This window comes from Capricornis sumatraensis, chromosome 1, assembly GCF_032405125.1.
Source record: "Capricornis sumatraensis isolate serow.1 chromosome 1, serow.2, whole genome shotgun sequence".
NCBI classification, from domain to species: domain Eukaryota; kingdom Metazoa; phylum Chordata; class Mammalia; order Artiodactyla; family Bovidae; genus Capricornis; species Capricornis sumatraensis.
The window spans coordinates 174051346-174272099 of record NC_091069.1 but is presented as its reverse complement, the minus strand read 5'-3'; the positions used below and the strand labels follow the sequence as shown (position 1 = coordinate 174272099).

General features: G+C 50.4%; 1 protein-coding gene across 2 annotated transcripts; it reads left to right on the top strand.

Annotated features, from left to right (window-relative positions):
- Positions 1-36215: 36215 nt before the first annotated feature.
- ADCY5 (adenylate cyclase 5) lies at positions 36216-192117 on the top strand. Of its 2 annotated transcripts, XM_068980882.1 has the most exons (21): positions 36216-37402; positions 125724-125873; positions 129587-129708; positions 143714-143825; positions 145372-145499; positions 147496-147654; positions 148497-148638; positions 150582-150722; positions 155522-155544; positions 156925-157069; positions 158273-158370; positions 161998-162085; positions 171509-171625; positions 172048-172212; positions 175759-175934; positions 178128-178157; positions 179200-179332; positions 185143-185406; positions 186424-186628; positions 189680-189804; positions 191498-192117. In XM_068980882.1, exons 1-21 carry the CDS (start codon positions 36275-36277, stop codon positions 191624-191626), a joined length of 3780 nt encoding a protein of 1259 aa, XP_068836983.1. In that variant the 5' UTR covers positions 36216-36274; the 3' UTR covers positions 191627-192117. The 2 variants fall into 2 exon arrangements, with proteins under 2 accessions (XP_068836983.1, XP_068836990.1); XM_068980889.1 differs by lacking the exon at positions 189680-189804.
- Positions 192118-220754: the final 28637 nt, after the last annotated feature.

Sequence of the window (220754 nt, the reverse complement as noted above, 5' to 3'; positions counted from 1 at the left end):
CTCACCTCCCACTCTTCCCATCTCTCCCACCACTCCTCCTGCTGGCGCGGCCCTCTTCCAGGTCACTAGTGACCTCCTTGTTGTGAAATCCAGGCCTTTGTCTTAGGGTTGAAATTGGGGTACTACTGGCTGAATGTTGGAAATAATGGTATGGCTTTGGAGTCGTACCAGTGGGGGCCCAGCAATACTGAGTTCTGGCCCAGAACTCTCATCTTTCCTCCCTGCTCCTTGCATCTTTAATGAAGGTGTAAGCCAAAGAAAGGAGGGAGAACCAGCCAACACAATGTGTAGTGGTTAACTGAGTCGAGCCCCAGGAAAGCATCCTGGGAAGCTCCTCACAGGACACTCAGGATTTCTAAGCTAGTAAGAAGTAGTGGTTCAGACTAAAAGGCAGTTGTGAGGCCTGCTCAGCTTACCTCTCACCATATTCTTGTTCATCCCAGATCTTAGATCCTACCCCTGTGATAGGGAGAAAGGCTGACCCAACACATCACCAGCTCCAGGGAAGGGAGGTTCAAAGATGGTATGCATGTGCCGCCGTGCTTGGCACCAGGCTGGCCTGGGCTCGGAAGGACAGGAAAGCATCCAGGCAGAAAAAGCAGATCCGGCTCTGCGTACCACTTCATGGCGAGAAGAGCCGGAAGAGGCCCCCTCCCCGCTGTACACCAACCTCTTAATGCCCATTGACTCCACTGCCTCTCACGAGCAGATGGAGCGCCATCAGAATCTTGAACCTGAGCACGAAGATTACTATTCTTCTTCCTTGGGAAGGAGCCAAGACATGCTGGGAGAATGAAGAGGGACCTTGGACTCCCTCCCGGGAAGCCAATGTCGTTCTTGAAATGATCTTTGCTCTGGACAGCCTGTTCTGGTTTCCTCCTTCCTCCTTGACAAAATTTGCTCAAGTCTCACTCAAAAGATGAGTGCATTAAGAATCACTCAGGGTGCTGGACAAAATCAGATTTCTGGCTCCCTCAGACCTACTGAATCTGAATCACTAGAGATAGAGACTAGGAGTGTATTTTTATCCAAGTCATGGGGGGATTCCAGTCCAGGGGCTTCCTTGGAAGAACATGCCTTGGAGGTCCTTGCCTTTGGGGTCCTCACCCTGAGAGTTCTATTCTAACTCTTCTCACTTCAAACCCTAGTTCTCTGACCAGGTTCCCAGCCTCTGGACCAGATTTGGCCCTTGAATGTGATCTGTGTACTTGTTTCAACTGAATCAGAAGATGAGGCAGCAAAAGTTCACCTTCCCATATACTGGGCATCGGTGAGAACCAGAAGGGCTGCCCCTTGGATCAGGTGCTTCGGAGGGATCAGGCTCAGGCCCCGGTGCCCCCGCCCCTGCCCAGCCAGGCCCCCTGGCATCTGATACAGGAACTGGAGAGGAGGAGCAGGACTGCCTGGGCTTCAAGCTTCCTCTCTGTCCTGAGGACTGCAGCCTCCAACTCAGGCCAGCATCCATTCTAAAGCACCACCGGACGCCTTTCCTTGGACATCTCAAAGGCACCCAGAGCTCAGCCTATCCAAAATGAAACTCTCCTCCTCCCCTGGCCACACACCTCTTCATGCTGCCCGCATTCCTAGTCTTTCCCACCTCACTGGATGGCACCCCAGCCACCCGCTGGTCAAGCCAAGAACCTGGGAGTCATCTCCCTTCTTGTGCTCCGTCACTAGCCCTCACTTAGCTTTCAATCAGTTGCTAAATCCTGCTGGTTCTGTCTCCTGAGGATCGGTTGAACACATCAACTTCCTTCCTCCACCGCCTCTTCCCTTATCTGAGCCACCGCCGTCTCAGCTGGACGGCAGCAGTAACCTCCCAGCCGGCTCTCGGCTTCCACGCTTGCCCTCCCCTCAAATCCATCCTACATACAGCAGCCGAAGTATCCTTTTTAAATGCAGGTATTATCATGTCAGTCTCTGTTTCAGCCTTCAGTCGCTCCCTGTCGTTCTTGGTATGAATCCAGACTCCTGAACATGACCCAGTGACCTTCTGAGGCTGTTGCCCGCTCCTCCTCTGTCCTTCTGCACCCCACATTCATGAAGGCCTATCAGGCCCTCAGGGCCCTCTGGCTGTCAGGCCCTCCTGCCCTTTGCACCCACATTCCCTCTGCTAAGACTCTCCCTCTCCACCCGGGAACTCCTTACTGTCCTTCAGGAGCGTCTGCGGCGTGGCCACCGGGAAGTGCCTGCCCGAGGTCCTAGGACCGGCCCTGGCGCACCTCCTGGTCCTACCACAGTGGAGCAGGGGGGCGGGGGGAGCAGGCAGAAAAATCAGGCGGCTGGCAAAATGAGCATTTCAGGTAACAGTGAAGTATGTCTCACGAAGTAGTGTCACTCGTGAAGACCCTGTGACTGCCCACATTGCCCACCAGGTTCCCACCGCCATCTTTCCTCAGCTGTTTGCCTGCTGAGACTACAGACCCCACAATGCGGGGACTCCCCGGCTTGTATACCACTGTATTTCTCAGTGCCCAGCCTCCCACTAGGGTTTGGGGGATTGGCAGGAAACATAAATGATTAAACAGGGCATTTCAGATACCAGTAAATTCTTTAAAGAAACAGGAAGGCAGTGGAGGGGCCTAGACCTCTGAGCAGTGGCAGAGGCAGGACTGGGTTCAGACCCCACAGACCCTGAAGCCCACGGCCATTTCCTACCACCACCTTGCCTTCTTGCTCCCCAGAACACAGGGGCCTTGGTGGGGGCAGGGGGTTTCTCACCCAGAAAACCTCTCAAAGGGCACAGCTGCTGGCTCCTTAGAGACTCAGTCTTCTTGGCACCTTGAGGTCCCCTGGAAACCCCTTGGACTCAAGAAGCCCAGTGGGACGTTGAAATCCAGGAAAGGGTCTCACCTCCCAGGTTACAGCCTGCAGCACCCTGTTTGACACCTCTGGTCTGAGCCCTGGGGTCTAAACTAACACCGTGCCCCCAGCCCCTTCTCACCCAGACTCAGCCTTTTCTTTAGTCACTTCACTAGCAAAGCTGTTGACAGCTAAGAGTCTGGTTACAAACGATTCTCGCAGGCCTGCTGGTTGCTTATCTGCAGCAACTTGAGGCCAGAGCTCCTCCCCGGAGCTGGACTGGGCCTGGCCCACAGTGCCCGCATGCCATGGGCATCTCTGTCCACAACCTAAAGCCTACATCTCCTTGCTTATCTCTGCCATTTCTCCCCAGCCTTAGGATAGCTGACCAGGTTGAAAGCTCCAGACACTGATCACAGCCTGCCAGAGGCTTGGGGCTGCTTCAGTTCATACCCAAAGTCAGGAGAAGATGAACCTCCCCACCTGCTCCGTGGAGAGCTGTCACCAAACACCACCCACCTCATACCTTCCCAAACCTCCTGCCCACATCACACATGAGGGAACCATGACCTGTCAGAACCGGGAGGGGCCTCAGATTAGCATCGTCACCTCAAGGCTCCTCTTGTCCCAAGTTGGAAACTGGTTCCAAGGAGAGAAGGGGACACAGGTGGTCAGTGGCAGAACGGGAACCCACAATCCCAGCCTGCAGCACGGCCCTGCAGGTCACTTCCAGATGTGCAGTGGTGGCATTTCACGGTCCTTCCAGGGACTTGGGGTCCCTATCCATGGAGGCAGCGCCTCAGCTCCCAACACTGTATCAGGTGTAGACTTACAAGGAGATTGGACAACTGGGGGAGATCGACCCCCCCAGGCTCTGGAAAGGATGTCACAGACACTTCCCATACCTGGAAGCCTGAAGGACACAAAGAGGGTAGGGGGGTGGTGGTCTGTGCCAGGCAGCCCTGTGAAGGCTGAGGGCAACAGGAGGAGGAATCTGCCTTGGGATTAGAGGGGGTCTCATCTGGCCACAGAAGCCCCCTGGTTGTACAGGCCCAAGAGGGTACCCCAGAGTTTCCACAGGTATTTACCCAAGAATGGAAATTGGTAGCACCTTCTGCAAGTCCCAGCTCCCTGCATCAGTCCCTCTTCCCCCTGCTGGAGAAGCAGAGCCCGGGATGCAAACGCTGGATCTGAGGCTCGCCCAGCCTGCTGTCAGGAATCTCAATTCAGAGCCAGGCAAGTTGCCTTGCCTGGTATATTTAGAAAAGTCAGGCTCCGGTTGCTCCTTGTTCCCTTACAAAGTGTGAACTGCACCCATCACATGGAAATGTGATTCACTTCTCAGCAGCCAGGCAGAGCAGCTTCCCACCGCCTCCATGCAACCCTCCCTCTCTGCCCCCTCAGTCCTCTGGCACCCGCAGTTCCGTGTACTCCGCATGGAGCCCAGGGCCCTGGGAACGCTGTGGCCACAGAGAAGAGGTACAAGGTACCCCCAGGGTCAAAGGCAACATGGCTCTCTTGTATCTTTTTGGCAATGCATCGGTCTGACTCAGTCTGGTTCCTTTCTGGAAATCTGTATGCTTCTTTCTCACAGCCCTCAATTCTCAATCCCCCCAGGGCACACTGCTCCTCCCGCAGTTGTAAGCCCTGGAGAGGCTCACAGTTTGATGGTGAGACCCTCATGGAAATAAGTGCAGTAAAGCTGAGGTTGCATTCTGGCAATCTATGAGCTGAACATGTTTTATTTTTTTTGTTATTTTTCCTTTTTCTAAAACGATATTCTAAACTGTTTTGGTTACTAACATCTTTAAATTAAGAGTGTTGACATTAAAAAAAAAGTTGATTTCCTGCTTCTGTTAAAAAAAAAAAAAGACCTGGCGTTTTCTTGCCTAGCCCTGCAGGGCTCACGTGATTACACGTGATCCCTCTGGACAGGAGGGTTCTCTAGGCCACCCTGCCAGGCCACGTGTTCATTTGTGTTTCAGACACGAGGCCCCACACATCTAGGCTCTCCTACTTCAGCAGGCCTACACCCGGAGGGACCTGTACATCGCAGGTATAAGGAGGTATAAGGCAGGTGTATACCCCCTGCCAAAGAGACACAAAGGAGATGTAATTTCCCCTCTCTTCCTCTAATTTCTCATTCTCACAATCCTCAGTCTCCTGAATTTATCTCCTTTTTCTCCCCACCCCTCTGCTACTGCTGCTGCTGCTAAGTCGCTTTAGTCGTGTCCGACTCTGTGCAACCCCACAGACAGCAGCCCACCAGGCTCCACCATCCCTGGGATTCTCCAGGCAAGAACACTGGAGTGGGTTGCCATTTCCTTCTCCAATGCATGAAAGTGAAAAGTGAAAGTGAAGTCGCTCAGTCGTGTCTGACTCCTAGCGACCCCATGGGCTGCAGCCTACCAGGCTCCTCTGTCCATGGGATTTTCCAGGCAAGAGTACTGAAGTGGGGTGCCATTGCCTTCTCTGACCCCTCTGCAGTGCCCTATATTATTGGTTTGTGTGGTCTATTTTTGCCCCGCACCAACCTCCCCAATCCCTGCCTGATTCCTTAGGGAGAAAGCATCGTGGAGCTTCAGGGTCAGGCCTGAGCCTGATTCCTGCTCCACTTTCTGCCCTCACCATTTCCCTGAGTGTCTTTGACATACAAGATGGGGATGAAATAATACCGAGTTTGTGGGGTTGCTGGGAGGATTAAATGAGTCATCACCCTGCACATTAAATAACTGATGGGGCTTGAGTGTGCTTCAGTGGAGGGCAGAGCAGAGGCTGTGGGAACCTCAGCCAGTTCCTCACCTCGTGTTCCTAGGAAGGAAGTAGTCCAAGTGCCTGGCTGCTCCCCAGGGGTGCCCAGGGGTGGTGGTGCCTCTGGTCCCCAAGGAAAGAGCTCCCCTAAACGATGGGTCTCATCTGGTTGGAGGACATTGGAGGACACTGGTCAGGCCCAGGCTGGGCTGTTTGCCAAGAAGCCAGACCAGCAGGACAAGCCAGGGACTCAACCACGTGTTCCCCTGCTTCCCCAGATGAACAGCTCTGGTGCCTGCCCAGGGCTGTAGGCACATCCACCTAGGGTCTCGACACTGGAGCCCAGTCACAGACTGAAGAAACCATCAGCAGAGGCCTGACCAAGGCCAGGGTGAAGGTAACCACCTCTCCCCTAACTGGGAGGCGCCAGCTTGGGGAATGTGCACTGGGCTCTGCAGAGGACCCGGCCTGTGCCCCACCCCATCCCCCAGGATGTCATCTGCCCTCAGGCAGCATTGCCCCAGGGTACATTTTTGATGGTATTTCTATGATGAAAATTTTCCCAGGGAACTCAAGAATATCAAAACCCAGAGACACTTCCTCCAAATGCAGAATGACTAACCCATGTGCTGGCCCCTAACGCAAGGGTGACCCATGGAGAGTAACATTAGCCAATATTTAGCTCTTACAGCATGCCAGGCACTGTTCATATTTTTTATGTATATTGAACTGTGTATTTCTCCCAACAGTTCTATGAAGTCAATACTGCTAGACTCCCATTTTATAGATGATGAAACTGAGACATAGAAAGGGTAAGTAACTGAGCCAAAGTCACCTGGCAGGTGAGTGGCAGAGCCTGCACGTAAAGAGAAATCCTGCATACTTCATGACTACACTAATTATACTGCTTTTACTGTTGCTCCAAGGCTATAGGATACTCCAAGCTGAGCCCCCAGCCCCACTGTCTGAATGCCAAAGAACTGATGCTTTCTAACTGTGGTGCCGGAGAAGGCTCTTGAAAGTACCCTGGACAGCAAAGAGATCAAATCAGTCAATTCTGAAGGAAATCAACCCTGAATATTCATTAGAAGTAGTGATGCTGAAGCGGAAGCTCCAGTACTTTGGACACCTGATGTGAAGAGCCAACTCATCAAGATTGAAGGCAGGAGGAAAGGGGGCAGACAGAAGATGAGATGGTTGGATGGGATCATCGACTCAATGGACATGAGTTTGAGCAAACTCTGGGGGATAGTGAAGGACAGGAAAGCCTGGCATGTTGCAGTCCACGGGGTCACAAAGAGTCAAACTTGACTGAGTCACTGAACAACAACAGACCCTCTCTCACCATCTGAACTCATCTCCAGCTGCAGCTGCCCAACCCGGTTCCTGAGATGGTGACCAGTGATCACCATGTGATGCCTGCCCAGTAACAGGCAAGTGCCTGGGCTTGACCATCATGAAGAACTAACCCCTCTCATTCTCAAGTCAATCCCTGGGTCCTCTGTCTTTTGCAGTCACAGAGAAACATAAAGCAGCCCACTCACATGCCCACAAAATGACCAAGTCCCCACATCTCTCTTCCTCATCGTTGTCATCCTGCTCAGTCCCAGCCAAAAGGATTACCCTCAAATGCCCGAGGCAGCTCCTTGCAACCCAGCAGCCTGGGTCCACTTCGCAGAGACTGGAGGGCTTCTTCTGCCCCCCAGGGGCAACGACAGGAGACCTTCACTCACAGAAAGAACATGCTCAGAACCAGACACAGTAGAGCCCCATGGCCTCCTTGCTTGGACCCTGGCGGGAGGGTAGTAGTTCTTTTGGAAGGGGAAGTCATGCCAGGTGGGGCCAGTAGGTGGAGGGCAGAAGCAAAGAAGAGAGATCTGCTTGGATGCTGACTCTCTGACAACACCCCTAGCCCTGCGGAGCCCAGAGCGGGCACTCCACACTCCTGAAGGGTAGTTCCTCTAGGAACTCTCACTGCTGCTTGGGGCTCCCAGTCGTTTCTTGAGCCCCTTGTGTCCCTGTGTTAGCTCCCAAGCACTCAGGGGCCTTAAAACAACAGTACAATCTCTATTCCACAAGTCCTCTAAACTCTGTCCTTCCCCATCTTTCGGGTCCCCCAGGCCTTGATCACTGCTCCCATCTCCCATGCAAGCACTAAAGTCCCTCTCCTGCTGCAGTACGACCTGGCTTCCCCAAGGAGAAGCAAACAGTCCCCAGCCTTCTCTGAGAATCACGACAAAGGAGTGAGGACACGGTGGAGCTGCAGAACCACACTCCTTGCCAAGCCCTGAGGAGGCCTGGCCTGCCCCACTGGAAGCTCTGCCTCAGTGGCCAGGAGCCTCCTGATTGCTGATTATAGGTCCAGACAAGCCTGCCCAGTGAGCCTCCCTTCTCCCTTGCAAGACTAGCACCCAGGTTTGCAGCCGGTGGAGAAAACAGCAAGATCTTTCCCCCAAGCAGAAACCCAACCTCTTCACTTAGAGGCTCCGTCAGCCTCACAGAAGCACTCCATCACACACACAGCGACCACAGGCCCTGCTCACTCTTGAAGCCAGGCTGTTCCTGGTGGGATGAGCACACACCACAGGGGCTGGCAAGTCTGGGACCAGGTTCCTGGGGTCCACCAATGGCCATGCAGTGAAGGGAGGTGGCTTACCCGCCCTTGATCTGGATCTGAAGGAATTTGGGGCCCAGGGGGATCACTCACAGTGGCGCAGGCTCTCCAGAAGAGACCTCGTTACAGTACAGGCTTCAGCCAGCTCTGAGCAGGACTGCGCTCTCTCCCGAGGCCCTCACAGACCATCCTCACATGTGTCTTCTAGCTTCTGCAGGCTTTAGTTGCCTTGGGCTTATGGCCCCAGAACTCTAGTCTCTGCTTCTGTCTTCACAAGGCCTTCTCCCCCATGTTATTGTCTCACATCCCTGTCTCCTTTCCTTTCTCCCATAGGAACACCAGTCATTGGATTCAAAGCCCATCCCAAGTCCCAAATGATCTCATCTCCAGGGCAGATCATAATCTCATTTTGTTCTTAAAATATCTTAATCCTTAATTATATTTGCAGACCTTATTTCCAAATAAGGCCACATTCACAGGGACCAGGAGTAGTACTTGGACATATCTTTCTGAGGGACATCATCCAACCTGCTACACTCAGTTGCCTCCTCTGTAACATGGGACAACAGTAGGCCTGCCCCACAACGCGGTGAGGATCACGTGGGTGAAGGCAGACACAGAGCTTATAGCAGGACCCGGCACCCTGTAAGTGGTCAGCCAGCGCTAACTGCTGCTATTACCCCTCATCCTTCCACACGCCGCTGGGCGCAGCTTGCTCTGAGCTGCACCCACCCCCTCCTCTCTCAACCAGCAAGAGCCACTGCTGTCCCATGGCCTCTGCAGACCCCTCCAGCTTTATCCCCGGACCTGTACCAAGCAGGATGGAGGCTGGTCTCCTCTGCCGGCCCATTGGCTCCTTTTAAAATACTAGATTTTATTCATCTTTTTAAAGAATAGCCTGTTTTGAGTTGTACGAAAATATCCCGCATGTGGAGAAGTCACAAAGCAAACATATCTCATTATCATGAGCTGTTTCTGTTTTCTCCCAACAATGTTACTGATACCCTCACCTCTGTCTCTCTAGCATCTGATACAGAGCCTGCCACGTGGGAGTGGGGCACAGATATTTGTTGATAAATTGAAGGAGGAAGGCAGCCTGAAGGTCAAAGCAGAAATAAAGGAGTTAAATGTACAGCCGAGCACTCCATCTCTTGAGGGGGATTCTGGTGTGTCCTGGGGTGATAGGATCATGGAAGGACAGCTCCAGGCTGGGGGAGCTGTCCAAACGGGTCAAATGGGTGTCAGTAATCACATATGATGGAACAGTAGCTGGTGTCAAGGTAGGCCCAGAGCCATGACACATCCTGGAATGGAAACTGAACAAGAGGCCATAACCACTGGCCTGGCTGTGTTAAAGCACATCACCTTTGTCTGGCTTGTTTACTATTTACTACTAATTATTATGTAGCATAGTAGCAGTATGTATATAATTAGGTGGCAGATTAATTTTGTTATTAGTTTCACTTAATTATACTGCTTAACTGTGTTTACTGTCTCCACTACCCCCTTGAACAAAACCAAAACAAAACAAAACCTCTAAGGCCCACTGCTCATGTCTGTTTTCACAGTTGGAGGAGGTAGGGGGTGTGCAGCCCTGCCTTCACAATGGAAGTGGGTCCCTGGCCAAAGTCACCCTTTCAGCGGCTGCTAAGTGTCTCATCCTGAGCCCTGCTGTCCTGGGCCAAGGGGCTCCTCTACATCAGCCCTGCTGATTGATGCCCAAGTAATACACACACTGCACTGGACTCTAAAACCTCAGAGGGGGTCAGTCCCCTCTATATGCCTGGGGTAGGGAAGGGGTCATCTGGCTCCAGAGCTGGGGGATGGCTGGGAAGACCTCAGAGCCTCTGCTGGGTGCCTGCATTCACTCCAAGGAAGTCCACCCTACCCCTACCCGCCGTGACGCCCGGCTCCAGCCAGCAGCTCGGCCACTAGCTCGGCTGTTCCGTCCCCCACCATCCTCAGTTCTCTTGTTCCTTCTGTGCCTCCTGTCCCTGGTTTCTAGAGTGACAAGCACCACAGAGATGCTGATGGCTCCTCAGTTCCAGTCAGAAAGCTGAGCTGGGAGGAGGCAGGAAGCCACAGAGAGAAAAGCTACGCAAGGTGTGCTGCAACGCTGGAATGCTGTCACTTCCAGAAGAGAGAAGTACCCCGAGAAACCCCTGCAAGACCTCCATGGGTTCCAGCCACCCTTGGGCTCCATTCTCACTGTGAACCTCTTCTCTCATCCAGCCTCATTCTGAGTTCTCACGTTATAGGACAGTTTCCTCAGCCTCCCTTCTTGGTGAGATTAAACCACAACCAGCCAGCCTCCTTTGAGCAAGCCCCTTTGAAGCCCTGGACTCCATCCCCTCCCCTCCCCTGCCCTCACACACTAAGGCCTTGTCAAGATCTCACATTCCGGGTTCCTTCCACAGCACAAGAAGCTGAGGTTCACTGGGCACTATGGCCACTGTCTGCACTGATACCTCCAGACCTGGTCTCACTTGCTCTTCTGGGGGCCCCATGAGGGAGATGCTGTCATTACCTATCACTGATCCACAGATGAAGAGGATGAGGCTCTGCCAGGCTGGGAACTTGCCCAAGACGCACAGCTGGTAAATTCAGAGTCAGGGTTTGAAACCAGGTTTATGCTGCTTGAGAGCCCAGACCCACTCCAGCACTCTTGCCTGGAAAATCCCGTGGGAAGATTGGAAAATCCCATGCAGTCCAAGGGGTCGCTAAGAGTCAGACACGACTGAGCAGCTTCACTTTCACTTTTCACTTTTGTGCATTGGAGAAGGCAATGGCAACCCACTCCAGTGTTCTTGCCTGGAGAATCCCAGGGATGGGGGAGCCTGGTGGGCTGCCGTCTGTGGGGTCGCACAGAGTCGGACACGACTGAAGCGACTCAGCAGCAGCAGCAGGGCCCATGCTTTTTTTTTTCAGCACTGCGTGGTGTGTGGGATCTTAGTTCCCGACCAGGGATTGAACCCATGCCACCTGCCTTGGAGCCATGGAATCTTAACCACCGCACCACCAAGGAAGTCCCTCCATGCTCCTAACGGCGGCATTCTAGCTCCTCCTCTCCTATCATCATTCAGCAAACATTGGGGAGCATCTCTTCCAGGCTGGATCCTGCATTAGGTGCTGAGGATGAGCCCACGAACAAGGCAGAGACAGACGAGACCTTGTGGAGCCGACACCCGGGCCAGCAGGTGTGAGCTTGTTCTCCTGGGTCTCTGAGGGGCCTGACATGGTGGGAATCTGCAGCCCTGACTCTGTTCTCTGCTGAAGAGGCAGATGACTGGGAATAAGCAGTCTGTCGCGGAGCAAGCTTCAGGCAGCTGCTGCTGCTGGGCCTCAAAGCTGCCTATCTCCTAAGCTTGAACATCGGCTGGGCCTTCCTCTTGTGGGGTTGGCCCTCCAGCAGGGAAGGAAGGCAATCATTCCCTAACATCCTTCCCTTTGGCTCCCTCAACCAGACATTGCTCCAGCTGGAAAATGGGGCTGCAGAGCTGTCCGGCTCCCCTCCCTGCCGCCCTTTCACCTGACCGGGCAAATTACCTGGTCAGCAGGACTACATCTCTGGGCTGGTGGAAGGCAGACAGAAATACTGGGGGTGAGGGTCTGCAACTGGTCAGCCAGCCTGCTCTCCCTCCAGGCAGAACAGCTGAGGAGCCTGAGGGCAGAGAAGGGATGCCACCTCCTCCGAGAGTGGCCTGGCGCCAGAATCACGCCACGCTGGGAGCCACGAATCCCTCTGACAGGTGGGTGTCCAGCAAGGCCCTGATGGGAGGCTACCCCTGAGACGGCAGTGCTTGTCAAGTGTGGTTTGGGATGGCTTCCGTCTCATCAACATTGATTCAAGATTTGGGGGGTGGGGTTCAGAGACCTGGTTTTCACAAGCACCCACCTGACTCTGAGGCACACTCAGGTTTGTGAAGCAGGAACCAGGGGACTGAAGTCTAATCCAGACAGTGAGACCACCCAGGGGATGAATTCATTAACCTAGAAATTGGGAATGAGCTAAGCCTGCACCTTCCCCATGCGTGTACACCAGAAGGAAAGCCCCGAAGGGCCCCCATGGCTCCCTTCACGGGGTGGGGTCCCCTTCCCTCTCCACCTCATTTTCAGGTTTTCTCTCAAACACCCCTCCTCAAGGAAGCCCCACCCAGTAGCCTCTGGCTTCCAGTTCCCTGCAGTCGTTTTGTTGTTCTGTATTTCTTTCTTCGAGCCCTAGTACAGGCGGCACTAAATGTGCAGGTGAGGTTCTGTGGCGCCTTCTAGAATACAGACTCTGAGAGAGCAGGGGCTCTTGGTTTGTTCACAGCAGTATCTCCAGAACTCACACAGGGTTTGGCACGCAGTAGACGCTCCTGGAGGTTTGCTGGGTGCTTGACTCAGGTTGCAGAGCTGGAAGAAGTCAACTCAAGTAGAAGGGAAGAGGTGTGGAAGACAGACTGTACCTTGCGGTCTGCAGGGCCTTTCCCCAGCCAGGAACTGCTCAGCCTGCGTAGGAATTTCACGGGGCCGCAGAATCCTCCTGCCATGGAATCAACCCATCCACCTCCCTGCATCTAAGCCCTTCTGCTGTTCTTCTCAAAGATCCCTGCAAGTGAACATTCCTCAGCACTCCTTCCGCCTTATTTTCTATGGGAAGTTCTTCTTTGATCTGACTCTTGTGTTTCCTATGCCATTTTTATCCCCCTTTCCCTCCTTTTGGACAGAGACTCTAATGTTACCAGAACTAGACAGGAGCTTAGAGATGACCGAAGAATGCAGCTTTCAAGGCTTTTTTTTTTTTTTTTTTTTTGGTCTCTTAAATAGGAAAAACCCGTTTCCAAAAAATCAGAATCTGAATCCTGAAATGTGAGGCCAACAAAAGGGGAGCAGCTCTGATTTTTATAGGGGATGGAGGAGCTCAGAGGAACCCAGTTTGAAAACCAGTGATAAGCAACATTAGGGGCGCTCTGCAGTTGCTAGAACGTGTGTTTTGGTATCATTTGGGGGACTATGTGTGTTGCGTTTTCTCCTTTATGGTTTGTTTTTTTTTGCCAAGAAATTGGCAAAGTTATGCAAACATGTTTCCCCAATCTCCAAATCTTTGAACAAAGATGGTCATCATTTTCTCAGACATTTCCACACAGGGCTGCAGAGTAAGGCCCATCTTTTTTGTATTATTTACTTATTTATTTCTTTTGAAGTGTGTTTTGAGCACAAACCATGCTATCTCAACAGAGATCCAACTGGAATGAGAAATGGTGGCGGCCTTGTTGCTGGGACTCATTAAGCCTTTCAGCCCCAGGGGCTTGGGGATTTTCATGGAACCAAGTCCCTTCTTGGGACTGTTAACATAGTCCCATAACTGGAGCATTAAGGGGCCTATTAGCTGCTGGCTCAGTGCTCTGGGGCTCGTTCCCAAGGAGCAGGAGGCAGGTCTAGGCTCCTTCGTGGATCCCACGGACTGCAGGCTGTCTGCCTCCCATCCTCACCTTGCCTTCCACCTTCAGCCAGCTCCCAGACTCCAGTGCTGGGGAGAGTGAGGGGTCTCAGAAGAGTGGGGTCAACAAGACCTGGACTATAACAGTGCTCACCGTTCACCCACCCTCCATGTGCCACCCTTAGAACGTTAGTCAGTGTAATCATGCTTTGTTAGTCAATACAATCATACTTTGGGTGTGTGCGTGCTCAATTGTGTCCAACTCTTTGCATAGACTGTAGCCCACCAGGCTTCTCTGTCCGTGGCATTTCCCAGGCAAGAGTACTGGAGTGGGGATCTTTCTTCTTCCAGAGGAAATTCGTGATGCAGGGATCGAACCTGTGTCTCCTACGTTTGCATTGGCTCATGGATTCTTTACCACTGAACCACCAGGAAATCTCTAATCATCCTTTAGGTGCCATTTATTAAGCTTCTAGTATGTTCCAGGCACTGTGCTAATTCATCTAATGCTGATGACAAGAAATGATAATGGTGTTATCTTCATTTTGCAGATGAGAATACCAATTTTTCAGAGGAGCCTGAGCTGAGCCAAATCGTATTTCATTTGATATTTGCATATATTATTTCTTCTAATACTAATAGTGGTTAACTCTTTTAGAATGTTCACTATGTTCTAAGAGCTTCACATGTATAAACTTATTTAATCCTCAGGACAACCCTATGAAATTGAGTATTATTATCATCCCCAGTTTGTATATGAAACAACTGAGGCACAGAATGGTTAAGAATCTTGCCTGAGGTTAGTTCCTCAGCTCTCAGCCTCACCACCGGTTCTAGGTAGTCTCGGCTCACTTCAGGCACTGACGTGTTCCCTCCACGACTGGGGAAAACAGCACTGAGAGTGGTTAAGAGCAGGGGCTTTGCAGTCAGACACACTTGGGTCCCAATTCCAGCTCTGTCTGCATGAGTGTGGGTGAGTGGATTAGCTGTCCATTGCTGCGTAACAGAGTGCCCCAGCATTTGGCTGCTTAAAAGCACAAATATTTACTGTCTCACGGTTCTGAGGGTCAGGGATGTGCAAGCAGCTTCCTGCGAGGTTCTGGATGGGGTCTCTCATGATGTTGCCATCAAGACATCATCCGAGGCTGCAGGCATCTCCAGGCTCACTCGCGGCAGGACCTATGACCAAGTTCACTCACTGGAGCCTCTCCCCAGGACTGCCTCACCACCAGGCAGCTGGCTTCCCCCAGGGAGAGTGATCCCAGAAAGCAAGAGAGCACCCAAGATGGAAGCCACAGTCTTTTCTAAGACCCAGTATCAGAGCAACTTTCGTTACTTTTACCCTATTCTAGTCATTAGAAGTGAGGTGGTAAATCTAGCCCACGCTCAGATTTTGGGAGATTACACAAGGACGGCAAATGCGAGGAGGAGAGGAAGACTGGGTCAGCTCAGAGGGCCGGCCATGGGCTCCCCTGGTGGCTCAATGGTAAAGAACCTGCCTGTCAATGCAGGAGACCTGGGCTTGATCCCCGGGCTGAGAAGATGCCCTGGAGAAGGAAATGGCAACCCACTCCAGTATTCTTGACCGGGAAACCTCATGGACAGAGAAGACTGGCAGGATACAGTCCACGGGGCTGCAAAAATGTCAGACATAACTTATCTATAAAATGGGAATCAGAGTACCTGCCTCAAAGAGTTCTTTTAAGGCTTCAATGAGATAACACCTTTATGGGCAGATCGGAACAGTGCCAGCAAACAGGGAGTGCTCCACAAGTGTTGGGTGCTCTCACCACCAAGGCTGTTAGCTACTTGCAGGCAGGGACGCTGCATCTTTCTCAGCCACCTCTGACCCTTCAGTGCCTGCCTAGCTCAGCACCTGGCATGTCCTTTCACTGCAGAGTGCCAGACACTGACAGCGCCGGTGCAGGTGGGGGTTTGAAGGCGCACACTCTTCGCACCACTACTAAGGCCTGTGGGAGAGGCCTCTCCAGGACATCAGGAACTTCCTCCAAGACCCAGCCATGGCACCGGGGCCTCTGGCTGCTGCTGGACCTCAGCCTACTCTACCCAAATATGGTCAAGCAAAGCAAAGACCACGAGGGGCTGGTCATGGGTGCAAATCTGCCAGCCCTGCTCCTATAGGCCCTGATGTGGCAGAGCCCACAAACACTGCCCAGACCGCTCCTGAGACCAGCTGTCCCAAGGGCAAGGGCAAGTTCCGGAATGTTAGACCACCTGTGTATGGCGACAGTAACTGTTGATGGCTCCCTGAGGTTTGCCATCAAGGAACAACATGTTGCCCTCTAAGTGCTTGGCGATGGTGGCAGCTGCTGGCATTTCAGACCTGGAGCTCCGGGAAAGGGGCAGAAGGGAGGGGACAGGAAGAGAGCCAAATCCTTGGCAAAGGACCACATACCCAAGCAGGCTGCAGACCAGGGAAAGAGACCGAGCACAGCAGAGGAGCAATGGGCTTCCGAACGGGAAAGACACAAGCCACAGAGTCATGGGTTTGACTCATGGCTCAGCCACTTGTCCACTGGATGGCTCTGGACAGGCTGTGTAATTTCTCTTCATTCCTGGAGCCTCATCCATGAAATAGCCTTCCACTTGGCCCAGAGATTGCGAGAATCAACAGTGTGAGGTGCGGTGTGTGGCTCCTGTGTTCCTTAAGTGGAACCATCACTGTCATCTGCAGGGGTGGGGGAAGAGGGAGGGTGCTTAGAGAAAGACTGAAAGCTAAGTTGTGTGCTTCATTTTACACATTTAATTGATATATATATATATATACACACACACACATTAAAAGGTGCATGGATCATAAGTGTACAGCAAGACCAAAATTCCCAACATGTAACCACATACATGTAACTAGCGTCTCAGTCAAGAAAAAAAACACAGCCAACACCCCAGAAACCCACTTTGTGTTCCTTATACCAGTTCCTATCTACTCGCAAGGAGACCCACTATGTTAACTCCCAAGACCATGCTTCTATACTTTGTTTATATGAAGACATACGGTATAACCTCATTTGTGTCTTTTTTGGCTTAATATCCACCCATGCAGCTGCACGTGATTGTGGTTCGTTAGTTCTCATTGCTCTCTAATGTTTCAATACCTGAATGTACCCCAGCTTATTTACTAATTCTCCTGTTGATGGACATTTGGACTGTCTTCAGTTTGGGGCTCTTAAAAACTGATATCATGAACATTCTCATGCCTGTTTTTATTTGATGGGTTTCTGGGGGAATTAGTGGGTCAGAGGTCATCCATACTTAGAGTTGTAGTAGGTACCATCACACGATTTTCCAAATGTTTGTATCAATGTAGGCTCGCACCAGTATGGAACAGGAGCGCTCCTCGCTCTACATCCTTGCACTTACTTGGTGCGGTCACTCTTCTTCTTTTCGGTCATTTCAGTGGTGTGTAGTGGTGATTTTAATCGTGGCTCTCATTAGTATCCTCTTGGTGACTAATGAGGAGGAGCCCCTCTCCCTGTGCTTATTGGCTACTAGGTATGACTCTGAGCAGTTTCTCTCCTTGATGGAGCTTGCTCTAGGGAACTGATCTCACCCCCTGCCTACTGGAAATTTTGGGTTTCACACCTGAGTAAAATGTGGGCATTGAGCCACAGAACTGCAGACTGGATCAAGCGCTCCATCCCTTGGGCAGCAGGCCTTACAGCTTCAGGTGTGCCCATGACCTGCCTCTGCCAGGCAGGTGCCCTGGCATGAGACTGAGAAGGCAGAGAGTGGCCAAGCATGTGCTTTTGCACTACCGCTGCTTTTCTGGACTAGTCGGGGACAACGAAGTTTGGTTCTCCTGGGGTGGCGGTAGCAGAGATTCTAGGCCCAACCTCTAGTTTGGGGTGTGTCTAAGGGCAAACGTGTGGCATCACTCTTGCTGATCCCCGGATCAGCCCAGGGATCCATCCCTGGATCACAGGGATCACTGCTGGGGGTGGTATAGTCCTGTAGCTGGCAGATGGGGCCAGGGACTTCCCAACTCCCCAGATTGCCCATCATGACAGAGAGGGCAGAGCTCCTGGCAGGTCAATTCTTCTGGGAGGTACTCCCAGAAGCCCAATCTACCTCTGCTCACTGGTCTTTTCAATGATTTTGTTAAGTTCTAAATCCCTATATTAAATTACTTTCTGCTTAAAATAACTAGAGAGACTGCTATACCTGCAATTAAACCCCAACTGATAGACTGCGGCACACTGATACTAGCACTTCATGGAAGAAAAGATATTTTAAGACCAGAAAATGGGAAGAACATAATCCTAAAATAAAAGGACAGTTGTCTTATGTTTCATTGAATCAATCCCATAAAAAGCCCATTTTCCTTTTCTTATTTTGCCAGTGGAAATTTCTGCCCTCACAGCCTCTAAAGGAAGAAGTGAATTTAGAAGAGGAATTAAAAGAAAACATAAACAGTGGCCCCTGCAATGGAGCACAAGAAAGCCAAGAACCCTTAGGCTGCCATTTGATTACTTAACCATGGTTCCAGGGGTAATGTGATCCAAACTCATTTAAAATGCCACAAATAATATTGTTTCCATGGGTTCTTTCACCCTGCCCCAGAGTCAAGGGTCAGGGAGAGTTTTTGGTGGCAGGGAGCTGGGCATGAGGCACTGTAGATGGGTCTCAGGATATAATCTGAGTGATCATTAGTAATATTGGGGGAGTTATTTGGTACAAGAAGTGGTAATAACAGGTTACAGGGGAAACTAATCCTGAAGGGAGAGAGAGGAGCTAGAGTGAGGAGCCACCCAGGAAGACCCGGCCGGGCAGCGCAGGTAATGATAAGGTTTGCTGGGTATCTGGGGTCCAGGAGGTTCCATCTGCCATCCTTGCTCTGCTCGGGTGCAGTTGCCCCATGGCTGCAAAAGCCTCAGTGCTGAAGCTTGGCTGGGGAAGGGAGTCTCCAGGCATGGGCTCTGGAGACAGTGGCCTCAGCTGGGGATGGGGAAAGGGGTAGTTCTTGATGTTGTTAGCAGAGGCTGGCTGGTAGGGTCAAGAGGGGCGGATGCTACCGTGAGGAGCTCTAGAGATGGAAGCACCTTGCGTCATATTTTGGCCCAGTGGTACGCAGTGATGCTTTCTTTCTCATTCTCTCCTTTCTCTTCTTTAATGGTTTATAATGGAAAATTTCAAATATACACAGATGTAGAGAGTATAGTACAATGAACCCCTGTGGACCCATCACCTAGTGACAATAATCATTAGCTCATCAGTCCACTGATTTTTAAGCAGTTTAGCCTCTGGTTCTCGGCTCACTTGTGTATGTAGAGCTGAGCGAAATTATGAAATATTTACTTGTTTTTTTCCTATCCCTTTCTCCCATTCAAGCAGATGTTAGGAGAACTAACAGTGCCCAGGAGAACTTCAAGAGTGTTTGCAAGGGAGGTAAAAGAGGGATAAGGGATCTGCATTCATTTGCTGGGGCTGCAAACAAAACACCACAACATACTGAGTGGCTTAAACAACAGAAATGTATTGTCATCATTCTGGAGGCTGAAAGTCTGAGATCAAGGTGTCAGCAGCATTGGTTTGTTCTGAGGGTTGTGAGGGAACTCTACATCCCAAGCCTCTCTTCTTGACTTGTAGATGGCTGTCTTCTCTCTGCCTCTTCACATTGTCTTCACGCTATGCCTTTAAGTGTCCAGGTTTCCTCTTCTTATAAGGACACCAGTCACACTGGATTAGGGTCCACTCTTTGTACTGTTGTCCAGTCGCCAAGTTGTGTCCTACTCTTTGTGACTCCAGTACACCCGGCTTCCCTGTCCCTCACCATCTCCTGCAGTTTGCTCAAGTTTATGTCCATTGAATCAGTGATGCCATCCAACCATCTCACCCTCTGTCACCCCTTTCTCCTTCTGCCCTCAATCTTCCCCAGCATCAGGGTCTTTTCCAATGAGTCAGCTCTTCACATCAGGTGGCCAAAGTACTGGGGCTTCAGCTTCAGCATTAGTCTTTCCAATGAGTACTCAGGGTTGATTTCCTTTAGGACTGATGGATTTGATCTCCTTGTTATCTTAGGGTCCACCATAATAGACTCATTATAACTTAATCACCTCTTTAAAGGCCCTTTCTCCAGATCTGGTCACATCCTGAGTTATTGGAGGTTAGGACTCCAACATAACTTTTTTTAGGGAGACACCATTCTACCCACGATGGGGATTCATTGGCATTGACTGAGTGAATGTCTTAAACACAAAAGGGAATTCTGCCCCACCCCCCAGGCTAGGAAGAGTTTTCCCAGGGTGGAGGGTGGGCTAGAGAGGGATGAGGAAAAGAAAGGCAGAGGGGACCATGGTCAGCTTCCAAAAGGTGCCCATGCCCCAGCAGACACAGCTGGACCCACAGAGAGAACTGGAGAGATGTGGCTTGTTAGTGGGCAGCGCATCCCAGGAGTGAGGCACGACCTGGGAGAACTCCAAGAATATTTGGAGTGAATATTTCATCCAGCTTCTGAGAATGGGTCATGTGAGTCAGAAATTAACTTAGAAATTTCGAAACTAGAGGAATTGATATTTTTCAGAACCTTCTGAGTTTGTCAACTAAGAGTTATGCCTGCCAAACTTAAAACAGACAAAAGGAGAACTGTTCTAGGTGGAGCTCACCTCCAACCCTGGCTCTCCTTGCAGCGTCTCAGGGCAATCCTAGGAGTCCTAAGGTTCCAGGAAAATCAATGTGAAAACACTTAGGGTCCCCTCTCCCCTTATTAAACACACAGGACACAGAGGCTCAGAAGAGGAAAAGGGACAGGTACAAGGCAGGTTAGTAGCAGAACCCAGAGCTCGTGATTTCTACCAGGACACATTCCTTGATTTCCTCAAAAATTTCCAGGGAGGCTGATGTGGTATCTTCTGTCTATATCCAGGTGCTAGCTGCATAGCAGATGGCTGGATCCCAGAGCCCTCCTGGAGGGGCAGAATCACTTTTTGGGAACTTGTCAAGTTTTTGTTGTTTTGTTTTAGCCGTTCTTATGGATGTGCAGTGTCCTGTGTTCTGACATGTCCTCATTAATCTGAGGGCCTCTTTGCTTTCTAGCTGAAGAGGACATTCTAGGTTCACCTTGTCCTTTCTCTACCCCAGAAAATTATCCCTGGAATAAGACACTTACCCTCAGTTCTATGGAGAAGGCAATGGCACCCCACTCCAGTACTCTTGCCTGGAAAATCCCATGGATGGAGGAGCCTGGTAGGCTGTAGTCCATGGGGTCGCTAAGAGTTGGACACGACTGAGCGACTTCACTTTCACGCATTGGAGAAGGAAATGGCAACCCACTCCAGTGTTCTTGCCTGGAGAATCCCAGGGACGGGGGAGCCTGGGCTTCTGTCTATGGGGTCGCACAGAGTCAGACATGACTGAAGTGGCTTAGCAGTAGCAGCCTCAGTTCTAAGTGGAGCTTTCCTAGAAATTTCACCAGAAGAGGAGTCGGTGGGGTGGGGGTCAGGGGGACACCATCTAAAAGGCACTTTCATAATGTAGATTGGATTATTCTACGATCAAGTCATCCCCCACAAACTGAGTTAATTCCTAATGAAGAAATGGCTAAGAACTTCCCCCTTGAACTTGCCCCCACCATCTTTTAATACATTCCTTTCCTGCTTCAGTTGTGTGTGTGTGTGTGTGTGTGCGCGCACGTGCATGCACGCTTAATCGCCCAGTTGTGTCCAATTCTGCGACCTCATGCACTGTAGCCTGCCAGGCTCCTCTGTCCATGGGATTACCCAGGCAAAAATACTAGAGTGGGTTGCCATTTCCTTCTCCAGAGGATCTTCCTGACCCAGGGATCAAACCCATGTCTCTTGCATCTCCTACACTGGCAGGTGGATTCTTTACCACAGTTCACCTGGGAAGCTCTCTGCTTCAATTAGTTAAGAGTGAATTCCATTCTCTGTAATTAACCCTCATCAATAGAGTGATTGATACCAGGGTGGTGGCAAGCAATAGACTCTGGAGGAACTGAGAATATGAGGTCGGATATCTGACCTAGCTGGATTCAAAGGCAACAATGATCCTATTAACATGAGGAGACAGTATTCAGGTAGTCCATATCACACAGTGGCCGTGCAGTGACTTGTGGTCACTTTGGAGGAAAATAAGGCTTTGGAGGACAGGGTTGTTGGAGAGATAAAGCACTGTAGTGAGAATAAGGAATATAAAGCCTGGAGAGGGAACTGGCTGCTTCTAACCACACAGAGTGTTTAAAGAAAAGAAACAACCACCTCAGGGTTTTTTCTTCCTTTTAAAAAATAGCTTTATATAGGGCTTCCCTGGTGGCTCAGAGGTAGAGAATCTGCCTGCCAATGCAGGAGACACACATTCAACCCCTGATTTGGGAAGATCCCAAATGTCAAGGAGCAACTAAACCTGTACACCACACCTGTGCTCTAGAGCCCCAGAGCCGCAACTACTAAGCCCACGTGCTCCAACGACTGAAGCCTGTAGGCTCTGGAATCTGTGCTCTGCAACGAGAAGTCACTGCAACTAGAGAGCAGCCCCGCGTGCTGCAACTACAGAAAAGCCCGCGCAGCAATGAAGACCCAGCACAGCCATAGCAAACTAAATGAAATTGTTTCAAAAATACTTTACAAAAGAAAAGTAGTTTTGCTGTCAATTTAGTTATGTATTTTGTTGTTTAGTCACACAGTCACGTCCTGCTCTTTGAGACCCCATGGACTGTAGCTCACCAGGCTCCTCTGGGTCCTCCAGGCAAGAACACTGGAGTGGGTTGCCATTTCCTTCTCCAGGGGATTTTCCTGACCCAGGGTTTGAACCCGGGTCTCCTGCATTGCAGGTGTATTCTTTACCGCTGAGCCACCAGGGAAGCAGTTATGTATAATAACATACAATAAACTGCACACATTTAAACAGTTTGATGTTTTGACATATATATGCGCGCGTGCACACACACACACGTGAAACCTTCACCACAATCAAGATAATGAATATCTATTACCCCAACCTCCCAGCCCAAGTTTCCCTTTCAATCCCTCTCTCCTGCTTCCTGACATTTGCAGGCAACCACTGAGCTGCTTTCTATCACTACAGATTAGTTTGCCTTTTCTAGAATTTTTTTTAAATGGAATCATATAGTATGTACTCTTTTGTCTGGCTTCTTCCAGTTGGGATAATTATTATAATCATTTTGAGATTTATTCCTTTTGTTGACTATATCAATAGTTCATCCCTTTTTATCGTTGAATAGTATTCCATTACATGGATCTGTAAAATGTATTTATCTAGTCATTTGTTAATGAATATTTGGGTTGTTTTAGTTATGAATAAAGTCACCATGAACATTAGCATTGGGTCTTTGTGTGGACATATGCTTATATGCTTTCATTTTTCTTGGGTAAATATCTAGAAGTGAAATTGATGGATTATATGGTATGTGAAATGCTTAACTTAAAAAAAAAAAAAAAACTGCCATGCTATTTCACAGGGGTTGTATCATTTTACATTTCTACCAGCAGTATGTGATGGTTCCAGTTGCTCCATATCGTATCCAACACTTGGTATGGTCGCTCTTTAATTTTGGCCATTCTAATAGTTTGTGGTGGTATCTCATTGTGATTTTTAATTCTTTTTCCCCTGATGACTACTGATGTTGAGCATTTTTCCATGTCCTTATGTGTTCTCTGTATATTTTCACCTATTCACCCATTTTTTTGGTGACCTGTCTGTTCAAATCTTTTACTCATTTGTATTAGAATCTGTTCTCATTACCAAGTTTAGAATTCTTTTTAGATGCTCCCTACAAACTCTTTATCAGATACGTTTATCTGCAAATAATTTCTCTCTGTATGTGACCTGTCTTTTCATTCATTTAACAATGTATTTTTGAAGAGTTCCTAATTTTGGCTGACTCCATTTTACCAAAAGAAATTTTTTAATAATTGGAAAAGTAATGAACCAGTGTTACAGTAAAGAAATCTTTGTAAGCCAAGATCACAGAGATTTTCTCCTGTGTACTCTTCTTACAGTTTTAAGGTTTACATTTAGGTCTATAACACATTTTTAGTTGATTCTTGTGTGTTTGGTGTGAGGCAAATTTTCCTAAAGGGTCAGATTGGTAAAGATTCTAGGCTTTGTGGGCACCCAGTCTCTGTCATAACTATTCAACTCTGCAAGTAGTGAAAAAGTAGGCTGAGGCAAAAATAAATGAGTGTAGCTGTGTTTCAACAACTTTCAAAAACTGTATTTCAAAAACTTGACGTCTAAGAACAGGCATTGGCCACATTTGGCCCAGTGGCCAGTTTGCTTCTTTAAATGCCTTCCTTAAATGTCTTCTACAAATCTTCACACAGCACTGAAACTCCCCAGGCAACACATGCAGCCCCATCCAGTCCTGTCTGTTGAGTCTGCTCGTGCCTGGCTTAAAGATCCTTAGCAGGTGCCTCGCAAGAAGATGGCAGTGTTTCTCATGTGCCACCCCCCACATTTCTTCACTGCTTTCAGACCTACAAGCGATCAAGCATATTTCTGTATGCCCCAGGGGACGGAGCACAAAGTCTGACTCAGGAAGAGCTGTCTACATGCTGGAATCTCAGGAGGACAAAGCAAACTGTTGGGTCATTCAGCGTCTTCATCCACTGCCTGCTTTAGGGTAATGATAAAAGTCAAGAAGGTTAGGTTACATTCTGCCGCTAATGCTGTGATACTCTTCCTTGGTATTTCCACCTGTGTGTGTGTGGTGGTGGGGGGGTAGGTGGGTAAGGATGAGAGATTTCTCTTAATACTCTCATTGTTACTGAGTTGATAAGAGTAAGACAATACATTTCTTACCCCATCTGGTTTGCTCTCTACCAGACAATTCCAACGCTGCCTTCTCCTTGAATAGCTTTTAAAAACTGTGTTCTTTCTTTTTAAGAGCACTGTACAAATGCAAGGTATTGTTACAGTTTTCTCTTTTTAAGTAATTCTAGAAAGCCCAGCCCCAGGATTTCACAATCTGTCGCTGTCCCTTGGTGCCTCTGCCTGTTGCCAGGGAAAGAGATTATCCTGGCTTGGGGAAGGTCAGCCAGCCCCAGCACGATCGCTAACACGGCTTGGCTTGCCATGCCCAATCACGGATTCACAGTCAGTGATACAGAGATTGGGCAAAACCACTCCAGGGCCAAGCAGAGTGGACAGCAAGAGGAGAAGCAACACTCAGCCCCACTCGAGCTCCTCACAGGCCACTCTAATCACCGCCCACGCCTGCAGGAGGGCGCAGCTCCCCAGTCTGCACAGCAGACAGGCTGCAGTCTGTCAGAATCCTGAAAGAGGTAAGGTCTTGGAGAACAGAGCCCTCATCTGCATGGCCCTAGGGGCCCTGCTTTGAACACAGCAGAGATGAAAGAGCAGATCTCCCAGACTACTAGACGAGCTGGTACACACGCAGCACAGACATAAAAATATTTATCACAGTCATCTCTAAATGTGTGCAAGAGCCCGCGACCCAGAGATGTCGCCTTCCATGCTAACCTCTTACATGGATATCTGACTTTATTAAGAGTGAGCTTATTATTTTGCTATTATTAAGAATGATGCCTGGTTTACATAAGGGTGAATAACTTGAAAAGGAACTTAACATCATTGTCTAGATCCTCACAACAAATTGTTAAGGGCAGGAGAGCAGTCACCCTTGCTGGGGACTGCAGTTCGGAGAGGAGACAGGTGACTTGTCAGACATGGAAGGTGGGAGGGCTGGCGAAGCTCCTCCAGGTACTCTGACCCCAAGTTTAGTGCTCGTCCCTCAGTCCTCTGTGTTGAGCGGACTGTTTTCTCATCAGGTGAAATGCCTTTGTAAGGAAGCACAAGGAGGAAAAGAGATGAGTTAACTGATGCCTAAAGCAGGTTGAATTGGCTCCTACCAACAAGGAGTCAGCTGATAGGGCCAGACTGGGCCCCAGTCCCCAATCCTCTCTTCTTAACTGACAATATTGCCCTTGCCTTAAAAGACAAACTGATTAGAGTGCAAGCACTGTATTTTCTTTACAAAAGGATTCATCATAGAGAGTTTTAAATAGTCATCTTCCCAAGGGAATCTAAGGTCAGGTTCAAACTACACAAATGGTCTGTAAACACAATCTGGGGAGAGAGCAGTATATTGTATGGGCTTCCCAGGTGTTGCTAGTGGTAAAGAACCTGCCTGCCAGTATAGGAGATGCAAGAGGCACAGTTTTGACCCCTGGGTTGGGAAAATCCTCTGGAGTTGGAAATGGCAACCCACTCCAGTACTCTTGCCTGGAGAATCCCATGGACAGAGGAGCCTGGCGGGCTACAGTCCATAGGGTCACAAAGAGTCAGTCGTGACTGAGAGACTAACATATACACCTATATACTGTAAAAGGTCCACATATATATATATATATATATATATATATATATATATATACACAAAACTTCTCCAGAGGATCTTCCCAACCCAGGGATTGAACCCGGGTCTCCCACATTGTAGGCAGACGCTTTACCGTCTGAGCCACCAGGGAAGCCTATATATATATATAGGCAATTACATATGCAGATAGACATTGGGGTAATCTGAGACAGAGGATGGGACTAAAAGCCTCTGAAGGCTATAGGTGTGATGGTCTCTGACTCTTTCTCTCCCACCCTCAATAAACAGGCTGTGGACTCATTTGTGTGTGTACTCATGGAAGAAGATACACAAGGTGAGGGAAAGCCTGGCTTTAACACCAAGGCTGAAGTTCAATAATGCTGCTTTCCAAGAAGGTTGCCTTTGACTTTTCTAATGAAAAATTAATAGGCACTTACTTGCTGCTGACTTTAATTACATTTGCTAAAGACAAGTGTCTGCCAACCAGCATGGCTCTGGCTGTCTTCTGTGCTGGATCTGCTCTCAGCAAAGCTCACTGGTTTTGGGAGGAGAAAGGGTGCCATTTTTGCCTGAGCAGCTGAAGAGGCAGATACATCGCAGGATGGAAACTGTATCATATTTTCTGCTAATGGATCCCCACCCATAGGCAGTCACCTGACAGGGAAGCTGAATTAAACATGCTTTAGTAGAGCACAGACCAGGATTCTGAAACTGTGGGTTAAGAACCCCAAAGAACCAAGGAGATTTTGAGAGAGGGCCACTAAGCCTTGTTTGTAGGCATAAGATGCTTGCCTACAAATACAGAATCACTATTCTAGCATATATAAATACTACTGGGATTAGTAAAGTATTAATTCATTTACCAAATGAAAATCAATTAATATATTTATAATAGCTTTTTACCACTATATATATTCTTAACTGCTGCTAAGTTGCTTCAGTCGTGTCCGACTCTGTGCAACCCCATAGACGGTAGCCCACCAGGCTCCCCAGTCCCTGGGATTCTCCAGGCAAGAATACTGGAGTGGGTCGCCATTTCCTTCTCCAATGCGTGAAAGTGGAAAGTGAAAATGAAAGTGAAGTCGCTCAGTCGTGTCCAACTCTCCTCGACCCCATGGACTGCAGCTTACCAGGCTCCTCCACCCATGGGACTTTCCAGGCAAGAGTACTGGCGTGGGTTGCCATTGCCTTCTCTGATATTCTTAACTAAAGGTACATAAACACCACGTTGAGGTCCTTGAAGTTTTTTTACCTTGAAAATGAGCCTTCAGGGACTTCCCTGGCAGTACAGAGGTTAAGACTCCATGTTACCAAGGCAGGGGATGTAGGTTTGATCCTTGGTTGGAGAACTAAGATCCCACATGCCATGTGGTGCGGCAAAAAAAAGAGAGTCTTCAGAGAATTCCCTGGCAGTCCAGTGGTTAGGAGTCCACACTCTCACAGCCAAGGGCTTGGGTTCAATTCCTGGTTGGAGAACTAAAATCTCGTAAGCTGTGGAGTGCAGCAAAAAAGAGAGAAAGAAAGAGCCTTCGTACAGGAAAAGACTAGGAACCTGAAACTAGGGTATAACTGAAGTGGGATTACTGAAGGAATGGTCTTTCTGGATCCCACTTGCCCCCATTTTTAAACAGCTTTACTAAGATATAATTTATACTCCATAAAGTTCATCCATTCAAAGTATGAAATGCAATTTTTTTAGTATAGTTACAGATGTGGAACCATCCCCACAATCTCAGAACAGCTTTCACCCTCCCACTGTACTCATGAGCAATTAATCCCCATCTCCCCCCACCATTCCCTCCAAGTTCTAGGCAACTGCTCATCTCTTTTGTGTTTGTATAGATTCTCCTCTTTTGGACATTTCATATAAATAGGATCATAAAATATGTGGTCTTTTGTGACTAGAGGAATATTTTGAATCCTCAAAACTCCATTCAGTTGTTGTATATCCAACTCCCACACATACTTTCGTCTTCTCACCTCTCCCAGAAGCCCTTCTTGCTCACCCAAGCCTATCAGAACACTTCCTCGTATAGTTTGCAGCCTCTTTGTTCAAGTAGCGCTTGGCATAAGCTGCATGGCCCATCTCCGCTGGCGCTGCGCTGTTCTCTAGCTTTCTGTGACTTTCTCACCTCCAACTTCTTGGGGATGGCATTTCGTTGGCGTACTTCTTGGGCTCCCACCACTCAACTGTGTCCAGCACAAGTTTTCTGCTTGAAATGAATAATTAGTTTACGAGTGTTGAAAGAATAAGTGGCTCATAAGGATGTTCCCATACTTTTAGGAAAATGAGATTCAGAAGAAAGTGCAAGAAAGCAAAATCAAGAACAGGATCAAAGATAAAGCATGGAATATGGATATTAGAATCCAAAGGGTTGGCAGCTGCCCATCAGGAGTAGTCTAGTATTGTGACTAGAGGGCATTAAAAGGCCCTGGGCCACAAAGGGTCTCCCATTACCTCCAGCAGCAGTTGGAAGAACAGATTAGTCACTCCTCCAGCTGAAGGCATTAACCGCCTCCATTAAAATGCAAATGTCAACACCTGCGAGAGTGGCAGATCAAGCTATTATCAGCCATTTCCACCTCAGCTACAATCTGAGCTCTTTGAATATTTCCTGTTCCCTGAGGCCCAGAGGTCTGGAGGTGAGTGTAGAGTCTGGAAAAATCTAGGGCCCAGTTTCCTATAGCCGATTGCAAACTACCATCCCCAAAATCTGTGCCCAGTGGCGAAGACACGGGGCTCCAAGCCTCCACAGACCACCTACCTCCAGACACACAATGTTCCATGCTGTTAGCTACTCTCTAACTTGGGAATAGTAAGTTAGTTCCTCAAAGGAAAGGTACGTCATCTAGTTTCAGGCATAGGGCTTGCTCTCAAAATGCAAATATCCAGAGCGTGACATACCTTTGGTGAATTGTGTGTTAGCTGCTCAGTCGTGTTTGACTCTTTGCGACCCCATGGACTGCAGCCTGTCCATGGAATTCTCCAGGCAAGAATACCGGAATGGGTTGCCATTTCCTCCTCCAGGGAATCTTCCTGACCCAGGGACCGAACCGGAGAATTAGATGATCTTTAAGATCCTTCCACCCTTGAGAATGCCTAGGGTTCTTAGAGTTCTTTATTTCCTTGTGAAGACCTCTCAGGACTCTCCCAGGCAGTAGGGAAAGTTTATTTTTAACTTCCAATTCCTAACTGGCTGTCATTTCTGCACTCCTCCTTCCTGCTCCTGGGCCCATGCCCTCTTCTGCTTCCATCTGCCTTGGAGCTGCTTAGTGGTCTTAAGTGTTCTCTTGTTCCTCTCCCTAACCCATTCCTGCTCCTAAAAAGCAAGCATCCTTTCTCTCAGTGAGAAAAACTTGTTTTGGCATTAGAGGGAGAAGCCTGAGTAAACTCATCTACACTAACAATGACTGGCAGTCCTGGCATAAATCCTTCAATCTCCCAGAACTTTCTGCAATAAATTTTTCAACCAGATTTTTTTTGGTCGTGCTGGGTCTTCATTGCGGGCTTTTTCTCTAGTTGTAGTAAGCAGGAGGCTACTCTCTAGTTGCAATGTGCAGGCTTCTTATTTTGGTGGCTTCTCCTGTTGCGGAGGATGGGCTCCAGGGTGCTTGAACGTCAGTACTTGTGGAACGTGGGCTCAGTAATTGCAGCTCCCAACTAGGGCACAGGCTCAATAGTTGTGGTGCAACGGTTTAGCTGCCCTGAGGCATGTGGGATCTTTTCAGATCAGGGGTCGAACCCATGTCTCCTGCATTGGTAGGCAGATTCTTTATCCATGAGCCATCAGGGAAGCCCCTCAACCACTTTCTTGAAATATAATTTATATACCACAAAGTTCACCCAGTTGGGTTAAAGTGCAATTCAATGACTTTCAGTATTTTTGTCAAGTTGTGCAAACATCACCATAATCTAACTCATGACTCCACCCTCCAAAGAAATTTTTTACCTACTAGCCATCACTTCCCATTCCTCCTCTTTTCTAGGCCTAAACAAATACTAATCTACTTTCTGTCCCTAGATTTTCTGCATTCACTTTTAGGGAATGATTGTCATCCCAAAGCATGACTATTTAATGGTGAGATAGTGCTTACACTATCCCACTGTGAGGAAGCACTGTGAGGAAGGAAGGTATTTTTAGGTACAAAAGTATTACTGAGACTCACTTCTACAAATATTTCTAAACATTCTAAAATATTAGTATTTTAATTTCCAAAATACAACTATTCTTTCAAGAAGAAGTCTGTGGGAAATGAAGAATGAAGTCCTGAAGGGTAACTGAGGTACAAGGGGCAGATGGCTGGAAAAAGGGTCTGCAGAGCTCCCAAAGGGTCTGCTGTGCCCTGGAGTGCATAGGCACCTCTCCTTGCAAACCAAGTGCTTACTTTAGACAGAGCCCCGAGGTGGTCCTTGGGTCAGCTCCTATCTGATGACAGCAGCCAGGTGCCCATCCTGAGTTGCTCTTCAAAACCTCCGCCTTTCAGGATTTCCTGAGTGGTCCATTGGTTAAGAATCTGCCTGCCAACACAGGGGACATGGGTTTGATCCCTGGTCGGGGAAGATCCCACATGCTGCAAGGCAACCAAATCTGAGCACCACAACTACTAGAGACCTCACTCTAGACCCAAGAGCTGCAACTACTGAGCCCATGCGCTCAACTACTGAAGCCAGTGTGCCCTGGAGCATGTGCTCCACAGGAGAGCCCATTTGCAGTAAGAAGCCTAAGCGCCACAACTAGAAAGTAGCCCCCATTACCAAAACTCGGAGAAGGCAATGGCCCCCCACTCCAGTACTCTTGCCTGGAAAATCCCATGGACCGAGGAGCCTGGTGGGCTGCAGTCCATGGGGTCGCTAGGAGTCAGACACGACTGAGCGACTTCACTTTCACGCATTGGAGAAGGAAATGGCAACCCACTCCAGTGTTCTTGCCTGGAGAATCCCAGGGACAGAGAAGCCTGGTGGGCTGCCGTCTCTGGGGTGGCACAGAGTTGGATACGACTGAAGTGACTTAGCAGCAGCAGCAGCAGAGAAAGGTCGCTCACAGCAACAACAAAGAGCCCGAGGGCTGCGAGCCGTGACTAAGACCCATTGTAGGCAAAAAAGAAGTTTCTGCCTTTTGCCCTTGTGACCCCATCCTTCTAGGTTTTCATCTGACCTTTCGAACTCCTCCTCAACACAGTCGTTGACCCCTGGGTTTCCCATCCAAGTACCAACCAGGCCTGACGCTGCCTAGCTTCTGAGATTAGACGAGATCAGGCCCGGTCAGGGTGGTATGGCCATAGACAACCCCTGGGTTTCCTTGTCAGCCCTTCACAGCCGTCCTCCAGCCAAAGGCATCATTCCCATCACATGTCACTTCTGGGCTCCATCTATACCTCCTCTGACATAGCTTCCTGACTAGTCCTCTCTGCTTTTAAATCTTGCTTTTCCAAGCTAGTTACAACATTGCCAGAGTCTGCCTCCCAAAACATAACAGCCCAACCTCTTTCCCCCAATTCAGGCACTCTTCCCTGTTTTTAAACTGAAGCCCACGCTCCTCCAACAGAGTATTAAAGAGCCCAACCCACTTTTCCATCTTCACGCACCATTGCCAGTCACTCCCTGCACCCCACCCCACCCCTCAGACTCCATTCTCATCACTATTCCCCAGATGTACCATTTGTTTATCCAACAAACAGCTAAGGGGTACCTCCTATATGCCAGGTACCGGGCACAAGAATGAGAAAGATACCAATTCTGCCCTCAAGGAGTTCAACAGACTGTGGAAACAGTTCTGAAAACAAGTCAAGACAATACAATGTGACAAGTGCAATAAAGAGAAAAGCAAGGTGTGCTGGGAGTTGAGGAGGAGGGAGTGCCTAGCCTGGGGTTGGGAGCGCGGGAGGGAAGAGGCTTTAGAGAAGCATCGCAGAGGTGCTATAAATTTGGTCGTGCTGGGGGTGTATGTGAAGAGTGATCTGTGCAGAGGTTTAAAGAATCCTTTAGGGGTGGCTAGATGATGTGGGGAAGTGGTGGATGCTGAAAGCTGGCGGGTAGGAAGAGGAAGTTTTTTGGACAGTTTGCAGTCGGGTGTGACATGTATGATCAGATGGGAACAAAGTGAAGGACAGACTGGATGGCAAGAAGGGAGAGTTGGTAACTGGCCAGGCAAGGAGAAGGGAGGACCTGGGCAAAGGTAGTAGCCAGATAATGTGGAAGAGACAGATGTGAAAAGACATGGGTATGGTTGCAGGACTCTGGGAATTAGGACAAGAGGGCTCACTGGTCTAAGATCCAGGATTTGGGCAGATGGTAATTCCACCAGGGGTGAGAAAACAGAGCGAGGAGAAAGCTTCTTGGGTGATGACCTTAGTTTAAGACAAAATGAATCTAGGGTGTTGGTGGATACCAAGGAACATTCACAGGGATTTCTCCAGTGGACAAGGGGTAGGTAAGACTGGAACTGAGAAGGGGAGGCAGGGGCTTAAGATTCAGATTTCAGAAATACCTTAGTGAAAAGATGTTTATCTTTTGGCTCAGCAATACTACTTGTAGGAATTTCTCCTAAGGATACAATTAAAGATGTGTGTGAAGATTTATCTACAAAATGCTCATTGTTTATAACAGTAAAGGAGTGGAAATTTTTATAAACTGCTATGACAGTGAAAAATGTCCAACAGTAGGAGACTGGTTAAATAAATTTTGCTATATTCATGCAATGGAATCCTGCTCAGACAATAAAATGGGTATTGTAGATGGATGCTTATTGGTATAAAAAAAAATCCACATATTTTGCTAAGTAGATAAAAAGCAGATTCTACAACTCCTTGTAAAAATCCCGTTTTTTGTTAAGAGAAAAATTAAGATGTTAATGGTTCTTGCTAGGTGCTGTAATTTATAAGTGCTTTCTTTTGTCTTTCTTTTTTCTATTTTCCCCACATTTAATCATTCATAGCTTTTGTTATAAGATGATGGTTATATAAAATTTGTGAATAAAATGGAAAGGAATGTCCTAGGGAGAGCTTAGGGAATGAGATGGAGATCAAAGATGGAACCCAACCACCTTAATACCTCAGGTCATCTGGTTTCTGTCCATGCAGCTGCCAGTCTGGGTGTTCTTATCATATTTGCTACATGGCTGTGTGGTAGAGTACAAGTAGACGGAACCTAGGTTCCATTCTGCTACAAACTGGGCAAACTTTGATTCTCTGTTTTGGTTTTCTCGTATCTATAGTGGGGAAAATGACATTTTCCTCAAAAGGGTTATATGACAATAAGATTCACAGACATATTTTTGTGGCTTAATATCAGTCCATTCTCTTTTCCTCTTGACTCCTATTCTGCTGGCTCCAGATTCAACCTCTTTTAGGTGCCTGCTGCTGCTGCTAAATCGCTTCAGTAGGAATTAAAGCTTTGTCTCTCCAACCCCCCAAAACACTCTCTGGTCCTCTGTTGAACACTGACTGAATTGTGTTCTGAACTGGAGTTAGCATCTAGCTGCTCTCCCTCCCTGACTGTAACCAGAGGTAGGTAACCTCTCCATCCTTGAAGCACCTAGCACAGTGCTTTGCACATAGAGGGTGCTCTATGAATGTTTGTTGGCTAAATTCAGGCTTCAGGCTTTTTAAGACTTCGCTAATCAGGGATTGATTACTCATATGCTGGAATACTCTAGGGTTAGTTTATTCAGATCTCTTGGAATGGTTCTCCTCCCAATTTGCAACTCTGGGAAGGTTTATCTTCCAATTTCCAAAGAGATGACCAATAGAGAAAGGACAGGAGGCTCACCCAGGCCTCTAGTCTCTTTGTCAGAAACTCCACAGGGAGAGCTGGCGGAAGAAAGTGAAGGTTGTTTCTCCCTCCCGGGATTAGAGGTGACTGTTCCCCACCGGTCCAGAGTTTAGGCTGCAGGAACTTCCAGCAGGACTGCTTGGGGGAAGAAGAATTGGATAGGTACCTCATTCCACAGGCCTAGGTCCTTTAACCCAAAGAAAATTCCTCTCCACGCCTGCCTCTTAATCGCTGTGTAGGAGCATCTGGTCCCCCTCCAGCGGGGCATCTCCACCTTGCTCTGGTGCCTATCCTTCCTGAAAACACCTTGCTAGGTAAGGAACCAGCCTGGAGCTGACTAAAGATCTTTCCGTTGCAAGTCAAGAGAACTGTGCAAATAAAGCTCTGAAGCTCTAGTTTCTGCACCTGTAAACTGGGAATAATCACCTGGGCACTGTTCCCTGTCACAACCCAGGGTTATTGAGGGGAATCAAATGAGATTTCAATAATAATAATAATAATAACAACAACATATGAACGAGCAAAGAGAGCTCTTCACAAACTCCAGGTGTTCGTAATGCTGTCTGCGGGGTTCTTGCTCGGTTTAACTATCCACCAAAGCATTCCTGTCCGCCCAGCCCTGGTTGCATCGGCCTCACCAACTGTATCTCCATCTTTCCCGTAACTGTCTTCCTGGGCCTCAGAGATCCTCAGTCTCTCCATCTCTCCGTCCATTTCCGGGTCTGGCTCTTGGGCCCCTCTGGCCCTCGAGGGACTCTGGTCTTCGGCTCCCTGCGGCAGTCGCTGCCTGGGCGCCCCCGGCCCGGTGCGCCCTCCTTTGGCACAGCCGCCCGGCCAGAGAATCGCCCAATAAGAGAGCCGGACTCAAGTCTGACAGCTCAGGAAGCGGCCAATCGAGCCGGGCCAAGGAAGGGGGGCGCAGCGCGGGGGCTGAAGTTGGGTTGAATGGGGGGATGGGGGATTAAAGGGGGATACAAAAGAGGGGAGCTAGGACTAGGGGCGCTGGAACCCAAGCAAGGGGCGAGGGAGGATCGCATGCCACCCAGGTCGGGCGAAGGGACCGCGGGCTGGATGCGGCTCCAGGCGCCAGAGAGGGAGGGGGCGCAGAGAGAATTTTAGGTGAGGAAGGGGAGCCAGGGCCCTCACGGTAAAGGGCAGCTCACGAGGCCGGGCCTGAGGATGCCGGCGGGGCGCCGAGGCGGGGGCCGCGGCGGGGTCGGGGGCGGAGGCGGAGGCGGCCGCGCTCCGCTGTGAGCCGAGGCCCGAGCGGCGCGGGGGGCGGGGAGGCGGCGGGAGGAGGGGATGCGGAGGGCGCTCCGGCGGCGGCGGCGGCGGCAAGTGGGCGAGAAGGGAGGAGCGGCGCGAGCGGCCGGAGCAGCGCAGGGCCCGAGGCGTGCATGGCGCGCCGCGAGCCCGGCTCCCACGGCTCTCCCCGGAGCGCCTCCGGGGCGCAGCAGCGGCTCTCGGGCCGGCCCCTCTCGTCTGGCTGCATCTGAGTACCGGCTCTCGATCTCTGGATGCCGTGCTCCTTGGGAGAAGCCCGCCTGCGTTGGGGCGGAACGGCGGCGGCGCTGCGCCGGATTCCGCCCTCAGCCTAGTCCTTCTGCGCCCGGCCGCGGTGGGCCCGCAGCCGGCGGCGAGGAGCCTGGGGCTTGAGGAGTCGGCACGACAGCCCTCCTGGGCCGGCGGGTCCGGGCCAGCCCCGCTCCGTTTTGGGGGAAGGGGGAGGCGAGAGGGGACGGGCCGCGCTGCAGGAGCCGGTCCTCGCCCCCGCCCCCTGCGCGGACCCGCTGAAGGCTGGGCTCGGCTTTGGCCGGGGCCAAGCTCCCACTCTCGCCGCGGGAGGTGGTGGGGGATGCGGGCGACGGCCCCCTTGGGCTCCAGGACCCTCCCCGCAGGGCTCTGGAGCTGTTGCTCCGCCCGCCGCCCCCTCCCCCGTCCTCTCCACCCCCCCCATCCCACCTCCCCACCCCTCGTAAGAAAATAATGCTGGCTGGCGCCCGCACCTCCCAGTCGCTCCCAGTCCGCCGCGAGGGAAGGGCGCCCGCTTCGTCTCCACGCCGGGACCCCTGCCGAGCCGCCCTAGCTGCCTCCTCGCCGCGCGTGCCGCTGGTCTCCGCTTAGGCAGAGTCTGCGAGTGCCGCGCCCGGGCATTGCAAGCCCCGGGGAGGTGCCGCCCGCAAGGACACCTCTCCGTCCCGCCTCGTCTGCAACTCCGGTCCTTGTCGAGCTCGACGCGAGCCAGGAGTCCGGACGTCCCTCTGCGCGCGGCTCAGCAGCTCGAGCAGTCCCCGCTGCCCCAGCTCGGAGCCAACTCCCTCTCGGACCTGGGGCTCCCGACGCGGATTTTCAACCACTTCTCACCTCGGGGCTGTGCCTGCCTCCCGCTCGCTCTCCCGCTGTCCTCCTTCTCCGCTCAGGACGGGGGTGCCAAGATGCCCCGCTACTGCCCAGGGCCCCGGGCCGCCCCCGACGTGTGACCCCAGCCTGGTCCCCCTGCTCGGCCGTCCACCTTCCCCTTGGAGACCCCCGGCCCGGCCCCCGGGGGAGGAGGAAGAAGACGACGAGGCCGAGGGGGGGATGTCCAGCTCCAAAAGCGTGAGCCCCCCGGGCTACGCGGCGCAGACAGCGGCGGCGCCGGCGTCCCGGGGAGGCCCGGAACACCGCTCCGCGTGGGGAGAGGCTGACTCCCGCGCCAATGGCTACCCCCAAGCCCCCGGGGGTTCGGCCCGCGGCTCCACCAAGAGACCTGGGGGGGCGGTGACCCCGCAGCAGCAACAGCGCCTGGCCAGCCGCTGGCGCAGCGACGACGAAGACGATCCTCCGCTGAGTGGCGATGACCCCTTGGCCGGGGGCTTCGGCTTCAGCTTCCGTTCCAAGTCGGCCTGGCAGGAGCGCGGCGGCGACGACTGCGGTCGCGGCAGCCGGCGGCAGCGGAGGGGCGCGGCCGGCGGGGGCAGCACCCGGGCGCCCCCTGCGGGCAGCGGCGGCGGTTCGGCGGCTGCGGCCGCCGCAGCGGGAGGAACGGAGGTGCGCCCCCGTTCGGTGGAGCTAGGCCTGGAGGAGCGGCGTGGCAAGGGCCGCGCGGCCGAAGATCTGGAGGCCGGCGCCGTCGAGGAAGACGAAGGGTCCGGGGATGGGGGCAGCTCGGCAGGCTCGGGCGCGGGGCCTGGCGCGGTGCTGTCGCTGGGCGCCTGCTGCCTGGCACTGCTGCAGATATTCCGCTCGAAGAAGTTCCCATCGGACAAGCTGGAGCGGCTGTACCAGCGCTACTTCTTCCGTCTGAACCAGAGCAGCCTCACGATGCTCATGGCTGTGCTGGTGCTCGTGTGCCTAGTCATGTTGGCCTTCCACGCGGCACGGCCCCCGCTGCAGCTGCCCTATCTGGCCGTCCTAGCGGCCGCCGTGGGTGTGATCCTCGTTATGGCCGTGCTCTGCAACCGTGCCGCCTTCCACCAGGACCACATGGGCCTGGCCTGCTACGCGCTTATCGCCGTGGTGCTGGCCGTCCAGGTGGTGGGCCTGCTGCTGCCCCAGCCGCGCAGTGCCTCCGAGGGCATCTGGTGGACTGTGTTTTTCATCTATACGATCTACACGCTCCTGCCCGTGCGCATGCGGGCTGCGGTACTCAGCGGGGTGCTCCTGTCCGCCCTCCACCTGGCCATCGCCCTGCGCACCAACGCCCAGGATCAGTTCCTGCTCAAGCAGGTAGGGGCCCACCTGGGCACAGGGACTGGATAGTAGGGTGTGCAGGCCTTGGCCTGACTCCAAAGAGAGGCAAGCCACCTTCACCCTTTAAACTGGTGAGAAGATCCCGAGAGACATGGCTCAGTCAGCTGTGGTGTCTTCTAGCCTCTGACCCCCCACTCTGAGCCCCAGCATCTTCCTTTACAAAAAGGATGCTCTTCTATGTAATGTTCCCGCTGATAGAAGACACACCAAACCCTATCCATTGTTGTAGGGATGCTAATGAGGAAGGCGGGTTGGAGGAAAAAATTCTTTGGAGAGGTCCCCTCCTCTTTCTGTGCTTCTGTCCCTGTATGTATGGCCCCCTATTGAAGTGACTGGAACCCTCTAATCCCTCTCCAGCCTCTCCCTGGGGAGAGCCACTGATAGTTTGTAGTGAGTCCTGGATGTTGTGAGTCAGTTGAGTCCTGGATGGAGGATTGATGAGGGGAAACCCTAGGAACTCCTTGCCTAGTCTTAGGGAGAAGAAAGGGTAACCCTGCCAGTTGCCTGAGACTGGGGGTTTGAAAGCTGGAAATATACCTGAAATTGAGGGAAGACTGACAAATGACACTTTCTTTTGTGAAACTGCCCACAAGCTGCCTAAAGCAAAAATGGAAGCAACCTTTGTGGGTGGTGACAGTCCTCTCCTGGCCTGAGCAGAAAGCTAGTGTCATATGTCAGGACCCCTTCATGTGGGTGCTCCTGGTTATTACTTGTGGCAGGGGCTTTTTATCACTCCTGGGATGAGTTAGGTGAGCCTCGAATGATGGGGTCAGGAGGAAATAAAACTTCTGCCTGGTTAACTGGTGATTCCTCTGAAGACTTATGAGAGGAAGGCATGCTTGCCATGGTGACCTTGATGAGACTGGCTCTTCTGACATGCACACCTTCTCCCCTTAGCAGTGCCCTTGTCTGTGGCGCCATGGGCCTCGGCCACTGGCCCCTGCTCAGCCTACTTGCTTGTGCTGCAGCTTGGCTGTGAGAGTCAAACGGGCCCTTGCTGCAGTCTAGTCTCTTGACCGTAGATCCTACTGTACCCCCTACCTCTCTCTGGGCATCTGCTTCCTTTACAGAACTTCTTAACTAACTGAATTCCAGTCATTGCCTCCCCACTTTTAGTGCCTTTTCTCGGACTTCAGTCCTATTGAGGACTGTGTGTTTCTTGAGGGGCTCTCCTGTACCCCCTGGCTTTCTCAAAATAGTGCCAGTGTGGGCTTCATGGTGCTGGGCTCTAGGTGTACCCCCATGGCACTCTGTGACTGGGAAGGAGGGGATCTGCAGCCCCTCTGGGCCCTAGGTTCCTTGTCTAGCAAATGAGAGGATAATGCATGCCCCTTGCAGTTCTACCCCCTCTGTGCCACGCCTCACCTCTGCAAGGAGCCCTCCTTCCATTCCAGCCATGCCAGCCTCTCCCTCTTCTGCATGGCCAGCAAGAGAGTCAGAGCCACAGGGTGGGGCACTTACTTATTCTCGAGTGCCCCTGGTTTTACTCCCCATCCAGTGTAAGCCCCTTGGATGCAAAATTCCTGAGGTGTATGTGTTTTTCCTTCTCTACCATCTCTGCCTTATCTAGCACTGTATAGAATATATAGGGATTTCATAATTGTTTAACTGGTTATATTCCAATGAGTGAAGTAATTGGGGTTGTTGATGCTAAAGAAGTTTTTCTGATCTGGGATCAGAAGGAAAAAAAATCTTTAGAGATCATCTTTAAACTTAAGAGAAAAACCTATTGAGAGCTGATTTTTAAAAAGTTAACTACTATTGTTAGTGCTTATAAAGGCTCCAAGTGTTTTGAGCTGGGGACACAAGCAAGCATATGAGTATTTTATCTTTGAGGGTTGTTCCTGGCTTGAATGGGAGGCAGTTTGCTTGGGCGGGTATGGCTTTTCTGCAGAAAGACAGGCATGGCATCCACATGGAGCATCATTCAGAGTATTTACTGAAACCAGAGTTGAGACTCAGGGCCTGATTACAGCCCTAGACAATCCGAGGTGTGATTTTAGGAGACTGGAGTCAGATCCCAGGATGGCTGTGCTGGACCTGGGGTGTCCATCTCCATCTTAGCATGAAGATGCCACTGCACCAGCAGAGTTGGCTGACTGACTTCCCCATCTAGTTCCTCAGCCCAGTCTCTCTCCCTTCTTTCCCCAGCTCCACACCTCCCCACTCATGCTTCTTTTATCAAGTTGTGGTCTTCAGACCTTCCCCTGTCTGTAGGCTCTTGCATATATTTGCACTTAACTTCTCGTGACCTGCTGTGCTGAGTAAAGCAGAGCTCGTTAGAAATGGTCCATGATAATCAGAATGCAAGCATTCTTTCTAGTTGACTTAAGACAAAACTGTATCTTTTTTTTGTTTGTATTTCATTTGCCTGTCTAATTATGTCTGATATAAACTTTGTGCTTCTTGAGCAAATCTTATTGGATGGTGGGAAATATTAGTGAGACAATCAAGCATTACCCTCTGCCTCAGGCTACCCCAGAGTGGCAGATGTTGGAGAATGGCCTCCGTTAGGTGCCTTGTTCTTATCTTTAATGAAGATACACATCCAGGTAAACGGGCCACCAGTGTGTGGTTTTTAATATTGGGGCTTTGGGAATTTGCCTCCGTGACCTTGGACACAGAGTAGGCCCTCAGGAATCTGTTGGCATTTTTTCAGTTCTCGTGAGAGACTGGTCCCCTTGCCAGCTGTCCCACAGCTCAGATCTTCAACATCAGTATCTGATTTCAGTATTTTATTCTTTCCCTGTCCCTCTTCTGTCTTGGGCTCTGTGCTTCGCTTCAGTTAGAAGGGAGAAACATTTAGTATCTTATCTGATGCCTCCTGATGGTTTTTACTCAAGAGGAAACTGAGAGGCAAGGTGGGGCAGCCCTTTCGGGGGGATGATGTTTCTTCCTTTTGCTGTATCCCTTGCTCCAGCTCTTCCCCTGGTATTCATCCCCACCCTGCTCTTTTTCTCTCGCTTCCTTTCACTTTCCTCCTCCTCCAGTCCCCTGTTGCTCTCCTCTCCTCTGCCTGCCTGCTTTTCTGCTTCCCCGTCTCTTACTCCCTGTTTTGCAGCCTCTCAGCCTCGCCTTCTGTGCTCGTCTCACTGTCGTCTCCTTGGTGGGATACAGTAGGAGCGTCATGGGTTTTTTTTTTTTTTTTTCTTTCCTTCTTAGCCTGTTAGAAGTCCCTCTGCTACACCCATACCATAAATAACACTCAAGCATCTGCCAAACACATTCCTCACTTGTGTTAATAGGCTGCAATGATGCCGGAGCCTGTTGCCATGGCAACCTCACTTTTGTTTGACTGTTTCCCACTCTGGTACATAAAGCCTCTGCATGCACTCACACACAAACAAGTATGCTCACACAACTATTACATATGCTTAGCTATTAGAGATTATTTTGGAGAAAACATCTTTGGGTCTTATGGGGATGGACAATCATTTGGCAAAGGAGATGAGTGTCTCTGCTTGTCCAGTGTTACTAGGAAGTGATAATGGATGGAAGAGTGCTTTGAAAAGTAGAGAGTCCTGTTCAGATGTGGGGTATTATTAGTCTGCAGCAGCATTAAACCCACCTGATACAGTTTCTGAAAAGAAGATTCTGACCCCGTGTGGGTCCCTGTGAGCCTGGGAGAGCTGTCAGAGGTTGCGCTTGTGGTGTGGGCTGACCCATCCCTACCCAACCTGTCTTCAGCTCCTTCCTTGCTTCCCTCTGTCCCTTTTGAAGAAACTCAGTGATTTTCTGCATTTCCTCCTTTGTGCCTGTTTGAACCCACAACTGTCACCAGTTGTTCCAGTGATCAGAACGGCAGTTGCGCTACGTGGGTGATGTTCTGTGACCATGAGCACATGTGAGTGTCCGTACTTGGGCTGGATGGGGGTGGGGAAGCAGACCAAGAAATGATTACTGTGGCTGAAGGGTGGGTGTCTGTCTGTCATGTGGGCAAGCTCTAGTATGTATGTGCATGTGTGTGCATGTGCGTGAACATTTGTGTGCACGTGTGTGTTTGTGTGTGTGTGTATCTGTTGTGTGTGCTGGCCTGGGTTATGGAGGTGGGCTGAGGGAAGCCTTTGTGTTGACTTTGAAAGGAAATCATCACAGCTCTGTCCTGTTTATTCTTTGTTCGTGGCTGACTTCCTGTGGCTGTTTGCATTTCTGATTCTGGGCCTTGATCGACCTTCTCACCTTGACCTCTGGCTCCCCAGGGAAGTACCCTGGATGCACGTGCCCCTACTTTCCATAATGAACCTGGGGGCTAGACTTGAGTGGTCAGTTCCCCTGCCCCCAAGGAGTTTCACCCTTCCCTTTCAGAAGCCCTAGCTGCCCACTCACTCAGCCATCTGGTGAGCCCTGTGGTGAGCTGCCACCTCGCTCTGGAACTTGGCCCAGAGGCCTGTGTGGTGGGTCACCGTGTCTGCCCTGTGTGCCCTGCTGGCTGCCGCTGCCTCCCTGCTTGCTGGGTGGTGTGGAGAAGGACACACACTTTCAGCATGACACCAGGGGTCGTCTACCCCTGTTACTTTCCCCATCACCCACATTTCAGGACAGGAGAGATCTGGCCATAGTGAACCCCAGCAGCAACAGTAGGCTGGGGTGGGGGTGCTGGCTCTGAGTTTGTAGCCAGGGAGGGTCTGCTTGTTTTGCCTCAGTGCTAATTGTATTTGCTAATTGTTTTCGATTGTGTGGTCTCCTTATCTCTGCAATGGGAAGGGGGTGCTTGGAGTGGGGCAGAAGCCTCAGGGTGGGGGTCAAGCAAGGCTTCTAGATAGGAGGTCGTCTAGGCATATCTAGACAGGGGTGTCTCGATGCCTGTGGGGAGGACTTCAGGAATGGCAGAGGCCTGGCCAAGGAGCAGAACAGTCAGCTGCTGTACTTTGGGAATGTTGACTGTTAATAATTCTATCTAAGTTTTAATCTGGAGCAAGAGCATGAGGTCTGTGTGCTGTGGAGCACAGAACAGTGTGCTCATGTCTGTCTATAAAGAGGACACAGACAACGTATATAAACCCCAGCACCAAAACCTGCCCAACCTCACAGAAGAGTTTTGAAAATCAGTGTAAAAGGCCTGGACAGAAGCTGTCCTGTGAAGACAGGTCCTGGCCACGGTCACTGTATCAGAGGGTGCAGGGCTGTGGAGCACCACTCGGGCCCAGTCAGGGGAGGGGTGTGTGTTGGGGGAGGGAGGTGAGAGCCTCTCTGTGAGTGTACGGCCTCTTGCCGGATGACTTTCAGTCATGGCGGCCTGCTTGGCACCTCTGTTAACTTTATTTATCTTGTGGTAGATCTGGCCAATGGTCATTTACTTCCCGGGAGCATCCTCTGTGTTGGGAATGAAAACAGTTTTCTCTTGGAGTCCCATGTGATTGTGGCCCAGAAATTCTTTGGGTGCAGTTACATAAGTTACACTTGAGCATATCCTTCTTTCCTCCATGCCTATCAGGTGGGAGGAGCTTGCTAGTGGAAGGCAGGTCAGTGTTGATTTTCTCTCCCAAACGCAAAACTCCATGAAGATAATTGGAAAGCTCTACTCCCCCCACTCCCCTCCCACCCACCTCTTTTCTCCAGGTAACATTCAAATCCAGGACAGGGAAGAACTCTCTTTCAACGTCATGAACAAAATCTGAGAGTTTCTAGTTAATAGACCATGAGCTTCATGGGAAGCAGCATTTTGGTCTAGCTGTTGGAAAAGGCCAGCAGGGTCTTGGTTAGGCTTGTGGGCATATCTGGTTGATAGGAAGACTGAGGGCACATCTGAGATTCTATGTTTGATTCTAGAATTTAGAGGAGGGTACTAGTTTGGTCACGGGATTGGAAACCTTGACTTCTGAGAGAATATTTGAAAGAGTGGGAGATGTTTAGCTGGGAGGACAGCAGACTGTAGCAAGGTAAGAAAGTAGAAACATGGGCAGTGTTATTTATTGCTGGGATCCCTGTTATCAGATGTTAGAAGAGGGACTGAACTTATTTTTGGTTGCTCCCAAAGGCAGAGTTGGGGTAAATGGGTAAAAACAGTAGACAGATTTCAGCTTCAGGTGTGTGCGTGCTAAATTGCTTCAGTCATATGTGATTCTTTGGGACTCTTTTGACTATAGCCTGCCAGACTCCTCTGTCCATGACATTCTCCAGGCAAGAATACCAAAGTGGGTTACCATTTCCTTCTCCAGGTAGAAGATACTTTCCAGCCTTTGGGGTTGTAGCCATTACACCAAAAGCCCTCTGGGGTAGCCAGCTGTGTCAGTGGAGGTGTTCAAGGGGAGACTGGACTGAGGAAATGAAAGACTCTGCTTCTGAAGGTCTGGGGTGGGTCCCAGGAAGGGATCTATATTTTCTGCCAGCTTGGATCTAGTTTTCAAAGCTCTCTAGCTGATCTTGATGACCAACTCTTAGGTTTGGGATCGTTGGCCAAGATAACCATTTAATTCATATCCAACCCTTGAATTTTATGGTTTCGTGTCTTGCTCCAGCATGAATGCCTGCTGAATCTTTTGGGATGTCCGTCGTCATGCCTAACTTGGTCTCTGTTTAAAAGTCACCAAATCACTGCAGACTTGCAGGTCCAGAAGGGATGGTACAGAATGTGGAAAGTGAGATCAGGGGTAAGCAAGAGGTCAGGAACTAGGAGATGGTTTGAAGGAGGAACAGTAGGATGTCAGGCAAGGAAGAGGAGATTGGAGCTGTGAGTGTGGGGAGGGGAAGAGCTTGGAAGTGGGGGCAGGGATGCTGTCGGGAACAATGGGATATAGTCACAAGAAGAGGGGGGTAAACAAGCAAACACTGGGAGACAGTAGTGGCTTTATTCTTTGGGCCTGCCTCATGTGTCAGCCTGGACACTCTTCCCCCCACCACATACACACACACACACTTCTTGCTCTGGGAGGGTTATTGGCTCTTGCTTCTGGGCTTTGAGGCTTCCTGATCTCACATTGGGTGGCCTCCTCTTCCGTCTCTTTAGGGGCTTCCTGGGGGTTGTCTCACAGGTTGCCACAGTCCCACTTGGCTCTTGGAAGGGGTCCTGAGGGACCTCGGTACATGACACGTAGTAGGTGTTCAGTGAGGGTTTGAATGAATGAATGAACGGGTGGTGGGGTGGGTGGACGGCTGCACGCAGACTCTCGGCTGTTCTGAAGTGCTAGACCAACACCTCCACAGAAGGAAGCGATGCGGCTCGGCTTGGAGCCTATTTTGGTGGATTGTTATCCTAAACTCCGAGCAGGGCTTCCAGAGTACCTCCTGCTGCAATTTAGAACGTGTGTCTTCTTGGAAACAGAGAGCTGTTGCCTGGCAGTGCCGGTACTATATCCCTTCACGGATTTGAAAACCATTATTAAGTCACTCTTTCAGCCTTCTCCCCATTCATTCAGACAACAACCATTTATTAGGTGCCTACTGTGTACCAGGCGCTGTGCTAGGCCATGAGGGTCCAAAGATGACTCAGCCCGAGCCCCAGCCCCTAGCATTGCCTTTAGCCCAGATGCTCCCACTAACTGTCCTTTGGAGGGATTTTGCTCAGTGTTTCACGTACACACATTCAGTCCTGTGTCAGGTAAGTTTAGGAAATACTGGCTTGATCAGAATTCTTTATTGTAGAACTTTAAAGCTTTTCATATGTTAATATGCCATAGAATTTGCCAAGAGGGGGGTTTTGCATGAAGCCATTATCAGACATATTTGACCCCAGAGCCAGTTTTTGAAGGAGCATAGCAGAGGCATTAGTGTATGTTGGAACTCACTTTGGGACACACTGCTTCAGGGGCTGGGAGGATCTCAGCGTCCAGCCCCCTGCCTCAGGGATAGGCCTAGGCAAGGTCATCTAGATGTGGGCGCTTGTTTGTTTGGCGGCTCTTCTACCTCAAAAAGGAGACCGAGCAGCCTGCATTAGAAGTCTCATTCTCTGTCTGCATTCAAAATTCTTTATAAAGTAAAATGATGGACTGGAAGGGACCGGGGATATGCCTCCTTTATCTAGTTTCAGTTTCCTTTAAGGGTTTTCTGTTGTCATTAGACGTTGGAGCCTGTTGGGCTCTGTATTATGACCTTTGGTGGGGGAGCTGGTCCATTCGCTGAGGGCCTGGCTGCCTACAAGAAAGTAATGATGGGCTGTTAAGAGCATCCTGGGGCCAAACAGAGTTCCCCAGTTTGCTTTGTTTCCTACTATCTAAAAGGAGGAAGACTTTATACAATGTCGATTAAAAACAATGACTATATATTGAGTTTTTATTGCGAGCTTGGCACTAAACTAATCCCTTACATATATGACCTCACTTAGTATTAACCCTAAGAGAAAGACATTCTTATCCCTATTTCAGGGCTGCAGAATATAGGATAAGAGAAGGTAAGTAACTTTCCCAAGGTCACTCAGTGAGCAAGCACAGCAGATGGTTCGGCGCCTGCCCATATTCCCTGGGCATGTACCTTTCACTCTTGCCAGCCAGACTGCCAGCTGTCAGCACCTGAGGGCTTTCTCTGGCCCTGAGCCTCTCTGCTTGCTTGTGGGGCAGGTCAGAAGTGCTGGGGAAGGAGTGCCCATCCCCAGAGCAGCTCTCAACCAGTGACTCTTGGGCGCTAGTGGATAGATACCCTAGCTCCCTTGACCCTGGTGTGGGGGGAGTATAACTGAGACAAGCCTTCTTGTTAGCCCCTAGGCCTGCAGGATACAGCTCTGGTTGTCCACAGTGATACAGGTTGGAAAATTATTTTTCTTTTTTTTTCCTTCTTTATTTTCTCCCTCCTTCCCTTCCTTCCTCCCTTTCCGATCTTCCTTCCATCTTTCCTTTCTCTTTTTCTTCTTCCCCTGTTTTTTTTTTTTTCATTTCTCCATTCTTCAATATTTTCTGGGGTCACCTCCCAGGCAAACCACTTCTTTCAAATCTTTGCCTGAGGATCCTTTTCTAGGAAAAATCCAAACTGAGAGTGGAGAAAGTGAGATTCTAATCCGGTTTGACCTGAACACTAGGGAGGGGAGTGATCACTTTACTGGGGCAAAAATGCATCAGGTACAGGGACTTCCTGGTGGTTCAGTGGCTAAGACTCTGTGCTCCCGATGCAGGGTACCTGGGTTCGATCCCTGGTCAGGGAGCCAGATCCCACATGCCACAGCTAAGAGTTTGCATGCCACAGCTTGAAAGGAAAAAAAACAATTCCACATGCTGCAACTAAGACCCAGTGCAGCCAACTAAATAGATAAATATTTTTAAAAATGCATCAAGGACAGAACTCTGTGGCAAACTCAGAACCCTGGCTCCTCCCTCCTATCTGATGACATATGTTTGTCATCAGTACAGTTGTTTCTAGACTAGTGGGATGATGTGAAAAAGTGTATTTTTTGTCTTGTTATATATATATATATATATTGAATATCAGCCAAAAGACTCAACTACTTTGACCTTTGATTAGCATTTTGTAGATGACAAAGGGCTTTACCATGTGTGATCTCACTTGCTCCTCACTACTGCCCTGAGGAGGTGATGAGTTAAGAAGGCGCAGACATTGGCTTTGGGGCCCAGGAGAATGCCCTGGCTGGGTGATCCTGAGTCGCCTAACTCTCGCTCAGTCCATTCCCTCTCTAAACTGAGGAGAAGTTCCTGACTGACAGAATCTGTTGCTGGGTGCCCAGACAAGGTAATGCATGTGAGAGCTCTCATAATTACAGACCTGTGCTGCTGATATTGTGTTGAAGAGGAGGAAGTAGGGGTTGAGAGAGGTTGAGTGACCTCATTCCGGTCACACAGCCAGTTAGTTAGCTTAGGAGCTGCTGCACAAATACAGATCCCTGACTCCAAATCCAGTGCCCTCTGCGCATATGAACCCAGCCTGAGTCCACCCCATAGTACCTAAAGAGGCTGTAGAAGGCACAGCTGCTCTCAAGCAGTTGTCTTGGGTGGTTGTGGAACACGTGGTTTCTCATTTGTGATGCCTCCTTCCCATGGGGTGTCTGGCTCAGATAGGCATTAAATCATTTGTCACTTCCGGAGCCTGCAGCGATGCTGCGAGAGGGGACAGCATGAAAGTGTTTAGGGGACAACTGGAATCAGATGTTTACCTGTGAAGGGCCCCTGAGTGGTCTTCAGGATGGGTCAGGAGGGATGCGGACCTGAAGAGGGGTCGGACACAGTGCCGGGTAGCTGAGGTCTGGGTGTCGGGCTCCTTCATATCCAGGCTTCTGGTGGCATAGGTGGAACAGAGGCAGGAAGGGAGAGGCGGCTGGGTACACATCAGCATCGCTTCTCGGAGGTCAAATCTGGGGTCTTTCTGTAGAGTCGCATCTAGTGGGTAGAGCAGTTCAGCGTTTACTCTAGGATGTCTTTAGAGCCCAGCTCACCCAAACCACCATCATCCTAACAAGTACCCCAAATATCCTGCTTCAAAGCCACTGCTGTCATTTGTCACTCTTCTCAAGAAAAATAAAGGAAAATGAAACTGCTGCCCAAGTGCCATTCTTCTGCTAAGTGGATTTTCAAGATTTTATTTTTGCATTTTCTTTTGGGGATGAGTGTAGTGATTTGGGCTTCCCTGGTGGCTCAGATGGTAAAGAATCTTCCGGCAGTGTGGGAGACCTGGATTAGATCCCTGGGTTGGGAAGATCCCCTGGAGAAGGGAGCAACAACCCACTCCAGTATCCTTGCCTGGAGAACTTCATGTGTCCCACTCTTTTTTGACTCCCATGGACTGTAGCCCACCAGGCTCCTTTGCCTGTGGGATTTCCCGGGCAATACTGGAGTGGGTTGCCATTTTCCTTTGCTGTTTGTTTGTTCACTTAACAGGCCCAAGCCCCCAGTCTTCCTCTGGCCAAGTCCCTTTTCTTGTAACCATTTCACCACGCTGCCTGAGAGGGACCTGGCCATCCTCTGACAGGCTCCCAAAGGGTAGCAGCAGCTCAGAAGCGCCTTGGTCCTGACACCTGAGTGAAGGAGGCAGTCAAGGGAGAGTGATCGTCACTGAATCCTGGGTGAGCAGGGTAGGCTTGTACCCCTTGCTGCCGAGGAAGGAGCCCTGCCTCTGCAACATCTGACACTCTGCATTTAACATCAGAGTCACTCTGAAACACCCTCTTCTTTTCCTCTGGAGCACTCATACTGGTTTATAATTTTATTTCAGTAGGTTTATCTATCTGTCTTTCAGCTTGTCAGTCAGCTCTTTGAGAACAGGGGCCTCGTCTGTTTTAATACTCAGATATTTACTGAATGTTCCTGACTCTCTCACCCCCGCTGCCCAGCACTGTGGGAAGCAGGTGGCTAGTTCCCATTTGCATGTTCCATAGGGAATGCTGACTCTTGACAGCCAGGGCTCCCTCCCTTGACCAAGGTGAGCTTGTCCCCTGCTGGCACGGGGCTCTGAGCCTGGGCGTGTGATCTTAGGAAACACTGCTTTCCATCTTTGCCCTCCTTATGGGTTTCCTGCTGGTCTGTCTGGTAATGTCAGGAAGGTTCCCTGTTGTCTGCTTTTGCTTCTCCCTCTCATCCTTGGTCCCCTTTCTTCTTCTCCCTTTTCTTCTGGTATCTTTTTTCCTCCTCCTGAGTCCTCCCACTTCCCTCTTTCCAGCTGTAAGACGTGGGGAAGACCTGAGAGACTCTCCAGGAGGCAAGCTCAACTATAAGGACAGTAAATATGAGCATGGCTAACTACACAAATTCCAAACAGTATTCTTCATGCTGTTCCAAGCAACCCCACGAAAGAGCAGTTCTCACAGTGTGTTATAAACTTCCTTATAGTTGATTGCCCTGTATCACAGTGCGGGTGGCAGCTCTATTTTCACCTCGAACGCTCAGCACTGAGACATCAACTTTCGGGGTGGGTTAACCTCCAGTCACCCAACAGAACTTGAGGCACGGGGGGGTGAAGGCGTGTCTAGGAGTTCTTATATAACCCTGGTACCCAGGCTATCTGCAGTGGGCCTGGACATCAGCATTTTGCGATGCTCCTGCTGATTCTGACGTGCACCACAGATGGGAACTACTGCCCTGAGCCTCCCTGCATCAGCAGAGGGCTCATGGGCATGACGCTGAGTCTGATTTATGGCTGTATCGAAAGGAGAGTTGTTTATATCGAAAGGGGTTTATTGTGGTGATTCAGTAAAGAGCGATGACCACTAAAAATTATTGCAGGTGTGTAATAGGGAAAGAAAACTTGGTTGGTGGTTGGTGGTTGGTGTATAAAATCTTATCAGGCCAGGCTGTGGCTCAGTATATTTATGTTCCTCTTATCACCAGCAATTAGCCCCAAACGTGGCTCGGTAAGTGGCTTAGCACAGTGTTGTAATAACTGCAAGGATAGTTTAGAAAATGACTGCTGCACCATGTGCTCCACGGAGCCATCTTGGCAGAGAGGCACATCTCACTCAAGGTTCCTGACGGCCGGAGGGCTACACGCAAAGGCCTACTGATCACCGTTAACTCTTCGCTTCTCTCTTTCTTATGTGGTATTTCCTTTCAGAATTGGAGAAGGAAATGGCGACCCACTGCAGTATGCTTGCCTTGGAAATCCCATAACAGAGGAGCTTGGTGGGCTACAATCCATGGGGTCAAAAGGGTCGGATACAACAGTGGGAGAAATTGTACGTAGGTCTTAGTGAGTCTCCGTCCAACTGGAATGTAAACTAGAACAGTGTCTGTCGTGGATGTCTGATACAGAATGAATGAATTTGCACAGAGTTAAACAGCAGGCAAATGGCAGTGTGAGTCCAGCACTATTACTTTTTTCTTTGACCCTTAAGCTCATGAAATGTGCAAGGAATTATTATATAGTCAGAGACTCCCCGTCTGCAGGTATTGTTATCAACATGCATGGCAAAGACTTAGAGTAAAGAAAGGTGATGGAGAGACAGGGCTTCCCCCCGGAAAGGATTTCCTTCCTGTGGACTTTAAAGCTACTTCTTTCCTAGCACCTTTGGCTAGGAATGTACAAGGATCCTGCTCTAGCCCTTATGCTCTGGGAGGACTGAGAGACACAAGTGAAACCAGGGTCCATCTGAGGACCGGGAGGATTGAAGAGCCCCACATGTGTGGGCTGAGGCCTGGGAAGCATCCCTATCCCAGGACAGGGAGACATCCTCAGGTTAAATCCTCCACGAATGGCCACATGTGGATTACGACATGGTTGATTTCGGAAAGGGGTTATCTGGGGAGAGTTAATTTTGGATTTTGCTTTACATTTATTTTTAAAGTGGAATATTTCTCCAGCATCGGTGACAATGGCCTAGAAAAGCCAGTTAGTCACCACATCTGACATCTTCCCCGTGTCGAGTGTCTGCTGCCCCTGCTTCTTCCCCACCTGACGACTGTGGGGCTGACTTACATCCTCTCCCTCAGAGGAGCTTTCACTGGCAAAGGATCTATAGGGAAGCACTGCTGGACCTAACCGGGGTCATCCTCTACTCTGTCCTGCGTGTCAGGAGCGGGCCCTGGTGCTGCTCTTTGCTTCTCCTCACAGGGGGCGATGGCATCCAGGCCTTTCCCTGCCTCATACAGGTCTGTGAGACTGGTCCAGTCTGCATTCTCCAGCGGTTTTTCCCTTCTTTCACTCTGTACAATCTGCTAGTAGTAAAAGGAAAATCACCCGAAGCCTGGATTTAAAGAACAGAGCTAGTTTCTCTTAAGGGAATGGACAGCGAGACAAGCCCCACCCCATTTCCCCGAGTGTCATCGGTGGTTCCGCTGTGGAGCAGGAGGAGGGTCTCAGGGCAGCCGCTGGAGCCTCTGTGCCGTAAGGGGTGCGAGGAGTGTGGGGGGAGAAGAGAGGAGACACCGGAGAGGTGCTGAGACGTAGGGAGAAGGGCCGAGGTTGGCCCTGAAGTGATGTGCGAGGCACTCCCCACTGGATCTTCACACCCCTGGTTGTAACTGATCTAAGAGGGTCGGGAGGGAGCAGGCAGTGGCTGTGGGCAGGTGAGCTCAGAGGACCTGCTGCAGTTGAGTGTGGTGTGGAGCAGGGCCTCCTCTTCCCCAGTGACGGTGCCGAGGCTCAGAGCCTTGGGTTTCAGAAGCCGAGAAGCCAGCTGGCTGGCCACACCCGGGTGTCATATGCTTGCCTGACTTCTCCCACTTGTTCCAACCCCATGGTGCAGCACTGCCCTTCCAGGGAGTGAGTATCAGATGGTCTTGGAGGTACCTCCCTCCGTGTTTGTGTGACCCCTGACCTCTCCAGGTCCCTAGACTGGAAAGCCTGGGGGAGCTATCTGACTGGTCGGTGGGAGTAGATGCGGCCAGGTGCCTGGGCTTCTGCTCTGAGGAAGGGAGGGCTTTATGATCTACCTCCATCCAGGGCTGGGGAGAGGCTGAGCACAGGTACTTCTTGGGGAGGGGGCAGTCCTCCTTCCTCCTTTGCTCCCAGGGACTGCTCTGGATTTGAAGGTGTCCTGATAGCCTGCTCGAGGGTGCGCTGTCCTTTGGGAACAGCATTTCTGTTTCTTTTCCATTCACCAGCCTTTGCTGCTGTCCTGATCAACTCCTGGGACCCTGGGCATGGAGAGGAATGAGGGAACTTTGTCCTTCCCCTGGGGGCATGTTCAGTCTGTTGGAAATTTTCCCTTTCTGAGATGCTCAACTTAAAGATAGGACAACATTACTAATTCCTCCCACATATCGTGCACTTACTGTGTGCCAGGCAGCGCTGAGCCCTGTAACTCATTTGACCCTCGTAATCTCCGTTTAGATGGATTTTAAAAAAGAGAATATTTTATAGCTGAGGAAATTGAGGCCCAGAGAAGGTTAGTGGCTCAAGTGAGGTTGTATGTTTGGAGAGTGGTACAGCAGGCTCCAGAGCCCATGCTCTCAGCCAGGACATCGGCAGCTCTCACACTAGTGTGTGCAGGAATTCCCCACAAAGTCAATTTAAAAAGTTTCTGGGCCCCTTGTCAAGAGAGCCTGATGCAGCAAGTCTAAGGTGAACCCCCAGAATCTGCATCTCAAGTCAGCACCCTAAAAGCTGAGCCTGGTGCCCTAGAAACACAGTTCCACCCCAGAGTGCCTCCCCCAGTGGAGAAAGGATTCAGCTTACAGGGTCTCCCTTCCCCGAAATGATAAGGGCTGGTGACAGGGAGATATCTGGCTCCCACAGAAACAGCGGTTTCTGGGTCGACTTCCCCAGGATGTAGCTGGGAAAGGCAGAGTGAGGCAGTTAGACTGAGGTAAGGAGGGGCCTTTTTGCTGGGCCTGTGCTGGTCTCAGGGGGCAGAGGTGAGGGGACTCTAACCCAGAGGATGAGAGCTGAGAAGTGGTCCGGGAGCTGAGCATATGTCAACTGCCAGAGACAGGAGCAGTTTACAGAGGGATTCTCAGGTGACTGCAAGGCCGCCGGCTGTGACTCTGTAGGCACGGAGGTCTTGACCAGGAGGCATCTGCCTCTGCCTTAGTTTCCTCATCTGGGCCACACAGATCAGACATTCCCTGAAGGTCCTTACAGTGAGTATACTAACAGGCGTGTGTGCGTGATAAGCCACTTCAGTCGTGTCCAACTCTGCCACGCTATGGACAGGCTCCCCTCTCCATGGGATTCTCCAGGCAAGAATGCTGGAGTGGGTTGCCATGCCCTCCTCCAGGGGATCTTCCCAACCCAAGGATCAAACCCGAGTCTCTTTCATTGGCAGGCAGATTCTTTACCACTAGCCCCACCTGGGAAGTCCTGTTAATAGGGCACTGGGGCCAGAAAAGAAAGAATTTCACTCCAGAGGTTTGGTTGGGGAATACAATGGTGACAAAAATGATACAACCCTGGGGGGACTGAGAGTCACACAGCCAGATGGTGTGTGGCCCTCATGGGTCCTTGTCCTTTGATTGTCCTGGTCAGTGTCCCTCCAGTTCCTTGAACTCAACAAAACCCCAAAGAAAATCATCTTCCCTAAACTGACATATAAATTAAATGGACTTTATTTTTATCACATCAGTTCTGTCTCTGCCTAGGTACTGGTGTTAGATGTTTGTGGGACTGAGTTATTTAACAGATGTCTACCGTGTATTTGGCGCTGGGAAACGAGGATGAGTAAGCTGCAGACTGTGCCCGCAGGGGCAGAGCCTGTGCACTGTGCCTCCTCTCTGCCCGACTCTGTCCTAAGTGCTTTGTGTTTGTTCTGTTAACTCATTTAATCCCCACAACAGCCCCAGGAGGTGAGCACTGCCGTGGTCACCCCCATTTTGCAGATGAGGACACTGAGACTGACATGTTAGATAACTGGCCCAAGCGCACACAATGAACTGGGCAGCCTGGCTCCAAGTCTGGGCTCTGACCTCCCAAGTGCAGTGGACAGATGGGCACTCACACCTGCTGGGAGCCACATGATGCCTGCAGTTTTCTCAGCAGAGACAAAGCGTGCAGCCTGTAGCAGCCAGGGAAAGAGGTATGTGGCAAAGGTAGGTTGGACTAGGTTGGGAAGCCTATAGATTTCTGGACCAAGGCAGTTGTGTTTTTTGAGACAGTGGGCATCTCTAGGTTTTTATGCAAGACAGTGAGTGGACATAGCCCCATCTGTATTGGGAAAGGTGGCTTTAGTGTGTGGAGCTGGAGGGAGCAGCCTGCAGGGGGAGGGGAAGGCGGTGCTGAGTGCAGAAGCTGCTGCCCTTGTCTAGGGAGGCTGGGGAGGGCCGGGAGGGGCGGGGGTGGGGTGGGGGTGGGGGTGAGGGTCAGGGCCTTCAATAGAAGGGGAGGGTCACAGGGAGCACCGGGCGTTTTCCTATTGATTTCTCCTTGCCTTGGTTATCAGTGATGCCAAACCCACTCCCTTCTGCTCCCTAATAGACCAGCTCCCCAGCCTCTGGGAACCAGATAGCATCTCTTTCCCAGGGGACCTGGGGTGGATCCTGAGGGCTCCCTTTCTTATCTTTTCTTGGGATTTAAATATCCCATGTCAGGGACTTCCCTGGTGGTCCAGTGACAAAGACTCTGCACTCCCAGTGGAAAGGGCCCAGGTTCGATCCCGGGTCAGAGAACTGGATCACACACGCTGCAACTGAGAATTCACAGGCCACAAGTGAGAGTTTGCATGCTGCAACTACAAATCCCACATGCCGTGACAAAGATCAAAGGTCCCGTGTGCTGCAGTTAAGACCTGGGGCAGCCAAATAAATAAGTAAACATCTCGTGTCAGCCTTCTCTCCTTAAATTCCCAGGACTCTGCCTTTATCTAGGTGTTAAGCACCCAAACATTTGACCTCTTAGCTCCTCCTCCCTCTAGAATGCCCGAATCCTCACCCCAAGCAGCTCCTGATGCCCAGAGATCACAAGTCTCTGAGCACTTCGTCCCTCTCTTGGCCTCTGGGACCCTGGCCACCCTGACCCACAGCAGAGCTCCTTGTGCACCTGCGGGTATCTACCAGCCTTGGACACAGTGTCCTTCCAGGGACCACTTGACAAGATGCATATTTACGGAGGACCTTGTTCATTGCTTGTGCTCTCCCCCTCCCCTGTTAGAATGTCAGCTTCCCCAGGCAGGGACTCATGCTCATGGCTGTGTTCCTTGTGCCTACATGGTTCAAATCCCGGCTCCTCCATGTCCCAACTGTTTCTTCTTGGCAGGCTCATTGCCTTTTCTAAGCCTCAGTGTATTCCACAGAATGGGATAGAATGAGAATTGCCGCCCCTGAGTTTTGCACCAAACATTCTGTGTGATGATGTATGCAAAGCCCTTAGCAGAGGGACTGCCAAGAGACACAGCCTCATAAATGACCTGGGATCTGTCCTGGCTGCACACAAGCTTTTAAATTCCCACACATTATAGGAGAGCCTAGTGTTTCTTTTGAAGTCCTTTGTGTTTGGACCGTAGTAAACAGGGTAGGAGAAAATTGCGTTACCAAAGTGCCCAGAGGAGGCCGAGTGGAAGAAGGACTAGGTCTTGGGTCATGGGTTTTCCCTGCGCCCTGCCCCATCCTTATTCTGGGTGCTGGCCACAAAGAGACCAGCATAGACCCTCCACAAGTGAGGCATCCTTGAGCACTGACTGGGACCAGCCTGGGAGCTGGAGCCAGGACTCTCCTGAGGGAGTATGAATTGGGAGTGGGGAGGGGGCAGTGGGCTGAACCAGGTCTCCCTGAATTTGAGGGTAGTTGTATCTGAGGGAGAGCTTCCCAGGTGGCACTAGCGGTAAAGAGCCCACCTCCCAGTGCAGGAGACATAGGAGACGTGAGTGCGATTCCTGGATCAGGAAGGTCGCCTGGAGAAGGGCATGGCAACCCACTCCAATTTTCTTGCCTGGAGAATCTCATGAATAGAGGAGCCTGGCGGGTTACAGCCCACGGGGTCACAAAGAGTCAGACACGACTGAGTGACTAGCACGCATGCACACACATGGCTGAGGGGGACTGCAGGGATGTGACCAGCATCCTATCTAGAGAGGCCAGTAAATAAGCTTGAGGATGATTCTGGAAGGGTTAGAACCACTAGCAAAGAGAGTGGGCAAACATCTGCTTCTCCCAGATGTGCTTCCTTCTGTGACTTAGTGAGACATGCACACCTGCCCCAGAAGACAAAAGTACCCATGGGCCACCAGAGGCCTCAGGGCGGAGAACACTCAGAGCCTGAGAGAAATCCGTTGAGACGCTGGAGGGATCTGGCCAAGGTCAAGTGACAACCAGGACATCGAGTCCAATCCCTCGCCCTCAAGTGAGTGTCTAGGTGGGGCAGGGCCCATGCCTGGGGTGAGAGTACACGATGATGTCCAGAACTTCCCCCAGCTGGTTGGACCTTTGGGACTGCACCAGGGCTGGCCAGCTGGGTGGACTGTTGGAGGACGGCTGGGCAGCAGCCTGCCGGCTTCCTGCTGGTCCATAACCTTGTGTGCCCCTTCCTGGGCCCCTTCCCTCCAGGGCTGTTACCCTCACACTGAGCAAGGGGGCCTCTGTGCCTGGACTTCACTTAGGATGCGTAGGGAGGGTCTATGCCAGAGCCAGAAACCACAGCAGCCCCGGACCCTGGCTAACGGAGGCGGTCTTGAAATGGATGTTTTTTCTTTTTGGCTAAATTAACATTTGGCATTTCAGGGTGCTGGCCCCACGCCCGGCCACTCTGGCCTTCTGCCTGTCAGCTCCTTTGAGGCTATTTTTGCCATTCACTTATTTATTAACTATTATTGCTCCCCAGGACAGATGGGTGTGCATGCTTGCACACACACACAAACGCACGCCCTCTCTCTCTCACACACACAAACACACACACACTGGAAAAACCATTGTGCACCCACCAGGCTGAGCATGGGAGGCAAAAGGGGGAAATGATGGTCTGCCTGAGTCAGGGTGGAGGAAGGACTGTGGGGTGATGGGAACCAGTGGCCTCCCCACACTTGTCACTCCCCAGAAACACCTCCACTCCCAAAGCATCTCTGTTCCTGTTCTCTCACCCACAGGGGTGTTCAGCCCTGGGAAGGGGCCATGTGTGTGAGAATGCTATGGGTCCTGCCTGAGCTGTCTTTCCAGAGAAACCAGCAGGAAGACCTGGGAGATCTAAGGGTCCCTTGCTAGGGTGCAGGAGGGCCCGGCTTCCTTCCTACAGAAGGCCTGCCCCTCTGCCCTGCCCCAACAAACCCTCACCTTCCAGAGGAGGGGAACTTGGCTTCTGCCTTCAGAGAGCTCCCAGCCTGCTGGGGACAAGCCTGGGTTCTGGTCGTCAGATGAACAGGGCCAGCTGAGAGCATGGAGCATCAGGAGGAACAGGTCCCACCTGAGGGGCAGTGTGCACTTGGCCCTGACCATCGTTCTCTGCCTCTGAGAGCAGGTTGTTAGCAGAGCAGGTGCCGGCCCTGCCGACCACACAGACCTGCGCGCGGGGCACTGTGTGTGAAGGGTGAGCAGTGTGAGACGATCCCCACATTCACATCCAGGCTCCGTGCTTCAGGGAAGCTCTCCTGCTCTGAGGTTGGAGCCCCAGCTGTGCTCCTGGGACCCCCCAGAACCAGCATGGCACCAATGGGAGAAGAGAATGAGCAGCAGGGACCCTCCTGCTTCTGGAGGCTGCCTGGGGCCTCTCCCAGACTCGGTTTGCACCTGTAAGAATTGGGGACGCTGCTTCTGCCACCTCCAAGGCAGGGAGCGAGGGGCTCAGGGGCTGGAGTGGTGGCGACCAGGCCCGAGTCCCAGCATGGCTCCCTCTTTCTCCCACTCGGCTGGCCAACCCCACCCTACCCGCCTTAGGGCGTGTGCCATCTACTTTCCACATCCCCTCAGGAAGACACCACGCTCCTGGGACTAGAGTCTTACTGCACAGGGACCACCAACTGCCGGGCTATGCTCCGTGGGGCTTTTCTGCTGTGGGACTCAATGCCAGCCCTTTCCAGACTCAGGGAGCTCCTTGTGGGCAGGCGGCCGCTTCCATCAGACTGAGAGTGAGGGCAGGGGCTGCATTTCCTCCATTGAGGCTAGGAGCTCCCTGAGGGCAGAGACTGAGTCTGTCCCCACCAGACTGGGAGCTCCCCAAGGGCAGAAGATGCTACCACCTCCTTCAGACTGGGAGCTCCCTGAGGATGGGAGCAGGACCCAGTTGGTCCTGGGTGCCTGGAAAGCTTGAAAAGAGGGTAGAATGCTGGGGGCCACAAGGCTGTAGCTGGGGACGTGGAAGATGAGAAACTTCCCAACTCCTACGGGAAGTCCGAACCAAGAAGTCCATCTCCTTAGTCAGGAGCCTCCCTTTACTTCCCCTTCTCTCCAGGGGTGGGGTAGGGATGGGTTTTATAGCTGGGGTGGTGGGGTGGGCAGGATTTCACAAGCCCAAGAGCCAGTTGAGCACTAAAGGTTTGTGCTAATAAGCTCATGGAGTGAGTCCAGGTGGCAGGTGAGGGTGTGGGATGGGTGGGCACTCAGGGAGGGCTGGGCTGGGGCCCCTGGTGGTCTCAAGACTAAGTGTCCTGTTGAGCTGTTGCCTCATGTGACCCGCTCCTGAGCCAAGGGCCAGTGCAGCCCTGGTAACTGGCCTGTCCCCTCCCTCTGAGGTGCAGGGAAGTGTCATCTCCTGTCTTCGAGGTCAGCACTGATGTTTCTCCCCGGGAGGCATGGTTGGGGAGTCCTGTCTGGTCTGTGCATCCACACTGTGCTGGTCCCTGACAGACTGTGATGTATCTGTCCTTCTCTGCTACTTGAGAGGGACCGTCTCATTAATTGGTATGTTCACCTCTCTCCTGAACTCAACCCTTGGACTCTCCTGGAGTGCGATGACTTCTCAGGGTTCCCAGCAGACCGAGGAGGGGGACCAAGCCTGCTGTTGGTGGGCCCCACCTGGAAGCCATTGTCACGAGGTCTGGAAGGAGGTGGGCCCTCCTGGGTAGCTCTGCCACCGACCTGTGTACAGTTAGCCTGGATGAGTGACCACAGCTCTCTGACCCTCAGTGTCTCCATGTGACCACCTGAGGCTGTTGCTCTCCACAGCACAGCGCTGTACACTCATCTGTATAAAACACCCTGCCCCTCCCCACTGCCCCTGGAAATCCCACAGACAGACTGGGAGAGGAGGTGAGTCAACGAGATGTCTAGCTCCTCCAGCCACCGTGCCGCCCTGACTTTTCCATGGTCTTGCGTACTTTAACTTCTGGCTGCTTTAACTACTCATCTTAATCGAGGCTCAGCTCTGGTGCCACTTTGCTGAGAGAAGTTAGAGTGTGGCCGTATTAGGAGCTGAACAAAACCCTTCGAGGGCCCCTTTCTGCCAGGGAGGAAGCTGGCAGTCCCAAGCCTGCGTGGTTTTCTGCTTCCCAGTAAAGACTACAGTAATATGAGCTAATGTCTGTGCTGTCCCCGGCATAGCCAGGGAAGAAACCCGGAGTAATATGATTAGTACAACAGTAATAATAACAGCAACAACATCGATGAGCACACGCACTTACAGAGAAGGCTGAGACTTGAAGACCTGGCTCCAGGCCAGGGCTGTGGTGAGTGTTCCATGGATGGTGTACCAGGATGTGTACCAGGATGCTTGAAGGCAGCAGATTTCAGGTTTTCATGCTCAACTCTCTTGCCCATAGCTTTTCTGTTAAATAAGAAGCCTTCTGGACAAACCATTAAGTCCCTTCCACTACAGCACAGTGTGGTCTTGTGCCCTTCTAGGGGACAGATGGTGAGGTCCCAGAAAGGGAGGCTCTGGGGTATCTGTGTGTGTGTGGGGTGTGTGTGTGTGTGTACCAAGAACACCCCTCATTCTGCTTCTGTGGCCTCATGACCATGACTCACATACGCACAGTCAGGCTTCCCTGGCCGGAGAAGACCTGTCCCCGGCAGGTGATGCCGGCTCCCAAGGCAGCAGCCAGCACCAGGACCCTCTGAGGCACACCTTGGCAGCTCTCCCCTGCTTGCTGTCTCCAGAGAGTGGGCTGTGCTCATCATCTGGGGGAACAGGCAGGCATTATGTGTGTCTGCTGGCACGGCATGGGGATCCAGCGATGGGGAAGATGCTGGCCTCGTCCGCCGGGAGCTTGTCATTTATGCAGGGCAGAGGGGCGGGTGGGTGTCTAAGACAAGCACGGAATAGCTCTTAATCTAGGGGAATAAAGCAAAGAGCATGAAGACGTGCACACTGAGAGTCGAGGTGGGGGGCTGGAGAGGAGGGGAACCTCAGCACAGGCAGTTAGGGTCCCATGGGTCAGGGGAACCGCAGGGTGGGGGCACTTCACAGAGCCTCTGAGGCCCCAGCATTGCTGGCGGAGGCAGTGAGGAGGCACAGGCCTGGGAGTTGGAGGGACAGGTGTGTCTGGTATAGAATCCTCCCAGTGACCCACGTGCAGGGTCCTGGGTCAGGTGGGAGGTGGGGCCTCACAGGCTGGCTCAAGGCATGTCTAATGTAGCTGTCAGAGCGGCGGGGTTGTGGGCACAGGTGGGTGGTTTAGTTCTCACTTTAGGAAGGCGGCGGACAGGGAGAGTACGTGGGGGGGGGGGCATGTAGCCGGGGGCGCCCTGGAAAGGGGTGAAGCAGGTCTGAGAGACTGTGATGAGGCCTGAGGTGAGGGAGCAGAGTGGAAGAGGAAAGAAGGGGTGAAGGGAAGACTTCTTTCTTGGAAGACTGACAGGATTCGGCAAGTGAGGAAGTGGTGGTGTGGAGAATGAGGCAGGGTAAGGGAAGGGTGTCGTCATTCAATGAGAAGTGGGTGGGTGCTGCCCCCCTGGCCTTGGGCATATGGAAGAAGATGTCTGTGCCATCTGCCTATGCCTGGGGTCAGCACTGGGCCCTCTGGTGCCATGGCGGGCAGGTCTCTGGGGAATCACTGTGGGGCAAGGGCGATGGAGGGAGCGCAGCCAAGCAGTGAGGCGGGATCTTGGATGAACAGATGCCACTGGCCTTTGCAGGAAAGAGTGACCAGCATGGGTCCTGGCTCCTAGGGCCCTGGGTGCTTGTAACTCAGACCTGCCAGTGGGCCCAGTGACCAGGGCTCCCCAGGAAATGGGCCCACTCTGATTCCTGAGCGTGGCTATCTCCTTGCTCACCAAAGAGTTGGTGGCCATGGCTAATCCAGGGTTTTACTGTGCTGGAGGACTGCTCTGCAACTTCCTCCAGCATGTTTCAGGCACCTGGAGTCATCTTACCCCACAAGTCTCCATTTGTATCATTTTTCTGAGCTTTGCTTCATGGAATTCTAGGTGGAAAGAACTTTCACAATCATCTCCAATGCTCTCATTTTCAGTGGAACAGAGGCCCAGAGAGATGAGGTGACCACCCAAGGTCACAGGGCTAGTCCATGGCTGATTTTGCTGTTGTTGTTTAGTCATTCAGTTGTGTCCAACTCTTTGTGATCCCATGGACTATAAACTATCAGGCTCCTCTGTCCATGAGATTCCCCAAGCAAGAATACTGGAGTGGGTTGCGCTCCCTTCTCCAGGGGATCTTAATGACTGAAGGATTGAACCCAAATCTCCTGCATTGCAGGCAGATTCTTTACCACCGAGCCACCAGGGAAACCGATGGCTGATTTAGATGCATATAAATTGTTTGGGATTTAGACTTGCCTTCTGACTTGAGGTACTGTCCTCTTTCCCATATCGCCTCTTTTATTTATAGATTTCTGGCCTCTTCCAAGTCAGGAGACACATGTTCATCTCTAGCACTCGGCAAAGTGGACACTTAACAAAAACTTGTTGCCCGAATGAAAGAAGGCCAGTGCTTAGTAGTGCAGTAGTGTCAGTTGCTCAGTTGTGTCCGACTCTGTGTCCCCATGGACTGTAGCCCGCCAGGCTCCTCTGTCCATGGGATTCTCCAGGCAAGAATACTGGAATGGGTTGCCATTTCCTTCTCCAGGGGATCTTCCCAACCCAGGGATTAAACCTGGGTCTCCTGCCTGCATTGCAGGCAGAGTCTTTACTGTCTGAGCTACAGGGAAGTCTAAGTGCATATATTTGTTCATTTAAGGGGTGGCAGGGGCAAGGGCTTAAGGAAGTGTCCTCTCTGGGGACCTGGCTGTCCAGGGCCTGTGAGGGAGGAGGGCTCACTGGTTCTGGCTGGCTTGGCCATCAAGCAGTGGTTTCTTTCACTACCCAGAGGGGAGCCCGATAAGAGGACTGAGGAAGAGAGGGTTACACTGTTACAACTGTTTTCTTCCCATTGCAGCCTTTTCATGCCTCCTGGCCCAGATTGTGCATGGTGGGTTGAGGGGGGAGGAGGGAACCTGTGCCTCTGGAAACGCTAGGCAACCAAGGGCACTTGAGCCAGACAGGTATGCATGGGTCACAGGGAACCACTGTGCTTTTAGGGTTCATGTCTCTGAGGGAAAGTCAGTTTGGGCTGCCCTAACAAAATGCCACAGACTTGGTTTAAACAAGGCATCTATTTTCTCACAGTTCTAGAGGCTGGAAGTCCAAGATCAAGGTGCCAGCAGATTTGGTTTCTGGTGAGAACAGTTTTCCTGGCTTGCAGACGGCTGCCTTGCTGCTGGGTTCTCACATGGCCATCCGTTTATGTATGAGTTTGGAACAGGAGAGACCTCACATGTCTCTTCCTCTAGCTATAAGGGCACCAGCCCTACTGGATGAGGGCCCTATCTTTATGACCTCATTTAATGTTAGCTACTGCCCTTTAAGACCCCATCTCCAAGTACAGTCACACTGTGTGGTGGGGGGGACCTGTCAATTCGGGGGAACCTAATTCAGTCCATAACAGAGAGGGTTTGCATCTTCCTCAGCGTCAGGATGCCCCGTCTGTGGGCGTGAAAGACCTGATTGGTAGGAAATTTACTCAAATCTCAAAGTCTCTACAAGTTTCTGTGAGAGTAGTCACGTACTGCCATTTACCTCAGATGAGGGGGCAGAGTCCAAGAGCCCCTCGTCCTTAGAGCTCCCTCCCCTCCTTCCCAAACAGATCGGGGTCAGGGAGGGCCCTTGGGAGGCTGGCTTCTCTGTAGGGAAGCCTGGTGTCTTCCCCAGCCCACCTGGAAAGAAGGCCCCGATGATAAAAGTTCTAGAGAAGGAGATTCCTGAGAGCTCCTTTGGAGGTTCTCGCACGGAAGCCCAGCTACTCGTACATCCTTGACTGAAGAGCAGTCCTCCTCTGTTGGGGATGGTTGTCCTCTTCGACCGAGCGGGCAGCTTCAGGAGGGCCACACGTGGAGCAGTGAGGGAGGAAGGGGACACCAGCCTGGCCAGCCAGATCAGCCGAATCAACCCTGGCAGTCAGAGCGTGACAGATGTCGCACCCAGCTCGCCCTCACATCCGAGGAGGAGATTCTTGCCGTGGGCCCTTTGCAGGAAAAGGCTGGAAGTGAGTCCTAAAGAACGAAGTCTCAGAGAGCTGTTGAGGGGGAAGTGACCTGCCCAAGAAGACAGCGGCCCCGGCCAGCACCGCCCTCTGCAGGAAACAGCATCACCGCTTCCGGTCCAGAGCCATCTTTCCCTTCCTCCTGCCCCTCCGCTTCCTTCCCCCTCACCCCACCCCCCCAGCCCTCCCTGAGCACCTCACCGGGGTCCTGCATTATAACTTCCTGCCCCTGGGTGGGGCCTTTGTCTCAGATTTTTAAATATGAACCATGGCAAAGTAGAGAGAATAACCACGAGTTTCCATAGACCCATCGTTCAGATTCAACGATTGGCATGATTTTTCCCACATTTATTCCCCGCTCTTGCTGAAGTCTGTTAAAGCAAATTCCAGCCATCATGTGCATATAACCTGTATAGGATCAGTATTTTTGGAGGAAAAAAAAAAAAGGTGCGTCTAAGTTTTTGATTTCTGCCTCTCTGTGCCATCCCAGGTCAGTCGGCAGTGCCCTCACCACTCAGATTCTTTGCTGTGAATTTTTCCCAAGGGTGTGGTGCTGGGTAAAAAAAAAGGAGAGCTTAAAAAGAACAGAGTAGTAAGAAGGTGTGCCAGATTGAACCGGAGGCCTGGATTTTGTAATTAAGCTGCTTTCTCCCTGGTTGGAGCTCCTCTCGAAGGCCACAGAGGCGCTGTGGAATGTACCTCCACCCCCGTCTCTCTGATCACAGAAAAAGTAATCACTTTCTAAATGGTCCCGCAGACACTGAAGAGAAGCTCGTTAGTCCTCCCGGGGCTGCCATCACCTCTGGGAGGACAAGTGGCCCAGCTCAGAAAGAATCTGGGTCGCTTTATCTTATACCATGAAGGTCTCCCCAGGGCTCTGGTAAGAAGTAGCCCGACCAGCGAGACCCCAGGCATGCTGGCACGTGGCCTGGAGGTGCGCCAGGGAGAAGCAGCTTAAGGCTCTGTCCAGGGCTGGTTCCGCCCTGTCTCCTGGTCCCTGGCTGAGTCAAAGGAAGTTTAATGGTTGCGTCTCATTCCTCTCTAACAAATGAATTTCTCTCCCTCTCTTGGCAACCAAGCCATGTTTACAGAAAATATCAGAGTCTAGAATAAACGGTTCCTGTCAGACCCAAGGGCCAGTGGGGACCATGAGAGGACCTGTGGGTCTCCTTCCTGGTGGCTGTGAGGGGGCTGCAGGACCTGCTGTGGCTTACGCCTTGGCTCCTCTCTCTGGGGGTCCCAGAGGCTGGTGTCATGGAAGCTTTGGAGTTAGACAGTCCCACAGTCAAATCCTGCTTCCTGCCTTGGTTATCCCTGGGACCTTGGGCTGGCTGCCTAGCCTTGCAGAGCCTGTTTCCTCATTTGTAAATCCTCGGAAGAGTTGCTTTAAAGATGAGTTGTCAAGTCAAACCCCTAGTTCAGAACTGGTCCTCCTCAAAAATGATGCCTTCTCTTCCCTTTGATCTAGAGCTCCCATGTCCATCTGGCATTCCATACTGGACACAGAAAATCCTTGGTTAAAAGTGAAAATTATTGTTGGTGCAGTTTCTGAGGAGCAGTTCCCATACATTATCTCACTGGAGTGTGAAATAGGAATTATCATCATTCCTATTTTGCAGATATGAAAACTGAGGTTCAGAGAGTCTAAGAAAGTTGTACAGACTTGCACAGTAAGTGTGGAGGTTGGACGTGGATGTGACACAGGCTAGCGGGTGGAATTGGTGTGGAGCGGCCCAAGGGCTAGGATTGTCCACCTGGGAGCAGAAAAGGCTGGCGTGGAACGAGAAGTTGTTCAGGCCTTTGAAGATTCGGTGTCCTCTCAAGACAGTCTTTGCTAACTCATCCTCGGTAGATCCTCTGGCAGTTTGTATACCTTTGCTGCTGCTGCTAAGTCGCTTCAGTTGTCTCCGACTTTGTGTGACCCCATAGACAGCAGCCCACCAGGCTCTGCTGTCCCTGGGATTCTCCAGGCAAGAACACTGGAGTGGGTTGCCGTTTCCTTCTCCAATTCATGAAAGTGAAAAGTGAAAGTGAAGTCGCTCAGTCGTGTATACCTTTAGTAGGCAACATACTGTCTGGACCACTTTTTTTTTTTTTTTAGATTTTTTGGGAGCAAGGAATGTGGACCATTTTAAAAGTCTTTAATTTGTTACAATATTGTTTCTGTTTTATGTTTTGGTTTTTTGGCCCCAAGGTATGTGGGATCTAAGTTCCCCCACTGGGATTGAACTAGCACTCCCTGCATTGGAAGGAGAAGTGTTAATAATCACTAGACTACCAGGGAAGTCCCTGCCTGGACCACTTGTCAATCTCCCTCTTTCTCTTCCTCTCTGTGTTTTGTTTTCTTTGAACCAGAGCCCACGGGGACCTTGGGGGTCACCTCCCCTAGCTCTGTCTGAAAGTGAGGCTATGTGCACAGAGGTGAAATGATCTGCCCAGAGGCACACATCTCTTACAGAAGGTGCTAGTGGTAAAGAACCTGCTTGCCAATGCAGGAGACACCAGCGATGTGGGTTCAGTCCCTGGCTTGGGAAGATCACCTGGAGTAGGAAATAGCAACCCATTCCACTGTTCTTGCCTGGAAAATTCAATGGAGAGAGGAGCCTGGTAGGCTATGTAGTCTATGGGGTCGTAAAGAGTTGGCACACAGTCCCCAGTGGGGCTGGGACATGACTTCAAGGCCTTGGTTTTTGCTGCTTATACGCTTCTTTGGGCAGATCCCGGGTTTCTGTCTCATGCACCCAGCACAATCATGTTTAATAAATACTGATTGAACAAATCAAAGGGGAAGGGAACTGCTTTCTGTGTTCTTTCTGAGATGAAATGAAGATGCCTCACGTTGCAGCCAGAGGCATGTAGGTTAGACTGACAGTGAGCTCAGGCAGGTCCGGTTCCGGTGGTGGCCCTGCTGTTTGCATCTCTGGAGGCTATGGACTCAGTGGCCTCCCCTGCTGAGAGCCGCACCAGTTTGGGGTTTGTTAGGTGGAATTTGAGGCAGGTCTGGATACAGAGTTGATTCCTGATCTGGTCTCCCAACTTCAGCCCTCAAGCTTCTGAGCAGAGGCCCTCCCCGTGTGCATTTTTCTTGGGTTCTGTTCCACAACTTCTATCTGGGAGGGAGTGTCTCTCTCCCTCCTTGGACGGAGATCAGAGGCCTCCCAGGCACGGACAACCTTGTTCGGGCCCCAGCCCACCCATGGGCCTGAGTTCATGGCTCTGGGATCTCATCAGGGACGGGAAGTGCTCCCGCTGCCTGAGATTAGGGTTCAGGGAAACGTGACGTGTCTTAGGCACACTCAGCGCTTGCCTTTGGAAAGGTCACTGCTTAAGAAAACAGCCAGGTCCTGGGTTTGGCCCATCTGCCGGGAAGCAGGGTCCGCAGCACCTCTCCCATAAGCTGGCAGCACTTCTCAGATGAAACGGGAAAATAGAATAGGCGAGAGAGGCTCATCATCTCCTGGACCAGCCCATGTTGTGAAGTCTGCTGACACTGAGGACGTATGTTGCTGGGGGCACCGTGACTTCTCGCGAATCTGGGTTTAAACAGGAGATAGGATCCATGGCTGAGCTCTGATGTTCACTCTGGAGGCTGTTCTGGGCGTCTGTACCTGGAAAGTGACAGTCCCCAGCCTTTGTGATGGGCATGTTCGTGGACGGGGTTATTTAGGGCACTCGTTGGCTGAGCGTGTGACCGTGACTGCCCTTTTTTGTTTGTTTGTTTTGTTTTTAGCCTGAGGAAGGATCCAGATGTTTCTAGTTCTCCAGTTGTTTTCTGTGGTAAGGCTGACAACCAGAGATAGAAAATGAAGGATGTTGCGGATGGGGGCCGGTGGTCCCAGAACCTTCCGATAACATAACCAGCCGATAATCTGTCTTCCCTGCGGGGGCTCAGGGTCCCTTTGCTCTGGACCCCCACCTTTAGCCTGACCGTCCAGCATGGCCCCCTCTTAGGTCTGTGTTTCTACCTTCTCTCAGAGCTCTCTGCCACTGGTTCTGGAACTGCCGCCTTCATTCCCTTATCATGTCAGCCCAAGAACCAGCCCTGGGGCCTTGGCCCCTTTGGGAATCGCTCTTTAAGAAGCACCTGGATGTTGGGGAACATTGTGCTTGCATACTTGGCGTTTTTTGGAGTAAGAGAGAGACACACGAGGACAGTCCCATGAGGTGTTTTCTGTCTGTCTGGTCCTGTCTCTCCCATCCCCCCATTCTAAAGGCAGCCTGGTGGCAGGAATCTGAACTAAGCCAGAGAGCCCAGGCTGGGCCCAGCAAAACCCATAGGGGAAGATGCTTTCTCTCCTCCATGGCGTTCTCCTCTGGTCGGGAAGCCTCCCAGAGGTCTGGTCTCCTTCCCTCCTTGTTGTCTCTTCTGATCCTCCCCTATGGGAGGTGGAGGAAGATTTTTGTGAGTAGAGGTCTTGTTGGCACCTTGCAGAGAGGAGGGCAGGTGTCTTGAGCTCCTGGCTTGGTTTTCCGAAGCTCTGCTGGCTGTGTGGGGAGGGCATGCTCCAGAAGGTGGGAAGTTCTGTATGGGTAGGTTTGGCAAACGGGCCCACAGGGTGCAGGGACAGGAACTGGGCCATGTGTGGAGAAGGGTGATAAAGGCTGCAGCCATCCACCTGGGACTCTGTTGTGCAGTCAACATGGACTGAAAGCCACGCATGGGCCGCCTCACCTGTATTGACATGTCAGCGCAGCTGTCCCTTTACGTTGAGCCCTTTGTGGGCAGGCTTAGCAGCCTGGGTCCCCAAGCTGAGCTAGCCTCAGAGTCTGAGTTCAGGAGCAGCTTTAACTCCCTCCCTGCTTTGCTTTTATGACTTGGACTGAGTTCTGGGGGTGGAGCAGGTATTGCTGGGTTGGCCAGCTGTGATGCACCTCTGGCTGGTGGTTCTTCAGCCCAGGGATGGGGGTCAGGTGAGGAGAGAGGGTAGGCGCTGGCACCCTGTGCTGGGCTTAGGCGTTCGTCTTCTGTCCCCTCGGGGCTGGGTCAGTGTCTGTTGTCTCTGAATGTTTCTGTCTCAGGCTTGGAACTCTGAGGGCATGGCCTCAGAATGTGATGCCTTGCCCCTTCCCAGGTGCCCAGGACAGGGCCCCTAGCACAGTCACCTGACTGCTTGGACAGCGATGGGAGAAGGTTGGTTGGCTGGCCGGCATCCACTCGCTCCCTGCGGCTCTGCTTTCTTTTCTGAACCTGGAAGGATTCCATTCAATTTTGCAAACATCTGTTTTGCTTATTCAGCCCTCTGCTAGGGAACCCCATGATGGACAGCAGGCTCTCCTCAAAGCCAGCGCTTATCACTGGGAGGCCCAGGCAGAATGCTGGGAAGAGGGGCCACAAGGCAGGAAAGAGGAGCTTTCTGACAAATAGATCCAGGAAGGTCATGAAGGTTGGGCTTGGTGGCGAAAGGCATATTTGACAAATCGAGAATGTCTTTGTACTGCTGCTCATTTGGAGGTGAACAGCAGCCAGAATGGCCAGTGCTAAGGATTTGAGCTTTACCCAGTAGGTGACCATTAGCCACTGAAGGTGTTTGAATAAAGGATGGCTGATGGTGGTGATGAGAGTAAGACCTCCCATTACTGAGCCTTTCCTGTGTGTGCTTTGTGTTGTTTTGTGCTTTGATTTCATCCTCGCTTGCAGCCCTCTAAGGAGGGTATTGTTATTCCGTTTTTCCAGAAAACCAAATCTCAAAAGTCATCCATCTAGTCGGTGGTGGAAGTGTGATTCCCAAGCCACATCAGGTGCAGGGTGTGGCCAAGGGCCTTGGAATATGGGAGCGTGAGCTGACACCTCGGAGGTGAGGGTGGTCCCAGGCTGCTCTCTCCAGGAGAAAGAGGGGGAGAAGGAGAGGAGCACTCTTCCACAGGGCGGAGATGCCCTGGAAGGGAGTCTTTGTGAGCTGTTTCCTGGGGAGTTCTAGAAAGGAAACTCCCAGTCACCCTGCCGCCCTTAAGAGTGATGAGCTGTGTTCCCACCCCCATCCCTCCCGCCCTCCCTCCCTCCCAGAGCCTCCCAGCTCTGGAGGGGGCCCTGGGGGTGGATGGGGGCTTCCTGTGGAGCTGATAGGATACCAGCCCTGGGCCCTGTGGGGAGAACAGAGGAAGGTCCCTGTGCCTCCTCCTGTGTGGGGACCACTGTCCAGGGGAGCATAGGTCCTGAGGTGGGGGATTGGGTGTGGAAGGGGCTATGGAAAAAGCTGGGCGGCTGCAGCAGACAGATTTATGATGGCTGTCCTTTTAGGTGTTTGCTTTTCCCAAGCCAGTGGGCTGGTGAAGAGAGGGAAAGTTAATCTATATCCAGGTGATGGATTAGTTCCTCTAAAGCCAGGAAACTTTCTTGGCTGGGGCCTGGGGGTTAGGCGGGGCCAGGAAAGGGTGTCTTTCTGGGGCAGTTTCTACATTGTTAAGGAAGGAGGTGCCAGGGGAGCTGTACTTTAACCACCTGGAGGGCTTGTGGGGATGGGAGCGGTGTGTGGAGGGGCTCACTCCAGAGTTTCCAGGATAGGGTGCAAGAATTCACATTTCTAGCCAGTTCCCAAATGCTGCTGCTGCTGTTGGTTTAGGGATCCTACTTTGAGAACCGTGGTGCTAGACACTCAAATGAGAGTTTATGATGACTCTTCACTCACCCCACCTTGCTTCTTGGACAAGTCTGTGGTTGGGAACTTGCCTTCTCCACCTGAGAAATCCATATTCTACCTTGAGGTCCTGATTCAAAGGATACCTTCCCTTGTGGCCAGACTGAGAGCCATGTGTGCTGGGCCATCTGTCTTCGTTTTCACATTCTGCTCGATTTACAGTGCTGTTGAACATTCCCTCAACACTGGGAGTCCCTCTCACTAATTCCGAGGCTCCTGTGGTGCCTCGAATAGGGCCAGGCACATAGAGGAACTGGGATCAGAGTGGGTCTGGTTAAACTGGGTGATTGTCATGATTAGGTCTTTCTTAGAACCAGGAAATTGAAGTTCACATGGGGAGGGTATTGCACAGAGGCCTCCTAGGCTGGTTAGGGGCAAATCAGAACTAGAACCTTGCTTCCTGGACTCCTACTATGCACTCTCTGTATAGACAGTTTGACCCAAACAATTTCATAAGCTTAGAACATCAATTAGTTCTCAGGTCTCTTCTGTATCTACAGAGATGCATTGTGTATATATAATTGCAGTCTGCATAGCTAGAATTTTGTGGCTGCTTTTTTTTTTTTAATTAACATTTTGCATACTAATTTTCTTCTTGAGTGTACAGACGAATGTCTTTTGTGTGATGGCCCTACATTATCTCATTTAATTCTCACAACAACACTGAGGGTAGTATTATGACTGTATTCATGGGATAGACTATCCCACGGAGGTGATGTTCTGTGGTTTGTTCAGTGCTTCCCAAGCATCATGAACATGGAATTGGTTTTTGGAGTTTTCACTGTAGGTCCAGGGCTCTTTGTACATCTGGGGCCACCTTTTGTATTTCTTTTTATGTGCCCACTGTATACTATGTATCACAGATGAATTATCTGATCTGATTCTTTTTTTAAAAATCGAGGTGAAATTCACATAATATGAAATTAACCGTTTTAAAGTGAACAATTCAATAGCATTTAGTACGTTCATCATGCCTTACAATAATGAGCTCTGCCTAGTCTGAATCGTTTTTGTTACCCCCTAAAAAAACTCATAGCCATTAGAAGTCGTTCCTAATTCCCCCCTTCCCTCAGTCCTTGGCAACAACCTGTCTGCTTTCTGTCTCCATGGATTTCCCTGTTCCGAATATTTCATGTAAATGGAATCATGCAATATGTGTCTTTTTTGTGGCTTCTCTCACTTAGTATAATGTCTTGTGGTTCATCCACGTTATAGCATATATCATGTACATTGTGCCTGTTTGTGGCTGAATAATATTCATTTGCAAGGATATATCACATGTTGTTTATCCAACCACATTCTTTTTGGTAACCAGGGAGATCCAAGAGCTAATGTTGGATGTTGGAGTGTGATGCTAATGTTTGAGAAGAGAGGGCGTCTAGGAGAGCAGTTTATCCATGGGGGCTACATGGGACACGGAGGGAGTGGTCGGGGGTGTTGAGAAGGTTGGAGGTCAGAGATGGGACTGGGTATGGGCCCTCGAGAGACGGAGCGGGAAGGTCAGAATGATGCGTTGGCAGGGCGGGGCAGCTGAGGGGGTGTCATATTCCTAGAATAGAGGAGCAGTTAGTTCAGGGAAACATGTGGCTGAATTCCAAGGATGTCCCCAAGCCTGCATGTGAATGGCTTCAAATGGGAGAATTTTGATCCAAAACCAAGGCATGACTTGATGCCCAGATGGAAAAGGTCCTGGATTTCCTGGGAAACGGGAGCAACAGCTGGGACCTGGCCTGCAGGGCGGGTGTTCGAGTGACTGGCTGGCTGAGCCTGGCGTCGCTGTGTCCCCGAGAGGAGCAGGGCCTTATAAGGAGCCCGGCTGGGCGGAGTTGTGGGAAGGCCAGCTTGCTCACCCCCAAGTCACCTGAGTGCCCTTGTCCCTCCCAGCATTACAGTGATCAGTGTTCATTAGACCATTGTTTGTACCATTTGAGTGATCATGGTAGAAATGGAAAGGGAAGAGCCCCAAGTCTCAAAGCACAGTTGCAGAAGGGTAAAAAATCCCTTTCCTCTCCTCACTCCCTTGAACTCAAATGAGACACCACTTTGTTGGTCAGTGGCACCAGACAACTATCTTTGTAACTGACTGGAGAACTATTGGGTGAGCATTTAAAATGTAGGTGTTATTATCCAGGTGTGGTGAGGCTGAAAGAGCAGGAGACGGTTGCCATTGAGAAGAGAGTTTGTTACTCACAGGCCCCGAGAGTTGAGGGTGCATTACCCCGTGGGGGGCCACACAGGGATGCACGGGGGTCCTTCAGGAGGTAGGGTGATGAGAAATGTGGGCAAGAGCCTCAACTGTGGTTTCTGCAGGAAGGAATGGATGAGGCAGTGTCAGCGGGCTTCAAATTGGCTAGTTTGAATGATGTCAGCAAGCTCTGGGGCACAGGACTGTCCAAGTTACCTGTTGTCTGTCCCTGGGGTGATTTAGGGCAAGGGATTGGTGGGTCAGTGTGAGAGTGTAAGAACTTGATAAAGGAGGTGGTTGGGGGTGGGGCTCTGGACTGGTCAGTTTGCATGTGGAAGCAAGTCATTTACTATCTCTAGGAATTGACTAGGTCCCAAAGTATGAAAGTATCCCCTGCATGCCTAGGGTAATGACCCAAGAACTTAACCTGGAAGTAAAAAATTTAGTATAATCTAAAGCGTATATTCTTTTTAAACTTACCCAATAAAAGTTAGATTTAGAATATGTGTGTATGTGTATATGTATTGCTACATTTATATATAAATAGATAACAGAAACAGATACAATATTGAATTTACGCCTTGTATTGGGTTGGTCATCTTACCAAAAAAAAAAAAAAAAAACCCTAATGAACCTTTTGGCCAACCCAATATTTGATGCCATGTTACACACAGACTTTTTATTTTAACATTGCAAGCTTTAGTACTTGATTATATCTCTCATTAATAATTCAAATTTTAAATATGACCAGCATCATTGCCATCTTGCCTTTGTATAATAAGATCCAGACTGTTTCAGTATAAATAAATTTATTGCAACACCTCAGCCATACATTATTTTGCCACACTTTCTTTGGAGAAGACAAAGAAAAATCATGCAGAGTGTGGACTGTTTTAGTCCTTAGGTATTAAGCATCTCTGGGAGCAAATCAAAACTTATTAAAAATAAAAATGCAAAAAAAAAGAAAAGAAATGCAGAAGAATAAAAAGTTATGATTGGTACAATGAGGAACCACAGAACTCTGTTCACAGCACAGTCCTGCTCAGGCCTGGCGCGGGTGCGTCTCCCCTCATCCCCTGCTCTCCTCCTTGCCTCTCATAGCTCCAAGTACTGGAGAAGAGAACAAAGTTGGAGTCTTCTCCTCCACCTGGGTGGACTCTTGGAAGCATTTGCCTTCCAGGAAGAAGGAAGAAGAGGACTTGGAAGATGTCCACACTCTGGCCCGAGAAGACTGGTGTCTGCCTGTCCATCTCTGTCAGTTCCAGGCTGATGCTCAGAGCCTTGAGCAGAGATGCAGGGAGGAGCGTGCAGGGTGGGCCCACTGAGGGCCTGGGTCTCACCACAAAATCAAGGCCACAGCAGCAGGAGGGAAGGAATGGAAGCTGGTGCTGGTTGGACCTCAGGCCTTCACCAGGCAGCTCTGCTTTCAGACGCCATCCTCGGCAATCAGTAGCAGTGGTCATGGGTTGCATTTCTGGTGGTCCTGGCATGCTTGTCCCCCAACCCCTCCTTATGTCATCTCTGTGTTGTCCCAGCAGCACCCCCAGAGTCAGAGTGCATCTGTCTAATTCTCTTTGTGGTGCATAAGAAGACAGAGGCTCAGAGGAGGCCAGAGTCGGGGCGGGGGTTGGGGGGGGGGGGAACTCAAACCCCAAGCTCTTCAGACAGGGTTTCTCTTTGAGAGCCAGTTGAAGATGGAGTGTAAAAAGATGGAATAGATAAAAGTCTGTCTGTCAGCCACCTTCCCTTGCAGCCAGGGGCCCTCGTGCCCAGACGAGTCCAGGTTCAGCTTGATTCCTCCAAGGAGCCCTGGCTTTGTGACTTTCCTACAGTGCTTGCTCATCTGGTCTGAAAAATCCCCTAGAGCTGAACTCGATGGCTCTGGTGACACCCACGCAGCCCACAGAGCTGCCAGGAGCCCTGGTCTGATGCGGGTGGAGGATCCCACTTTCCTGAGCTGCCTTCCCACCCAGGAGGTCTGTGCTAGTGTGTGTTCTGGGCATAGTGCATGTTCTTCCCTCCAGAACACAGCTGGAAAGATGGGACAAGGCAGGAAGCAGGCCCTAAACACAGGCGGGGGATGCAGGCTGACTGCTGGCCTTCTGGCCACATCCCTCTGACCTCTCTGGAGCTTGAAGTTTGGATGGGGGTTGGAGAGGCAAGGGCGGAAGATACCAGGAGACTGTCTGCTTGATGCTCAGAATGGGCCGGCAGCTCCAAGGTGACCATGTCCATCCCCTGGGTCTGACAGGGACAGTGTTTTTCCAAGGTCGGAAGCTAGAGGAAGGGGAACCTGGCTTCACTGGGGTCCTGCGTTCTCAGCACTCAGGTGCTCGGCAGTGCTTGTTCAACCAGCCATTCACGCTGCACTTTGAAGTCCCTTTCTGGGACTTCTCTGATGGTCCAGTGGCTGACACTCTGCACTCCCAATGCAGGGGGCCCAGTTTGATCCCTGGTCAGAGAACTGGATCCCACATGCCGCAATTAAAAAAAAAAAGAAAGATCCAACATACAGCAACGAAGGTCGAAGAACCCACCTGCCACAGCTGAGATCCGGCACAGCCAAATAAATAAGTAAAACATTTTAAAAGATAAATAAAAGCCCCCTTTCAAAGCCAGCAGCAGCGGCTCTCTGCTTGGCCCGGACAGGGTAGTGACTCAGACACAGTGCTGGTGGAGCTGCCCTTGCTGGCGCTTTGCAGTTGGCTGTTCTGCTTCATTTGGTGTTTCCTTGGGTGGGCATGCCTCTGTCCTTCCTTGCTGTGTTTCCCATGCTTCGAAAGGAGTGGGTTTTGCTTCTCTCTTTCTGAGCTCAGGCTGTTGGCTCAGTCAGGAGGGTGAACACCTTCACATAGCTGACTCTATTTAGGCAGCATGTGACAAGGTGGTGGGAGAGAGAATCCTTCCTGGCTGGGGTGTGTGTCAGAGGAGACCTCACGGAGGAGGGACTGTAGGTGGGTCTGGATTCCCCAGAGAAATGGGATTGAAAGCAGAAGGATAGAAGGAGGAATGGGACAAGGGCACGTAAGAAGGGACCTGTGTGAGGAGAGGCCCTGTGGGCTGGGGAGGACTGGTTCAGAGGTTCGTTCTTAACCTCGTGGACACTCGGAACCCTCTGGGGGCTTTTGATTGGTGTGGCTGGTTCATTCATCTGGTGGTATGGAGGTGGGTTGGGAGGAGGAGAAGGTGGCCTCCTTAGGTAGAGGGAAGTGAGAATGGGTTCCTCACTGCACTGGGACACTGCCTGAGTTCTTCCTCCCAGTGATTCTGATAGCTGGATGTTACTACCATTCCCATCTCACTGACAAGACATCTGGACATGGGTCATATCTTCTGTAGGTGGTGGAACCATGATTCAAAACCAGCTCCTCTAGCTCTAAATGTGTGCTCTTCATGTTAGTTAAGACTCAGCAGGACATGGAGGCCCTGGGAAAGAAATCTTTTGGTTTCATTGTTCATCGCATCAGTGCTTTAATGATTTCTTTTTTAAATTTCCAGTCTTTAACTAGATAATAAATATAAGTTCATCTTCCCTGCCTAAAAGGAAAAACTAGAGTGGTGACTAGAATCCCATTTGAACACTTTTCCCAACCATGGTCTTTTGAACTACTCTGCCTTGGGATGGAGTGCTTGGAAGGCACCCTTGTTTGCATTACAAGGCCCCCTCTTGCCTTCTAACATCCTGCTAGCATTGTCAATCAGCCTGTCACCGGGCTTACCAGCAGTCCAGTGCTGTCAGGCAGCCAGACTGGATCCCAAGAATAGTAACTTTGGATTGGAGCCATGCTCTGCAGCCACAGCATTCCACATCTGGGCCAGGCCCAAGCCGTATGTTTGGAAAGTGGAGCCTTGTCCTCTTTGCCATCAGCCTTAAAAGGCCCTGCTTGTGGTCCAGGCATCCGTCATGTCCCTTGATAACCAGTTGTGATTTTGCCTTCTCTTAATTTATCTGAACCTTCCACGAGCCTGTTCTGTCCTCAGCCTATCTCAGCTCTTAGAGAGATGGGGGCTAGGAATTCCCATCCAGCTTGTAGAATGTGCTTCTTTCTCATACCCTAACTGTGCTTCTTTAAGCCCAGGTGGTGCTAGTGGTAAAGAACTTGCCTGCCAAAGCAGCAGACATAAGAGACATGGGTTCAATCCCTGGGTGGGGAAGATCCCCTGGAGGAGGGCATGGCGACCACTCCAGTATTTGCCTAGAGAATCCCATGGACAGAGGAGCCTGGTGAGCTATGGTCCATAGGGTCCCAAAGAGTCAGACACGACTGAAGCAACTTAATACACACCCTATCTCTTGGGGGCATTTAGCACTGGTCTTGGAGGAGCTGATGCACAGAAAACCTGCCTTTTCAGTCCTTGTCTACTTGGCTTTCCCCTCAGGGCCCACTCCAGCCCAGCAAGGCCTTTTCTGAGCCATTGCCTGGGGATTCCAGGGCAGGGGCAGGCACTATGTGATCCTCTGGGCTCATCTCAGTCTCTTGATGTGTTTCTAAGGCCCTCTCTGAGACAGGCCACGATCTCTAGGTTGGTTTGGTTAGAGCCACACGTCTCGGCAGGGGCCCAGGAGAACAGCTGGAAAGTTTGAGAACAAGTTATTCCTGCCATGAAGAATGCTGACAACAGAGAGAGAGAGACCAGGGCTCAAGTTGAACCCAGCTTTCTTCCCCACCAGCTCAGGAAACTTGCCTTGATCTTAACCACCATTTGTTTCAATGAAATCTTATATAGGTCTCCCTGGGAAAAACAGTTAATGGTCACTTAGGTTTCCATGTCCTGTTCCTCTGCCCAGCTCCCCTACCCTGACCCCAGCCACCAACTGGGTGGCAAGGAAAACAGATTGAAAACCACTGTCTGAGTGGTCAGACATACGCTTGTTTTGACCCTAAGTGGGGTCGCTAAGAGTCGGACACGACTGAGTGACTTTACTTTTACTTTTCACTCTCATGCATTGGAGAAGGAAATGGCAACCCACTCCAGTGTTCTTGCCTTGAGAATCCCAGGGACGGGGGAGCCTGGTGGGCTGCCATCTATGGGGTCACACAGAGTCGGACACGAATGAAGTGACTTAGCAGCAGCAGCAGTAGCCAATGGCCAGAAATGCTCTTTGAAGTAGAGGGATAGGATAGGGACAGTTGTTCCCACTAGCACGTGAATTTTGCTGGCCCCTGGTCTCACGGTGTTTTGCTTTTTGTTTGGAGGAGTCCTCAGGTGCTGGGTTTTCCCCTGACCAACCCAGGCATATGCCTGGGCTTAGCATCCAAGCACGCCACCCCCCGCACCCCCCGGCCCCGCCCCATCTACCTGATCCATCCACCTATTGGAGCCAGGAGTATGCTTGGGGAACTTCAAGTCAGGACCCTCATTGTGTGTTTTTTCCCAAAATTATTTATGCACCTTTGGAAAATGAGAAAAGAAGAAAAAAACCAAACACCCCTATTCCCATCACTCTATAGTCACTGTTGGCTTTATGGTGAATTTCCTTTGAGTTTTTGTTAACATATAGGTGTTGAACCCCATGTAAGGGTACACAGCTTCTTTTTTTGAAAAATTTAATTACAACTCTATAGTACTAGCCTTTTAATACCCTGCTTTTTTTTTAAAAATATGTGGCCAAAAGCATGTTCTGTTTTTTCAAATAATTGCATAATGTTTTATTCAATGACTTTGCTATATCATAGTTTCACCATTCTCTTCCGATTAGACTTTAGCTTCTTTAGTATTTTAGTGTCATAAGTAGTGCTGAGTTGAAGGTCCTTGCACATAAAGCTTTTTGCTTATTTAGGATTATTTCCTTAGGATTCTCAGAAATGGAATTACTGGGTCAAAGAGTTTGAACATTTCTAAGGCTCTTGACACATATTACCAAATTTCTGTACAAAAGGATCTAGCCAGTTGGCATTCCCAACAGCAGGGTAAGCGGGTGACTATCCAGCTGCCTCTCGCACATCCAGCTCCTTTGCTACAGATGAGGAAACTGAAGCACAGAGACATGAAAGGAATGATGATTAGGGTCACACAGCTCCTTGAGAGCAGAGGTGATTCCGGAATCGAGGCCTGCAGGCTCTCACTTTAGACATCTCAACTGTCGTCATCGCCTTCTGGTTTCATAATGTCTCCTTTCCTTTTTCTGAGGTGTGTCCCAGTCTTTCCCAAGGAGGCAAGGAGAGCGTGTAATTCTGCTGCTTCTGAACCATGTGCACTGCCCTTCCTGCACGTGTGAAGTGGAAGGTGTCTGGGTGTCAAGGGTTTGGCGTCCTAGTCCTGACACCACCGTTGCACACTTGACTTACCCCACTACCTTGCAGCCTCTGTTCCCTTCCCTCTTTTCCGGGGCTGTCAGTGCATGACCTTCCCACCTCACAGGATTAATATGCAAAAAGAATCACAGTACAGTAAGGAACAATCCAAATGAAACATGCTATTATGATTATTTATTCTGGAGGTATTCTTGGGATAGGAGAATTCAGCATTAAAAACTAAAGGTCTTAATTAATTAGCTCACTTGTAATACCAGTTTGTTCTAGAGAGGATATGAAGCATCTGTCAGAGTATACGTGAAGATACATGAAACTAAAAAAAGTGATCCTGTACAAGAAAGTGCATAAAGTTCACAATACCCTGCTGTATACTTCAAATGTTGAAAAGGTTGATTTCATGTTACGTTGTTTTTACCACATTAAGCAATATGGAGACAGAGGGGGAAAAAAAAATCTGAGACATGGGGGCAGTTCAAGGGAACACTCATTACACCCTACAGAACTAAAAGATACAGACCAGTAAGGACACCCAGAGCTCCCTAGACTGCCACTCTCCAGTAGGTACATAATGTTAGCCACATGTGTAATTTAAAATGTTCCCAGTAGCCACATTTTTAGAAAATGAAAAGAAACAGGGAATTCTCTGGTGGTCCAGTGGTTAGGACTCTGTGCTTTCACTGCCAGGGGCCCAGGTTCAATCCTTGGTTGGGGAACTAAGATTCCACCAGCTGCGTGGTGCAGCCAAAAAAAGAAAAGAAACAGGTATGTTTATGGAAGAACTGTATTTGATGTAACCCAACAAAAGTGAAAGTGAGTGAAGTCGCTCAGTCGTGTCCGACTCTTTGCGACCCCACGGACTGTAGCCTATCAGGCTCCTCTGTCCGTGGGATTTTCCAGGCATGAGTGCTGGAGTGGATTGCCATTTCCTTCTCCAGGGGATCTTCCCAACCCAGGAATCGAAGCCGGGTCTCCTGCATTGTAGGCAGACGCTTTACCGTCTGAGCCACCAGAGAAACCCAACAAAGCCAAAGTATTATTTTAATATGTAGTCAGTATAGAAAACTATTGAGATATTTTGCATCTTTATGAAGTCTATGAAGTCGGTGTCTATATTATACTTATGACATCTCATTTTACATGTCATTTTAGACTCATCACATTTCAAGTGGTCAATAGACACATCCAACTAGTGGGCAGCTCAGCCGCACAACATTTCCAGCGCTGCAGAAATTTCCAGTGGATAGCACTGCTCTACACTTTCACCCTCCACCTTGCTTTGGAAGCTCTGGCTGCAATGTAGAGAAGCCCCTGAGGAGCTGAGGCCTCGGGGAGGTAGAGAGATGACCAGCTTCCCAGATCTGTCCCTGCAGAATTCTAATGCGATAGCTGTGGTGCTTGTCTTGTGAGTACCTAGTAACGGAGGAAGACTTGTGGACCCTCTGGGGGCTCCCGACTAACGGGGGATATTGCAGCCTAATGAAGGAGGAGGATCCCCACTGAGGAGTCTGCAATGAAGTTAGAAATTTGGAACCCACAATCAAATGGTCATTTATAGGAACATCATGGTTGATGCAAGTATCTACAGTGACAGAACACAGCATGGCTTGTTGAAGGGGGGGAAATACGAGCCAGGATGCAAGGACATGGCGGGAGGGGGATAATGGCATGAGCAGAGAAAACGTGGCAGGAATAAGAAAACTGAGACAGAGAAGAATCGGGTGTGGCTGTTTTCAGAGAGGAGGGTCTGGATTTGGGGTTGAGAGTGTGGGGGTGTAAATACTGTAAAGGTTTAGACGTGAACTGATAAGCTGGGGCAGGCTATTTTAGGTGCTTGAGCTGAAGGGTGACTGGATAAAAGTGGAATTTGAAGAAGATTATCCTGGTGGCAGTGGCCATGGGTGTGATGGTTTGGAGCAGGGCAGACTGGCCTGGAATCTGGACCAGAGGTGACAAGTGGGTAGAGGGTGTGGTGATGATGGATGGTAAGGCGTATTTGGATCCACCCTTGCAAAATCTCAGAGAACTGAGCACCTCCCAGTGTCCCTGTGTCACCTCAGCCTGGGGATCCCTGAAGCAGGCCCCCAGACCATGCGATGGCCTGAGCGGGCGGTATACACTGGCCTCTTCATTACTCTGTACCCAGAGTATGTGGGTCTCAGCTGAGGGGCAGGTAAAGCGCCTGAGTTTGGAGGGAAAGGGGCTTTGCTTGAGGTCAGTCGGGGGCCTTTTTGCTGATGAGACCTGCTCTCCAGGTGCTGGGAGAGCTGGTTGCCATGGCAATGGGCACAGGTTGGCAAGTTCTCTGGGGAGGAGGGCAGCAGACAGCTGCTTGGGTGCTACAGGGCTGAGGAGGTGGGGCACCCAGACAAGGAGGTATCTGAATGCCAAGAACACCTGTGAGTGGTTTGTTGGTGCCCAATAGTCAGCTAGACTTTGAGACAGGAGGGTTAACCCCTAAACTTTCCTGCTACCTCATGTCCCCTCTTCTTCACTCTCCACAGTGGCCTCTGTGCTGTGTCTCCTGCACGTACCCCCTTTCCTGTTTAAGCCCCAAGATCCAACAGCTTGAGCCAGAGATACATCTGACTGAGGCCCCCTTTTCCTCATCCCTCTTCCTCTCTGGTTTAAAAAGCCCATTGCTTACGATCAGAGGGGAAAAAATGGTACAGAGTCGGAAAGAAGATCATTCCCACAGAACAGAAGGAGGGGTTTAAGCTAGATGTCAGGAAGAACTTCCAGACCTGGAGATTAAGTGCTGGAATGGCTGCCTCAGTCGCTCCTTTCTATGGCAGTCTCAGCACAGGGGAGACTCCTGCCTGGTCACGTAGGAGAAAAAGAGGAGCCAAGTGATCCTAGATGTTTCTGCGGCTGTCCCCTCCATGTCACAGCAAAGAGTAAGGAAAAAGTCAGTTAGGCAAGGCACAGAGGGAGTTGTTGGCAGGGCCCCCTTCCCTTCCACCTAGTTCCACCCATTCTCAGGAACACCAGAAGAGGAACAAATTTAGCCCTTCTATTTTTTTAGCGTTTATGGAGAAAAATTTAGCATAAAACCCTTCTTGGGCAAGAAGGAATTCCTTCCCAGCTGGACCTCCTTTTGTCCTTCCCCCATTCTGGGAGATCACGTCCTCCACAAGTTTCCCCAAAGAGGTGGGAAGTCATGCGTATGAGGTTGCCTGTGGGCATGCATGTCCGTGTACGCTCAACAAAGCAGGGCCCCAATCTATTGTGGTGTGGACATGGGTCTTCAAGTCCAACAGAAGTTTAATGAGCACTCGTAGGCTGCTGAGTGTGCTGTCAACTGTGGGGAACCAAACAGGCTGCATTCTGTCTGCACGGGGCTTACCGTCTAGCAGAGCAGGAGAGGTGGGTGTGCAAGCAGGTCCCATCAACACGGGATGGGAAGGAGCTCAGGGGAAAGCCCAGGCTGGGGCCTGCGAGCGTGAGGGTGAGGAGGATTTCAAGGGCTGGTAGGACTTTGCTGGGAGAGAGGTGACAGGCTGTGTGAGGGAATGCTGCGGGCAAAGGAGGGGCCATGTGAGGGCCCTGGGTGAGGGAAACTGCAGGCCATGTTGGGGTGGGTGGTATGGTTAGGGAAGAGGAGACTCGGGTGGGAGTGTGCGTATGTTGGAGGAGGTAAGCCCTCCGGGGCCTCAGCAGACCCCAGTTTGGGGGGTACTTCATACCCAGGTGGCCCGTTTGTCAGATGACTGGCCCAGGGGAGGCAGAGATTCTGCCTGGACATTGGGCACTGGCCTGATGGGTCCTTTGAGTGGGGAGAAGTCTAAGTCATGGCTTGGGGTTTGGGGAAGCCCTCTGCTCATCACACAAGGCTATTCAAAGTGGGGAGGTCCAAAGGGTAACTCACTTAAAAAATGAAGTTTGCCCAGTAAACCCCTTCTCTCTAGAACCCTTGAGGAACAAGCCATTTCTAGATAATTAAATATTTATGCTGGCATTTATTATTATAACTATTTCTGATGAACTCTTCCTAAAATATGTATAATTCTTGGTCCACTCCTTAAATAGTCACTGATGTAATATAACCTTTTCTGGGTGACTCGAGCCATCATTGTGTAAGTTAATTGTCTTCTGCTATGGTACAGGGCAGACCTGCTTAGGGACTGCAGGAATGTTTGCTCCTACATGAAATAGTCCAAGTACTAGATAAGTTTTTGGATAACTTCTTCATACTTAAAAAATCATTTTCTGTCTTCTTTTTTGGTGAATAGACTGTCACTTGTCACTTCTCAAAATTAACACGGTGCCTTCCCAAGCAGCTCTTCACCTCTCCCACCCCCTTCCCATCCCACTTCTAATTGACTGTTTCTAAACTGCATGTGCTTGGCGAATACAGTATTAGAATTTGTGGAAGCTAACAGTTATCAGGGACTTAGTGATAACCTGAGATTATCCCTTCTGGGTAAAGTTCATGAATGTGAGTACATAGTCTAAGTGACATCTGTTTTGTCCCATGTAGGGTGACTTTGGGGCTATTTCTGGGTTCTCAGCTGTGCTATAGAACAGTAGTCCCCAACCCTTTTGGTACCAGGGACCAGTTTCATGGAAGACAGTTTTTCCATGGAGTCGGGGTGGGTAGGTAGGGGACAGGGGGAAAGGTTTGGGGGTGATTCAAGCACATTACATGTATTGTGCACTTTATTTCTAGAATCTAGTGCCGCCTCTGATCTGGCAGGAGGCAGAGCTCCGGTGGTAATGTGAGAGATGAGGAGTGGCTGTAGGGACAGATGAAACTTTGCTTGCTTGCCCGCTGCTCACATCCTGCTGTGTGGCCTGGTTCCTAACAGGCCACAGACTGGTACTGGCTCATGGCCCGGATGTTGGGAACCTCTGCTATAGAAGGCTAGTGTAAATATGCATTCCTTTTATTCATTCAAAAGCAATTAGGGACTTCCTTGCTGGTCCAGTGGTTATGAATCCGATGGCCAGTGTAGGGGTCATGGGTTCAATCCCTGGTCCAGGAACTAAGATCCCACATGCCGTGGGAGAGCTAAGCTGGTACACCGCAACTACTGAGGCTGCCTGCTGTAGAGCCCGTGTTCTGCAACAAGGGAAGCCACCACAGTGAGAAGCAATTAGAGAGTAGTCCCCGCTGACCCCAACGAAGACCCGGCACAGCCAATAAATAAATAAAAATAAACTGTTTTTTTTTTTTTTTAAAATAATAACTATCAGATCCCTGGAAGGGAATAGAAAACAGTTGATTGGTTAAGTATTGAAGGAAACACCCTTTATCATATCTGATTTGGGTGAGAAAAAAATTTTTTTAATTAAGAGAATAAAGAAAAGGTATGTACCCTTTAAAGTTAGAAAAGTAAATTTAAGACACTACCATCTTAAAATTAGCTATTGCTATTATAATCATCTTTGAGGGTCCTCAGCAACCAGGGCTTGAGGAAAGGGAGGGAAATTGGGAATGGGCTAGCCCAGGCCTGGGGCTGGTGTATGGGTAGAAGGTGGGTCTGCAGAAGGCTCAAGTTCATGACAACAGTAGCTGCCAGTTAGTGAACACCTGTCCAGGCCAACTCAAATGGACACTTTGCTCATGTTGTCTGGTTTTCATGTGATACCACCCCCTAGGAGCTAACGTTCTTGTCCTCCCTGTACACGGGGGCTCAGAGAAGAGGGCTAATGTGTTCACAACTGCCAGAGCTCAACTCTGCGAGAAACAGCTTGTTCAAGGCCCATGTTGGTGCAGTGGGGTAGGGAGTAGTTCGGTTGGAAGTAGCATGGGTTTCTGTGCCTGGTTACTCACTTGTCTGCCCCATGTGTGGCCCGAATACAGGACCTGAGTCTTCCTACTGGATGCCATTTTCGTGTCCCTTGAACCCAGGTGGCGCTAGCAGTAAAAAACCCGCCTGCCAATGCAGGAGACATAAGAGACGCAGTTTCAATCCCTGAGTCGGGGAGATCCGCTGGAGAAGAGCATGGCAACCCACTCCAGTATTCTTGCTTGGAGAAGAGGAGCCTGGCGGGTACAGCCCATAGGGTCGCAAAGAGTCATCACGACTGAAGCGACTGAGCATGCATGCACGTCCTTTGAGCCACTTGGGGTGGGGGAGACTGGTGGCCTGCACCCCCTGCACACACACACACACACACACACACACACACACACGAAGAGCTTGTCCTATTCAGGCTGGGGGTGGGATAGGTAAGGACAGTATGTGTGTGCGTGTGTGTGTGTGTGTGTGTGTGTGTGTGTGTGAGAGAGAGAGAGACACACACACAGAGACACAATGATGCGGAGCAGAGTAACAACACCTTTCTCTGCCTGGGGATCAAGAGGCCTGGCTTCAGACTCTACTTGGCCACTGCCTCCTGGCTAAAAGACCTTAGGCCAGCCTGGTGGCTCTGGGCCTTGGGCCGCCAGTCATGAGCTGAGAAAGGTGGAAGTGATTTCTTGGTCTGTAACTCTGCGGTTTTTGAGAACCTCAAGGAGCATGCCCTCCTGTGATACCTGCAGACACTAGCCTGTCTCCACCATTCCTCAGACTTTCCAAAAACTCAACAGATTTTATCCTACCTGGAACTCACAGAATTTTCTACTCAAGGTTTCTCTGAGAAGAAAAAAAAATCTTTATTGAGTGCATAGCTTTCTTTCCCTGATCATAAAAGCTATATATATATCCTTTGAAGAAGTCTGGAAGATTAAAAAAAATGTATAGAGGAGAAAATGTAAAATCCCCCTTAGTTCTGCCACGTTTTGATATTTCCTTCTGATCATTTAAAACGGAGATTAGTATAATACAGGATATACCGTTCTATAACTTGCTTCCCGCACTCCTGTCCCTACATAGTGCATCTTTCTTCATTATGTAAAGCAAATTAGACATGAGGAGGAGGCTTTCGTTGGGCTGGCTGCCCTTCAGCGGCCTGTGTCTGAGTCCTCTGGCAACCCGGGGCCCTACGCTTGGCCTTGGAGCCCTGGTCAGGCAGGGAAGCCGTGGCAGATGTGCCATGGCGGGGACTGCAGGTGCCCAGGACCTGGCCAGCCTTCAGCCTGCAGGACTCTGGGGCAAAACCAGCATAGTCTGCCTCATGAGTGGCACCCCCTGCCTTGTGCAATGAGAGGTTGTACCAAAGCCGGAGGGACTGCCTGTGTCACCCCTGTGAGTTAATAGGGGCCCAGGGCCCTGGAAATGGCTCAGCACATTTCACGGGGTGAAGTTATTTTGGTTGTGTTTCCATCCTGTGGCATTTGGACCCTGGGAAGGGGAGTCAGTAGGGGCTGGGCTGAAGCAAGGAGACCAGGGACAGTCTTGGGGGTGTGTTGCTTCTTCTCAGCCTCGTGGGTTGAGTGGGGGCCGCCTCCCAGGAGAGACATGCCCATTGTCCTCCCTTAGCCCTCAGCCCCAGGGTCTCTCCCTCCTTCTTTGTGGGAAGTCATAAATTGTAATTTGTAGCCTGTCTTTCCCAAGAGATGATCTTTCTCTTTATTTTGTCCGAGCTGCACTTGCTGTCCCCTGCACGGCCCTCACGGACATCTGGAAGTGTTTAGACAGTCTGCGGTCATCACGCAGTGGCCCCTCGAACCGGCTGGGAAGGGTGGGTTTGGCCTAGTCCAGTGGCCTGGTGGCTTCAGAGGTGGCACGCGCTTTGAAATTCTCAGCGTGTAGCTTGCTTTTCGCATCTCAGACCCACACCCTTTGGCTTCCCTTCCCGTCATCTCCTCCCATCCCACTCACCTGGAGGGATCAGTGTGCCTGCACATCCTAATGCTTCTGGCGCTGCTGGCCAGTCTGTTTGGGCAGCTGGTCCCCATGTGCAGGTGCACTGGGTGGCCCCCAAGCCCCTGGAGGGTCATATGGGAAGTGTGCTGGCCCCCGCCCGAAGCTGGATCAGCGCAGAGTGCTTTGGTGTTCGTTTCTGGTTTTCCAGAGTCATTCCAAGGGAGGTCTCTCCATCTCGAAATGTCCCCTTCATGCCTTGAGTCTCTGTTAGCAGGACTGAAAGTTGAACAAGTACCCTATTCCCAGGTAGAGATTGTTGGGGACAAAGACAGACCACAGAGGTGAACCTTCATGGATACAAAGTCCAGCCTGCTGTCCTGAGCAGATGAAGGGGTGAGAAGGAGGACAACTCCATTCCACGGATGGGACTGGGTGGCCTCACTCTGATGGCCCAGGACCACCGCCAGGGGGTGGCGAGGAGGGTGTTTCACCCACATCCACAGGAGCCTAAGCCCAACTCTCATTCCTTACTTCCTCATTTCACGGCACCTCTTAATTCTCTGAAGCAACTGTTTATTCTCCTTTGTGTCTCACTCAGCCTCTTGGAAAAATCTAAGGAAAGCTATTAACCCTCCCTGCAGGGAATTGTACCATTTTAGGAAGACCTGGACTCCTGAAGACCACCCGCACAAGCCTCGGGTAGAGCCCTGGTAACCAGATCTCACAGGGAGGCTGACTCTCCATGTCCCCTTCCACCAGCATGCACAGGGGAAACGGGCTTGAGGATGCACTGGGAGACCTTGAGAGCAAGCGCTAGACTGATGCCCAGCTGGGTGATCAAGCAGATTCTGGTCTGCTCTGCCTCTGCCACATGACAGCACTCAGGGGCCACCAGCTCCCTCTTCTCTCCCCGCTCTTCCTCAAGCAGCCAAAAAGTCGCGCTTGGCTGTAAGCTGTGCCTGCTGGGGATGAGTGGTAGGCAGTGCGTTCTGTTTTCCGATCTGATGGTTCAAAGTCTGTTCAACTTCCCAGCTGGAGCCCAAAGCTGGAATCTTGGTGGCTCAGGGATTGGCAGCCACCCTCACCCCTATCACCAAGGGCCACCTGCTCTGTGCTGGTGTCCAGCTATGTGCCAGGACCACTCCCCAGACCCTCCCATGGCTGTGCCCTCAGTGTACACTCACCCACCCTGGCCCTGCTCTTGAGGAAGTGTACACTCACCCACTCTGGCCCTGCTCTTGAGGAAGCATGCAGGCTAATTTGGACATCTGTGTACTCTCCGTGCAATTAGGCTCTAATCGTATGCACTTCACACTAGAGTTTATCCTGCTCTGAATCATGGACTGAGAAGCGCTTATTCTGGGAGAGTTGATTGACCCCGTGGTCAGCGAGGGGGAAAGTTACAGGGTTTTCTAACCTCAGGGTCAGTGTCCCTTGCATCTGTTTGTCATATGCCTCTCTGCATGTGGCGCTCTGCTGGGGGCATCACCAAAAACAAGAAACAGATGCGGGCCTGTGCTGGACTAGGAGTTCCCAACCGTGGTGTGCAGAGAGTATGAGGGTGGGGGTGGGGAGTGGTTAGCTGTCTTTTGTGAAAATTCTCCACGTGACAGTGAACCCTTCTGGTATTGGGGAAAAGGGACAAGGCTGTAAATCTTAGCCCCAAGGAAACTCTTCAAGCTGTGTTCCTAATTCTGAACCAGTTCCCCCTCCCTCCAGGGCCAGAATTTCTTGCAAAGATTTTCTAATGAGGCTCACGGTTTATTCATATCCTCTTTGCCAGAGTTGCCAGGCAGAACCCTTCCCACCGTCTGTCTCTGACTTCTGGTCCTGTACTACCACCAAGCCCTCATTGTTTCTGGATGAACTTCCTGCCTCACTGAGGACCCCTCAACCCCTGTCCCTCTCTGTCTCAGCTACCTCCTGGGTGCCCTTCCCAGCCTCTCGGAGTCAGCCCTGACCTTCTCCTGCCCACGGTGCTCGCTGCACTAGCCAGGCCTCTGTTGTGTCTCTTTTGGCCCCCTCCCTCCCTCCCTCCATCACCCCTGGCATCGTTTGGCCCCTCGTCCCTCAGATGCTGAGTGAGAACACAGGTTCTGCATCAAACCCATCCTGTCTCTTCCAGGCTTGCTTCCACCTCACATGTTCTTTCCCCTCTTTGTCACCACCAGCCTTCTCAACAGGATAGTTCTTGAACCGGCAATCCCCACCTGCCACCCACGATGAGCGCAGCCATTGCTGTACATGTTGGGGTTCCTTGGCTACGTGCGGTTGAGCCCCCTCAGCCACTGGTCTCCTGCCTCTCCTCAGCGTGGCCCTGCCTCCTTCCTGGCACTCCAGGTTCTCCTCCCCGCCCGCTCCCACTCCAGATCCTGTCTCAGCCCCTGGTCCTCTCTTCCCACCTTAAACGTTGAAGTGTTTCCCAGGCTCCACAAAAAGCTCCCTTGTTCCGGCTGACCTTGTGCACCTCTGTGATTCAGTTAGTTGTCTCCCATACCTATCCCTTTGGCCCAGATATTTCTGGAGATCCACTCTCAGATTTCAAGCTGTCTGTTGCTCCCAGGCTGTTTGTCCCTGGGAACCTCAAAAACCCGTTGTGTGCACATCCTGATCCATCTCCCCACTTCCTTGGCAAGGCTAGCTTCTCTTCCACCTCGCTTCTCTGTTTTGCTTTCTGGCATCACCATTCCTTGTTGCTCAGTTAAAACCTGGGAGTCATCCTCCACCACTCTTTGCCTCCCACTTTCCCCTGTGGCTGGTCATCTGGTGCTGATGGTTGTAACTCTGAAAACTCTCTCTCAGTGCCTCCACTTCCTGCATCCCCTCCCAGCCTGCCCTGGTTGGCCCTTAGCGTCTCTCGTCTACATCACTGCAACAGCCTTTTAACTGGGTCTCCTGACTCAGCTCTTTCCCTCATTGGCTCACCTTCCCCACAGCTGTAATGTTGCATTTCCATAACTCAGGACTGAGCACATTGCTTCCAGGCCATTCTGGCTCTGCATGTGGCTTCCCTCTCCCCAACTGCCCTGCACAGCTGCCTCTCCAAGCTTTCTTGGAAGGCTTTCAGTCCCTCCAAGTGCTTCCGACTCATCTTGCATTTCAGAACCCAAGTCAAACATCATCTCCTCCAGGAAGCCTTCCTGGGCTATGCCCCAACTTGCAGGCATGGGCTCTTTTTTTTCTCTCCTTGGGGCCCCTCTGTGACCTCCTGGTTTTATCTTTCTCCCCCTAGAGAAAGACATACCCAGTCTCAGGATGTGTCTGTCTCAAGATCAGAGATTAGCCTTTATTTTTGCTGGTTTCTCCAGCTCTAGCAGAGTGCCTGGCCTGCCACTGGGCCTCAGTACATTTGTCTAATTAATGTTGTATGAAGATACATTCTCTCTTACATCTGCTAATAGACCTTTTTAAGGGAGGTTACTATGTCACTTGGTTTGAATGTCTCGTATTTGTGACTGGGCTGTGCTGAGAGGAAAGTCCTCCTCAACTTCTTGCAGGATTCCTCGGCTGTCTTCAGGCTTCTCTCTGCAGGCTATTGAATTTGTCTATTTTTTTATTCTCACCCCATGTTTGCATGTGGTTTACCTCCAGCCTCCTGCATGCTGATCACATCCTGGGCAATTAATACATATTTCCAGAATGAAGTGTGTGTGTGTGTGTGTGTGTGTGTGTGAGCGCACACATTTGGTCATGTCCAGCTTTTTGCAACTCCATGGACTGTAGCCCGCTTGGCTCCTCTGTCCATGGAATTTTCCAGGCAAGAATACTAGAGTGAGTTGCCATTTCCTTCTCCAGGGGATCTTCCCAATCCAGGAATCAAACCTGCATCTCTTGTGTCTCCTGCATTGGCAGGTGGATTCTTTACCACCTGCACCAGCTGGGAAGCCTATCCAGAGTGATAAATTTGGTCAAATCGATTTTTCCCCCCTGGCTAGCTTCCCGAAACCCAGACGTTTTCTGGAAATGTAGAAGAGGTCTCAGAAGCCAAGCTTATTTGAATAACAATGTGGTATCATATGGACTGAAATATTATTACCAAAGAGATACAGGTATTGAAAATAAAATCACCTAATGCATTTTGAAACCCAATTCCAGTGATTTTCAGATTATTCATGGGATACCTCACACCTCAGAAACACAAATAACTAAATTTTACATATGCATATGTGTATCTCCATCCTATTTCTGTAGGTTGTATACAGATTTTAATTTTGTGGGTTCTGCTCCTGTTGACTCTAGGACCTAGCCTTGAGCCTAGCTGATGTCTACTCAATTTTTGTTGAATGAATGAATAAACAGATGAACAGACTAGAGCTTGAGGGAGTATGTTTTCTCTTTGAAGGTATGGCAATTTCTCATGGGTCCTAATGCTGGGCAGTGCGGGTTGACACTTCTTGCTGTCTCCTTTCTCTGTCTAGAGTGGCCTTTTTTGCTGACTCATGACCTTCGGTCACTTATGCGGTGTTGCAAAAACCTAGCTGGGCCCCTTCTAGAGGTCACGGGCAAAGGTGGCTGGCAGACAATGTGGGAAGAAAGTTTCTACAGCCTGAAAAGAAAAGGAAGGTGGTCAGAATTCTTGAAGGTCCTTGGAGCTACCTAAAGAGGTAGCAGATTTAGGCCCAGGGCTCAGGAATCTTAGGGGGTCAGAGTATGGTGTTCATATAATTTAGCATTAAAACCAGGCTCCTTTCGGCAGTGAAAGGGAAAGGGAGGAGCACTGTGAATAATTTGCCCAGGACTGTCCTGGGTAAATCAGAACAGAAGTGAGTGGAAGGCAGGCCTGCTCGAGGAGCCCTGTGGTTCTGTCCAGAGGGCACTGATGCAGACTGGGCATCATGGGAGCTGGGAGGCTGGGGTGGGTGTTGGGATCCTGTGGGGGTCCTTCTCTGAAACTCAGGGTCCTGACAAACATTGGCAGGTCTCCCCTTTCACCCTGTACACACCTCTGGCTCACCAGCTCGGTCTCCGGAAAGTAGAGGCGTCATGATTGCTGGCTCAGACACTGCGTATCTGGCTGCTGCTAAGTGGGACTTATTTATAAAAGGTTTTAATAAAATAAGCCTTTTGGCTGTATTGACGTTCCCTCTTTCCTTTCTCCACTGCTTTCCTCCCCCGCCTCTCTCTCTCTCTGCTTCTCTCTCTCTCTCTCACACACACACACAGATTATAGCCCTGGTTGTGAGAGTGTGTGTGTGTGTCTGCAATGAACATTTTTTGCCCCTAGAAGGAGTGGAGTGTGATGCAGACTCCAGGGTGACCTCCGCAGGAAGGGCAGATAGCCTGGCTCCAGCAGCCCACTTGTTTGTTTGTTTACCGGGGGCGTGGTGGGGTGTGGAGTGTAAGGACGGGGCGCTGCGTTCACATTGTTCAGAGACATCTGCTGTTTGCAGTAACTTGCCAGCCAGGCGGAGCTGCTGGGGCGGCTGGCTTTGCAGTATTGCCTGTAAATATTATGACTTCGAGGACCGGGGTGGGGTCCCATCAACTGACTTCAAGGAGACCGAAGGGCTGGCCCTGTACTTGGTGGCTGCCTCCCTGAGGTCTCATGTCCCCTCCTTCTTCAGAGCTGAGGCTCACAGAAGGAGTGGATGCTTTAGGAGCAGCAGAAGGCCAAGACGGCTACTAATGGCCTCTGGGCTCCTCCGATTAGAAAAGCTGGGGCTCAGGGACTGTCCCAGAGTTGAGCGTCAGAGTAGGAAGTGGGGAGAGAAGAGGTGTCCCCGGGCTTCGGGTCAGTTCCTGTGGCTTTAACGGGGAGGAGGCAAAGAAGGAACAATTTCTCAGGCAGTAAATTAAAATGGCCCCTGGAGCCTGGTTCTGGGGTCAGCGAAAGGGTAGCACGAGGCTGCGGACCGGCTTTACAAGGACACACCTGGCTTCAAGTCCTAGCTCTGGTTCTTGCCCAGTGTATGCCCTGAGGCAAGGCTCTCAGCATCTCTGAGCCCGGGGCAATGTATGCAGAGGTCGCAGCAGGTGCTGGTGCAAATACAGCTGGTGTTGTCAAGGCCATCGAAGCCACCCCTTGTCCACAGGCAGGCCACACTGGGCCCTGCTAACGACCCTTCTGTGATGGAGTTGTGCTCTGGGACCAGGCTCCGGGACTCCGTGTTTTAGATTTCCCTTGGTGGGATGACTCGTCTTCAAATGCGACCAAATTCTTTGATAACACGTACTGTTGAGCCGTCCTGCTCAGTTCTCAGAGGAGACAGCTGGTCCCATCTGCAGCTGCGGGCTAAAGGCTGTTTATTATTAAATCTCCCTCAGGATCTTTTCTTGGGTCCTAGCCACCTCAGGCCCTCTGACCCGGGAATCTGGTGGGGCCTTACTAGGTTCAGAGCTGCAGGGAGTAAAGAATCCACGGATCCCCTCCCTCTTACAGGATAGGAAGGGGCATTTCCAAGGCGTGTGCGTGGGCACCTGTGTGTACGTGGACATGTGTACATGTTCGTCGGCACGGATGCGTGCACATGTGCATGGGCGCATGCGTGCGTGTGTATTTGTGTGCCCTCTTGGGTGGCCCTGTAGTGTATGTCTCTTAGCTGACTTTCACAGGGGCCTGTGCAGGGGGAGCCGCAGCTGCTGCTGTGGGGCCTAAAATCAGCCGCATGGGCGGGTGCTTTTCCATCTGGCTTTCCTCTCCCTGAAGAGCTTGTCCATCTCAGGAAGGTGGGAGCCTGCAGCTCAGCTGGGCAGCTCTGCCCCAGCTCACCCTGGTTTGGGGGCAGAACTCCAAGCATCGCAGACTTCCCCAACGACCAGAAGAATCGCTCTCTCCTGTCTCGGCCTTGACCGATGGCTGGCAAAGCTCAAGAGCCACACAGCCCCATTTCACATCCCTGCAGCGGCCGCAGGGCAGGAGCTGGGCTGGGCTGTGGAGGGGACAGAGGCCCCCACTTTCCCTTCTGTCACATGCTGTGGCCATGCCTGGCCCTGACTTGGCTTTACTGAATCCCATGGTCCTGGGGGCAGAATCAGGGTCCCCGGACGCCTCTCCCTTTGACTGCCTTTCCGTTTGCCCTTTCCACCTCTCCACAAAGCCACCTCTCCTCAGCAAGAGCCCTCCCGTGTGTGTCTGTGCCCGAGCATCCCTCACAGAGGATCAGCGGGGGACGAAGCAGACCCGGACCACTTCCTGCCCTCGCCAGGACAGGGCGACACTCGGCCACCCGTGGTGCCTGGTGGTCGGTGTCAGCGGGTAGACAGTGTCAGCAGCCTCAGACCCTGGGGTGGTGAGGAGGAGGCGGAGGGCGCTGAGGGGAGGGCAGGGGCCAGGGTAGATTCCAGATGCTGTCGAGCCTTCTAACCTCATGCGTCTTTCCTTGATTTTTTTTTTCTTGTGGCAAAATATAAATAACATAAAATTTATTATTTTAACCAAATTTAAGTGTCATTAAACACATTCCACATGTGGTAAAGCTATCACCTGCTTCCGTTTCCAGACCTTTTCCCATACTAAGCAAGAAACTATGTACTATTAAACAGTAATTCCTCGTTCGTCCCAGTCCAGACCTGGTAACCTTTATTCTACTTGCTGTCTTTATGAACTCTACTATTTTAGATACCTCATTTAACTTTAATCACACGATACTTGTCCTTTTGTGTCTGCCTTGGTTCACTTAGTGTAATGTCCTCAAGGTTCATCCACGTCAAAGCATCTGTCAGAATTTCATTCCTTAAGGAATATTGCATTATGTATATGCCACGTTTTATTTATCCATTCATTCATCCCTGTATATTTGAGATGTTTCCACCTTTGGGATATTGTGATAATGCTGCTGTGAACATAGGTGTACAAATACCTATTCTATTCAATTTGGGGTGGGGTGGTTATATACCCAGAGGTTGAATGGCTGGATCCAGTAGAAATTCTCTGTTAAGTTTTTTGAGGAACTGCCATACTAGTTTCCACAGTGACTGTACTATTTTACATTCCCACCAGTAATACGCAAGAGTTCCCGTTTTTCCACATCCTTACCAACACCCTATGCTTTTTAAAGGCTGGATTAAGTGCAGTCCAGCTTGGGGACATAGGGTGGATATGACTTAAAAGGACTTTTCTGGCTTGAAAGGGATGGTCCTCTGTTTGGGGAAGGATATCTGAGGTGAGTGTGTCCTGTGCCCAGATGGAAGTAGGAGGACTGTCTTCTTCAGTTACTCAGTTGACTAATATTTGGCTCATTCATGTGGTTTGGAATCGCAGTGCAACAACCGAGTTGCTGAAATCAGTCTGCGTGCATGCTAAGTCGCTGCAGTCATGTCTGACTCTGCGACCCCATGGACTGTAGCCCTCCAGGCTCCTCTGGTCGTGGGATTCTCCAGGCAAGAATACTGGAGTGGGGTGCCATTCCCTTCTCCAGGGGGATTTTCCTGACCCAGGGATCAAATCCGGGTCTCCTGCGTTGCAGGTGGATTCTTTACCGTTTGAGTCACCAGGGAAGCCCTGAAATCAGTCTACTTAAAAGCAAAGGGAAGGATATTGAAAGGTCACAAAAAGGGAAAAGGAATGATGCTTACAAGATGGACAGGGGATACATGTAAAAGTCCTTGAGTAAGTAAAAGATGGAGGAAGATAAAATTTATAAATGGCCCCAAAAGCCATTGGAATGGTTTTTGAATGCTGAATAAATATTAATATAAAAGCCTAAAAAAGAGTGTCCTGTGCAGGGGGAACAGCCAGAGCAACGGCCCTGGGGTTGGAATGCACCTGGTCAACAAGGGAAGGAGAGGGTGCAGACAGTGAGGGGGCTCAAGACCACCGTCATGATTTGGTCCTTCATTTCACTCCGAGTGGGATGAGAGCTCTATTTCTTAGCACTGTTAGTACCTTATGTTACAGTAACTCATTTAATCCTCAGGCCAGCCTGGAAGGGGTCCCCATTTCACAGGAGAGGAGACTGAGGTGCAATCAGGTCCTTGCCATGAGTAGAGAGGAAACACCAAGGGAGGGGCACCATGCTGTTTGCACTTCTCTTGGGGGAAGGATAGGATCTGAGGAGAGCCCATGGTAGAGACCCCAGGTCTGGCATTGTGGGTGTGGGGCATTTGGGGGAGGTGGCCTCCCGCAAGGCATCCTGACTAAGAGAGGGAGCCAACAGTGCTCATTTTAACAAAGAGGGCAGTTTGCAGCACATGGTATAGGTTGGTAAGCGAACTGACAAAACTCTCCGAGGGGTCACCTCCTGTCTCTGCACTCCCTGCTCTGGGGCCCAGGATCCACAATCCCCTGCATGCTGCTCAGAGTTGGGCCTTGGTTGATGGGACCAGAACCAGGTTGAGGGCAGAGGGTAGTACAGTCATTTTCCACCCACCTCTGCTCAGCTTGTTCCCCATTTCCATGGCTCCTTATAAATGTTTGTGGTTGACAATCATACCAAGGCATTGATAGTTGTAACTGGGACTTTTCTGGCTTTTTTTTTCCCCTGGGAAACCAAAATGTACTCAAGCCTGGATTTATTTTGAAGAGAGGCGAGGGAAGTCCCTAATTACTTCTAATTAGGGAAGTAGCCCTAACTAGGAGAGTCTGGCCTATTGATGGGAGGGGAAGTCAGACCCAGAGATGGCTGGCTATGTCCTTTGGGATTAAAAGGTCCTAGACTTGAATTCTCACCCTGCATTTAATATTTTACCTATATATCCTTGGGCTGGGGCTTCCCTGGTGACTCAGATGGTAAAGAATCTGCCTGCAATGTGGGAGACCCAGGTTTGATCCCTGGGTCAGGAAGATACCCTGGAAAAGGGAATGGCTACCCACTCCGGTACTCTTGCCTGGAGAATTCCATGGACAGAGGAGCCTGACAGCTACAGTCCATGGGGTCACAAAGAGTTGAATACAACTGAAGGAACTAACACTTTCACTTTTATCCTTGGGTTGAACTTTGGTTTCTCCTTTGAGTCTCAGTTTCCTCTTCTGCAAAAATTAGGATGGTCTGTTCGAGTTGATGTAAGAACCTGAGGTGAAGGAGAAATGCAATTCTGCAAATGCTTTTAGTCTAAGTTGACAGAAACCTGGGGCCTCCGGTTGGGTTTCTCAACTTTGCAGTTGTCACTCGCCCCCACTCCCTGCTCCGCTCTGAAGTCCCTATGTCTCTGAGCCCCCACGAAGCGACCCTACCCTCACCCACAACCCTTCCCACACTCTGTGCTGTCACAGAGCCCTGTTGACAGCCTCCATTGTCTGCGTCACCCACTCTCTTCTCACACCTTCTCTCCCCCTCGCCTTCGCCCCCACTTCTGAGCCCCCCACACCCCTAGACAGCAATTGCTGTTCCGGATCCCCTCAAAGTTCCTGCAAACCCACCTACTCTATGGGCCTGAAGACGCTCACCTCCTGCCCTGTGTCAGTTCCTTTCTTACCTCATATGACTCCCGCTCAAGACTCGGTGCTGTTTCAAACAGGCAGAGAGGACTGCCTCACAAGTCCTCCAGGAGGGGAGCTAATGGGAGGTCTCACCCCAGGGAAGCCAAAGCGCTCCCCAGGGTCAGCCTCATGGGGGTCTCAAACATGCCTCCCCCAACAGCTCGCATCTTCTCTATCAACCCCACCCTCCAACACCAGAACCTTTGCCTGCAAAAGACCAGGCACTAAGGTAAAGTGCTCCTTACCCTTACGGCACAAGTGGTCCTGTGCCCCTCAGCTGGAGATGGTGAAATATCTGTGAGCAGGTAGGTGGGTGGAGCATGCAGAAAAGCAAACATCTGCACCTGATGCTCTTTCTAAGGACCATAGGACAATAGCCAGTACCAGGAATTCACTTCGCTTGGAGGATTTCAGCCTGAGTTCCTGGAAACCGGGGATGCATGCTCTGAAAATGAGAGTGTAGGACAAGGCATTGACAACACGGGCCTTTTTGCAGAGTCAGAGGACAGCAAAGAGAAGGAGCTGCCCTGGAGCTCTAGAGGACTGTCTCTGTTTTTAGCAACTGACGTCACTTTAACCTAAACACCATTCCTCCCCCCCGCCTCCTCTTGAGGCTGTAACTAACCCTCAGCTGTGATGGGGGGAGTTGGTGCCGAGCATCTCCATTTTACCTTTGGGGGAAACAAAAGCACGAAGAGACACAGCTAAGACCTTTGGCCAATCAGAGCAAACCTCCACATCTCTAGTAGTGACAGGGGTAAGAGCCTTCCATCTCAACACGGTAGTGAGGTTTCCCTTGGTGGTATCAGGCTGCCTGCCTGCAGGACAGGGCCAGCTGGACCTTCTGGAACCTCCGAGCAGTGAGGTCAGATTGGTCGGAACAGGAGGGCATGGTCTCACTATCGCCTTGGCCCTTCTCCCCGACTTCACACCCATCTCGAGGACCACCTGCTGATCTCTGCCTGGGGCTCCATGCTCTGGGAAACTGGGCTCCTGGTCAGCATGTCATCTCAGGACAGGAGGCTTTGTCCTCCCAGCAGGGACATGGGGCCACTGGGTCAGTAGAGGCTGCTTTTGGATGGAAGTAGGCAACCCACTCCAGTGTTCTTGCCTGGAGAATCCCAGGACGGGGGAGCCTGGTGGGCTGCCGTCTATGGGGTCGCACAGAGTCAGACATGACTAAAGCGACTTAGCAGCAGCAGCAGCTCTAGTTAGGGTCACACAGCAGTGTGGAGATGTGCTCTCCACATCATTCTCTTTTATGGGTACTTGGGAAGGCTGTATACCTGAGCCCCCCTCACTGTTAATTCGGGGCCATGTGTCTGAGTTGTCTCCAGCAGAATGTGGGTGAAAGCCAATTACACCTTGATGCGTACGACTTTCAGACCTGGTCTATGAAGAGCCCAGTGCCTTCCCTTCTCCCTCTCTGCAGGGACCTGATGCACACCCTCCATATGGTCCGGATGTGGCCTGCATCACGTCTCTTAAGAGCCAGAACTCAACTTGTATGGAGTTAAGGGCCAGAGTTGTCAGGGTATATTTGTTCCTGAAGCAGGAACCTATTCTAACCTAGCAGCACATTAGATTCAAGGGGCCTGGGACTTCCCTGGTGGTCCAGTGGTCAAGAATCTGCCTTCCAATTCAGGGGATGTGGGTTCAATCCCTGGTTGGGAAACTAAGATCCCACATGCTGCAGGGAAACTAAGCTGGCACGCTAAAACTACTGAGCCTGCATACTCTGGAGCCCGCATGCTACAACTAGAGAGAAGCCTGTCACGATGAAAGATCCCGAATGCGGCAGCAAAGATCGAACATGCCACAGCTGAGATCCAAGGCAGCCAAATAAATAAACTTAAAAAAAGATTTGAGGGCCCTCATGCGGTCGTGCTGTACTGCTGCCTCAAAGTCTGGTCTTAGGCACTGAACCCATGTCCTCATATGAAAAAGTAGGGCGCCAAGCCCTCTCAGGGTCTGAAATTTGGTGAGGCTGTGAAGATCAGAGTTGAGTAAACAGATTGGAGAAGGAAGGATTGATTCCTGGGCTTGGGGTGAAGAGTCAGGGCAAGTGGCTGCTTTGCCCAAGTTGTTTCTCAGCTTGGTTCTTGAGTGGAGTAACGGGTGGCTCTAGCTTTGGAGAATGCCCAGCTCATAACTGGTTTGATTTTCTTGTCCATTCATTCATTCATCCACTCACTCATTCATGCAAAGTTTCTTGAGCATTTAGTATATGCTGCCAGCTTGCTAGATGCTGCTGTTTTGCTAGTGAGCAGACGGGGCTCTCAGTCTAGGAGGAAGGTTGTACACTGATGAGAAATCACACTGGTAATGGTAAAATTACTGTATTCACCACAAAAGGGAGAGAGACATGGGCTGTGGTAGCTGTTGGGGGATGTCACTTTGGGAGATCAGAAAAGGCTTTTCAGAGGGATTGGATATTTGGCTGCAATCTAAAAGAAGAGTAGGAGGTAATGAGGTAAAGAGGGGTGGGAAAAGGGTTTTCTTGGGAGAGGGAACAGTGTATGCAGAAGCCCTGTGGCCAAATGGAGTGGGATTGAACTCACAGTAGTGATGGCAAGAGATGATGTGAGATGAGGCTGGAGATGCAGGAAGAGGCCGATGACACAAGCCCAGGGAGCTGAGTTAGGAGGTTAGCATTTACTCCAAGAGACTTGGAAGTTATCAAAGTTTGAAGTGGGAGAGGATGTGTAGTTTACATGATCAGATTTGTGTTTTGAAAAGATCATCTTGGCTGCTGTGTACAACTCCAGTTCTTGTCTGCTCTGTGCTTGTCAGCTGGAGGTGGACAAGTGTGTGTGTTTGTCAGGGAGCATACGTATGCTTTTAGAACGCCTGCCGTCCAAGGTTGCCTGCTACTTGCTGGGGCACGTCTCTCCCCTGGCCTGCCCCAGCCCAGATCAGATGCATGGTGTTCCATGCATGAAACACCAGAGGATGAAACTTCCCCAGGGGATGGCAGGAATTCACCAGATGCAGATCCTAATTCTGAGAAGAATGCTGGTGGAGAAAGGAACTATTGTCTAAAATTAGGCTTTGGGAATATTTTAGTGAAGCTTGTTCCTGCTCTTTCCTTGCTGAGGGCTTGGCTCTGGTTCCTTCCTTCTGCCTGCCTAGACCTCTCTTCTCCAGCCTCTCTTCATCCTCTTAGCTCAGCCACCCCCTCTGCTCTAGGGCTAAGGTTGAGGGGTTCACTGTTACTTTTTTATTTTTAATTTTTTTGCTACACCGTGTAGCTTGCAGGATCTTGGGTCTCCAACCAGGGATTGAACCTGAACCCTGGCAGTGAAAGCACTGTCCTAACCACTGGACCACCAGCGAATTCCCTATTGTTGCCTATTTAAGACCTCCCTGGGCATCCAAATAGTGGGCAGACTGGCTATTGTCTGATCATGATTTCCTCTTAGCAGGTTATGTTCTGACTCCTCAAGTAGAGGAAAGATCACTAAGAACAAGTGTCCCTTCCTCCTGAGACATTTCTCAGAAATATATAGCCTGGACTGGGAGGCACCAGGCAGAGAAAGCTTACAGTCCTCAGATGAAATTCTGATTTCTCTTATGGAAATGTCAAGACCCACAGCCTGCCCCTGAACCCCTTTAGCTTAACCGGGACCACCTCGGCTACACCCTTGGCATTTCCTTGCTTTTCAATCCTGTGGGCCCCCAGACAAAAGAGCACTTTAGCCACAGTCCTGCTGAGACAGCCAGAACTGCCAAGCAGTCCTTGAGTCTCCCCTCACCCCATTGCAGCCCCTTGCCCTGGAGAGCAGATAGATTGTGAAATTCCAGGTCTGCTGCACACACGGCCCCAAACAGCCACGAAAAAGCTCAGCTTTTGGTTTAAAACCCCCATATCACCATCGCCACCGTGACTCCCATCACCAGTCTGAAGGCTTGCGTGGAGCCCAGCTGTGGGACTGTGTGTCCCTAAGAACCTCCAGGACAGATGCTGATGTGGACAAGCGAGCAAGGTGTTCTGTTCTCAGGGCTAAACGAGGCCTTTGAAGTCACCCTCTCAGCCTTGCAGCTATCTGCCTGCTGTGCCCGTGCCCTGTCCAGCTTCCTCAGATGCCTGAGTGCCCAGCACACAGTGGCCCCTATTAACACTGAAGGATGAAGCCAGCTCTTAGAAAGGCTGGCCTGCCAGAAGCCTCAGGTCCCTCTGACCTCTCATGTATTCTTGGGGCAAACTTGTAGCTGCTGACATTCTTTAGAAAGCAAGATGGCACCTGCTGACCTTGGTTTGTAAATATCCGTTCTCCAGATTTCTCTGGAAACTGGGAGCCAGAGAGGCCTGTCTGACATGGGTGGCTGAAACCAGAGCGGGATAGGCTGGGTTGTTGAGGTGATGTCTTGACACTTAACTGTCAGGGCCCAGAGTCTCCAGGAAGGACACCCTGTGGAAAGCCCTCTTGGCTGAGATTACTGGCAGTGGGATCTGGGAAAGCTCAGCGCCTGGTTTATCTCTGTTTGTCGTCCACTGAGGAAAAATGAGAGTGTGCTTCCTTTTTGGAGGCAGAGCTGTTTATATCTGTAGGATCTTGACACATGCATGCATGCTTTCACACACAGAGACTTGGAAATATTAAGTCCCCACTTTGGACTCTGTGGCAGCGAACAGACACTAAGCAGATCCTGTCCGTTTCCCCTGGGAACAGAATCACTTCCCTGGAGAAGGGACGTGGTGAGGGTTGGCGTGTCACTGAGACGGGGCCTGTGGAAGGGATGAGGGGTGGTGGGCGCTCCTGTCCCTCGAGGGTGGCCTGTGAAGGCCTGGGCTGCAGGTGCAGGTTAGGCTAGGTGGGAGAAGAACTCTGCAAGGAGAGACACGGCGGTGCCCCCTCTGTGGACAGTTCACATGCTCCAGACTGGAGTCATCATCTGCCCTCTGCCTGGTGCCTTTCTCAACTTTCTCTGGCAAGCACCCCCTAAATACCTGAGTCTCCCCGGGGCTTGGGATGGGTTAGTCCCAAATTTTGTCAGTACTTTCCTCATGGAAGCTCCTGAAAGTAACTGCTCTGCAGCCTCATTCCTATCCTTAAACTCCAAATGCAACAGTATTTGTGCCCTGCAGGCCCAGGCTCCCAGCGGATGCCGTGGCTCCTCCCTTTTGCCATCTCCAAGCCTCTTGGCAACTGCAGACCATGTATTCTTCCTTCTTGGGGGCCAGGGAGCATAGCAGTTAAGCCATGTCCTAGCTGTGTGGACTTGGGCGTGTTGCTTGACCTTGCCACGCCTCACAAGTTTCCTGGTCGTAAAATGGGAATTCTAATTGTACCCGACTTATTGGATTGTCCAGAGAATGAAAGAAGGATATATCTGCACGGTGTAGTCATTCAACAGACCGTAGTTGCTGTTAAAGATCGTTTCATCAACCAGCAGTGGCTCCTTAAGGCTTGCGATCCCAAGACAAGCTTCCCATCCTGGTGGATGTTCTCTTCTAAGCCACAGCTGGCTGCAGTGTTATAACTGTCACTCTGATCCTGCTAGGTAGTCCCTTCACTGCCTAAGCCATTGCCAGGATTTTTCCAGGACTATCACTTACTTCCGTCTGAAACTTTCACCTCCCCACCCAAACCTCACCACTTCCTTGAGCCCGTCTTGGCCTCTGTGGCCCACAGAGGTGTTTGTAGTCTGAATCCAGCCATCTTGCTCTCCATCATTTATTCCTGTGGTTGCCGTGAAAATGGGGGCCTCATCTTGAATGTCCCCAGCCTGTCTCATGGGGCCAGCCACTTACTGCTCTGCCTCCCTTAATATGGAGACCTGGGAGTTGATCCTAATGATCAATAGAAACTTCTCCATCAATTATAGGGAAGTCCTATCCTGATTTGATAGGAGCCCAAAGGTCAGGAGCTATATTCTAAAGTTCCTAAGTGGCCATGCAGATGCCGTGGGACTGGGCTCCAGCCCAGGTCCTATGCACCCTCAGGCCTGAGCCTCTGCTACCTGTGGGGGAAGGGGGGGTCTTGGCTTCTTGGCCAAATTCCACAGCTCAGCAAGTGGCAGTGATAAGAGCCAGGACCAGCCCTGCAAGTGCCTGGAGTGGTCTGTTTTGACAGGGCAATTTAGCTTATGTGGCTTGTGCTAGCACTTGAGGTGCTCACCAGAACTGCTGCTCCAGCTCCCTCCCCGTGAGACCGTGGGGTGGGGTGGGGAGAACTTGTCCCCCTCAGCCCTCATTCTCCCAGTCCCATTCTGGCTCCTGGAGCAGCCCCAGCTGAGACTGGTTGGCTCCAAGAGAGTTCTCTGTGCCTCTGGGTGTTCATCCAGTTAGCTCCATTAAGCCAGGAAGCCAGAGGCATGGATAATACCAAACAGCAGAGGATTTCTAAATGCATTTGATAGTTTGGAATGCATTGGATGATTTGTAGCAGACTTCCTCTCTTAATTATTTTGGGCTCATGCTGAGGTCAGATCAATCTGTATTCCTTGCGTATGTATCGCTGCCTGGAAATGGCCATGGTGAGGACGAGCCAGTCATTCCTTAATGTGTTTGCCCATTCTCCTACTCACCCAGCATTTCTCAAGGACCTGTAGTGTGCTAAGCATGCTGTGGGGTGCTGAGGCTCTGAACGATGTGATCCCTGTGCCCCGAGAGCGGCCAGGCTGACCCTGGGTAGTGGACTGCTGTGGATGATTCACTCCCACAGTGAATGAGGCCCTGAAGTGACCTGGAGAGAACAGGTGGCTGAGTGGTGCAGTGTCCAGCTTTCTGAGCACCTCTGCCCTCTCCTCTGCTTATCAGGCTTCAGGCTGCTGGGGTCCAAGGTGGCTTTGCTAGACTCTGCTTTCTGCTGCAGCTGTGGCCCTCTTTGAGAAAGTAGAGTTGACAAACATCCAGGCTTGCTGAGCTGATTTATTAGGGGAGTGGCCCTTGCATCACATAGGGCGCACCCCCGGCTTCCTTTCCACGGCAGCTCCCTTGTGCAGACCTTGAACCGCAGAGGACTGTCAGGTGGCTCTGTTGCCAGCCACAAGCCTGGTCAGGCTTTCCTGCCTCACTGCTGGAGTGGGGCAGGGCTTTGGGGGGTTGGTGGTGGGGAGACAGGCTGCTGTGTTCCTCTCCTCTCTCGTTCTCACGCTCTGTCGCTCCAGGCACACGCATGTGGCCAGGGAATGGAGAGCATCTGGCGTTGCTGGCTCGGGTTCCACTCCAGAATTCTTTCTGAGGACTCAGTCTCTCTCCATGCACCTCTGAGTCTCGGGCAGGACTCTGCTTCCCTCTGATGGAGAGGAGAAAGGACTATTCTGGCCCCTCTCGTCCAGCCACACTCAGGATGGGAGTGCCGTTCGGGGCTTGGTATCCTATCTCACAGGGCATCGTGACACTTCTCCAGATCCCAGGGCAGTCCCGGGAAATGTCCTGTCTGCCTGTGTTCTGGGGACAGAGCAGATTCCTGCTGCTGGGTCTCTGGGGAGAGGTGAGGAGGACCAGCCAGGACAAAGCTGGGGCTGAAGTGGGTGTGCGCAGCGGGGACTCAGAGGGCTTGGTGTTCTAGCAGGGAGCATGAGGGTGAACTGAGGCAAGGGAAGAAGCGTTGCATTGATGTGGCAGCTCACCTTTCAAGGCTCCCAGACGAGCCTTGGGACAGAAAGACAAAGGGCCTGCTGGAGGAGCTTGTCCGCTGGTGATGCTGGGGTATCTGGGTCCCCTGCAGGACTGGACAAGGGCTGAGCTTGAGTTCACTTTTCTCTACCAACTCAAATCATTTTTTGAAGAAAGAAAAGAACTTGGATTATAAAAGAGGAAAAAGAATGTCTGTGTGTATAACTGAGTCATTTTGCTGTACACTGGAGATTGGTACAACATTGTAAATCAACTGTACTTTAATGAAAAAATTAATAAAATAAAATTAGAAGAGAAGGAAGGCAAAGGGCTCAAAGATGAGAAGAGAACCGCTGAGCCAGGTGTCCCAGGCCCTCCTTCTAACTTCACTACAGACTTCGGAGACCTCGCTGCCCTGTCTGAAACCCCTCATTCTTCCCCATATCTGGCTGAGGAGCAGCCCAAGGCCCAGCTGCTCCTGAGGCGAGGCCCTCAGGCTTCTTCCACTTTCCTGTGCTTCGCTGTATGGAAATGCTGAGGGGACATCAGACTGGAAGCTGAGATTCCAATGCCTGTGCTGGTCCAGGTCTGGCAGTTTGCCAAGAGCCCCCTGAGAAGAGAAGCTTTGTTCTTTGCTTTCACTCCCCATCAAGGCCTAATATCGCCAGGCTAGAGCCTGCAGAGGCCACTGGACAGAGGAGGGGAGCCCCCTTGTCTAGCGGGGGTGGGTCCCCATCTTTGGAGGCCTCTGCCCCCAGGTCCTTGCCTGGTCCTCCAGGCCTGGTTGAGGAAGCCAGGCTGCCTGTGCACAGGGTCCCGAGGCTCCAGACTGAAAGCCTCAGGGAGTTGGTCACATGTCACTTTCCCTGGGAGATGCTCTGGGAAACGCTCCCATCCCCCTTCTTGGTGCTTCAACATGCCTGACAAACGCTGATCCTTGTTCCAGCCTCCCTTCTCCACTCCCCACCCGGGGACTGGCCATAGATTAGTTGGGGTTCTCAGTTTCTTGCTTTCACTGTAAAAAGAATAATTTCTTTTCAGCCATTTTACTATTATTGCCCTATTCAGTCTAACAATAGTCCTTGAGAAGTAGGTAATTTCTCCCTATGCTCTAGGAGAAGAATCAAGCTGACTAAGGTGACATGACCCAGTCCACACCACTCATCTCATAAGAACCTGAGCTGGGGCCTGAACCCAGGTCTTCTGACACCAGGTCCCATGTTCTCCCCAATACTATGCATGCTTCATCCCTTGAGATAATGCAGAGCCTGCTCCTTCTTTGCTCTGGGCCTCCATCTTCCAGCTTGTGGAGTGCAGCCACTCCACTTCCTTCCACCCTTGAGAATCCATCCAGTCTGTCTGCTCTGTCTCTGCTCTGGTTTCTGGGCTTGGGCCCAGTACTTGTCAGGACCACTGCTTCAGAAGCCTTCCACTGTTTTTGAAGTGGGCTTCCCATTTTCACACCTCCAACCCCATCCTGCCTTCCCTCATCTTCCATGCTCTGCATGTTGTGGTTTCTCCCTTCTGCACTGGAGGAAGTGGTGGGAGAGGAGGGGGAAGGATGGGATCAGGCTGCCAGTGGATGTTCCAGTCTAGAAACATCTGCTGTTTGCAGGTATGCTCGTGTAACAAAGAGATGCCAGGATGCAGTCACTTTTAGAAGATGAGCGTTATTTTTCTTTCTCTCTCAGGTAGCTGTCCCAGAGTGACCCACTCTGGTCCGTCCCATGAGGTTGTCCCACTACCCACAAGGCCGTTATCCTCATCTGTATGTCAAAGCTGGGTTGGGGAGCCATCCATGTTCAGCCCAGAAGATAGTGAAACAAAGTGCTGGTCCAAGTGGGACAAGGGGCTTATCTGATGATGGAGAGGGAAATGGCATGGAAGTTGCACACATCACTTCTGTTCACATCCCTTTGACCTGAGCATAGTCACATGACCACACTTGGCTGCATGGTTGGCTGGGAAATACTCTAGCTGGGCAGCCATGTACCCAACTACTGTGTAGTGTTTTGGTAAAGGGGGAGAATGAATTTAGGTGGAAAACTAACAAGCTCTGTCATAATCTTTAAAACTATTTTTAAATATAATTTTTATTGGAGTATAGTTGATTTACAAGGTCGTACCAGTTTCTGCAGTACAGCGAAGTGAATCGGTTATACATACACATATACCTACTCTTTTTTAGATTCTTTCCCCACATAGGTCATTACAGAGTATTGGGAAGCATTTCCTGTGCCATCCAGCAGGTGCTCATCAGCAAACTGTTTTATATATAGTGGTGTATATGTGTCAGCCCCGGTCTCCCGAGTTATCCCTCCCACCCCTCTTTTCCCCCCAGGTAACCATGACTTTGTTGTCTACGTCTATAACCCTACTTCTGTTTTGTAAATAAGGTCATTTGCACCATTTTTTTAGATGCCACCTATTAATTTGAGTGATATCATATGATATTTGTCTTTCCCTAGCTGACATCACTGAGTATGGCCATCTCTAGGTCCTTCCATAATTAAAAACTTAATTATCTACTCTAAAGGGACATGGTGGCAAGTTGTAGTGTGATCATCTATAGCCTACTAGATGGCCCTTGAGCTGAAAGTATGTTTTTAGAGGTTGGGGGGTCGTGGTTAGTCTGCAGCTGGATACTTGCTGCCCTCTTCCCACCGGGGCTGGGGGGGCTTTTTATAGGCTTGCATCAGTAATGGTTGAGTTTAATGGCTCACCCTTCAGCACTCAGATCATGTCTCATGGGGAAAGAGTCTTAACTCTTCTGTCCCAAGAACTGGGCTTTTGGTGCCAGCCCTTCTTGGCGGGACAGCTGGGAGTCAGCATAGACTAGGGCCAACTCTCGGTTTTCTCTCTGGGAGGCTGTTATGTCACAGAGAAGGCCCCTGAGTCCTAGGATGTCAGGGCCCTTACAAGGCAGCTGAGAGACGTGGGGTCATGTTCTTCTGCTTTACGTAAGAAGAAACCTCAGGGGACCCAGCAGACTTGCTGAGGCGGCCCAGCCCATGAGGAGAAGGGCTGGCCCGCAGCAATTCAAGTCCTAAATGTTCATCAAGCCTCATTTCTGCATTATCTCATTTCTCCTCCCAGGTTCAGCCTCCAGGGATTCCCCAGTGATCTGCTCAAGGCCGGCCAGCCAGGCAGGGACCCACCAAGGACACACTCAAGTCTCCCGGGTCCCAGCCTGACAGAGCTGTGCACCTGCTCACAGGGACAGGTGGACTTGCCTCCTCTGGTAGAAACCATCTCCAAGCCCTTAGCAGCCATGGCAGTTAGTGCCACATTTGTCTATCTTTCTTGGTGTCATTGGTGTTTTATTTAATTCTAACTCAGGCCTTTGCATTCCCGTGGATAGGGATCTTGTAACCCCCTCTCCCACCTTGCGCTGGTTGCTCAGTGTCTGAGGCAAAGACTGGGAGTCTGAACTGTCTTCTGACGTGAGCTGGGATAGTCAAGGCCTTGAGAGTGCCCCACAGTGTGCTTTTCACCCATTTATTCATTAAGAAGCATTTACTGGTGCCTTCTATGTGTCAGCCTCTGCCCTGGAGGACGAGGATGTACTGGTGTGCAGAAGGAGGCATGGCCAGCCCTTGGAGGGCTGTCATCTAGTTCTTACCCCTCCTGGCTACTCAGGGCATCACTAGACCAACTTGTATTGCTTTACACCTGCAACATGTTTGCATCAGTAAAATCAGCAGGCATTTTAGAGTTATCTGCAGAAGTTCTGTGACTTGCCCAAAGTCACAAGGCCAGCACCTGGGTCCCCTGACTCCCAGCAAAGCACTCCTTCTGTGGTATCTCCTTACCTGTCTCTCCAGGCAACCTGTGGGTTAACCCCTAGAGCTGCCTGAAATCCCTGCTGAGGGACCTGGCTGAGCTGGGCAAGCCTGCCTTGTTCTGAACAACCACAGGGTGACCCTCCATCCTGGGTCATTGACAGGGTGCCCATGGCACAGCCCCATACATGTCCTGCACTCAAACGGAGGTTAGGTAAACGGCTTGTTGGCAATTCCGGTTTCTCTTTGGTGTTTCTTTCTTGCCTCCAACTTCAGCAGACCTAAAATGGGGCCCTGGATGTGAGGACTGGAGGTGAGGACTGGCGGTGGGTGGGGAAGGTGTGGGGGAAAGCCTCACTTCACCTGTGTGGGCTGGAAAGCCGATCTCAGTACTGGGGGAGAGGGTGCTCCTTTCCCTTCCCTGGATCCGATTCCAGCATTTTGTCAGCCCCTTCCCTCCACCTCCACAGCCCGACGTCATCCTCAGCTGTCACCACTGCTCACCTAGAACAATGAAAGCTTGTCTGACTTTCCTGGAAGGGGGAGGACAATGCGGAGGGTGGAGGAACTTCGGGAGGTGGGGCTGGATAATTATTCTCCAAGATGAGATTTTTGGAGGAGAGAAACTTCATTTGCACTCAGATTATAAATAAACTTCTAGCCCACAAAACTTCTCGCCAGGCCACAGAGCAAACTCTCTCTTACCACAGAGGTCAGAGAGCTGCATGAGAAGCAGTTTATGGGTGGCAAAGCCCCACCCAGCTTCTATAGAATGCCTTGCCAAGGCATGCCCACCACGCCGGCCTGTCCATCACACCCGACCCCTCTGCCCCAACTCATGTCCTTGCTTTGTGTGGGAACGTATCTGTGTCTCCACGCTGCTTTGCACATTTGATTTCCCACAGCTTGGGGTGTGTGTGGGAGGGGTCCTTGCCTGGCCTAGATTCTGAAGGACTCTGGCCTCCTCTGGGATCCTCCACAGATTCAGCCTGGGTCAGACAGGAGAGTTGTGTATGACTTCCAGGTGTGACCAGCTGTGTTAAAGCTGCGGCTTTCATGCTGAAGTGTTGGGCATTTTACTGCGTTTCAGGAGAACGTGGGACAGAACATCTGAAATCAGATTTCCCAGAAAATCCCGCATACGGCATCTCCATTCACAGTGCTCAGGATGGTTATGCTGCCAGAGCACCCCAGACTGCAGCCACTCCACGGACTGTCCCAGGTGGCAGAGACCGTGGCCGTCACCCATTGACACTCCAGCTTTATAGACAAGGAACCTGAGGTCCATAGCGGAAAAGTGACTTGCTTAGAACCATAGTGCTTTTAAATTTTTTTGTGTGTGGCAAATCCAGGAAGAAAACTAAGAAAACTTAGCTGCTGAAATCCCTAGTCCTTTCTTTACACCGTGCTACCTCTGACATTGACTCACTGTTCTTAGGCTCTGTCTCCCCATGGTTTCATTCATTTATTTTTATTATCTGTTTGAGTGTACTGGGTCTTAGCTGCAGCCCATGGGATCTTTAATCTTTGTTGTGGCATGTGGGTTCTTTAGTTGCAGCATGTGGGATCTAATTTCCTGACCAGGGATCAAATGCAGGCCCCCTGCTTTGGGTGTGCAGAATCTTAGTCACTGGACCCTCAGGGAAGTCCCCTCCCCATGGTTTTAAATTCATATACTTTCCCAAAGCTCCCAAGTTTCATGACATGATACAAGCATTGGCATCCTATCTTAATAGAACCTTTTTCTTTTTAAAAACTTTTTATTGGTATATTGTTGATTTTCAGTGTTGTGTTAGTTTCAGTATACACAGTAAAGTGAATCTCCTATATGTGTGTTAAACAAGTATTCACTCTTTTTAAGAGTTTTTTCCCCATATGTGTTCTCAGTCACTCAGTTGTGTCTGACTCTGTGACCCTCTGAACTGTAGCCCACCAGGATCCTCTGTCCATGGAATTTTTCAGACAAGAATGCTGGAGCAGGTTGCCATTTCCTAATCTTTGGACCTTCCCAACCCAGGGACTGAACCCAAGCCTCTTGTGTCTCCTGCACTGGCAGGTGGATTCTTTACCACTGCGCCACCTGGGAAGCCCCATACTACACTATATCTTAGCCAAGAGGCCATTGCAGAGTATTGAGCAGAGTTCCCTGTGCTACACAGTAGGTTCTTATTAGTTATCTATTTTACACATAGAATGTGTTTATTTATTTTATACATAGAATGTGTTTATGTCATTCGCAATATCCTAATTTATTCCTCCTCCCTTACCTCTTGGTGTAATACCTCAGTTTGTACCTGAGACCCCGTTATGAAAACTTCCAGTCCCTTAGGGTCTTATAGTTGAGTCTCAGCCCCTAGACACCCTCTCCTTTTCTCCTATGCATGTCACACTCCCAAGAGCCAGAGGGAATGGTTGTCATGGGGCACACCATCTGAAGTCTGCTCTAGCCTGGTAGATGAAGGAATCTGAGTCTTTGGAAAGTGACCCCCTAAAGGGCAGGAAGGGAGGCCAGTCCCTCTGTGACCCAAAGGTGGGGCTCTAGGTCAGTTCAAGTGTCGCGTTCCAGACAGCAGTTGGGTAGTCTGCAGATCAGCCTGTGGTCTCTCCCACGTCTGCTGTGCCCCCAGCCCCTATTGCTTTGCTTCCCTTTGCTCTATAGCTGTGCTATCCAGCAGAAATATAATGAGAGCCACATGCGTAATTTTAATTTTTCCAGTCACCAAAAAAGTTTATGTTTACATGGGTGAAATTAATTTTAATAATGTATTTTTACTTCACCCAGTATCTCCAGAATATCATTTCAACAGGTAATTAAAATAAAAAATTATTTCAAACTGGTGTGTATCACTCAGTCATGTCTGACTCTTTGTGACCTCATGGACTTCTCCAGAAAGTCCATGGAATTCTCCAGGCCAGAATAACTGGAGTGGGCAGCGGTTCCCTTCTCCAGGGGATCTTCCCAACCCAGGGATCGAACCCAGGTGTCACACATTGCAGGCGGATTCTTTACCATCTGAGCCACCAGGGAACTTTTACACTCACAGCACACCTCAGTTCAGATGGGTCACATTTCCAGTGCTCACAGCTGCATGCAGCTGGGGGCTGCCGGTGTGAATGGCGCTGCCCTGCAGCTCAGTAGATTCCTGTCCTCCTTTGTGTCTGTCATCCTCCCCTCCCTCTGCCTTCGGGTAAACCAAATTCTCTCTCCTTTCCCTTCACTCTCTGCTCTCTCCTAAGCATCCTAAGAAAGAGTCACCTTCACAGCCCCTATGGCTTGAAGTGAAGTGAAAGTTGCTCAATCGTGTCTAACTCTTTGCAACCCTCTGGACCATAGCCCGCCAGGCTCCTCTGTCCATGGGATTCTCCAGGCAAGAATACTGGGGTGGGTTGCCACTCACTTCTCTGGGGGATCTTCCCAGGACTGAACCTGGGTGTCCTACATTGTAGACAGATTTTTTTACTCTCTGAGCCACCAGGGAAAACCCTTTGCAGCCAGGACCCGTATTCTATCCTGCCTCCCTCAGAGGTCGTGCATGGGGCCCTGACAACCTTGGACTCATAGCACCTCAGCCGCCTCTTCCACAAACCCTTCCAGTTTCATGACTCCCTTCCAGCTAGCTTTGGTGACACCACCTCACTCACTCCACTCACTATGCAAACTTCCGTTCCCCTGGAGAGCCATTCCTGGTCCATGCTTGCTTGGGACCTCCCGACACACTGCTTCTCCTTCCCTTTGCAGGCCCCCAACCCCTCTGAGACCCTGGTCCTTCTCATCTGCAGCATTCCCCACCTCTCTCTCCGTCTCACACACTGCGAGGCTTGTGGAGATCTTAGTTTCTTGACCAGGGCTTGAACCCATGCCTCCTGCAGGAGAAGCATGGACTCGTAACCACTGGACCATTCCCATCCCCACCTCTTTATTGGTCTCTCCACCCCTTGCGCCTGCGCCTTGACTACTTCTTTCCCAGCTGTCCAATTATTCTTCCCCAACTGTAGCTCTGATCACATTTCCCTGTTGAAAGCCCACATCATTAGAGATCATAAGAACAGAGAAACATGCTTATGCTATAATGTTGAGTGAAAGAAAGCAGGACACCAAGTTATAGAAACAGTAAGATCTCAGCTTCACATAAGCAAAAACAAAAAACTGTGAGTAGATTAGAGAGGAAGGAAGGGAGGAAGCAGACAGCATTGGTTGTCTTTGGGGGTGGTAAATTGAGTTTTTTTCCTATGATTTTGAAATTTTCTCTAATGAATGCACACTTTATACACTGAAAAATTAATAAACCACCAAGAGGTTTCAATGCTTCCTGGATTATGTGCCAGCTCCTTACCCTGACATGGATGTCCTTTGTGATGAAGCTGTGAACCCCATTGGTTCTCAGTTCCCCTCGAGGGCCCCATCCCAGTCAGGGGGGACTTCTTCTCATTCCCCGGATAGCCTTCCACCTTCCTGTCCCCACCCCTTAACTCAGGTTGTTTCTGCCACCTGGATGTTCGTCTGCTATCATGCTGGTTGCCCAGACCCTGCCCACACCCCAGGCTCCGTCTCCAGGACTAGCTTTCATAGTCCCCACTGCCCAGACGTGACTCCTTTTTCTTTCCCCATTTGACTTATTCTGGCTTGTTGTGTAGGCATCTGAATTCTCATCTCTTCTATTTAGAGAAGAAGTTTCTTCAGCCTGCCATGCTCAGAGTAAAAGCATGTATGTTTTTCCTCTTTTTAAAATAAACATATGACTTTTCTCTTTTAAGATTCATACACATGGTAAAAAAAAAGTAGGAAACTACTCAATGACCTAAAGAAAAAAGTAAAAAATACCTATAATCCTACCACTGTTAACATACATATAGTTTGAGATTAGGAGAAGGCAATGGCACCCCACTCCAGTACTCTTGCCTGGAAAATCCCATGGAAGGAGCAGCCTGGTGGGCTGTAGTCCATGGGGTTGCTAAGAGTTGGGCATGACTGAGCGACTTCACTTTCACTTTTCACTTTCATGCATTGGAGAAGGAAATGGCAACCCACTCCAGTGTTCTTGCCTGGAGAATCTCAGGGAGCCTGGTGGGCTGCTGTCTATGGGGTCACACAGAGTCGGACACGAATGAAGTGACTTAGCAGCAGCAGCAGCAGTTTGAGATTGGGATCATGCTGAGTTTGCAATTCTGTATTCTCTTTTTATCCCATGTGACATTATATTTTGAAAACCTCCCCTTGATGTTGAGTCTTGTTCAAATGAAACATTTGAAAGGCCTTGACATATTCCACGGTATCAAAGCACCATAATTTATTTAACTATCCTCCAGTTGTTCAACATTTAACCATTCCCCATTTTTAAATTTTCTAATTATCCTTGGCTGTAAAACCCTGCCCGAGCTACTGAGTCTCTGCAGTACAGATTCCTAAGAGGAGACCGAATCTGGGTCACAGAGTGTGAACATTTTTAAAGCTCTTCATACACATGACCAAAATGCTTTCCAGAAGGACTGTGTCTTCACATCCCCACTTAGGTATAGGAGGGTGCCTGTTCTATTGCATTCTTGCCAACATTACTACCACAAAAAATGCTTTGCTGGTTTAGTGGGCAAATATTGTTTTCATTTGTATTTTGTTGCCTATTGGTGAGGTTCATGTATCTCATATCATATCATGTGTTTATGTCATTTGTAATTTTACTTCTTGGAAAAGCTTCTTCATCTACATTATCCATTTTTTCTGTTAAATTTTCCCGACCCAGGGGTTAACCCAAATTTTACTTATTCTTCGTTAATTTATAAGCCAGTTCATATATCAATAGTAAGAGTATGGTCTCCTCTGCCAGATTTGTTGAGCGTTTGTGGAACTAACTTGGGTTAGTGACTGCAAAGCCTGCAAAGCTTGTGTCCTCCCAGCTGCTTCTGTGCATGTGCTCGCCTCCACCACCAGACGTGGCGTCCTGGAGGCCCGGGGCTGCGTGACCGGAGTCCAGGTTCCCCAGTGCCCTGTGCTCTGCTCTGGGTCCTCAGCCAGTAATTTTTTAATGAATTAAGGGGCTGTCCTGTTCAAGCAAGTACTGTTACGTGAAAGCTGCTTTTTTTCTCTGGCTATGTGCACAAGGTCTGGGGGTTTCCTAGGAGTCAATAACCAAAGGTGACAAGAGTAAAGTATACAGTGTGGCCATTTCTCTCTAAGAGCACAGCTGTTCAAGTTACAGGGTAAACCACCTCACTCATCATTGTCATTATTTGTTCTGATTTTAAGGGAATCAAAATCACCACGTGATACCACCTCACCCCCCTTAGGATGGCTATAATAAAAAAGATAGACACAGCAAGTGCTGGGGAGGGCGTGGAGCATCATCAGCCATTGCTGATAGAAATATCAATGGTGCAGCCCCTTTGGAAAACAGCTGGGCAGCTCCTGAAAATATGTAACGTAGACTTACTGTGTGACCCAGTGTCTTAGTCCATCCAGCCTGCTATAACAAAATAGCAGCTCCGTAGCCTGAGTGGCTGAAACAACATTTATTTCTCCCATTCTGGAGCCTGGGAAATCCAGATTCGAGTCACCAGGGTCTGGTGAGAGCCCATTTCCTGGGTCATAGATGGTCATTTGCTCACTGTGTCCTCACATGGTGGAAGGAGATTAGAAAACTCTAAGAGGCCACTTTTGTCAGGGTGCTAATCCAACTCACTAGTGTGCCAGCCTCATGACCTAATCACCTTCCCCAAACTCCTCCTCATAAAACCATCACGTTAGGTGTTAGCATTTTAACATATGCATTTAGGAGAAGGCAGTAGCACCCCACTCCAGTACTCTTGCCTGGAAAATCCCACGGGTGGAGGAGCCTGGTAGGCTGCAGTCCGTGGGGTCGCTAAGAGTCGGACACGACTGGGTGACTTCACTTTCACTTTTCACTTTCATGCATTGGAGAAGGAAATGGCAACCCACTCCAGTGTTCTTGCCTGGAGAATCCCAGGGACGGGGGAGCCTGGTGGGCTGCAGTCTATGGGGTCGCACAGAGTCGGACAGGACTGAAGTGACTTAGCAGTAGCAGTTAGGAGAAGGGGACATGAACATAACAGGCCATAGCATCTAGCAATTCCACTCCTAGGTATATGCCCAAGAGAACTGAAATCATATCGAAACTGTACATGGATGTTCATAGCAGCATTATTCATAACAGTCAAAAAGTGGACACAACTCAAATGCCTATAACTGATGAAAGAATAAAGAAAACATGGCATGCCTGTGCTGTGGACCACTACTTGGCCATAGAAAGGAATGAAGTACTGATACATGCTAAACAGAGAAGAATCTTGAAAGTATTACACTAGTGAAAACAGCTAGACACAGAAGGCTGTTACATGATACCATTTATATGAATGTCTAGAACAGGCAAGTCCATCAAGACAGAAAATAAATTAGTAGTTGACAGGAGCTGGGGGCGTGGGTGGAGGTAGAGGTGGGGAGCAGGCAATGATTAATGGATGTGGGATTTCTTTAAAGGATGTTAATAACATTCTGGAATTAGTAACGTTCTGGACGTTAATAATGTTCTGGTGAAGGCTGCACAACCTTGAGAATACATTAAAAGCTACTGAATTATATACTCTAAAAGGATGAATTCTATGGCCAGAGCGTTCCCAGCCCCTGGGATCTAATGTCTGATGATCTGAGGTGGAGCTGATGTAATAATAATAGAAATAAAGTGCACAATAAATGTAACGTGGTTATTAAATCATCCTGAAACCATTCCCTCAGCCTCCGGTTCGTGGAAAAATTGTCTTCCACAAAACCGATCCCTGGTACCAAAAAGGTTGGAGACGGCTGTCGTGTGGTGTATGATCTCTATCGATGAAAAAATAATTCAGGAGACCTCTACTGGGGTAAGAACTGGCCTTATAAGACAGGCGATGGGCCGTTCTCACTCACGGTGGCGAGTTCCTTGGATAGAGCTGGGTTAGAGGCAGTGGCTGTGAGTAGGTCCCTAATCAGCAGCATGTTATGTGACCAGGATCTATAAAGAAGGCCTAAGGCACCTAGGAAGAGGAGGAAAGAAAGTTGAGTGTTCCTTTATTAAATAGAATCAAACAAAAGTGGACCTAAATTAAGTTGGGATAAATAACCGCTTAGTACAGTAGAACAGGACAAGCTCTGAACTCACAATGAGAATCTGATTGAGTTTTGCTGCCGTCTTGCTGTGTGGCCGAGGCTCCTGCCTCGAGTCTTAGCTCCTGCATTAGCAGGAGGAGGTGATGCCACCCACCTTGCTCCGCTTCGGAGGATGCAGTGAGGATGCAATGAAACACGACCTGTGAAGGTGTTTTGAAGGTTGTAAACTGCTGCACCTGATCATTCTTAGATACACGTCCTACTTTAGTCTACTTTGTCTTTTCTAAGTATGGATTGAGCAGATGCTAATTATTAATTTGTTTTTAGTAATAATAAAAGTGTATTAAATAAACAGTATACTTTTAGAATCACGCTGTAGATTGATGATTTCCAGAGGCAGTAAGTAGCCCAGATGATAGGAGTAGTAAGAAGCAGGGGGAACGTGGCCCATGATGAGACTTGTAGAATCTTAATATCAACACAAGAGTTTGGGCTTTATATTATTGGTGGGCATTTGATCAGAAAAGTGTCTTGATATAAGGGGATATGATGGTCTCTGACATAGAGAATAGTTGCAGAGAGGATTCCAGTCTGGGGAAGATTGACAAGCCCCAGGCAGCTATACCCTAGCTGGAATGGAGAGGAGAAAGGGGTGCCACCTGGGCAGAACTCCTAATAGGAATGAAGAGAGCAGAGGGCCTGGTTTTATTTGTCCAGAGCCACTGAGACGGACCAGCCACCTCCATGAAAGAGGACCTCATCACAAAAGCCCCCAGGCAGAGATAATGTGGCTTTGATGGCCCCCCCCCCCAAAAAAAAGCATACAGCAATCTTTATTCTTTGTAAAGGAAAATTTTTTAAGATGCATCACTATGATGAAAAAAGTTAAAATATATATAGATATTTTAAGTAATTTAGCCTCTAGTCATGCTTGGTACAGTATACACAAGGATACAAGGAGCCCTGCTGATATGCCTTCTGAGTATATATATATTTTAAGATTATCCTTCTTTGATTTATTTTATATCATAATGGGTTTCCACTGAGGTCCCCCAAGCTTCCCGCCAGCCCCATTCAGGAGAAATGAAATCTGGGGCAGACAGAAGGAACCCTTATCAGGCTTGTCAGCTCCTTTTCTTTGGGGGTTACTTGGTTGCTAGTTTTGTGTGTTTGTAAACAGAAAGAGGACTAGAACAGAAAGGATTCTGCCTGTCTTTTAAATGTGGAGTCCCAGTCACATTTGTAGAGTACTGTGAAGCTGGTCCTCAGCCCCTGGGGACTCTGAGATGATCGTGCCCCTTGTGTCCAGGTGGGTGGATTTGAACAATCAGATCCCAGCTTTGGCTTGCACTTAAGTGAGGTGATTTCAGACCCTGATGTGAAGAGGAAGCACTGTCGTCTGTCTGTGCAGGAGCCTCTGAGAGTGGGAGAGGATCTGGAAGAGGGAGTGGGGTGTAGAGGGAGCTGGCTTACCCTTAGTATGCTGGGCTTGCCCAGTTCTGGAGGGTGTCAGAGCTGGGGGAGGGCAAGTTGGAAAAGTCTCCCTGGTATGGTTGCCAGTGAAAATACGGTTGCCCCATTAAACTTGAATTTCAGATAAATAATTTTTTAGTATAAGTATGTTCCCACTAAGGACTTCCCTGTAACACAAATGGTAAAGAATCTGCCAGCAATGCAGGAGACCAGGGTTCGATCCCTGCGGTGGGAAGTTCCCCTGGAGAAGGGAATGGCAAGCCCCCCCAGTATTATTGCCTGGAGAATCCCATGGACAGAGGGACCTGGCAGGCTATAGTCTGTGGGGTTGTGAAGAGTCGGACACGACTGAGCGACTAACACACATGTTCCCACTATAGCACAGGACATACTTATACTTAAAAAAAAAAAAACCTGTTGTTTATCTGACATTCAAATAGAACTGAACATCTCGGGCCCTCGCCCCAGTCACCTAATCTGGCTCCCTGGGGAATTCTGGTTCTTTATCTCCTACCACCCCCGCCAGATACACCCTGCGAACGACCAGCTGACCTGTCCAGAGCAGAACCCACGCAAAATAGTAGATGATGTGGAGGTCCTCCTAGCTTATTTTCTTCTGTTCCAAACCAGTTCATTCCTCATTCCTCTTTGCCTCTCACCTTTCTCAGGACTGGCAAACATCACGTCTATGGCAATGGGCCCGTGGGGCCCCCTGAATACTCAAGAGAAAAGGAGCAGCAGGCATGGCAGTGCCCCAGGCAAGCTGCTGGGGGCCCCTTCAGGCTTCGCCACAGAGGCGCTGCACATCCTGAGCAGTAACTTCACTCGTGGCCAAATCAAACCTGCAGCCTGCAGACAGGAGAGATTGGGTTTCTGAAGTGCTGGGGATTTAGGAATGCCAGTGGAGTTGTAAATGTGCACAGGCACCTCCTCTGGGCTTCCCCTTGGAGACCAGAATTCCAAACAGTCCCCTCTTCTGGGGATTCTCCTGGTGTGGTCCTGGGACCTCCCAGACCCAAACCATCTGCAGGGCCGGTTTTAAAAGCAGATGCTGAGGCCAGTGTAGGGCCTGAGGTTTGATGTATTCTCAGGTGTCCTTGTTACTCCACCTGCTATGATGTCGGTATCCCTTTACACACACACACGCGCGTGCGCGCCTCTTTCATGTGGTTGGACATGTCCTGTGAAGTGTGCACAGGGAAAAGCAGCAAACCCTTAATTAGGCCTTGTTCACCTGTTGTTGTGACTGATACCTGTTATTATTTACTAGTTAAGTATTTGGCATAAGCATGTATGAAGGGACTCAATATTTGATCATCATTGTTAGTGGAGAAGAAAGCTGGTTAGCATTTGATTTGGACCATCCTGCCTGAGGTGTGAGATCATTTTTAAGCTATAAACTCCTTTCTGGAAGACTGTAAGCAGAATTCCATCAGCTTTTACTGAAGCTTTCCCTTCATTCATAACTTTTGCGTCTGCACAGGGATCTTAGCATCTATTAAGACCTGGCGCACAGATTCTTGCCCTTTTGGTGGGTGTATGTGTGTTTGATGTATTAATCCCTTACGTTTTCACTCTCAGGTCCAGTTTGCCAAAATCACCCTTTCCAACAGGCCTTTCTGAAGACCTCTCACACCTAGCACTCTCTTCTTGCTCACCCCATTGTGTGTTTAGTGAATGGGAGAGAGGAACACTGAGGCATGCTAAGCTTAGCCGAGCCATTTGGACCCTATTGGGTTACAGCACATCGTTTTACCTGGATTTACACCCTCTGTTGCTATTGGCCTTCTGGCTGCAAGAAGAGTCAGATTACAGCAGGAGAGGCCAGGAGGATTAGTGCCGAGATACCAGAGGCCAGCTGATAATTACTTCGAGGGTCATGTCTCAAAATAGACTCTGGTTCCTCTTTCTGGCCTCAGAGAGAGGAAGAGCTGCCCTTTCCCTGTCCAGCCAGCTCCTCATATTCTCTCTGCTGGTCCCTCCTGGACCTTTACTCTTGTTCTTTTTTTTCCCTGGCGGCTCAGTGGTAAAGAATCCAGCTGCTAATGCAGGAGATATGGGTTCAATCCCTGGGCTGGAAAGATTCCCTGGAGAAGGAAATGGCAACCCACTCCAGTATTCAGGCCTGGAAAATCCCATGGACAGAGTAGCCAGGTGGGCTGCAGTCCATGGTGTCTCAAAAGAGTCAGACACAGTTTAGCAACTAAACAATAGCAACATTTACATACAGTAGAATTTGGCTTCTCTGGTGTATAGACACACACACACACACACACTCAGTCGTGAATGACTCTTTGCGACCCAGTAGGCTGTAGCCTGCCAGGCTTCTCTGTCCATGGGATTTCCTAGGCAAGAATATTGGAGTGGGTCGCCATTTCTTACTCAGGGGGTCTTCCAGACCCAGGGTAGAATATGTGTCTCTTGTGTCTCCTGCACAGTCAGGCAGATTACCACTGTGCCACCTGAGAAGCCCTCTCTGGTGTATAACTCTTTGGATTTGACAAAGGTATATGGATGTGTAACCACCAACACAATCATGGTATGTAACAGTCCCACCACCCCGAAGATCTCCTCTTGCCGCCTCTTTTATTCAAACTCTCCCCTCCCCCTGGCAACCACTGATCTGTTTTCAGTCCCTGAAGTTTTGCCTTTTCCAGAATGCCATATAAATGGAGTCATTTATAGTACATAGCCTTTTGAGTGTGGCTTCTTTCACTCAGCATAATTAACTTGAGACTCATCCATGTTATTATGTGTTATCATGAGATTGTTCCATTTGAACATAACTTTACATGTGATTTGGGCAGATACTAGGAGTGAGTTGCTGGTCAAAGGTATGTATGAGAAATGCCAGACTGTTTCCAAAATGGCTATACCATTTTTCATTCCTCCTTATGGCAGAAAGTGAAGAGGAACTAAAAAGCCTCTTGGTGAAAGTGAAAGAGGAGAGTGAAAAAGTTGGCTTAAAGCTCAACATTCAAAAAACGAAGATCATGGCATCTGGTCCCATCACTGCATGGGAAATAGATGGGGAAACAGTGGAAACAGTGTCAGACTTTATTTTTGGGGTCTCCAAAATCACTGCAGATGGTGATTGCAGCCATGAAATTAAAAGATGCTTACTCCTTGGAAGGAAAGTTATGACCAACCTAGATAGAGTATTAAAAAGCAGAGACATTACTTTGCCAACAAAGGTCCGTCTAGTCAAGGCTATGGTTTTTCCAGTAGTCATGTATGGATGTGAGAGTTGGACTGTGAAGAAAGCTGAGCGCCGAAGAATTGATGCTTTTGAACTGTGGTGTTGGAGAAGACTCTTGAGAGTCTCTTGGACTGCAAGGAGATCCAACCAGTCCATTCTAAAGGAGATCAGTCCTGGGTGTTCTTTGGAAGGACTGATACTAAAGGTGAAACTCCAATACTTTGGCCGCCTCATGCTAAGAGTTGACTCATTGGAAAAGACTCTGCTGCTGGGAGGGATTGGGGGCAGGAGGAGAAGGGGACGACAGAGGATGAGATGGCTGGATGGCATCACCGACTCGATGGACGTGAGTTTGAGTGAACTCCGGGAGTTGGTGATGGACAGGGAGGCCTGGCGTGCTGCAATTCATGGGGGCGCAAAGAGTCCGACATGACTGAGCGACTGAACTGAACTGAACTGAGCAAGGTATGAGAGTTCCAGCTGCTATACACTCTTACCAGTACCAGTGTTGGCAGTTCTTTCTTCTTTTCGTTTTTTTTTTTTTTTTTTTTACTTATTTCTGTGCACTCTGTGCTCTGGGAAAAACTGGCAAAACAGGGCTTCATAGAGTTAGATCTTTTTAGGAGAAGATTTTATGAGTCCCAATTCTTGCATCTTCTATACCTAGAGAAACGCTGAAATGTGAAAGTGAAGTCGCTCCGTTGTGTCCGACTCTTTGTGACCCCATCGACTGTAGCCTACGAGGTTCCTCCATCCATGGAATTTTCCAGGCAAGAGTACAGGAGTGGGTTGCCATTTCATTCTCCAGGACAACCCTGGAGATTGAACCAACCCAGGGATTGAACCCGGGTCTCCAGCATTGCAAGCAAACAATTTTACCATCTGAGCCACCAGGGAAGCTCAGAGAAACACTGACATAATTAATGATGACATCTGCTTTGGCTATTAAGGATAATTTTACAATTAAAAGTCAAAATAGAGTAGTTATGGTTCAGACATCCAAGGAAATAACTAGGTGATACTATGGGTGTAATTTCAGACTAGACCTTGTATTGCTTAACACTTGAGTTTTCTGAGTCGTGCTTGGATGCCACAAAACATTCTCAAAACAATGTCTGCTGACAGCTAGCAACTACAACCTTACTTTTTATAAAACTAGGCAACTGGCTGCTGCTGCTGCTGCTGCTAAGTCGCTTCAGTTGTGTCCAACAACTGGCCACCTGACTACAAGTCTCCCTGAAGTGCCTGGTCCAAAGTGAGTTTCAGGCCTATGCTTCTGTAAAGAAATGAGATTTATTTTGTCAATTAAAATTCCAGTTGTCATTCCTCCAACTACTTCTAATTCTGTTACACCAAAATGGCAGACCAAGGGATTGAGATTTTAATCATACAAGATTCAGATCTAGAACTTGGAACTCAGAAATACTTCCAATTCTGTGTCTATTCTCCAAACTGAGACAGTCTTATGCCACATTTTAACAGGAAGTTGTCAGAGTCATGGGCTTACCTGGTGGCTCAGACAGTGACGAATCCTCCTGCAAAGTGGGAGACCTGAGTTTGATCCCTGAGTTGAGAAGATCCCCTGGAGGAGGGCATGGCAGTCCACTCCAGTATTCTTGCCTGGAGAATCCCATGGACAGAGGAGCCTGGCGGGCTACAGTCCATGGGGTTGCAAAGAGTTGGACACAACTGAGCCACAAAGCACATTATTTCTTTGGCTGCTTTTGGTCTTAGCTGTGGCACGGGGTCTGTGTTGCATCCTGAGGGATCTCTCATTGAGGTGTGCAGACTCTCTAGTTTTGGCACGTGGGCTCAGCAGTTATGGCATGTGGGCTTAGTTGCTCTGAGGCTTTTGAGATCTTAGTTCCCGACCAGGGATCAAACCCACATCTCCTGCATTGCAAGGCAAATTTTTAATCACTGGACCACCAGGGACGTCCTTATTTTCATTTTTTAAATTTGATTTTATTTTAACCATTTTAATAGTGTTTAGTAGTATCTCATTGTTTTTTGTAAGAAATTTGCATTTCCTTAACGGCTAATTATTTCCATCTTTCTCTGTGTTTGCCATCCTTATATCTTCTTGGTAAATTGTCTACTTAAATATTTTGCTCTTTTAAAAAGTGGTTTGAGGGTTTTTTTTAGTTTTTGATTTGACAGCTCTTTGAGAATTTTGGATTCAAGTCTTTTAATCAGATATCTGATCTACAAATAAATTTTTCCATTCTATGGCTTGTCATTTCATTTTCTTAACAGTGTCTTTTGAAGGCAAATGTTCTTAATTTTGATGATGTCTAATTTATCAATTTCTCTTTTCTTTTATGAATCATGTTTTGCTGTGGTATATAAGAAATTTTTGCCTAACCCAAAGCCTTCTTGGGTTTTCTTCTGGAAGAAAGTGTTTTCTTCTTTTCTTCCAAAGTGTTTTCTTTTGGAAGTTTACTAGTTTTAGGTTTTACATTTAGTTCTGAATAAATTTTTTTACAATTTGTTGTAAAATTTTTTACAATTTGTTCTGAATAAGTTTTTGTAATATTTTATGAGATTTGAGTTAATCATATGGATATTCAATTGTTCTAGCACTATTTGCTCCAAAAGATTATCCTCCTCCATTTAGCTGCCTTTGTATATTTGTCAAAAATTTATAACACCTTTATTTAGGTGTGATAGATGATTTGCAGGCATTTTTTCCCATTCTATGGGTTGTCTTTTCACTTTCCTAATGGTTCCTTTTGAAGCACAAGGCTTCTTAATTTTGATGAAGTGCAATTTATCTTTTCTTCTTTTATCATTTGTGCTTTTGATGTGATGTCTAAGAAGTCGCCGCCTAATCCTAGGTCATTAAGAGGTATTCCTATGTTTTCTTCTCAGAGTTTATAGCTATAGCTTTCCTATTTAGGTCTTTGATCCATTTTGAGTTAATTTTGTATATGGTATGAGGTAAAGTCTCCTACCTCATATGGGATAGCAAGTTTGCTGAAAAGACTATTCTTTTCCCATTGAATTGTCTTGGTATCCTAGTCAAAACTCAGCAAGTCATAAACATTAAGGGTTTATTTCTGGACTCTCAATTCCGATCTGTATTTCTTTTGTTAAAACAGTGCTGCACCAGTTTAATTACTGTAGCTTTCTAGTAAGTGTTGAACTTGAGTAGCGTAAGTCTTCCAACTTGGTTCATCTTCTTCAACGTTGCTTTGGCTATTCTAGTTGCTGTCTCCAGGGGTGCGCTGTCTCATGTCTGCCAGCCTCACCGAACACGCCCCTCGCCCCAAGCCCAGGCTTCCCAGAGACCTCTCCTGGCCCTGTCCCCTGCTCTGCTCCCGTTTGCTTGGCATGATTCAGTTTCCGCTTCCTGCTGCTGGTTCTGTGTCGGTTGTGACCGCTTCTCTCCTCAACTGGACTGTAAGCTTCTGTGTATCAGAAGTCTTCTTTGCTTGTAACAAACAGGTTGGATTTTTCTCTGTGATGGGTTTATATAAAATGACAGTGGTAGGATCCTGGGGTGAATGGGGTTGGGGGTGGGGGGTTGTGATCATCAGCCGAGTTGGTAGAACTGGTGATCTGAGTTTGCCCCCTCCCTGAAGGCTCCTCAGGGAGGCATCTGGGGGTGCCAGGAGGTGCTTGAGGGGAGCCCACAGCATCTTTCAGCCAGAACACTAGAGTCTATCGTGCAGTTGAGGAGGAAACAAGACAGAGATGGGAGAGGAAAGGTCTCTTTGTGTGTCGACTGGGAATAGACGCAGTATGGGTCATCTCCAGGGAAAGATGGCGCTGCCTCCAGCATGGAACCCACATGGCTGTGGGCCTGAGAGCCTGGGTGGAAGTTAGGGCCACCTCGGAGAGGGGGTGGGGTGGGGAAAGCCTTCAGGTAGAAGGCAGAGCAGCGCCGAGGACAGGACTTCTACATCCAGAGAAAAAGAGGACCCTGGAAGAAGCATGTGGGAGCTGCTGCCGATCACTGCCTGGCAACTGAAGCCTCAAGGGGAGGCTCTTTGGGGTCCAGATGGATAAGAGGACTGGAGACCAATGCAGGGCTCCCGGTGGGGGTGGGGCGGAACCACAGCAGAAGGAGCAGGCCCAGCCTGGGCTCCGCTGCAGTAGCTGGGACTAAGAACTGTGTGTTTGGAGGGAGTGATTGAGGCCTAGAAAGCTGAGCCTGTGTGGCTTCTGTCTGATGTGGCCTGAGTCAAGGGCAGGACCAGAATCCCTTCACCCAGACTGCCCAGGAGCTGTACCTGCCAAGAGCAGTTTTGGCCAGACAGCACCTTTTGTTGTTCATTCGCTCAGTTGTGCCAGACTCTTTGAAACCCCATGGACTGCAGCAAGCCAGGAGTCCCTGTTCTTCACTATCTCCTGGAGTTTGCTCAGACTCATGTCCTTTGAGTCTGTGATGCCATCCAATCATCTCATCCTCTGTCGTCCCCGTTTCCTCCTGCCCTCAATCTTTCCCAGCATCAGGGTCTTTTCCAATGAGTTGGCTCTTCGCATCAGGTAGCCAGAGTATTGGAGCTTCAGCTTCAGCATCAGTCCTTGCAGTGAGTATTATGGGTCAATTTCCTTTAGGATTGACTGGTTTGATTTCCTTGCTGTCCAAGGGACCAGATCTGGAATGTGCTCTGTCAACTAGCTTTTGTGGGTTGTGTTGTGTTTTCCCCTATTTTTTCAGTGAGTACTGCTTTCCAAAGAACTTCAGCCTTGTCTCTGCACACATCTCTGTCAGCACAGAGATGGGCATCCCTGTGGAGTGGGGGTAAAGGAGTATGTCCACCAACTGGTGTGTTGCGGGGAGGGTCATCAGGAGGCCCTGGTGCTGGTGTAGAGAAGGAGACGAGACCTGTGTGGACACTGATCCCTGCTGGCTGGGGACCCTGTCCTCCCCTCCATCCCCAGAGGACCTCACACAGTGCTGCGCATCAGCAGCTATTTGCTTCTTGGAGCTGATCCCTGGGGAATAGCCAGCTAAAGCTTCTCCATGAAAAAGCTATCCTTTGTCCTGTGTGGACCCTGTCACTCTTTCAAACGATGAAGCCCTATCCCCCTCAAGGAAACTTCCTTGCAGTGGCCTTGCCACCCCAGCACCCACAGCTCTGACGCAGCATCCCCAGGACACCTAACCTTGTTGCCTTTGGTACTATGGATGCAGCCAGGATAATCATTCTGTGACTCAGCATCGTTAAGGCCATATTCTGTCGCAGGCCAGCCAAGCTCTGGGCTCTGAGGACGTCAGGGAGCCCGAGTAGTTGCACTTGGCTACTCAGTAGTTGGCTGTGGGTGGGAGCCCTTGGCATCTGTTTGCTGGCAACTAGGTGTGTGTTTGCTACAGTGGGACCTGGGGGCCCCGAGCCCTGGGAGTGGGAGGCTCGTGGCTGGGGCGCCAGTGCCTGCTCCAGGCCTCAGCTCGCGTCCTCATCTCTTCCTCTGCAGCTCGTCTCCAACGTCCTCATTTTCTCCTGCACCAACATCGTGGGTGTGTGCACCCACTACCCGGCTGAGGTCTCGCAGAGACAGGCCTTCCAGGAGACCCGGGAGTGCATCCAGGCGCGGCTCCACTCGCAGCGGGAGAACCAGCAGCAGGTGGGTGAGGCCCTCCTGCCCCACGCGGCTGCCCAGCTGCCGCCTGCCCGCCAGCGATGCTCAGGGCAGCTGTCCAGCCCCTCCTGGGCGGGGGCCCAGGCTGTGGGGGATGTTTCCTCTGGAGGGTGCCCAGCGTTCTTGGCTCTGTGGGAATGCTCTCAAGAAGCTTTGGAGAATGAGCTCTGGACTCAAGCTTTGGGCTGAGAGTGCCTCCTCAGCCTCCCTGTGGTTCGCACTCAAACTGAGCACCCAGGCCCTGGGAGGCAGGAAGTGGCCCTCCCTCCTGCCCCCCAGGGCTGATGAACTGGGCGATGAGAGCATCAGCATTCCCTCCTGGGATGAAGGTGCTGGGGTGGGGGGGGGAGGGGGAAGGAGAGAAGCCCAGGCTGTCAGCCCTGTGATGCCCTCACGAGGCACTTCCTGTGCGCTGAGTTCTGAGGTCTGGTTAGTTCGAGAATGGAAGACGGCCATGTCTCACCCTAAACCTCACCCTCAGGACTCTGGGGCCAGGAGGCAGGTCATTCATTCAGGCCACAGACTTGGGGGCTTCTCTCTGTGAGCCCCAGGCAGAGGGACCTGCCCCTGTGTGCTCCTCTGGCTGAGGGTGGGGCGGGGACTGAGGACTTGTCAGGGTTCCCTGCCTAGAATCCTGGGGGCGCCCTGTTCGGGGTTTGGGTTTGGCCAGGTCACCCCTGTGTCTTCTCGTGCGTGTGAACTGGTTAGAAGCTTGGAACTCTGAGGCTGTACAGGGCACACTGCTCCCAAACAGCAGGCCTGGAGGGAGACCCGGGGGCAGTTGGGGGTGGGAAGCAGGCCGCCCGGCCAGGTGCTGGGGCTCCCACTGGGCTCAGACTCATCCTGGCTCTCAGAGGGAAGGTCGCTACTTTGAGCCGGAGGGGCCTTGCTCTGCTCTTAGGTTAGCGTCTCCCCACAGCCTGCCCAAACACTGGCAGAATTCTGGGCTGCACGCCGTGTCAGGCGGGTGGCAGGTGTAAACGTGGAAGGTCTGCCTTTGATCGTGAGGACAGGGAGCCAGAGGCCTGGAAGGCAGCGCAGTGGTCACGTGCGGCCTCCTGCCTGGCACGGCAGGTGCTCCATGCACCCCGCATGAACTCAGCCCCCATGAGTGCAGAGTTCATCAGTGTGCGGCACACCTCTGCCTCTGTCTGGGTTCAGTCTAGGGAGTTACAGTGACCTAGCTGGTGACACTCAGACAGCTGAGTCAGGGGGCAGAGTTCCGCAGTGCCTCTCCAGGCCCCGCACCCCCAGACATAGTCTGCCCCCGCTTCCCTTCCAGCCCTGTGCGGGGCCACTGTGCCTGGGCAGGTCCCCAGCTCAGGCTGTCCCATCTGAGGCCTGGCCTTCCCATGCGTTCTCTTGGTCCCATCTAGGCTCCTGGTCCAGCTCTTGAATGAAACCCATGCCCAGAGGTGTCCCTGAGTCTTCCCACTGTCTCTTCTTGACATGGTTACCTCACTTCTGCACCCTGCTCACCCCAAAGCCCCTATCTGCCTCAAAAGCCCCCTCTCTCATGCCTATCTCAGGCCCCAGCATCACTTGCCTGAGATCAGGATACCTTCCCACCCCTTCTGGGTTAGGGAGTGCCTCCCCCCACAGCCACTCCCACCACCCCCCCCCCCCACCACCATGCCTGGACCTCACCCTTTTGCAGTAAAATTAGCGTTTATAGCATTTACAGTTCATCACAGTTTACATGTGCTGGCCCTGGTCAGGCTAGACATTCCAGCAAATCCACAGGGATCTTGGGGGAGGGGGAGGGGAATATGTTCGCCAAACCATGTTTCAGGCCAGGGAGGGGAGGCCTGCTTCCAGGGGACAGGCACTCCTCACCCAGCCGTGGCCCAGAGCCCAGCCTCCTCTGCCCTCTGCAGAAGGGGGTGCTCTTAGATCCGAGGATGCTCTTTAGCGCCACCTGATAGGGGATCCAGCGCTGATCCCCACCCATCCGCTGCCCACTCCTCCTGCTCCTCAGCCCCAGAACTAGTCGGCAATGTAGGAAGGTCTCTCATGAATCTAAACAGTTTGTTGCACACTTTCTCCCAGTCATCCTATATTTCCAAAGAATTGTCCTTTCATTTGTATTTTTGTCATCAGTAGCTGTTTACAGAGAGTTCAGTAAATATGAGACGGACTGTAATGGCCATGTCCACTGAGGGAGGTCCTGACCAGAGGTCAGGCCTGTCCACAGAGAGCACCATTCCTCACTAGTTTACCAGAGCTTCCTGAGCATAAGACTGTCTGCTGTAAGCCCAACAAGACACATTCCCACCCTCAGGAGGCCCCAGTAACAGGCTGAAATGCAGAGTGATGGGGGACTCTACAGGAAGGCCCAGGGTGGCAAGGGATGCTGGCAGCTGGAGCCAGGACCCTCCTTCTGGGAAGGGGATGAGCCCAAGGAAGGGTAGCAGCATGTGTGAAGATGGTGATTCTAGCTGAGGAGCAAGGCCTTGACCTTGATGACCCGGAAGTTGGGAGTGCCATGGGCAAAGGCAGGGAACTTGAGAAGAGCCACCGGGAGGGTGAGCATGGTGTGGGCATGATGTCAGGCGGGCAGCTGAAGACTTGGGGACCTGGACCAGGGAGTGGCTTGGGAGGTGACCAGGGGAGGTACTGGGGGAAGCCTTGCTCCCCAAGGGCAGGAGTGAGCAGGAAGAGGTCAGAGGTGGGGCAGGAAGGCGGGAGGGGAACTGGACAGGCTCAGGAGCAGAAGTCTTAGGGCCTGGGGAGGGAGTGGCCCAGCTTCCAGTGCTGGGGGACGGGGGTGGGGAGATGGAGGGGCTGTGGGCCGCCAGGAGGAGAGGCCTCAGATGAGAGGATCCCTGAGTGAGCCTGGCAGAGCGCCTGGCATGGGGAGGGCTGCAGAGGGTGCGGGCAGAGGCTGCACACCCGGGGCGCAGCTGAACCTCTGGAGCAGGCAGGCCCCAGAGGAGAACTCAGAGAGGAGGCCACATCCAGACTCCATCAAGGGCTGACGTGACCCTCCCCCACTTCACAGGGAGGCCCTGGGCCCCTCTCCCTGCTTCCCTCCAACCTCCTCTTCAGCTGATCTTAATTCCTCAGTTTCTCCGGTCAGGGATCTTTCCTGTCCTCCTGGGCCACCATCCCGTGAAAATGGAGCACATCAGTCTCTAGTCCCCACGAAGTCCTCTGTGACCACCCCACTTCTCCCTAGCCTCAGACAGGTCCCCCTGCTCTGTGCCCCATAGTATCTGTAACGCAGGAGACCGGGAATTTGTGAAGGCGGAACCTGGCCCCAGTTATCACTCCTGGCACCCAGCGTGATGCCTGGAACACGGTCAGTTCGCAGTGAATATTTGATGACTGAATGAATCTCATCTAAAGCTCCAACAACCGCATCCCCATTTATATAAGCAACTGGAGGCTCAGAGAAGTTCAGTCATTTGCCCAAGGTCTTTGACCCAAGGTGCTTGGTATTACAGGCTCACCAGGAGTGCTTTTCTCCGTGTAACCGAAGAACCAGGAGGTGTCCCAGGGAGATGGGGGCCAGGTGGCCCTGAGGCATGTCTCTGCCCCCAGCATGCAAGTGTTAGCCCCCTGAGTTTGAGGAGAGCCTGAGAGGTTTTCCAGGGCCCTGCGGTGGGGACACAGGTGTGGAGGAGTGAAGCCTGGGGAGGGGAAGGGACTGCCAAGTTGGGGAGAGGCTATGATGAAAGCATCTGCTTCCCCTCCAGGAGCGGCTCCTGCTGTCTGTCCTTCCCCGTCACGTTGCCATGGAGATGAAAGCCGACATCAACGCCAAACAGGAGGATATGATGTTCCATAAGATTTACATCCAGAAACATGACAACGTGAGGTAGGGGCAAGGCTCGGGGGCGAGGGCAGGGTGGGAAGACTGAATCCCATAGGAGATGGTATGTCCCTTTCCTTCACTTCAAGAGGGCAAAGCCCAACCAGAGGGTCTGGTGGCTTTGGAATGTGTGTTGTCTGGGGCACCCCAGCCCTGCCCCTCTAGGTCTGTTAAGTGAATTAGTACTGTGGGGAGGAGGTGAGGCTGTAGGAAGGAGGGGAAAGGAGAAAACAACACCACCAGCTGTTGGAAAAACCCCTAGCCTAACAAGGAGGCAGAAAGCACAGACTTGGGACCTCAGGGTCACCATCATCATCTCAGTCTTCACCAGCATCCGGCATCTCTGGCAACCTCCATGCCTTCTAAGTCAGTGTGTGCCAGGCACTGCACCAGGCATTATCCACATCCTTGCTAATCCTGTCAGGAGGCTGACAGCACTGCGGGGTGGGGACCCTTATCAGCATCCTCTGTTTGGAGAATGAGCTCAGAATGGCTGAGACCCTTGCCCAAGGTCACTTGGCAGGGAGTGATAAAGCAGGGTGCACCAAGGTCTCCCCTCCCCGCCAAAGCCCATGTTCCTTTTACTGCCTGCTTGCTGCTTCCCTAGACAGAAGCGCTGACAGCAGGGACATGCAAACAGATGTAGATTAATAGAGTGCAAAATCTGCTTCTGCGTTCCACGGGGACATGAAGCGGTACCGTGGCCTTCATCCAGCATGGCTTCCTGGAGAGCCCGCTAATCCTCCCATATGCCCAGAAAAGGAGCTGCTATGTTTGCCTTTGGGCGGGTTCTTTCCTCCCTGGGTGAGTTTTCCTAGGACCCATGAGTCCTTGAAGGTTGACACAAAGACAACCTTCTGGAGCTTTGGGCTGAATTTTCAATAAAGGGGTTAAATAAAATAATTAAACTATTGTGCATGGATAAACACACACACACACTAATATGTATTAATAGAGTCAGATGAGGCTGATGGTGGGATGGGGAGCAGGCAGGTGTAGTCCTGTGGAGTGGGCAGAACCGCCCAGTTCCCAATGTGCCCCAAGACTGCCAGTCCTAACAGTGTGTCGTCCATCCATCTCCCAAAACAGATCTGAAGCCTTTGGAAGAAAACGGTACCTGCAGACCCTATTTGTTCTCAGTTTTCAAAGTATCCCATCCCCTCTGATGCCTACCACACTCCACCTTCAGGCAGGGAGATCGTGGCCAGCAGCAGCCTTGGGCTGTCAGGAAGAAAGCCGCCCTGGCTGAGTCTGCAGGCCCAGGAGTGTCCTGAGGGGCTGTGGGCTCAGGTGTGCTCCGTTCAACGTGATTGTGGGGTCCAGGCCTCGAAAGGTGGTGCTGATTCGAGGGTTTCTCTGCTCATCTCCTCATACCCGCGTCTGTCCTCATGTGGTAGGGTAATCACTAACAACAGCTAATACCTGTATGGAGCTTTCATGAAGACTGCACTGTTCTAAACACTTTTGTATATTCACTTAATCACCACAACAAACATAAGATGTTGGTACTATTATTATCTCCTTTTAACAGGTGAATAAATAGGCACAGATATTAACTTGTCCAAGATCGATAACAGTTAAGTGAGGGAATTGCCCCCAGAAAGCTTTTTGGTTTAGAAGTTTCCACCTGGCCTGATTACTAGACAGATGTTTTTTATCTGCCCAGCAGGAGGGGTTTGTATAATGGTTCTGTGGGAAGGAGGCTTGGGGAGCCCTCAGGAGGGAGGGTACTCAGAGAAGAGGAGGAGAGAGGTTTTCCACCTGCCTGTGTGTGATTGAGGAGCCAGGGGGGCCTTTCCTGCCTGATGGCTGCCCCTCAGATGTGAGGGTCCCCACCTTAGGACAGGTAAAGAAACAGCCTTCTCTATCAGAACAAGTCCCAGAGACCCAGGTTCAAGGGGTAAGAGGTAACCCACCAAGCATTCCAATACATACAAACCCCTGAGCTCCTCTGGAATTTTCTTTCTCGGTCCTGTCTTCACCACCCTTCTGGCCCCAGCATGGCTCTGTTCCAGGCCGAGCGTGGACAAAGAGTGCTTTTCTTGACTCCTCTTAGCACAGCAGAGCGTTCAGCAGATTTACTAAACTGTAAAGTGGAACACAAAGGAAATCCAGAAAATTCTTTGCCCAGAAACAGTCTGGCATTCAAGGCACAAAGTCTCAGCCTGGCCTGGCTGCCGCAGCTTTCACACCTGGCCACCTCTGCATCTCTGCCCAGCACTTTGCCCTCTCACCCCTCTGTCCTTCCACACGGCAGGGCAGCATCTCACCTCCCACCCCTCTGTTGCTGGCCCTTGGGCTCCCAGCCCTCCAGCAAGGGGGTTTGGTCAGAGAGGCTGACTCGGGCCTCTTCCAGAGGGACTGCCCCATGGAGTGGCCTACCCTCTGGGGAGCACCCCCGGCCCCTCCACTCCCACAGAGGCTGTGACTCTGGATCAGTGCAGGAGTCACAGAGTGGTGAGAGCATCTGCATGGCAAGAATCAGAATCAGACCCCAGCCATAGCGGGGTCATGTCTCTTCTGGAGTGTATCAGGATCAGTGACAACAATCAGGAGAGAGATGAAAGGAGAGAAAAGCTAAGAGGCCATCATTTTCACAGGGACAGACATAAGTCTGGCTCTAAAACTGCCAGGACCGGGGGTGGCTGGTAACATCAGAGGCCAGCCGTAAGCAATCATATGCAAATATCCCACTGGCCCCTTTCCCTGTTTCAGCAGCCACTGCCCAGTGCAGCTCTTGGGGAAACACATTGCTTGCTCTGTTTGGTCTCTGGTTTGGGGCTGAGCCTTTGGCTTCGGTTAGGGGTTGAGTAGTAGGTGGAGGAATGATTTTATGGTATAGGGATGCACGTTGGGGCTTGGCTTATGGTCCATTGATTAGCCCTAGGGCCCGGACTAGGCTGCCCTTCATGTCATTCCAGCCCTGCTGTGACCAGGGCAAATTATCAGCATCGAGCCACTCAGAACCTCAGTTTCTTCCTTTGTGTAGTAGGACAGAATAAGCCCCTACTTAAAATGGTTGTTAAAGAGTAAATGAAATAACACGAGGAAAGCGCTTAGCACACTCTCTGGCACAGAACGAGTGTTCAGTAATTGCGAGCAGCTATTATTGTTGTTACTGTTATTGTTATGATTATGATCACACTCCTATCAACAAAGAATGGCCTGGGGATTCTGGAGCTGGAGTGGAAGGGTGATAAGTCACATTCATCAATTCTCTGTGGAGTTATAATATTTAGAGAGGCCGATGACATGCTGTTCTCTAACCCCACCAAGAGCAAGGCCACGAGAATAAATAAATCAACTGTGTGGTGTGATGGTTTGGGCCTGGATCTAAGGGAGGGAAGAGACTAATGGGTGGCCGGAGAGCTTGGCCCTGGCAGGGAAGGGTGACAGATGGGTGCCCATCACTCTGCATGGCCTCACTCTCCCTTGGGCCTGAGGAGGATCCTTTTATCTCATCCAATTCCTGGGGTTCTGGGGAGGCCTGTTGGATGCACTGGTCCTGTGCATTGAGACTGGTCAGAGGCCACGGAACCCTCAAGACCCCCATGGAGTCCCCAGATGCCTCTCACGTCTGTTGTATGGTGACAGGTGGAGGTATCTCTGCCACTCTTGCTGGACAGGTCATCTGGGGCTGGGGCCATGCCTGGGTTCAGACCTGCAGCTTCAGAGCCCTCCTGCTGCAGCCACAGTGCCAGGGTCAGTGGAGGGCCATGCTGTCCCCACTCCTGGGACAGGGCCTCCAGATCATGCCAGTGGAGGCTGCTCGTGCCTGGGAGCTCCTGGTGCTCTGCTTTGGGAGGAGGGAGATGGAGACTGGAGGAAGAGGCACCTAGAGGAGGTACCACTTGGGGAAGCAGAATAAGGGTGCTGATGCAGCCAGAACCAGGATGCATCCGGGTTACCTTTGCCAAGAGGAGGAAGGAGTTACCTTTCCTCACTGTTGTGGAGGAAGAAGAGCATCTGTGTTGAGCAGGCTAGTTCATAACCCCCATGCCCCTTAGGAACTGTGGGGACTTGGGCAGGTCACCAAGTCTCAGCCTCAGTTCCTGCATCTGTGACGTGGGGATGGTGATGTCCACCCACTCATCCATCCAGCAGAAGTTTCATCTCTATCTGCTCGCTGGGAACCGCCGACTGTGCTCTCAGACACTCAGCTAGAGGCAGGAACCATGGTGGGAACTGAGGGGGGCTCTGGCTCTGTCATCAGGAAGCTCCCCTTCTGTTTGGGAGGACACACAAACAACAGAGAGTAAACTGGAGGCATGTCACACGGGGAGTGGAGCTGCTGAGCTGACACACGGACTCTGCCTTCTGGCAGAAGGTACAGTGCTAGACAACCCACCTCTCACCACTGGGGAGCAGTCTGTAAGAGGGGCCGGAGCTTTGCAAGGGTGCTGGGAGGGTAGAGGAGGTACGGGGTGTAAAGCCCCGGGCCCCGGAATGGGCTGCAGACTGTCTGCCCTGCGGAGGCAGAGCAGGCTCGTGTGTGGAAGAGGGTGTTAGCTCTCTGGCTTGAACGAGAGCCTCATTCTTAGAGACCCAGGAGCCCTGTGGGGCTGGAGTTGGGGGTCTTGTCTTGGCAGAGGGCTGCTGACCCAGGGTGGGGGTGGAGGTGAGTAACACCTCCTCCCTATGCAGTGGGGGTGTAGCAGGATCTGGGGAGGGCTGCCCTTCTCTCAGACCTCCCCACTCCCTTTCCTTCTCTCCCTGTCTATCCCCAACCTCCCCCTTTTAAGGTTATCGTCTCCTCTTCCATCTCCTTCAAGGACTTGGCTGCATCCCCAGGTCGCTCTGGCGTCTGGCTCCACTACGGCATGGTTCTGAATTATAATGACCACAAGACAATCTCAGATACCCATGGGTGGACTGTATACCCTGTGGGCAGAGAGGGGAAATGTTTGCCTCCCCACGTCCCTAGCCGATGGACAGACAGAAGTGTGGTCTACAAACATACAGGTTTCCTGTCTCCAATCTGAGTTTAAGAAAAGTATTCTTTCTTGTAGTGTGCATACGTGTGTGCTCAGTCGCTTCAGTCATGTCTGACTCTGCAACGCTATGGACTGTAGCCCGCCAATCTCCTCTGTTCATGGGGTTCTTCAGGCAAGAATACTGGAGTGGGTTGCCGTGCCCTCCTCCAGGGATCTTCCCAACCCAAGGATGGAACCCACATCTCTTGCATCTCCTTCATTGGCAGACAAGTTCTTTACCACCAATGCCACCTGGGAAGCCCTTTTCTTGTCATACTTCCTATCAATTATAGATATAAGTGGTCTTTATATTTTCATCTCATTCATGCCACAAACATTTTTTGAGCTGCTACTATGTGCCAGGCATGACTCAGAGTAGACGGAAAAGACATCGTGTTGCCCCTTAGAGAATGTTGAGCCCTCATCAGTGAGGTAAGGTGGAGCCGGGTGCTATGGGTTGATGACCCAGCTGGCCCCACTGGTGTTGAGTCTTTTCTTTTAATTAATCAATCAACTGATTAATTATTTTAGTTGTGGTAAAATATGCACAGTATACGATTTACCGTTTTAACCATTTTAAGGGTACAGTTCAGTGGTTTTAAGTATATTCACATTGTTGTACAGCCATCAGCCCATGCATCTCCAGAAGTTCTTTCCTCTTGTAGAACTGAAACTCCATACTCATTAAATACTAACTCCCCGTTCCTGCCCTTCCCCAGCCCCTGGCAACCACCATTCCACTTTCTACGAACTCGTCTATTTCTAGGTACCACATTTAAGTAGAGTTATGCAGTATTGGTGCTTTTGCGTCTGGCTTACTTCGCTTAATGTCTTTAAGGATCATCCATGCTGTAGACTATATCCTGTTTTCCTTTGTGTTTTAAGGCTGAATACCCTTCCATTGTATGTATCTACCACATTGTGCTTTTCTACGCATCCACTGATGGACTCTGGGGTTGCATCCCCCTCTTGGCTACTGTGAATAGTGCTGCTATGAACATGGGTACACAAATATCTCCTTGAGGCCCTACTTTCAATATTTTTGGGTATATACCTGGAAGTGAAACCCTACTTTCAATATTTTTGGGCATATACCTGGAAGTGAAATTGCTATTTCATATGGTCATTCTATTTCTTTTTTAAAAATTGCCTGTGTTTGACTTTGGCTCTGCTGGGCGTTCGTTGCTGTGAGGGCTTTCTCTAGTTGCGGTGAGCAGGGCCAACTTAGCTGCGGTGCACACGCTGCCAGTGCAGCAGCTTCTCTTGTTGCAGGGCACAACAAGGGTACTTGGGCTCAGCGGTCGTCGCGCACAGGCTTAGCTGCCTCACTGCATGTGAATTCCCCCCAGACCAGGGATCGAACCTGTGTCCCCTGCACTGGCAGTCAAATTCTTAACCACTGGACCACCAGGGAAATCTCAGTAATTCTATTCTAACTTTTTAAAGAACCCCATACTGTTTTCCATAGTGGTTCACGATTTTACCTTTGCACCAACAGTGCACAAAGGTCCCAATTTCTTCACATCCTTGCCCGGGACTGGGTCTTGACAACAGACCTAAGTTTGTCCTGGGGCATAGAATGGGGGTCAGTGGGGGGTGGAACCAGCACCTCTCTGCCTCTCAAAATGGGGGGCCCTGGAGGAAACTGGAAGACAGAGAAGTCAGGGCGCAGAGTCACTGACCAGTTAGACACGTCAGGCTGCCTTTGAAACAACTGAAATCAGCTGTGCTTTGTGATTCTGATTCTAATAAGAATTCAGACACAAGAAGGCTGATTCTGGGCAGAGTGAGTCAAAGAGGACATCGTGAAGATGAAAGGGTTAGAGTTAGGGCCTAAAAGAAGAATGTGAATTATTTTCCATCTTTTAAAACTTAACATTTTTATTATGCAAAGAACGTGTGTTCTTTGTAGGAAAATTGGAAAATAAAAGCAGCAAGAGAAGTAAATAGAAAGCACCCGTCTTATCACCACTGAGAGGCCCTGGTGCAGGGCCCCTCCCTTTAGGGAGCATCTCCCCAACTCTCCCCAGACTCTGGGAACAGAAGACCTGCAGCTGCTGTGGGCTTCACTGTCTGGGGAGGGAGAAGGGCTTGGGGCCAGAAGCAAGAGCAAGGGACTGGCGGGTGGAACTGAGTTCTGCCCGAGACCCTGAGGTCGGCAGTGAGGATTCCAGGACGTACCGTACCTTGACCCCAGTCCCCCTGGACCCAGTCCTAGTAGTCAGGCTTGTCTTAGGACTCACACTTTCTGAAGGCAGAGGTCCCATCTGTGGGAACAGAGAGGGCACGGCCGTCCCAGGGCAGCTTCTCCCCATAGGTGGGTGTGTGCCGACACCCAGGGTGCTCAGGTCCTCTCCTGGGCCTTCCGCCTTTGCCCTCCCAGCCTGCGGAGTCAGAGGGTCCTCTGGCTGCTCCCTGTTCTGACACCCTGCTTTAATCATTCTCCACTGCCCCTCGGGAAATGCCCAGTCATCTGGTGCCCATTCTCAGCCAAGTGTTGATAAGACCACACTTGATTGTGCTGCTCACCTAGGGCCTGGGGGTGGCCCATCACCCCCTCCTTTACCTTACAAGCGGCATGGAGCCGGCTGGCTCTCTGGGTTGCAGGGCTTGGAGCAAGTGGAGAGACGCTGAGGGGGCATCCCTCTCCGTCTAGAAGAGACCCCGGCCTGTGGCTGGGCCTCCCCAGCCTGCACAGTCAGGGCCTCCAGGGCCTTCCTGCCCTGCTTCCCCAGCACCTTCTGCTCCAGCTGGGCCCACCACCCTAGGAGCTGGGCTGAGACCTGGCTGTGCTCCCTTCCCAGCCCCCACCCGATGACCTGTTTCCCCAGAACCCCGCTCCTCCTGGGCCCACCTGGACAGATGGTTTGCCTCTTGGCATTTCTCAAGTTCCCTCTCTGTGCCAGATGGGGAACGCTGGAGCTCAGAGGGGTGGGCCCTCCTGCTGCCGCCTGCCCAGACACCCCCCTCCCCCCTCCCTCCACTCCTGGCTGCTCAGAAATGCTGTGGGATGCGGTTTCGGCACAGGAATAGGATCAGATGCCGGCAGCTCCAAGTCCTAGGGTCTGCTGCCAACAAGAGGGAACAACAGGGAGGAAAGGAAACGCGCTTAACCAAAAATGCGCATGGTAGGGCTGCAAGGAAGGGCCTTGTGGTAATTGGGATGAAAGGCCTGGCCACTCTTGCTTCTGAGTAGAAGGCAGGCTACCTGAGTGATGGATGGTGTGCAATTAGGGAGGCGTGAACAGCCGGGGTGGGCCTACCCAGCTTCTGCGTGCACCGGCCACGAGGGCCTGGTCGCGTTGCCAAGACAAGCTCTCATGTGGGAGCTAATCGATTAATTAGTACCTTAGTGCAAGTCTGGGCCCCACGCTGTTGTAAAATGGCCTTCGGAATCACGAAGGAGCAGATCGGGAAATCTTGGCCAGCAGAACAGACAGCCTGCCATTGGGTAAACCTCGTAAACCAGAGGAGTCTCCAGAAGTGACAGACACTGAACAGATTCATCCCCTCCTCATCCCAAGGCAGCAGAGGAGTGCGACTTCCCCTCTGACAGGAGGTGGGGGGACCATGGGGTGGGGGGCAGCGTTTCCATGTATGTGGAGGACAGGCTGCAGGGCTTGGGCTGGGGACCACTCCAAGCTTCCCTGCCAGTTACAAGTCTTGCTTTGAGCCCCCTCCTGCCTGACTGCTGGCCACTGTCACACCGTGGGAAGGAGGGGAGCAGGCCACTGCCCGCCCCCCCCCCCCCCCGATTCCTCAGCAGCTGTTGAAAGAACTTCTTTTATGGAAGAGTAGATCCCAGCGGGCTGGAGGGAGGCTCAGGCTTCCCAAGGCGCCATCCCCATGGCTGTTGTTTCTGACATCCCCTAGCTTGACCAGGAAGCTGCCTGGCCTCCTCGGTAACTATTTCACCATTTGTTCTCTGAACACTGCTGAGTGTCTGTGGGGTGACAGGCCGAGGGTTCCCCAGGCTTGTGTCTCAGATGACGTGCTTGGGACCCCAACAGGCCCAGTGTGATAGAAGGACAAGCTACTGGAGTTACTGATCCTGCTTCTTCCTTGCTTTAAACTATGACGAATCTCTTCTATTCTACAAATATATATCAAACATTGTGTAGGTTGAATTGTGTCCTCCTAAAAGACGGTGACTCAAATGGTAAAGAATCTGTGGGCAAATGCAGGAGACCCAGGTTCGATCCCTGGACTGCGAAGATCCCCTGGAGAAGGGAATGTCTACCCACTCCAGTATTCTTGACTGGAGAATCCCATAAACAGAGGAGCCTGGTGGGCTGCTGAGCATGGGGTCACAAAGAGTCAGACATGACTAACTGACTAACACTAAAAGATACAGAGTCCTGACCTGTGAACGTGAACTGAGTTGGAAATAGGGTCTTTGAAGTGAAGTGAAGTTAAGATGAGGGCTTGCTGGAGGGGGTGGGCCCCTGATCCAATATATGTGGTGCCCTTATAAGAAGAGGAAAATGTCATGCAGACCCAGATACATATAGAGAACGCCTTCTGCAGGGAGAGGCAGAGACTGGAGTGACACAGCTGCGTACAAGGATTGACAGCCATTCCTGAAAGGTAGAGAGGCAAGGAAGTATTCCATCGAAAGTCTCAGAGAAAGCATGGCTCTGCTGAGACTTTGACTTCGGATTTCTCGCCTTTAGACTTCTAGCCTCCTGCCTGCTGGACAAAACTGAGAAAATAAATGTCTGCTGTCTTAAACCACCCAGTTTGCTGTTCTTCGTTTTAGCAGCCCTAGGAAACCAACACAGGTACCTGCCGTGTGCTGGGTATTGTGCTGGGTGTGTGAGTGGGAACTGGGATGGACAGAGCAGAGGGCAAGGTGGGTGTGACCTGTCCTCATTCATGGTCATTCCAAATTTCATTGAGCAGTTCCTCTGTGTGCCAGACATTGTGCCAGGGGCCAGGATGTGGTGTTGAATGAAATAGACCAAAACTCCTCTTTCAAAGGCTTTACATTCTAGTGGAGAGAAACAGACAGGAGCATGATAATAAATATCAACAAGAAGAATAGCTAATAGATTAAGTGGTAAAAATGTAATGGAGACAAATACAGAAGGGAAGGGAGGTAGACGTATGGGAGGGGTTGTAGATTTAAGCAGGTTGGTGGAAGCCTTGAGGTGTCATGTAAACTAGTACAGTGGTTCTTAACCCTGGCTACATATAGAATCACCAGGGAAGATTACAATAAACAGAACAAAAACAATCAGTAGCAGAGCCCTGTCCCAGACCGATGAAGTCAGAATCTCCTGGGATATGGCGGGACCTCTCCATAGAAAAGCTCCCAGGGGATTCTGATGGACGGCAGGTCTGAGAGCCACTGGTTTAGTGAATGAGAGCTGCAGTGGAGAAAGGAATTCTCCAAGGCCCACCCAGGTGCCTATGAAGGAGACCGGTGGCAGGCCTGCCCGTGTCCATACGCAGCAGGCAGAGGCCCTCCTGGCTCAGTGGCTGGGAGAGCTCAGGCAGCTGTGGGCTGAGGATGCAGTGAAGCGAGACGCCCTGAGCCCTGGTCCACACACGTCTGCCTCGTGTTGTCCTCCTCCCGTCGTCTCCTGAGCCTGGTGCTGTGGGTTACCCTGCCCAGCAGCAGTCCTGCCTCTACCAGGGTGTTGTTCAGTCACCCAGTCGTGTCTGACTCTGAGACCCCATGGACGGCAGCACAGCAGGCTTCCCTGTCCTTCACCATCTCCCGGAGCTTGCTCAAACTCATGTCCGTCGAGTCCATGATGCCATCCAACCATCTCATCCTCTGTCGTCCCCTTCTCCTCCTGGCTTCAATCTTTCCCAGCATCAGGGTCTTTTCCAAAGAATTGGCTCTTCTGTGGCCAAAGTATTGGAGCTTCAGCTTCAGCATCAGTCCTTCCATTGAATATTCAGGGTTGATTTCCTTTAGGATTGACTGGTTTGATTTCCTTGCTGTCCAAGGTACTCTCAAGAGTCTTCTCCAGCATCACAATTCAAAATAATCAATTCTTTGACACTCAGTCTTCTTTATGGTCCAGCTCATCTCACATCTGTACATGAATACTGGAAAAACCACAGCTTTGACTATGCAGACCTTTGTCGGCAAAGTGATATCTCTGCTTTTTAATACACTGTCTAGGTTGGTCATAGCTTTTCTTCCTAGGAGAAAAGCTCAGTTGGGAATTATTTTCCCTTCCCACCGTGGCGGAGACTAATCAACCCCCAAAGCCAGGCTTCTGCTGTGTAGCCTGGGATCCAGTGTGGAACAGCCAGTGGGCCTGGTGTCTGCCAGCTTTGCAATCAAAACCTGATGCTTATGAAGGTGTTCCTTGACTGAGCAGTTGATTTTGACTCCTACTTCCCCTGGCTTTGATTTCTTGAGAGTTAAAGAAGAATCTCCAGAACAGCTATATAACGGTTCTTTCGCATAGACTGGGAGAGACCTTTCCCCTTCCCTGGGTGGGGTGGGGCCGCCTGAGAGACTGAGAGCCAGGGAGCTGGCTGGTGGGAGGGGTTGTGGTCAGCACTTACTTAAGGAGCTGGGATCATCACCAGTGTGGATTTCCAGGCGCCAGGCATCAGAGCCTCGTGGGGGCTCCGGCTCCCTTTCATCCTCTGAGCCCCTGCCCTGTGACTGCCCCTCTGGAGCAGCTGGACTGATTCCTGAGTCCTGTGGGCTCACCCACAGTCTCTCTACTCTTCTCCCTCCTTAGCTTCGCCTCCTTCCCCCTCATTTGTCTCCTCTCGAACCAGCTTCCCCAGGTCACCCACCCTCTTTGCCTGTCCTTCTGAACATGTCTGCTGGTCTCCACTGGGATCAGAGTAGCTGGTGGAGCTGGGAAGCTGGGAAACAGCACTGAGCTCCAGCCCAGGGGCTGCCTTCTCACACTTTTCTTGTACTTGCCTGGCCCAAGTCCCAGGAGGCACTCCCACTTCCCGTCATGTGCAAGCTGGTGCCCAGCGTGTCCCCTTGTGATGGAGTCCTGTACTTGCCCACCTGGGGCGGCCCACACCCACCCCTCCACCTCCCTCCACCCCATACACAATGCCAGACCAGAGCATTATGCTTTTACTCACTTAAGATGACTGTGGGGTCAATAGACAGTGTAACATTTATTGGCTTAACACCACAACACCTGGACTGTGGAGCCAGGCAACCTGGCTCTAGGCAGCTGACTTGACCTCTCTGTGCTTTAGTTTTTTTTACCTAAAAAAGGATTCCTACCTCATGGGGTGGTTATGAGGCTTAAATGAGTTAATACATGTAAAACGTTTAGTACAGTGTCCAACTATTTTAAGACGTTATTATCCAGGTACGATGAGGCTAACAGACCAGGAGACAGCTGCCATTGAAAAGAGAGCTTGTTACTCCCAGGTCCGGAGAAGAGAGGGCACACTGTGCCGTGGGCGGGGGCACTCGGGGATACATGGGGGTCCGTCAGGGGGTAGAGTGAGGAGAAACGTGGGCAAAACCTCTGTTATGGTTTCTGCAGGAATGAACAGGAAAGGGAGAGTCAGCGGGCTTCTGATTGTCTAGTTTTATAATAATGTCAGTGGGCTCTGGGGCACAGGACTGTCCCACGTCACCTGGCACCGGTCCCTGGGGTGATGAGGGCAGGGGAGTGATGGCCCAAGTGTGAGGATCTGACTGGGGTGGGAGGCTCTGGACTCTTAGGCAAGTGGTTAAGCATCTCGAGCACCTGGCTGGCCCGGGAGGGGCAGGCTCCCCAGGTCAGCAAGGCCCCAGATGTCAGACAGCAGAATGAAAAGACATGCTTCGTGCACAAACACACAGTATCCAAATAAAACGACAAGATACGTTTAGTTCTACATTCTGGTGTGAAGTGAGACTGTCGGTCTGGAGCCTCGAGACCTGCGTGGCTCAGAGAAGAGAGCACAGGCCGTGGGGAGGAGCCCCCCCGCTGCCGTCCACAGCTCCTCTCGAGGGTCCACCCCCTTGTCCTGGGACGGGGACATCGGGACCTCCTTCAGTGCTGCCTAGAGGGCCCTGGCCCCCGGGCGTGGCCACCAGGAACAGCTCGGCTCACAAGAGCTATTACATTTCTGCATCCATTTTAAGAAAAAGCTCTCAGAGCCTTTACACGTTCTGGCCCCGGGGCCTCACCTCTGAGAGTCTGTTTCGAAAGAAAAGGAAGACATGCTGAATCTCAGGAACGGATGAAAGATCACACCACAAAATACAGGGACCAGCAGGCGCACCAAGGAGCTCAGGGGTGAGACCGAAGGAGCTGGCGGGACAAGGGGGGGCTTCCCTCGATGCTCACTGGCTGCATCTTCCTCTCCCTCTTCCCTCGGCCTCTTTGTTCTGTCTCTGCTAGAGCAGGGATCCCCAACCTCTGGGCTGAGGACCGGCACCTCCTGTCAGATCAGCGGCAGTGTTTGATTAGAAATAAAGTGCACAATAAATGCAATGTGCTTGAATCATCCCCAAACCATCCCCACTCCCCCTAGTCTGTGGAAAAGTTGTCTTCCGTGAAATCGGTCCCTGGTGCCAAAAAGATTGGGGACCGCCATGCTGGAGGACTCCCTCGGGGTGGAGGGCCTGGGTTGGGATTCCCTTGTGTATGGAGTTGGGAAGTGAGACGTCTGTGAGGCTCCCATTAGGGCCTGAACACTTTCCAGACAAGAGGAACCAAAGACCCCTCTCTGACCCAGCTACCTTGAGGGGGCTGCCCAGGAATCAGATGGGGGGCAGGCCTGAGAGGTGGCTGAGGATGGGGGGCCCCTGCCCTGTTGGGTGGCCTCAGGCAGAAGCACACGTTCCCAGGCCTCTGCCTTCCCTTTCCTCCTGGGTCGGGGGTGAGGGTACAGGGAGATTCAGAGAGAAGGGCTGACCCGGCATTTCCCCGCCAGCTGGGAAAGGCCGCCAGTGTCAGCTGTCTCTCTGTCCCCTCCCCAGCAGCCACCTGGAGCTCCCAGGACTCTTGCCGGCCAACGGTCCTCCTAAGGCAGAGGGTAGCCCTGGCTGTGCCCCCCCAGACCTTCCTCCCTCACAGGGGTCTTCCCCCCTGTCTCCCCAGCATCCTGTTTGCTGACATCGAGGGTTTCACCAGCCTGGCATCCCAGTGCACTGCCCAGGAGCTGGTCATGACCCTCAATGAGCTCTTCGCCCGCTTCGACAAGCTGGCTGCGGTGAGTCCCCCCATCCCCCTGTGCCCGCCACTGCCCTGGGGCTCCTGTGTGCCAGAGCCAGGGCCGGAAGGGTGGCCTGATCTGGGTTGCCGGGGGTAGGGTGCTGCGGGGCGGCCACTGGAACTGGTGAACAGGGCTGCACAGGCTGTGGCTGCGTGTTCTCCTGCCCTGCGCCCGCCCCGACCACCCACTCAGAGGCGCTCGCACGGTGTCACCAGCCCAAAGGGAATGAGCCCTCCACCAGCAGACAGGAGGGGAGGTCTGCAGGGACTGTGGCCCAGACCCCAGAATTTGTGGAATTTGTGTTTGGGGGAGCAAATTCGGTGCCACACAGTCACTTTCCTGATGAAGTTAGCCAGAGTGATTAAAAAAAGAGAGAGGGAGTCTGAATCTCTACTGGCCTGCAAACAGCTGTGTGTCACCCCTGTCTGGGACTTCCAGAAAGAGGACTCCCTGATGTTGGGACAGATTGGAAGTGCCCCCCAACCCCGCCCAGACAAGGAGTGCGACGGACACATTGGTTCATCAGTCCCTGCCTACACTCCGCTGTCCTTTCCCAGCCTTTGTGGCTTTGAGTCACGCTCTGTGCCTTTGGAGAGTCCTATATCGCGGGCACTTACTGCAGTGTCCCCTGGCATGTGGACATGTCCCTGGGCAGTCACAGGATGCCAGGCCAGATCACGGATGAGAGCCGGTGCCAGGGTCTCTGAGGGCATTGACGGGGGGGCCTCACACCTCACTGATTTTATCACCGAACATGGGCAAGGTGAACGGCAACATGCTCGGCCCTTGGGCGTAGGAAGGGCCTTAAAGGAGAGTCCAGGGCACACAAATACTTGGGTTCCAGCGTCCCAGCTTCGTGAAATAACTTCTGGGATGCAGGCTGGGACAGCTCTGAATTGGTGATTAATGACAGTCCAACTCAATCCCAATTACTCATCAATTGCAGCCTGCGGGGTGACCCTGCATCTGGCGGGGGCTTCCGCTCATGGTGGTCTTAGCACACACGTGCTCACGGGCTTAGCAAAACTCCCTTGGATAAAAGATTCCAGGCTGAGGGTCAGCTGAGATTTAGTTAAATCTTGTTTCTGCTTCAGTTTTTCATAAAAGGAGAGTCACAAAACTGTTAGTAGAACCTTCGGCCAAGAGTCGAAGCATGCCCCAGGGCTGGAGTGGGATGGGGCCCTTGCTCTCAGCTTGGGGCCTCTCATACTGATGCGTCTGCCACCTTCGCTGCCACACTGAGCCAGCTGCATTCTCCTTGGGCCTCAGCTGTGGCCATAAAAGTGAGTTCCTGAGCCTGGGTGGCGGCGGGAGGTGCTGGAATGCTTCTCTAGGGCTGTTCGGCCTGTCCTCTGTCCCCCACGGCTCCCGATAAGCCTGTCCCAGGGCTGTGGCCTCACTTCGTGCCAGTCCTGGGTCTGTGCTCGCTGCCCTAAAAGGCAAGTTATTCCAGGCACAGGGTGAATCTGTTTGCTTCCTGTTTCTTTCCCTCCCACTTCTCTTTCCTGCTATTTTTAATTTTTAAAATTAATTTGCTTTCCAGGAGAATCACTGTTTACGTATTAAGATCCTGGGAGATTGTTATTACTGTGTCTCAGGGCTGCCTGAAGCCAGGGCTGACCACGCCCACTGCTGCGTGGAGATGGGCATGGACATGATCGAGGCCATCTCGTAAGTGCCCATCTCCAGGGTGACTGCCTGCTTGTAAGGACATGTCCATCTCCAGGGGTCTGCCCGTCTGCTGTCCCACAGCCCGAGTAACTGACTCACATTGAACTGGTGGATGCAGGGAAACAGTGGGGCAAAGCCACATCCCAAGGACCCTGGCCACCCTGGAGGGTTGATCCACACCTGCAGGCCTTGCGTCTTCGCCTGGGAAGCTCTGCACACAGGGACCTGTCCTGGGAGAAGGGAGGGCTTTGCAGACCCCAGGGCACCAGGAGGTGTGCAGCCACCCCTCCAGGAGACGGGGACTGGCTGGCAGTCGCGCTGTGCCCTGTGCTGTGAGAGTGCCTACCACTCTAGCCCCTATGTCTTCTCAGAGCCAATCAGCCAAGGGTAGAAGTCACCAGTCCCATTTCTTCACAGATAAGAAAGGTTGGGCTCCCAGGAGCTAAATAGCTCCCCAGGGTAATACTGCTAGGCAGGTGGATGCGGACACAAATTTCCCATTTAAGAAAATCCATCCTTCCTGGGAACAATAGCAAGCAGGATCTTTGGGCCAGTTCTTGATCACTGCTGACCACAGAAGAAGCCCCAGTCATTAAACAACATGGACAATCCAAGCTTATAGTCAGTCAAGGGAGAGGATCAGAGATTGCACCCAGGATCAATAATTGTGAGTTTTAGAAGTAGCCTGGGTGGGGCAAAAGAAAAGCCACAGTGGGCAAGGTCAGAGGTCAGAGTAGCTGGCCCAGGAGGTGGCCGGGTCCATCCTGTTTGGCTTGGTTCCTTTTGGTGGTGTTTTCTGAGTTCCCCTGCATGCCTGGGCTAGATACGGGGCCAGAAGCATGGAGTCCATTGAGGGAGAGAGACCAGGACTCCTGCTCTCTGATACCAGGCATGCCCAGTGGACACCATCAGGTAAGAGAGGCAAACTGCAGCAGAGGGCCCAGGATAGGGCGGTTGATTCCACTGGGAGGACCAAGGGAGGCTTCATAAAGAAGGTGGCCTTGGAGTTAAGCCAAAAATGCAGAATGAGAGAGACGTTAACCTAAACAAGTGTCCAGAGGTCTTGTGAACGGAAGACACAGCTCCAGCAAAGGTATTGGCAGAGTTGATCCCAGGACGGGAGAAATGCTGGGTGACCTAAGAATTCCCTGTGGTAGGTATCAGCCTCTTGGTGGTAGGGTGGGGCAAGAGCTGGAGTCCACATAGTGGTCCTGCCCACCAGGCCAAGTCAGACTGCCAGCCCCATGGCTGGCTTAGTGGGCCCATATGCAGGGCGTCAGGGAGGGTCCAGGCCCCTAAAAAGTGCAAATGTGAGCCTCCCCCCAGAGCACCAGCTCCCTCTCCTGTGCCCCAGACACACACCCAGAGCTGCTGAGCTTCCATCCGACTCCCCCTCCTACAGAGGGCCCACCCATCTACTGGGGACCCCCGGGTACGCGCATGGTGCCTGTGGTGGGGTTGGAGCTGTCTTCTAGCATGTGGAGACTCCTGGTCCCCTGCACCTGCCCCAGCTTCCTTTCTTTCCTGGGCAGGGTCTCTCCATCATCCTGCTAATGTCGAAGAAGCAGCCATGTGGATAAATCTGACAATTATATGAATGGAGTTTGGAGTAACTGTAACTTTCCTGTTGACTCAAATCGGCACTAACGTGCGCTTGCATTTTCAGAACACAACTTAGTTGACTGAGGGTGGCGCTGACTCAGGTGTCCTAGCTGTCGGGGGGAAAGCAGTGGGGCCTGGATTCTAGTGTGAGGTGCTGCGCCACCTTGTGGGCAAGATGGGAAACAGCGCTCTCACAGTTTATAGCCACTGAGCATCAAGGGCTCAGCCCTTGCCCTTCAGGTAGAACAGTTTGAGACTCTGGACTTGGGCTGGCCCAGAGAGAAATGACCCTTTGACCCCTGCACCTTCTCACGCACCCTGACCCCACGGCTTCCAGCCACCCCCACTCTCTGCGCCTGGCCTCTTCCCAGCCTTACCCCTGCTCCATCCCCAGGCTGGTCCGGGAGGTGACAGGTGTGAACGTGAACATGCGTGTGGGAATTCACAGCGGGAGAGTGCACTGCGGTGTCCTCGGCCTCAGGAAGTGGCAGTTCGATGTCTGGTCTAACGATGTTACACTGGCCAACCACATGGAGGCTGGAGGCAAGGCGGGGTGAGTGAGTGACCAGCGTCCTGCCTGACCCCACCCAGGCGGGTCTTGTGGGAGGGGCCAGGATGGACTTGACCTGGTAGCTGTGGCCCTGGGGGCGGCAGAATCAGCTACCAGTGGGATTCCTCTAGTAGCTGAGCGCTGACGCCACACACGGCAGTTTGTAGGGAGAGCGTCCCAACGCTCACCTAGTGTTCACCAGAAAATATTTACACAGAACCTGGTGGCCTGTTTTGAGATGCAGGAGGTAGCATAGACTTCTAGACGGGGGAGGAACCCTGGGGGGGATGGCCAGGACATACGGAGGTGGAAGGTGTGCTGGCCCAGCACAAGGGGCAGTATGGGGACAGATGAGGAAGGCAGGGTTGGGGGAGGTGCTAGGCTGGGGACAGGCATAGGTGGAGGAAAGCCCAGTACTTCCAAGGAGTGGAAGTAGAGCAGATGGCCTTTTAGGAACCAGTGGGAGAAACAGGACGCTCATGCCAGGCTGGAGAATTTGGACACAATCCTGTAGTCAGCAAGAGCCACCGCTGGCTTCTGCAGCTTTGTGAGACTGGAGGCCGTGTTCTCCTGGCAGGCTGACATGTTACTTTATTGTAATAACATGATGCTGATGTGCTATGGTGTGGTCTCATCGGACGCGAGCTGGGGCGGGGCCCACCGAGCCATCTTGATGACTTGGAGGGATACAGTCCCTTGAGGGACCCAGGTAGGGGTGAGCATTTGAGCCAGAGCTCTGGGACTTGAATGATAACTCAGGCAGTGGCAGTTTGGTTCTGCACAGGAGCGGGGGTTCTGAATTCATATCTACTGCCCTCCTCTCCCTGCTTGCCTCCCCACCCTAGACGCATCCACATCACCAAGGCCACACTCAACTACTTGAATGGTGACTACGAGGTGGAGCCAGGCTGTGGGGGCGAGCGCAACGCCTACCTCAAGGAGCACAGTATCGAGACCTTTCTCATCCTGCGCTGCACCCAGAAGCGGGTCCGGGGGCCAAGGGCTGGGTGGGGTTGGGCGTGGGCAGGGGCCTGCGGTGGAGGTGGGGACGATGGAAGAGCTTCATTCCTTGTGGGAGGAATGTTTCTTGGCCTGCTGCTTCCTTCTCCTCTTACTCTTTCCTTGAGTCAAGTCCCGACGCAGTCGTGGTTCCTGCATCTCCAGAAGGACATGAGAGCCACAGAGGCTTAGCAAAGGCTGATGGCGAACAGGAGATGATTTCATTTTACTCCTGTTGCGAAAATGCCGCAGACCTCAGATCAGTTAGTAACAGCGCAACAGAATGCCATGAGATGAACATGAGGCACCAGGGTATACAGTGCCCTTTATTTCCAGCTCATTCCTTGTTCATTGCCTAACTAGGCTGATCTTGCTCTCTTTCCGCCTGTACTTATATATCTGTTTCTTCATACTCTGTCCTTCCCTCCTCTCACTTTCTAGTCTTTCTTCTTCCTTCTTTTGTCTCAGCCCACACTTGCCAAAATATAAAACAGAATTATTAGCAGACTTCAGTGTTCTATTTTTAATAGTGTCATGTTCCATGTTCTTAATTTTTAAAGCAAATGGGAGCATTTTCTATTTTACCCGCTTTATATTTCTCCCTAGATTGAAATGCCTTTTACTTATAAATCTTCCAATTGAATTTATCTGTTGGTCAGAGCCCTTTGATAGAGAAAACTTCCCTGTTTCTTTCCTAAGGAGTTAGACTAACGACAAAATTAAGCTGTGAGAAAATTCCAGCGAAAGCCTTGGAGACAGCAAAAGTAGATCTTTCAAAGTGGGCAGAGTTGTTTGAGGCAGGCACCCACCCAGGGAGGGGCATCAGGGGGGTGCCCCACCCTCTCTGGGCAGCCCAGCACATGGATCCTGGCTACGGGGAGTGGGGTAGGGGGGATGTTGAGGAGGGTCCCTGAGGGAGCTGTATCAGGCCTGCCAAAGACACCTGGGAGAGGGATGGGAGGGTGTAGGTACTTTGGGGAAAGTGCCTTGTGGCTTAATTGACTCATTTTAAAGCATTTGCTTATTGTTTGGCTGGAGTATAAATGAACTGAAATCCTCCCAGGCCCTCCTCCCACACCCTTCCTCTCCGCTGGGCCCACAGGCCTCCTCATCCTGCCCCACCTAGGATAAAGGCTTACCCTCTGCCCTACATTCTCTGTGTCTTGGTTCTTCTAGCTTGACAAGTGGTCCAGAAAAGATGAAATGGGACAACCCCCAACCCTAGCCCCAGCCCAGAGCAGTGTCTGCGGAAGCAGGCTGTATCTCGCCCCTCTGCCTCCCTGATCTGAGCGGCTGCCTTCCTAGGCTCAGGGATGGAGAAAAGGGGAAGGCCACCCAGGTCCCCCCAGGACCTCTGCAGCCCTCCACCTCGAGTTCGTTTGGATGGATAAACAGATAGATTGTGGTTGGCACACGTAGAGCTGGCTAAGGCCCCGTCTGGGTATCGGTACAATGCATGTCACCCCTTGAACCTCACGTTCTAATGACCCAAACCTCCCGAAGCTGCCTCTGAGCAGCAGGACCTATTCTACTATTCACTGTGCGAGAACAAGCCTGTTTTGGGGTAGAAATTGGAATCTCGGGTTTCCTCTCCCTCCATCACCCCCAGGCACTTTCAGACCCAGGCTCTAACATTCTGTGCCAATGACGGACGCTCCCACACCCCATGGCTTCCCAACAAGATCAACCTCATCATCCTGTCCAGCTGCTCCCGCCTGAGGCTCACAGCCCACAGCCAGGGCTGGTCTGGGGAGTTTGGAGGGACTTAGGATGCTTTCTTGGGTGCACTTCAGGGCGCAGGCTGTGCAGAGAAGGAAGAGGCCTCTGCCGTAACTCCTACTTGCCCAGGCACTGGGAGGAATGAAACTCTTTGCGTGGGCTCGCCCGACAGGCCCTGTCCATGGGCTGATGCCTTTCTGTTGCTCTCCCAGAAAGAAGAAAAGGCCATGATTGCCAAGATGAACCGCCAGAGAACCAACTCCATCGGGCACAACCCGCCTCACTGGGGGGCCGAGCGCCCCTTCTATAACCACCTGGGTGGCAACCAGGTGTCCAAGGAGATGAAGCGGATGGTGAGTGGCTGGCGGGGCAGCGTGTGAACCGTACTCTCCAGGGCTGGGGTCCCCTGTGGGTGAGGGGACTGGCCAAGAGAACCTGGGGAGCCACAGGAGGAAATGTCGGAAAGGGGTTCACCCTGACTTGGAACCAGGAGCCAGAGCACCTAACTCCCAGCCCTGGGCTTTCTCTGTGGGCCCCACCGTCTCTTGGCATGCTGGATTTGACTTTGGAGCAGAGTGGCAATGCCCCTTCCCCCTACCCCCTTGTCAGAGCTTGCTGGTGCAGGCTGGACTCAGGGTCCCAGAGTCTCCAGGGGTCTCTTGGAACTGTCTGAGGAACCCTGGTGAGTTAGGTGGGCACCAGCTTTTCAGACACCTTCCAGCATCTGGTACATTTCCCAGACCGCTGAAAGATATACTCTGGCTCAGTCACCCAGAAAAAAATCCCAGTGCTTTTTGGCTGGTGCCAGGAGATGGTCTTTTTGTTCTCGGGGCTGAGAAACACCCTGCTAATTCCAGTCTCCCTGTGAGGCCAGGTGGACTGAGTGCAGGCTGAGTGAGCCAAGGCTGTGGTAGAGGCGCTGCCTCCATCTCAAGGGACCCTGCCTGCCTCGGGGGACAGACCCCCTAAGCCGCCCCTGCACACACCTCGGACAGCTAATTCAGGAGGTGCTGCCAGGGTTCTATCAGTGAGGCCAGAAGGAAACATCAGAGGGTGGGAAGAAGAGGGAGCGGGGTGACAGGAAGTCGCTTTCAGCAGCAGTGTTTTCTTTCTTTGTTCCTGAGAGCTTAGCTTCTACATCTGAACACACTCCTCAGCTCAACGGCAGCCTGATTCCAAGGCAGGAGTTGCCCACCCTGAGAGAGGGAAAGGGGTGTGTGTGTGTGTGTGTGTGTGTGTGTCCACTTAGTTCCCACAGATTCTGATAAAGGAAAGCGTGGCATCCCACCCACACTAGGATCCCCACGTTGGGATCTGTGGCTCAGACTGGGTTTACGTTGCAGCTGCAGTGACTAGAGACTCTGAGAGTCCAGTTGAGTTGGCAGACAGATCCAGGGGTCTGAGGGAGGGGACAGTCTGGGGACCAGTCATTCTGCTCCTTGCCAGCTAGCCAGTAGCAGATGACGAACTTTTAACGAAAATGCACAAAGGTAAAAAAGTGAATTGAGTCAGGGCCACCATTTTAACTTTTGACGGTAAAGAGGCAACTTACAGGACACCAAGGTTATAATATAATATGGGCTTCCCTGGTGGCGCAGAGGTTAAAGCATCTGCCTGCAATGCGGGAGACCTAGGTTCAATCCCTGGGTCCGGAAGATTCCCCGGAGAAGGAAATGGCAACCCACTTCAGTATTCTTGCCTGGAGAATCCCATGGACAGAGAAGCCTGGTAGGCTACAGTCCAAGAGGTCGCAAAGAGTCGGACATGACTGAGCGACTTCACTTTCACTTTCTTCACTTTCAAGGTTATAATATAAGGCACAGAGTGGAGGAGGGCTGGCCTCTAGCCTCAGGGCTTTGAACTTGGAACTGGTAGTTCCTCCCAGGCTCCAGGCACCACTCCAGCTTCCTCCAGGCCCCTCGCAAAGCAATTGCTGGACCTTCTCATTCTCACCCTGATTCTTTAACCATCCTCTGCAGACTCTGTACCGCATGACCAGCATGGCCAAGAGGCGAAAGAGAGGGTGAGAGGCGGAAGACTGAGAACAGGATGCAAAGAGGGAAGCTCTCAGGCAGGTGGGGGGAAGGAGAAGCACAGGGGAGCAGGAAGACTGGAGAGAGAGGACAGGGAGGGCAAGGGGGAGAGAGATCTGGGAGAACAGAGAGGAAAGCGATGCGGTGGGACAGAGGTGAGGATGGAGACCCGCCAGCAGGCACGAAGGGTGCCTGCTGTCCGTTCTCTGTTTAAAAGTCTTCGGAAAGGTTTTTCTCTAGTGATGTTTGGTATAAGTAGACTCTTCAGTTATTTCAGAGTCTCAGAGGAGCCAGTTTGGACTATAAGCACCTATTTGGCAGACACATTAATCATTGTTAGGACAAGAAGCCTTGGAAGAATTAGCAAAAGGGCCGTAATTGGGAAACAGTCTCAGGGGAGACTGGCTGCCGGAAAGGTTCCTCGTGTTGTTAATTGCTTTGCCCAGAGGGGAGGAAATGGAAAGTGAGCAGAAGAAAAGTGTTGAGGACACCCCTGTAGGAGGAGAGAAGAGGTTCCCCACCCGCCTCCTTGCTGGGCAGAGTCACCCACGGGGCCAGCATCGAAGTACCATCTCCTGGGCCCCTGCCTGCCCAGAGTGTCCTGTCTGGAATACCACTGGCTTTGGGTGTTAAAACCTGCCCAGAAACCCTGGAGAAAGATACCCAAAAAGAGCTTCTTCTCGGACTTTCACTGAAGATGGGGTGGAGGGTGGGAATTAGATTAAGCAGTGACCGAGAGCACTTAGAGGGTAGTAACTAGCAGTCAGAAGCTTCCTTCTTTAAATCTTGATCCATCTTTTACCCAGCTTGTAAGGCATAGTGAGGAGCTGCACTGCTTTAGGCCTGTGTCGTAAAGTCTCTAAGGTTATTTATTAATACACAGGTTGGCAGGGGAGTGTGTAAGGTGAGGGCTCGGGGAGCAGACAGAAACCTGGGCTGAGCTGCTACGCAGAAGTGCGGAGGCAGAATTGCAGGAGCCCATCCGAGGGCCCTCCTCCCGGGGCGGAGTCCGCTGGCCTGCGGGTTGCTTCTGTGTTTGTCTGTTTTTGCCATTCCAGGGCTTCCTGGTGGCAAGCGGGCTCTTTGTTGGGGCGCACAGGCTTTCTCTAGCTGTGGCTCCTGGGTTTTTGGTCGTGGTGCACGGGCTTCTCTTGTTATAGGCTCTGGAGCGTGCAGGCTCTGAGGTTACGGCAGGAAGGCTTAGTTTCCCCAAGGCAAGTGGGATCTTAGTCCCCTGACCAGGGGTCACACCCGCATCCTCTGCACTGGAAGGCGGATTCTCAACCACGGGACCACCAGGGGAGCCCCTGGCTTGTGTTCTCAGAGGCCCTTTGCTGTGGTTCATCCACCAAAGTGTTTTCCGACAGTCGTCTCCTCACCACTCCAAGCCAGCACTCAGGGAGCCTAGAGCGGACGCAGCCCCCAACAGCAGCCCATACAAATGACCAAAGGAATGCTGGAGAAAGTCAGAGACAGGTTTCTTAGAAACATTTCAGCTCTAGTTCTGAGCTGTAGAGACCAGTATAGGCATAACGTGGCTTGGACGTCCTCTGAGTAAAACTGTTGCTGGCCCCTGTGGTGGAGGTGAGCAGGCCAGCCCTGCACCGTGGCCTGTGGGGAGTGGGCCTTGTGCCCTGAGGGGTCCCGCCTGCCCCCAGATGGGGCACTCACCTGAGTGACCCCGGCTCCTCCAGCCTCGAGCAGGGACGGTGTGGTGGGCCAGATCCTGTAGCTGGGACGGAGGGCTTGGAGGTTCTCAGAGGACAAGGAGAAGGGAAGGCCACCATCGGGCAGCCCGGGAGGCAGTCAGAGCCTACGGTCGGGCCCTTGGATGTGGCACTAGGGGCTGCAAAGGCCCCTGAGGCACAGACACCTCAGTTCCCATGGGCCCCACGTTTATTCAGAGCCGGGAAGCTCTGACTCCTGGAGAACAACATAAGTCCCCCTCCTCAGTGGAAATGAAGAGAGGTGTGTTCCTCTGGGGTTTGGGCCCCCTGACATTTACCAGCCCCCTGTCTGCCCAGCAGTATGTTCCACACGGGATCACAGGGACAGGAGGTCACCCTCTGCCCTTGTCCTGGCGACCTGAAGCTGCCTGCCCTGGGTGCTTATGCCTCCCGCCCTGCCTCCCGAGTCCCACCCCTCCCTCCCTTCCGTCACAGTCAGACCCTGACACACCGCTATCCTTTGTGGACTTTGTGATGGACTCTAGGTAGGGCCTTGAGTTTGGTAACTCGTAGGGGCCCCCCCTCCCACCCTCACCTCTGCCCTATGTGAGTGAACTTCAGAACAGCAGTCAAAGCAGGGCAGGTTTGACTACAGGTATCTCACCTCCTGGGTCCCCAGCCACCCCCAGCCTATCAGGAACACAGATTCTCAGATACCAGAAAAGCTGTTTCAGGTGACCAGAGTTTCATTTTCTTAAGCTCAAAACATGTGAACTCCCAGATTCTCTGTGTGCTTGGCAGTGGTGGGAGGTGAGTGTCCATGAGCTGTGTGTGCATGGGTGTGCACAGGCATGTGGGGACTCACTGACTTAGCAGTTTCTCTTATTTCCATCTAAGTAGGTGGAAGAATTGAGAGGGTACCCACCAAGCCCCTGGTGGCTCAGATGGTAACGAGTCTGCCTGCAACGCAGGAGACATGGGTTCGATCCCTGGGCAGGAAGATCCCCTGGAGAAGGGACTGGCTACCCGTTCCCTTGCCTGGAGAATCCCATGGACAGAGAAGCCTGGTGGGCTACAGTCCATGGGGTCACAAAGAGTCAGACTCAACTGAGCAAGTAACACATATATACCACCAAGCCCATGGTCCAGGAGGAAAGTGACGGGAGGTTTGGAGAAAGACAAGGAATCAGGTGTGGGGACCGGAAGAGCTCAGACACGTGGATCTTGCCAGTGGAGGAAGTGAAATCACAGTGCACCCCCAGTGTCTAGCACGGAGCCTGTCCCAACCCCAGCTGTGTTTGCCAAATGAAGGAAGGAGCGGACGGCCGAGTACAGTGCTTTCTGTGTCCAAGCTCTGGGTGAACTGTGGACAGAGGATGAGCTGCAGCCTCCCTGTCTTCATCCCCTCTGTTCTCACTCTCCTCTCCTCCTCTCTCCATCCCTCTTTTTCAGGGCTTTGAAGACCCCAAGGACAAGTGAGTCACGTGCCCTCCTTCAATCCTGCTCCTCGGTCTGGGGGCTGTCTCCAAGCTGCCTGGAGCTCGGTTTCTCTGCTCTATAGAGGATGAGCCCAGGACACGCAGTCTTGGCTACAAGTGAACAGAGCCCATTGCGCCTGAGAAACCAGCAGCCCTGGAGCCCAGGCCCCCGTAGAGAGGCTGGGTCTTGGTATCGCCCATTTATAATCTCCACTCCACACACACACGTGCACAAATACAACTACACACACACACACACACACACACACTCTGCATGTGTACACACACACACACACACACACACACACACACACACGCAGCTCCCAGGATGGGGAGGGCCTTAAACATTGGCCGCCATCTCCTGGCCATACCCCAGCGACCTGAGGGAGTATCCCCTTCTCTCTCCTCCACTCCCCTGTCTCTGGGGCTGTCAGAAATCCCACTCAAGGACTGGGCTTCACTCTAGAAGTAGAGTGTTTAGTTCAACACCAAAAGATTGTGCAACATGTTTCCCATAGTGTCCCCAGAGTCAGGCGAGAGCAGCCAGGAGGCTCCCAGGCCTTGCGGCAGAGGTCTTGCCTTCTGGTCTCAGCCTTTGATTTCAGGATGATGGTACAGCGAAAGAGTGAAGAGCAGAGATTGTTACCTGCAAGGGAAAAAACAAACCTTTGATGATAATTCATACTATCATTATCATATATAACATATATGGGCTTCCCAGGTGGTGCTAGTGGTAAAGAAAACCCGCCTGCCAATCCAGGAGATGTAAGAGACACAGGTTCGACCCCTGGGTTGGGAAGGTCCCCTGAAGAAGGGCATGGCAACCCACTCCAGTATTCTTGCCTGAAGAATCCCATGGACAGAGGAGCCTGGTGGGCTACATGTTTTATCATTTATCGTATAATAATATATACACCAATAGAGTTAGAAAATCCAGGGGGGCTTCCCTGGTGGTTCAGATGGTAAAGAGTCTGCCCACAATGCAGGAGACCTGGCTTCAATCCCTGGCTCGGGAAGATCCCCTGGAGAAGGGGATGGCAACCCACTCCATTATTCTTGCCTGGAGAATCCCATGGACAGAGGAGTCTGTCAGGCTACAGCCCATGGGGTTGCAAAGAGTTGGACACTACTGAGCGACTAACGCTTTCATTTTCACTATGGTCAGTGAAGCCCCCACAGCCCACGGGGCAGCTTTCTGCGCATGTAAGCACCTAGGCTTCTGGCTGGCCTGGTGTCACTCTCAACTTCCCACCCCCTAATCAGGGTTGATCCAGCCCCTCGGGTGGCTCTGGGTACTGGGGCTGAGCCGGCAGTCCCCTGGTGGTAGCGCCCCCTGGTGGTAAGCCTGCCTTGTGTCTGCGGTTCCTTGCTCACCAGGAATGCCCAGGAAAGTTCGAACCCTGAGGATGAAGTGGATGAATTTCTGGGCCGTGCCATTGATGCCAGGAGCATCGACAGGCTGCGGTCTGAACATGTTCGCAAGTTCCTCTTGACCTTCAGGGAGCCTGACTTAGAGAAGAAGGTACAGCGCCCCATGTGGGAAGGAGGGGCCCCAGGAAGAATCAGGACCACAGGGAGGGGGTAGGAGCAACAAGCTGGCTCCCTTCCCACTGCCCTTACCATGGAAAGAGTGCCTCTTTGCCACCTCCATTTCCCCAGCTCTGACGCTGTCCTAACCAGGAAATGGGGCTTTTAGGGAGACTTTCTTGGTGGAAAAAGGTAAATCTTAATTTCTTGGTGCCTCAGTTTCCTTATCTGGAAAAGGGATATTCGGCATACCTACTTCATAGTGTCAGTGAGGATTAAACAAGTCCATGTGTGTAAAACACATGAAACAGTATCTGCCACATAGTAGATGTTCAGTAAATATTGCTGTGTGTATTATTGTTATTATCATTATAATGACAAATGGACTATCAGCTGCCTTTGGCACACTGGAACCTCAAAGTATTTGAGTTGGAAGGGATGTTCAAGAGCTCTTAAAGCTCAGAGTAGTTGGGTGACTTGCCCTAGGCCACCCAGTGAGGTGGTGACAGAGCCAGAAGCAGACAGAGCAGGTCCAGGGCCTCAGCTACACGTCACAGGGTCTCCCTTGTGTTTGGGCAGCATGGGATCGTATGAACGCATGATCGTGGCCAAGTAAGGCACACCAGATCAGGAGGGGGAAGCTATGAGAAGGCAGCTTAGTCTGCTTACCAGCATAAATGGAACTGACTCATGCACTACCCTCTCTCTGCCAGCACAGCCATTCTTCCAGCTGGTTGATGTCATGGGAGGGGTGGGAGCTGGGAGTTAGGACCTTGGAGATGAATTCTGTGACTCTTGACAAGTCGCCTGGCTTCTCTGAGTCCCAGCATGCTCATCTCTGACACAGAAACAGCAGCAGTCCTGTGCCTGTTTCCTGGGGCTCTTATGAGGATGTGCGGTGGTGCCTGCAGGCTCCGGCACATGTCCTAGTGTGTAGGTGGTGCTCAGGAACGTGTGCCATGATCGTTATGGATCACTCCCGTGGTGACCCAGCCTGCAGAGTTTCTGGTTTAACATAGTTCCCCACGGCCACCACAGTGTGGTGAGTGGACTGATTCCTTGAGCTCTGAGGCCAGTGCTGTCTTGACCTGGCCTTCCAGGTGTCGGGAGTGGACAGTCCCGGCTGTGTCTGGGGTGAAGGGGGTTGGAGCAGACTGGCCGGGTGACTCCGCCCCTCCCCCTGTCCATGTCCTCTCAGTACTCCAAGCAAGTGGATGACCGATTCGGTGCCTACGTGGCATGTGCCTCGCTCGTCTTCCTCTTCATCTGCTTTGTCCAGATCACCATCGTGCCCCAGTGAGTACCTCGTCCCTTCCAGGCAACTGCTTCTGGCTGTAGGGGCTCCAGGGGCAAAGAAGAGGTCATAGGAGATCAGAGCGGGGTGGGATCTGAGCTGAGTTTGCTCAGATAGGAGAGAAGTCTCCAGATGTGTGCTCAGGGGAACACGGAAGCTGAGGTCTGCCTCCTCCCAGATGGGGAGGCAAAGTGCTCTTTGTGGGGAACTTCTATCTGGGCCCAGGCCAGCGCATGGGACACCCCTTCTCTCCACTTCATCCTCTCATCCTGTTTTAACACAGACCACTGTTGCCCACTGAATCACCCAAAGTATTCACCAGGTTGGTTTCTGTGTGACCTTTGGTTCTTGCAAAAAGTCAATACATCTTTAAAAGAGAAAGGCTGAACTTCCCTAGTGGTCCAGTAGTTAAGATTCTGTGCTTCCAACGCAGGGGGTGCGGGTTGAATTTGGACTGCTGTTTGGACTAAGGTCCCACATGCTATGCCGCACAGCCAAAACAAAAAATAAATAAATTTTTTTAAGATAAGGGTTTTCTGCTACTCTGGATATTTCAAAGACTGGGTCTCAGATTCTGAAGGCTTCTCTCAAAGAGATGTACCTGAACTCTTCTGAGGACTGGCCGTGTCCTGAGAGAGGCCTGTGTCTTCTGAGGGAGCCACTTGGAATTGGGCTGAAATGAAGTGTTTGTTAGCTAGTCGATCACTGCAGACTCACAGATAAGTGAGAAAGATAACCGCTCCACATATGTATTCATGTATGTGTATATATATGCATATGTATGCATATTTACACATCTTTTACTTTTCATTATGCAACATTTCAAGTATACAGAAAAGTAATTAATGTAATCAACACCCACCCCATTGGTAGAACTGTTGTTAATATTTTACAAATTTTGCTTCATCTGCTTTTTTCTGATTTTTTAAAATTGAAGTATAGTCAATTCAGAATGATATGTTAGTTTCAGGTGCATTTCTGATTTTTTAAGGTAAATTTTAGACACAGGGACATTGTGCCCCTGATAAAACATCAATCTACACCTGTTTTAAGGGCATTTTGCTTTTTAACCACCATGCCTCCTATACCAAACAAAACTAACCCCAGTTCCTCTGCAGTCATCTAATACCAAGTCTATGTTCAAATCTCCAAAATCATACACCTAAATGTCTTCTGCTCCGAATTTATTCATAGCCAGGATCTACTCAAGAGTCACTGGTTGCATTTGGTTATGTCTCATAAATCTAAACATCTAGAAGTGTCCCCTCACCCCAACACCTTCTGTTTTCATTTTGATATAATTACAGACTTATAGAGGGGTTGAAAAAGTACTCTGGAGGGTTTCTGTACATCCCTCATCTAGTTTCTCCTAATGTTGACAACCCACGTGACTGTAGTACGGTAGTCAGAGTCAGGAAGTCAGCATTGCAGCGATACTATGACTAACCTACAGGCTATATTCTCATTTCATCAGCATTCCCCCAAACGGCCTTTTTGTGTTCTAGGCGCTGGGCCAGGACCCCACATTTAACCGCTGTATCTCCTTGGTCCCTTCCAGTCTGTGATGCTTCCTCCGCCTTTACTGATCCTTCGTGGCCTTGGCACTTTTGTTCAGTATAGCTTGCCTGACAAATCCCATGGACAGAGGAGCCTGGTAGGCTGCAGTCCATGGGGTCGCTAGGAGTTGGACACAACTGAGCAACTTCACTTTCACTTTTCACTTTCATGCATTGGAGAAGGAAATGGCAACCCACCCCAGTGTTCTTGCCTGGAGAATCCCAGGAACGGGGAAGCCTGATGGGCTGCCGTCTATGGGGTCGCACAGAGTCGGACACAACTGAAGCGACTTAGCAGCAGCAGCAGCAGCAGCTAATTAACGTGTAAAATGTCTTGGGCTTCCCTGGTGGTCCACTGGTTAAGACTGTATGCTTCCAATGCAAGGGGCCCAGGGTTCAATCCCTGATCTGAGAACTAAGCTCCTACAAGCTGCAAGCAGCCAAAAAAAAAACAAAAAACTTTTTTTAATGTGTAGAATGTCTCGATTTAGAATGTCTCAATTTAGATTTGTCTGATGTTTCCTCATGATTCGATGGAGGTTATTTTTGACAAGAATCCCACAGAAGTGTCCTCAGTGCATCATATGGGGAGGTGCACGGCATCATGGTGTCTTATTACTCAGTGCTTTTTATTTTTTAATGGTGCTCATTGTTGGAGATGGCCCTTGCGTTTGTGTTTGCCATGACCCTATAAGAATACTGCAGGTGAAAACCAGACACCAACAGCCAGCTGCTCCCTGGTTAGGCAGCTGGTGCCTGTTGTCCCCTGCACTGAGGCCGTGCAGAGCTGGTGTGATTGTGGGTCTTTACGGTGCAGGACCTACATTCAGTAATGAAATGGAGCTATAGGTATAGTTAGCAACCTAGACTTCCTGTCCCATTGCAGCTGAGAGACCCCTTCGCTTGGGTGCCTCCTTGCTTATCTGCCTCCTTGCTGCTTCTCTCTCTCCGCAGCGTGGCTTGGGGCTGGGATTTTGCAGATCCCTGCTCTGCCAGCAGCGGCTTCACTCCCTCCTGGCCTCAGCTCCGAGCTGCTAAGGCGTGGACAGAGGTCATTCTCTGGCTGTCCTCTCTCCAGGGAAGGCTTAAAAGCTACTTTAAAGGTCTTTCTTTCCCTCTGAAGAGAGTTCTCTCTCCCTGTTCTATTTGTTTAAGGCAGATAAGTGCTGGCTCCGGGGAGAGCCTGGAACAAAGACACCTCCCTGGAGGTGTCCACCTGCCTTCTGTGTCCCCCACTTGCCTCTGACCTGTGGACAACGCCTGGCATCTCAGGCCATCTCACTCCCTGAAAGGGAGGAGTGTCTGAGGCCTCCTGTGGTTGGTGGAGAGTGCTGTGCCTCGGCCAGCCCCTGCCCCAGGAGAGCCGTGGCAGGCCCCAGATGGAAAGTCATCTGCAGTTCTCTCGTGCGAGGATTCTGGCTCCTGGTGAACATTAAGCTCACCTGTGATCTGCTCCTGTAAGGAGGGACTGTGGAGAGCCCGGCGGGTTTTATGACTTTTGTTGAGCTGGGTGGGAGTAGGGGAATAGAAACTGAACAGGACTTGTTGTGCAGCCTGACAGTGGGCACAGGTTTAGGGACTATGCCCTCCAAAGGGACATGTCACTACTGTTTCTCAGAGTGGCTGGTTGGGTTGTTGACAAATGCATTTCTATAAATGATGGCCATTTATCAAATCAATGTTCCGTTTTCAGAGTTACTTGCCAAGCCATGAGTGACTACCTGGAGGGAACAACCAGGTGATTTTTAAAATGGGTCCTTCCAGTTTAAAGAAAGTGAGTTTATGGATAGCTAAGAATTAGGTAAAACATCGAGCAGGTGTCACCAGTTCTCCATTCGGCCCCCCTGTGGGCTGTGCTCCCCCAGGAAAGTGACAGGACCAAGAGGAAGGGCAGGAGCCAGACCATTATGGAGGAGGGTCCTAGATCGGCTCACAAGGCTCTAATCTCCCCGCGGTGAGTCAGGGGCCAGGCACCAAAGACTGGGCAGTGGGTGCAGGAGAAATGGAGCAAGCTCTGCTTCCTTCGCAGGGCCTCTCAGAGCCCTAGAATTCCCACCTCCTCTCTCCTTCCAGCTCCGTGTTCATGTTGAGTTTCTACCTGACCTGTTTCCTGCTGCTGGCCTTGGTGGTGTTTGTGTCCGTGATCTATTCTTGCGTGAAGGTGAGTCCAGTTTACACTTGAGCCCCAGTTGCCTTCTCCCCTCCCTTCCCAGCCCTCTGATAAGCTCCCCACGCTGGAGCTGGAGGGTCACGCCCGGGACCCAGGTGCCTGAAGCTGGATCATACCTCTTGATGGGCATTGGCAGCAAGCCAGACTGCAGGGGCCATAGTTTGTCTGGGGGTGCTTATTTGTACAGGTGGTTTCAGTTAGCCTTTGCCCATCTCTGCAACAAGAAGATACTATTGCCACCTATTCCATCTCTCCCCTGGGTATCAGATGGGCCGAAGGAAGGGCGCCTAGCACAAAGCCGAGAACAGAGCGATGGTCACTAAATACCTGCTGAAAGAATGGGTGAAAGAGATCACGCCTCTTCTGGGTTCCAGTGTGCCCCAGAGATGGCCCTGGAGGAGGCCTTAGAGATGATGGCTTTTGAGCTGCCCATCATACAGCCAAGAGGGAGATCCAGAGTGGTCCATTGTTTCAGACGAGGCCACATGGCTAGGGATACGGATGTGAGGCCCTGCTCTGGGTTTTCTCCCATGTCTCCTCTTAGGCATGCCGTGTCGCCATCCAAGCTGTGTCCTTTGAGGACACACAGGTCATTAGGGTCAGTCGTAGGAATCAGTCAGGTTCCCATTTGCCTTGCCCACCAAACCTCTTCCTCGGTTCTTTCCCACTGGTTTAAGAATTCCCTGGGCTTCCCTGGTGGCTCAGAGGGTAAAGCTTCTGCCTATAACGCGGGAGACCTGGGTTTGATTCCTGGGTCGGGAAGATCCCCCGGAGAAGGAAATGGGAACCCACTCTAGTACTCTTGCCTGGAAAATCCCATGGACGGAGGAGCCTGGTAGGCTACAGTCCATGGGGTTGCAAAGAGTCGGACACGACTGAGCGACTTCACTTTCACTAAGACTTCCATGATGGGCCAGTCTGATTCTAGAAAGCACTCTATCCCGGCAGGGACAAGCCCTGGCCAGCTTGTGCTGTAACCATTTCTCTGCTCCTCCTGGACACTCACTTGGAGCCAAGCCCCTTGGGGCCTCAGGCCCTGCCACCACTCCCCACACCCTCGACAGGGGGGACCATGTTCTCCTTCCTGGGGAGTTGGGCCTCTGTCACCTCCGAAGTCCTCTTTCTCCCTCCACCCTCCAGAGTCCTTCATGGGGCTGTTCACTGTTTCATCACCTGATGGTCAATATCGTGAAGGACTGATTGTCAGAACCGGAAGGACCTTACCACCATCTGGTGTGCTACAGCCCTGCCCTGAGTGGGTTCAGAGAGAGGCAGGGCTGGCCAGGCTGACTTGGCAAATTGAGCTGGGTGCTCAGCCTGTTGCTATGCTGCAAGGTAGGGGTTAATCCTGGCTCCCTGCCTCTCCACCAGCTCCTTCCCTGAGGCTACAACCTTGCTCCTGCTCTGTGTTCAGTCCCTCTTGCCTTTTGGTCTTGCTGTGGGCAAGCCTGCCTCCCCCGAACCTGTTTGTCCCCCTCCGTGGACAGTCCCACTTTCTCCATCTCATGCCCGTAAAAGCACACCGTATATTCACAAGAGCCAAAAGGTGGAAACAGCCCAGGTGTCCATCAGCAGATGAATGAATAGGCAAAGTGCTATATCCATACAGTGGAGTATTATTCTACCGTGGAAGGACGGAATTCTGAAACACGCGACAGCATGGATGAACCCTGAAGACACTGCGCTAAGTGAAGGAAGCCAAACACAGAATGACAGATATTACATGATGCCGCTTATCTGAAGTATCTAGAATAGACAAATTTGCAGAAACAGAGTGTAGACCAGAGGGCACCAGGGGCTCGGGGAGAGAGTGTGAAGAGCTGCTGTTTACTGGGTTCAGAGTTTCTGTTTGGAGTGATGAAAGGGTTTGGGAAATAGAAGTGCTGGCTTCACGGCATTGTGCAGGTAATTCATGCCACTGACACGGACACTTAAAAATGGTTAAACTGGCGAATTTTATGTTATATATGCTTCACCACAATAAAACAACCTTAAAAAATAAAGCATGCCATAGCTAAAAGGGCCTCTTAAACATTCTTTTGCTGAATGCTCAAAAAAGAATCTTTCCTTCTTTTAAGTTATAAACTGAAGCAAAGTCATTGTTCATTTGAGGAGCTTAATGAGCCTATTCAAATCAGAATCAAAGTTTTGTTCACAGTTTTTAAACCGGAACCTAGATTTATCTCTTTTCTGTTAGCTGCTATGGTAAATCGGAGCTACACTGAATTCATTTGGTTTGTGTTCCCTGTTTTGAGTGTGTATCTGCTGGGGTTTTGGGGAGAGGCGGGGTGGGGGGTAGACGGGGGGACAGGCCCATTCCCCCACCTGCCCTGCCACGTTGAGTTAGTTCTCTGGTCCCGTGAATTCTTTTTGCCACTGCCGGAGATGATTTATAAACGTCTTCCCCGCCTCCTTGTGTTTTATTGAATCTACCTATCTCATGAATTCTTTTTGCCACTGCCGGAGATGATTTATAAACGTCTTCCCCGCCTCCTTGTGTTTTACTGAATCCACCTATTTTGTAGTCAGTGTCACACTCCGTCAGCTTGCTCTCAATTCCTCCATCCAGCTCGGGGATTTTCTCTCTGCTCTGAGGCCTCAGTTTCCCTGGGGGTGGGGGGTGGTTGGAACACTTGCATCCCCACCTCCGCCTCCCCACACCCTTCCTCCAGGGGAGCCTGATTCTTCCGTCTTGCAGATGTAGAGTTTCTATAAAGAGTGTGTTTAGAAAAAAAGTACTCTGTGACTTATCAAGCCTGAAACCTGCTGATCTCGGCCAAGAAGCAAATAGACTCTAATACCCATCTTGGGGTCCTGGCTGCATCTGTCTCTCACAAGCCTCTGATAATCCATCTTCTCAGCATTTATCCACTTTCTGTAAAGTAGACCCCAACCTGTGCAATGGTCTGTAGTATGAACTCCTCTTCCAGTTAATCTTCCAGTTAATCTTCTCTCTTCGTGTTATACATGAACTGCACAGTAAGATGTGCAGCGGGTTAAGTCTCCCCTTTGGTGTCTCTGCAGCAGGGCAGGTTGGCCCTTCCTTCACCCCCACACTGCCTGCAGCCTGACTGACTGAAAGTTGATTATATCACCTTCTCAGGTATTGCCATGAAGCTGATTGAACTGGAATTTTCAGTGTCATTCTGTTTTTTTCTGTGAAAAGATTTGCCAGAACTCATACATTTTTCATCTTATTCCCGCAGTTTCTCCCATGTCATGGCCAGCGGTGTTCCGATGAGATACAGCAGTTCCTAAGTCACCCCCGCCCGCAGTGGGCTCCTCAGACCCAGAGCCAGGTGGTTCTGTCAGACATGGTCTCTTTCTATGTCTCATTTACTTTTCCGTTTCCCCGAAACAACTTGGACTTGGATGATTTCTTAAATCATCCATATTTTATTCTTTTTGAAGAGAGAAACATGAAGAAAGTGTAGTCTGAGTCAGTTGACATAGTCTTCTTAGCCATCTGTCTGGGAGCAATTCCCGGGTCCTTTCTATTGGAAGGTTTTTCTGAAATGTGCTGCTCACCAAGGGTTCTGAGTGTGTTTTCATCTCGGGCCTGTGTGATCTCTTCCTGACATGGCTTGGTCCAGATCACACACACACCTAGATTTCTCAGCAAGACTAATTTGGAGCCTTGATCTTCCTCTTGTCCCAAAGTCCTGGTCTCTCTGCCCTCTGGAGCTCCTCTGCCTGGGGTACCTTGTCCTGAGGCGCGTCCCCTGAGCGCCTCTTTCTGGTGAGGCTGTTAGAGGGCTGTGTGGACACCCAGACACTCCAGTCCTTTCTCCCCTTGGCGTTGATGCTGACCTGGGCCCCAGAGCTGCTCAGAGAAAATCATGCTAAATCCCTCTTTGCATCACACGTGGTCCACAGACTTAGAGATTCTCAGATTGGAAGGTTCCCAAACAGTGAGGCAGTCCAGACAACCACCTGAGCCTGGAACCCCTTCGCAATAATCCTGCGAGATCCAGGCCAGCCTCTGCTGGGTCCCCTCCAGGGGCACAAGCCTGTTATATCTCCTGAGTGCAGCCCCTTCCGTTTTTGGCCAGCTCTGCCTGGCCCATCCAGAGAAGGCAATGGCAGCCCACTCCAGTACTCTTGCCTGGAAAATCCCACGGACTGAGGAACCTGGTGGGCTGCAGTCCATGGGGTCGCAAAGAGTCGGACACGACTGAGCAACTTCACTTTCACTTTTCACTTTCATGCATTGGAGAAGGAAATGGCAACCCACTCCAGTGTTCTTGCCTGGAGAATCCCAGGGATGGGGGAGCCTGGTGGGCTGCCTTCTATGGGGTCACACAGAGTCAGACACAACTGAAGCGACTTAGCAGCAGCAGCCTGCTCCCTCAGTCTCCCCATCCCTCTGTCCCGTCATCATCCAGTGAAGGGGCCGTGGCCTGCCCCCGACAGCACTGGCACTTTTGCCAATGCCACCACCCAAGTGGGTGGAAGAGTGTGCCTCCCTTCTGTTCCTACACTTGATCAGGATCCCCTGTTTCTCCTGTGGCTCCTCGGCATGTTCTCTCTCAGAAGGCCAAACTCTGCTTTCCTGCAGTTTGGGAGCCGAGTACAGATAGGCCCAGAAGGCATATCTGACCAGAGCTTCCTATAGGCCCTTGTCTGCCCTGTGCAGTCACCAAAAAGCCCCCTGTCCCTCTCCCTGAAGCCTGAATGTGGCCAAGCCCCACCTTGCCAGCTCTCCTTCCTACCGCTCCACCCTGACTCCTGCCCACAGCTTCTAAAGTAAGGTCTTACTCCACCGCCTGTACCTCTTGCCTCCCAGTACCTTGTCCTGTGACCACAGCAGAATCCCACACTCACGTTTCCAGATGCTTGGGCTTGCACTCTGTCTACTAGAAGAGGGTGTGCTGCTGCTGGGCACAGTTCATCTAGGGGTGGAGAACTCTTCATGCCAGGAAGCAGACCTTAGGTTCCTCCCATGGCTTTTCAGTCCGGCTGACTCGGGTCTAGAGCCCAGCTGTGCCACCTTGCCTGGCCTTTCCCAAACCTTGAAGGAAGCTTTTATTATATTCGCTTTGCAGATGAGAAGAATGAGGCTCCGAGTGGTTAGACAGCTTCCCCTAGATCCCAGAGCTAGGAAGTGGGGTTGTTGTTGGTGTTTAGTTGCTAAGTCGTGTCCAACTCTTTGCAACCTCATGGACTGTAGCCTGCCAGGCTCACTGTCCATGGGATTCTCCAGGCAAGAATACTGGAGTGGGCTGCCATTTCCTTCTCCAGTGTATCTTTCTGACCCAGGGATCGAACCCACGTTTCCTAAATTGGCAGACAGATTCTTTAGCATTGTGCCATCAGGGAAGCCAGGAAATGGGATAGCTGGTTTTAAACCCAGATGGTTCTTGACTCCAGAGCCCACAAACCCTTCCCCTCCTTTGTTAATACGTTAATATGTCTTTGTTAATATGTCCAACTGGCCCCTGAAAGGCCAGGTGATGAGAGCAGTGGTGTGTCACCTGGTCACTGTCTGCCTGCTTTGTTCTGAAATTTTTGTATCTTAAAAAAATTTTTTTTCTGAAGCAGGAGCCACTGCTTCTATTATTAGCTCCTTGTCAGAAAGTCTGTCTTCTTAAATGTTCTACTGTCAGATTGCATCCAGATTTCATTCCTGGATACCCTGGCCCCACATCACAGTAAGGGAAGCAGGACCCCAGGGAGGTCATTGATTTGCCTGGAGACTTTCAGAGAGGCCAGGACCAAAGCTGCCCCTCACCCAGTCATGGTTTATTAATTGTGTCACCATTCCCATTTTTCAAGTTGAATTGATTTGAATTAATCAGATTGGGAATGTACTGGATGGGAAATTTTTTTAATTGATTCTTTTCCTGAGCTCTGCTGGTGAACAGGCATTGAGCAATTGGTTTGCACAGACACAATCATTCTGCCAGACAAATGCCCTCCAGGATCTGTTTGCAGCTATAGGGCAGCCCCACGAGGAGATTCTACTCCAGGTGAAGAATCTTATTGTTTACACTAGGGTTAGTACAGGTAGGATTTCAGGTCAACACACAGGGGAACTTTTTATTACAGGAGATGAGATATTCCATAAACCTTTGCCAGGCCAGGATGTCAAATCTTCTGCAGACTTCAAAAAAGCAGCAATTCCTGGGTTCCTGCTGAGATTTAAAGTTAAGAGAAGATCTTTTGAAATGGTGACAAGGAAAATTGGTTTGTAACGAGGCAATGCACTGAGGTGATCATTCTTTAGCTGTTACAAGTTTATTCCTGGTGGTTTTGTTTAGTAGCCTGCAGTTCTTCTCTTGGCCTCTGGGTGGCCCCCATGGGGCCCCTGGTCTCAGGTTCACCAGGAAGCCTTTGCACATAGTGTTCCCCAACCACCTTTCTGGACATGAGTTTGAGCAAACTCCAGGAGATACCGAAGGACAGAGGGAGGGTCGGACACGACTTAGAGATTGAGCAACCACCACCACCACCTTCTATGGGCTTCCCTGGCAGGTTAGTGGTAAAGAACTTGCCTGCAATGCAAGAGACGTGGGTCTGATCCCTGGGTCAGGAAGATACCCTGGAGAAGTAAATGGCAACCCACTCTAGTATTCATGCTTGGGAAATCCCATGGACAGAGGATCCTGGCAGGCTACAGTCCATGAGGGTGCAAAAGAGTCGGACATGACTTAGCAACTAAACAACAACACAGCCACCTTCTGTAAAGGCTTTAGCATCTAGTAATAACTTGCCTAAATCAGTCATTACACTGGTAATGAAAGAAGCCATTCAATTGATGGATAGGGTGATCATAACTGAAATGGTTTAAGCACCATGGGGGATGGGAGGATGAAATGGCAAAATTTTAAGCAGGCAAAGATTAGAAACCATCTGTCATACCGTTTCAGAGTAAGTGCCTCATGCTACTGCCAAAACACTTTACACAGCTGTGAAACCAAAAATTCCTTTAATGAGAAACAAGGACTTTTGTTCTTATTGGCAACATAGCTCTTTAAAATGCAAATATTAACTAAATTTTCTACTGAATTTAACAGCTTTCAAAGCACTTTCAAATGCATCATTTCACTGGGTCTTCATGACCACCCTAGAATATCCACTACCCAGGAAAGTAGATATTCCCTGTTTACCAATAAGGAAACTGGGACTCTAAGATCTTAATGACTTTCCCAGGATTACACAGTAAGAGGCTGAGCAGGAATTTTTAAAATTAGCACTTTTTTGAGATACAATTCACGTACTGAAAAATTCTCCTTTATAAAGGGGAGCTTCTAGCTTATTCACAAAAGTCTGCAACTATCACCACTAATTCCAGAATATTGTCATCATCCCCCAAAGAAACCCTTCACCTGTTAGGAGTCACTCCTCCTTCCCTGTTCCTCTCATCTGCTAGCAACCTCAAATCTATTTCCTGTTTCTATGAATTTGCCTGTTCTGGGCATTTTGTGTAAATGGTATAATACAATGTGTGGCCTTTTGAAACTGGCTTCTTTCACATGACATATCTCCAGGTTTGTTCATCTTGTTCCATAAAACAGCACTTCATTCCTTCATCTGCGACCAAATAATATTCCATCATGTAGACCTGCTACATTTGGTTTATTCCTTCATCAGTTGATGGACATCTGGGTAATTTCCACTTTCAGGCTATTAATGTTACTCTAAACATTTGCATATGAAGTTTTATATGGACTTATGTTTTCAGTTCTCTTGGGTATGTACCTAAGAGTATAAAAGAGTGGGTTCAGTCAGAGTTCAGATTACCCTCCAAAGGAAGTGTTTTCTCAGAAAAAAAAAACCACAAACTCAATGCTCCACGAACACAGCTGAGAGGCACCCCTGCTTGGCACATGAAGTTCAAGGTCTTCACCACTCAGCCTAGAGCCCAAGTGGGTTGCAAGCCTCCGTCCCTGCTACAGTCCTTCTATGTGGTCCCTTCTTCCCCTCTGCTGAATAGGAAATGGACTTGCTGGTAAGGTAGAGGGAGATTTGGAGTGAAAGGGATATACAGCTTCCCTACATGCATACTTAGCCCAAAGCCCAAGACTCGGGGTTAAGCAGGGCACTTTCTTGGCGTCAAGAACAGTGGAGGGTCTGAGAGTTGGTTCTATGCTTGTTGCTCTTTCACAGATGCTAGCAGAAGTCACCAGACTCCTGGGTCAGGGACAAGAGACTTTTACTTGTGGCATAGCAAGCACTTCAAGCGTCAGCATATTTGTTTTGGTTTGCCAAAGGCCCATGGGGGCAACCTGATGGGCCCATGTGGAACTACATGTAGCGAGGTTGGGTCACAGCTGAGGACCGCTGGACCAAGGGCCTGGCACTTGCTGGCCTTAAACACTGCAGCGCATGAGCCAATCTCCTCCACACTGGGAATGAGCAGTCATTTCATGGCCACACTGTGTGTCCTCACCTACTTAGCTGCCTGTGTTGCTCTCTGTAACAGTGGGCGGCTAAGCTTTGCATCCAGCATGCTCAGTCAGAATGTGCAGGTGTGCTCAGGGCCACCCAGGAAAAGCCACGCCCAGAACCCAGGCCTCTGGGTGCTTTTCCACCAGCTTCCTCTGCCTGTAGGGGTTTCCGTGGGACACCTGGCATGCTTGAAAATCAGCCTACCGGGAGGCATGAAGGTGAGTGGGGTGAGAGGAGCAGGTCCACCACTTTGCTTTTCTGGGTCTGCCAACTTCTTTGGGTTGCTTAGGAGATGAAGAGGACGTGGTGGCCAAGGCCAGTTGTATCAGATTTGGTAGACCCAACCATTTAATTACCAAAACTGCAGTGGGTCTTTGAGTGGACATACAGTGTGTGTAGTTGAAGGAAATATAGGGAGGGTTAGGTGAGGGAAATGGCAGACCCATGGGCGTCCTGCTGAAAAAACTCAATTCATGTGACCGGGGCGCCACCCTCTGCTCCCAGGCTGCTCTGCCACGTTACACATGCCCGTCCCCTTCCTCCAGATGCCAGGCTGTCCCTGAGCCCTCAGATCCACAGCTCCCTGCTTCGTCCCAGAAACCCTCTGGCCCTCCTCGGAAAGTTCTGGGCCCTCCATGACTCTGTGACTGCTGCCTCCTGCCGCTCCCTGAATGTAACTCTAAGGGGCTGAGCATTCACACAGTGGATACATGGGCTTTTCCTCTGCTTCCATGTTGGGGTGAAGGTGGCATCTTTCCTTTTGTCCATCCTCTCTCACCTGTGAGTGCCTCAGGTGGACTCCTCCTGGCCTCCTGCAGAATCTAGCTGTTGTTGGCCTGGAAGCAGAGGTTGGAGGCTCACACACAGGGAGGGGGGTCAGGAAAGCTTTCATGGTTCTGCTGGCGACAGACAAAGAGGGGGAGAGCCTCCACTGCCTCCTCTGTGGCGGTATGTGGAGTCCACTGAATTCTGTTTTGTCTCTCTCTCTCTCTCTCTCTCTCCCTCCCTCTGCCCCTGGGACAGCTCTTCCCGGCCCCGCTGCAGACCCTCTCCAGGAAGATCGTGAGGTCCAAGATGAACAGCACCCTGGTGGGGGTGTTCACCATTACCCTCGTGTTCCTGTCGGCTTTCGTCAACATGGTGGGTGGCTCCACGCCCCCCAGCATCTCCCAGCCCACTGGAGCCCTGAACCCCACGAGCACCGGCTGGGAGGAGACTCCCCCCAGACCCTGGGGTTCTCCCTCCCTGGAAACTCTTATTTGGGTCTCACCTCAGGCCTGGGATCAGATTTAGCTCCTAAAGCCTCTCGCACAGCCTTTAGTCCTCACTCTCTAGGACAGAGGACCAGAAAGGCTCGCAGAAGTGCACTCTCAAGGGAGGGTTATGAGCCCTGCCCTGGGTAGTTGGGCAAGTCTTGCCTGTTCCTCGGCCTCTTCCATGCTCATCTCCTGCCCTGGTCAGGGTCAGACCTCACCCAAAACCATGGGGCATGGGTGCTTGCTGCCTGTGGAGACGGGCTGCCCTGGTCTGGCCCCATGGGCTGAGCCTCTCCTCCCCCACAGTTCACGTGCAACTCCAAGGACCTGTTTGGCTGCCTGGGGGACGAGCACAACATCAGTGCCAGTCAGGTCAACGCGTGCCACGTGGTGGAGTCGGCCGTCAACTACAGTCTGGGCGATGAGCAGGGCTTCTGCGGCAGCTCCTGGCCCAACTGCAACTTCCCCGAGGTACTGGGCAGGGTGGGGTAGGATGCAGATGGGGACCCGCCACCAGCCCTTTCCACCCTCAACTACTCTGACGGACAGTCAGGGGCCCTCAGGCTCACTGCCATTCCAGAAAACTCCTTCCCCCGAAGTCTATCTCACTCTATGCCAGACACCAGTGAGCAAGGCCAACCTCCCTGTATAATATTAACAACAATAATAGCATAGCTGTTGCTTATAGGGCGCTTACCATGTGCCAGACACAGTGCTAAGAACTTCACATTTACTCATTTAGTCCTCAGAGCAACCCTGTGACAAAGATGCTATTATTAGCTCCTTTATACAGATGAAATTGAGGCACAGAGAGGTTAAATAACATGCCTTAAGGTCACACAGTTAGCAAGTGGCAGAACCAGAGCTCCCACCCAGGTCACCTGACTTCAGAATTGTTGCTCTTAACCTGAAGGCAGAGATGTTTCTGGACCCTCAGCCTCAGCAGCATACCCCCATGCTGCCCTGGGTGGCCTGCCTGACCCCTTTGCTGTAAGTCAGAGTGGAGGGGAGCAAAAGGAACTATATCCTAAACCAGCCCTACCACCTGCCTCACCCATTCAAAGTACAGTTCAGCAGCTTTTAGAGTGTTGCTGGGTTGGGTTCTCCCACTAACTCACTAGGGCTTCCCTGGTGGCTCAGCTGGTAAAGAATCTGCCTGCAATGCAAGGAGAACTGGGTTCAACCCCTGAGTTGGGAAGATCCCCTGGAGAAGGGAATGTCAACCCATTCCAGTATTCTTGCCTGGAAAATTCCATGAACTGAGGAGCCTGGTGGGCTGCAGTCCATGGGGTGGCAAAGAGTTGGACACGACTGAGTGACTAACACACTTAGTATATTCACAGCTTGTGCAGCCATCATTATAATGGAATTGTACAGCATTTTTGTCACCCCAAAATGAAATCGTGTACCTACAGATCATTGGGTTTAAAAATTCGGTGTCAAGAACCCTTAGCAGCATGGTATTCTGAGTGCTGCGCCACCCTGCTGGGCTTCCTCAGGGAGCCATTCTGCAGAGAGCAGCAGGATCAGGCTTCCAGCCCAGCGCAGCCAGCGCGTCGCCTCCCAGCACTGGCCACTCCCACAACCTGACTCCCAACCAGGGCGCCCGTGAAATCTAAGATGATGGCAGTTTTTGCCCTTTTCTGGGGAGGAAGCCAATGCCTTCAGCCAACACCCAAAGGGCCCATGACTCATAAGAAGGCTCCAAGACAGCAGTGAGGGCCCCTGGGGATGGTCACAGTGCTGGCCTCCTTACCTGTCCCAGGGAAGGGAACTGATCCACTCCCCCTGTATGGATGGGACGAGGGAGACTCAGTGAGAGGTAGGGCTCCCCCGTGCCGGTGTCACCCGGACCACTGGTCCCTGGGCCCCACCATGCACTCACTCTGCCCTGGAAGCCATGCTCCAGCGCCTGCCTTGGCTCTCCACCCCTCCCCTCTCACATCTGGCCTTGGCTCTCCACCCCTCCCCTCGCACATCTGGCCTTGGCTCTCCACCCCTCCCCTCGCACATCTGGCCTTGGCTCTCCACCCCTCCCCTCGCACATCTGGCCTTGGCTCTCCACCCCTCCCCTCTCACATCTGGCCTTGGCTCTCCACCCCTCCCCTCTCACATCTGGCCTTGGCTCTCCACCCCTCCCCTCGCACATCTGGCCTTGGCTCTCCACCCCTCCCCTCGCACATCTGGCCTTGGCTCTCCACCCCTCCCCTCTCACATCTGGCCTTGGCTCTCCACCCCTCCCCTCGCACATCTGGCCTTGGCTCTCCACCCCTCCCCTCGCACATCTGGCTGACAGCCTCTAGGAGCTGCTGCCTGAGGGCTGTTGGTTGGAAGCCGAGGCTGTTTTTGATCTTGCACATGTCCCTTGGTGGCTGCTTCATGGGTGAGCAGGGGAACAAAGTGATGGCAGGGCCTGTCCTGGTTCCTCATTTGTGGGAGATGGTTGATCACAGCCTTCAGCTCTCACCAGCCTGACCTGTTTCGGGCCCTCAGATCCCAGGCCTCACCAGCTGCAGACCCCTCAGGCTGACCCCACCCCACAAGTGTTGTTCTGATTCAGCAATTCAGCAACTCCTCAGAGACCTGGATGGACCTCAGTATTAAGCTTTGGCCTTGTCTGGGCCCAGGGTCTGAATGGGCCTCCAGGCTGGTGCTTTGTCCCCCTCCCCACCCCCCGAGAACAGAATTATTATCCTCGAGGCTGATGTGTCTGGGTGTGCCTGCCCTACTCCTTCCTCTGCCCCTTTCCTGCTGGTGAGTTGAAGCAAGTCCCTTCCTCCTCCAGTCACCAGGGGCTACCCTCACTTCCAGCCACCAATACTTGGCCTCCATCCCAAGGCAGAGGCAGCAGTGAGTCGCTTTGCCTGACGCAAAAATAGTGATGCTAAATTTAAAAGAAAGAGCAAAATAATAGATGCTGACTGTCTTGGATTGATATCAGGGGACAACAGAACAGAAATTGACCTCTGAGATGGCCTGGTTTGGCCCCTTGGACAACTGTCCGAGGCTCTGAGGCCAGAAGGGATTCCCCCAAAGTGCAGGGGGAGGCACAGCCCCTCATCTGAACTTTTCAGATGAGATATGCTGTGGGCTGCAAGGTTTTCAGCGTTTAAAAGCTTCTCTCACACCTCGGTGCAATCTGGGCAGCACCTGATAATGAAACACAGAAATATTTCTGCAGCAAAATGTACGACTAGTCACAGGAAGCAGGACAAAGCTGATACTTCACATCACATCAGTAGATCCGTTTGGCCACCAAATAAGGCAGTTCAGACGTTGCCACCACATCAGTTATGAAAACACTTTCAGTTCTCAGGACTCTGAATTTAAAGTTGCAGATCCAGGGCTGGAGCCTGCACTTTCACAGTTATGGAGGGCATCACACACTGGGGCAGGGGGCGTCATATCATTGTTAATCATCACAGTAAGCCCACAAGAAAAGACTTTGCATGCAGGGAGACAAGCTTAGGGGCTTCCCTGCTGGCTAAGATGGTAAAGAATCTGCCTGCAGGGCAGGAGACCTGGGTTCGATCCCTAGGTAGGGAAGATCCCCTGGAGAAGGAAAAGGCTACCTATACCAGTATTTTGGCCTGACTGTATAGTCCATGGGGTCACAAAGAGTCGGACACAACTGAGCGACTTGCACTTTCAACAAGCTTAGAGAGGCTGAATAAATGGCCAAAGTCACACAAACAGTCCATAATGAATCAGGGCTGAAGCTCAAATTTGCCTGAGCTGGAAGCCCTGCTCTAACCATTGGGCACCACTGCTGGAACTGGTGATATTTATCCTGCCAGCCCCATCTCCTGGTTTCTACCCAGGGCCATTCACGTCAGAGTATAAGTTGCATCAGCACAAACATCCCCAGACCCGGTTTCACCTGAGATCAACTCAGACTGGAGAGAGGCTGCGGGGGGGAAGGGGGGCGGGCGGGGCCCGAGGGAGGGCGGGGCCCGGGGAGGGGGCGGGGCCCGAGGAGGGGGGCCGGGCGCTCAAGTGGCCGCCCTCTCTCCGCAGTACTTCACCTACAGCGTGCTGCTCAGCCTGCTGGCCTGCTCCGTGTTCCTGCAGATCAGCTGCATCGGGAAGCTGGTGCTCATGCTGGCCATCGAGCTCATCTACGTGCTCGTCGTTGAGGTGCCCGGTGTCACGCTCTTTGACAATGCCGACCTACTGGTCACGGCCAACGCCATGTAGGTGGCACCCGCCTGGGACCCCAAATGGGGTCTGGAGCATTGCAGAGAGACAGGGAAAACGGAAGACTGGGGCCGCAGGGGGCTTCCAGAGGAGTGTCCTTTTGCTCCCAGCTCTGACCACCTAGGCAAAAACAGCAGAGTGTCTTTTTTCTTTCCCCTCATCCCTCTCCCAGTGATGAGGGTGGCCTCAGGGCTACTAGGTCCCCTGTGCTGCCTCCAGACTCTTACTCAGTCCTGACTTCAGGCTTCAGTGATTCGTTCCTCATCTGTCCCAGGCAGTCTTTGATGAGCTATCTTCACCTCACTGCCCTTGCAACCACAGGCCCAGAGGGGTCAAGGTTCAATAGAGCTGGAAAGCAAGGTGCGTGGGAGCAAAGGAACAGCCTCGTTGTCTGTGGGCATTTGTCCTGCCTTAAGCCAGACAACTGGACATACTTTATCCCTTTCATCCTTATGGCAACTCAGCAAAGTAGACAGGGCCTCCCTGGACAGTTGGGTAGTTTGTGCACTGCTCAAAGGCTCCTGACTGTGATGGTGAGCAGCCAAGAGGTGGCACGAATGAAGATTGTGCCCCGGGCATTCTAGCTGGCAGTCAGCCTAGCCAAATAGTGACAGATGTCAGATGTCCCAGGGAGGTGGCTCTGAGGGGAAAGAGCGCTGATTTGGGGTCGAATTGAGTTTGAATCTCAGCTTCAGACACATATTTGGCTATTTTTCCTGAATCTCCCATTATTTTTTCCCCGTAGAGTGGAAATAATAATACCTACAGTAGTAATACGTGTGTAAAGTGCCTGATAACAGTACCCCTTTCTTCCCATTACCATCTCTGCCCCCACCCCCCAACACACACATCAGGAAGTGCAAAACGTGAGAGCTGACAGATATGTGTCCCTTGAGAAAATGCAGCAAACCGTGCTTCCTCTGAGTTAGAGGAAGGGCTTCATTCATCCATCTACCCAGTCACTCAGAAATATTTACGGAGCGCCTGCCCTGTTCCAGGCACCGAGCTTGGCAGTGGAGGTACAGTCATGGATAACGTCGGCCACAACTCCAGTGTCAGAAATGATGTCACCTTCTTGTGCAGAGAACGTCACCTGAGAAAATGAAGATGTTCACTTTCATGCACTGGAGAAGGACCTGGCAACCCACTCCAGTGTTCTTGCCTGGAGTATCCCAGGGACAGAGGAGCCTGGTGGGCTGCCGTCTGTGGGGTCGCACAGAGTCGGACACGACTGAAGCGACTTAGCAGCAGCAGCAGCAGCAGTGAAGGGTCTGAGGCAGTTGCAAGGAAGAACTTCTCGGGGCCGTGCGGGGCTCTGGGCAGATGACAGGGAGACTGGAGCATGGGGAGCAGTGCAGTTTGCAGTCCTGTGGGGACGGGAGAAGGAGGAAGTCGACCCTCCACCCAAGGATGGGGCAAGAGCGGGACTCTGCCTGTCTTTCTCTCCTGCCCTGCCCCTCCCCTACAGCCCCTCCCCTCCTCCTACTAAAGTAGCCCCGCCCAGAGAGTGGAGGTTCTTTCTAGGTTGAGAAACCCTGGCCTGGCTCTAGGGTGGCACTGTTTACTAAAAATCATGCAAGCCACAGATTAATTTTAAATTTTCTAGTAGCTATATTAAAAAGCAAAACATGCAATTAATTCTAATAATATATTTGTTATATATTCAGAATATTATTTTCATATGCAGTCAGTTTTGTTATTAATGAAGTATTTGATATCTTCCCACACTAATTCTTCAAAACCTGGTATCTATTTTACACCGATAGCACATCTCAACCTGTACTAGCCACATTTTAAGCTCAGTAGCCACATCTGGCTAGTGGCTACTGTACTGGACAGTACAAGTGTAGTGTTTCTCCTCTGGGTGGCAGCGACAGGCTGGGGTGGGAGAGGGGACAGGCTGCTGCCCAGGTAGGGTCCCAGGGAAGGACCGGGTGATTTGTGGTCCTGACCGGATGCTAATAGGGTCCAGGCTTTCTGCAAGCCTCCTATCCTGAAAGTGTCCTTGGATTGGGGAGAGGGATGCTGGGGGGATGGCAAAGGAGCAGCAGTTGTGGGGGCAGAAATATAAGGCATGGGGACACAGAGCTGGGTGTAAAGGGTGCAGAGGGGGCAGGGGAGGCAGAGAGGCCTGGAGGCTATGAGGCAGGGAGCAGTTCTGAACAGCCCTCTCCAACTCCTGTTCACAGAGACTTCAACAACAATGGAACCTCCCAGTGGTGAGTTGAAGCTCTTTGTCTGAATTCCCTCATACGACCCCTGCCTGCCAGAGGCCACCAGCTCAGGCCACCAGCCCCGCAGAGAAAGCAGCGGTGCACAGGTGGGAGGGGGCCTTGGTGGCAAGGTGGGTGATGAAGGAGGAGGCCCTTCCCTCTTGAAGTACCAATGGGGCCTTCCTGGGTAGGTACCGTTCTTTTACTATCTCCATCATCCCAAGATGACTCACAGACTCGGGACCAAGATTATCAGGCCTCAGAGGCCATTCCACAGGCCTCCAGCTCTCCCCGGGGGTGTACATGAGACCCCAGGCACAGGAGAACACTTGCCCCTTCTGCTCCCAGAGGGGAGGAGCAGAGGCCAGGCTTGCAGGGTTGGTTGGTTAGGTCTTGCCTCTGGGCTGCTGCTGCGCAAGGAGTATGCAGCCTTCAAGGTTTGGGCTCTTTGCTGGGGCAGGAGAAGGTTTGGGACAGCTGTTTTTTATCAGGAGTATTAGTAATGTTAACAGAAATATAATCAGATAATAATTGCTACCAGTTTTGGAGTTCCTACCGTTTCTCAGATACTATACAGGAGTTTGCATACAGTATCTGTAATTCTTGCCACAATCTTGAAATGTGGGTATTGTTATCCCATTCTACAGGTTAGGAAACTAAGATTCAGAGAGGTTAAGAGATTTGCCCAAGGTTGCCCAGGGACAGTATGGCCTGCCTGGCTCCCTTGTTACAACCCCTGTCTTGTCAACTGAGAGAGACCTGGGATGGTACATTGCCTTGTAAGATGGCCTAGTTCATTTCCTGTTGTAACCAGAGGGAAGCACCCCAGTGATGCAGGGGAGTGAGCCTCAGTGGAGGAGTAATGGCTGCTGGGCTGCAGGGCAAGCAGGGGCTGTGACAGGGCTGTCCACCAGGAAGACGGCACACCTCAGGCAAAGTTAGAGCAGGAGGGTGAGGAGGGGCGAGCGGAAGTGGGAGGAAGACAAACAGGCCTGAGTGGCCCTTGGAGCCTGGCATGAAGCGTGGGGCCTCTGCCTCCCGCCTGCAGCCCTGAGCATCCGACCAAGGTGGCGCTGAAGGTGGTGACGCCCGTCATCATCTCCGTCTTCGTGCTGGCCCTGTACCTGCACGCCCAGCAGGTGGAGTCCACTGCCCGCCTCGACTTCCTCTGGAAACTTCAGGTGGGTGGCCATGGGCTGGGGCGGGGCGGGTGCGGCGTGGGAGGAGGTACCCAGGCCTCTGGGCACTTTCTGGGCTGGGCTGGGCCTGGGTTCTGCACTGACGACGTGTCCTGCTCAGGCCTCATCCCAACTGCCTGGTACCCTGTGTCCTGTTGAGTCTGCCCACTGCTCTCTGGGGCCAAGAGGCAAAACCGCAGAGCTCCAGGCAAACCCACCCTCGACAGTGCCCAGTCCTGGGACCCTGGTGGACAGACAGGAGGAGAGGAGGGGAGAAGGGGGTGGGTAGTTCCGGGGCCTCAGAGGCCTGAGTGTGGGAGCTGGCACCAGAGGCATCTGAACAGGGCTCGATGTGACCAGAACTGGACTTGAAGCCTCCTCCAGGGGAAGAGAGCTGGAAGGGTCATCAAAGACCATTGACAGGAAGTCCAGCCAGGTGGCTGTGCCCTGGCCTTGATGAGCAGTGGTCCAGGCAGGGGCAGAGGTGCTGGGTGCTGGGTTGCCCTGGTGGAGCTGAAATCCAGCCAGCACTCTGCTGTCCAGGCTCTGTGCCCTGAAAGCTGACTGTGCCCACCTGGAGGAGGGGGTGATGCTGGGCCATGCACAGAGTGCTCCAGGTGCTAGCAGCAGCCCCTGGGTGGCCCCTTACTACCTGCTGGACCACCTCAAAAGGTGCAGGAGAGGGTGCCCAGGACCTGTGAGAAAGCCTGGCTTTAGATAGGAGGGAGGGCGGGGCTCAGATCTGTTGCTCCCTCCCAGCCGCTGGTAAGGCATAGCTTAGCCTGGCCTCTTTGTCTCCTCTGGCCTGACTCCTGTGTGCAGACCACTTCTCCAGCTCTCTGTAGCTTGCTTAGGCTTTCTCCATTCTCAGCTTCCTAGTAATGTCGAGATTCAAGTCTTCGGGCCAGGGCAGGAAGCCTTGATTTTCACTGGCTGCTGAGTGAAAGTGGAGGCATCTAGCTGCCCCTGCTATTGGGAGTTTTGTGTGAGGTCTTGCTGACGTCCCTACTGAGGTCTCCGGTGGGAATGCCCTGAGGCTGGGGAAGCATGTTTTCCTGCAGAACGCCCCTCCTAAACCCTGGGTCAGGAGGGGCCTCAGGGGTACCCACTGTGAGACTGCATCTTCTCAGGGAGCAGCCTCCCAGCCTCCCTGCTGGTTCGCACCCCTCTTCTTGCGGAAGCTCCCTGGAGGCCCCCAGCTCTCCCCTGGGGGCTGACCAGACTCTGTGGAGCCTGAAGCCAATTTCCCTCCATTCCTCTGCTCTCAGCCCCCACCTCCCCCATGAGCCCTCCAGAAGCCCCTCCCAAGGTGGTTGCTGCCGTGTGACTCAGTTGTATTGCAAAGACCCCGAGAAAGGGGTGGAGGCCAGGGAGGGGGAGCCTGCCACTCCGCTTCTGGTGGCTGACTACCCCTTCACCCCCCACCCCCGGACCCTGTCCAGCTCGTGAGGGTACAGGGTCAAATGGGGGCTCCCACCAGGTTTCATCTGCTTTTAGGGGGGAAAGTTGTAAAAAATTATTTTAAACTTACAGAAAAGCTAAAAGAACAGTGCAAAGAGCTCCACCAGTCCCTTCGTCAGATTCCCCAACCATTTTTCTGCATTTGCTCCGTCACCCTCTCTTTTCTGACACGATGCCCCAATCCACCCCCTCAGTTCCCCAGTGTCTACCTCCCCAAAGCAAGGACACTCTCTGCATTATTCCCATGCAACCCCCCAGACAGGAAATCAGCACTGTCCACCCACAATACATCCACTCACAGGACCATTCGTGTTTGGTCAGCTGTCCCAGTTCTGGCCCAGGACCCCCTCCAAGGTACCCTGTGCATTTAGTCATTATGTTTCTTGCCTTTGCCCCTCAGTTTGTCAGTCTTGCAGAGGTCCTTGTTCTGTCACCCAGTGCGGGGCCCTTGATGTTTCCTGTGTCCAGACTTGGGCCCCGCCTTCTGGGAGGAAAACCGTGGAAGTGACGCTCACTAGCCACCCCTCAGAGCATCACCTTGAGGGTTCCTCTGTGTTGGTCTGTCCCACCCCTGGCAACGTTAACCTTGATCACCCTCTCAAGTGGACATCTGCCAGATTTCTCCACTGTCAGGTCCCCATCTTCCCTTTTGTACCCTATTAGCATTTTGTGGAAAGATACTCTGGCGTTACTCCAATAATCGGATTCTCAGCAAACCTCAGCCAGCAGTCCCAGCATCTGTCACTGCCTCCTGCCTGCCAGGTGTGATGGCCTGTGTCTGCCATTCCTTCTGCACTTGCTTTTTTAAAAATTAATTTATTTGGCTGCATTGGGTCTCAGCTGCGGCCTGCAGGCTCTTCCGTTGCAGTTGCGGTGTATGGACTTAGTTGCTCCACAGCATGTGGGATCTTACTTAGTTCCAGGAGTTGAACCCATGGCCCTGCCACTGCAAGGTGGATTCTTAACCACTGGACCACCAGGGAGGTCCCCCTTCTACATTTGTTAACCGACAGTCTCCGTTAAGGCAGAGTTTCCTTGTGTGTGTTGGTTGCTCAGTCATGTCCAACTGCTTGCAACCCCATAGACTCTAGCCCACCAGGCTCCTCTGTCCATGGCATTTTCCAGGCAAGAATACTGGAGTGGGTTGCCATTTCCTTCTCCAGGGGAACTTCCTGATCCAGGGATCCAACCCGGGTGTCCTGTATTACAGGCGGACTCTTTACCGTCTGAGCCACCAGGGAAGCCCAGAGCTTTCCTTATCCTCCTCTTATTTACTTCATTCATTTATCTACATCAGCCTAACTCATAGATTCCTGTCGAATTCAATGGGGCTTACACTCGGCTCCTCTCATTATTTATTTTAATGTTTCACGTGTCCTGGCTCTGGTCAGTGTGTCTTCAGGTTGGCTTCCGTGTTCTTTGACACGTCGCCATCATTCTTTGGGCATTTTTTTACTTTCTGGCACAAGATGATGTCTGGGGCTCATCAGGTACTTTCCCTTCAAAGTGCCCCAATTGTTTTTAATGGAGAATGGTGTTTAGAAACCCAGATCAGGGCACCCCGTGTGCTCACTGTTCTAGGTCCTCTCTGTGGACAAAGATAGGAAATGTATATAAGTATATAGAAAATACACACATATACACCTACATATGAATGGATACTACTGCAGTAACTGTCAGTTGATATTTAAAACCATGAGTTGGTAGCAGTACCCCCATTCCCAATGCAACACCTCAGGCTTCTTTGTAGCCTTCCTCCTTCCATGCATGCAAATATTATCGCTGGAAGTGAGAACTCCCCCTTCTATTTCTTTCACATATTTACTCATTTGTTCAATGGAACTGGCCTCCCCACCACCCCAGCCCCCTACTCTGCCCCACTGTGCCCACTCCCCGCCTCACTGCCCTGCTTCCTTGCTGGACACACCACATGTGGCGCTCCTTCCTCTGATCACATCCTTCCTCAGGCACAAGCACTCTGTACAAGGTTGGGAAGGAAGGGAAAATTGACAAGGAAGTGGCTGGCCACTCCCCATTTTGCAAAAATGCGCATGTGTGTGAGGGTGGGGGTGAACGTGTCTACTTGTCAGGCATGTCTGCCCGCCTCTACTGAAGCGTCTCGTGATACTCCTGCATCCTTCCATCTCCCATCGTCCTCCAGCACTTTGGGGAGGGGTAGATAATAACCTGAACACGGGTCCCTGACGGATGAGTGATGGTCTGTTGCCCCACCGCCAGTCTCGCCTAGCAGCCCATTTAGCTGTTGGGTCTGTGGTCATGGTGGATGGGTGTGGTGCTGACAGGGAGGTGGGGAGCCTGGGGTCCTCAGCTTCCCTGAAGCACCTGCACAAGACACACAGCTGCATGGCCCTCCTCTGGGCCTTGGTTCTCAGGAGAACCCATTCTTGTCTCCTCCCATAGCCTTGACCTTATTAGGACCAGCAAGCACCTGTGAACCCCTGAGCCATCCTGCCTGAGCAGAGCCCAGCCTAGAAGCAGCTGGCTGTGCTGGCAGCTGCCCACACGTCTTGGGCAGAGCTCCCAGAGGTGGCAGGTGCACCTGACCAGCACCTCTGTGCTTGGCTTCTGTTCCCAGCAGCAGCTGTGCTCCCCGCGTCCCCACCCCCAGCCTCCACTGCCTGACACTCTGGGCAGATGCTCTCTGGGAAAGCATTCCTGCCACCTGTGGGCTGATCAGAGGAGCTGAGGTGCTCCTGGGTCCCTAGGCGTGTGGTCTCCGTGGGTGGTAGGGGCAGGAGTGGGGGCAGCCTGGGGCATCTTCAAAGCAGTTGGGGCCCCTCTGCGGGAACAGCAGGGAGAAGGAGAGGGACTCCCGCACCAGCCTTCTCCCGCTGGCACACCTGTTCCAGAGCAGAAGCAGGGGGCCCTTATTTATGGGAGTTGTTGTTGTTTAGTCACAAGGTCGTGTCTGTCTTTGTGACCCCATAGACTGTAGCCCACCAGGCTCCTCTGTCCATGGGATTTTTCAGGCCAGAATACTGGAGTGGGTTGCCATTCCCTTCTCCAGGGGATCTTCCCAACCCAGGGTTAGAACCTGCATCTCCTGCATTGCAAGATTCTTTACCACTGAGCCACCAGGGAAGCCCACTTTAGGGGAGGGGATGGTCAAAGTGTCCCACCCCACAGGAACCACCTGGCAGGAAGACAGCATGTGCCCGGTGGACCCCCCTGGCATCTGAGGGTCCAGGAGCTTCCTTGGGTATGACCCACCCATCCCAAGAATTAGGTGGGTCCTCTCACCTCGTCCCTCAGCTTCTCCTTCCCCCCTGGAACCAGACCTGCAGCCCTGATGGGTGTAGCAGCTCCTTCTCCATGGGCAGCCACTGCCCACCTGGAGACCCAGGGCCCTGAGAAATAGTCCTGGCCTTTTTGGAGGTTCTAGCTGCAGTGAATAGAAAGGCCTCCATGTTTAGTTAAGGAAGGCCCAAGAAGGCTGGCTAGATCTTTTAAACAGCCCTGCTAATGATGCTTGGCCTGCCTGTCTGCCTGTCTTACCTACACTGTTGCCTGCCCCCATTGAAGGGACCATTCTGTTTGCTGTTGAGGGGAGGGAGCAAGCAGACCCCCCTTCTGGACCCCTGTGCCCCTTGAACACTCTGGTTAGCTGGCTCCTTGCACACCAAAGTGCAGGACTACCTCTGTGCTTCAGCTTGTGGGCCACTATTGGCCTCTTGACCTGAGGGTTCTGCACTGTCCCTTTATCTTGGATGGCAAGTTTGTCCCAGGCCCTGGACCCAAGCTTGGGGACATCAGTGATGTCCCTGTCCTGACCAGGTGGCACCTCGAGGCATGTGGTCCTGGGGTGAGTCAGCTCTCGGGGAACCAGGGAGACCAGGCAGGCCTCTAAGCAGGTTTCCCTGCATTCAGTCTGCTAAAATGATTTTTATCAAATTGCTTTTCTGTGTGCGTTTCCTTATACAAAGAGGCAAATGGACAATGAAGGTGCACTTGGATGGCTAGAGGGCCGTGCAGGCGCAGGTTTGAACCAGACTTTTACCCTCCTGCCTCCTTTTCATCTGGGGCAGGCAGGATCCATCCAGCTTCTCCTCTGGGACCTGTTTTCACTCAGGGTCCCTCCTGCAGGATCAATGCTCTCATAGGTGTCGCTTTCCGAGAGGCAGGAGGGGAGAGTTAGCCACTTACAGAGCTCTCTTTTCTGATGGTCAGAGTAATAGATGCTCTTTATTAAAAACCTGAAGTAGAGACAGCAGCGAGGATGCAGCTGGCACTTGCTGAAGTCTTGGGCCCATGTGGGCATGCAGGCGGGCTGCACTGCCTTTTTCTAAGCAGCCTGCTGCTTGCCCTCCCTCTGACCGGGCCCTCTGTCCCAGGCCACAGAGGAGAAGGAGGAGATGGAGGAGCTGCAGGCCTACAACCGGCGGCTGCTGCACAATATTCTGCCCAAGGACGTGGCCGCACACTTCCTGGCCCGCGAACGGCGCAACGACGAGCTCTACTATCAGTCGTGCGAGTGCGTGGCCGTCATGTTCGCCTCCATCGCCAACTTCTCCGAGTTCTACGTGGAACTGGAGGCCAACAACGAGGGCGTCGAGTGCCTGCGGCTGCTCAACGAGATCATCGCAGACTTTGACGAGGTGCAGCTGGGCCCCGATACCCCCTTTCCCATCACCAGTGTGAGTGGAGACATCAGGCACCCTGACTGTGTCCCAGGCACTGCCAAGGTGCCTGCGTGTATTTCTTCCTCATCACCATGTCACAGTGGGGAGGCCCAGACTCACAGACATTAAGTGTCTTGCCTTGGGTCACTGCCTGTAAGCGGCAGAGCTGGGGTTTTAGCCTCAGCTGCCCCATCGAGGCTCTGCCTGGCTGACTTGCCAACTACCCTCATCACCTGCCATTCCTCTTGTGCCATCTCAGGCTGGACAGGGCCTCAGGCTGGGACTCAGCATTTGAGAGAGTCCAAGGGAGGAGGGATTCCCAAGCTAAAGGAGGAGGTGGGACCAAGTTGCAAAGCTTTAAACAGCAGAAGCAGAAGCAAAGACATTTTCTTTGTTGAGTACCTAGTGTGTGCCAGTAGAGCAGTCTCGGTGCTGGGAGCTCACCGTGTAGTGAGTGTGAGAGGGACAAGCCCAGCAGGAATGCAGGGGCTGGGGCAAGGAGCACAAACACTAGAGAGATGGTGGAGCTGGGACCAGGCAGTGTCAGAAGCAGCCCCCAAGACCCCCGGGCATTGTGGTTACTGGAGTTGGCTGAAATGGATGTGGACAGGCTTCCAGCAGATCCTGGAGACAGGATAGAGTGGCCTGCTGGACAACAATGAGGAGGTTTCCCTGGGAGGGCTGGGGACCTTAGCCAGCAAAGGGAAAGGCAGCTGCCAATCCATACTAGGGGGAAAAGCCCCAGAGGTGACTCGTGACCTGGCCCAGGGGCTTTTGTATGTGGCTGGGCTCATGGCCCACAGCCCCTAGACAGCCAGCAGATGAGTACTGGAGGAGGCCTGACTGTCGGGGAGCCCCGAGGCTTTACTCTGAGCTGGTGACAGAGATGGGCCCCTCTGTGTGAACCGGGGTGAGGGGCTGTGCTGCTGCACTCCCCCGCAGACCTCAGTACTCAACTTCGGGGTGACCCAGGTTTGGCCTCCTTCTTCCCAGATCATTAGTGAGGACCGGTTCAGGCAGCTGGAAAAGATCAAGACCATCGGCAGCACCTACATGGCCGCCTCGGGCCTCAATGACTCCACCTACGACAAGGTGGGCAAGACCCACATCAAAGCCCTGGCCGACTTCGCCATGAGGTTGATGGACCAAATGAAGTACATCAACGAGCACTCTTTCAACAACTTCCAGATGAAGATCGGTGAGCCTGGCTCAGAGTGCTGAGGGCTTGTGGGGGCTCCCCAAACCCCCTCTCCCATCCTGCTTCCAAGAGCCAGCCCAAGGAGGCTGACGTTATCGTACGTCCCTGCCCAAGGGGCAGGTTGGTGCCCGTCACACAGCAGAGCTCTCCCAGGGCCTAGAGGTGCCTCCTCCGCATGGTGGTGAGCACGGGTCACCATTTTTCTCAGTTCCTGCCTTTTCTACCCACTATGCCCACCAGAGAGGCTTTGAGGGGGATGCTGTGTGCCAAAGGGCACAGGGCTTCCCATGGGAGAGGCCGGAACTCAGAAAGGGGTTATTGCTGAGTTCTAAGTGGTTTCTGTGTGTGTGTGTGTGTGTGTGTAAGCAAGATCTAGGTGATGTGAAGGTTCTTCTAATCTACACAAACTGGGGAAAGAAATGGTGAGGATGTGGAGATAAGTTGAGTCCACGTATCTTCCTTGGATTCCTTCTTTGTCAAATGCTTTGGCCCTTGTTGGGTGGCTTTGAGGAGCTTTGTAGATGCTGTGGTATCTGGGGGGCAGGACTGCTGCAGGAGAGAGGGGAAAGTTCTGAGCAGAGGCCCTGGGCCAGTTTCAAAACAGGCAGAGCTATATACTACTTGTTTAGAAAATCTTTGAACCAAAACCCTATATAATTTTTTTCAATTTCTGTATTTATTATTTTATTTCTCAATTGAAGTATAGTTGATTTACAATATATTAGTTGTGGGTATGCTGCTGCTGCTGCTAAGTCGCTTCAGTCGTGTCCGACTCTGTGCAACCCCACAGACGGCAGCCCACCAGGCTCCCCTGTCCCTGGGATTCTCCAGGCAAGAACACTGGAGTGGGTTGCCATTTCCTGTGCATGAAAGTAAAAAGTGAAAGTGAAGTCGCTCAGTTGTGTCCGACTCCTAGCGACCCCATGGACTGCAGCCTACCAGGCTCCTCCGTCCATGGGATTCTCCAGGCAAGAGCACTGGAGTGGGAGGCCATTGCCTTCTCCGGTTGTGGGTTTACAGCATAGTGATTATACTCCAAGTAAAGTTATTATAAAATATTGGCTATGTTTCCTGTGCTATGCATCTTCTTTGTATTCCTTTTGTTGTTTATTACCCCAGTCTTCTATTCTGACACTTTTCAACTCTACAGAAGAGCTGCAAGAATAGTGCAGGGAAAACCCACGTACATCAGCACACTTGCCTATTTGCTCCGCTACAGCATCCACTAAACGATCTGAGAAACACCACTCTGTGTTGCTTGATAAGGTTCAAGGTGTCTCAGTGGCTCGTTTCGTCCTTATCTTGTCAAGGATACCCAGGCTTTCAGAATAAGTTACTTTTTCAAAAGAAACAGCTTTGTCAAGCACTGCTCTCTACCTCTTGAGGATGGTGGAGATAAAGAATGCTTTCTGAAAGAGCAGTCCTTTGTCAAAATTTTAATGTATTATCAGCTCCCTCCCAGAAATGTCTCAGGCCAAAAATGATTCAGATTTCAAATTTTTAAAAAAGGAACAGTGATTCACCAACAAAGATACTGGTATTTCAGTTCTCAAAATTAGCACATTAAACTGAAATATGGATTCTTAAAAGTCAATATTGTGTTGTGAAGGTCCTCAGGAGATCTTTTGTTCTGGCCTGAGTGCTGGGAACTGGCTTTCCCTGAGGAGCTGGCCGTGCGGGCTGGTGGGCACATGCCTGCAGACAACCAGGTTTTCATTTTGCATCAGGTGCTGGAAACCCAGACCAGAGCCAGCTGGGGGTGGCACAGAGCCATCTGTGCTTCTGTGTAAACATCACCCCTGGTCTCCCATGATGTTGCCTCCTTGTTTTTCTTTCATTCCACCTCCCCACCTCCTCTGATCTGCACTTCTCTCCTGGCATGTATGTTTCTGTGAGCTGCCCCAGCTCCTGTGCTGGACCAGGACTGGGGATTGAGTGGCAGGCAGACAAGGAGCTGGGCAGGCAGCTGGGAGCCTCGTGTGGTAGATCCTGCCCTACAGACGCATGATGTCTTCCCTGCAAAGCATGGCTGTCACCAGTGAAGGTGACAGCCCAGCCTGGGAATAGCATGTGGGGTAAAAACCTACCTGTGGTTTGATGGGCCCAAAGAGGAGGTTGGTGGAGGGAAGAGTTTTGAGGACTGATGACATTTCTGATTTAGTGAGTAGTTGGGGGTGTGTGTGGGAGCTTCTGCTGTGTTTGTGGCCTCACGCTAAGAAATAGTTAAGCCACAATTAGGCTTAATGAGGCCCATCAGCAGAGACAGTTTATGTGATAGGAGGGAGTGCCCTGGGCCTTGGATATGGGGCAGAAAATATCGAGAGAATGCTGGTTGAGGCAGATATGTCTGGGAAGGACTTTGCTGGGAGAGGAGGAAGGGCATTTGAGGTAGAGACCAGCACAGCAGAGGCTCGGGGGGGGCGGGGGGGGGGCTGCTCAGTGCTGTCTTGGGCAGGACTAGGAAGGCAGACAGACTGGAGCAGAAGTGGGGGAGAGTCCACACGGATGCGGCAGATTACTTCCTGGTGTCAGTCACTGCAGCATCACCACCATGGTGCAGAAACCTGAGGGTGAATTACTTGAAGAGAGCAGACACTGGGCAGGGAAGGGGGTTAGGAGGCAGGTTCTGAGAATGAGAGTGGTGGCACCCCTGGGACAGAGGAGCGAGGCGAGTCTGGTATGCTGAGTCTGAATTAAAGGTGGAAACTTAAATGCCACTGGGAGAGGGGTGATTAAAGAAAGGCAACCAGCAAATGCAAAAGGCCACTGGAAGCCTTAAAGAGGGCAGTCTAGCGGTAGATTTGCAGGTGCTGAGAAGTAGTGGCTATGTGAATGGGTTCCTGTGGTCTCGAGTTAGCAAGTGTGTGATAGGATCCAAGCAGTGGCAGCTGTGGGGTTAGGTACAGCCTCAAGCCAGAAGGACCCTGGGTGTCTTCAGGCCAAGAGTCAGGGGGAGAATCTGCCAAGAATTGGGGGAGGAATGGTGTCGAGGGCAGGCAGGAAAGAGTTGCTCTGAAGCCTGATAAGAATTCTGACTTCTGTGCCCTGCAGGGCTCAATATTGGCCCCGTGGTGGCGGGCGTGATCGGAGCCCGCAAGCCTCAGTACGATATCTGGGGCAATACGGTGAACGTGGCCAGCCGCATGGACAGCACAGGTGTGCCCGACCGCATCCAGGTGAGTGCAGGAGCATCCACCTCCATGTCCACTGGGGGACCTCTGTGTGATGCTAAGCGGGCTTCCAGCAGGCTGCTCACAGTTCCTAGAATTTCTGCAGCCATATTTGAGGGAGATGCGGTGGTTGGTGCTGATGCAGTGGAAACTTGGAGAACACAATTGCGTTTCAGGCTCTCAGTACCTTGGACAGATCTTCTAGCCTGCGCAAAGCCCTCTACTGGCCACAGGAGGAATTGTGGGGAATGGCACAGCCAAGCCAGGAGTGCTAACGCCATGCACCAGGCACACAGAGCAGTCACAAGGCAGATGGCTGCAGGGAGCAGGATTTGCTAAATGGAGCTCAGAGCACTCAGGGCTTGGTTTGAAAATGAGACAAGGCCACTGGTCCCTGGATGGTGCCCACACGAGTCTTAACAGCTAAGGAGCCTGGCCAGAGACCTGGAGACTTTCTCGTCTCTTCGTCCTGTACAGGCTGGTGCTCTTTAGCTGCTTTTGTTTTTCTCAGACCTTGCTTGATCTGACACAGAGAGGCTCTGAACCATGGAACCTCGGTTAGCCTTCCTGGTCTCGGTTTTCCCAAGTGCAAACTGGGCCATTTTTAAGGTCCTTGCTCACACTGACGCTGCTTAACCGTCCCCTAACTTCACTCCCTCGTGGGGCCTCTGAACAAAGGGACTGACCCCAGCACGGCCCTGGCTGGCCTGTGGGTGTTGCCTGAGGGGCATGGCCAGATGGCCTCCTCTCACCTCCATCCTGGGGAGGGTGGCAGGGGAAAGGGAGTGGGACAGAAAGGTGGGAGTGGGGGTCCTGAGGAGAGATGGAGAGAGAGGAGGAGTGTTTACAGAGCTTCAACCCCCCCCCCCCCCCCCGCCCACACACACACCCACCCACCCACCCACACACACACACACACACAGATGTGAGGGGCTCAGTCCGTAACCGCAGCCGGGCACCTACCTTTACATAGGGCTTACCTTTCACGGAATGTGCTGCCCCTTCCTAGCTGGACAGCAGGTGTGGGTGGGGGCCCTGGCAGGGGTGCTGGCCATGCTCAGAAACGGCTCTTGGATCACCCTGTGCTGAAGCTTTAGTCTCACTGCTCCTCCTGTCACCTCTGCTTGGCCCGTCGCCCTGCGGTAGTGTCCTGTCGTTGCTGACACTGCCTGTGAGTCCTCCTCTGTGTGCCAAAAGCTAAAGCAGAGGCAGGCAGCACAATCTGAAGTGAATCTGGGCCCTAGCATTTACCAGCTGTGTGACTTCAGGCAAGTGGCATAGGTTTTCCGAGCCTGAGATCATAGTTCTAACCTCATAGGAAGATGAAATGAAATCAGCAGTGGTTCTCAAACTGTCTGTGATGGAAAACCAGTTTCTAGAACTTTCTGAAAGGTCTGGAGTGAGGCTTTGGTAAAACACTTGCGCGTGGATTGTGGGGAGTGGGAGGGCTGTGAGCTCCTGAGAGCTCCCCTCAGCTTCAGCGGCTCTCTCATTGTGGAGGATGGCGATAGGCAGTGCGTGGCCACAGGCGCATCAGGGGCTGGCCACCCCACCTGGCCGGGAGTGGGTGCTGCCTCCTTCTGGGTTCTGAGGCCCTTCCTTGGGGGAGCTACCCCACAGTGAGGCTGCCACCCACCCTTCCAAGTCAGGGGCAGTCAGGTCATAGATGGCCTGTCCTCTCTCCTCCTTTGTCTCTTAGGTCACCACAGACATGTACCAGGTGCTGGCCGCCAACACGTACCAGCTGGAGTGCCGGGGTGTGGTCAAGGTCAAGGGCAAAGGCGAGATGATGACCTACTTCCTCAACGGAGGGCCCCCGCCCAGTTAGCAGCCACCGCGGACGCCAGGCAGCCTGGCCTCCAGAGACACGGCGGAAGCCTCGCTCCAGCCCGCGAGGCCGCCTGAGATTTCCCACTTTGACTCCAGAAGCAGCCTCTGCCCTTGCGGGCGGGAGGGCTGGCGGTCTCCGTCCAAGGCCCGGGGTGCCAGCGTCCTGCGAGCACCAAGCTGACCAAAGATGTCTCCCTCTGTTGAAGGCGCCGCCGCATGCGGTCGGAACCTCGAGTTTTCTGACTGACGGGAGCTGCCGCGCGCGGAGAGGAGCGGCAGGAGGGATCGGGCTCGGCAGCGCAGGCCGCCTGGGCGCAGGACCGCGGAGCTCGGCCTCCGGCGGGCGGGAGGCGGCGCCACTCTGGCCCGGGCCCGGGGCTGCTTTCCTATGTGAGCCTTTACACTTCGAACCGAGACAGCGGCTCTGCAGGCCTCGGCAGGAGTGCTGGCTTTTGGATGGGCCGTGGCCTTCATCGCGGGCCCCTCCCACAACCCACAGCGGTGCCCCTGGAGGGGGCAGGACTAACTGCGAGGGGGAGGCCAGAGGACTCGGAGCAAGGAGTGGTGGTTCTGAGAAAAAAAGAAAATATTTATTAAATAAAACAAAACACGTTTCTGTGCCCTTCTTTAGACTGTGCTAGTTGTATGCGTGTAAGAGGCCCACAAGCAAACCAGGATGCCACTGCGGAGGGAGGCCAGGGATCCCAACTTGTCTTTTTGTATTTTTTATTTTGTATTACTGAAAACCTTGGAGATCTAACAAATATACCAAATTCTATATTTTGTAAACTCTCTATATTAGAAAACAGCTGTGCACAGCAGGGCATTTGTGCTCATTTGTACTGTATGTATGTCAATGTGTGTACTGGAGTGTGTGTGTGTGTGTGTGTGTGTGTGCGTGTGTTTATGCTGTGGAACTGTTCTCATTCAGGACACCTGTTTCCCTCACCTCAGATGTTCCCAGGTCCAACCAGAGCAGTGAGCGTGTCCTTTTGGGGTTCCATATGTAGGAAGATGCATGCACATGTTACCCTTTCTCCCTGTCTCTCTCTCAGACACACACACAAACTTGTCACCTCTATTAAGTAAAATGCAAACAGAATAAAAAGAAAACATACGCCTCTTTCCCATCTCAGGCCGAGCTGGAGTCAAGGGAAGCAGCCTCAACCCGTGGCAGCCAGCAGGGCCTCCTTCCACCCTTCGGCTCCCAGAGATGTCAGCTTTTGCTTCGGGCAGAGAGGGAGCCTCTGCAACCCTGACAGCTCGGCCGGCGTGGTGGTGTGGGGAAGGCTGGGCTGCCTGGCTTTCGACGCTGGCCAAGGTGCAGGCGTCTCTCTTTGGAGATGATCCCTCAGGCAAGGAAAGGATGGGGGCTTTGCTCTCCATCTACAAACCAGACAGAGGAAAGTGGAGGCCAATCCATGGGCCAAAGCCAGCAGAAATTTCATTTTGTCTGATTTCATTTGTGGGGGTGGGAGCAGTCAAATACACCAAGAAAAATTTCTATTTTTTACATCCTATGAGGGAGGCATTTGGAAAAGGATATACTGTTATAGAGACCTTATTCAAACAGAATCCTTGGGTCCTGTGCCCAGATCTCTTCATTCCGTCTCAGGGCAGCATTCTTCTCGCCTCCCATGTGAGCTTGAAGGAGGTGAGGAGGCAGCTATATGTCAGCTGCAAAACGTTACTTTGACACCCCCCTGCACCACCTCTCAGTGGACACTAGCCCCGCCCTCCCCTTTCTGCACACCACCTCCCACCCCAATCAAACACAGTTCTGAGAAGCAAAGCTTATGGGCCTAACCCCGGCAGCCTTAGCCTACCTGTGCTTTTGCTGCTCCATCCTCTGAATTCTGCATCACCCCTGCATCTGCCGCAGGGGGCTGGCATTCTCCGCGGTGTTGTATTCGAGTCCCTGACCTCTCCATGCAGCCCGCCAGTGGTGCTGGGTTTTCATCTTGCTCCCAACCTGAGTAACGTGTGTGCTGGTTTCTCCAGTGTGTCCCCTGTTGGTCATGGACTCCCTGCCTCGTGAGGCCCCTCCCTCCCATCCCGGCAGTGACTGGTGACCACGTGCAGTGCTAGCTCTTCATTCCCTCCAAGGAGTGTGCACTCTTTTTATCCATGCTCTTGCAAAAATGAATACAATTATGATTTCCCATGGAAATGGAAAAGTCTATTTAAATAATTTAACTATTAAACACTTTCACTGGTAACGTGTCCTGGTCTAATTTGCGTCTTGGGCGGTGGGCCTGTTTCCAGTGGGAAGAACAGTGCTCTCAGTGCAGGACAGGTCCGTCAGAGGACATCTCAGAGGGTAGAGAGCGCCCCTGAGTGGGGACAGTGCACTGCTGTGGTGAGAATGTTGGCCAGACTGCAGTCGCTGTGGCAGCAGGAGGGAGAACACTGGTGACCTTGGACGTGCCAGGGTGCAGGAGGCCACGGGATGGAGACATAGTGAGAGGGACCAAGGGAACAAGCAATGAAGGATGGAACCAGAAAGATCCAAGACCAAGGGGAGGATGTTTTAAAACAGGTGAGCCAACTGTGTTTCAAGATTAAGGGAATGAAAGTTTGAAAATACAAGAGGGAACACAGATCATCGAAAGGATTCAAGTAGGTGGCAGTGGGGGAGATGTAGGCAGGAGGTGGACTGACCTGACTCGGATAACTAGGAATATTTATCAGGCAATCTGTCTGCCAGAGCCTAGGAAAAGCACCCTACAAACATGGCTTCATTTAATCCTCCGGGCCACCACATTTCACTGAGGTTGAGTCATCTGCCTAAGTCCACACAGCTGGTAATTCACAACCAAGATTCAAGTAGGCTTGTCTAGTGAGCCCACACAGATAAGTAACTTCACACGTGTCCAGGACTCCTCCTTTCCCAAGAGAAAGGGAAAGGTGGTAGGAGGGCAGGGGACCCTTCTCAGCAATTCCCAGCTGCTGCACCCATTAAATGCAGGGTTATATTTGGCTTCAGGAAATAAAAGCAGAGGAGCTTGGTCAAATAAAATTGAACACAAGTGAGAAGGAGGGCACTATTGAAAGATACTTCACTGGGGTTCATTGCAATAATGGCCACAGAGGGACACAGATGTGGTATTCCCGGTTCTAGGTAGGCCTCCTATTCCAAAAAGAATAGATATCATCAGGAATTCAAATAAGTATGGAAAAGAATGTAATTGCATAGAGCTAAAGTTTATTTATAATTAATTCATTAGTTATTTTTGGCTGTGCTGGCTCTCCGTTGCTGCACAGGCTTTTCTCTAGTTGTGGCAGGCAGGGGTTACTCTGTAGTTGCAGAGCACCAGCTTCTCACTTCAGTGGCTTCTCTCGTTGCAGAGCGTGGAAGATCCCGCATATCTTGGAGCAACTAAACCTGTGCACCACAACTATTAAGCCTGTGCTCTAAAACCTGGGAGATGCAAATGCTGCAGCCCGAGCATTCCAGAGCCCATGCTCTGCAACACAGAGCTAAATTTTAACTTAGAGATCTTTCAGGATCTTTTAGGAGTGCAACCATGGGAAATCATCAGTTAAATCCATTTCACCTGTAACCTGCCTTCACTAATCATTTTAACTTTCTTGGGTGTCCTCCAATCTGACTGTAGCCTCAACAACGAGATATTGGCCCGAGTTGTTTTCCAGAAACTTAAGAGTTAGCTACGTCCTGTTCAAGATGGGCCAGCCAGTTCAGACTCTTAACCACAGACGCCTCAACTAGGCAGGCACAAGTGACCTTTTGAACAGGCAGAGGCCTGTAGCTTAGTTATGCTTGTGCAGAATGAGGATTTTTGCACCTTTTTCCGGTCACCTTTCCCCACATTCCCTCGTCCTCCAGTCGCCCTGTTTCTTTATTGGCTATCCTATATCAGTACCCCACGTCTCTTGCACTGGGGAGGTAGATTTGAGATGCCCTCTCCTGTTTCCTTGCTTGGCTGCCTTGCAAATAAATCCTCAGTTTGCTGCAAACCTTGGCGTCTCAGCATTTTGGCTTGCTGTTCTTCAGGGAGGATGAACCTGATCTGGTAACAGGTTTGATGAGCATGCAAGAAGAGAAGTCCAGAGGGAGTTCCTGCCCGTAGTTTGTCAGTGCCTTGCCCGTATTGAGAGCCTGTGAGCAAGTTCAAGCAGCTTCCTGGGCCATTTGTTCCTAGGGCTACTCACCCCGATCTCCTCAGGGAGGGCCACTGACCTCTAGCGTTTAGTTTCATTTTGTAGCAAAGAAGTGGCTTTGGGGTTTGGAAGCTGTCTTTGGGTGAGAAACCTTGTTAAAAAGGTATACCTGTGTAAGACTGTCCATATAGATCATGAGTTGAAGGCCCACCTGGTAGAATTGTGGCAGACAATGGGTTAAAGGCTCAGGGACTCCTGGTTTTGTCTCGTTTTATTTTGGTTTTGTCTTGGTCTTGTTTGTCCACGTCTATGTCGGGTTGTCACTTATTAAGAACTGGCTATTGGGGACTGAGCTTCTTGGTGACCACAGCAAGCAATGGTAGAAAGGCTTTGCTGCTGTGACCACCTAGAAGTAAAGCGCTTTCAAAATCAAAAATGTTAATCCAATTCCCTCTTCAAGATTTCTAGGCTTCATTCTCTAAAACTAGGGAGATTTCAGGTATGAATCCATGGAGAAGAAGAAGAACAAGATGGCCTGAAAATGGATCTTTAAATCATAATACAATTTTGCAGCTAGATTTATTTATTAAGTAGGAAGAAAAGTGTGATGAAAATCTAATGTAATTTTTTATGTCATTGTATCTGAGTTGCTGCCACTGCTAAGTCGCTTCAGTCATGTCCGACTCTGTGCAACCCCAAAGAAGGCAGCCCATCAGGCTCCCCCGTCCCTGGGATTCTCCAGGCAAGAACACTGGAGTGGGTTGCCATTTCCTTCTCCAATGTATGAAAGTGAAAGGTGAAAGTGAAGTCACTCAGTCGTGTCTGACTCTTAGCGACCCCATGGACTGCAGCCCACCAGGCTCCTCCGTCCATGGGATTTTCCAGGCAAGAGTACTGGAGTGGGATGCCATTGCCTTCTCCTTTTATCTGAGTAAACCTGTGCAAAGAAAATAAGACTGCAGTTCAATAGGAAGGGAAGGCAAAGAAAGCCATTCTGCCTGATCCTAAGGAAAAAGAGGACTTGCTATTAACTCAGGAGAACACTCTGCTTGTTCCTCCTCCACCCCCATGTGATGGGGCTGCTACTCCTCCCCTGCCAGTGCCCGAGCCACAGCCTCTGGGCCACGGTTGCCCCTCTCTCTGAGAATCAAGAAGTAGGAATGGTCTCCCCTCTCATATCCACCAGAAAGTGAAAGTTAGTCGCTCAGTCGTGTCCATCTCTTTGCGACCCCATGGACTGTAGCCTGCCAGGCTCCTCTGTTCAAGGAGTCCTCCAGGCAAGAATACTGGAACGGGTTGCATTTCCTTCTCCAGGGATTGGACACAGGTATCCTGCATTGCAGGCAGATCCTTTACCATTTGAGCCACCAGGGAAGTCTGATCATATCCACCAGAGAGCCACCCAAACTCAGGGCAATCCTACCATTAAGGCAAAGCCACACTGAGGGTGTAAATGCTGAGACTGGGCAGTTGATGGCATTGATTTGGGCCCACTGTTTCTTCAACTTCAGGTTTAATTAATCAGAAGAACAATATGCCAGAACTTCCTGGTAGTCCCGTGGTTAAGACTCTGCCCTTCCACTGCAGGGGGCACCGGTTCCATCCCTAGTCGGGGAACAACAATCCTGCATGCCACATAGCACAGCCAAAAATATATACATATGCCAGTTTACAGAGATGACCCACAGAAAATGAGAAGTGTCTTTTCAGTTTCTGCAACCCACAACTCAGTCTGGGCAGATGTTGAAAGTTTATTAAATACCACCCACACTTCAGAAGAACATAGAATGGTGCTGAATAAAGCTAGGGAGGAGGCAGATGGGCTTCATACAGAAACCCCTGGTAATTCAGTATGTGCTGCTGCAAGCATAGCTACACCAACAGCGGGTCCTAATTGGGGCTTGAATGCTGAACATTATCAAGACTGCATTCTTGCAGGACCCAGGGTCAAAACAAAGAAGCCTTAATAGAGTCAAGGAGGTAAGACAGAAACTGAGTGAGAATCTTCAGAACTTCTAGAAAGAGTCTTTAAAGCTTATAGGCCACGTGCAGATACAGATCCTAAGACCCCAGAGAATTTTAAAAAAGGTTAATGGCTTTTATCGATGAGAGCAACCTCAGTATACAGAAGAAACTGCAAAAGGTGGAAGGGGCCTTAGGAATGCCTATGTCTCAAGGTGCTGAAATTGCCTTCAAAGTTTTTAATGGTAGGAACCATGTTCAGGAGAAAAGGGAACAGCGGAGAGTGAAACAGGATGCGTAGCTGGCTGCTGCCTTAACAAAGGGGAGAGCTAGACCAAATCGAGGAGCCTCACAAGGGACTCAGCACAAGCTGGGAGGCCTCAAGCCCCAAACTTCCATTTGAATGGGGCACTTGACAGTGGGCCCCCGCAACGTGCATACTGCCAACAGGAGGGACACTGAAAAAGATTGTCACATCCTAAATAACATTCTTGAAGGTAAACAGAGGATGAGATGGCTGGCTGGCATCACCGACTCGATGGACATGAGTTTGAGTGAACTCCGGGAGTTGGTGATGGACAGGGAGGCCTGGTGTGCTGAGATTCATGGGGTCGCAAAGACTCGGACACGACTGAGCGACTGAACTGAACTGAAGGTAAACAGGTGGCACATCAGGTGTGTGAGCTGAGAATGACGGTGAACAAGAATGACAGCGCCCAGGGCCTCCTCTCAGTCCTGCATCCGTCAATATCCCCGTATGCAACCACAGGTGACCACGACTGTGGGAAATCAGCTTTTGGACTTCCTGATTGATGCTGAGGCCACTCGCTTTGTTAAAAATAGGCTTTCTAAACCTTCTTCTGAGGCTAGGATGTCCAGAGAAACCTTGAAAAAGCCTTTTCTCCTGCTACTGGAGAGTCAGATGGGAAAGACCCATCTGAAAGCATGGCTTTCTATACACGCCTAAAGGCCTCATTCCCCTTCTGGGTTGAGATTTACTGAGTTAAATGCAAGGGTACCTTTGCACCTGCAAGAATGGACATTAAAATACCACCAGGGCAGGCTTGCACACTGCAGGCTCTATGGCTTTGACCCTGAAGAAAACATCCAGCAACTATCCAAGGAGAGAGACGGCAGAAGGTGAGCTCAGAGGAGTGAACGGATGGGAGGCAGGGGCAACAAACACAGCTATTCCTGTACAGGTTAGGCTTTGCTCTGGGGCAAAAATCCCAAACTCAAAAGCACTACCTGTTAAAGGAACAGGGGAAGTATGAAGTCAACCCCTGCTAATAGCCTTCCTTGAATATGATTTAATACACCTCTGCCTGTCACCTTCTAGAACTCTAATTTTACCAGTCAGAAACCAGACACAAACTGGTTTGTGCACAAACCCAAGAACAATTATTCAAACTGTAGAAGATATTCATCCAGTGCCTAATGCATACACTCTGCTCACTACTTTGGAGATTTTTGTTGGTTTACCATTTTGGATTCAAAGAACGCCTTTTTTGGGTACACCCTTGAGTTTTTGAATCCCAAGAGTTGTCTGCTTTCAAATGGGAAGATCTAGATACAAAAGTTTAACAAAAATTAAACAGTACTGCTGGATGGCACTTCCTCACGAAACCACACAACTAGTATTGGGACTCACAGCATAGGCTGCCGAAACCTCAGAATGCATCTCAGGGCTAAATGAAGCTCAGTTTCTTTTGTCTCAGGGCGGAAAGAATTCTGCAAGCGGCAAAGGGTCAGGCAGGAAGTGATTTATTAGTATAGGATGCTTGAGAGAGATATAAGCAGGCAGGAAAGGGCGTGCCACCCTGAGAACTTAGTGGGCTACAGTTTTATAATAGAAAAAAGGAGGGGGGAGGGGAAGAAGACCATCTTCTTCCTCATTCTTTTTAAAAAGTATATTTATTTATTTATTTGGCTGCACCAGTTCTTAGTTACGGCATGCACAATCTAGTTCCCTTCCTAGGGATTGAACCCTGGCCTCCTGCATTGGGAGCAGGGAGTCTTAGCCACTGCACCACCAGGGAAGTCCCCTTCCTCATTCTTGAGTAGACATCAAATTTCCACATCAGTTCCTTGTCCATATCCGGCCGAGGAGTTTTCTTGACCCTGTGTGGTCAAACTAGGACTGTTATGGTGCCATGGAAATGAGCAAAAAGGCAGTAACCTTCCTAATGTCACTCTGAAAGCAGTCTCTACTACAGACAAAGAACACGAAGAACCTTGCAGCCGTCAGTCACTGCAGCTGAGGGAACTCAGGATGGAGAAAGACAGGACAGGTTGTTGTGGTGCATATCAAAGGGGTGATTTCAATGAGTCCAGACTCTTGCATCTTCACATGCGAAGAAAGGGCTTCTCCAGTGGCTCAGATGGTAAAGAATCCACTTGCAGTGCAGGAGACCTGGCTTCCATTCCTGGGTTGGGAAGATCCCCCTGGAGGAGGGCATGGCAACCCACCCTAGAATTCCTGGAAAATTCCATGGACAGAGGAGCCTGAGGACTACAGTCCATGGGTTACTGAGTTGGACACGACTGAGCGACTAAGCACACATACAAAGAAAAGTGCTCAGTTCAAAACCTTGAGATGTCTGTTTGCTTTAAGTGACTCTTCCAATGTTTGGCTACCCAGTTTGTTTTTGCTTTCATGTTTTCCTCCAAAAACTCCTATAGGTCCTGGCTCCTCCCTTACCTCTTCAGTACAGTCCCTCAGAGCTATCCAAGAGACTGTACCCCAGGCTATGTACTCAGTATTGCCCTCAACATAATTATCAGCTTTTAGGTTGTGAATTTTTAAGTTGACAGGATGGTCACAGATGGAAGCAGCTTTAGAGACTGGGGCCACTGCAAGGCTGGGTATGTGGTGTTGACTCATCAAAAGGCACTGGAAGCTGAAACCCTTCCAAGGCACCCCTCACTCAAAAGGTGGAAGTTCACAGCCCTGATGAGAGCCCTCCATCTAATAAGGATAAGAAAATAACGATTATCACTGATGCCAAATATACTTTATTGGTGGTCCAAGTCCATGGGGTCATTTGGGGTAAGGACGGTTAACTGCAGGAAAGGAGGAAACTAAACATGCCAAGAAAGTTTAAACTTAGAAGCTAGAGGAGAACATAGGCAAAACACTCTCAGACATAAATCACAGCAGGATCCTCTATGATCCACCTCCCAGAATTCTGGAAATAAAAGCAAAAATAAACTAATGGGATCTAATTAAAATTAAAAGCTTCTGCACAACAAAGGAAAATATAAGCAAGGTGAAAAGACAGCCTTCTGAATGGGAGAAAATAATAGCAAATGAAGCAACTGACAAACAACTAATCTCAAAAATATACAAGCAACTTATGCAGCTCAATTCCAGAAAAATAAACGACCCAATCAAAAAATGGGCCAAAGAACTAAATAGACATTTCTCCAAAGAAGACATACGGATGGCTAACAAACACATGAAAAGATGCTCAACATCACTCATTATTAGAGAAATGCAAATCAAAACCACAATGAGGTACCACTTCACACCAGTCAGAATGGCTGCAATCCAAAAATCTGCAAGCAATAAATGCTGGAGAGGGTGTGGAGAAAAGGGAACCCTCTTACACTGTTGGTGGGAATGCAAACTAGTACAGCCACTATGGAGAACAGTGTGGAGATTCCTTAAAAAATTGCAAATAGAACTACCGTATGACCCAGCAATCCCACTGCTGGGCATACACACCGAGGAAACCAGAATTGAAAGAGACACATGTACCCCAATGTTCATCGCAGCACTGTTTATAATAGCCAGGACATGGAAACAACCTAGATGTCCATCAGCAGATGAATGGATAAGAAAGCTGTGGTACATATACACAATGGAGTATTACTCAGCTGTTAAAAAGAATTCATTTGAATCAGTTCTGATGAGATGGATGAAACTGGAGCCGATTATACAGAGTGAAGTAAGCCAGAAAGAAAAACACCAATACAGTATACTAACACATATATATGAAATTTAGAAAGATGGCAATGACGACCCTGTATGCAAGACAGGAAAAAAGACACAGATGTGTATAACGGACTTTTGGACTCAGAGGGAGAGGGAGAGGGTGGGATGATTTGGGAGAATGGCATTCTAACATGTATACTATCATGTAAGAATTGAATCGCCAGTCTATGTCTGACGCAGGATACAGCATGCTTGGGGCTGGTGCATGGGGATGACCCACAGAGATGTTATGGGGAGGGAGGTGGGAGGGGGGTTCATGTTTGGGAACGCATGTAAGAATTAAAGATTTTAAAATTTAAAATAAATAAATAAATAAATAAATAAAATTTAAAAAAAATAAATAAATAAACTTAGAAGCTGTCACAGAGCCAAAAGAACCGGCTCTCTTCCACTGTGCAGGACATTAGAAATCAGGTTGTCTGACTGCTTGAGGGAATAATCTAGCAGTTCAAGTGGCAAAGCTAGCAGTTAGGACTAAAACCCCTGGGTTTCCAACTTGGCCCTTACCCTTGACAAAATGCTATCCAAAGTAGTCTCCTGAAGACTCAGAAGGGGCTAGGGAAAGGGGATTTGACTGGAGTCCTCCCAGCCATTCTCAGGAGGCTGACTATAAAGGTACACCAAGGAAGGGTGGGTTTAGAATAGACAAGGCAAGGTGCTTGACCCTGAGCTCCTGATGGAAGATCTAATAAATTATTTACACAAGTGCACCCACAATGGAAAAGATGCCACCCTGCAGTGGATTCAGAAATTTACTATAGGACCAAACATGAAAAGAACAATTCAAAAGGTGATACAGAAATACACAGTATGTGCTGCTGCTGCGGCTAAGTCACTTCAGTCGTGTCCGACTCTGTGCGACCCCATAGACAGCAGCCCTCCAGGCTCCCCCGTCCCTGGGATTCTCCAGGCAAGAACACTGGAGTGGGTTGCCATTTCCTTCTCCAATGCATGAAAGTGAAAATTGAAAGTGAAGTCGCTCAGTTGTGTCCAACTCTTCGCAAAGAACGCTAACACTGGGCTACTGCCAATCAAAGAAGTTGAGACTGGAAGTGCTGGACTGGGAGAAGATTGGTAAGCTGAGTTCACTGTGAGGCCAAGAGCAAGTGGAAACCTTAGGTACTTACTAGTATTTGTGGACCCTTTTATTGCCTGGTGAGAAGCATTTCCCTCCTGGTCTGAAAAAGCTTCCGAGGTTGAAAAATCCCTACTAAAAGAAAGAATTCCTAGGTTTGTGTTCTCTGTGTCCATTCAGAGTGACAGTGGAGGGGCCTTTACAGCAACTCAAGTATCTGGAGCTTGAAAGCTTCGCTGGGGTTGCCATGAAACGTGTAATTTTTTTTTTTGACATGTGCACACTGTTATATTTATTTTTTACCTGTTTTATTTTTGGCCGTGGAGGGTCTTCATCGCTGCAAGCTGGCTTTCTCTAGTTGCAGAGACTGGGGGCTATTCTCTAGCTGCAGGGAGGGCAGGCTTCTCATTGCAGTGGCCTCTCTTACTGCAGAGCACAGGCTCTAGGCACGCTGGTTCACTAGTTGTCATGCACAGGCTTAGTTGTGTGGCATGTGGAATCTTCCCAGACCAGGGATCAAACTCCTGTCCCCTGCATTGGCCAGGTGGATTCCTATCCACTGTGCCACCAGGAAAATCCACGCATGTAATTCCTAATTTACTGGCAAAAGGAAAGATGAATTATAATCTTAAAAAGACAAGTCTCTTGACAAATTTTAGCTATAATTCCCAGGAATAAGGTCTTACCAGTTGCCCTGCTTTGAGTGAAAGTAGCCCCTAGAAGCAAGCTCCAATTGAGCCCCTATGGAATGTTCTATGGGAGACGATTCCTATTTTCCAGAAATGATTTATGAGACCAAGAGGGAACTTGAAACAAGAAACCAGACATTGTCGAATATATACAATCATTGGGAGCTACTCTAACTGCTATAAATGTTTTGCCTAGCAGGTTATGTTTCCCACTGCTGGTTTATTTCTTTGCTGATTTATACCTTCTGTGGTAACCATAAGTTTGTTTTTGATATCTGTAAGTCTATCTAAATAAGTTTATTCATATCATTAAAAAAATTAGATTTCACATATGAATGATATTTGGTATTCATCTGACTAACTTCACTTAGTATGATCTCGAGGTCCATCCAGGTTGCTGCAGATGGCATTATTTTGTTCTTTTTTATGTCAGAGCAACATTCCATTGTAAGTGTGTACCACATCTTTATCCATTCCCCTGTTGGTGGACACTGGGGTTGCTTCCATGTCCTGGCTATAGTAAGTAGTGCTGCGATGAACATGGGTGCATTTATCTTTTCAAATTTAGGTTTTCTCTGGATACTTGCCCAGGAGTGGGATGGCTGGATCATATGATAGTTCTATTTTTAATTTTTTAAGGAACCTCCATACTGTTCTCCTCAGTGATTGTGCCGATTTATATTCCCACCAACAGTGTAGACGGATTCCCTTTTTCCCACATCCTCTCCAGCATCTGTTGTTTGTAGACTTTTTGATGATGGTCATTCTGACTAGTGTGAGGTGATATTCTCATTGTAGTTTCGATTTGCATCTCTCTGATAATTAGTAACGTTGAGCATCTTTTCATGCACTGTTTGGCCATCTGTATGGTGTCTTTATTTAGATTTTAGATTTTCTGCTCATTTTTTGAGTAGGTCCTTTTTTTTTTTTTTACTATAGAGCTGCATGAGCTGTTTATATATTTTGGAGATTAATCCCTTGTGAGTTGCTTCATTTGCAAATATTTTCTCCCATTCTAAGGGTCTCTTTTTATTTTATTTATGGATTCCATTGTTGTACAGAAACTTTTATGTTTTTTTTCAGTCCTGTTTGTTTTTGTATTCATTGCTTTAGGGGGTGGGTCGAAGAAGATATTGCTGTGATTTATGTCAGAGAGTGCCTATGTTTTCCTGTAAAAGTTTGATGGTGTCAGGCCTTACATTAGGTTTATTTTTTATGTATGGTTCATTTTTTTTTTTAACACATACCTGTCTGGTTTTTCCAGCACCAGTTATTGAAGAGACTGTCTTTTCTCTATTATATAGTCTTGCCTCCTTTGCCATAGATTAGGTAACCACAGGTGCATAACTTTATTTCTTGGCTTTCTATCCTGTCCTATTGATATTTCTGTTTTTGTGTACAAGTGCCATATTTTTATTTTTTTGATTACTGTAGCTTTGCAGTACAGTCTGAAGTCAGGGAGTCTGATGCCTCCAGTTCCATTTTCTTTCTCAAGATCACTTTGGCTACTTGGGTGGGGCCTTTTGTGTTGCCATTACAAACTTTATTTTTCTTTTTTTTCCAAAAATGCCATTGATAATTTGACAGGGCTTGCATTGAATCTATCAATTGCCGTGAGTAGTCTAGTGTGATCATTTTATCAGTGCTGAGTTTAGATTCAAAGACTGGCAGGTTGATTTTACTATGACGCTAAAGAACCACTAGAGTACTCAGGTACTTATTGGTTTTCTTGGACACTTTAACTGGTTGTTTAGAAGTATTTTCCTGCTGTTCTGAAAGTTTCTGAGGTTAAAGCCTTACTGCACAAAATAAATTCTAGGTTTGGTGTCTATGTCTATTCAGAGACAACAGAAGGGCCTTTGTAGGAGGGCCTTTGCTGGAAATTACATGCTTCTTGGCAACCATGTCTATCCTGGAGACTGCGTCCTATTGAAATCTTGGAAGAAGAAACATCCAGAAGACCAGTTCCATACTTGCTGGACTGGACCTTGCCAGTGCTACTTGTGCCCCATTCCACAGTGAAGAGGAAGAGAACTAAGGCATGGCTTCATCACACTCATGGTAAGCTCGTCTTGCAGAGATCAACAGAAACCCTGCAGCAGAAGACAGCCTTGACAGAGCTCATCAAAGTGTGGCTGCTCCAGCCCCAGCACTGGCTGCTCCAAGTGGGCGCGTGGACCTCTAACAGTTCCTAAGTTGCTTTTCAGAAGGAAGCTACAGGAAAGAAATTGAGGTGAACAGCATTGCCGCAGTGGTAACTTTGTAAAGTAAAACTTTTCAGAAGGCACTTTAAATAGTTTGTTAGGTTAGCAGAATGATTATTTTCTTCTGTTATGATTTCTCTTTGTCTCTAAGTTTCCAGGCTTGAAAGAACAATGATGAGGATTTCTCAGACTTTGGCAAAAGCAGGTAATCTCTCAAGCTCTTGATATGTCATCCCAAACTATTTTCCGTATTTCACATGTTGACCCCCTGGTTGTGCTTGTCATCAATTTTCAACCATCCCTAATGTCACTGTGACTTTACAATAAAAAGTCCTTGGATATAACATACCAACTTAGGCAAGTCAACCGAATTTCCTGTCCCCTATTTTTTTAACTCAGTTGAAATTTGGTCCTCAGATTGAAATTTTAAAAAAGACCTTGGTCAGGATATTATAGAAACAATACCTATTTTTCCCAGCCTATGTCACTTCCATGTTTAATATCTAGGTTTCTGAGACAAACTGAGAATGTTGAGAAAGTCCAATAAGTAAAGGTAAGACACGGATCCCTAACTAGACTGTCTCCTAGGAGTCTAATGTCTGGCATTCTGTGTGCCCCTTCAGGGTATGTCTCTTTGTCTACCATTGGTTTGATTACCAGTGAAGGCCTTGACAGTTGGCAGATATGTGGTATTGATTATTGAGGTTGTGAAAAGGGAATGTTGCCTGCCATTCCAGTTCAAGGATCAAGCTACCAGTCACCATAGCCACTGCCCATTGCTCCCATGGTGTGCACTGAGGGGAATTCAGTATGGAGAAAAATAGGATTTATGTTGCGCTTTGGATGCTGGACTTATATAATTAAGATGCATATCTAAGGAATAATTTGAATGAGCCCAGACTCAAAAGACCCCAAACAGCCAAAACAATTTTTAAAGAACATAGCTTGAATCACACTCGACTTCACACTATACAATGAAGCTACAGTAATCAAAATAGTATGGTCTAGCAGAAAAACAGACATAGATAAATGGAACAGGATAGCCCAGAAATAAACCCACACTCCTATGGTCAATTAATCTACAACAAAGGAAGCAAGAACATACACTGAAAATGTATCTTCAAAAGTGGTACTGGGGAAACTGGATAGCTACATGTATGAGAAATTAAAACATTTTCTCAAACCCTATAAAGAACCTCAATAGATTAATACCTAAATGTAAGATCCAAAACCATAAAATTTCTAAAAGAGAATACAGGTAGAACACTCTAACATAAACCCTCCACAAATTGCTATAATTTGTCTCATAAGGCCAAAGATAAAAAAGCAAAAATAAATGGGATTTAATTGAACCTCAAAAGCTTTTGCACAGCAAAAGAAACCACTGAAAAAATAAAAGAAAACCTACTGAATGGGAGAAAATACTTGCAAATGGCACAGCCAATAAAAGGTTAACATCTAAAAGATATAAATAGATTATACAACTGAACATCAAAAAACCAATTTAAAAATGGGCAGACAACCTAAATAGACATTCTTCCAAAGAAATATACCAGATGTTCCACAGGCACATAAAAAAGATGCTCACCATCACTAATCATCAGGGAAATGAAAATCAAAGCTACAATGAGATATCACCTCACACCGTCAGAACAGCCCTCATCAAAAAGAACACAAATAACAAATGTTGGCAAGGATATGGAGAAAAGAGAATCTCACACAACAATCTGTAGGCACCAGTGTTGTGATACTGAAAGTTGCTCAGTCGTGTCCGACTCTTTGCGACCCCATGGACTATATAGTCCATGGAATTCTCCAGGCCAGAATACTGGAGTGGGCAGCCTATCCCTTCTCTAGCAGATCTTCCTGACCCAGGTATTGAACCGGGGTCTCCTGCATTGCAGGTGGATTCTTTACCAACTGAGCTATCAGGGAAGCCCTAGTGTTGTGATGCCTCAGGCCAAACAACTAAGTGGGTATGGACATAGTCCCACCCATCAGCAGAGAGGCTGCCTTAAGGCTTCCTGAGCCCACGGCCACCTCTAGACATGTCCAAAGACACAGCCCTGCTCACCAGAGGGCCAAGACCCAGCTCTATCCACCACTGGGCAGGAACCAGCCATACTCTAGAAGAAGCCTATGCTAGCCTCTAAACCAGCCTCACCCACCAGGGAGCAGACATCAGACAGGGGAAAATTACAACCCTGCAACCTGCAAACCGAGTCCATCCACAGCAGGCCAGACCCTACCCTGTGACCATCTGGGCCCTGTCTACTAGCAGGCCAGTTGAAGCTTCAGGACACCCCAGACCCCATTACTCAACAGGGCCATTCTGGGTACAAAAGCCCATTTGTGTCCCTCATTTCCTGTTTGTAGATAAAAGACTTTAGTCTCTAGGCCTTCCCTGAGTTCCAAAGAGCAGACTCAGCAGTTACTAAGTATGGATGTGAGAGAAAGCAGAAACCAAGGAAAAGCAGTGAAGCAAGTTAAGTAACGATAGCTTAAACAGAACAATCCTACCTAGGTCCTCCTCAAGGGATATATATATATAAAACAACTCATCTATTTCTGCTTTATCGATTACGCCAAAGCCTTTCACTGTGTGGATCACAAAAAACTGTGGAAAATTCTGAAAGAGATGGGAATACCAGACCACCTGACCTGCCTCTTGAGAAACCTATATGCAGGTCAGGAAGCAACAGTTGGAACTGGACATGGAACAACAGACTGGTTCCAAATAAGAAAAGCAGTACGTCAAGGCTGTATACTGTCACCCTGCTTATTTAACTTATATGTAGAGGACATCATGAGAAATGCCGGGCTGGATGAAGCATAAGCTGGAATCAAGATTGCCGTGAAAAATATCAATAACCTCAGATATGCAGATGACACCACCTTTATGGCAGAAAGCAAAGAAGAACTAAAGAGCCTCTTGATGAAAGTGAAAGAGGAGAGTGAAAAAGTTGGCTTAAAGCTCAACATTCAGAAAACGAAGATCATGGCATCTGGTCCCATCACTTCATGGCAAATACATGGGGGAACAGTGAAAACAGGGGCTGACTTTATTTTTGGGGGCTCCCAAATCACTGCAGATGGTGACTGTAGCCATGAAATTAAGACGCTTACTCCTTGGAAGGAAAGTTATGACCAACCTAGATAGCATATTAAAAAGCAGACATTACTTTGCCAACAAAGGTCCGTTTAGTTAAGGCTATGGTTTTTCCAGTGGTCATGTATGGATGTGAGAATTGGAGTATAAAGAAAGCTGAGCTCCGAAGAATTGATGCTTTTGAACTGTGGTGTTGGAGAAGACTCTTGAGAGTCCCTTGGACTGCAAGGAGACCCAACCAGTCCATCCTAAAGGAGATCAGTCCTGGGTGTTCATTGGAAAGACTGATGTTGAAGCTGAAACTCCAATACTTTGGCCACCTGATGTGAAGACTTGACTGATTAGAAAAGACCCTGATGCTGGGAAAGATTGAGGGCAGGAGGAGAAGGGGACGAGAGAGGATGAGATGGTTGGATGGTATCACCGACTCGATGGATATGGGTTTGGGTGAACTCTGGGAGTTGGTGATGGACAGGGAGGTCTGGCGTGCTGCGGTTCATGGGGTCGCAAAGAGTTGGACATGACTGAGTGACTGAATTGACTAACTGATGCGTATCTTTGAGTTGTTCTGAAGAAATTAAGACTCTTACCCAGGAGGATGATAGTGATTACCTGCTGACCACAAGCAATAGAACACGTACTGGTTGGAACCAGAAGGTTGATGATTAAAATTCCTGAAATGCTACCCTGTTACCACACCACCAACCAATCAGAAGAAGGTCATGCCCTCTGCAAACTTCACCCCAAATGTTGCCTTCAAAAACCCTTCCCTGAAAGCCATTAGGGAGCTTAGGACATTTGCACCAAGCTGCCTGTTCTTACTGGGCACCCTGCAGTAAATGCTGTACTGTCTACCACAACCACGTGTCAGTAGCTTGACTATGCTGTGCTGTGGGCTTACAGACCTAAGTTTTTGGCAATAACAGACCCTTTTCCCCCAAGACAGAGGAATGATCAAAATCTAAGGGGAACTGAAACCATGGGTTAAATGCATTTTCCTTGCTTTCACTAATAAGGTGGTTTGAAAACTTGCATGTTTTCTTTGTACCCCTTCTTCCAAGGGGTACACAGCCTAAAAAATAAGATGTTCACAGCTATGCCTAGTTCAGTTTAGTCAGGAGTCAGCTGTGTCCAGTTCAAGCTGAGCTGGTTAGGACTAGGCAGGACCACCAATCTTTCAACTGGGCACATGTGAGCACCCTCTCAGTGACGTTTTGATATCAGAAGGCTGAAAATTCCATCCTCAGAACACACCAAGGCTGGTAGCCTAGTTATGCCTGCACAAAACATCAATTACCATACCTTTTCCCAATCACCTCTCCCCATACTTTGTCTGTCCTGTTTCTTTCTTCTTTATCTCATAAACACCCCAAGGCCTTTGCTTTCGGGGAAGCAGATTTGAGATTTGTTCTCTAGTCTTCTTGCTTGACTGCTTTACGAATAAACCCTCTCTCTGCTGCAAACCTCAGCATCACAGTATTTTGGCTGGCTGCACATCCAGCAAAATGAACCTGGTTTGTTAACACTCCCACCCTGCTGTGGGTGGTGGAGGGCAAGCCTCAGGCAGGCACATGAAAACACGCACCCAGGCATGTGCACACACCGAGGGCACACCGCAACAACAAAGGACACAACTCACACCTTTCCATCTCCATCTCCACTGAGCTAATCCAGAGAACTTGTTTGTTTCTCCCAAAGGTTTATACTTTTTTTCAAAAGCACATCCATACTAGAATGTTAATTAGCAAGGGCACCATTATTATGTAGAGAGAGTTCTGAACACCATTTTAATGCTCACTGAGAATACCAGACCACCTCAACCAGCTCCTGAGAAATCTGTACGCAGGTCAGGAAGGAACAGTTGGAACTGGACATGGAACAACAGACCGGTTCCAAATTGGGAAAAGAGTATGTCAAAGCTGTATATTGTCACCCTGTTCATTTAACTTATATGCAGAGTACATCATGAGAAACACTGCGCTGGATGAAGCACAAGCTGGAATCAAGATTGATGGGAGAAGTATCAATAACCTCAGATATGCAGATGACACCACCCTTATGGCAGAAAGTGAAGAAGAACTAAAAAGCCTCTTGACAAAAGTGAAAGAGGAGAGTGAAAAAGTTGGCTTGAAACTCAACATTCAGAAAACGAAGATCATGGCATCTGGTCCCATCACTTCATGGCAAATACATGGGGAAACAATGACAGGCTTTATTTTTGGGGGCTCCCAAATCACTGCAGATGGTGACTGCAGCCATGAAATTAAAAGACGCTTGCTCCTTGGAAAGAAAGTTATGACCAACCTAGATAGCATATTAAAAAGCAGAGACATTACTTTGCCAACCAAGGTCCATCTAGTAAAGGCTATGGTTTTTCCAGCGGTCATGTATGGATGTGAGAATAGGACTATAAAGAAAGCTGAGTGCTGAAGAATCGATGCTTTCAAACTGTGGTGTTGGAGAAGACTCTTGAGAGTTCTTTGCACTGCAAGACCAACCAGTCCATTCTAAAGGAGATCAGTCCTGGGTGTTCATTGGAAGGACTGATGTTGAAGCTGAAACTCCAATACTTTGGCCACCTGATGTGAAGAACTGACTCACTTAAAAAGATCCTGATGCTGGGAAAGATTGAGAGCAGGAGGAGAATGGGAAGACAGAGGATGAGATTGTTGGATGGCATCACCGACTCAATGGACATGAGTTTGAGTAAGCTCCAGGAATTGGCAATGGACAGGGAGGCCTGGCGTGCTGCAGTCCACAGGGTTGCAAAGAGTCATACACGACTGAGTGACTGAACTGAACTGGACAGCAAAGAAGCAAAGATCACTAAAACTAAGACCTGATTTCATCCAACAGGGGGATGACTTAATGGTGGTAGTGATGTTAGCAGTAAGGCACAGTGAATTTTGGTGCACTGAGGAAGCTAAAGCGAAATGTTCACCAGGTAGCCATGTTACGTTAAGACATTCAAAATTACATTTATATAACTTTTCCTAAAACGAGTATCATTTGAGAGGCACACAGATAAATCATGTCCTGAACTGTGGTCTTTACACGATTAAAACATGGATGTTTCCATATGCAATCTGGCCACGAGTTGCTAAGTGATAGAAAATGAGCTTCCCAGACCCAGAAAGAGATGTTGGGCTTGCATCGTCACGGGACAGGAAAGCATTCTTGGACACAAGGTACACATTCAAAAGCAGTGCTGGGCAGGGTCTCATTGTCACTGAACAGGAGAACTCCACTGGCAGGGACAAGCACACTAGGAAAGCCCAGTGTTTGAATTTGCCTAGACTGAAACAACTCCACACTGAAGAGAACACTGTACAGGTCATCATGTCCAGAAGGGAGGAGTGACACAGCTGGGCCACGCTGGTTGTGGCAAGCAGCATGGAGCACAGGTGTCAGGAGGAAAGTTGGAAGCGTTGGTGTTACTTGTAGAACTGGGGTCAAGCGAGGGGATGGATGATCAGAGGATACCAAGCCCCGTCAATTGGATGAACTTCCCAGCGTATAAAGAGCTTTCAGGTACACTTTCTCACTGTGCTGCCCCATGCCTAGCGGGCAATGGGAGAAATGATCAGTGCAGCTCCTGCAGTGGCTTGGATACTTAGCCCAGAGGCACCTCTGTTCAGTGTGCCCACCTGGCTAAGTACCAATGATCCTGGCAGGAACAGAGGGTCCACCCTTCTCCAAGGTTGACAACAGATGAAATGATATCCAATTACTATAGTATTCTGTAGATTTTATCTTTCCAAAATTTCTAAAAAGCCTTTTGGTGGGTTTTTTCTTTCTGTCTTGGGAGGAAAAACTTTTTTGCTGTCTTCCTCTAGCCTATCTCCCCTTCTCACTGGCAAAGTCACTGCTTTGCAAGACAGACGCAAGAACAAAGCCAAGTGAGGCCACTGGAATGGCTGACCTCCAGGGTTTCTTTCTTCTCTGGCATTCCCTAACTAAATATTTGTGCAACTCTTCATCTTACCTTCAAGTGCCAGACTACAAGGATGGTGCAAACATAAACACAATCGAAATAGGATTTGAAGATGTTAGACAAAGACAGAAAGACAAATGAGCTGAAAGCACATTGCCAAGGGGGATCTGTGGGAGGATCACCTCCAAACCAAAGCCGGAAGCAGCCTTTGTTCAGTCCTCCTACCCAGCAGCAGCAGCAACCATGCACGATGGATGCCCTTTTCTATCAAGGGCCCTGGTCCAAGGAGTGGGGAGAGGCAAGTGCAGGTCAACCTAGGTTCACAGAGCAAGCAGAGATTCAGAAAGGCAGGATGATGGTGCGAAGACAAAGAGAAAGAAAAAGATTGTTTGGGGCTGAGGGCATCCCGTCCCCACTGGCTTGTCAGCCCCAAACCTCACCATCTGTTTCTAATGAGCAGAGCTGAGCTGCCCCCTCCCTTGCATATTCATCCCCAAGGCCCTTTTCATATTGCTGGCCTATTAGGCCTGTGTGAATTTAAAGAAGTCTCACTGGAATCCGTTAGAAAGAAGCCTCATCACTTTTTTCCCCTCAGCCAATTTCCAATGTAGACCCACCCGTAATCTCTAGTTTGTCAGCATCTCTGGTTATTCTCTTAGACTGTTTTCCAATTTTGCAAACTGTGCTGCTCTGCTTTGACTCTGTTAGCTAGTCAGGCATTTCCCTGGCTCACATGGGATTTTTCTGGGGTGGTAGGGAGAATGCATTTCTCTTCAGATTACTCTCTAGAAAGCCATGTTGTATTTGCATGTTTGAAGAGTGCCTTGAACTCTCACATCCTCAGCATCTACGTACTTCCACTCTGTGCTAGAAGGCTGCTGGTTGCCTCCTCACCCCTTTCTCCCAGCCAGGCACAGACCACGTGCACACGCACTCCACTCTGTGGAGGCCCTGCAGAGTGGTAGGCACTAGGTGGCAGTCATCCGAGAATCCCGAATAGACCCAAACGGGATGTTCAAAGAAAACAACGATGAGGCCAAAGGACTCGCTTGCATTGTAGCAGGCGAGGTTCCCAGAGGCACTTTCCTCGTCTGACAGCAGTGCTCCAGTACCCAGGACACTGAGGGGGCCCGGAGAGTAGTCTACTTTTTCCAGGTTCAGTGACAACTTAATCCTGTTTACTCACCTCAGATGGATTTTGTTAAGCTCACATAAATACTGTAAGTAAACACCTGATGCACAGCAGGCATATGGCAAACGTCAGTCCCTCACTTCCCTTCTCTGACTTGGAATGCATCCCCAGCACACTGCCCTGAAGTCTGCACACAAGAGCTTGCCAGAGCAGGTCAACTGCCTGCCAAATATTTCAACAGGATCCTTTGTCTGTTTTTGTTTTTGAATTAGGATCCTTTCTTAATTCACAATTTCTGAAAAGTTATGTGCAGTGATATATTCGGGGGCATTTGCGTTGCTGTATGTCTCAGGGAACTCAAAAAGGGGCTCTGTATCAACCTAAAGGGGTGGCATGGGAAGGGAGATGGGAGGGAGGTTTGAGGGGAAATATGTACACCTATGGCTGATTCATGTTGAGGTCTGACAGAAAACACAAAATTCTGTAAAGCAATTATCCTTCAATTAAAAATAAATAAATAAATAAATAAAAATATATAAAGATGCCTGTTACCTTGAAGGTAACAGCAACACCTATCAGAGAGATCACAATAAGGCAGCAAATGTTGCCCTAGCACTTGCTGTGCCCGGCTCTGGGTGATTTACATTTATTGACTCACTCAATCCTCACAACACTTTGCCCAAAGCACAGTTACCTCTACTTCATACCTAAGGAAACTGAGGCAGAGAGGTTACACGGCTTGCCAAGGTCACCATGCCAGTGGCAGGGAGAGCTGGTGGGGCAGAGGGGCACAGGGGAGACGGTCTGGCTCTAAACTCATCATTACTACTGAGACGGTCTGGCTCTAAACTCATCATTACTACTTTTTGATTAAGCAATTAGTTACCTTCTACCTTTTGTCTAATGTTTTCAGATATAGGAATGACTTAAAGCAGAATTCCTATGAAATTATTTCATATCAAAGAATCAACCTATGCTGGCCTTCAGCTAGAAAAAGGAAATGTTTGTAACATATTTACATTGGTTTGTAACACCAATGAACCTTTAACATTCTATATCATTAATTTCTGAGTTAGTTTTATGAGAAAGAATAAACTTTATAACTCCTTGCCCTAAAATCCTAGGCACACCTGAGGTTCACCAAACCTATGGCGGCCATCTGTCCTGACCATTATACATGTAGGAATTTTAGGAAACAATTTTACTAGGACATCTATACTGCAGGAATTAGCCATGATTTCACCTCTTTTCAAAGTAATATGCATTACTTGTATATATATTCCTTATATATTTCAACATATTTCCATGTTGCCTAGCTTAATGTTATAGGGTGGTTGGTTAAGAATGTGAGTTCTAAGACTGATGTGGAGACTGAGTTTCTAAGACTGAAATCCTGGTGCCACAACAAAGGTTAGATTGCGACTGTTTACATCATTTAACTTCTTTAGGCCTCAGGTGCTTCATCTAAAATACAGAAAGCCTTCATAAAGCAGCCTGTGAGGATGTTTAGCACACACGCAGTATTGTTTTCCCCTCTACATTGGCTTCATTTGTTCTCATTGCTGCTGTAATGGTAAGAGCCCAGTGTTGTCAGTAACACACACATAAAGAACTTGCTCTCTGAAAGGCTCTGTGGCATGGAAAAATGAGCCCCAATTTTTGAGTCATTTAATCTTGAATCCTAGGTTTCACTCTCAGCCTTTGTTTCCTCAAATGAATGTGAAATAGTGCCACCCTTGTCCCCTAAGGCTGCCATAAGGATAAACTACGTAGGAGGCCCTACACTGGCCCACAAAAGGTGCTAATGAGCATTCTTTTTACATGAGTTGTAGGTATTGTTGCTGTTGTTCAGTTGCTAAGTTGTGTCCAACACTTTGCGACCCCATGGACTGCAGCATGCCAGACTTCTCTGTCCTTCACTATCTCCCAGAGTTTGCTCAAACTCATATCCATTGAGTCATGATGCCATCCAACCATCTCGTCCTCTGTTGTCCCCTTCTTCTACCTTCTATCTTTCTCAGCATCAGGGTCTTTTCCAGTGAGTGGGCTCTTTGCATCAGATGACCAAAATATTGGGAGTTTCAGCTTCAGCAATAGTCCTTCCAGTGAATATTTGGGCTTGATTTCTTTTAGGATTGACTGGTTTGATCTCCTTGCAGTCCAAGGGACTCTCAAGAGTCTTCTCCAACACCACTGTTCAAATGTTATCAATTCTTTGCCACTCAGCTTTCTTTATGGTCCAACTCTCACAGCCTTACATGACAACTGGAAAAACCATGGCTTTGACTAGATGGATCTTTGTGGGCAAAGTAACATCTCTGCTTTTTAATACACTAAGTTTGTCATAGCTTTTCTTCCAAAGAGCAAGCATCCTTTAATTTCATGGCTGCAGTCACTGTCCACAGTGATTTTAGAGCCCAAGAAAATAAAGTCTGTCACTGTTTCCACTGTTTCCCTATTGGCCATGAAGAGATGGAACCAGATGCCATGATCTTTGTTTTTTGAATGCTGAGTTTTAAGCCAGCTTTTTCACTCTCCTCTTTCAGTTTCATCAAGAGGCTCTTCAGTTCCTCTTCACTTTCTGCCATTAGACTAGTATCATCTGCATATCTGAGGCTGCTATTTCTCCCAGAAGTCTTGATTCCAGTGTGTGATTCATCCAGTCCAGCATTTCCCATGATGTACTCAGCATATAAGTTAAATAAATAAGGTGATGATATACAGCCTTGATGTACTTCTTTCCCAGTTTTAAATGAGCCTGTAGTTCAATGCCTGGTTCTAACTGTTGCTTCTCGACCTGCATACAGGTTTCTCAGGAGGCAGGTAAGGTGGTCTGGTATCCCCACCTCTTTAAGAATTTTCCAGTTTGTTGTGATCTGCACAAAGTCTTTACCATAGTCAATGAAGCAGAAGTGGATGTTCTTCTGGAATTCTCTTGCTTTGTCTATGATCCAACAGATGCTGGCAATTTGATCTCTGGTTTCTCTGGTTTTTCTAAATCCAGCTTGTACACCTGGAAGTTCTTGGATTACATACTACTGCAGTCTAGCTTGAAGGATTTTGAGAATTACCTTGCCTGCATGTGAAATAGCGTTAACTGTACATAAGTTTGAATATTCTTTGGCATTGCTTTTCTTTGGGATTGGAATGGAAACTGGGCTTTTCCAGTCCTAAGGCCACTACTGAGTTTTCCAAATTCACTGCCATTGAGTGCAGCACTTTAATAGCATCATTTTTAAGCATTTTAAATAGTTCAGCTGGGATTCCATCACCTCCACTGGCTTTGTTCATAGTAATGGTTTCTAACGCCCATCTGACATCACACTCCAGGATGTCTGGCTCTAGGTAAGTCACCATACTATCGTAGTTAGGTCCAGGTCATTAAGGCCTTTTTTGTATAGTTCTTCTGTGTATTCTTGCCACGTCTTCTTAATCTCTTCTGCTTCTGTTAGGTCCTTGCCGTTTCTGTCCTTAATTGTGCCCATCTTTGCATTAAATTTTCCCTTGGTATCTCCCAATTTTCTGGAAGAATTCAAAGGGCAAGGGCAAAATGTCCTTTGCTCACCTTTAGGCAAAGTCCCTTTGAAAACCCAGCCTCAAAGAAATTCACCAGCACAAGGAGGCAGGTAACCAAGGCAGAGCTGGGAAGGGGCTGCTGGGACCAGGCAGGAGACAGAACTGACGAGCCCTATTTCCCACTGTCAGATGGAGCCTGGACGTGCTTTTGTGCATGATGCTTGCACTGCCGTACTGTGGGATGTAGGAGAAAAGGGCAAATGTGAACTGTGGGTGGGGTTGGGCTGAAAACACCATTTGTTGCCAAGGAAACACCAGGAACAATTCATAAGGTTCCAGTATTGACTTCAGGAACTCTTTGAGAATGAAGCCTTTTCTCTCCTTGAGATTCTTTAGCCTCCACTGTGTTGAGGCTATTCTTTACACACCAGCATCACCAATGCAGAAGAAAACGTTTGCACTCATGTTAATGCCACTTACTGTAACGGGCAAGGAGAATACAAGCCATGTGGCTTCCAACCACACAATGCTATGGCACTGTGATTTCACTTGTTGAATAAAGAAACCTAGAAAGCTTGGCCACCAAGGAAGAGATGTTACAAGAGTGGCAGCCACAGATACCACTTCTCTTTGAAAAGCTCACTGCTCAAACAGAAGGCTACAATATGCCAGCATTCAACAGCAACCCCAGGACACTGATGAAGATCATCAGACTCTAGGCAGTACAACCAGAAGAGTAAAATCCTCAGCTGACATGGGCTCTGCACAATTCATTTATAACCCTGGGAGTTGGAAAGGTTTCTTCTATTAACTTTAGGCCAGGATATTCCTAAAGCCAATTTAACCCCAAATTTAGACTTGACATTATCACAATATTTTTAGAAAGAAAGACTCCATCTCCTTAGTGATGTAAAGCAGAAAAATAAAAAGGCTTGACCACAGACAAAGAATGAAGCCCTGAAAAGAAAGTGAAGTCGCTCAGTTGTGTTTGACTCTTTGTGACCCCATGGACTGTAGCCTACTAGGCTCCTCTGTCCATGGAATTTTCCAGGCAACAGTACTGGAGTAGGTTGCCATTTCCTTCTCCAGAGGATCTTTGCGATCCAGGGATCAAACCCAGGTCTCTCGCATTGCAGGCAGACGCTTTACCATCTGAGCCACCAGGGAAGCCCTAAAGAGTGACCTATAATATGTAGTAGAGCTAAGTGTTCAATTTGGTCTGAGTGGTGGCTGATTTTGAAATAATTTGTTCTTTTACTACATACTCTATTAAAACTATTTTACAGTGAATAAAAAGTCTGTTAAAACAGCAAAGAGAATAGCGAACACACACACACAATTTGCTGTGTCTCTTGGAAATCCAACAGCCTGGAATGGGCTCTCGGTTACTCAGTAAATCTTTTGTATTAAAGGCCAAGTGTATGCCTTTTTGGTAGGTCGCTAACCCCAGGAGGAAGCACTTTTGTGACAGGAGGGTTAAATGTTCACCTGACAAATCTGGTCTCTGTGGAGGCTTGACAAATCAGAATTCTAATGAGATTCCACACACAGTCCAAAAGAAATGGAGCTATGCATTTCTCCAGAATGGATTCCACTGTGAAAAAGACAATATTTAATACAAAACAAATGTCCTAACCCAGAGGTAGCAGATTCACTTTATATAAGTTATAAAATTACAAAATTGGGTAAAGGTTTTCCAAGTGTCAAGGCATTTGTCTTAAATGGATTTTCAAGCTTTAACACGGATACTTGCTTTTAGCTTAGGAGCAGAATTCTTATGGGAACAAAATCCTCTATTAAACACATAAAAAAAAAAGCCCTGAAATGAAAGCCTTTGAAAGCTGGTACAAAGTTGAGGATCCAAGGCACAATTGTAACATGGAAATGTGTGTAAAACAACTGAGGATTTTGTTCCTTTTAGCATTTCACAAGACTGCCAAGTGAAAACATTTTTACCTGAATTCATCAGGAAGACATCTTTTCTGAGAAACACGCTCTGACTTACAGATAAAAATCAAGACAAAACTTGTTTTCCTTCTTCTAGCCTTGACTTTCAAGAAATTCAAGAATCAAATTTTATACTCAGTAACAGCAATGTGTTCACCCTTCCTTCTAGTCTCATTGGTTTTGCTTTTCTTCCCTTAATGTTCATATTTTATTACCGTTACTGTGTATGTCTTTTTTGGATATGCTTCCCAAATTCTTTTGGCAAAGAGGCCAGGTATACTTCAAATACACACCCGACAAAAGCAAGCAAATATTGCAAATACTTTTAGGATATAAAGGGGAGTATCTTTGCCCTCATAGAACATTATAATCAAAAGCAACATTTCAGAATCACCCTAAGTAAGATAATATACACCTAGATACAATAGCAGGCTAAAGCTCATAATTTTAAGAAGTCCCCAGGACTTCAATTTTACCAAGAATAGACATATTTCCTGAATATAATCTTAGTTACCTTCATTAATATAATCTTAGCTACCTTCATTAGCCCAACCCTGGGCTAAGAGATTAGAAATTGTGTGTGCTTTGCTTTTGACCTTAGGTAAGTCATTAACACCTGGTTATCATAGTGTCCTCTTTCCTATTGGGAAAATAGTACCTCCTCGACAGTAGAAGACCCATTATGATTAGGTAGGTGCTCTTAGAAGTAAAATTGCAATATAAATGCAATGTATCACCATCATACACATTAGAGGCCTAAGTGATTCTTTCTCAAGAGCTTAAAAACTTCTTTACATTCATGGCAAAAATTTATCTTTCTAAAGTCATACTTTCTTTGGCAACAACATGAAGAGGCAGGAAAGCTGTATAAACACGCAAAGATGCAGGCACCAAATAATGAAAGAAAACATTTCTATACATAAAACATTATTTATACCTGTTTTCATTTTTTACATTAAAATATAAACATCCCCTTATCCAAAATAGCTGGTGAAAAAACTAAACGAAAAACAAATGAAGGATTTAAAGATAGCTGGTGAGTTTTCAAGTGTCCTTGCTTAATACCAGACATTATGACTCAATAATAAAAAAGAACCAAACTGGTAAGAGAGGTATAAAGTATCAATATACAGCAAAATCTCGATGAACCAGAATACTCCAATTTCCTGGTTAATCAACTATTTACAAGAAAACTCTTCTTGCTTTAACCATTAGTTTATAAAAAACTTTCTCAAGTAAAGTGAACCAAGTTAACTTTCTGGTTCAAACTACAAAACACCAAACATAAATCAATTTTATTTTGATGATTTAGGATCATGTGGTACCTTGGGATAATCTCTCAGAATACTCACAATTTCTTTGCAGTTTTTTTAGGGGTAGAAAATTGGAGGGAACTGGAGTTTCTTGTATTAAATAAATCCCCCAAATCGTAAGCTTTC

What these genes read in the sequence shown, in the direction of transcription:
- ADCY5 (XM_068980882.1), top strand. Translation starts at nt 36,275, where the DNA reads ATGTCCAGCTCCAAAAGCGTGAGCCCCCCGGGCTACGCGGCGCAGACA. An exon ending in AGCGGGAGAACCAGCAGCAG is followed by an intron (nt 125,874 to 129,586) that starts GTGGGTGAGGCC and finishes CTTCCCCTCCAG; the next exon opens with GAGCGGCTCCTGCTGTCTGT. An exon ending in TGTCGGCTTTCGTCAACATG is followed by an intron (nt 171,626 to 172,047) that starts GTGGGTGGCTCC and finishes CCTCCCCCACAG; the next exon opens with TTCACGTGCAACTCCAAGGA.